The 240,140-nt window shown below is 47.4% G+C and overlaps 1 protein-coding gene, 1 non-coding gene and 1 pseudogene across 3 annotated transcripts; 1 reads left to right on the plus strand and 2 right to left on the minus strand.

Moving 5' to 3' along the window:
• Positions 1–745: 745 nt before the first annotated feature.
• Positions 746–192,103, minus strand: MED27 (mediator complex subunit 27). 2 transcript variants are annotated; one of them, XM_033123816.1, is made up of 8 exons: positions 191,860–192,102; positions 189,690–189,834; positions 127,180–127,310; positions 67,239–67,332; positions 30,734–30,841; positions 22,010–22,051; positions 3,564–3,641; positions 746–1,321 (listed from the first exon to the last, which is right to left on the minus strand). In XM_033123816.1, the coding sequence occupies exons 1-8, from the start codon at positions 192,060–192,062 to the stop codon at positions 1,187–1,189; spliced, it is 936 nt and encodes a 311-aa protein (XP_032979707.1). In that variant the 5' UTR covers positions 192,063–192,102; the 3' UTR covers positions 746–1,186. The 2 variants fall into 2 exon arrangements, with proteins under 2 accessions (XP_032979707.1, XP_032979708.1); XM_033123817.1 differs by lacking the exon at positions 30,734–30,841 and having other exon boundaries at positions 191,860–192,103.
• LOC117032576 (U6 spliceosomal RNA) lies at positions 40,155–40,261 on the minus strand. Its single transcript, XR_004424760.1, has one exon. It is a non-coding gene; the product is annotated as a U6 spliceosomal RNA (small nuclear RNA).
• On the plus strand, positions 128,131–128,750 carry LOC117032025 (60S ribosomal protein L12-like; annotated as a pseudogene).
• Positions 192,104–240,140: the final 48,037 nt, after the last annotated feature.

The raw sequence follows: 240,140 nt of genomic DNA on the forward strand, positions 1-240,140 counted from the left end.
ACGCTGCTGGGCCACCCTTGGAGTGGCACTGTGCTATCGTTTGGCCCATCATTTAATCCCTTCATTCTCTGGCTCCTTTCAGCCTGGTGGGAGTACGTGGGGAGTGTCTGGGTGGTTCCAGAATCCTGGTAGGAACCACTCATTCTTTTGGACATCTCAGAAGGTGGCGTCTCTCTGGCATTGTTCATGGCAAAGAGTGCAATTTGTAGGGTGGGCTGGGCCGGGTAGGCTCTGGGTCTTCCCGGGACATCCTTCTCAAGAACTTCACCAGGTCAGCGCAGCCTCCTGTAAACTTAGGCTTTAAACGTGGGGTCGAGGCCCTGGATGAACTCAGCAGACTGGGCTGGAATCTGTTCATAGTAATATTTAGGTCAAAACTTGGCACAAACAAGCCAGGCACACCTGTCACGCCTGCTCATCTGTGTTCTAGCTGGTGACCCGGGCAGGTCCTTTTCCCTTTGGGGGACGTACGCTACTGGTTTAGCAAAAAGAAACATCTAAGCACTTTTTTCCTCAAACAGGACAATCCATTTTCAAGCCACCAGAACGTTTTTCAAATGGAATATTTGGCAACACTACATTCTCTCCTGAAGGCAAGAAGCAGGGGACATGTCTTCAGAAAGAACTATGTTTTATACGCAGACGGTACTAAGTTTTTGTTTTCTCCAGAAGACCCAGATCTACTCACATGTTCACCGAACTGAACCTAAGAAGTGCTTTAAGAAAGAGGAGACGAAGCCTTGTCCTGGGTACAAAAGGTTTATTGCTTTTAAAAATAAGTTACAAAACCAAACACCCCGCATGGCAGCAACATGTGTGAACAGGGCTCATACCAACCACAGTGGCTCATGGAAAGGACTTAGCACGGGGTCCAGGAGGGTGAATTCCAGCATCGCTGACACACTGACATGGAAGGTCATGCTCCCCAACTTCCTCATCCTGAGTTCCAAGGCGGTCTTCCTGGCCTTCCATAACGGCGCTAACGTGTCTAACCAGTCCCATGCACACAGAGGTGGACTGTTATTCCAGGGGCTCGGTCTTAAACAACGACACGCTGTTTTACAAAAGGGGTAGGGTGGGGGGCTGCATCGATACGGGGCAGTGAGGAAATGCCTGAGCATGCGTACACTTGGGGCTTGTCTGGGAAGGTGCTGCCCGGGGGTCTGCGCTGGCGGGGCACGCGGGGCTACTGCCGGCAGGTGTCGTGGAAGGCTTCGAGGGTTCGGAAATCCCTCCATGTGGGGGGAAGGCCGTCCTGCAGAAACTTCCCACAGCGTTGGCACGGGGCCTGGAACAGCTTTATGTAACTTCTTAACCAGGTCTAAAAAGAGAGTGAGGAGAGAAATGAAATAAATCGAATCCACGTGCTTCCAACGTCATCCTTCCTGTCAAGGCTAATGTTGTCGAGGACAGGGAACGAAAGCGCCCTGGGACTCCCAAAGGTGCCCTGGGACTTTACGGAATGCTGCACGTGGAATCCACAAGGTCATAACAGCTGAGTTTCAGTCCTGCCGCTCCCCGGCCCCGCCTGACAGAGGCAGTTTTTAAAATAGCAATTTCTGCTCTGAAAGGCAGGAAGTGCTCCCGGAGGAGTGGCCGTGAACTCCGCCCCAGGCCTGTGGCTCCGGGCGGCATGTAACCACGTTTCATTTGTGAGTCCCGGGTCTTCTGAATATTAGTATTGATCGTCTGCTGCTCACGGCCAAGCAGAGGCCATGCACACGTGAGGGGAGGCTTCGCGTCCTGTCGACTTTAGAATTCTCCACTGAGGTCAATGTGCCTTCTTTCTAATCCGATTTCAGAGGTCATTACTCACTGTCACACTGTGGCCCAACACACCTGGGGGGAGGGCGGGGACAACCTGGGGCCACCAAATAACACAATAAGCGGCAAATAACACCCTTGAGTGGTTCAGAGTGCAGACTTCTCTCGGGCATCATACATAAGGATGAGACGCACATAACTCAATTCTCACACTCAAGGAGATTCGCTACCAAAAAAAAAAAAAGGAAAACACACACAAGAAAACCACACACACACAACTCAAAGCCCACAGCAATAGGTAAGAAGTCCTCACTGGGACAGGGACACACGAATCTCATCACTTAATGACCTACATCAATAAGAGAAAATTGTTCTCTACAGAGGTTGGTGGAGTTTATTGACACAGATCCTTCTGTCTTCATCGCAGCTGCCCTCACGGTGGCAGACCGCCCCAGCGGTACTGCCCGTTCCAAAGGCTAGTGTTGGAGGTTCGGGCAATAAACACGAGGTCAACGGAGCATTCGGTTAAACAATTTATCCTTCGGTGCTAATTCAATTCAAATCCTCCCCAAATCCCAAAGTCAGTCACGGAAGGGAAAGTGGGCATTACAACACATAAGTTTAAAAAACGAGCCTTTGCATCTATTTAGGAATGAAGAGCTCGATGCAGACGGTTAACTGAATTGTTCTCTGGACACACAAATGAAGCACAACATGGACGGCTGTGCCAACCACCTGGGTTTGTGCAGGGAGGGGGAGGGGAGGCGCAGAAATGAGGAACGTATGCAGGCCCGGAGGCAAGTGGTGTGTGGAATGTTCCAGAATTAGAAAACCCCAGGCGGGAGCACCTGAGAGAGGAGGGGCCTGCCAACGCCGTGAAGCCAGCTGTGGTCTCCCGAGAAATGAAGCACAGGCTCTGCACGCAGCTCAGTGGTTGAGGCAAACGTGATGGGACGAATCGCACGAGCACCACTCCACCCAGCTGTCAACACTGATTTGGACTTGCTAACAGGTATAAGGCTTTCCAGTAGGTTCTCCAACTGGCCGCCTTTCTGGCATGAATTAAAAAGGGAGTTGTAGCAGCAGTGGAAGATGGAGACTACTGAGGTGAGCCTGAAGCCGTGTCAGCGTGATGTTCAAACAGCTGGCCCGCTCTGTCAGGATGGGCTGGAGCCAGTTGTCGGCCCTGCTTGGGTCAGCTGGTGGGCATGGGAGAAACTCGGGCAGCAGCGTGCTGATGAACTGGCTTTGGGGCTGGTGGGGCTTTGCTGATTTCCATGGTGCAAATATCTGGGTTCGATTCCAAGCTACCAATGGTCGAACAACTGGCTGGCAAAATTCTGAACGTCTAACAAGAGCTGGCAGGAGCTGACTCCAGCACGCCAGTGGAATGGCTGTTTGGGGGTCACTCTCCATCCTGAGCACCAACTCTGAAAATCTAAGGATTAAGTGTCTTGGGCGAACTGCAAGATTTGTCTTAGTCACTGCAAGATGCTCAGAGCCGAGCAGAGAGCCTGGCACAGATTAGCACTCAATAAATATCTACCGACTAAATCAATGTTGGAAGATCAGTTCTGAAACCACCAATTGTTCAGCTATGATAGAAAACAGCAGTTAAGTAAGTGGAAGGCACTTCTCCGAGATCCCTTCCCAATTTAGAGAAAGTATCAGCTCCAAACCGGCCCATCTCCCACTGCAAGGCCCTCGTAACCTGAAGACACAGCACCTATGGACCTGCCGAGCTGCCCGTTCTCACAGGTTTAAATTAAATGGGAGTCTGAGCTCTTAAAGCCACTTACCATAAAGGATCTGACCACGACGTCCGGCATCTGGGGCAGCTGGTAGTGGAGCAGGGCGGTGGTGGCATGGTCTGTCACCTGGGAACCAAGGACAATGACGGGGTTAGAGGCATAGAGAAAACAAGATGAACGCAGTCCTTTGAGATGACAAAAATCTGCTTTTGGACCTCTCTTGGAAGAAAGGACATCTAAAATCAAATCTGAAGTACCACAATCAGTTAGCAACGTTGGGGGGGGGGCACAGAAAGGAGGAACGTATGCAGGCCTACAGGCAAGTGGAGTGTGGAATGTTCCAGAAACGAAAAACCCCAGGGTGGGAGCACCTGAGAGGAGGGGCCTGCCAGGGGCGTGGGGAGGCAGAGACGTCTGATCTCAGAGGGCGGGGCTGCAAAGGAGCTTTCCCGTCTGTCCACATCTACTTCACCTTGACACGGGAACACTCCTGGCAGGGTGATTGGTCTTTCTGCTTCCTTCCATTCTCATTCTGTCTCCTCATTTGTAGCCACGTAGGCCCTGTGAGCAGGAATCTGTCATTTCTGATGATCCGTCCCTGGGGTCTCACCATTACTTTCCTGAGGTGCTTTGCCACTCACAGTGGTGCTCAACCAGCTCTCCCGAAGAAGGGGTCTATTCTCAGCACCCTTCTGGGCTGCACCCCATCCCGTAACTCCAAGCAGAGGCTTCAGCAGCAGAGCCAAGGAAACCACTGCCTCGGGGACCAGATGGAACGCACCTGGGGTTCAGCCCCAGGCTGTCTGCTCACCCTGGTCCAACCACCTAACCTCTCCGGGTCCCAGTGTCCCTTCTGAAAAACAAAGGGCTGGTCTCAGATGCCCTGGAGTTTGGAAATTTGATGACACGACGATTGCTAATGCCTGCCATCAATCAGCAAGTTAATAGGTTTAATCTAATTTGATGGTTATGCTCGAACACATGGCTTATTTGATTGTCCTCATTAGGGATTCTTGCCATTGCAAGTGCTGTGGTTAAATAACAAAATGAAACTTTGTGCACAAGAACCAACACGGGTCTACCCTGTGTCGACGTACGAGCTTCCAGCCCCCCCAGAACACCAAGTGACGAGCTAAGGGGCAGTTAAGCTCACCCGTCAGGTGGAAACCGGAAGGGCTGGACTAGGCCCCACACGCTGGCTTGCAGACGATCAGAAATGAGTCCAGCTGTGGGTCCAGACCCAAGGCCAGAACGGGCACACCCCCAAGAGTGAGGACATAGGCACCTCAGCGTCCAGAGGCCTTACAGACGCTCTCTCAGCCTCAGTTTGCCCCTGGATATAATGGCCGGGCATGTGAAGCCCTTACCCTCCAGCCTGCCTCCCCACCTCTTTTGCTCCCCCTGGCCTCTGGACTTGCCCTCTGCCCCCCCAGACCTTGACGGCCGGCTTGGGGGCTGGTGAACCCCACAAGATGATCAGTTCTGTGGGGGCAGGGGTCACACTGTGTCCCCAAGCCCTAGGACATCGCCCAGCATTAGCAGGTGCTCAACATGCTTGTTGAAGAAAGAAACTTAGAAATGCCCCCTCACCACAAACACCCGCACTGGCTGTCTTGCAAATGCAGCCAACAGTTCAAGTATTCACCACAGCTGCGGAATTCTTATCCAAACGGTACTTATTCCTTCAAGTGCAAAGACTTTTTTATTTCAAGCATTTTGACAGACAGCTTTCTAAAATGAGCAACGTTTTTTCAAACACAGTAGTGATGATAACTTGGCAAAATGGCGGGCGACTGGAAGGGTGAAATTAACTGCTGCTACAGAGCCGCCAACGCGCTCCAAGGGTCCTGAGCTGAGAAGCTCGGTTCTTACCTGTCCAGGTGACTTGCTAAAATAATAATAATAATAAAAAAAACAAACAGCAAGTGCCATTTTATAAGCTGCTAAGACATTCCTTACAATCACATTTGCCATTATAATAGAAACAAAGTTTCTGGAGAATTCCTTCTCCTGCCCCTACCATTTAGTGTACAGTGCCCCTAACAAAGCCCTGCCCCACACGCCACCAGTGTCACAGCATGGAAGCCGGGCTGGCTTGGTAGGTGCCTGCTGTCCCCAGGGAAGACTCCATTTCAGTGGCTTGAGCGCCTTGGCCCGGGGTCTGATTCTCTAACCACACGGCCGCCCAGAGGCCACCTCCAAGGCCGGATGTTTGTTTGGCTGCACGTTATCTTTGCTTTTCTTCTTACAATTTTTAATACTAATGACCGACATTTAACATTCTGGAAACTTCACCCAACTCGGATCCCCAGCTTTTCCGGAAGTGTCAGAAGATCTGGCGGCAGTAACAGTGTGCCTGCCTCACGGGTCACCGTGCGGGTGAGGATGACACGGGTCCAACATGGGAGGTGCTGGCACAAGGCCCAGCTCCAAGCAACACTGAGTGTGGCCTGGCCTCCACACATCCCAGAGGCCTCAGGGCAGGGCACACACCTGCAGCTTGCCGGCGTCCCCGGGGTCTCACTCCTAGCCTGCTTCGCCCTGCGGCCTCTGGAGTTTAGGACCTCTCCCCAAACACTGACCCGCACCTCTGCCCCACACCGTCCTGCTCACTGGGTGCCTGGCCTGGCGAATCTGTGCCCCTTTCCCCGTCCCTTCCTTAGCTGACCTCTGGAATTGAGCTCTTCTGGCTGAGTTTTGGTAACTACAAGGTGCCAAGCCAGGCAAGACATCTTGCTAATGACAGGAACATCTAACGCGCTCTTCCAGACCTGCTGCTCCTCCTGCTCTTAGGAGCGACACCGCCACCCACCCAGGGGTCTAAGCCGGGCACCTGGGCTTGTCCCACTGCGCAGATGCACTCGTCTCGCAGGCCTGGCGTTACAAATCATTCGTCTTTAATCCCGCCACTTTGTCCCACTCTAGTCCAAGCTGCGGCTTCCCCATCAGGACCAGGAGAGCCCCAGCTAGCTCCCTCCACCTGCTCTTGTGCCCTCACAAGGGACATTCTGGAGCGATGGGGAAGGGGCTCTGGAGGTCTGAATTCGGGCTCCACCTCCTCCAGCAATGCCACCCTGGGCCAACCTCATGTTTTTTTAGCTGCAGTTTTCCCGTCTGGGAAATGGGGATAGGAACAAACAGTACCCATCACGTGGGGCAATCATGAGGATTACTGTTCATGTGTGCATACTGTTCAATAAGCTATGGATCAAACTGAAAACGCTCCGGGAGTTATGTGACCACACTTAGGACAGAGTCCAGGAGCGGAGAGCTGGCATCCGAGACCCTGCAGGGCCTGGTCTTGCCCCCTCTCCTCTCCTCTCCTCTCCTCTCCTCTCCTCTCCTCTCCTCTCCCCTCCCCTCCCCTCCCCTCCTCTCCTCTCTCCTCTCTTCCGCTCTCCTCCCCTCCCGTCTTCTCGCCCCCCTCTAAAAACATCTTGGCCCCCAAGTGCTCCGTCTCCTCCCCATCTCCTGCTCCTCTTTCTGGGCCCCGTTTAGACCCATGTGCTCAGGGAAGACTCCCAGAACACCCTGTGGGTCCTGTCTCCTTGCTCGGATCTTTCCTTGTTTAGTGTCCATTCCCCTAACCTGACTGAACTCTGAGACCAGAGACCCTGTCTGTGTAGGTCCTCCTGTGTGGGGGTGGGGAGACGGGAGCTAAGGACTGGCGACGCCAGGCGACCCCCAGCCTGCTGGGATCCTGGCCCTTCTGCCTGCGCCAGGACTTCCCAGGGCTCAATGCCCGGCTCTCCTGTCCATCGTGGCACACGGGAACTTTTCAGTTTGGTTTGGCTGCGTGGCTAGTTCAGCCGACACGACAGGACACAGAAGGTGTGTTCCTTCTGTTTGGAGCCAGTGAAGGGCAAGTGTGCATTCTCATGCCCTGTCCTCCCCTGCGGTGCTGGGAGCCACCCACAGATGGTGGGGCCTCGGTTAGGCCTGGGTCCCTGAGTGTCTCTGACAGCTCAGGATGGTGGAGTCGCATGAGCCAGAAATGCTCACAAGTGACAAAAAGCATGAAGTCCTTTGTTTACAGCAGCACCACCTCTCCTCTTCACACTGATATATCCTCCTTGGAGATTTACTTCCTGTTTGCCAGGTCCAGGATTCCCACAAGTGACGGCGCACATGACTTCAAACTGTGGCCAAGGGAATGTCTGTCTAGAACAGTGCTGCTTGCAATGTGGTTCATGGGCCAGCAGCGCTGGAATCACCGAGCCCTGGGCGCCTCGCAGACCTGGACTCAGCCTCTCCAGGAGGGGCCCAGAAATTGAGCCAGTCTCTGCAGCTGTTCTTCGGGTGCGGATGCGAAAGTGCAGAAGGAGGCAAATGTTAATGAGCACGGTCCCCGGGGCCCGGCCACTGCGCACACTGATTACTGGGTCTGGGCTGGGGCTTTTCCAGACTGGGCATTGCCACCTGACTCCCAGGGGCCACCAAGGCTGCTGTTGAGGGACCAGGCTTTGAGCAGCCGGGTGATAGAGTATTTCCAAAGGGGCAGGCATTTGATTCTGAGGCACAAAACGAAGGAGTACAAACCTGAAGGAGAGCCTGTCTTTTTCACAAATCAAAACAAATGACATCCCCTGAACGTCACAGGGCTGCTGTGGACCAAGGGGCGGGGAGGGTGAGGAGAAGACATTTCCACGGGCGCTGGGGTCTTCCCACTTCTGGAAGGTGCTCACTGAGGACCCTCGGATTAACTTATAATCACTGTATTAGTGCGAGTTTACGATGCCTGCGTCCCTCACACTTAATCCCACAGTAGCTGAGGGGGGTGTGCTCCTTATTTCCCTCGTACAGAAGAGGAAATGGAGACTTACAGCGGGTGGGAGGACGTCCAAGGTCACGCACCTGGTGAGGGGCGATGGCTGTTTGCCCACGCTGCCTCCCTCCCCTGGCCAGCTCTCCTATTTCCTGATGAAGGCATGTGCCCCAGGGGCGCCGGGCCCACCACCTCCCAGCTTGGTGGTCTTTGGAAAGCCAGAGTCCCGATGCGAGGCGCAGCTTCGATTTGTCATGGTGGCTTGTTGCGCAGAATAAACTGAACTAACTGGGAAGTGTCCTCCTCCAGGTATGGCTGCAGTCGGGCACCCAAGTTCTGTTTCTGCAATCTGACTCCTGGGAGGGCGTGTAATTAGTCTCCCCATTACTGGGCCAGCAATCTGGCCAAATTTAGGCTCTTTTTCGGAAGGTCCAGTATAAAGTGCTCCCTCAATTGCCAAATGGAGGCTTTTTTTTTTTTTTGGTGTTGACACAATCATTTAATTTCTTTAATTTGCCATCAGCAATTACAGAAATATTTTAATAGAAGGAAACAAAGCTGACTCATTGGCCATGTTTTCCTTCCCTTCCTCCCAAACTCCTCCACTGCTGGTTTTCAGCTTCCCGTGACCGAACTCCAAAGCACCAGGCCAGACATGGTTGTTGAATGTTGGAGAAATTCACCTATAATCATTTTCCTTTTTTGTCAAAGCATGCCACCTTCAATACATTTTTGTTTTACACTTTTCAACAAGAAAGATTTTTTTTTTTGTTCACCATCCAAGATGTGGAAAAAAACAGGCCTGGGGCAACAACAAAAAAATTGCTATTAACTAATTTAAATGGACTCCGTGCCAGCTCGCTGAGGTTCGTCCTGTTGTCCTGTAAAGCTAATGAGATTCCGCTGGGAGATAAAAGCCGCCCCTCCCAGCAGTGGAGGCAGAGGAAGGGCACTAATGCTGAGAAACGGACGCCATTCATCCCACCAGTGAGTGTGGGTTTGAAAAGAGCTTGTGAAAAGATCAAAAGAGATGGCGAACCCAAAGAGAAGGGGGGAGGAGAAGGCAAGAAAGTAACAATAAACCAGCGAGATGGGGACCGGCACAGAGGAGCAGGGGGAAATGGCAGCAATGGGACCAGCGAGGGTGGCACAGAAGGACGGACTGACCCGAGGGGAGGCGTGGGCGGTGAGTGACATGGGAGGCCTGACACCAGGTCCCATCTCACCTCCAGGCAGAGAAAAACCGCAGACGCTCTGCCTTGGTGTGGGTGCGCTTCCTCCTTTCCCAACGCTGGACCGCAGCTGATTTATTCTGAGTCGGTGACACTTCCATCGTCCACCAGCAGACCCGCTTTGCTCTATGAACCTCACTGTTCCCTCGGCCTCCACCCACAGGGCTCACAGACATTCCCCTCCCACGCCCCGCCCCAAGTTCAAAGAGGTGGATGGGAACTAAGCGCAGAGAGGGAGAAAGGAATCTTTCAAGAGACCTTGAAACAGCTTCTAGTCAACACACTGGGAAAGGCGACGCCAGTCAAAACAACTGTCCCAAAGCTCCTCCACCATATTGTGAGCAGGACAGCTGACATCTTCACTCCCGGCACCTCGGCGAGAGAGTACTTTGGGGATGACGAGTTATTTCAGCTACACCCAACGCGACCGCCCGTCACGGCAGCAGCCCAAGTCAGCGTTTACTGGGCAGCTGGGCAAGGAAGGGCTGGTCCATACCGCCCAGCCTGGCGAGGGCCCAGGCGTGGATCTGGTCTGTCCCTATGAGCCGTGTGACCTTGGACAAGGGTTAAATGTATCAGTGGAGGGAAAGTGTTTGAACAGGGTCTGACCAATAGCAAGCACCCACCAGATGGGAGTCGTCACATCCTTATGTCATGTCAGTCGCCACAACCACCTTCTGACAGCGCTCCCATGAGAAGTCCCAAGTCCCGGGGAGGCTGAGTGACCTGCCCAAGCCGAGCAGCTCCCGAGCAGCAGAGCAGGACCTGAGCTTGGTGGACCCTCCACTCCAGGTCTCTGGGGGACGTGGGGAGGTAGCAGACCCAGGCCCGCTCCTCCTCAGGAGGGAATGGAGTCCGAGACGCCTCCACCTCGGGTGGAGGCAGGACTGCAGCCCAAGTCTTACACTCCAGTTCACACAACTTCCTCCGCCTCCCTGCTGGAAGCTTCTGCCCGCCCTCTCACTGCCACATCCCAGGCACCCACCCTGAACAGGGCCTGACACACACGGGGCGGGGAGGGGCCTCAAGGTCTCCAGACTGAGCGCATCTCCCTGCCTTGCAGAAGGAAGGGGAAACAGGACAAATGAAAGCCTGCAGCATTTAGTCAGGAGTGTGTGCACAGTAACCAAGGGAAATGAAAATACAGTGCTAAAAAAAGGGGGTGCTAGAGACAGGGGGGATCCTCCTGATGCAATGAGGACTTGCATCATCATATACAGCCCAAAGCCTTCTTCCCACTTGTGCCCTCCTGCCAGCTGTGGGGCACGGAGAATGGGCTTAGGTTCGCCAAGACTATTTTCCGTGTAAGGACAGCCCCCAGAGCACAGGTTTTGGGGCAAGCTGACAGACCGTTATCAGTACAGGCAGCCCAAAGAACAGGGTGGTGACACACACAAAGGACCAGGGAGACACAGGCAGGGGACAAAAGCTCTCGTAATGGAATCTCATCCCCCGGCAGTTTCCGCTTTTAAAAAGCGAGTCAGTTGTATTTCTTAGTGGCCCAGGGATTGTCCTCAGGGATTCCTGAGGCGCTAAGACTGTAGGCAACGTCCCAGGTGCAGGCTTCTGAGCCAGAGTGAGAGCTTGCAGTGCAGCAGAGGTGAGGAGCACACACTCCAGAGATGGGCCGAAGGCACCGTCCCTCAGCTTCTAGAAGGCAGCCTAGGCTGGGGGCCAGGACCTGCTGTTAAAAAGCGCCCCAAGGTGATTCTGATGTCAGCCGCATTAGGAACCACAGCGAACGGGCCGGGGGCCATTGTCCGCTTCCCACCACCAGGGGGCAGGACTGTGGGCAGTGCTGGCGGGAGCTGAGCCCGAACCGAGCCAGTTCCGTGGCGCTCTTCCTAATGCCACGGACTAATGGCACAGAGCTGCGTTATCTGCGGCACACAGCCCACGAAGCCCCAGGCCTCCTCCGCTAAGCTGGGAGAGCTGGGGCCTCCGACTATTAAAAGTACGTCCCGCAAGATGAATAAATAGGAAAAGTACCCAAGTGTTTAGAAGTTGCTTATTTAAAACAAGCTTCGTAGAGACCCAGATTCTGGCTTCCCTCCAGCCAGTACCTGCTTCCACATACTATGAGGAAAAGATTCTCCCTGGCTCGCATTAACGAGAAAAGGCAGTATGGTGGGGAAAAAGGTGACACTCAGCGACAGGAGACAGGGTTCAGCCCTGAATTCGTCACTATCTGGGTGACCTTGGCTGGGTCATCACTGTCCCCACTGGCCTTGGTAAGAGTGCAAGGCTGGGACCATCGGGTGCCGTCAGGCCTGGGTTTTCAGTGGGGCCTGACTGCACACCCTGAGGCGACACCTGTGGTGAGTGAGCTCCACCTCAGGCCAATTTAAGTGACATTTAGAAAGGACACGCGAATCCCAGCAGGTGGGGGGTGGGGGCGGCGGCGACGCCAAGTTCCCGCCCCACCCCAGGAACCCACCTGCTGCCCTGCTGTCACCCTCGTGCAGTCCTTGGTTTCTGGGCTGATGACATAGAGCTAAGAGAGTCAGCTCAACCCCAGGGAGACATCAGCGCTGCACCGTTCATGGTGCTGGAAACCTCTTCCCATCTTTTTGGGTTTCAAGGAGACTCAGGGGCACAAACTAACAGGAACAAAGCCAAACGTTTGCTACTTGGTTGTACACGTGCTGGTCCTGCAACTCACAGAAATAAAAATAAACTTTCATTCACTGGATATACTTTAAAGGCTACACAAGGAGATTAGCTCAAGAGTTTGGGTCTCTTCTCAGGGTTTTGCTGAGGACAGACCCACCCTTAAGGAGATGGACAGTAGGAATCTCAGAAGGAGAAAATTCTCTGTGGGACCAGGAATCAAAAGCGTGAACCTAGTGTGTTAAATGTTTATAGAGACAGCAAGCCCTGCCAGCCACGTTGCTCTGAGGATGAGCTCTGGTTTCATGAAGAATATTTAAAACAGTACCAGAAGTACTCATTCCATGAAGAGGAACCATCTTGATTTCAAAATGGAAATGCTATGAATTCAGTCTGGAAAGTGCTGGGGGTGGGGCGACAGGGAGAGGAGCAGAGACGAGCTGCTAACACTGGGATAAAAGTCCAGGAGAGTGGAGGCTTTTATGATGTTGCCTGAGTCTAATCTGTACGCTGGATCTGCACGCCGCAGGTTCAGCAGGCCTGAGGCCCGAGGAGGAAGCGCTGCTGTCCAGCGGGACCAGGGATTACTTAGACGAGATCAATACTTCCTCCTCGGCTTGATGCAGAAGACTGTGCATGGGCTCTGAAGGCTTATACATGTCCCCTGGAGCCTGGCCATGCTGCTCTGGGATGAGACCAGAGGCGAGCTGCGCGGGTTGGACCTGGAGAGGTGTGTACAGACACTGCTGTGCCACCTTGCTCAAAATCCCTGGGCACAGCTCAGACTGAGAAGGATGAGACCTCATTTACAAAGTACTGCATATAGCCTGTGGCGCACACCAGGGCGTCCATAATGGAGATTTTTTTTTTTTGGGGGTGGGGGAGTTTCCATCCTGACCCTCTTTAAAGTCCCACCAAGATGGCACTGCCATCGCAAAGGGAAGCCCTCAACTCCCTGATGCTTGAGTACAGACTGGTTGAGGGTGGCCTCCAGAGGCATAAATAAAACAAAAACAACAAAACTAACAAAAAAGCCTGCAGCCACCTGCAGGATCCTTCGAAACACCATGGCATGGCACATGAGGTCCTGGATGACGTGACGCCAGCCTTGCCTCCCTTCAGCTCCAGTCACACTCCAGCGACCCGGCTGCTTTAGCAATTCCTCCTCCCAAACCTGCTTCCCGACTCTGTATCTTGTGCTCAAGCCTGGAACGCTCATCTCTGGCTAAGCCTTGCTCCCCCTTCAAGACTCAGCCCAGGGGCCTCCTTCCCTGTCCTGCCTTGTTCCCACAGCAGCACCCTGTGGACACCCTGGACCGCGCTTGCCTGGCCTGTGACCGGGAGCCCCCAGCTTGTGCCAGGCTGTCTTCTCCATGAGGATGAGGCCACACTGGCCTCATCTGTCCCCCCTGGGCCTAGCTCAGGGCCTCTCAGGAGAGCACAGTACTCAACAAGGTGGCTCTGCAGTGGTCAGTGGGGACGGGGAGCAGTGTGAAAGCGGGGTGAGAGGGTGGCAAAAGCTGAGGTCACAGGGCATTGCCCGGGAGGCGGGCTTGGGTGAACAAACAGGAACAGCCCAGGTGGCTGTGAGGGAACTCTCCAGGGTCCTGAACAGCCAAAAACTTCTGCCAAAGGCCTGTGCAGGGCTGAGCGGAGCCACACGAAAGGCCCTTGACATCTCCCAGGATTAAGGAATTAGGCTTTTCATTTAGATGAAACACAAAAAAGTTCAACGCTTTCCAAGATGGTAAAACACCAGATTCTGCTGCTGGCTGCCAGGAAAGTCCCAGTCCAAAGACACCTGCATTGTTCTGTACCCACTTGGTGTGATGTTATTTTCTGCAGCAACCGCCTTGCAGATAGAGAAGCACATCCAAAGACATCTGGGCTCCCAAGAAAATACAGACACCACCACCTACTTCCCCATCAAAATTGAGGCAACTGCAGGAGAAAGAACAGACACCGCAGAGCGAGGAGTGAGCCCTGGCCGAGAGGCAGCTCTGCCGCCGTGGCACCTGGTGACATCTCCCCAGTCCCTGCTGGGGGGCTGGGGTGGGGAGATGGGATGTCAGGGCAGAAAACTCTGACCTCACGTACCTTCTAGGATCACCCAAGGTCTCACCAGCCCTCACAGGACACGAAGGATTGTTCCAGGTCCTGGGACTGTGATGCTACATGAGCACGCCAGGGACGCCCAAAGGGCCCTGCTGGGTGGTTGTGACTTCCGATGTCTTATTCCCGCTATAACTCACTTTTTGGGGCCAGAAGAGATAACACGCCTAGAGAAAAGTGAGGATGAACGATGCTTCGGTGGGTGTCTGTGGGTTTGTCATGGCAGCTGCTGGTCTTTGGTTTACGTCACAAAAAAATACCTAACAAAATGGGCCATCCAAATGGCCACAGATTCGGCATTCCGTGCTACTCCCCACGACAGTGTTAATAACAGCAGCTCCTAGCTACTGAGCACCTACTCTGGGCAACCTAGTGCCAAGCACCTCACAGCAGTACTTCAGTGCTGCTCACATCACTGTACCCTATGAAGCAGGTTTTACTGTTTCTCCCTTTTTTATGGCGGAGCGACCTGAGCAGGAAGAGCAGCTATATTCCTGGTCCAAGGTCCTCCAGCCAGTTCATACACAGCAGAGCCGAGCGTAAACCCAGGCGTGTCTGATCCCGGGGCCTGCGTCTTCTCCACTGTGTCCACTGTGGAGAGACCGGAAGAGGTGGCAGCAAAGGCGTGAGCAGGGGTGGCCAATGAGGGGACAGCACGGCCACTGCCGACAAACACGTGACAGAAGCCGAGGGAGTCACAGGTGAGAAGGTCGCCTTACACTCCCACTTAGGACTCAGTTAATGTCGCACCAATTCTGTGAGGCAGTGGCTCTTATGCTCCCATTTTACAAATGAGGAAACTGACGTGAGTCAGGCCACACACGGAGTAGTGGTCAGCAGAGCTGGATGGCCTCTCTCTGGAACAGTCATGGCGGGGAATGTGATGGGAGGTGAGCCAGGGTTTGAGAGAGAGGACGGTCGGCTGGCATCCATGGTGCAGTGGGCAGGCACGGTCCCGGGGAGTTACCCTACGGCACTGGGCAGCCTGCTGGGCTGTGCAAAGCGGCTTGGGGAATGGTAGCAGCTGTCAGCTTCTGACCTGGAGGACGGTGAGTCCCGTGCAACCCCTCAGGAAGAACAAGCTGTAGAGATGAAAGCGACTACTCTGACTCCTCTAATGGCAGAGAACCACAAACCACTCCCAGCAGGATGGACCAGGCTTTCCCGCTCCACTTAACTGTAAAGCGGGGTACACGTGAGAACCTGAACAGGGCTCTTGGTCATGACCACACTCAGCAGAGCTGAAGGAGCCTGGCAGAGGGAAGGAACTGGGTTGTCATAAGGGGAAAACAAATGACCAAATCCATTCTGGATTTAGAAGCTTGTGAACAGTCAAACATGCCCCTTAAGAGAAAAGGTGGCGATGAAAGGCTTTTCAGCTGCAGGGAGCGCGTACTGATCCCTCCCGCCATTCTCAGCTCCCAGGGCCCCTGGGGTGACGTTTAACAACATCCACTCTTGTTTTCCTTCTGCTTCTCCAGCTTGGTCAATACAGGCCAGCTGTCAGCTGACAAAGGGGCTGCCCTTCGGGATGACCCTGGAACTGTCCATCGCCTCTTTCTCCAACTCTGTCAACAGCCCAGTACTTGGCTCAGGAGGCACCTGCCCTCACCATCTCTCGTGTGGAGTCTGCGGACAGGAATTGATCGTCCTGTACCAACTGCCCACTCGCCCTCGTACCCCTGAGAGTTGTTCCCTCGGCTTTATCCGTTTGGGATGGCCAAAACACACTTGTCAGGCAGCATAGGAACACACGGAAACAAACGCAAACACCACCATGCTCGGTCCACAAAACCTAAGCTCTCTTCACTGGAAAAGGTTCAACAGCACTTAAGAGTAAAGGGGACCGCAGAGCAAGAAGATCTGGAAAAAGCACAGGCCCTTTCGCAGTATGAAGAAGACCCCCTAGACTGCGGATCCGTCCAGGTGTGGGGCCTCCGCCGATGCAGGCACCAAGCCGGGGGAAGGGCAGAGCCTTGGCACGGGACCTCCACAACCACTTATTTACCTGTGGCACCTGAAGAAGGGTTTCTGAACGGAAATGTAAATGAGCTGGTAGGAAGAAATTCTAGGTATTACAGAGCATGCGATTTGAAATAATTGCATGCCTACTATTTGAGCCTCTGGCGACGTACACACTGCAGCAGGGACAAGTGCAAACATGCCACAGAGCCGCATTCAAAAGCGGCCAGTCCTCTGCCCTGGGAACTCGTGCATGTTGGACAGCTTCTGTCCCTGGGATTGGAACTAGCACCATCCAATGTGAGTGGACAGTTTATGCCAGGTGCCCCGTGCAGCCAGTTTCAGAGAACCGACTCTTGTACACGTGACTCCCTCTTCTGCAAAGCACCAGGTAGCCACTTGGAAACACCCCGTGATAAGTCTGTCCCCACACAGAGGTCTGGCTTTGTAGCAAAGTATGAATGAGTGAGCGAAAGGACGAACCAGGGAGCAGATGAATGAAGGAGCAGGGGCACCTGCCCAGGACACTCCCCACCGCTGGACAACCCACCGACGCACAGCTAAGTTCTGCCCAGGACACACAACTGACAGGTTACTCTTCCTCTGCTGCCTCTGGAATAATGACCGTGGACTAAGCACTGGGCACCGTGGGCTACGACTTCTGTGTTTTACCTCCGAGTGGACAGCCTGCGATGCGCGTGTCAGTCCTGCTGACACCGTCTCTGCCGTCCTCACCTGGGGTTGCACACACTCCACCTCTTTCTTAGGTCTCCCTGCCAAGATTTAAGGCAGGAAGTGGCTGCAGACATGCTCCTACTCTTCCTAAGTTACTGGAAGAAACACACACTGTTCTGAAATGAGGAGGTGAAAGAGCAAAACAGTGACTGCCCCGCAGAGTTTAAATGTCAGAGAAATATGAACGCGTCTGAAACCTTTCCTGGCTCTTTGTGATTCTGCCCTTTCAGATGGTTCCCCCGACTTCTAAGTTCCCTTCTCTGAATCCGCTCTGCTGGAGGCGAGTGGCTATAAAAAGCTCCCCACTCCAGGATGAAGCGCACAGAACCTCTGGGCACCGCCGTCAATGAGGGGACCCTGTTGGCAGCCACAGACCCACAGCAAGCTGTCCCCAGCCCTCCGCCCTTCCTCACCACTGGGGAAGGGGTCTAATGAGGGAGAGGGAAAGGGCTCGCTGACAGAGTCCCCGCTGCAGACAAAAGGCAGGCCAGCCGGCCGCGTTTAGCTTCACGTGGTGGGATTTGCAACAGGCCTCGTGTGCTGTCTTTAACCCAGGGAGTCAGGCACGGCCCGAGGAGAATTTGACAGGTGTGCGGCTTAGCTCCTGACAGTATTTTCCAGAGATAAAAAGGCGAGTGTAAAGTCTGTCTGGCTCTGCGAGTCAGTCCCCCTTCCCACACTCCTGCTTTGTCACATTGAGGGGAAGACCTGGGAGAGCTTCCCGCCTTCCCAGCAGGCATCTCTCTGCGGTGGCCACCGCTGCTACTTGTGGGCAGGAGAACACACACATAGACGGTAATTGCAACCACATAATGAATGCCAAAGAAAGGAGCCCTGGGCTTCTACAGCAGAGCAATGCAGGGAGAATTCTTCTAACCATCCGAGGACAGCGGACGCTGGCGGCCCAAGAGCCCCATCTTGGAGGTGCGGCAGTTACAGCACCTACAACCACGGTCGGGACGGCTGGGAACTGTTTTCTGCCCGGGAAGTGCCCCCTTATTAATGACGGAGGACCCTCCTGGACCACAGCACTGTCCCCTCCCAGCGCGCTTTCCCTCCTGCTTCGGGCTGAGCTCTTCTGGATGATGCCGACAGCTAGTCCGTCCCATCCCCCGCCTGGACCGTTTGGAGGGCCGGAGGCAGGCAGCGGTTGGCGGGGGCACGTTTACCCCACGGCTCTCGCACAGTGTCTTTCCAGTGAATGCTACAAGCCACATCAGCCGGGACAGCCGAAATTTAAGTGGGTGGATAAGAAGATAAAAGAATTCTGAGAAAAAGCAGATACTGAGAAGCAGAGATTAGAAATGTTGCCTCCTAATCCGTCTCTGTTGGCATCCTGAGTTTGAAACGCTGAACATCAGCCCATAAACGGCACCAGGGCTTCGGAATCTGCAACGGCCAAGGCGGTCCCCGCTTTGCTTCGAACACGGCGCGGCTGTGGGTCACAAGGCCTGCATCTGACCACCAACACGCCGAAACTGACATGACGACACAAGCAGAGCAGCCACCCGTCCCCATTCCACACTGCAGTGCCCGCCCTCTCTGCCCAGGGCTTCTGCAAGCAAACTACACAAAACAGACTTTTTAAAACAAAGTCCTGAGCCCTTTCCATGAGACGGTAATTAGTTGAAAGCTTTATTGATAAAGGTTTAAGCTTAACTCTATAATACATGATTTTCCAATATATTCCTTAATTTGACAGCAAATAGACAATGTTTTAGAAGGGAAGAGAAAGGGCTCTTTAATCCACTAATTCTTACCTGACTCTGAAAAAGGAAAAGACTTCAATGTTATCTACCTTTAGTTCTAATCAGAAAGCACCATCACCTGCCCCAAACTGTGGGTCATTTATATAGGACAGGTGAATATCAGAGGTCACGTCCACTCAGTTACTAATAGGTGAAGGTAGGGATGATAAGAGAATCTCAGAAAGGGGTCTGCACAAATACAGACAATACGCCATTCACCAGTGGAGATAAAATTCCCATCCCTACAAATTCATCTGTTTGTACTGCTTCAAACATGTTATATAAACTACAAGGAAGGAATTGGCAGGTGCTCCAAATTTTTCCAACTAGACCAATATCCGACTGTAAACACTGCCTCAGTGTGTGTTTGTGGTTTAGACAAACACAAAGAGTGCTCAGTGGGTTATTTTTAGGGGAGGTAGGATAAAAATACAGCACTGTCTCTCAAAATCTATGCTTCACCAAATCTGTGTTTCACACATTTTACAACTTCCTAATAAACTTTTTGCTCGCACTCAAAGACTTAATACTACACAGAACATTAAAAATACATACGCAAAGGGAAGCACGTTAGCCGCTCCCTCCTAAAGGGCATCTGAATGGAAACTGCTCATTGTTAAAATACCAGGTTGTGAGTCTGCAGGGCCCACGGCCCGATGTTACCACCCGCCTTTTGTACAGAGGACACTAAGATCAACCAGGGTAAAAAAGAACCCAAAAGCTGTTTTAATGTTTTTCACTATGAAAGCGAAACAAGATGCAGGTGATACAGTATTCTTTCTCCTTAGAATGCTCTGGACCAGCTCGCTGGGGGGAAACTGACCAAAGCAGGCTGAGACTCCATGCAAGCTGAACAAGCAAATGCCCCAGGTATGGTCACTCAGCTAAGAACCTAAGATCAGAACTGACCCCACGGGAGCCCACACAACCACACACTTGCTTCCTTCAGACTCCAGACCCCGGGGGTCTGGGGAGCTCTGCAGGGCAGAGCAGTGATAGGGGAGTCGGACCATGATTTTCTTTGTAAACTTTTAATTTTGGGTTAGCTTGAGATGTATAGAAAAGCTGCAAAGGGTACACACAGTTCCCACAGGCCGCTCACCCACTGGTAACATCTTTCATTACCTGGTATGTCCGTCCTAAGTAAGAAACCACTACTGGTTACTGACTAACCCCAGGGCTTATTTGGAGTTCACCAGTTGTTCCATCAATCTCCTCCTTCTGTTTCAGGATCCAATCCCGGGTGGCACACTGCATTTGGCTGTGACAGATCAGGACATCTGCATGTGTTCACAGGCGCCTGCAGGTGTGGTGTTGAGCTTCAGACTCCGCCCCTGGTCCCAGCATCAGTCCTTCGCTTAGCCTTTCCCACAAACGTTCAGGACCAACGTGAACTTGATGCACGCTGAACACCACGAGAGGGCTGGTCTATTACGCTCCTCTCACACAAAAGCCGTATGCTTGGCACTTAAGGGGTACAGGTTTCCTTTTGGGGTGACGAATCTGTTTTGGAACTAAATAGAGGTGGTGGCCCCACAGGTCTGTGAAGGTACTACCATGTTTCCCCGAAAATAAGACCTTAGCCCGGTATTAATACAAGACCCGGTATTATGTGATATATATCATATTATATTGTATTATAGCTGGTATTATATTATTGTGTTGTATTGTATTGTATTGTATTACATTACATTACATTATATTATACCCGGTCTTATACTGTAGTAAAATAAGACCAGGTCTTAATTTTTGCTCCAAAAGACGCATTAGAGCTGATGGTCCGGCTAGGTCTTATTTTTGGAAAACACGGTAAAAGCCACGTGACTGTCCACTCTGAAGTGGTTTATGTTATGCTATGTTGTGTTGCGTTATGTTACGTTGTTACGTTACCTTACCTTATGTTATGCTGTTATGTTATGTTATGTTATGTAATGTTAACTTCACCTTGATTAAAAGCAAGGCCCTGCACTCTCTAAGCTACCCGGCGTACCTCGGACACAACTATTACTTAAGTGGGAATAACATGGGCCCAGCTTGCAAAATCATGTCCCTCCTCCGCATCCAACCCTTCAAAGGCTTTGCATTGAATTGAGACTAAAACCCAAATTCCGTTCCAGGACCTGGGAGCCCCAGGCTGCCCCCGGCTCTGCCTCTCACCTCCTGGCCCCTGCAGGCTCCCAACACGTTGGCTCCCAGCAGTCTCCAGAACATGCTTCTCAGCAGCAGGTTCCTGGGCTGTGGCTCCCATCGCCTGGGAATCTGGCTTTTCGAAGCACCGGCTCCTTCTCATGCTTCCTGTCTCCGTCAGTTGGAGTTTGCCCCAAAGGCCTCCTGTGACCACCCCAACGTAAAGGCGGCCCTTCCGGAGTTGTTGATCACAGCCCCCTCGGGAGAGCCTGCAGTTACCTTACTGAATTCGCTCCCTTGCCTGCCTTGTTTTCCCCGGTAGTCCTAGCAGCTAGCACAGTGCCTGACACATGGCAAAGGGGCTCAAAAAATAATGGCTGATGAACCTGATGAGGCAATGAATGACATCACAAACAGCTCTATCGTTTGCACTGCTGGATGAAAGCAGAGACAGAGGATGTATGAGAACAGAAGGAAGCAGCTGGGGCCTTCGGGGGAGGGAATGGCCTGAGTACTGGGGAAGGGGGTCGGGGGAACCCTCAGAAGCCCCAGGAGTTGGGCTGGTCCAGGGACCGGCCCCTCCACCACAAGGAGCTGGGAAATGGAGTCGATCGAGTCACATTTCATTTTTTCCTTACATTCCCGAAACAGTATTTTCTGAGGAAGCCTGCTATCTGAAAAGGGAGTCACCAGAGTGTAAAGTGGGGTGGGCCAGCCTGCTTCCCGCAGCCCATTCCTGAGGCATCTGAATAGACCACAAGGACTCGAGAAACAATATAAAAACTGTGGGTTGAGCTCGGGACAACTCAAAAGCCTCAGATTTTTTTGAAAGGTATAATTTACATATACAAAATTTGTCCTTTGTAGGTATATAGTTCCATAAGTTTTGAAAAATATAGTTGGGAAATCACCACAATTAAGATACAGAGTATTTCCATCTCTCAAACACGTTCCCTCGTGACCCTCTGGGGACAATCTCCTGCTCTCACTCCCAGTCCCTGGTCACCACTGATCTGATTTCTCTCCCTAAGGTTTTCTCTTTTCCAGAATGTCACATAAATGGAATCAAACAGTGAGCAGCCTTTTGTGTCTGCCTTTTCTCACTTCTTAAAAACCCCTGGGATTTAAGACCAATGTTTATTCCTCCAAGCATTCGTATTTCCCTTAATGCCCATTGAGTAAGAAGCGAAAAGTAAAACTTACCTTCTGGAATACTTGATAGTTAGACTTGGACCATATATCAAGCTGGGGGCGGGGAGAAGAGACAAAAGTACCATTAGCACCACTTTTAGAATTCTGGACTTCAGAAGATACTGGAATTACTGTCATTGAGCTTGGAAAAAAATCGTGATTATAGGCTTACAGAATGTTGGGGTTGCAAGGATCTTAAACAGCCTGCCTGAATTGGCTCTTCCTCAGCCGGCCGGTGATTTAAGGAGACGACATGAAGGGACGTGTGGGAGGCAACGGGAGGCACGTGTGGCGTCCGAGGCCCCACGAGCTGAGCCCCTGCTCACTTCTCTAACCTTGACTCCTACCATGTTCTCTTGTGCCACTCAACGTGCCAAGGGCAGTCCTGTCTCAGGACCTCTGCACCTCTGTGCCCTTTGCTGCGACTGCTTTCCCACAACCCTCACACGGCTCCTCCTCCTCTAGCGCAGACGTCACCTATCAGAGAGGCATTTCCCAGTCACTCTGCCTACGATATTATTCCCACACCTGTTGTCTGGAGTCTCTTTATTCTTTCAAAAATTTAAAATTTTCATGGCATTTAAAACTGCCTGAAACTTTGTTTACGCTGTCCTGGTACAGGCCCTAGCATGTCACAGGCATGGGGAGGTCTCTGCCGAGGGGAGGAAAACTAGTAGCTGCTGGCTGGTGAGCCCGTGACCTGTGTCATGTAGGGTGGCATGCGGGGTCTCAGCTCCCGCTCCCCACATAAGGACGCAGGACATCGTGAGACCACAAAGGAACACCCACGGAGCCACAGGTAGGGGAGTCATACCACTGTATTCTCGCCGGCAGCTGGGTTAGAGACACAGGAAGCAGGAGCCACACGATCTGCAACCCGCTTGCTGGTGCAGCCACGGCAGTCACATCAGTGGCCAATGGCTGACCGGTAACAGCTGATGGCCAACCAGTCACAGCTGACGGCCGTCTACTGCCTGAGCCAGCACCTTTCCACGTGACGCCGAGAGCCTGGAAACTGCTCTCCTGGCTCTGTCCCCACAGTGTACCTTTCCCTGCCCCCATTGCTGGTCGCTTCTCCTCCCTGGGTTTCCACAAAAGCCTGCTAAGTGAACCGCCCCCCCCCTTCTATTCTGGTTAAACTGCTCTCCAGAAAGATGGTGTCAATTTTCAGTCACTGCCCCTTCGCCCGTTACCTAAACCAACTGATGAGGCAAGAATTTAAAAAATCTTTAGGCATGAAAATTTTAATTTGACAGGTTAGCAATTTGTAGGGGGAAAAGTGCCACGTTACCTCCAGATAAATCTGAAGGAAAGCTCAGAAGAAACATGAAACGAGTTCTCTCCATTATCAACTCTGCTGAGAGCAGCCCTGTTGGGCAGCTCGCTGGTCGTGTCTAGGCGGGTAAGTCAGGTTCAGATTCGGCCCCAGTGCAGCAAGTGAGCCCAGGGCTAAGAAAATGCAGCATTTAAAGACTATTCTGAGATTGCAGATGAAGAAGAATAACATTTTGTACCTTTTAGTTCTACCAAATCACTGCCAAGATGACAGGAAGATGACAAAGCTTCTCAATTTCAGGAAGAGAAACATCCTTGTCTGAACTTGGAACTAACAGAATTCTCCTGCTGTTTGCTGAGGCTACAGCTGTGTCTTCGGAAGATCCCCACTGTTTAGCCTCCCTGCCTGTTCACGTCATACAGAAGCAGACCAAGATATAAACCCAGGGCCAGGAAAGCAGAGGAAAGGCAGAATCAGCATACAGACCGAAAAGTCATCGTTTTTACTTGAGAGATAAAATTATTTTTAAAAACCTCCAATACTGCAAAGGCTTTACTAGAAAAATCACCTGGAGAGACATATGCATAGGTTTAATTAGGACAGACTCTCCAGCTTAAGGGTGGCTTCTCAACACACAGCACACTTACTTAAAGTGAGTAGCTGCTGGTTTGGAGAGGCGGCTTCAATGTTATTCAGCACCCTTGGGAATAGTCCCGGCCATCGGGGACAGAGGGACGTTGGAAATACGCCCCATATACCAGGTACACTTGGGCAGGAAAGGGAGCCAGTAACAATAGGTTCCCTTCTTGCTGCAAAGGCACAGCAGGCGGTTTGTACTTGATTTTCTGCTAGATTTATGCCAAAGAAAGCCACGTAAGTGAGCCTCGTGGAGTCGGTGCCCTGCCTCTCCTTGGGGTCAAGAAGATTTCAGAAATTCATTTCCGGGAGCCGGACTGACCCAAGTGAATATTCATTAGCTTCAGCTTATTTGCTGCACAGGGCACGGCTACCAATTTTTTGCTGGCTGCGATATTAAAAAGGAGCGTTCTGGAAGCTGCAAACTTCCAGCCTGACGAACAAGAAATTATTCTGAACTATAGTGTCAGGAAAAAGAAAGTAAAGCATCCCTCAGTATTCTGGGCAAGTATTAAAAAGGTCTTAAAACGGAAAAGCCAGCCTTATGGTAACTGGTGGCAGAACCTGCAGTCTTGGCAGCGGCCGCTGCGACTCAGGATCGGAACGGGTATTTTCAGGTGGGAATGTGGTCTCTTCTCAGGTGACATGAAAACAAACCGCACAGATGCCCAATTGCTTTAGCACAGACACACCTGCTCCCAGGTCAGTCATCAAGATGTCAAAGGAAGAACTAGTGAAAACAATGACGTTTACTCACTGAAAAGAAAAATCAGAATGACCCGACATCAGTAGGCTGGGAATTCTAACTACCATGATGGCCCCGCTGTCACAAGCAGCGAGGGCAGACGCCTCTGCTGAGATCACTATGCATTTAGCCTGCACTGTTACCCACGTTACCTTTTTAAAATCCTCCCAGCAATCGCGTGAGGATGGTAAGATTATTTCCAGTTCACAGACGAGGAAACTGAGGCTCAGAGAGTAACGTAACTTGCCCAACCTCATGGAGTAAGGTGTGGTGGAGATTTGAACACGGGTCTGTCTCCAGAGCCCCGCTCTTAACCTGGGAGGAGGGCTGCCTTCCAGCTGGCATTCAGATGGAGGCTTGGAGCCCCTCTACCCGCCGCCATGCTGTCACAGCTCTTTGGGAAGCACTTTTGCAAAGTTCCACATGACAAATCTGCTTCGAGGCCTGCAGATGTGACAATCATCACCACTCAAATTCACTTAGCAGCACATGAAAATTTTGACAGCTTATCAGAAAGTTACCAATTCTTCATTTCAAAAAATAGTACAATGAACTAGAAATTATCTAAAATTGACACTTCCAAATCAAACTTGTAAGCCTCACAGGGACTTCCACTTTTAAAGCTTTTATTTATTCGTAGCTTCATCTGGCGAGGTCAACAGGTGATGCGTCAACAGGGGTAGGATGCCATCAACCAGCAATGGTGATGGATTCCTCCATGGTTACTCCAGTTTTCAGAACCATGAACTTCCATTTGGTCACCTTCTTAGGCCCGCCCACCCTCCCCGGGAGAGCAGAGGAGTGAACAGTTCTTTCCAAAGAAGGCAGTGTTATGGGTCTGTTATTCTTCAACTTTTCACTTTCAATCAGGACATACATTTGTCACCAAAAAACTGCTGAAAGTACAATGGCAGGGCATCCTCTGCCTGTGAATTAAACCGGATTCCCCTGCCCCACTCGCGCCCTTCCCCCAGAAGTAACGAGAGGCCATTTTTCTGAAGGTCGTCTGAACAATTTCAAAGGCTATAACAAATCAAAATGTTCCCTGCATCTAATATCAAACGGGGCTGATGCCAACACTTATTAGAGAAATCAGATTCAAGCTTCCCCCAACCCCCTCGACCCAAACACACACACACACATCCAACTTTGAAGTGGGAAGAATGCCGGGATCCGAAATTACCCTGGAGACAGAGCTGGCTGGCTTTGAAGGTTCCCTTTGATACCACCATTTCTTTTCCTCCCTTCCGCTAGGAGGCTGAAAGCAGCCTTTTTTCATTGATATGAGATAATTAATGAAGCTATAGCATTAACATAACCTAAACCCCCTAACAAGATAAATTCAACCCAGACACTTACATTTCCTCAGTTAGGTCTGACCCGTGTAAAACCAGGACGATGGCCATTCGGCCCAGGTCCACCTTGTCACATGCTGAGTCATGTCTCTTCGCTTCTCCCTGATTATAGTGAGTACCAGTCGGGAAGTCTTAAAAGCATTTTTATATTTTAAAGGAATTAGTCTACCGGGGCTTGGTATCAAAAATATACACCACAGGTAGAGACAGGCCGACTGGGGTAGTGATGGTGGTTGTTACTGCAAAGTGATAGCCTTGCTGGGGTTCTGATGGGGAGAAAAGCCTGCCAGGTCTGGAAACCCGGGCTGGGGGGCCACTATTGTGAATAAGGATCACTGAACCTTTTAGAACGTGCGGGTCGCTTTGGGTTTGGGGGACACAGGCCCCTGTAAACCCACGAGAGGCTTTCCAAGCCACACCGACCGTGTCGGCGGCTGTGCTCCTGAGACTGCAGCAAAATGCCACCAGGCAACCGCCAGGCAACAGCTCAGCAGATGCGAGGCTGCTTCTCGGGAACAAATGGCAGCTGCAAACAACAAGCTGTCTCGTGGACCGTACCTTCAGGCCGGCGGCTCCTTCCAAATGGAACGTGTTATTTGGGACGAACCAGACACTGCAACACGTTACCTGCAGTAATGCCTATGTGTGTGGAAATACACGTAAGCTCACATACACCAGTATCAGTACTCAAAATAGAACACTAATAACAGCTGCACAGCTTCATTTCTACCGTTTGTAAAGTGCTCTGAAAAAAAGAAGGGGCTAATCAAATTGGCCAGGATTAGATTCTGGGCAGAGCAGTCATTTGAGAGCAGCTCTGCCAAACGTGGTTAATGGACTTTTAAAATAACAGGTGGACTCAGTCCTTCAATCCTGCTCTTCCCAGTTTGAATGCCCCACTTACCACTTGGACTATGCGCGCAGCTGTAAAGGGGTGCAGAGGCCTCCTGTGCCACATTTGTCATGAGAATCACGGTACAGTTCAGGTTCCCAGACACACACTCATTTTCTTTCTGATGAAGGGAGAACCCATGCTACTCTCTCATTAGGAAGATACGCGCCTGTGCCCATGTGTGAGTGCCCCCTTTATTCTCCGATTTATTTACGACTTCACTCCCTGCTGCTTGTTCTACTGCCCGTCTCTAATGTTCGTTTCTCCACTTTTCCATTCCAGCTAAAGCATTTTCACATTCCAAGCGGCGTGTTCATTATCCCCTCCCACACATCACTGGGCCCCTGTGTTCCAGGCACTGAGGTCCAGTCTCGGGACACAGTCAAGGGATGGAGTCCGGGCCCTCAGGAGCTCCTGGCAGATGCACGTTTGAGATCTGGCTCAGTGAGACTTAGGCAAGTCCTTCGACTGTTCAAGGTCTCAGTTTCCTCATCTGGAAAATGAGTCTAGGATTCAATAACCACTGTAGGCAAAGTCTTGCTTTAGCGCTGCCTACCAGACTAACATACGGAATACTCCTGTTAGCATTTTATTAATTTCAAGATAGACATGTAAAGAAATAGTCATGATGCACTAACTCTGGTTAGAGAAAAGGACTGTTAAAAATGCTATGGATGGGGCCAGCCCAGTGGCTCAGGCGGTTGGAGCTCCGTGCTCCTAACTCCGAAGGCTGCCGGTTCGATTCCCACATGGGCCAGTGGGCTCTCAACCACAAGGTTGCCGGTTCAACTCCTTGAGTCCCGCGAGGGATGGTGGGCTCCGCCCCCTGCAACTAGCAACGGCAACTGGACCTGGAGCTGAGCTGCGCCCTCCACAGCTAAGACTGAAAGGACAAAAACTTGAAGCTGAACAGCACCATCCACACCTAAGATTGAAAGGACAACAACTTGACTTGGAAAAAAGTCATGGAAGTACACACTGTTCCCCAATAAAAAAAGTCCTGTTAAAAAAAAAATGCTATGGATGTACTAATGATGATGGTAATTTATGCCGTGAGAAGAGTCAAACACAGGCCTGCCACCTCCAGAGCACATGCTCATATGAGGGGAGAGTATGAGAAGGAAGGTGGCATTCAGCCAGTGTAAATGGAAGAGTCAAAGTTTGTCAGGTGGACGAGGAGGGAATGGCACAGAGGCGAAGGGCACACAGGGTGCAAATGTGTGCGAGCTTGCAATGTCCTGGGAGCCACCAGTGGCACAAAGGGCTGGACAGGAAGACGAAATGTGTGGCAGACAAATGGTAGCAGACGAGGTCAGGAAGGAGGCCAGGCACCAGATCACTAGATGCCTGGCTCAGGAGTTTGGATCTCATTCTAGCAAACAGAGGTTTCAGAAGTTTGTTCTGCCAAACCCAGTGTCATAATCTGCTCGAGGAATAAATGAAGACAAAAACAATCTGGTGGTCAAGTAAGTTAGGAAAACATTGCATAGTATAAACCCCTCGCGGGAGACTCAAAAGGCACAGGAGTGAAGGAAAGTCTGAGAATTTATTTCTACAGTCGAGAAACCTACGGAAATCTCCAACCCAGTATTTCACAGACTTTTTGGACCATAGAATGCTTTGTGCCTAACATCTATTAATACCTTCCTTTCCTGCTTTGGGAGGGCTGCTTTGGGCAATGGGAAGAGAGCGAAATGCCAAGAAATCATACGTTTGGATGTGTACGTTAGGAAGACAGCTCTGGAAGCCAAAGTGAAGGGCAGACCGTGGAGAAAGTAAGGCTGCAGACTAGAAGTGAGAAGGCCAGAGCAGGGATTCAGCTGAGAGATAATGAGAACCTAACAGGAGTGGAGATGGACAGGAGCGGGCCAATTTGAGAGACATTTAAGGGGGAGAATCACCAGAACCCGCTGACGGACTAGATATGGGGAAGAGGAGAAGGAAGATCTGCACAATTAGGCAGTGGTAGAGTGAACCAAGACAGACAGCGGAAGGACGCCGAGTTTAGGGAGGGAGATGACGAGGTTAGTTTTGGACAGGCTGAGTCTGAGCACATCTGGGGAGGAGCAGTCTAACATAAGAACAAATCAGGAGCGATCCCTGTGTGGATGACACGGGAAACCAAAGGGGTGGATGAGAACTGCAAAGGGGCAGAGCGGATAGAGAAGAGAACGCGTGGGAACCTGGGAGGCAGGGAGGACTCCCCAGGGCCGCTGAGGAGGAGTGACGAGGGAGAGACGCCACAGGTATACCTGGGAGCCTACTTTGTCATAAAAAATACGAGTTATCGTTTATCACGTATGCAGTGTCAAAGTGCTAAGGGCTTTGTACGTGGTACTTTGGACGCTTTCGGTATGGGGCGGTTACTATACCGTTAAACATCTGAGGCAGAGTAGGTAAGATCTCTATTCCTTATCATCTAAATTCACAATATGCGTCATTTGCATCCTGGTTTTTGGTCTTTTGTGGCACGGGCATTATTATGTTACCTAACTTTTTATGTATTTCTTCTTTATCGCCCCGTTTCACTTGTAAGTCCTTTGAAGGGCAATGGCTGTTTCACACCAGGTATGACTATGAAGTTGCAAACCTTGGACAAAAGCCACAAGAACCACATTTCTAAGTGCCCACCGACCAGGGGGCCTTGGCTTAGGTACCAACTTCCCCAGCACTGCTCTGCAGTTGCTAAGCAGTTTAGAATTTCTTGGTTAGAGCAGCCATGAGAGTTTACGAATCATACATACAACAGATCACTCCTGCCCCGATTATCTATTTTCTTCTCTACGATTGCTCCGAAGACATTCTGGTTTTCCCAAAAGGAAAAGGGAAAGTCTCCCCTTAAGGAATACTTCGCTATCGATGGGGAGACTAATGAGAATTTGGCAGAATACTTGGAAGAAGAGTAGCTTCCCAAGTTGACAACGTTAGTGTAAAACGTGGAAATGCAGAAACGCTGGGTCACTTGTTCAAAATCTCGTTCCTTTATGGGTCATACTTCTACCATAACGCAAGGTTACGTGCTAAGCTACATTTGTCATCTTTTTTTGAAGAACATTCTATCCTCATTATAACGTGGCCGTTGGGTGGTGAGCGCTAGCACTAACAAACTTTTAAATTTTAATGGGATTCGTGAAGAGAAAGGAAGGCTCCTGAGAGAGGGGCAGACAGAAGCTCGGTGCTGGGAGGTGACCAGGGTGCATCTGGGTGGGCATCTCAGGCAGTGCTCATTACACTGTGGAAGCGAACACAAATGAAGGCTGTCAGCTCCCATTAGCGTCCCTGGACGCTCTCCACAGAGCCATATGGGCAATGTGCAGTCAGGAGGAACCAGGGGTCCGCGTGGGTGAACTTTCAGAAACAAATCACCCATGGAAATGACTGAGCTTCTCCCAGTTGCGTATTCAGTATGTGCTACTGAGGAGAAGCACCTTCCCGAGGCCTACTTGTTAGTTTCATGGGAAAAGACTGTCTGAAGTTGTGCGTCAAATTAACTCAAATTTTCCCCATGGTTCTAGGAAAAGCGAAATGCTGAACCCTGGGCTATTGATGTGCTGCGCCACTAAGCAAAAAAAAAAAGAAAAAAAATCTATTTCCTCAGAAGACACATTTAATGAGGCAACTGGGGTCTAAGGTGATAAATTAGAAATTCAGCTAAGGCCCTCAGTTTAAAGGAAAAAGCAGAAGCTTGATGAAAAATGCAAGGGGCGAGAGAGATGATTTTGTGAAGCGTCATCGTCATACTGATACACCCGGGCCCGCGGGCATTTCCGCGCGGAGCCTCGTGTTCAATGTCACTCCTCCGGGAACAGGCCGGGCACGGCGGAGCGCTCACCTTGCCGTCTTCTGCGTAGACGTTTTCGTTGTACCCCTTCACTATGGTTCGGTCAATGAACAAGCTCCGCATGACGACGATCACCTTCAACACCTTCCCCAAGGTCACCTGTCAAAACACACGCACGACACGTGACCGCTGACAAGTGAGCACACACGCCACGCGAAGTCGCGAGACACTACGTGTGAGCATCCTGAAGCGTCGCGGAACAAACTCGCAACAACAGAAGTTTTTCCCTAACCACTAAAGGTGGCGCGGCCCCCAATTCATTGAACTACCCTGAATTTATTTATCATTTTGACTTATAAACGCTCAGGATGAGTTCCACAGGTTTACTGTCTGCTGGATGAAGTACCATTTCCTTTATTTTTCTGTCTTAAGATTACCTTCTTCGAAGGCTAGCTATGATTCTGGCATTCTAGGAGAGAATGAGCACATCTGTGTTCATATTACGCCATGGCCCTCCCTACGTGCACCCACAGATTACGAAGAGAGTTCAATAGAGAGATCAAAGGCGGGCACCAAGTACCCCCTGGCTGAACTATCGATTTGTAAGAGCTGGGAAGAGGAGCAGAAGCAACACCAAATAAATTCTGAAGGTAAATGGACAGTAGCGGGATTTTATCTCCAAAAAGGAACATGATCCTGGAAATACATTTAAGTGCTTTTATTGTTTTAGAACTTGAAGTCCATATTATGGATTGAAAACAAAAAACCCCACCTAGAAAAGTGCAGTTTCATACATGCCAGGGAAAAAATAACGTGCCGTGCTTGCTGAATCAGGCTCAGCACCAACAAGAGAAACAGCACCGTCCTTTCTTCTGGGGGCGCAGGTAGCCCTTCCTATCGTTTGCCAAGCCTCTTCTCCTTTCCTAGATGAGACCCTAGAAGGAGACTTGGCACAGGGTCCACTGTTCCACTGAGGCTCTGACATCACAGAATTAGCTGAAAAGGGGCTTTGCTGGTCTAAGTGAGACCAGAGCCTCCGACCCCAACAGCTGTCTGTTTCTGGGGATGCCACCTCAACTGTCCTTTCCTATGTCCCCAATTCCTTGTGGTTTTTCAATTGATTGTTCTCAGTAACAACTGCCTCTTTCATTGATTAGTCTCAGGCACCAGTGAACATTCCTTCAACGACTTCAAGCTCTGAGTTGATGTCTCTATTTATATGCCTACAATGGCACAGGATATAAACTGGGCAAGAAAAAGATACGATACATTTATTTACATTTAATAGAATATTAAAAAAAACCCCATGTACAGTCCTTTAAAACATTGTGATGCCAAGTAACACCTAAAGGGTCGGTTCTTACAGAACTGGAATCACCATTTCAGGATGCCAATAAACGAAAGCAGGAACAGCACATCTATCTCTAGTTTACCTGCAGTTTATCGGAGGCAAGTGAAGGAAAGGAATCCAGCTATAATTTTGTAATTATCAGCACTGAAATGAACAACCTCTCAGTAGGCTCCAAAGGGTCACTGTTTTTAGCCGCATAGTTTAACTGTCTTTGCTCATAAGCACAGAGAGCTAAGCAATTGTGTCCTTAAAAAACCGAAGTCTGGCTGACTTGAATGAACTGATAAATTGCCTTAGTGATTTCTCAAGTTTCTTAAGATGGAATTCAGAATAAAACACACTACAGATACTAGAAATTTTATATTTGTTTTTTTAAAAGTGAAATTTTGGTATTTTAAACTAATTATTAAAAAGTATTAGTAATAATGCTTATTGTTAGATGGAAAAATCTAAAATTAGAGAAAAAGGAAGAAAATAATTGTTCCAAGTCATTCAAAGATAATCACCATTAACATGTTGGGGTACTTCCTTTCTTTTTACTAACAAGGATTTATGGTTTTTGAACTTCTAACATGTTTATAATTGAAGCCACATATAATTTCAAATCAAATTGTTCTTTAAAGTTATGAATAAGCATCGTTCTGTATTGCTTTGCAGTCTTCAAAACTGGCATTCCATACTGCACCCATTCTAGTCAGTGGATAGACTATAATTTCTCCTGCTTTTTGGACATTAGCTGCTTTCATGTTTTCCCTAAATAAATACGGCTGCAATATACACTATTGTTCACGAAGCTTCCCTACATTTGGGATTAGTTCTTGAGGACAGATCTGCAGAACTGTGATGAGTGGGGCAAACAGTACAAATATCTGCTGGTTTTTGATACAGTCTACCCAAGTGCTCAGCACAGGGCCATGCCAACCAGAAAGGTATGAACCCACCCATTTCGTTTCGCTCTTGCCAGCCATAGGTGCCGTTAAATCAAAGTAAGAGAAAATAAAACCCAGCCCCTTCAGAAGTACCAACTTAATTGATTCCTTGAAGTCTTTTACTATGGAAGAAATAAAAAACATACAAAAATAAATGAAATAGTATAAAAGCCCCCATGGACCCATCCCAACTTGAACAGTTACACCTCTTAGTAAATCTTGCTTCACCCCCATCTGTATTATTTTGAAACCAGTAACAGCCACGGTAGCATTTCATGTGTAAATATTTCAGCCTGCATCTCAAAAAGATAAGGGCTCCGAAAATAAAAAAGTATAGTAACCATGATGACAACCCACATCTAAAAACCAAAAAATTCTCCAATATTATCAAAGCTACAGTCCAGTCAGTGTTCGAATTTCCAACAGCTTCATAAATGCTACATGTTAAAGCTGGCTTACGTCAGGACAGGAACATGGCACACACAATGTGATTGGCTGGCTGTCTCATAAATCTTTCCTAAACGAAAGGTCTCCCAGCCTCTAGCCCCTCCCCACATTTGACTGGTTGACGAAACTGGGTCTTTTTCAACCTCGAGTTTTCCACATCTGGATTTTGCTGATGGCCTCTGCATGGTGTACTTTACATGAACCTCCTTACTCTGCTTCCTGCAAACTGGTAATTAGATGGGATTCAGGCTTGATTTTCTCTTTTGTCCAGAATACGTCATGAGTGGTGTGATGGTCTATCCACTGGAGGCATGTGAAGTGGGGCGTCTCGGTGTGACGCTGGCCGCTGCTGACCCACAAATGCACGAGGGTTATAGGCCCTCTTTTTCCAATGCAGTCATTCCGTCTTCTTTTACTAGCTGGAATGCTTTTAGAGAGAAAAACTTCCCCTCATCTACTATCTGGTTACCCAGTGGCAGACTTTATTACATAGGAAAGGCAAGATAAATGCTCAATTCTTTTTCTTTACCAGTTTTCAAAACAATGCACTGGTTCACTAGTTCTCTTCCAATATAGATGGGATTCGTTTTTCTTCCCCTAACATTATTATAAACTCATAGATGTAAACATATTTGATGTGTTTCTGTTTGATGCAATTATTTTCTTACTCAAATCGTCCTGTCTGTGCTGGTGGCCTCTCCTTGATGGGGAGTCTTTTCGTCTTAATCCTAGTCTCTTTGATGTCTTCCTTGCTATCTGGTGTCTGATATTCCAGGCTGTCTTACACAATTCCTGTCTGAGGTCATTTCCTCAAGCAGCCCTGGGTATTTTCAGTGGGAAATGGTATTTTAAGACCACAATCAGGGCATGAAGGGCAAGTAATTTTTGATCGGTTATAACTTTTCTTTTACGAATCTGAATTAGGATGAATCTTTTCCTTTCCATTTTTTTCTTATAATATGCGTACATACATCTCCCCACCTCCCCAGTGGCTCGTGCCTGTACTGGGCTATAGCAGTTTATGGACAGTGTGGTAAAGTCTCGCTCTGGTTTACTTTTGTCTTTCAAAACCATAAAGCTCTACAAATCTGTTCACTCCTATATTTTGACAGAGCCAGAAATGACCCTGGTGCTCATGTAGGTTGAATATACACATAATTACACCTTTAAAATTGTAATAGGGTCAGTAATGAAACTATATATGCAAATTTGAAGCCTAACGTTTTGAGGCTTGAGAATCAGGTCTCAGCTCTGCTACTGGACAGGTTGGCCCAGGTTCTGGCCTGCCTTCTCTGCATCGCACTCGCCTCCCGTCCACCAATGGAGAGGATGACAGCCTCATCTCAGCATGGCTAGGAGGAGGCACTGAGACCACGCACTGATAAGGCTGTGGTATTGCGCCTGGCACAGAACAAGTATGGGCTCTGCGGCAACTCTGCCCAAACACTTGTCAGGACTTCAGAGAGTGAGAGGCTGGAAGTCAGTCAACATCAAAGCGGGAACGGGTGTCTCCCACACAGTGGGCTTGCCACTTATGTTAATTTACTTTTCTGCTGTCACACCTGGGGCTAAAGCGAAGCTGCAGACAGTGGCTGACAGTTGTGCTGGGCCCTGAGGTACGAACAAAAATGTGCTTCCTGGTGCAAAAATGACTGCTGAGCAGAAAGTTTGCAAGCCTGAGGGTCAGGGCAGTTTGGGAAAAGACAGAAGCCAACATGTGGGCTGATCTAACTAGACCCCCCCAACTCCCAAAGGAAGCCAGTTAGAGCCAAGGTCAAGTGAACTGGGCTTCAGTCCCACACCTACCACTTCAGTGCAGGGTGTCCAAGGGCAAGTTAAACAACCTCTCGTGCCTGTTTACTCAGCTGAGAAACGCAGAGAGGCCTGTTGAGGAAATTAACTGAGCTGATCTGTGAAACGTGTGGCTGTGGTTGTGTGTGGTGTAAAACGCAATGCAACAGCTTTCGGCCTCTGTTTCTCTTCAGAGTGTGGTGCGGTGGACAAGTCAGTGTGAGCACTTCAAGTTCGGCCATCAAGAGAGCTTAACCCATGTTCTCTAACATTCTTTCCAGCCCTCACACCACTCTACAATGACTCAGGTTCTCATGTATCTGATGCACGAGGTGGTAATGACCTTGGAGTTCTGGTAAACTGACACGGCCTCACCTACAGGCTGATGGACACCGTCTTGCAAACTAGCCACCGCGGCCGTGCTCACAGGCACAGCGCCCAGTGACAGGGGCTCCAGGTCGGTTCTTGGCAACTGCGATGGGATCCCACAAATAAAGCTAATGCCATCTGGTAATGAAGCAGGCTTGCTGTTGCCAAGGTAACACTTCTTCTATCCTAAGCAGCACATTTCCAAAGAGCTCACTCAACAGTCCTCTTGCATCTGTCCCCGTGAGTGTTCAGCGGCCAGTTCTGAAGAGTCCAAGGGAGCACCGGGCTTCGTCAGCAGGAACTAAGGTGAACTTGAAAAGGAAGCTGCCGGGCCGCCCGGCCGGCCGTCACACTTCCGGGCACGTGTGCCTACAAGTGCTTGTCAGGGCCCGCGACGTTCTGGGCAGCCAGGGCTGCCATCGGTGGTCTTCTCTATCTGGTCTTACAGCAGCTGCCTGCCAAGCTGCAGTCCAGTCAAAGGACTTCTAGTTCACTTGGCAAGTCTCAAGGCAGGAAAGGCAAAGGGGGAGCAAAGGTGAGGACAACAGCAAAAACACTGAGTTCCGCTCTGCCGCCACATGCTACCGAACACACCCTTAGCACATCCGGTAGTGGGGATGGGGTCCACACTGGTCGGCATGTGAGCTCAGCAGGTGAGAGACGCTCGTCACCTGCAACTTGTTCCGCCGGGGCTTGTGCATGGGGAAAGGCACTTGAAGTCGAGCGCCATCTGCATCTAGGATCCAGGGGCCGTGAGCTGACCCCAAGCTTATGTGCACGAGGAGCCCAGGACCAAGGGCAGCAGGCCTGAGGCGGCATAAAGCCCATGTGTGGGAGGCGTAAAGGCAGCCGAGTATTCGTCCTTCGGACAAAGGCTGCATGGCTGAGCTCTGCTCCGCGGCAGGGGTATGTTAAAGAACAAAGAGGCCAACCATATAGCCATCCACAAATGTTATTTCCCAGGTACAGAAAAGTCCAATATGTAGGTACCCTGAAGGGGCTGGGGGTACGTTAAAGTGTAGTTAGAAAGTGTACACGTTTTGCAAAGTGTAGTTAGAAAGGTGGGGGCAGGAAGCGAGAGGCAGAGAGGCATATCTACAGAAGTTTAGGAACAGGTGCCCTTCAGTACAGTACTAAGAACCTTCTTCTTTGTACTAATTCCAGAGAAAGCAAAAGATAAAGTGAATGATCCCAATAAGCATTTATTTATTGAATAAGTGTTTGTGCTACAGGAAACACTGGGTGAGGACACTGATTCAGAGAATCGTATAACTTAAGAGCTGGAAAGAACTTAAAAAATTATTTTACCCAACGCTCCCCATTTTAAAGGGGTAAACTGAAGCCCAGAGAGGTTAAGAAGTATCAAATATGGCTCCTAGGTTGAAGGAGGCGACGAAACTGACATACGATGAAATAACGGGGGCACACTGGTGAGCCAGCATGTGGGGCTCATGTGTCCTTGAGAAAGTTCGGGGGGGGCTACATCCCTGAGCTGTCTGGCACCATGGGAAAAAGCGGGGTTCGGCGCCTGCTCAGTGTAGCACACGTTCTGAAAGGAAGAGGTGGTTGTTCAGCTGAGCACTCCCCAGATGGCGTCCCATGGAACACTCCTCCAAGAGGTGGTCCTGGAAAGTGTTCTGAGCCACCCAGGCCTTCCCTGACACCTGGGGGGTCTTCCCCAGAATAATACAGATTTGCCCTTGGCCTTATGACGAGGCCAGGGGCACGCCCCTGAGGCTGCAGCGCTCTCCATCTGTCTAAGAACCCCGGGATGCAGCCCGGGCAGGTGTCTTATTTCCATTCTTAATAGAAGAAAGCTGAGGTTTCAAAGAGCTGAGCGGAAGGTCACTGCTTTTCTGTGCAGTGTCAGAAGCCTGCCTCCTGCTGTCCCCACCTCATGCCTGACCCACGACCCCACCAGTGTCTCTATATCACAAGAAATGGCAACCACGGAGCCTTGGGGCATCTAACCCTCCACCTGCCCAGCCATCTTCTCCGGGTCTCTGGAAAGCAGCTCAGAACCTTGCTTTGCAAAACTCCCGTTTCTCTCACCAATGGCCTCAGACTCACACTCCGGACCCCACCTAGAAGATGCCAGTAGAGCACTTGCCTCGTCTTTAATGTTCTTTAAAAAGTTAGCATTCTGTATTCTGCACAGCTGCTAGGACGAGGTGTTATCACAAAATACAGTGAATGTTTAAATAAACAAAGTATTACAGTGAAGACACATTGCCATTACTCCCCTCAAAATACTCCCCGTCGCTTTGAACACACTTATCCCATCGTTCTTGCCACTTTCTGAAGCAGTTCTGGAAGTCCTCTTTCCTGAGCGTCTTTAGTTGTGCTGTCGTGGCTGCCTCGATGTCCTGTATCATTTTGACTTTGGGAAGAGCCAGAGGTCACATGGTGCCAGATCAGGTGAATAAGGTGGACAGGGGGACATATTGTAATGTTTTTGACAGAAATTTCCATACCAGAAGCAATGTATGACATGGAGTGTCGTCATGATGGAGGATGAATGAAGTGAAGACACTCACGAAAGAGGACTTCCGGAACTGCTTCAGAAAGTGGCAAGAACGATGGGATAAGTGTGTTTGAAGTGAGGATGAGTATTTTGAGGGGGATTAATGGCAATGTGTCTTTTACTGTAATATTTTTTTTTTATTTAAACATTCACCATATTTTTTGTATCATACCTCGTATGTGTAGTCCTGACAGAATTAGGCTGGGAGAATTTTCTCTAAATAGCAGGTGTTGAGAAGCTGCGGCAGCAAGGGGAAGTGGAAACTTAAGGGGTACCAAGGGAAATTGGCCATTGCTTCTTTCCAGGAAAACTATAAAACTGGATATAGCCAAGAGAAAAGTGACACAGACCAGCCCTGGAAGGATGACACTCGGGCGAAGCTGAGGTGGAGAAGATAGCTGGCTGTCGTGGTCTGAAAGAAGCGGCCACCATTACTGCAAAGGGCTGGACAGTAACCAGGTCGGAGAAAGGAAAGGGGGCTGCGTGACTTGGGAACCAAGAGGTCACACCAAGGATTGTCAAAGAGAAACTGGATGTTCTTGCGGGCGGAGGACTCATTTTGCTCAACGGGACCGATCACAGAATGCAAAGCAACGCAACATGTGAAAGGAAAAATAAAGCAGCTCCCACATAGGGACTAGATTTGAAATACAAAGTTGGTACAGCCCCAAGAGCTGAGTTACATTTTGCTTTTTGACAAAGACCCAGGAAAAATGAGGCAGATAAGCTGACCTCAGGTTTTGTCTACCAACAGGTCAGAAAATCAACTTGCCAGCAAGGCAAGAGAGCCTGGACCCTGGGAGAAAAACAGACCTGAGCTTAGATGTTGGCTCTGCCCCTTCCTGGCTACGTGACTTGGCCTAATAAGCCCCAGTTTCATCGCCTGTGAACCCAGGGTAAGCCTCCTGTGAGGAGGACATTCCACCAGACGTGAAGTGCTTAGCACAATGAGACATCTCCTCACACTAGCTAGAATGGCTATCATCAACAAGACAAATAATAACAAGTGTGGGAGAGGCTGTGGAGAAAAAGGAACCCTCGTACACTGTTGGTGGGAATGCAGACTGGTGCAGCCGCTATGGAAGGCAGTGTGGAGGTTCCACAAAAAATTACAAATAGAATTGCCGTATGACCTAGCATTCCCTCTCCTGGGTATCTACCCAAAAATATCTGAAAACATTTATTCATAAAGATATTATATGCTCCAATGTTCACTGCAGCTTTATTTAGTGGCCAAGACATGGAAACAACCAAAGTGTCCTTTGATGGATGATTGGATAAAGAAGATGTGGTACATATACACACCATGGAATACTACTCGGCCATAAGAAAAGATGAAATATTGCCATATGTGACAACATGGATGGATCTTGAGATTATTATGCTGAGCAATATAAGTCACATAAAAAAAGAAGAGAACCATATGATTTCAGTGATATGCTGGATATAAAACTGAACGCAACAAAGGAAAAGACAAAGTAACAAAATCTCATAGACACAGATAATAGTTTAGTGGTTACCAGAGAATAAGGGGGCGGGGGTGGTAAATGAGGGTAAAAGGGAGCAGATATATAGTGACGGAAGGAGAACTGATTCTGGGTGGTTAGCACAGAATGCGATATATATATATAGATGATGTATTATATTACGGAATTGTACACTTGAAACCCATGTAATTTTTTAAAAAATTTATTGGGGTGACAGTTGTTAGTAAAGTTACATAGATTTCAGGTGTACAATTCTGTAATACATCATCTATAAATCCCATTGTGTGTTCACCACCCAGTCAGTTCTCCTTCCATCACCATATATTTGATCCCCCTTACTCTCATCTCCCACCTCCACCCCCCTTACCCTCTGGTAACCACTAAACTATCGTCTGTGTCTGTGAGTTTTTGTTTCTCATTTGTTTGTCTTGTTCTTTTGTTGTTTTTGGTTTATATACCACATATATACCACAGTGAAATCATATGGTTCTCTGCTTTTTCTGTCTGACTTATTTCACTTAGTATTATACTCTCAAGATCCATCCATGTTGTTACAAATGTTCCTATATCATCTAAAAATACGGAACACTTCACGAATTTGCATGTCATCCTTGCACAGGGGCCATGCTAATCTTCTCTGTATTGTTCCAATTTTAGTATATATGCTGCCGAAGCAAGCACGAAACCTATGTAATTTTACTAACCGTTGTCACCCCAATACATTTTAATTAAAAAAACAAAAACAAAAACAAACCCGCCCAAAACCAAAAACCTGGCAAGTACTCCATCCGTGGTCCAGCTGAGTTACTCCCTTCAGTCCCCTCGTCACAGGGGAAAGGCAGCACGGTTCAGGGGCAAGTCCCAGGGCTTCGGAGCCCGAGAGACCCAAGTTCATATTCTGCCTCTGCCACATACATAGTGGTGTGGCCCTGGGAAAGCAGCCCACGTGCGCGCCGGCTTTCTCATCTCTAAAATGGAACCTTTCTAAGGATGGGCAGCCGGTGCTATTAAGTGTCCAGGGGGTCACTACAGCACTCACTGTAGGGTAGGAATTGTTATTATAACAGGAGGCATTATTTTTAGTAATTATTAAAAATAACAACAAAAATTCACACACAATGTAAAGAAATGAATAGAGAATAGAGAAAAACTGTGCTTCCTAATCTTGGTTTCAGGCTACCTTTGGGTTTCCCTTGCAGTGAAAAATCCCAAGTCGTCAAAAAAAAGTTTAGTTTATTTTAATTTATAAAACATACGATCAAATATATAACATGAAAGCCTTCCAGGAAGAAGGCGCGTACAATGCCTGTATAAAAATAGGGCAGCCGACTCCAAAAGGATTTTATGGGGATGACGTGGGATCCAGGTTAAGTGACAAAAGGAGACGCTGACTACTGTTGTGTCAAACACACAGGAAACATCAAGTTTCTCCTAACAGACGTGAAGAACCGTTAGTGGCACGTCCCCATGATGTGTGCCCTGTACTGAACGTGACATGGAAAAGCCCACTTCACTCTCTGTTGCTGTTTCATGGAGCCACCCTGCCGCCCAGGAAACTTGCTGGCCCGGGGAAGATACTGGGTGCAGGGAGGCCCCTAACGGTGGCCTGGTACAGAGGCTCTGCCCACACTGGCTAAGCTAGGTAGACCGCCTCCTTCCGGAATGGACGGAGAACACGGAGAAGACTGGGAACAAAATGTAGCACTAGTACGAGGAGGAGGCCCTGCGCTAAGAGAGACGGGAGGCGTGGAGAAGTGGGGAAAGGGGGAGGGGGAGACAGACCGACAGATGCACAGCAGACCCAGAGCTGTCCTGGATCGCAAATGGCTCGCATCTCCGGTTCTGCCCTTCCTTCTCTCCAACAATTATTGGTCAAATACATATTACGTGCAGGCCAGGCATTAGGTACAGAGATAAATAAAGAAGACATTCGGAGAGCTAACAGTCTAATGAAGGAGGCCAGGCAACAAAATAAGTACATAAAGAAACACAATTTGCAAAAAGTTTTGAAGGAAACGAACAAAAGGGGGACAGCTTCAAGAGAGATCATTCAGGGAATACCTATGGGTGAAAAAATGACACATCATTCGATTATTCATTTGTTCATTGAATTCACTCAGATGTTTATTAAACACCCACTATGTGGTGAGCACTGTTCTAAGGATTAGAGACGGAGCAGGAAGCAAAACAATGTCTCCTGGCGGGGCATTCCTGAGGGCAGGTGGGCAGACAATAAACAAACTATCTCAATGTACGGAGCTATGGAGACAGAGCTGGACAAGGGGACTGGGTCAAGTTCGGCTGCCACTGCCTGGACTAGACCAAGCTGGGCCATGCAAAGCGCTGGGCAGAGCAGCTCAGGCCCAAGAAGAAAAAGACCAAAGACCGGGTGTCTGAGAAACAGGAGGCCAGCGGGGCAGCAAGAGAGCTGGGCACAGGCTGGCCAGGCTGGTCAGGAAGAGCCTTGGAGGCTCTGAGAAGGAGTTTCACCTCAGCTGGGGTGTAGTGGGGAGCCATGCAGGCTCTCCAGCAGAGGCGTGACACGTTTGATGTGTGCTTTTAAAAATCAGGCTCCTGCCCGCTTCGTGGAGGAATCGAGAAATGGGGAGATGACACGAGGGGCAGACGGCAGCTTCACGAGGGGGAAGACAGCAGAGGTGAGAAGCCGATGGCTTTAGGATGCAGTCGACATGATCTGCTACAGACGAGGCGTGAGGTGAGAAAAGGGGAAGCTAAGGCGGTTCTAGGTGTCTGGCTTGAGCACCACCAGGTAGACGGTTTTGCTACTTACTGAGATGAGATGAAACAGAAGAGGGGAAAAGCGGAGAGAAAGGGAACCATTCCCCTTTTATTAAGTTTAAGATGCTGGGGAAACATCTACATGCAGAGACGCTAAATGGCCAGTTTGGAGACCGGGCGTCACAGCTGAGGTCTTGGCTAGATAGTGCACGTTTATGGATGGTCGTAACAGGCCCCTTTTCCAGGCGGCCAGGTCAGCTGAAACCTCATTCTGAAGCCATGCACCTGAGCAGCATTATCCCGACTCTGAGGGGCTTAGGGGCGCTCTTCCCCCAAAGAGGTGCGAGGCAGATTCAAATCCAGGCCAAGGTGATCCCCACACAGACCTGCCACTTGCACCTCCACCAGAATGGTGTCATGGCGCCCTCTGTGGCCAACCTGGGCCTGTTACATCTCCACTTCTCCTGTAGATACCATTAGGCACCTCTTGGCTTTTTAATATTTCCACTGTAGGACGTGTGCCAACTTGACCTTGACGTAGAAAATTTTAATTCAAATCAATACATGGACAAGGTCACTTTAAAATCCAATTAATATGAATGGGAAAATATGCCCCACAGTTCTGTGAGCTGAAAAAGGAACAGTTGCAAGTTAACAACAGCAAAAGAGACACACACACACACACACACACACGCACACACACACGCCCGGTTGGTCCTCGGTGTTTGATGATGCAGCGAGCTGTGCCCTTAAAAACATGCAGCAGTTACAACACTGAAAAACTTTTTTTTTTCTGGGCTTCTATTTAAGGTAGCTTAAAATTAAACTAGTTCGTTTGAAGAAATGTACTGCAAACTGTGAATTCCTATAACTCGATTTTAAAGAAATTAAATCCTGGACTTCAACTCACCAGGAATGCCTAGAGAAATCTAGGGCATTTAATATAGTTTGCATAGCAGCAATTTGCATGTGTATAAAATCCATTCACAAACTGTTTGCAGGATAACCAGGCCAGAAGGGGAAACTGAGGCGCTGGCATTTAAGAGCCTTATTCCTAGAAGTGCTCTGTGGCCAGGAATGCAGGACACTGAGATTTACCACCTCTGCCCGTCCACTCTGCTCCTCACTAATGAGAAACGTTTATTTTATACTAAGAATCAGAGAATCACACAACAAATGACAGGAATGTATTGTTACTACTGAGCGCTGCTGGGTTGCTCCTCTTCCTTTTGCTTCATCACTGTCCCACTTGGATCTCAGCTTTTCTACCCTTAAACCAGGTTAGAACAGAATAGAAAGGAGCAAGCGTCCTCGTAAAGAAGAAAACATTGCTTTGTAACATCAAGGAACGGCTACAAATGACGTAAAACGGGAATGCGATATTGGGGGTGCCGGTGAAACACCATAAACCTACTGGTCAACTGACTTTACACTGGGATGGTTTTCAAAGGCTGCAGAAGAGACTGGAGCTGAGCTGAGCGAGGAAAGTCCCACACTTGGGTGGCATTTTCAGCGTCCTAGGAAGTTCCCACGGATTTGCAGGGCAGTTGTCCTGCAAGGCAGGGCTGAAAACAAAGCTTCAACCTCAACCCCGCCAGCTAAGGTCGCAGACAACTGTGTGAGTGCGTGTGTTCACCTTTACAGATTACGCTGCAGCAATGAGTGAAAAGCAGCCCACCTCTCGCAGCCAGAGGCCGAGCTGCTGCCTTGCATGTGTGCTCTGGCCTCCCCTCGTGGGCTGGCTCGCAGGATGATTTCGCATTCCCCTTCACTGGAAAATAATACGAAAGCAGCAGGCTTCCCCTCCAACCTCCAGTTACCTCATCTGCTGCAAGTATTAATGCTCCTCACACACTCATTATTCTTTAATGATGCCTGTTTGTAAATAGCAAGATGGGATGCAATTAAACCATGAGAGGCTAAATAAACACACATACTAATTAGGATCTTTACAAGAGATTTTTTTTCATGTATAGACTGGAATTTACCTTTCATTAATCTAACTTAATTACAGTAGTGCACCAATAAAGAGTCAACACAAATTAAGTGCTCTAAATGATTTTCCCATATTACAGGGGAGCGAGTGATCCTTCCTTCGGGTAACGAGCCGTACTCTGCAGAAGGGGGGACGAACAGGGAAAGCAACATTGGCAGAAGGGTTTCAGCAGCCAGACAGGTAGTGCGCCCCCATCACATGCGGGTGTGTCAGGTACATCCGTCAATGAGGTCAAGGTCATCCGTTCAAACTGCAGCCTCACCCCTCTCATGCGTCAACCAGCTTTGCTCAATTCCATGGCAGCAGACATCACCCCTTACATGTGACAGCTTTCTGCACTGGTTCCAAGGCTTCAATCAATTGGTTCAAATCCATTCCTACTCCTACAATACTGTGTTTCCCCGAAACTAAGACCTACCCCGAAAATAAGCCCCAGTTAAGATTGTCAGCCAGACGGATGCATTTAGATGCATTTAGTACATTATGACGATGTTCCAGGAGAAGATGACATGACTGTATTTGAATAAATGTAGACAGTTGTACATGAAAAAAATAAGACATCCCCTGAAAACACGTCCTAATGTGTCTTTTGGAGCAAAAATTAATGTAAGACCCGGTCTTATTTTTGGGGAAACACACGTAATACTCCCAGGAGCACCTGCTATGTGGCATAGCAGCACACAGGAGGTGTTTCTGTATGAAAAGGACACCTGTTATTTGCAGGAAAAGAAAAGTTAGTGTGTTTTAAGGTGTGAGAGATTATATACATTTGGCAACTAAACTGAAACAGAATCTGATGGTGTATCAACATTAGATATATGTTTTGCAAAGGCCTCAAGCACCTACCAATTTATTCATTCAACAAATACTGACTGAGACCCTCTCGGTAGCTGGTATGGATCAGGAAGCTACTCGGGCAGGACTCTTTTCTCTTTTACATGTTTTACTTGTCCCTCCCTAATCACTGCTGCTAACTCATCTATCACCTTCCTCTCTTCGTCAAGTACAGGCATGTACGGATATATGTCCCCCCCACCCACTGAGCCTGTGGCACTACTGGCTTGGAATCCGAAATGCTGAAAAACGTCAGAACCTGAAAGATTCCAAGTGGCATGATGGCTGAGGCTACCACCCCAAGGACCTGAGACTCCACGTTGAACTCTGACCAAGACGGCATCGATTCGGGTCTTCAGTTCCTAATTTTAAAATAAGTTCTGGAGAAGTTCTCCATGATAACATGTCCCAAAGTGTATTCCACTCGCTGTGAAACAAGTTGGGAAACTGTACATTATGCGTCTCTTAAAGATTCACGCCGCACATTGGCATATGAAAGGCTCTGAAAAGGTCGGCAATAAAGGAACCTGCTTGCTTGGCTTTGCTGAAGCAGTCAGGGAGTGCTTCCTAAACTATAGTGCTTACCAACTCCCTAACACCAGTGTCCACGAAATCCATGTCGGGAAATACGTGATGGCAGTGTCAGGAAAGAAAGAACCTGCCCATTCAACCACGCACCAGCAGCCTGCATCCTATTTCTTCAGCTGATCTCGTGTTTCCCCGAAAATAAGACCGGGTCTTATATTAATTTTTGCTCCAAAAGACACATTAGGGCTTATGTTCAGGGGATGTTGTCCTGAAAAATCATGCTAGGGCTTATTTTCCAGTTAGGTCTTATTTTCGGGCAAACACGGTACTACACCTAACCTCATTCGCTGCCCACTTACTCCCTGCAGCTAGAAACAGACAGCGATACAGCTTCTCCCTCCCTCACCCCAGAGCCTGGAGCCCACTTGTCCTGGGCTCACTGTGCAGCAAACCAACAGAGGCTCCGAGAAAGAAAATGGCTCTCTGCCAGACTGTGGATAAAAATCTACCAACTCGAGGACATCTAATTGTTCCCAGTTCAAGAACTTTCCGAGATTTACTCTTAAATTCATTTTTGTGGTTACATTGTAAAGTCTCTGAAAATCCTGGCCTTTGTAACAGCATCACCGACAGCCCTTCCTTAATCACTCTGGTAGATCATATACAAAACCAAAATAGAGCTAAAAAACTCATTCCGTGTTAGTGAGCAGATGTCTAGCCCATTTGCAATTAATACGACCCACTTCCATACAATCAGCCTGCTTAAAATTCCTGGAACAAGATGTAAAAGTTAAGATGCAAATGTTCTGATTTTAATGAGAATGAATGGAAACCATAAAATCCTCTCTCCCTCTGAGGGTAGGGACAATCTACGTTTAAGTCCCAACTGCACACTAAATTTATCAACAAAACAATCACTTGATAAAGCCTGTGTGAAAGAAGAAAATAGAACTGGGAAAGTCAGAAGTATATTCAGAAAGCATTTCCTACCCACATTAAACGTTATCAAAACCATTATTCTGTAAAGGAGCTTTTAAAGAAAACTTGACTCGTTTCAGTGCATTTCCCCCAGGTCCCTTATGTACTGGGGGCTTCTTGCATTTCCTCGATCCTGTGGCCTTTTTCTGGACAGGATGACAGACGAGAGCAGGATTTTGGCACTTCCTGGATCTCGCTTCAAATCCCATCTCCACTGCTTAATGTGACCTTGAGCGAGTTAGTTAACCTTCTGAATCCAGTGTGCTCTATAAGATGGTGCTAACATTTTGCATTGAGGACTCGGTGTGAAAATCAAATCACTAACCATATATTAATGGGCCAAACAGAGCTCCAACCACATGGCAGGCATATGAACTGGTAGCAATTATTAGAATTCTATTCATTATGGCAGGGGCATACTGTTTTAGCATCAAAAGACAAGTCTCACCTTTCACTCTGATTTCTCCCTGCTTGGAACGCCCTTCGGCCAGCTTCCTGAAACCTCACCCCTTTCCTGAAGATACAGTTGTGGTTTCTCCTGGAGTCTGGATTTTCACGAGGCAGCAGTGGGTTTCTCGAGGTGTGAACCCCACCCCACTCCATCAGGGGAATCAGATACCCCGACCCCCCGTCACTCCTTTAGCTCTGGGGTGTTGCTGACATTTCTGACAAGCACCTACAGGTCTAGCAACTCTCCGAACGTGGCGTGGGGCCTCCCAGGGCAGCACTGCATCTGCCGAATCAAACGACACAAAACTCGAACTCTCGCAGCACTAGCTGTGCCTCCTTCATTCCTTCAACGGCCATTAAGAGAGTGCTTCCTCTGTCCTGGGCACAGCTCTCAGGCCTGGAAACACAACAAGGAACCAGTAAGATTGGACAAAATTGCGTTTTGCTGGGGAACTCACAGTCCAGCAGATGTGACCGAGGCTGAGAGTAGATGGGCAGGGACTGACTGTCCTTTTATCTTTTCTGATGGGCACAAGCCCCGTGGAAACCAGGCACGGAAAGTATTCAACGAAACCACGAACAAAATCAAGGCAGTGAGGCTTCGAAGGCCCAGGGCACGTCTTAGAGATTTGGGGCTGGCTCAGAAGCATCCAGAAAGGGAAGGCCAAGTCACAGAGCAGAGAGAACACCGCTCTGGAGTCCGACTCGCAGAGGCTAAGCCTCAGTGCTGCTACTTGCTGGCTGGGCGCATCCGTGGGCGGCACCTGCCTCAGAGGCTGGTGGGCGATCGCCCTGCAGAAGAGCAAGCTTGTCCATCTCACGGATGCCTCCTGGGCACTCGCACTGTCCTAGCCCTGGGCTACTGCAGTGACCCAAAGCAAGCCTCTGCCTCCACAGGGCTCACATTCTAGTGGGCGGAGACCGACAGAAGCTAATACATAACATGCCATATGAAGAACAGTGCAGCTCGTAAGGGACAGAGTGGCCGGGGTAGAGCCGGTGCTGTTTTCAAGTGTGATCAGGGCAGGCCTAGGAGCCTGCAGGACGTGAAGGGGACAGCCAGGGACAGAGGCCCTGGTAGCCGCAAAGGCGCTGAAGCAGGAGCAGGCCTGCTGTGCCCCCGAAGCAGTAAGGAGGCCAGTGTAGCCGGGGATGGGGTGTGGGGGTGGGGTGGGTGCAGGGGAAGGGACAGGAGATGGGCTACGGCAGTGCGGGAGGCAGGGGACAGGTGACGCAGGGCCTAGACCTGCGTCAGGAGGCCTCTAGGTACGATGGGGAGCTAGGAGAGGCTTCTGGGCAGACGAGTGACGGTGAAACATAGTGCTCCAGCTGCAGTGTGTACAAAGACTACAGAGGTGCAATGGACGCAGCAGAGGGGCCATGCCAGGCGGGCGGACGCTGCGATAACCCAGGTGAGAAGAGTGGCAGCTTGAACGGGGCTGTGGGCTGGAGGTGGTGAGGAGTGAGTGGATTCTGGATACACCTCCAAGGAAGAAGCCCCAGAACTTGCCAGTGGATTGGTTGTGACGTACAAGAGAAAGAAGAGGAGGGGCGGTCCCAGGCCTCTGCTCCGGGTAATGGGAGGCCCAGAGGTGTCATTTACTGACACAGCAGCAAGCGTGGAAACTGTGGAGACATCAACAGGCAGACGGGTTGGAGGTCCAGGAGAGGCCTGGACTAGGACGTACCCTCGGGCGTCCGCGGCAAACGGCACACATTGAAAACCCGGGGTGTCATGGATGAGATCACCTAGGGCGCTCGAGCAGACAGAGCAGGGACGACATCCACGCCGTGCTGGGAGGAGGGATCTGTAAGAAGACTGGGCAGGCGTAACCAGCGACATGGGAGGACGTCCTGAGTGTAAGTTACCTTCAGGGCAAAACCCAACCACGCCCCTGCGCTCAAATTCTGACAGACCTCACATGTGTGTAATGGGAAGAGCTGTAGAAATCTGGATGCTCTGTAAAATAAGCAGGACCAACAAGTAATCACCTTAAAAGCTGACACAAAGGCTGTCACCATGTAGTTTTAACTAAAAATCTAATTCAAGAATGAGATGTGTTTTTATCTATGTTTAGAAAAAGGTCCCCCATATTACAAAGGATTTTTGAAGAGAGAAGAGGAATTTTCTGATGTCACGATGTTTAGGACCAGTGGCCACCATGGCACATGAAGTCAGGGGCAAGGCTTCGGACTTCCAGGCAAATGTCGAGTAGAAATCACCACAATCCCACCTCCAGCCCCTCCCTCCCCAACGCCGCCATTTCCGAGTCTCCAGTCTCAGCTCCAACCGCGCTGCCTGGATTGACCTGGAAATCTTCACAAGTCCCATGTGAGAGGACGCTGACCTGCTCAGCAGGAAATGACGGCACAGAGAAATGAAGTGCCAATCAGCGACACACGGCTGGCTAGTGGCCGAGTAAGGAACTGAGCCCAGTGGTCTGGCCCAATTCCTGCATTCTTATTGGTTTGTGTCTGAGCTGCTTAGTGATGACGACAGCGGGAATAGACAGCCCACCCCTGTAACTACACAAACGAAGTCTGACAATTAAGTCCATGAACTCACCCTAGAGAAAGTACTACGTACCTCATTACTGAATATCACTATGCTCATCTTTGAAGTCCTCCCCTAGGAAAGCTATGCACCGACGCCAGTGCCTAGTCCACCCTTCAAAGCAGTTTTGGAACTCTTTGTCTGGAATGGCCATCAGAGCTGTCGTCGTATTACCCTTGATGTCCTGAATGTCATCAAAATGTCTTCCTTTCAATATTTCCTTTATCTTCAGGTAAAGAAAGAAGTCATTGGGGGCCAGGTCAGGTGAATAGGGAGGGTGTTCTAATCAGTTGTTTACTAGCTAAATACTCCCTCACAGACAATGTCCTGTGAGCTGGTGCATTGTCCTGATGCAAGAGCCATGAATTGTTACCAAAAAGTTCAGGTCGTTTTCATCTAACTTTTTCACGCAGCCTTTTCAGCACTTCCAAATAGTGAACTTGGTTAACTGTTTGTCTAGTTGGTACAAATTCATAATGAATAATCCCTCTGATATCAAAAAAGATTAGCGACATCATTGTAACAAGTTTGCGAACTAACTGTCAGACCCTGTGGCACAGTTAAATTACTTTTAACTAAAATTCCATCGACTGTATAATATTAATAATACCACAGTCCATATTAGTGTAAACCATACTCATCTTTAATTCAACTGTCAACCTGTGTAGGTCACTCGTATTAAAATCCAGCAACTGTTTTATCGCAATGCCTAGACACAGTGAAAAGATTAACTGAAGGAAAAATCAACCGTGTAGATTGGGATTAGGGAATAAAGTAAAATACAGAAATAAACTGCTTTTAAAATCAGTTGAAGATTTAATACAGCTCTGGACGGTTTCAATTATTTACATGCTTGGTCTACACAGTGTAAATCTGGGCTAATGAGATTCACTTCTGTGTGTAAATCTGAAACAAGACAGCCCGATTGTCTAAAGAAAATAGCAGCCTGGACTCCTGTGTTAATAACTCTTCAAAATGAAGATTATTATTTGGGAAGAAAAGCGGCACTGTGCTTCACATTACTGATTGCAGTGGGTGTTGAGAAATGGCTCCATTTGGCCAAATACAAGTTCTGAGACAAGATGCAAGGGACTCCAAGAATGTATTGAGCGATACTGTTGTTCTTCTAGTAACACCCACCACCAACAAGCTACACTGTCTCCCTGTCCTGTGGAAATCAGGAAGTCCCAAGAGAACCCTTCTTCTTTGGAAAGCCCCTCTATCCAGGACCAGGGGCTACGTACTGCTGTGTAACGAGGGAAACACAAGAGGTTCATGGGTAACTGTCAGCTGGCAGCACACCCCCTTTGGATCTCCACCAAGACTGTGGCACAGAATGATATGACACTGCAGGTGCTGTCAAATGGCGTTTGAAAGCAAAGGGGTCCATTTAAGAGCAATCCATGAGAGCTCTGTACCCTGTAACACAGGCATAAAGAGGGCTTCAGGAGCACAACGGAAGGAACTATCTTGGCCTGAAGAAGTAAGGGTGGCCTTCCTGAAAAGTAACATTAGACCCCGATCTCAAAGAGTGCACAGCAGTGCCAGAAGGGGCCGGAGGTGGACAAGGGTGCCACAGGCATAGGGACCCATGGGCACAAAGCACAGAAGCAAACAGGAGGAGGTGTTTTTGCTTGCCACAGTAAGTGGGGAGAGCCACCGGTGTCTGGCAGTCTGGGGCCAGGGCCACTAAACCTCCGGCATTCTCCCATTCAAAGAGGAACTGTCCTGTGCAGACGGCTGGGGAGCGTTAGAGAGTGCTGAGGGCACCCAGGCAGGGAGGGGGAGGTTGGAGGGAGACGCTGAAGGTGAGCTGAGACCGGGTTATAAGGGCCGCGTAAGCTTCCCTAAGGAGGAGGGAGGGCTTTACCCTACGCACCAGCAGCAAGAAGCCAGCAGAGCAGGAGACTGGCCTGGAGAGACCAGCCCTTTGAATGATGGCGTGAGTGTGGAGATGGAGCGGAGGCGGGCGTCCAGAGACCAGAACCCACTAGAAGGCAGTGGCAACAGGTCAGGCAACAGGAGATGGGAGCAGGGAAGATGGGCAGCGGGGCTGATTGGGAGATGCGAGGCAGCAAGCGTGTGCGTGCGTGTGCGTGTGCGTGTGGGGGGCATTTTGTGTGTTTGGGGATGGCTCACTGATAGAGATTACAAGTCGGGTTATTTTTCACACAGTATTGGATCAATAAGTATTTGTTACAAGAATGAAGATAAGTATTGGAACAGAGAGCTGTCAGATTGGGGGCAGGGCATAAGCAAGTGGTCTGGAAATCATTTACGCTGAAAACAGACCCAAGACTTACCATTAAATAAAACTGAATTAGACAACCTAGAAAAACGGTGAAGGCAGCTGGTCCTGTGCATCCACTCAACCCACTTTTCTGATTTTCGAACACATAGTTTCACCTTGTTTAGGCAAGTGCCACCTGTTTCTACCAGACGTTAATTTCATATCATGTATTCAAAATATTTTAAAACTGAAATCCAATAAAAATGCCTTTGAAGTTGGAATAGCTTTTTCCAACATTTAAATTCGCTGTCGCCAATACTAGTCTAATGAAATACACCTGTTAGGGTTGATGGGATATGCTTCCCAACTTTTGGGGGACAAACACAGTTTTAAAGTATTGACAGAAACTAGAGGTCTGGATTATGGGCTTGAGAGGATATCATCAGAAAGGTCAGCATTTGAGGATTCATGTCACATTAGCATTTTTTGAGGTAGGGGATTCTACGGTGCCTAACTGGGCCATGACTAATTTAGACTAAATATTTTTAGGGACTCTTAGGGAAACTGTCAATTACCATGAAGTCCTAAGCACAGACCATCTGACAGGCAGGAGTGTACCGTCGCCTCTGGAAAGGACTATACTGAACTACTAGTAGCTAAAGAAAAGAAAGAAGCAACATATACTTGTACCCAGCCAAAAAAAAAAAAAAGAAAATGAAACAATGCGAACTACTTAAAATTAGTCCTAAGCAAAATTTGCTTTTATCAGAAAATAAAAGTATATAAATCAAAAAAAAATTTTTTTTAATGTCTTAGCTGTAAGAGAGTTAAAAGAATACATTTACGTCCAAGTAGGTTTTTTATGCTGCCGCATGCTGGAGCCTGAGAGCATCGATTCCATCTGCTTCCTTTACGTGGCCATTCTCCCTAAAAGCAGAGTCTCTAGCCCTGGGCTTTAACCTGGAAAACACCAGAAATTCACCTGGAAATGAAGTACAAACGCTCTTATGCTGAATACGAAACAAGCACAAGGACCAGAAGCCGCACCGGCAGGTAACCCGAAAGCCTGAAAAGAACGGCCTCCGGGTCGACTTAAGGTGTAAGACCATGTTCTTCACCTTCTTTGGGAATTAACCGCCCTTTCTAATGGAAGCCATAGACCCTCTTCCTCAGAAAAAGGCACAGAGCACATCTACAGGAAAAAACCCTCGGGGGTTCAGAGATTTCCTGGAGGCCAGCCATTATCTCTGAAGAGTTCAGGGACCCAAGGTTAAGATCCCTAAAATTACAACACTAGCTCATTTCAGAAGCTTCAGCAGGAAGAGGACAGGGAACTCCCACAAAATGGCATTTCTAGGAACTGCGGGAACGCCGTATCTACACAGAACTGAAAACCACATGCCTTCCAAAGAAAGAGCCCAGCAGATCCTGGCCATACGTATTTCGACAGAAGCACTGCCAATATTTTGCCGAGGAAAGCTCAGGGTAAGTGGACCCAGAACCATGACTGGGACCCGTCCCCAGTCCCTGTGCAGCCACCATTCTTGGTCTGCTGGGTCCTGAGCTCGTCTGACAACACGGAGGCTGGACATTCCAAGGGCAGGAAGCACCCTTGGAAGCAAGGACACCAAGTTTCAGGGCTGGAGGAGAACTAAACAACTGGGTAGCTCAAGTAATCTTTTTCTTTTTTTAACAGATGAATGTTTGAGCTTTTGTGTCAGAGACTGGGGTCTGAACTTCACTCTGTCACTTACGATTTGGGGTTGTCTTTCAGTTGTGTGGCCTTCAGCCTCTCCAAGCCTCAGCTTATTCATCTGGAAAATGGGGACAAAGCCAGCCACCTCCTGCGGTCCTGAGTAGGGGCTGGGGGAGGTGCTGCATGTAAAGAACCGCGGGGGGGGGGGATGCGGGGGGGGGCACAGAAAGAGCTCTGACTAAATAAAGAAACTCACTGAAGCATCTGTGTGGCAGGCCAGTCTTTCTGTACCCAGTGCATTTTATACTTGAAAGGACAGTTTTTCTCTGATAAATTTTAATCCTAAGAATAAGACACGATTACAATTTTCAAAAAAAAACCACCAAACACTGTTTAAGTGTTTTAAGCAGAAAGTGAAAGAACAAACTCCCCTGCCCCCCGCCCCCATGAGAGAACCACTACTCCACCCGCACAGGGCACAGATAGCCCTCCCGCACTGTTTACAGACGCACGCACACACAGCTGTGTGTCCGTTCCCCTCAAAACCGGGATGGCACATGGGTTGCACGCCAGGCTCACGTCATTCTCTCATAGCTCACTGCGGGATTCAAAACACTCTTTTCGTTTCCTTTTCATATGTACATGAATGAGAAGGAGTATTTTTATTCAACTCATAATTACTAAGCACCTACTATGTGCCAGGCCCTGGTCTAGGGGCTTGGGACACATCAATGCAGATGCAGAAGATATCGCCTGTGTGGAGCTTACAGTCTTTCTAGAGGAAACAGACGAGGCAACAAGCACACTAGGTAAGGAAATGATGTGCCATCTTAGAAGTGGTGAGTACTATTAACGGAAATAAAAGCTTCTCTAGGAGACCGGGGGTCGCTGGACCTGCTCGTCACTGAGGAGGGACCTACGAGCGAACCTTGGAGGTGATGAGCAGGGAGCCCGGGGGTGTCTCTGGGCAAAGGTCTTAAGGCAGGAGTGGGCCCAGCGAGGGCAGAGGGGTGCCAGTGACGACGAGCCTTAGAAGGATGGGGCTTTCACTGGAGGGAAATGGGGTGCACTGCAGGCTCATAGCAGACACAGGACCTGACTTTCCCTCTAAGAGACTGGCTCTGGGTGGAGAACAGACAGGAGGCAGGGGAAGCAGGGAGGGTGTTCAGGGGCCACTGTACTAACCCGGGCGAGAGGTAACAGAGGCCTGGATGGGGCGGGCACATTCTGGACCAAACCCATAATTTCATCTAGTTTATACATCTAAATATGCATGCTTAAAAATGTGACTTATTTTGAAATAATTTTGGACAATTTCAGACTTACAGCAAAATTGCAACAACAGTACACAGAATTCCTGAACACTCTTGCCCTCGCTGTCCTAAATGTTAGCATTACACTGCAGGGGCCTGTGCACGTGTGCACACATCGCTCTCCACACACACACACACACACACAGGCATGCACACTGACACACACACTGTCCGTCATCAAACTGTCACCCATGAATCCGAGCAGCATCCACTGACCATTCCTGATTCTTAGGTGAAACGATTATTACTGTGGTGGCCACCGAGTTCTCTAGTTCTTTGTCCATTTAGAGCTCACATTTTTCTGTAAGGAACAGCCTTCCCATAGCTATTGTTACCTTACATGGATACCTCCCGTACCTTTCTTTATTCATTTACTTTTGGAGGATTATCATTTCTGTGGGTTATGAGCCATTACTAGCATGGCCTGTTTTGGTGCCCAATGGTCCTAGGCCTGGCCAGCAGCAGCCCTTCAAACTGGCTGCTGTGTCTTTTTAACACAACCCCGTCATTCTGCAAGCATTTCCCTTACTTCCTGGCACAGCAAGACATTCCAGGTTCACCTTGTACTTTCTCTGCCCAGCTCTGGCCTCAGGCTTTCCTCCAAGAAGCCTAGTTCCTGTTAGCGAGAATGACACAGAGGAACTAGGACCAGGACAACAGATGCGCGCATGGTTCCTGGACTCTCCCTGCTTCCAGACCTTCTCCACAGACAGGACAATGGTGCACGTGTGTGCATCTACTTCTATATCTATCTACAGGTGTGGTCAAAAGATACGGTGAATGTTTAAATAATTTATTATAGTAAAAGACACATCGCTATTAATCCCCCTTAAAATACTCCCCCTTGCTTCAAACACATCTTATTCCATCTTTCTTGCCACTTTCTGAAGCAGTTCTGGAAGTCCTCTTTCGTGAGTGTCTTTAGTTGTGCTGTCGTGGCAGCCTAGCTGTCCTGAATCATGTTGACTTTGGGGAAGAGCCAGAAGTCGCACCGTGCCAGATCTGGTGAATAAGGTGGATGAGGACACACCGTAATGTTTTTATTTGACAGAAATTTCCGTACAGAAGTGACGTGTGACACGGAGTGTTGTCATGATGGAGGATGAAGCCATTCGCCCATTTCTCAGGCCGTTTTCTACACATTGTTTCTTAAATGCTCTAATGCCCTTACAATACTTGTATTCAGAGTTCACGGTAGTGTTCCTGGGTATAAACTCAGCTCGCACAATTCCATCAAGGTCAAAAAACACAATTAACATCACCTTGATGTTACAAGCAGCAGCATTCACCATATTTTTTGATCACACCTCGTATATATTTAAAAACAGCTAGTTCATACTGATACTGCCCATTCTGGTCCAACACCAAGGGTTTATTCCAGTATTCTCCTTTCTGTATTTGTAATGTCCCTCTCTAAGAGGGAGAAACCTGGCTCCCATTATACATAATTTATTTTGTTTGCTGAGTCCTAGAATACACATAAACAGTTTCTGAATCGCTGACCCACACTCCTGTGGAAAACTGGCCAACCTCCTAGAGTCTAACAGTAGCTCAGTTATAAGAGTCCTTAACCTAAGGATTTAGTCCAATGCTGTGTTCAAAGGGTGCGAGGGTTAGCTCTCCGTCCTCCTCCAAAGCATGGTGACGTTATTCACCTGAAGTATAGCTAGATTTCTTTCTTTCTTTTTGCATTCCCGTTTTGAATAAAAAATCCACTCTTGTCGATTACATTTACTTTTTAGTGAAACATTACCTTGGTTTTAAAGTCCAACTATACAAAAAGTATACGCAGAGACACGTCACCCCTCCCTCCGTCCTCCCATCCACCTCCCTCTACCCACTATCTTTCAGGTTTACCTTTCCTGTGTGGTTCTCCCCCCCTAACCAAAAAATGAGAGGGTAACAGGTATTTTACATCCCTTTCTTACAAAGAGGAAGCGTATTAAGGATACTCTTGCATTTAGCATTTTTCCTCTTAACAATATATCCTGGAAATCACTTCATATGAGTCACAGAGGTCTTTCTCCTTCTTTGTTAAAGATGAGAAAAGGAACAGTGAGGCTCCATTGTGTGGCTGTATCGTAATTTCTTCAATCGCTCTGCACAGGCAGTTGGGTTATTTCCAGGATTTTGCAATTACACACAAGCTGCAGTTAATAATCCTGTGCACGTGTATTTTCCTATCGTTGGATGTGTGTCTTCAGGGTGAATTCCTACAAGAAGCAGTGCGGGGCCAAAGGCAAACGCACACAGAGTTTTATCAGACATGACCAAAGCCCCCCCCACCCCCCAGTGGCTGTCCGATCTGGACCCCCACCAGCAACGAATGCAAGTGTCTGTTTCCTTACAGGCTCACCAACAGAATGTGTTGTTACACTTTTTAATTTTTGCCAATCTGGTAGGTGAGAAATGGTACCTCTGTGCAGTTTTAATTTGCATTTCTCTAATTATGGGTAAGGTTGAACATCTTTTCATATGTTTAAGTACCATTTTTATATCTTTCGGAGGGGCTGAATTGTCTGTTCCTTTCCCTCATTTTCTATCCTATTTTTGGTCTTTTCCCCTTCATTTCTAAGATTTTAAAAATGATCTTAGGGATATTAGCCCTGTATCTGTGATCTATGTTGCAAGCATTTTCTCCCAGCTTTGTTGGTTGTCTTCTGACTTTGTTAACGGCGTTTTTTTGGCCATCTAAAATTGTTTTCCTTTTCATGGCTGAGACCCTATCGATTTCAGATGCTACCTTTGTCATAGGCTAAACTTTCATACGTACTTGAGTCTATTTTAGTCTAGTTTATTCTGCTAGCCTCTTTGTTTACCCATGAGCCAATACCGCAGTTTTAATTATAGATGCTTTAGACTTTGTTTTAATACCTGACAGGGCAAGCTTCCCTGGTAGCTTTTCTTTTTTGGTATTTTCCTATCCTTTCTTGCATACTTCTTTTCCATATGAACTTCAATAGCAACTTTTAAAAAATCTTTTAATGAGTACATTAAATTCATTCATATCTATTGGTATGACTGATATGTGTGGTCTCAACTTGGTCACATAATTGTAGTTATTATGTGCTTTTATATTTTCAGTGCTGCTTTCTCTAAGTGAGGTTTTCTTTGCTTGAGCACTCATTTATTTGTTGACTGACTGTATTTAGGAAGGTTTATATTTTTGTTCTCATGCTTACCTATGTACATACACATTCTAATGCCCTTAGACTCCCGTTTTCTTAGATAACATTTCAGCATCTCGTGTGTCACGTTTTAATCCTTTAACTTTCATTACACATACAAAAACCAGTGAGCTCATTCTACTTTTATCTTTACCCTCTCTCCCATTCTTGTTTAGATGAATTCCACTGTTAGAATATACAGTATTTATTTATATATTATTACGTCACCCTCATCACTGCTTTTGTTTGAGTGTTATATCAACAATTAAATAGATCACACGCTCACTATCAGTCCTTAAGCTAAAGTTTCCCCACTTGTCTCCTGGCTGGATGAAGCTTATCTTCCTGTAGATTCCTCAAGACGGGCTAACACATACAGAATTCTTCTATGTTTGAAATGGTTTTTCTCTGCCCTTGATGCTTGAAAGACACATGTATCCTTGATTCACACTTTCTTTGAAAAGGCTGCTCCGTCACTGTCTTGCTTTATATACTGTTTTCAAGACGTCTGATGCCAGTCTAATTCTCTTGCCTTGTAAGTTATTTGATTTTTTTGCTTGGAAGTCTTGGGGAATTTTTCTTTATCTTTGAAGTCCGGAAGCGTTACTAGAATGTATCTTAGACTTGACTGTAGCTGGTCAATTTCCCCATGTACACAGTGAGCCCTTTCAATAATTTCTAGATACTTTTCTTACAGTTTTGCATATTAGTTCTCTTCCATTATTTTGTTTTTCTTCTTCATGGACTCCAATTATATGTGTTTTTTCTCCTTTGTCTTTGTTTCACTTCAACCACTTTCTCTCTGATCCTTTCTACTTCTTTATTTTATTTTCATGCTGTTGATTGTTTCCCAGCATTTCTTCAATGCCCTTTGTAAAATTACATTTGAGTCTATTTTTTCCTTGAGCACCTTGAAATTCAGTCTTAATTTCTGAGATAACTTTTTCTTCCATTTTTTCCTGTGTATCACAAATGCTTTTCATTTCTTCATATTTTTTGTCTGGTTTCAATTTCTGAATTTCTGCTTCAAGGATTTTTTTTTTTTTCACCTCTCCAAATGCCTGAGAATATTAAAGCCAGTTTAAGAGTCCCAGGTTAAACAGTTTTCTTTTGCTTTGTGATATTTGCTTCTTTGGGGTGGAGGGTGGTTCTCTAAGTTGAGACGTTTAGTCCTTCAACATTATGAAAAATTTCAAACATCTAAAAAAATTTTAAGAATTGTAGAGTGAACACCCACATATTCCCATGAGCTAGGATCTACAACTAGAAGTTTGTCCTATTTATCACGTACATCTCCATCTACCTACCCACTGATTATTATTATTATTATTATTATTATTATTATTTTTGATGTACTTGGAGGTTGCAGACAGTACTATACTTCATCCCTAAACACTTAGGCAAGCATCCCATTAAGTAGGGTTTAACCTTTAAAAAGTTTTTTTGAGGCAAAATTTGCCTCCGCTGAAACGCACAACTCTCCAGTGTGCCTTTCAGGGCATCATGCCAGTGTGCCAACTCTTTAGCGTTTGCTTTCTGTGTGAACTGTGACAAAGGCACACAGCCGAACCAACCACACCTCGTCAAAAGACAGAACACGTCCACCACCACGAGCTGTTCCCGCGTGTTTTTCCCAGTCAACGCCAGCCCCCTCCTTCCCACGGTAAACGCTGCTCGGATTTGTATCCATCTTCGTTTTGGCCTGTTCTAGAAGTTCGTATCAGGGAATCATACAGTATGTTCTCTTCCGTGTGAAGCATCTTCTCCATCAGCAGAGGTTAACAGTGAGTGTGGAAGTGACAGCTCCCTAGGATGTGGGATTTTCTTTTCTTTGTTTTATTAACACATAATTTGGTGGGGGCATTCTTGGTCTTCCAAGCTGTGTTTATGGTGCGGTTTTTGTAGCTTTATGTAGTCTTGTTTTTCTGTGTCTTTTTTGGAGGCTTTATGGAAGACTTGGATTTAGATAGTCATCCACAGTATTTTTGATGGCAAACATTTTCCAAAATGAAGGAAGAGAGATTGTTTAAAAAACCATCCAAATTAAAAAAAAAAAATCACGATTTTCCCATACCTGCTTCATCTAGCCCTCCCCTCCTTTTTTTTCTGTTGAAGTATTTTATTTTATTAATTTATTTATTTTTAAATTTGTATTGGGGAGCAGTGTGTTTTTCCAGAACCCATCAGCTTCTAGTCAAGTCATTGTTTTTTTTCAATCTAGGTGTGGAGGGCGCAGCTCACTGGCCCATGTGGGAATCAAACCGGCGGCGTTGGTCTTAGGAGCACTGTGCTCTGACCAACTGAGCCAACCGGCCGCCCGTGTTGAAGTATTTTAAAGCAAACCTCATACCTGATGTTATTTCAACTCTACACACTTGAATATCCACCTCTAAAAAACAGACCTGTGGTTTCCTAACCACGAGGCCATTATTACACCTGAGAAAATTACCAACAATACCTTGGTATCATCTGAAATTTAGACCATACCCAAATCCTTCAAATTGCTTTATTTAAGTTGTTCTTTTACAGTTGGCTTGTTCAAATCAGGATCCAAAGTCCACACTTTACCTACTGCCGTTACACCTTTAAGCACCCCACCCTCCCCATTTCGTCCCATGTCTCTGACTATGTTGAAGAAACTGAGTTAGCAGTCCTGTAAAATGTCTATATTCCTTGACCGTTTAATTTTTTTTTGCCTTTTTTTTAAACCTCAAAGTTTTTAATCATAAATGAACTTCCATTCATATCACTACCATTGCAACACACATTTCTGGAATCACTTTTTGGAAATTTAATATGATACATCGTTTTGAATCTTACTAGTTGGACATATTTCTCCTTAAAACAGCAGTTCGTAAACCTTTGAGTCTCAGGACCTCGCTACACTCTTGAAAATTATTTAGGACCTCAAGGAACTTTTGTTTCTGTGGGACAGAGCTGGCAATATTTACCTTATTCGAAATAAAACAAATATTTAAAACACAAAAACACAAGCCCACAGCTGTCATTCTCATCTCACAAATAGTACGCGGCCTCTGGAAAACTCCGTTATGAACCTGTAAATGAGTAACAGTGAAAAAGGAAAGCAACGTTTGTCTTAGTATTGCCAGAAAACTAGTTTTGACTTTAGGGGCTCCCCCGAAACAATCTTTGCGACCCCCTTCTCACCGGACCGTAATTTGAGAACTGCTACCTTAAAGAATGGGTCTGGTTTTTGGAAACAAATGTCTTTTGGAATCAGATTTGCGAAACAATTTTTATGTCAAAAATGAAGTAGAAAATAGAAGTTGATTTTTCTTATAAATTATAAAAAATGGCATTTTTTAAAAACAAGCATTTAACAAAGAATTCCAGTAATATTCCGTACTGTGACAAAAATGCTAAGATATGGGTACGATTCCTGAGTACTGCTGTAGCATCAAGAATCTTAGCACTGCATGGTCTCCAGAAATTTCTGAAGGACAACCAAAGTTATTAGCTATGTCTTCGTGTGTTTGGGAAAAACCTGTTTCACTACTTCAGAATTGCCCTTTCGGAAACCAGTATGGCATTTTCATGGGAAGTAGAACATTTGCATGTCCTAAGCCAAGGTTTCTCAACCTTGGCACTACCATGTGTCTAAATGGTTTAAAAAAGAAGATGTGTCATTCAAAAGCAAGGCACGAATATGTTAAAGAAATTGAAGGTTAAAATGTGTATTTAGAAAGATTGAGTTTTATCTGTTGTAAATCATGTAACATAGAAAGGTTAATTTATAAAATTTCAGTATCTTTCAAATATCATGGTTGAAGCTTCATCTTTTCCTTCTTTTCTAACATTTTTATACCTAGAGAATCAGTCAAAATTGTGGATTAATTATTTCAAATGCCAAAGAAGCCAGCTGCTTCTTCTAGCCTCTGACTCAGTTAAGCTCTTACAATATTTTGACTGTTTGAAGAAAATTAATAATGGGATGTTAGGCGGTAGATTAACTGAAACTAAATATCAACATAGCTAGATTCGTTGTGGATGACTGAGCTCATCTCTTCAGAGAACGGAAACAGGGTTTATTATATCATGAGTGATTAACTTACACGACACGGAACCAGCAGCCGCCAACAGAGCAGAGAGAGCGCCGGCGACAATGTATGAAAAGATTATGGAAGAGGCCGAAAGTTTAGATTCTACATTAGCTGGGGCATGGAGTGTATCGCTATAGTCGATTACCTAAGACTCACAAAGACGCCAGAAGAAATTAAGGCAATAAATGTCCTGACAGTTTTGGAATCAAACTACTATTAATGCCTTATTCTTTCTCTCCCAAGTAGCAGGTCCCCACTGCAGCCAATATGGACAAACTGCTACACATGGAAGAGCAGGATGTTTGTATTTGTCATTCATGTATTCACTCAGCAAGTATTTACTGAGCATCTACCAGGTGTAATCAGAAAATACGGTGAATGTTTAAATAAAAAAAATTTATTACAGTAAAAGACACATCACCATTAATGCCCCTCAAAACACTCCCTCTCGCTTCGAACACACTTATCCCATCACTCTTGCCACTTTCTGAAGCAGTTCTGGAAGTCCTCTTTCCTGAGCGTCTGCAGTTGCACGGTTGTGGCCGCCTCGATGTCCTGAATCTATTCAAAACATTTACCTTTCATGGTCATTCGGACTTTGGGGAAGAGCCAGAAGTCACATAGTGCCAGATACAGTGAATAAGGTGGATGAGGACAGACCGTAATGTTTCTGACAGAAATTGCCATACCAGAAGCAATGTGTGACACAGAGCCTTTCCACTGTGATCACAAAATACGGTGAACGCTGCTGCCAAGTGCCAGCCAACGGAAAGGCAGGGATCCTCAACACGGGAAGTGGTGCGTCAAACCTTAGTAACAGTGTGTGACGAGTTTCAACTTGTTCAGTGCAGTCAATCGGATGTGAGCTACGGTTGAGAGAAGGTGTGTTTTAAAGTGTGCCGTAAATCATCCTCCATCATGACAGTGCTCCATGTCACACATCCGCTTCTGGTATATGGCAATTTCTGTCAAATAAAAATGTTACGGTGTGTCCTCATCCACCTTATTCACCGGACCTGGCACCATGTGACTTCTGACTCTTCCCCAAAGTCAAAATGATTCAGGACATCGAGGCAGCTACGACAGCGCAACTAAAGATGCTCACGAAAGAGGACTTCCGGAACTGCTTCAGGAAGCGGCAAGAACGACGGGATAAGTGTGTCCGAAGCGAGGGGCAGTATTCTGAGGGGGATTAATGGTCTTCTGTAATAATTTTTTTATTTAAACATTCACCGTAGTTTGGCTGCGCCTCGTACTTGTCCTCCTGCCCCCCCACCAGCCCGTCTCCCAGACACGCACTGGGATGAAGTATGAAGAGGACACACGCACACGTCCTGATCCAACACAGCGCCCAGGTCAGAAGGCGACCACTCAATTTCTGATGGCTTCTGGAACCCAGGCCAACAGGAAAGGCTGGTTTAACTTTAAATGAGCCCAAATGACCCCAATCGCCTTAAAAAAATGCCAATTCTATACTCCCCCTTTCTCTCTGCCCCTTCCCTGTGGTGAAGAAACCCTTGGTGGCGCCCTGGGGCCCCTAGATACAGACCACAGGACACTTGAGGCAATCCGTTGCTTTTTGGCAGTGGCTGCTTGGTGAAGGAAGAAACCAAAACGGAAGCACTGAAATCTGCCTCTGTCCATGGGCTCTGGAGTTCAGTGACTACGCCTTTTTTCATGTATATGCACAAAAAAATCCCCCAAGCCCTCCCCAACTACACCAGAATCAGAAGAGGTCTATTTCAACAACAAAATTGGCAGAACACGCTAATCGTGGAAGCCAGGTCACTGCACCTCGGCCATTCCTGGACCCCTCTGTACACCGGTGTGGGCATCAGGCCACTACATGTCACAGCGCTAGTGACACTTCAGAAAAAACTCTATGCTCCCCTGCTCCCAACACTCCCCTCTTTCCTGCAGACAGCCCTGCACTGGCTCCACGGCTTGGCCTCGAGCTCCAAAATGTGCTCTGGTGTATGTGCCAGAATGTTCACGCCACCATTCTTTAGAAAGCAAAATGGGCCACGCACTACAGGGAAAGAACAAAGTGTGCCCAGAAAAGTCACAGGATGGACTATTACCTGACAACGAACATAACCACGTTACCCAATCAAACTCCAACACAGAAGCATCGCAGAAACCACACACACAGCATGAGATCGTATTTATAAAGCTCAAAATTGAACTAAATGATACGTTATTAGGGATACACGTGCATGTGGTAAACTGCATGAGAAAAGGAGAAGAGGATGGTTATCGGTGGGGACGGTGGGGACTCAGGAGGGAGAGGCAGGGACTGGGGAGAAGCACACGCTGGTTACGTTCTGCTTCTTAACGTGAGAGCTGAGCTGGTGGGTTTAGCCTTCTGCTTATAACTGACGTACACATTACACGTGTTCCTTTGTATAGGTCAAATTACGTACCAATTACAAAAAAATGATGAGCCTGATACCTGGTAGCCCAAAGTTACTTGCCATCATCATGAGCTATAATCAGACAGGGGACAGGCATCCCGCAGGCTCATCCTGGAGCATGACCCAGGAGGGCCCCCTCGGTTTCCCCACCCCTAAAATGATGCTATCTAACAAAGGTGAGCGCTGCAGGCCCGGACACTGATGTCTGTTTTATCGTGCACATTCCTGCTTTCTCTGTTGGCCCTACCTCTTTTCCTCTTTTCCTCTTCTGCTCCGTGCAGTTCTGTGGGGCTGCCAAGGCCTGACTCCCCCACCACAGGGGGAGGGAACGACTTCTGGACAGGCCAGCCGGGTGTTTCTCGCAAGTTCCATGAGCACAGGCAGGGGACGGAGGGCAGCTGACCGCCAGTCATCGGGGCACAGTGTCCCCAAAGGGCTGTGTTTGCTCCTGACACACCTCGAGCTACCTCCTGGCAGGTCAGCCCAATCTCCGCCTGTGAGTATCTAGCACCATTAAAAAGTGGAACAAAGACAAAAACAAACCCTTTCCTTGCTTAAGCTAATCACAGCAGGTTTCTGTTGACTGCACTCAAGGAAGCCTGTCTGACTCAGGAGGAAATGCCATTTTACTAACAACACAGGTGCGGTTCAGGCCTTGGCCAAGGTGGGTAAAAGGAGATGGCAGCAGAGACTGCTCAGGTGTGTCCGCTTCAGCAGCCTAACTGGTCTCTCCCTATCAGTCGCACTTGCCTCCTAAAGCATTCCAGAATACACTGCAATCCAGATGAAAACAATTCATTCCAGACTAATCTCCAGAAGACAGCACTTTCAAGTCTCATCTGAACCTCCTACGGGTGCCCTACTGCCTACAGTACAGCTCCCAAGCTTTCTGCCAAAGTCACAGAGAACAGGTGACTAGCTACGTGGGCAGGTGGCAGCTGTTGGTCCCCGTCCCTTCCCAGGTGAGAGTTCCCTTCAGCCTCAGAGATGGTTGCAGCAGCAGCAAATGGCCTAGAGACCTGCAATCTAATAAAATACCGTCTTTGAAAAGTAAAAGCCACATAAAGCAATTATGCTGGAAATGTGATTATCCTCCTGGCAATCTGAGCAGAATCATATTACCCACTGCTGTGTGAGCACCCGCTTGTGTTGGTTCCGCGTCACCCAAGAAAGCTGGCTGAAATGTACAGTGACCTGAACCAGCCACTCCCAGGGGTAAAATGGTGCATATACAATGGATTCCTCCCTTGAACTGCGCCCCTAAACTCTCATCAGTCTATTAAAACAGAAGCCCCATGGGAAGGCAGAGGACAGGCCACTGTGAAACAAAAGCCAGCTTTCTCAGGCGGAAGGAAGTCACTCTCACATCTTACACCTGTTTACCTATAATCCAGCTCTCCCTGCTCATTCCCTTCAAGGCCAAATTCCTACCTTCATCATGAAATGGAAGCTCAATGACCCAGAAATAATTTGAACAAGCCTATTTCACTGAGGACGCTTCCATTTCTGTCTTCATTAACTCTTTGGGCCCTTTCAACGGTGCTGAAAGTGGGATTTGTTTCAGCGGCTGGGTCCAGGGGATCTTAAACTGTAAACAATTTGTACATTGAATGCAGGCAGAAAATACTTCATGTTCTGTAGACAGATACAAATTGTTTTCTTTTTCTATTAAAAGGACACTGCATTATCTCATTCACTGTATTTTTTAACTGAAAGAATGTGAAACAAAAGTAGCATGTTACCCAGATAAACGTCACTAATGTTTCCCCCCACAGATGAAGTTCCACACACTTAACAAGCCCAGTTTTCCTTTGCACACACACATAAGCGTGTTCTCCTCAGGTGCACGGCTTGAGTGAACAGTGGCTCATCCTGGGTGACTGGCTCTTTATAAGATTTTACAAGAGGGAAATACTAAAGTATGGGGAGGTCACACTAAGCCCCAAAGCAGCAGTAATAGACGAGACATAAAAGACACTCACTCCTGAAGTTCATCCCCCTGACACCCATCAAAACCACCCGTTATTTAATTAATTTGGCTTTCTGTACAATGAGGTGGCGTCTCAAAATCAGCGTTCAGGAAAGAGCCTTCCTGTGCATATTACCACACAGAGCCTTAGAAAATCTCCTATGCCTCTCCAGTTACTAACGAAAGTTAGCGCTTCTATTCCACCGCATTGCCCAGACACACCTGTCTTTGGTGAATTCATGCCACTACAAACATCAATGGGGAGGTTACAAGGCCACATCACTCAGGACAAACCAACCTCAGAAACAACAAAACCGGAAGTTGGCAGTGGTAAGGTCTCGGAGCACCGTCTTCAAACACACAATGGATTTGATAAATGATTTCCCACAGAACCTGGTTCCGTTTTACGAGGCTGTTTTCTTCAGCAGGATCCAATGGTTGGGCACTACTGTGGTCGCTGGGACAACGTAAAACCCATTCGCCAATGTACCATACACTGACTTCCTGTGAAATGGTCCTATCGTGTCTTTCCTCTCTGGTTGACTCAGCAATTTTGTTCAAAAGTGCCGAATGTTTAACCTACAGAATGCCGGTAAGAGAAATATGCTATTCACCATTGCAATGGGATTTACTTTCCATTCTACAGATCCTACAGCATAGGGCCAGAGATAAAATCTTGAGGCCAATTTTCTTCCCCACGGCCCTTCAAACAGGTCAGGTAGAACTTACCAGAAGCATTGCTGATGTCCCATTGGGTCTGGACAAGTGGATGGACATTTCAGGGAACATCCTGTCAATACGGCTTATGACGTCATCAACGTATCTAAGTGGGGAAAAAAACGTGTATGAACTGAACCGTAGTCAACGAAACACAAATCTACAGTGCACTGAAGACTTCAGACTGTTCTTCAATTTAGTTTTCTATTAATAGAAGACAGTTTTAAGAAGGCAAATGGGATTACATGGCTTTTCATAAAAAATACCCCCGCCCCGTTCCTTCTCTTGCCTTCCAGAGGAACCATTTTTTAGTGATTTCTTTAGTATGTCTACAAATGTGTTTTTAAATGTCAGTTCTTGCATTTTCACTTCAAGGCATGACCTAGTGACTTTCTTCTACAGACCAGAATGTAGCTGTCACCTTCCTGGCCACTGGGCTCTAACTACTGAGGTTCCTCCTTCGTCCTCTGGTACAAGGAATAGCAGCAGCTTCAGCTCGGGTTGCCTCGCTGCTGCCTGTTTGGCCTCTCGACTCAGTCGCCAGAATAACCAATTCCCTGGATTGAATTCCTTCTGTTTTCAATACCTGAAGTCATATTCCCATTTTCCTGGTTGGATTCTAATTCAAGTTATATCACAGCTTCTGCTTCAGTGGGTATTCGATGTTTACATTCTTAAATCTCGGCACAGATTTTTCAATAGCTCAGCTCCACAGTGGCTCATGAGTCCATTTACTTACTAGTACGGCTTCGTGCTTCTCCTTGATTTTCACCTGAGTAGTTTTCTGTGTACCTAGTCCAATTTCATCCCTAAACTCTCTGACTGTAAAACTGCTCTCACTACAGTCACATTCGACAATCTATCAGCTCCGTTTTTTCTTGAACACATTCCTCTGAGAAGGGAGTCCCCTGTGCCTCTGGCCCAAATGGAACCTCTATCTCTGAAGATTTCAGAACCATTGAGACCACTGACGTTGACCACTTAGCATGGTGCCTGGCACGTACTAAGAACCCAAACGACAAATACTCCTGGTACATCGTGGGCTATTCTGGAAAAATGCCCTCGCTTAGCGGGACGAATTCTCCCCTCCAGTGGACACTTACTGTGACGCCACCACCCACAGCACCGATAGCCGGGTCTGGCCCAGATCCCTTGAGAATAAAACCACAGCAGCATCTGTGCTCACCATCCACTCACACTGGACACAGAGGGGATGTAACATACAGTAGCTGAGATGCAAAACTATCTATTAAGGATTTCGCATTGGATTTCATATCCGTTGGATCTGACAAATTAAATTACATGTCCATTAGATCAGGGACATAGAAAAGCTATGTTCTCTTGAGGGAAGAGGGCGATTAGCACTCTACTCACAACATGAAAAGATTTTCGTTTGAAACGCAGGGCTCATGAAAGACAGCAGACAACATCATGCCATTTGTTAAAAAAACGATCACCCAGTTTATCAGCTCTGAGTGCCAGGGAGTAATCCTACTGATTAATTTCTCAGGTTTTCCTGACACAATGTTCTATATGGAGAGTTTGTGTGTGTGTGTGTGTGCGTGTGTGTGTTTTAATTTTGTTGGGGAATACTGGGGGACAGTGTGTTTCTCCAGGGCCCATCAGCTCCAAGTCGTCCTTCAATCTAGTTGTGGAGGGCGCAGCTCAGCTCCCCCAAGTCCAGTTGCTGTTTTCAATCTTTAGTTGCAGGGGCGCAGCCCACCATCCCATGTGGGAATTGAACTGGCAACCTTGTTGTTAAGAGCTCGAGCTCTAACCAGCTGAGCCATCCAGCTGCCCTATATGGAGAGTTTTAAAGTCCGACTGAAGAAGGGAGGAGAAGAACGACAGCAGTCCAGTGTGAGTACTGAATTAACAGTAAGAAGACAGAGCAGAGCTGTGTGAGAAGCGCCGGAGGTGCGCTGAAGGCTATTTGCTGCTGGGGAAAGAGGGTCAAAGAAGACTGATATTCTTCAAGGCTGCAAACGACTTTTACCAACTTAGTGCCAGACAGTTCTCTTCCATCTCTCGGAAGGACCAGAAGATGAGGACATGGCGTTACAAAGCAGACTTGCTCAGAAAGAACAAGAGGTATTTCTTTAAAGTAAGGCCACGTTCTCTTCATATTTTAAAATGGTTTAAAAAACAGTCTTTCCTGGATGGCTAAGAAAAAGCCTAAGACCCCACATATCTCCCACAGTCCCCTTCTGGATTTAAAGCTCCATGATATGCAAGCTTGGCTCTAGGCTAAAATGCTACAAAAGAGGTAGGAAGATGAAGAAAGGAGGAAATGAACACGTTTTCATCCTGCCTGATGCTTCCTGAAATGGTGGGAGCCACATGGCAAACTTCATGCCGACAGCTCACACCAAGGCCCTGGAAACATGTCCGCATTTACAAGCTTCTGTTCCGAATCTCTGTGTGTGGTTTACACCCAGTTCCTTCAGACTCAGCAGGAAGCAGCAATCTGCTGTCCTGTGTGAGTGGAGGTCATTGCTAAGTGTATGCTAATGGGGGAGGTGGAGGCAATGCCTCCTGAACTAAGGCTCAATCAATAGCCATCATAGCTCAGCTCCAGACGGATGGCAGACTGCAAGTGAACATGCAGAACGTCAGCACAAAGGTAACGTCATAATTTGCTCTCCCTTGTTCCTTTCACCTTGAAGTTTTCAAAATACTTTCTGGAAAACCTGTCTCGTTAGTAGGCAAGGAAAATAGGGGAATGGGTAGGTTAAGGGATGATTCCAGAAGCCCAGTTTTGTGTGTAGATTACTAGGCTCCACGCCGACCACTGAGCTCCTTGCGTTTAGTATGCGCCGGAGTTCTAGAAGGGCAGACACCTGTTCCTTGCCATTTCTGATTCCTTTATTTATGAGTTCTTTACTTGTAAAGGAAGGCAGTGGCAGAAGAAAAAGAATTCCTAGGGAAAATATCTGTTGCCGTAGGAAAGTGGGGGGTCTGGGGTGGGATTTCTGTTTTCTTCCCAACCAGTGATCTCAGACAAAGCTCAGAAAACTCAACCCAAAGAATTTACTAAGCAAAAGTAACTTTCAAGGAGACTGTTTTTCATTTACATGCCTAGCATAAAGGAGACGCAAATTTCCTTTTCACAGGTGACATTATATGTTTGCCAAAGAGAGAGAGAGAGGGAGAGAGGGAGAGAGAAAGTCGGCTGTGTCTTTTTAACTGAGGGAAATAATATCTAAATCCTAGGAGCAAAAATCAAAACATTTCATTTTTAACCTTCAAAACACAAATCCACCACGACCCCCAGTGACGTGACGGAAATACAGAGCTGGAGACAAATGACACTTCCTTTTGGCCGAGGGCGGGGCCGGCGCGGGAGGTGGTCCTCCCACTACTTCTCCGAAGCTGCCCGCAGCGAGTGCTCCGGGCTCTGCGCGCTGAGCTGAGACCAGGTAGGAACAGCGAGCTCCCTCCCACGCCCCCACCGTATGTTACACTCCGCTCTGTGGCAGGATCAAAGCACTTTAATTTTTACCTTTGGAATATAGGCAAACAAGCAGTAACACAACAGTGGTGACTAGTTTACACTTGAGCAGACGGGATGTGCAAAGACATTAATTTAGTGCCAAATTGAGCTGTGAGTCACAATTTGCACATATCTGTCAACCTGTTAGCAGGGTAATAACTTGGAAGGATCATTGTTCCTGTTTACATTTCAGAGGCCTTTCGAAAAGGGGCAGCTGCTTGCTTCTCCTCCTTGAAGCTCGAAGCCTGAGCTGGCTCGAAGGTCCAAGAAACAGGGGTAGAAATGCAAACCCCCTGACATCACCAGTTCACATCAAGGTGTGACTCATCACTTCAGGATTTGCAGGCAGAAAATTAACTTTCAAGCAAGTAGAGAATCCAGTTCCCCTGTCCTGCTCCCCATTACAGACTCTCAGTGGTTTCCAATCCAATTTTTCCCAGTATAACCCAAATGATTCTTTATCAAAGTTTCTAAAGGCTTCCTTAGAACTCAGCTTCAGTCTCAACTACTTCACTGTCTTGGCTGCGTTACAAACAATCATGCTGTTCTCAGATTTCTAACATTAATTTCTGAAGCCCTTCAGCCTGGTTCTCTTCTGATTTTCTTCAAGTAGCCTGGCCTGTTCCTTTAAATGTCCTTAATCAGAAAATTAGAGAACACTGGGCCCTCAGAGGTCCTGTCATCCAACGTCCCCGTAAATGCAGGAATGTACCACCACCTCCATGAGGTGTTCTGCTCATAAGGCCGCCCCTGGTACTGCTGGGCTGCCGGGCTGTTTCAATCCACTTATCAACGTCTCCACCCAATACCTCCATGTCAGCTTTCTGCAATGATACAAGTATTTCCTGCAAAACGTAAGGGCTTTCCTCAAACATGAAAATGACTATGGGGTTTTCTGATTTCTTTTATCAGCATTTTAAACTCTTTCTTGGCTCACAGATCCCTTTGAGAATGTATTGAACACTAGAATACATGTCCTTAAATATTCGCCGAGTGAATGGAGAGGACATTAAAAGTCGGCCATGGGGACCCGGGTCAGGCAGTTACGAAACAAACACACGCGACGTTCTCTTTAGCAGCTTGGAGAGTGCATTATATATCAGCCATCAAAAATCACCCACAGCAGAAACCAAAGTGCTCCACAAAACAAACCTCAAAGAAAGCAGCAGAGACTCTTCAAAGTCTTACAGCTTAATACGCAATCACAAATTCCCTACATCTGTTTTAGCAGAAGCTCAGTACATCTCAGAAACAGAGCCTTCCAAAGGAGTGCACTGGGCTACCGGCATGCCAGTTTTCAAATGCTGCTTCTAATGAGCTAATTAATTCTGCAGAAACGTTAGCACAAACAGGTGTGCTACCAAACCAGGGTTACAAGAGTGAGACGACGACGAAACAGAATGTGGAAGACATTTCCAAGGCGCTGGTTTTGCAAAACATGAATTTTCTACTCTACACATTAAAATATATTGAAAACTTTTTATTATTAAAGACTTAAAATAATTTGCTGGACAGATGGCTTGGTTCTCTAAAGTCTGACCCCCTCCTCAAAAAAAAAAAAAAAAAAGTCTGTACTCCAGCCAGTGATCTCATGTTAGAGAGATGTTTAGCAGCTCTAACCAGATTCCAATAGCATTTACCCCACACAGTGTGCACGATACATGCTGTTCATTTTCTCCACCCATACAAAATCAGGAATGCACATATTAATAAACCACCTTTTGGGGGAAAGGGTAATGCCCCGTAGATACCAAAAAGGGAATCATTTGCACGATCTGAAAATGATTTAAGATTTTCTTCCACACCTGTCCAGAATGATGACACCGAGAAGACTTTGCCAGTGGGTGGAAACAGAGGGGGGTTTGTTTAATTACTTCATGAGGATAAGATTGCCTGAAACTACAACTGTCAATCTCAGTACGCTGAAGAAAGAAGGTTGGGAGCATAGGTCAAACTCACTCATTTATTTCACTGAGGTCAGACTTGTCAGATTTTTGTGTCATGTCTGTGAAAGATTCCTGGTTATTCTCCTACGGAAATTAGAAGTATTTCCTAAACTGTACATTGAAAAGTAGGACTCGCTGGATGCATTACAGAAATGAGAGCCTTTGCTTAGACGGCCATACCAGCCCTCGCCACTCTCCCTGATCAGCCCCACCCCGAGCTACTAACGTGGTGTTCTTCTCTTCCAAAAAGACACTCAAAAATGGCAAAAATCTCTTTATGGAAACTCAACACCCAAGCAGACAGGGCTGTCAAGATTAGGGGCTGGCTTTCTCGGGGTGACACTGGCCAGGCCACAGAAGCAGACGCGGACCTTCCTGTTCTCTCCTTAGTAGCTTAAGCACTTCGAGCTATGTGAATATGCTACCTGAACCAATTTATAAGCACCAGGGCAAGCAAACAAAAGCTACGCTATGTTTCCTAAAGTTGCAAGACATGCAAAGACCCAGCACACACTGAAGTATATATAACAAATGTTCCTTCTTCTGTTGGGTGTCAAGCATCCCAAGCAGTTCAGGGCTACGCATGAACTGGAACACGTGACAAGTACCATCATAAAAACAGCAATCTTATTACACGTGATTTAGAGAGGCAAAGACTGTAGTCTGTAAGCTGTCTCTGTTATATCTATTAATAAATATTTATTGAGTGCCTACAGTTCTCAGCAAACAATTCCTGCGTTCAGGGAATGATATGAAATATTAGGGACAGAAAACAGCTGCAGTCGCTGGCCCACAGTGAGGCCGGTGTGGCTTTAGCCTGGGCTTTGTGCTGGACGCGAGTCCGGCTGAGCGGGGAAGCAGGCCCTGCACTCCAGGGTGCAAAGCGCTTTGGCATCCTCTATCGCATTGGATCTCTCACCTCCGCTATGAAGTCAGAAGGGCAAGTGTAAGAGTCCCACTTCAGAAATGACAGAAAAAAGGAGCTTAAGTGACTTGCTCAAGCTAACAGCACGGCTGAGTGACAGAGCTGAGCCCAGGACCCACGTCCGGTTCCCCATTCCAGTAGTTTCCTTCTTGCCCCTCCCCAGACTTTCCATAAGACACCCAGAAACAGTTCAGTGGCCATCACACCATCAGGTTACTACGTTCTCTCCTCCCAGTCATGCAGTAAAGGGCATCCGCGGCCTGAGCGAGCCCGGGGAACAGTGACGATGGAGGAGGACTCACCCTCCTGGGCTTACACTTCACTTGCTACAAGCCATTCTCCTCCAGGAAAACAAGACGAGTAAGTTAAATCTTCCATGCTTCTGTTGGGTTTTTGGTTTTGTGACTCTCAATTTATTATGTACAAAGTTGGTAGGTAACAGGAAGGGGAAAACCAGTAAATATTTGCTTTGCATTTTATTTTATGTTAATAACTAAAGCAGATGTTTCTCTACATTTCTGTTCTTCCACTAGAAATTTGTTCAGACATCTGTGGGTCCCAGTTTCCCCTAAGACATTTAAGCAGTGTATTATTAAGCTTGGGAAAGAATTATCATCTCAGCCGACATCTACCTCCTCCGCAGGCCCTAGCATGTCACAGAGAGGGGGAAAAAAACAAACAAACCAAAAACCCAAACAAGAAAAACAGCCGTATTGAGCTTTCCAGCAACACCAATTAACAAGTTATTGAATCAGTCATCTCCGTCAGATCCGGGGCAATGACGCATGGAGCTCAGACGGGCAGGGATGAAGGTGTGAACAAGTCACCCCGGGAGAAAGCACCCCTGAGCTTCTAACTTTCAACCAGGGAGCGGACGAGGACAAACAACGCAGCAATGCACGCTGCAGAGCTACACCCCTTTCCAGATCCCTCTCTTCCCGTCCAGCCCAGTCCCAGCTGTTTCCTAAGTGCAGACTGGCCTGGTCAGGTTTGGCACCTCTCGGCAATGCTTTGATCCAGTGACTGGTTCCAGAAGTTCAGAGTCTGCTGCACACACACAGAACAAGCTTTTGTTCCCATTTGATTTTTTAATGTCCCCGAGAATGTCCATGGTAGATCGCATGAAGAAAAATGCCAAAGAGAATGCTAACAACCACTGAACACCTGACTTGTTCCAGGCATGACACCGGATTAAGCAAATGCATGCCAGTAGTCACAAAGAGTCAACACATTTCAGGAAACCACAAAACTCTCCTTTCCCCCGCCTCCTGGGACAAATTTGTTTGTATGACAGTCATTTCACGTTTTCTGTTCACTCATCAGACAGTCACTTGCTGAGGAGACAGCCTGAGGTCTCCCCATCTCCAGCCTGTGCAACGATTCTGCACATGATACACACTCAAAAAACACTAGGGGAACTGGACTGATTTCAGCAGACTGGGTCACGGCTACATAAAGAACACAGAGTGAACAGAGCCTTGTGTGGTTATTGTTTCTTTTATAAAAAGCAAAACAATTCTGAGGCAGAAAATCTCATCCAACACAGTTTACAGACACAGGGAGGTAGCTCCCTCCCTTCCCTTTCTGACAGCAGTAGGGCAGACCAGCTGGGTTACAGAAGGCAGACTTGACATGGCAGCAAATGGAAAGTAACAGAAAAACGGAAACAAAAGCAGCCCTTCCTGGCTGGGGGTGTCTGGACTGGAGCTTCAGGGCCTTTCCCACCTAACAGCTTGTCTGAGGTCTCACTGCACACTGTTCACTCCGTATCTGACCCCCTTTAGATCTCTGCTGTCGCCAACCTTCAGGAGAAAAGTCTTCTCCAAGTACCCGAAATGAAAAACGGTCCAGGGCCATCATTCATGGCGTCCTCACTTGTCCCTCAGAGTCCATAGCACAACCCACCCTCACATCTGGATGGCTGTTAATACCCACCTGCCCAATAGACTGGAAGCTCCGTGCGCGGAAGGCACAGCCCGCGTGCTCCCTGCCGCCAGCGCCCCTGGCACACCGTGCAGCACACGGCGGGCTCTCAACGGATACCTGACAGGTGACTCTTGCGTGTGGACCAGTCTGCAGCGTAACAGAGCCTGAGGCCAGGGCTTAGGGCCCCGCACGCGGAGGCTCCCAACCTCACTGTGCCCTCATCTGGGACAAGTTACTGTAATGTCTATATGCTTCAGTTTCCTCGTCTATAAAACAGGGATTAAAACACTATCTTCTCCATGTGGTCATTATGAGAAATGAGTGAATGCAGCACAAAAAGCACTTAGCACAAAGTAAGCAATTAATATTGGCTGCTCCTTTTATATGTACAAATATTGCCTTTTTCTGAAAAAAAAAAAAGGTTAGGAACTTTGTTTGAATATAGAGGACGACAAAGCCTCAGTACGTCAATCGCAGACTGAAAACTGTGTGAAGAATAAGCATGAAAGGCAGGGAACGGTAATGTCCTCTCAGGCTTCCTGCTCACTTCAACACATTGTCACTTGTCAGTTAGTAAGGCGAGTTCTTTTCATGATTTTCAAATGAAGGCAGACAAAAGAGAGGGAAGGCTGTTGCTGACCCTGAAACAGGACTGACGATGGACGTGGGCTGCAGTGAATAGCTCTGGCTTCTCGAAGGAGACCTACACTGGCGGTCTTTCCGCATCTCGCTTTCCACCTGGTCCACCCCGCACAGTGGCCCAGGAGGGTGACTAACACATGCGTACGTTACATCCACAAGCCTTCTGACCTCTGGCCTCCAGCCGGCTTCCAGTCCGTGGTGGGCACCAGCCAGGGACTCAGCGGGTGGGTCGTGGAGGGTGGCTGTGACAACTGAGTAAGACTCCCTGCAATCCTACGGAGACGAAGGTTGGGTTTGTTCCCTCCACCCCCCGCCACAGCAGAGCTATGAGCAGCAGAGGGTCATGGGGACAGGGGACGGGGTGGGGCCAGGTCAGCTAGGACTAACTCAGGCTTTGCTACCAGCTGCGGGGGGCGGGGCGGTAACAGCAGTTCATGTGCACTGGTTCTCCACACCCCCCCGCCTCTACTATTGACATAAAGGGGGTCCATGGCCAGAAAGGTACTCTCCCTCCAGACTCTCCTCTTCTGTTCCTCCTCTGATTTCCCCCCTTTCCTTAAAGGGTCCCAGCACCTCCACGCTGTAGGTACAAAGCATTCCTTCTCAGACCACTGCCAATTGCTAGTTTACCTTTCCCTCTCTTTAAGTTCACTGTCAAATTCACAATTGCCCCAGACTAACAATTTCCAAAGTGTGACCTGCATACTCACCAAGGGCTACGTGAGGTGATGTTAGGTGATATGCGGGTGAACATGAACATTTTTAATTTAAATATATGTGTATATAGAAAAATGTATAACTAGCAAATAACACCTGTGAGTTCATAGATCTCACTTCTGAGAATGAGGCTAAGTTTAAAAATTAGTTTATTTAGAGAAAAATATTATGCAAATAATAGAACACCCGATCAAAGGTAATGGCAAAAATCCTATAGGTGGTTGTAAATGACTGAGTTTAGCAATCCCTTTAAAGTGAGGCAGGTCATAAAACAGCTTGGTTTCAAAAAGGTTTTGCTTGTCTTTGTAAATTGTGGGTTTTTTTTTTCATTCTAAATAAATCTTCACCTTCATGCCGTAAAAAAACAAATCTCCATACATCTGGAGATATTGCAGAGAGGAGAAAATGGATAAGCACCCTAGGCCGGGCCAGGGTGTTGAGGTCAGCAATACCGCGGAACAAGGGCTGCAGACGATCCATCACCCTGGGAGCTGACTACGCTGCGGCGTGTCTGGGAACACGCAACGGAGCACGGCAGGAAGGCCTCTGAATAAAAATAAAATGGCCTTCACACAGGCAGCAGTACGTGTTGCCACTGTCCCCAAACGCCTTTTGCCACTTTCAAACGAGTTAAAAATTGTGCCAGAACATGCTTTGCCCAATGGAGCCAAATCGATTATAGAATCCTCTTGGAGACAGGTGGATGATTTTTGCAGCGCCTTGAACAAACTCTCAAAGGGCGCCCTCTACAGGCTTCCAGCGGACTCACCAAACCATAAGTATATCATACTTCCCTAATCTGAGAAATCTTGGGGCAGTCTTTCAAGTCCTCGCAGAACTCTTTTATATTGTAAATCAGAGGAGGAATACAGTTAATCAAGACGACCTTCTGCTCACCCACGTCACTCCACCCCTCGGAGCCCCCTGCCTCCTGTTCCTCCCCCACATAACCCACCCCAAGGAAACTTGCCTCTGCCCAGGGAAAGGGGAAAACTTCAGGGGGAAAAAGCCCATCATTTATAAACAAGAAAGGTCATAAAAATGATTTGAAAAAGAAAAAGAAAAAGAAAAAAAGCACGGAAGGGTGATTTCATCCAAAATATATAATAATCATTAGTGGGTGTTCCTAAGAAGAGCCATTAACAGCCTTGTTTCAGTAATAAAACAAGCAGAAAATCAGTCATGTATCATAAAAATCCCCAGACATTTAGAGGTTAAACAATATGCTTCTAAATAACTCATGAGACAAAGAAGAAATCACAAGGGAAATGAGAAAATATCTTGAACTGAATGATAAAAATATATCAAAATTGGTGAAATGCAGCTAAAGCTCTACCTGGAGGGAAATTTATAGTTTCAAAAGCTTATGTAAAAATTTTTTTAAATGGCTAAAAGATCAAATATCTATGCTTCCATTTGAAGAAGTTAGAAAAAGAAAAGCAAATGAAACCCAAAAGGAGAAGTAAATGTTTGTAAATGAATGAAAAACAGAGACAAATTAGAGAAAAATCACTGAAATCAAGAGCAGTTAATTTAAAAGAAAATACATAAAATTGAGAAATCTATAGTTAGAGTGATCAAGGAAAAAAGAGATAAGACACAATTTATCAATATCAGGAATGAATGAGGAGACATCACGCAGATTGTAGAGACATTAAAAGACTTGTAAGAGAATATTGGAACAACTTTATGCCAATAAATTTGACAACTTAGATGAAGTGGACAGTCCTTGAAAGATATAAATTAGATAACTAATATAAGAAATAAAAATCTAAATATCTACTTTTAAAAAATTGAATTTGCTATCAAAAACCTCCCCATAAAGAAAATTCCAGTGCTACATGGATTCATTGGTTAATTCTATCAAAAAGTTAGGAAAGCAGGGCCGGCCGGGTGGCTCAGGCGGTTAGAGCTCCATGCTCATAACTCCGAAGGCTGCCAGTTCGATTCCCACATGGGCCAGTGGGCTCTCAGCCACAAGGTTGCCGGTTCGATTCCTCGAGTCCTTCAAGGGATGGTGGGCTCTGCCCCCTGCATCTAAGATTGTACACGGCACCTTGAGCTGAGCTGCCGCTGAGCTCCCGGATGGCTGGATGGTTGGTTGGAGTGCGTCCTCTCAACCACAAGGTTGCCGGTTCGACTCCCCCAAGGGATGGTGGGCTGTGTCCCCTGCAACTAGCAATGACAACTGGACCTGGAGCTGAGCTGTGCCCTCCAAAACTAAGATTGAAAGGACAACAACTTGACTTGGAAAAAAGTCCTGGAAGTACACACTGCTCCCCAATAAAGTCCTGTTGCCCTTCCCCCATTAAATCTATTTAAAAAAAAAGTTAGGAAAGCAGTAATACCAATCTTAGGGAAACTCAGAAAACAGAAAAGGAGGGAACGTTTCTCAACTCATTTAGTAGAGTATCCTGACACTGAAACTAGACAAAGGCGTTACAAATAATATATTCTTCATAAACAAAGACACAAAATTCCTTAACAAAATAGTAGCAAATAGAATCCAGCAATGTCAAAATGATCAAATATCATGATCAAGTATATTGTATAATGCAAAGTTGGATTAGCATTCAAAATGAACCCATTTTGTGGTATATACATACAATGGAATATTACTCAGCAGAAAATGGGTGCATTTTATGTAAATTGTATCTCAGTAAGACTGATTTGTTTTTTAAATGTTTAGAACACGCGCTGAATTCTCTGCACTAATCTCAAGTATTAATGGGATGAGAGTCCAAGTTAGTGATTTTTATTAAGACTGGGAGACAAAGCACGAGACTGCTCCCTTTGGGACTTTAGGTGATGAGAACTTAGTCAGCTTCACTGTGTGGGCTGCACGCGTGACACATGCCTGTGGAATCAGTCCTGAAAGGCTCCGGACAAAGCTGCCTCAGGCACCATTACTAGCCTCTCACCGGAGCCAGCACCAGTCTTTACCACACTGGTCAAAATGGACATGACTCCACCCACAGGAGGCTCCATATGCTCAGCACACACACAGCAGCAGGATTTCAGCAGAACAACCCCGTACGGGAAGCCCTTTTGGCCTCCATATTTGCCCATCTGGACCATTAAGAGTTTCACGTGCATTTGAATACAGCAAACATTTTGGATATCTCAAGACAATTTCTGGATAGAAATACTTTCTTTTCCTGTTGAAAGGGAACAATGACTGAATCAGGAAGGCAATACTGTAGTTCAGACCATGAGGTCAGTCCTCCCACAGGTGGGGGGAGAGGTGTCCCAGCTCCACTGAGTGAGGCAATTACTAGGCTTCTACCTTCATCCCGAAACGAGGATAAGAGGTGGTTCTGACGTCTAAATGAGAGAATGCTGGAAAGAACGTAGCACGTCTCCTAGTTTAACTACCACACACCCAGGAGAGTAACAGTAGGTTACATGACGACGATCACAAGTCAGTAGTACATTCAACTGTCACCGGATCCAAGTTAACTGGGTTCTTTGGCCACGGCTTGTTCCACCTCCTCACCTGGACCAAAGCACGCAGGGCAGTGTGTGCGACTGAGAAAATCCTGGACTGGACGTGGGGAGACCTGGGTTCCATCCCGGCCCTCCTCCCCCTCAGGGCTACAGGGGGCAAGTCATCTGGCTTCCGGTCTGAGCTTCCTCTTCTTTGTACTAGATCATCTCTAAGGGCCCTTCCAGCTCCAGGCAATTCAATATGCGTTTCCTGAGACTATCCATCTCTGAACATTACATGTGGTAATTATTCTAGAAAATTCCATCAATCAGAACGTCCCATTCCTTAACCTTTGTGAATAACTGGAATCTATTGTACTTGATGGATTTTAGTAAAATCCATCAGTATTTTAATAGCAGAACTCTTCCAAGTATTGGCATAAAACACACCGCCTTTGTCACTGTTGGGGGGGGGGCATTACTAGAAATCTCCAAAGAAACTTGTAACTAGAAAGAATTACAGCAACCAAGTCTTAGGAGCTAAAGCTGAGCATCTTAACAGGAACCCCGACAAGTTTGTAACCAACAACGTGTACAGGAAAGACTCCGCCCACTGGAGTTCCCAGACCAATGCTGACTGGCTGAGGAGGATGCCCTAAGCGGCCACGTGGGCCGTTCTGAGGGCTCTGTAATTAAAGGGCACAGAACTAATATGTCTTTCAGTGGAGGCTCTCAGCATAACGTAGAGAGAAGCAATTATTTACTCAAATGTTAATGGCTTCAGAAATAGGAGCCAGGAGCATAAGCATCCAGGTCCTAAATTCTTCAATTCCAGACACCCCCTCTTGTAAACAGAAGTTCTGCTACAATGAACAGATGCAGCCTAACTCACTCAGTTGTGTTATATCAACCACTCGGCTTAATGCTCCAAGTGACACCTTCCCCGGAAGGCTATGCCTCGAGCTCTGACCTGTGAAGTGGCGTGCATACACGCACACGCGCACACACGCACACGTGCACACGCAGTCCTTCAGGAGGCAGAGCAGACTGCTCAGGAGTTGGGGACACAGCTCCTAAAGAGGGAACATCAGTTTCTCTTGCTCAGATCCCACACTTGTCCTGCCAAGGAAAACCGCGGTGAATCAGCCTGCGAGTGAGTCACCACCACAAAGGTGTTCACGTCGACGGCCTGGCATTGTGTGACCGCGGAAGACAACGCCTAAAAAACGACATGATCATTCCATCTGGTAAAAACAGGTGCGTGCCCACGAGAACACTGAGGAAGGGATGACACACTGGAGGGTAGGCACAGAAGATGCACGCAGGAGCCATCCTTTCCGGTGCACAAAGACGTGAGAACAAGGCGAGAGTCTGTCCCTAACAGAGACGAGATGCCGCTACTCCTACAACAGGCACAGGGCAGCTGCTGAGTGAAGACGGATCCATTATGCTGGGTGATGAGAATATTAAGAGCAAGCTCCAGCAGGGAACACTGAGGCTACATGTTAGGCAGAACTTCACAACTGGAAGGACTGCCGGCAGAGCAGAGGGCTGCCAGGAGAGGCGAGGAAATGACCACCTGTAGAGGCATTCTAGGTGAAAACTCGACACCTGCTTCCTCATTACAACAGAATTATTCCTGCCACAGTTCAGGAGAACCGGAGAGATGTGCCATTAGACAGGTCTGCTCTGATCGAAATAAGAATGAAAACAAGGAGGTTAAATGCCTGCTTTTCGACATCCTAACCCTCTAGTATAAGCGAGGGTTTTGCCCACTGGGCAAAACTCTTGACATTGAAACTCATCACATGCCTGTTAACACAGCCTGCCTATGCTACAGTGGGCAAGAAATCATCACAATGGCACCTTGTTTCAGAGAGGAGAGTCCAGCTGTCTGGGAAGTGGCTTTGGATAACACGCATCACAACCACAGAACAGTATTTCCCCCCTGCCTGAAAAGCTCTGGACAGTTCTCAGCCTTAATTCAAAGGTTTCTTTCTTCGAGTTCAAAAACAATAGCATTATTTGTTGTTAAACAAGGTAAAAGCATTTCAGTTTGATTAGCATGACTCAGAAACTTTTCATCATTTTCCTGAAGGTTCTAAGCGCCTGCTGATGGCTCTGGGAAATAGGACTTTTTCCAGATTTCCTCAGCAAATAATGAATTGACCGTTGGCGTCCGCATGCCAAGGCCTAATGAAGGCAGCAGGGGACGTGACGGAACTTCTGCCTTCATTAACTAGCCAAGGATCTCAAGCTGGGGAAACTGTTCTCTACAACCCCTTCACACCTAAAAGAGCAGAGCCCACCCACGCCCCACGGGACCCTAACCCTCTATGGCTAGAAGGCCTGCTCGAGCTCTGCAAGATGACACGTAGAGTGTCACTTCTGGCACTCTTTTCTCCACTTTAGTGAATCCATTCATGTTTGGAAATACTTCCAAGAGTTGACAGATTTAAGAATTAAAATCATAGCCCCTAAAGTAATCATGTAATTCTAAAGCTAGAAGGCAACTGAGAGGATACCTAGTCCAAATTCCGTAGTCTCTGGAGAGAGAAACGGGGGGCACCGAGAGGCTGGCTGGCTTCTTTAAAACCTTCTGGCTGGTTCTGGGCAAAGCTGAGATGAGCGCTCAGATCTCTGAAGCTCTTCTGTCCTAGAAATAGACCCTTAAAATGTGGCTACCTAATAAAAACACAAACATATGAACCAATAAACTCTTCCAAAGGACAGAGTTAAGAGCCTTTTACAGCCACATGTAAAAAAGTTTTCACTGTATTTTTCCATCGTATTTTTAATATTCTTATCCACTCTTGCTTTTCGAATGAGAAATTCTGGCCATAGTTTAAATGTAATTTAAATTATGCCACAAGGTCTTGAGAAATCTTCCTGATCTATTTTCAAGCACAGACTCTGGAGAAATAATGAGTTTGTGTATAAACGTAAGCTTGGACGTCCTGTAATCAATCCAGGCTGGTGCTGCCCAATGTTCAGTTAATATCTGCTTTGGTATTTTCTGAAACACTTTTGGAATAAAATAATAATCCAGTTAAATGCGTATTTTGTAAAGATTCTGAGCATTCTCACGTTCAGTGAGGAGGAAGGGCTGGATGAAGTACATCGTAAGATGCTTTTATTTTGTGTGGATTTCAAGTAACTGGCTGATGATTTTCATTCTGCAGATGTGGATGACATGTCAGCATTGATTCTAACACACTTGATTCATCATTTTGGTTTGGGAGAAAGTTTCCACTCTAAAAATAAAACTTTAAAAAAATGAAAATGTATTTCTAAAACCTGAGCCGTAATGACCAGTAAAATATTGAGGCATAATGTTCAATGAAACCATTTTCAAGCCATACATCACTTTCTGTTTGGGTCCTGCCCAACTGTTTCAAAGTTCATTTTTACAGTGTTCAGGGATAATAGCAAGCGTATCATTCACAGAGCCATGTCGAGTCAATTTCTACAGAGAGTAAATGGAATTTTTCCAAATAGATTAAGTTTTAGCGTAGAGAACAAAGACCCCCTGAGGTTAGCATTTCTGAAACAAAATGGCCAGAAATTAAGTTTAGATAATTTCAAGGGATATTTTTCAAGTGTGACTGACTCAAAATGGGAGGCCCGCTATCTTAAACATGAAATTTTTTCAAGCCCCCAGAAGCAGCATGAAAGAAGCAGAAAAAGAAGATGGGAACAATCAAGCCTCCTATGCTACGGCAAAAGTATTTCTGATCCCCCAATGTAAGGTGCTGGACGCAACCCCTCCAGCCTGCCCACCACTGCTGGGGAGGGTGCCCTCCTCGTTAGCAAAGGTTTCCGATACCTCACGCCTGTCTCTCTGGATGCCTAAACTGAATTTTATCCATTTTTATGAGTATCTTTTGAAAACAAAGATATATTTATTCCAAACAAGAAAACAATTTACTTTATTAATGTTACGAGCATCAATTGAAGCCCTTGTGATTTATATGTATAGTTTTCGTCTGTTTCTTCTGTTATATAAGCATCGGCTCCTAGCTATTGTTCATATGTGTGCTGTGTGTTTCCAAACGCGTTACCCTGACAACCCGAAGAAAATGGGCTCCGACAGAGGGTCTCTGACAGTCTGAGAAACTGACAGCAGCAGTATCAGTTGGGCCTGCTTTCATACTTCTTGGTTCTTGACTGTTCCAATGTGCTATGGGGGTCAAAAAATGAACAGTGAATAAGCAAGTGTGCCCTTCCATGATGCTGAATACCCACTTAGCATTAAGCACCTCCGGTCTGATTGTGCGGCAATGGAGAAGGCAACATAAATGCTCAAAGGAGTGAAGACACTGGCTCTGGTAAACTTGCGCAAGTAATTAAACACCCCAAGCCTCAGTTTCCTCAACTATAAAATGAAGATGACAGCTGCACCTGGCTCAGAAGGCTGTTAGGATTAAATAAGGTGTTAAGTGCTCACAACAGTACCTGAAACTGAATAATCACTCAATAAATAACAGTTACCGGTGGTGGTGGTGGTGGTAGAGGTGGTGGCGGTGGTGGTGGTGGTAACGGTGAAGCAGTATCCATGCAGGCCTTTGTTAATTCCTTCAACGCCAATATGGTCAATGAAAACATCACTAAGGCAAATCACTCTGGCCACATCAGACAGGCCCACAAATACAAAACCATGGGGGCTTTTAATAACATAAGAACGAGAGAAAGACGAAGGGGGGCAGGGAGAGGGGTTACGGTATTGTGACTAACCCTAGCCCCAAACTCTCATTTAAACCTTGAACCAAGGACATGCACTTAGTACAAGATGATGGTCTGTTTTAAAAAGTGGGGAGCATAATGTTTAAGCACAAGAGAGCAAACTGGTAGTGTTTTGATGGAGTCCTTTCTGATACAAGGACATACGTATTAACCATATTTCAAGCTTTCCCACGGCACTATGCTAATGCATGTTCAATGTTTTATCTAAAATCCCACAACACTTCCAGCAATTTCATACCCAGTTCTTATTTTAAACTCATTGTACTGACACAAAACCTCTCTTAATAAAGGTTTTTTAAAAATGAAAGTACATAAACTTACACATATGCATGTATTATGGATTTTATTTATCTGGATCAATATCATTTACAGGTATTTTCACTTAAGTAAAAAAGATTTGGGAAGGTGAGAAAGTTCAGATCCCTTAATCTTTTCTTTGGAAATAAATTATTCATGAAGCTCTCTCCCTCATTCCCAAATGGTTAGGTTTAAACAATTGCTTAAAGTGCTGTTTTTAACTGAAGAACACATTATTCATAATGCCCATAGCCCAGGAAGCACTTACTTGCTAACTGGTCACTTTCATGTGATCAATGACCTCAGTGTTGAAACACGCACAGCGGGACGTGCTTCCAGCCCAGGCCCGGGGCAGGAGGTGCCTGCGTCGCATCCACAAAGCGAGTTGGTTAACGGTCCCTTATGGGCCCCACATTACCCTGAAAATCTACTACAGTGCGGCGTAGCCAAGCCTATCTGAGATGACCTGGGGGGTACGAGGCAGTGGGAACCTTCCTGTAACAGGATAATGGATCAATTTATTTATATATTTCAAATTTGTTCTTTTCAAGTTGAAAACCACTAAAGACTTTCCAAGAAATCAGCTCAATAACCATGAGGTGAGGCAGTCATGCTGGATCTGCTGGACGTGGCCTTTTTCTGTCATTTACAGTGCCTGCCTCGGTGTTGCTGGCTCACAGGTGGCACAGTGCAGGGCCAAGGAAGTCACACAGCCTAACCTGTCCCCAGGAGTGTACATGCCGACGAAAAACTTGGGCTACCTCATGTTTAAATCTATCGCTGGGCTCCATTTTTTAAAAAAATACAAACCCAAAATAAAGAAACAGTTCAAATAAGAAAAAGCACAGGATTCCACTTTGACGACAAAGCCTAGGCCACTCTCATTTATCCATCAGTATTACCTCAAATTTCTCAAAAAATAATGTCACTGATTTTAGATCTCACCACCCCCACGTACTCCCCCAAACTGGGAATTCTCTTTCTAAATGAACACCTCTCAAACATTAAGGCTCCAGTGCAGAGTAACTACGCCTGAGCAAGACAGCAGGTGACAATCACAGATTCGGAGTCGTTAATGCTTCTTGGTAATCGTGGGTATCTAGAGAGGACACCTACTTCGCAATATGCTTCTGACACCTGCAATTAATGTATTCCTGCCAATTAATGGTCCCCAAACTGAAGATTTCAAGGACCGGCCAGAGGAAGTTTTATTTTTGCTGAATTTCAGGTCACATGCAATAAGGCTAAAAACTCAATGTAGTCACTAACATAAAGAACATGTTTAAAATTTCTTTACTTAAGATTGTTTTGGCTCTTCTAGTGTCACTTCTAATGACATGGTTGAAAGTGAGAACTTTGGATTCTTCCTGTCAGTCGCCATACTGCTACTGGGCACCATGGTATAGGTGCCTGGTGATGATGGTGGTGGTGACGGTGGTGGCGGTGGTGATGGTGGTGATGGTGATGGTGATGGTGGTGATGGTGGTGATCGTGGTGGTGATGGTGGAGGCAGAGATGGTGATGATGATGGTGAAGCAGTATCGAAGCTCATCTGTGCCTTTGTCAATTCCTTCAATGTCAAGATGGTCATTGACTGCCCGAGTGCAAATCCTCACTCTGACACTAGGCGATGTGGCCTTGGCCAAGTCACTTAACCCCCCTATGCCTCAGTTTTCTCATTTGTAAAAGAAACATAATAGTACCGACCTCACAGGGATTTTGTAAGGATCAAATGGCTTAACAAACGCTGAGTACTTAGCACATAGTGCAGCACCTACTAAGCACCATCTGAATGTTCATGAGAATTGTGACCACCGTCACACTTCACGAGCTGTGTGGCACTGCTTCATCTTCTCGCATCTCGGTTTCTTCATCTATAAAACTCAGGAATAGTAATATTTTCCTCACAGCATGGCTAAACAACACTGTATGTAATGTGCTTGGCTCAGGGTCCGGTGCACGATACGTGTTCGCTGTGCAGCTGCCAGCACCACCATCGACCGTATCAGTAACTGGGTACTTTCTCATATTGTTCTCTACTCTGTGCAACAATCTCTGTGCCTGAATAAACAATATACCATAAGCTTATTCAAAATACAAACCCTGGGCCATTCCAATTTGTGGGTGTTAATTCAAAAATTTCAGAAATGCACGGTACTATTTTCGGAACCGTTCTTCTCCAAGAAATCTCTCTTAAATGCACCCCCCATGAAGCCACCATTGTGAATCAACAAAAATGCTCAATGGCTACTTGCAAATGGATTGTAAAATTAAACCAAAGGGCACGTTTCTTTAAGGTATTACTTCTGTAACGTTACATTATCACGTTACAGTTATAGCAGAAACTCCAACTTAGAAAATACTTGTGTCCCATGACTCTAATACTGGGGGGTTAGAATTGGTCTTAAGCTAACAGACTGTTTATGCTTACAAGAATCCTCGTACTCAGAGCTGAAAGGGAGCCAACCCCCTTATTTTACTGATGGAAGGAAACAGAGGCATTAAGCGGTCACGGCCGAGTAATTGCTAAGGGCAGAGATGGCGTAAGAATCTTGCTTTGCTTCCGGCTCTAGGTCCTTCTTTCTTCCCACTAGATTATGGCGTTCCCTAATGGATGTAGTCTATTTGTGAATCTAGAGTTTATATTGTTTTAGGTTGCAGTTACTATTTGTCTTTAACCATGGTGTATGTGTGCACACACACGTGCATGCACACACATGTGAGCACACAAGATGCATTAAGGAGCTTCATAACAGAAAGACGGAAACCAAGATATCAGTCTTCTTTGCTGGGACAAGGTAAGCCTAGGTTTTAAATTTTTTAATATTTAATTCAGTGTATATTTCATTAATATTTTAGTATCTTAAACAGAATTTTCTTCTTGCATTGTTTTAGTTTAAGTTCAAAACATTTTAGTATAAACTGCCAGTTATAAAAATAGTCATGGGGATGTAAAGTACAGTATAGGGAATATAGTCAATAATATTGTAATAATATTGTAATATGTATGGTGTCAGATGGTACTAGATTTATCAAGGTGACCACTTCGGAAGGTATATAAATGTCTAATCACTATGTTGTACACATGAAACTAATATAATGTTGTATGTAAAGTATAACTGGAAAATAAATGTGTATGTGTATGTGTGTGTGTGTGTGTGCGCGCGCATATATGTGTAAACTCTAAAAAAATCATTTTCGAGAAAATTTTTCTTTGACTTATTTTTCAGGGTGATGTAATCATGATAACAAGGATTGGAGCTTTGGGGAAAGTTCCACAATTTCTAGCATGGCCAGGGAGGGATGGGGCCCGTGGTGCCCACGACTCATCATCTCCTGACCAGACTGCCACTGTCGGAGCCCGGGGGATTCCAGAGTGAGTAAGCAGCCCTGACAAACAACTAGGGAATGAAGTGAGTCCCTGCTTGGTGGCGATGTGCACGGGCAGAGCTCCAAGGGGTTGACACGGCAGCTCAGGAGGGGTGCCTACTTTGAGGCAACCAGGAAGGCCTCTGAGGCAGATTTAATCTGATAGAGCCAGCATAATGTTTGGAATCTCTCTACATCTCCTGGAAACTAGACAAAGCAACTAGAATAGTGAGAGATGGATGAAACTTTCAGGAAAACTCGATTTTAAAAAGCCCCCACAAACCAAGTCTGCACAGAGTCAGCAGCTGAGGGTGAGTAGTGGGAGGGGAAAAGGGACGAATTATTGGCCCTAGACCACTGAACCCCCAAGTCACCAGGAATTACCCAGCTCTAAAAAGAGGGTCTCTACCCAGGTGGGGCCCTGCAAAGTGGATCTGGGCACAGCTGGCAAACTGGGTGCGTCCTCTGAGGGTCTGAGTGCAGATGGTCAGGAACACCCGAGATGCGGGGGTCACTGAAGGCTGCAGGAGGGTCAGCCGGTGCCGCCCTGGCTGCAGAGCCATCCAGCAAACAGTCCACTCAGAAAGGCAGAGCCTCGTCCTGAGGGCAGGTGCTGGGAGCAGCAAGCAGAGAACGAAGGCCGGAAGCTGGGAGGGCAAGCGGTCCAGAGGAAGTACCGAATCGCCAAAGTCCGGACCCCCTGCATGTTGAAGGCCTGGGTGGCAGGGCACTCTGAGAGGCAGACCGGTGTCTGGTCCTTCGTGAGCCGGGAAGGCCACCCTGGCTGCTATGCCCCTCCCACCCCAGACCTGCCCTCAGCAGAACAGGGGAGCCCGCCCCACACATGGGACACAATAGAAATAAGATCCCGCCCCACTCAATCCTACAAGAGAAAAGGAGGTGAAACTGAACAGATTAACAGTCTACACCATGAAAAAGTCCACAAGGAAATAAACACTGTGACCAATTTTTTTAAACTGAGCTAGAAGAAATGAACAACTGATGGCTTGAAAAAACAGCACGAATCAGAAATAGACTTCTCAGAAGTAAGATGGCTGGACAACGAGAGTATATGAAATGAGAACTAACAAAACTCAGCAACATGTGAGAAAAAATGTTTAGAAATAAACACCAAATTAAAAGAAACTTAAGAGCAAAGAGACATCACAGAAAACAAAGTAAGAGAAATGAAGGGAAAGAGACAAGTGAGATGACAGAAATCAAAAGTGCCATGTGGAGCTTGATTGGATTTCAGTTAAAAAAAACCAAACCAACTGCGTAAAAGGACATTTTCAAGACAAGTGGGGAAACGTGACTATGGACTGAGTATTAGGTGATATGAAGGAATTGCTGCTAATTTTCTTAAGTGTGACATGACCTTGTGATTACAGAAGTGAGTGTCCCCATTTTGTAGAAACAAGTATTCAGGAGTAAATTGACATGATGTCAGATTTGCTTTTTAAAACAGTACAGCAAAAACAACAACAAAAAACAAAAGCAGAAAGAAAGAAAAAAAGGATAAAGAAAACATGGCCAAACATTGGTAATTTGGGATTTAGGGGATTGTCCCATGGGAGGTCAGTCTACTGTTCTCTTCTTTTACATGTTTGCAACGTTAATGATAAAAAGTGTGTGTGTGTGGGGGGGGGTGCTGCCTGCCACATGGGGGTCACGGGAGAGCAGAGCAGGCAGAAGGAACACACAGTGCTGAGGCACAAGGTGGGAACAAGCTTGGAGATTTCCAGAAGTCACTGGAGGGTTCAAGCATTAAGGACAGAATTCAATTTATGTTGTGCAAAGACTGCTCTGGCAGCTACATGCAGGGGCAAGACAGAAAGTGGCCAAGCGGTGAGCTGCGTTTGCAGGACTCCAGGTGTAAGATGCGGGCAGCTCGGCCCGGCCACATTAGTGCTGATAGAGAGAAGGGTACGGTTTGAAATATAATTGAGAAGATACTGCTAATGGACTAGACTTGGGGGGGGGTTGGGGGTAAGGTGAAAAAAAGGGACATTTGTTCTTGGATTTTGGTCTTCTCATAATCACCAGTCTGTTCTTAACCTTTTCTCCAGAAATGAAAAGAAAGCTTTGCAATTCTCTATGCAAAGGAGCTTATATCTCTGAGAGGAAATTTTAAAAGCCCTGTCAGATTCAAATCACTATCAGAAGTCTGATTTACACGGGTCCTGGCTGAGGCCACCCCTACACACAGGTAACAAAGCCATAAACACACAGACCGCGCAGGTAACTATCCAGGTAATGGACAGAAGAGAGTTATTGCAAGGCTAACTATACTCGCTAACTTAAAACAAAAAAATCCTACTCTGGTAATTGCTGTCTTCCTCCCAACCTTCTTAGTTCTAGTACAGATAGCAATCTTCTAACTGGATTTGTTCCATCTCAAAGCTAAAGGTTTCAAATATGAGAGGTTGGAAACAATGGATATTTATTTCAGACACTTTGGGAGGAATGAATACTAAAATGATCTGCCCATTCTCCCGCTCTGGGAAGTGAGGTGGAATTTCACATTCCAATTTCCAACTGGAGCCAAGTCCTCAGTGCAAAATAGTGTCTTTAGATTGACCCAAAAAATGACAGCGTGAGCAGGTAGATTTTGCTCAGTTATTCCTACATGGAACGCAGCTTTTCAGAGATGTTGAAGCACTATAATTAGACAAGCAGAGTCAGGGGGAGGTGCCCCTGTAGTTGAGAGACAAAGCACAGAAATACGCCCAAGGCAGCAAAGAACAGATGTTACGTCTGAGTCCTCCCAGCACCCAGCAGCGGGGCCTCGCAGACATGAGGCTTAGTAAACAGCTACTGAATGAATGAATGAATGAGTGAGTGAATGAGTGAATGAATGAATGAGTGAATGAATGAATGAATGAATGAATGAGTGAGTGTTACGTCTGTGACGCCAACCGTCCTTCTCCCCTGAACTCTTCGCGTCCCTGGGCTGAATGAAGAGAGCATCACTAGGGATAATGCTCCAGTGGGAACGAGGTCAAAAAGGGCCAAGGAAATCCACAAACAGAACTGTTACATCACCAAAGCTACAGTCTGAACAAGAGCAGCCCGCATACAGTGTGCTCCATCAGTCCGTCCTGTCCAGAAAATCAAGAAGAAATGAGGCACCAACCTAGAACGGGGAGAAGTAGGGCCCGCGTAACTAAATCCATGGCCAGCTTTTCAGGAGAAGGTGGAGGAAATGGGTCAGCTCCCCGCCACCTTGGAAGAGGACGGGCACACGGGCACGTGGGTGAAGGCAGCGGGGGAGCTAAAGACAAAGCGGAGCGTTATCAAGTACCAAGTGGGCTTCAATGCCTCAGTTCTTCCAGGTCTTTATCAGGAAGAGCCAGCAGCTACACTGTTCCAAAGAAAACGGGAGAACACTGAGAACACTTAGCGCCTTTGTTGTGAAGCACTGAAAACAGTGATAAAATTAAGCCTAAATGTACGCAGGTAGGAAGAGTGTTTAAACACTATGACTTTAGTATCCACCTTTAAAGGAATTTTAAGAACATCACGTCATAATCAGCAAGCATGTAGAAATAAACTTCATGGCTTAAAAACAACTCGGGAATTTTTTTCCAAAACGGAATATGTCCTTTTCTATATTGTACTGTATAGAGAGCAATTATATTACAGAATTTATAAACAATTTAACAGAGCGATGAAAGTTCAAACACTCCCATGCTCAGAGCAAGAAGATAACCGACTTAGTCACAAAGCATCTTTCTGTCGCTAATTTCTATCTGGAAAAATTCTTAACTCTATCATATACTTTCCTGCTTCGACAGTTACCTGTCCATCCCCTTTCCTCCTTGTAAACCCTATGACAGGCAGCATTCTGCAAGGCAAGGTGGCCCTTCCCTAGCTGGAGGGAAAGCCTAAGGAGCCTGCCTCTAGCCCCATGGGAATTCCTGGTCCCTTGGCAATGACGGGACACCAACAGGCCTGTGTGTGATGCACAGCCATTTGGCCAATGAGGCGTGTGGGGAAATCAGCTGTGGGGCTTCTGGGAAAGGTTCCCTTCTTTTAGCAGGACGCACCAGAAGAGGCAGAACCACACGGGCGTCTCAGCTTTCCTGTGTTATGACCACCTTGCAACCATGGAAAGAGTAAGCCTGAGGATAACGGCCGTCTGGAAAGATGGTACCTGTGAGCTACTGAATTTCTGTTTCACTGGATTCTAAAGTATTTCCCCCCACATTTAACCATCTTTGAAATCAAATCAGATGTGTGATTATGTTCATTATAATCAATAATGTCATCATTTCACTGACAGATTTTTCTTTCTTAGTGGAACCTAAAATAAGGATGCATCTTAGGTTTGATTAAATATGGCACAGCCCCCAGAGCTGCCCCACCTTGGAACTTCTCATTATAATGAAGTCTTAGAAATACATTGTCCTACTGTTCACGTTGGTTATACTGGTGTTTCTGATGCTGGTGGAGGAAGGTACTAGTCTTCACTGATACAGGAATGGAATAGGCGCGCCCTGGGGCTCCGGGTCACCCTGAGCGCACACCCTGATTTCCATCCGTATCACCTGCACTATACTGGGCTGCGTTTCTAAAACCCTGAACATTCAGGAGGTGTGACCATGTCTGACCATGTAGATGGGGCTCATAGTGACAAGGGGCCTTGGAGATTAATTCTCACATTAAAAGAAAACGAGAAAACTCAGGCCCTGAGAGAAGTAAGTGACCTGCCCAAAGACACAAAGCCAGTGAGCGCCAGAGCTAGGAACAGAATTTGGGGCTGCGGTCCGTACTGCCCACTACACCCACTGCGGACCCTCTGCCCACTGGCCCCAAGGTGAAGCCCAGGAGAGAAGAATGGGTTAACGGGTTACACCCAACCTACCTTTTCCCGTAACCGCCCCTCCCAAGTCATCGTTCGGTGCCTTCAGCTGTGTTCCAAGGAACACGGTCCGTTGTCCCTTCCCTAGTTACGGTGTTTGCAATCACTCTCTCAGTGGAGGTTTTCCAGAGATCTCTTCCATTTGCTATCAGTTCAGAAGGGCATCTACGTTTTTTAAGATCGGCAAACCCAAGAAATGCCAGGGAGAACTGTGTGATTTGGGCGTAAAAACCACGGGTGGGAACAGGTATTCAAAGGAACCGAAGTGATTTCCTGTTTGCTATACTTGATTATAAGTTCAACTCGCATCTATTTTCACATTGACCTTTAAGCCAATGTAAAAAGCCATAAAAAGAAACTTAATTACTTTGCAGTCATTTGTAAAACTTGTTTTGATTACTATTTTTTATCCTTTAAATGTATGATTTGGAGGTTTGCTGAATACATAAGGTTTTATAATATCTCGGAGCCAATATATTTTATTTTGAATTTTTAAAGAATTTTATTTTATTTTTATATTTATTTATTTTTAAATTTTTTTTTTTAATTTGGGAAATATTAGGGAACAGTGTGTTTCTCCAGGGCACATCAGCTTCAAGTTGTTGTCCTTCAATCTAGTTGTGTGTGTGTGGGGGGGGCACAGCTCAGCTCCAAGTCCAGTTGCCACTTTCAATCTTAGTTGGGGGGGGAGGTGCAGCCCACCATCCCATGCAGGAATTGAACCAGCAACCTAATTGTTGACAGCTCACGCTCTAATTAACTGAGCCATCCGGCCGCCCCTTCCGGAAGCTCAGTGGCAGCTCGTGGTCTTCAGTCTAGTTGTGGAGGGCGCAGCTCACTGGCCCATGTGGGAATCGAACCAGCAACCCTGCTGTTCAGAGCTTGCGCTCTAACCAACTGAGCCATCCGGCCGCCCTATTTAATTTTTTAAGGAGGGCGCAGCTCACAGTGGCCCATGTGGGGATCGAACTGGCAACCATTGGTGTTGTTAGCACCACACTCTAACCAACTGAGCTAACCGGCCACCCTGGAGTCAATATATTTCAAAAGGAATGTATCTCCAATTTTTTTCACCAAGTAAATGGCAGCTTAGCATCACACCTCTATTAGGAGAAGTTCACCTAATCTTGACTGTTGTCAACCGTCATCCCTCTGTGTTACAGCGTCTGTCGGAATGTGGTTAGTGGGCCATCCAGATCAGGCCACCCTCCCTTCAATTCGCTGCTAACGCCCACTGCTCATCGACACCGCCAACAGAGAGCGGGCAGAAGCAAAGACAGGAGTTTTGCTACAGGCTACAACACCAAGGAAAGAACTCACAGAGAAGAAAGGAAGCTAAAACCAGTGACCACAGAGGAGCGCAGTTTGATAAAAGCCCTGAGTTCTGATCCAGTTTCCACTTCTAAATAAACAAGCTTCGTTGAGTCTAAGCAAATATCACCTTTCTAGGTTTCAGGTTCCCAGTTTAAAAAAACAAAAACGTAGCTGTGCTCTAGTCATGGTTCTTTTAAGCAGCGGTCCCCACATCCTATTCCGTCCTACGTGCTGGGGGCGCACAGAGGAACAAGATACAAACGGGCCCTCGAGGACTTCAGAGCCAAGTGAGACAAAGAGAAGCAGAAACGCACAATACCGACGACATAAGGACTGAAGACAGAGAAAGACACGGCTTTATGAGGATATAGACGCCTTTGGGATCAAATGACCGCGAGGAATAGGAATCCACTAAGTTGAGGGAAAAGGGGGGAGTTCCTTGGCAGGACACCCACATGTCTCTCACAGACCCAAGTAACAGGAACGCTGCCGCCCTCCGAGGGACACAGCCTAGTGTGTGAGCCACGCGGCATCTCTGTCTGTACAGGGCGTTCCGCTCAGCAGGGTCTGTGATGAGAGACTACGGCGCGTGAGGTAGGCAGCTCTTCCAAGGCAGCGTGTGAGGACAGACAGAAAACTACTGGCGGCAGTAACTGTCTTCTCAATAAGGACCAAAGTGATGGCATAGACCGGAGTTAAAAGAGACCTTAGAACTATTAGTCCAAGTTCTCAGAGTTAAAGGGGAAGAAACCGGGGTGAACTAAAGTCAGGAGAGCCCACGGCGACCTGGCTAAATGGAGAAAGCCCAGAGTGGACGCAGCCTCAGTCTAGAAATGTAAGCACATCCCTGCTCGAAAACGCTATGACGCTCAAGATTCAATGATCCTTTCCACTCTTAAGCATTTGATAAGTTAATACTCTTACGATCAAAGGCCAAGCAAAACAAGAGAAAAACGAAAACAGACGTTGGGCAGTGGGTGTATGAGGTTATTTTATCACCGAGGTTTGTGAGTGCTGGTCGTGTAACCAAATGCGAACAAATGTTACCCCAAGGCCGATCTTCCATGACTGGCGGGCCTTGCCAACAAATCCAAACCTATCCTGCTGGGCAAAACAAGGCAATGCAGGGAAGTGAGCACAGAAATATGTTCAAAGTCTCTTTTCCTCCTTGACAAGCTGAACTTTTGTCCAATTTGCTTCATCCCTTGCTTTAAAAAATTGTTGTAAATATAAACTGTTTCCAGTGATTATGGAAATAGCTACCAAAAGACAACCAAGCAAATAAATGAGCACAGCAATAAACGAAGCTGGTTCTGTATCTAATCTACAATGCTATTATCTAATCAGGAGAGACTGAAAAACAGATCATTATGCTTTAAGAACACTATAATTATAAAAGAGGCTTTCCCCTTCCTGCTCTCCCAAACCCTGATCACAGCACACTTATTTCAAGATTCAACTTGCAGGAGACCCATTTAAACAGGAAAAGCACTAATTGGGACTCTAGTAGCAGCTGTCCTACTTTGATGTCAGTTACAGGGATGAACTTGAGCAGAATTCTTTATGGCCCTGCCAAGCCAGCCAGTCGGGAGGTTAACCCTGAGGCCGCTGGTTAATCCTGAGGCCGCTCGTTATCCCAGGCATGGTGACTGGAACCTGTTCAAAAGTTGCTTCTGCGGGAACACTCCACATGTGACAAATCTTCTCACTGGGGTCTCTGCTAGGCGACTGCCACAGTCAAGTGCCAACGGAATAAGCCAAATAAGGAAGTGGCAGCTCTAGAACTCAAGGCAGTCAGGCTGAAGCCTGCTTTGCTGGGAACAGTACTTTACTGAGTGTTAGAAAATGTGGCTTCTAGTCACCATTTTGTCACTACTGGGCAGACTGAGAAAATCTTCCCGGGCCTTACTTTCCTTGTCTATGAAAATAAGTTCGTCTAGATATTGCTAAGGAGTGTTCTAACTCATTGAAAACCAAGCCTAAGGCAACCTAATTTACCCACCCCAGCCCCCACCACCCAGCTCCCCCAGCCCCGGGCTCTCTGAGTGGTGTGGACAATCTGCTCAGGCTGGCTGCCCCTGGAGGCATTCCCCACCCTGGGACCAGTTGATGTATTGGTCTCTTGAGAGGTTTCTGGAACCCAGTCACCCAGCAGCTCCCCAGGAGCTTGGGACTGCTCTCGGTCCATGGAAAGGACTATATGAGCCATCTCAAAAATGAGTGTTCCTAATCAAAAAATAAAAAATGTAATTTTAAAATAATTAGAAAAAAAGTTAATTGGTCATTACTGAAGGATGCTAGAGCCAACTCTATTTTGAAAACAGATAAATAAAGGGAAAGAATCAAGCATTTACTTTGCCTGTGCTGTACCAGTGGTACCAGCGGGTAATCAAATGGCTGATATGGGGAAGTCTGTCTGTACAGAAGCACTCCAGCTCCTAGATGGACAGGCACGACAGCATTACTATATCATCACTCTGGACGCTAATGAATGTAGACACAGAGCATAAGTGGCTGCTAATATCATCATAAAGAGAGACATCCAGACATTTTGTGCCTCCTGATAGAAGATAATGCCATCAATGAAGGAGCCTTGCCAAAACAAACAAATAAATCAAACATGACTCTGACCAAGCTTCTTAATCCAACTGCAAATGTACAGGACACACAGAGACAGAGAAGCATGCTTCACAAAGACATGGTGATACAAGCAGCAAAATCCAGACTAGGGAAAACCCTACAGGACAAACAGCCTGGTCTCTTCAACACCAACAACACTGGGAGAGAAAGAGAGGGAGAGAAAGGGAGATGGTGGGAGGGGTGTGTGGGGGGGAGAAAGAAAGGGGACGAGGGATGTGGAGGGGGAAACTACAGATTGAAAGAGACACAAAAGACAAACCAACTAGGCACAAGATGTGAATTTTATTGGGATTTCCAATTGAAACAAATTGTTAAAAAAAGGCGGAGGAGGAGGAGGGGGAGGGGGAGGGGGAGGGGGAGGGAGAGGGGGAGGGGAGGGGAGGGGGAGGGGAGGGGGAGGGGGAGGAGGAGAAGGAGAATTTGTGACCCCTGTGAGACTGGAAATTTAAACACTGACTGGACACTTAATGTTACAGAATTATTATTCATTTCATTATCAGTAAGATAACAGTTATGGTTGAATATTTTCATAAGTCTTTACACTTTATGTGTCTCTCTATCCTTTGAGATACATACTGAATGCTTATGGATAAAATGACATGTCTTAGATTTGCTTCAAAATAATATGGGGCTGATGGCTGCTGCTGTCGGCACATGAGTTCATGGCAATATTTTCAAAATTTTCGAAATTTCCCATTAAAATGTTAAAAAATAGGGGTGACCGGACGGCTCAGTTGGTTAGAGCGCGGTGCTCTTAACACTAAGGTTACTGGTTTGATCCCCACATGGGCCACTGTGAGCTGCGCCCTCCACAACTAGATTGAAACAACTACTTGACTTGGAGCTGATGGGTCCTGGAAAAACACACTTAAAATAAATAAAAGGTTTTTTTTTAAATGTTAAAAAATAAAACATTCAAAAAATATTGGGGAAGAATAGGCATAGCACAGCGGATTTTCAGGGCAGTGCCACTATCCTGTGTGATACATCATTTTACATTTGTCAAAACCCATAGAATATACAACACCAAGAATGACCCCATTTCTAAGCACTGTAGGTGACAGTCACGTGTCAGTGTAGGTTCTGCAATTGTAACAAATGTGCCACCTGGTGGGGAGGTTGACAGTGAGGGGTGTGCACATGTGGGGACAGGAGATGCTTTGTACTTTGCACTCAGTTTTGCTGTGAATCTCAAATGGCTCCAATAAAAATATTAATATAATAATAATAATAATAAAAGGTTGTCCCATGCATGGTTCCAGTGTCCCCTATGCCATTCTGCGCTGGAGTTCAAACAGGCTGAGACTCATTGCTCTTCAGCACAATGACAGATTGGGGCCCTCATCTAGTTTTTAATTTCATATATGAAGAACTTCCAGCAAAGAAAAACGCACCGCTGTTTTCAGTATGGCTAAGTCAGCCCCACCCTTTCCCCCACAATCCTGGCCCTCTGTTTATACCGCAAAATCTTAAAGATTATGCCAAAAAAGAGCCCTTTCTACGCAGAACTGAATTATGGCCCTAAACGTCACATACACTGGACCATCCGGCTACATGTGGTGACAACCTGGAGCACGAACGTGAACAGGCCGTGATGACTGCCAAGATGGCAGCTGGCACTTGCATCACCTCCGTTTTCCGTTTCCCTCCCCCCCAGGCCTCGGCCCTCAGCTCTCCTGGGTCTCCAGAGGCAGAAGGCTGGAGCTGAGGATACCCACTGTAGGTCACACCTGGGACCCAGCACCTTCCTTTTTGCCTCATCATTTTAAAGAACAACATCAGGCCAACCAATGAGCTAAAACAGAGAAGAGCCAAAGAATGTTTGCAATCTCTTGTTTTAAGTAGATTAGGAAAAAATTTAACTGATACGTGTGTATCTTCCTCTATTAGAAGAAGCATATGATAAATACTCCAATCTGTTCCTAAAGAAAACCCTGAATTTTAGTACCGAAGCAAGACCACTTAAGGAATCCTCAGGAATTACCGCTACTCCCCTTACACAGTGCCTAGAACATAGCAGGTGCTCAATGAAATATCTGCTGAATGAAGAAATGCATGGAACTCAATTAACTGAACACCCTGTGTTACAAAGAGCGGTCCTGGGACACCCCAGGGAGACACATCTGCTCAGTGGCAGAGCCATTCACCCTGGAATAGTCCTTACCTTGGAACGGGGTTCTTTCCACCTGACCATGCTACCTCCTTACAGAGCAGCACCTGGCCCCTGGAAGGAAGATACATGGATGGACGGACAGGTGGATGGATAATAAAATTCACCCACCCACAGGATTGTACGGGATCTCTCTCTTTTCTTTTTTCCCTCAAAACCTTAGGCTATTTGTCTGCCCAAACTGACATTTAAACTTTTTATTTAAAACATAATAAAACTATGTAGCTCTAATTCAGAATCTCAGCTAAAACTATAACTGTTTCTTTAAATGGCTTTTGGTCTGCAAATTGCCAGGAGTACAAATATGTCACTAACAAGAAAATTGCTGGGTTTTTTTGGGGGGGGAGAATACATTACTTACTTACACACACACACACACACACACACACACACACACACACACGCTCCCAATGTGGCAATGGCCTTTAGAAGGGAGCTGGGTAGAGGGGAGAGGACAGCGAGCAAGCCACCACTGAGTAAGAGCAGCTCCAGGCACCTAACTGCTTTAGAAATGAACCAGCCACCCAGTGCATTAAATTTCCGATGCTGGACCTGGCAACAATTTCCTCTTATTCAGAGCACACCTGATTCCGACCCCCAAACACGGACTACTGCAATCCATCCGCAAAGGCTGCGGCGATTAAGAGATCCAAGCATTCCAGGGAGCTGAAAACAGACTGGCAGGCACCAGCTCCTGTACACGGTGAGCCATTTCATGTGTCTGCAGTTTGTCTTCCCATAAAACAAATGGGACCTGAGGGCACAAGGTGAGGGGTACAAAATGATACATCACTCTTCCTTTTCGGGACAAATCTGACAGTAGACAGCTATGCTTCCCAATTAGTTCTTAAAAATCAGTGCACAATACTCAATCATTTTGTGAATTCTGCTCTTCTTGGAAACTCAGTCTCTAAACCGGTTTTGACTGTTTGGTAGGAAAGCCGTATGGAAACAGTAGCCTGCCTAGTCCCGTGTTTTATAAAAGGCGTGAGGAACGTGGAGCTTTAAGTACCTCACTGCTGCTGTGGACAGCCTTCCAATTTCAATGAATTCTGACACTTCTCACTAGAGACAGCAGTCGGCAAAGACACAATTTAATTCCTTGTTAGTGGAGGAAACAGTTCAATGGAGCAGATTAGGAAATAAAACCCTGGAGGAAGAGCTTCAGTTACCCCAAAATTTTTGACAGAATTTGCACATTTGAAAAGCAAGGATGAAGCCCCTGGTTTTCACCAGAAATCAGCGTAGCTTTCTTTATCAAGAGCTAAATCTGGATGAGGGTATCATTTCTCCAAGCAGCAGGGCTCCTGATTGCAACAAAGAAAAGCACTGAAATTGTTACCCAAAATATAAACATGATTTCAGAGCTGCTGGCGAGAACTCACATTGTGTGACCATATGAAACTTAATTTCACACCTTGTATAAACATTTGCTCATCCACAGCAATTGTTGCAACTTTTAAGGAAAACCACTATTTGTTTTGGCTAAATTACAACAAATCACATGCCTCTGATCTTTGCACAGGGGGATGGCTAAAGACAGTTTCCCTCAAAACTCGCATATGACACCGTAAAGCTCCCTGGAGTCTGCGCCCACGTGCTACAATGAAACTAAAATACCACCGCCGATAATGAAGAAGTCAAACACAGAGGAAAATGCACAGATGATCCAAGCTTCTCTTCTCTCTCCGTTTATTTATTTTAAAACGGGGCCATGTGTGAGAAACAATCCTAACAGATGCAAGCTGCCCATTTCTTCCTTCATCAACCATTCCAAGGAGAAGGAACGAGTCCACAAGAGGGAGACCAGCGGGGGATCACAGAATTCACAACCACCTGAATGGCCGGAGCTGGACTGTGGCCATAGTGGCAGAAAGGCCATTTAACACACTGACACACTCAGAGAGCGAAGCCATCAAACCAGGAAGGAGGACGCTGGTCCACTACACCGGCCGACAGCCATCGCCCTACCACCTGAAGGCAGGCAGAGGCGTTCCGGGAGAGGGGCACACAGTGGGCATGGGATCCACATGCTAACAACAATGGCCTCCGATGGCCAACCCAAGTTGACCACTGACCCGTCTTCCCGCTTTATTCTGAAGAGGTAGGAAGGTGAGAAAAGGGATTCCAGTCAGGAGGAAAGCATCTGGGGAAAGGAGCTTACTAAACTTAGACCTCCGTCATCCCCCATATACTCACTCCTGTGGATACAAGGTCTTACCATTACCTCCGGGAACTTGTTGCGACAATGTTGCTCACCTTTTTTGATATCAGAGGGATTATTCATTATGAATTTGTACCCACTGGACAAACAGTTAACCAAGTTCACTATTTGGAAGTGCTGAAAAGGCTGCGTGAGAAAGTTAGACAACCTGAATTTTTCACCAACAATTCATGGCTCTTGCATCACGACAATGCACCGGCTCACACGGCACTGTCTGTGAGGGAGTTTTTAGCCAGCAAACAAATAACTGTATTGGAACACCCTCCCTGCTCACCTGATCTGGCACCCAGTGACTTCTTTCTTTACCCGAAGATAAAGGAAATATTGAAAGGAAGACATTTTGATGACATTCAGGACATCAAGGGTAATACAATGACAGCTCTGATGGCCATTCCAGAAAAAGAGTTCCAAAATTGCTCTGAAGGGTGGACTAGGCACTGGCGTCGGTGCATAGCTGCCCAAGAGGAGTACTTCGAAGGTGACCGTAGTGATATTCAGCAGTGAGGTACGTAGCACTTGTTTTAGGATAAGTTTGCGAACTTAACTGTCAGACCTCGTATATGAGGAGTGGCAGCAACAGTCGTAGCAGACAGCACTTCCTACACTCTTGCACACACACAGCTGGTTACACTGATGGCCCCCAATGGGACACTTTGCGGTACTTATGCCCTTGTATAGTCCCCTCCCCTTGGATCTGGGATGACCTTGCGACTTAACTAATAAAACATGGCTATACTTTGATATAACTTGCACAGAGTCTCCTCCTAATGTCTCAAGAGCTTAGCAGAAAATTTCAAATGCAAAACTTAGATAAAGAATAACAAGCAAACTGCCAAGCAAACTTTCTCATTCCTGCTCAATGTGCAAACTTTTCCCTCAATGAACAGGTCTTATTAATTGCCTGGGAAGATTCTCCTTTAATTTCCACAGCAGTTCTTATTATTTCAAAGGCTGCCTGTAATACTTTACAGAATTGGCTTTGACTTGGGTGTGAGACAAATCTATGGAAGTTTATTACTACACGAAACCTAGACTTCCCTTCCAGTCATTAACAATGAATATTTTTAGCATCTAAAAATGTGCATCTCAGACAGATATGTAAATATTTAGCACCATCCTTCTGAGACTTGTGAAGCTTTCATTTTCAATCACGCAGAGGTATGTAAGTGTTTTCATTAATAGTCTAATTATATCGCATATTTTCATTCCACACAATATTTTGCTTCTATAGTTGAAATAATTGAATTCATTTGTGCTAATAAACGCTCTAAGTGGACATTTTAATAACTGACATTAGCACATATCGTACCCCTCAAAACAATTTAGGAAACAAGAACTATTCCACCAAGGCCAAACTGCCCATTTATCGGTAGCTTGGCTCTCAAGGTCACGTATCACTTTAAATTCCTCAAGTTGCTCCAACAGATTCAACTGTATCGATCGGGGCCAATTTCTGACTTCTAGTTGCAAGAATAAGCCCAAGCCCCTTTGCTAGGTGTTCAAGGCCCCCATCTGTCCTTCTGTCAGCGCTCCCCATTTGTAATGCCATCTTACAGTAATGCTCCCCGTCCTTTCATGTTCCTCTGTCTGGAACACTTTTCCCACCGAGACCTACGTGGCTAACTCGCTCCCTGTCACATCTGCTCAAATGTCACCATCTCAAAAAGTCACCCCTCAACCTTCTTTTAAAGACTGCAGCCCACGTCCCCCAAGCCAGCTCTGCGTACCCTGCCCCACTTCCCCCACACAGCACCGCTCCCCTGAACCTCCTAGATGTCACTGGCTTATTAGGTCTGTTGTCTCCCACACTCTTGACTAGGATGTAGCACCACAGGGCAGAGGACTGTTTTGTTCACGAAGTATTCTGAGCTCCTAGAACAGGGCCTGCTATATACAGACGGTGCCAAAAAAATGTCTACACATTTTAGGAAAAGAAAAAACGGTTACAATTGTAATACTCAATAGATACCGGTAACGAAAGATGAATACAAGTCACGTTTGACTTCTGCCATTACAGGAGGTGCTCAGAGTGGTTCCCATCAGCGTCCGGACTTCTCATGACGGCGAACTGCTGCTGGAGCAACGCTGACCCAAGTGTCCACTTTACACCTTTCTTTGGCCCCCGGTATATGTATGTGCACTCACCAGGCACTGTGTAGCTGTTTGTTACATCAGGAATGACTGGTCTGCCAGGCACTGTTCTAAATGCTGGGGCTACCGGAGTGAACAAGACAGACAGGGTTGCTCTCGCACAGAGACTGTGGCTACATAATTTAAAAGAAAACAAAAACAAACTGGAAGATAACAAACCAATAAGAGAACAGCACATGGGATGGTACTAGCCACATAACAAAAGGGCTGTATGACAGTGACTGAGGAAGCCACTCGTTATGCTGGCTGGTCGGAGAAGGCCTCCCCGAGAAGGTGACATTTAGCTACAAACGAAGGAGCTGTGATCTGAATCTTGCACACGCTTGTCTGACTCTCCGTCTCCCTGGTCTGCTGTGGGCTCCTCAGGCGAGTCACAGCGCCCTCCTGCAGCGCAGTCGCTGTTCGCTTCTCCTGGCACTTCCTGCCGTTTACACGGTGGGTATTCTGGCCCCGGGTTTGCCTGTCATGGCCTGACTACGGACTGTATGTTCTGCCGTTATAACTTCCCTTTGCAGACATTACACCACGTGCCTTGAACTCAACTTGTCTGGTGTTTCTTCTCTCACAGCCCTATTTCCTCTTAGTTAGGAATGCAGGCTCTGCCTTTGTCCAATTCTCCTTAAATGTTGTACATAGCAGGGTTTGACTTTGGGGAAACAACCTAAGTCTTCTTACTTTAACAGGAATTTATTCCATCGGTATTTACTGGTAAGACAGATGTGTTTAGTCCACATCTGGCTGTCTTCTGTTTGTAGCTATGAATGCTTTGTGTTTTATCTTTTGCTATATGAATTGTCTTTTTCATTGTCTTGGGAGGTTGGGCTGCATCTCCTTTCTTTTTTTATAAGTTCTTCTAGGGGTTTGCTGTCTAATTTTATATCCTGTAATAAAACCTCTATTTCTTGATGTTTAGACATACCTGGCCCCCAAATCAGAGGAGGCATTCGCCTACCCAACTCCTCATTCTCTCTGCTCTGTGAATATTTGTACACGCCCATGTTTTGTAACATTTACTTTATATTCCTGACGATCACGTATCCTGGGTTATATATTCAAACAGACCGATGGCTTTGCCATTATTCCCCGGAATATAAGCTGATGACCTTTCTAGCCAGGCGTAGGACTGGCCTTAGCACATCACAGGAAGTCAATACACCTTTGCTGAAAGAACCAACAGACTTAGTTGATCCCAGCTCACTGGAGTGACTCGTTGGGTAGGTGTTTAAAGAAACACTCAGGGGCCTTTCCTTGAGTTCACGGTTTGTTGTTGTTTTTAAAGAACAGTACTGTCTTCCTAGACAACAAAACTTGTTTGAATATAAAATTCTTGGGTCAAACTTTCCATCCAAGTTTTGTGGTCCTGCTCCACCGTCTCCTGGCATTGAATGAATGCTGAGGAAAAAAATCTGAGCTAATGATTCTGGTAATCTTCCATGATACTTTCTTTCCCTGGCCACCAGTTTTCAAAGAGGTTAGGCCCCTTCCTTTGATGGACTGATGCTAAGCCTCCAGGGCATCTCTATGTTTTTTAACAGCTCCACAGGCAATTGCGCTGCACAGCCGGCACTGAGAACCAGAAGCTAACATTTCAGGAAGTTTGGAGATAAGCAAAGGCCTAGAGATGAGAATGAGTGGCAGTTAGAAGTCTGATGTGATGTGTTGTGTCCCTATACTTGCTCAGCAGAGTAATTTACTGCATGGGCAGAGGGAGGAGGGGGAAGGTAGACAGACAGAAGCTTGAGCTCCTTCCACAGCTGCGTTAACTCAGAAACTTCATTCAAAACAGGTTCTGTCTTAAAGAAATCGCTGCCTCCCCCAAATACCACACCTGACAATGCCTGAGACCAAAATGTTTTCCCGATGACATTAACTCAGTCTCGCAGGCATTTTAAAGGCATTCTTATTTTCTTGCAAATTTCCTCAATTTGCTCTCCTCTTGCTTTCTGTTACATTATCCCCAACTATCAGAAGGACCGTGTTTTGACACAATAGCAAGGCATTAAAAAGCTATGGGCAGCCACGCGGGAAGTTGGTCGTCTCCCTACCAGAAGAAGGACCGGAAAACCTCATTAATCTGGACAGTGCTAGGGATCAGGACACGGAGGGCTAAGCCTGGCTCCTGTCCCAGCTGCGAGCTAAGTGTCCCTTACTGCCCACTGACACAGAAACAGTACATGCCAAGGTCCTGCGCAATAAAAACTGGGGGAAAAGGTCCAAGTGTGTGTCTATTAAGACATGGACTGAATTGGTTGACTTTTCCGTTTACAATTTAAAAAAAAAAAAAAAAAAGCTGGGAGGATTATTTCTGTAAATACAACAAAGTAAAATAAAATCATGTTATTAAAGCAGTGAACTTAGGAGCTCTTTCTCCCTTTTCACAATTTTCCCGAGCATAGTGATTCCCCACACTTTTTCCTTTTAAACAATGACAGAGTAAATACTGAGAAAACATTCTTTGTTAGCCACTCGGCTGTGCTTGTTTACACAGGAATAGTTATTAACGTATCAACTGTGATTTGCCCATTAAAGAAGCAATTAGCTTTGCCAGCCTTGCTCTGCATAAGGATCTTCGGAAGTGTGGGGAGACAGAAATGGTGCTAGGTTTCTTTATACTCCTTATCTCATTTAAATTTCATAACAACTACAAGGTGCAAAGATTGTTTTCCCTACTTCCGTGGGTGAAGAAACAATCCAAGGCTCACAGCAATTACCGAAATAGCTGGTGAATATCCCAAAAGAAGATTACGTTCATAACTTTGAAAACATCCCATTCTTCAGACCTCACTAATGATGACTGAGCTTCCCCTTAGCAAAACCAAGAGCAAGGAAGCTGGCCTGGGTCTAATCTTTTGCCTGGAACTTCCCTCTCCGGACAACAGCAGGGGCCCAGGATTTCCCTTGACCTTTCACCCCATGAAAACACACTTTAAGAGGCCTCAGCAGTATGGTCTGTGGCTGCTGGTCACAGTCCGATATTACCCCTCTGAACGTAAAATATACAGAACACACATTTACCATCTTAAATATTTTTTTTAAATGTGGTAAAAACACATGACAAAATTTACCATCTGAACCATTTCAAGTAGACAGTTCTCTGTGCATTCTCAGTGTTGTGCAATGAATGAGCTATATTCACTTAAATTTTTATTATGGAAATGTTTGAACATGTCCAAAAGTGGAGAGGACCGTATAATAAACTCTCATGTCAGCAGCTCTAGCAGTAGTGCAGATTTTGCCATCCTGTTTTATTTACCCACACCAACACAGACATACTTCTAAGAAAAACTACAATGAAATAAATCACACTAATCGCAGACACTGTTATCAATTCACCTACAATCTACTTCAGCCTGAAGTAGCGGAGCCCCCACCCCTAGGATGCAATCTGCTCACCTGGAAAGGAACTAACTAGCAACACTGGTTGTCCTGTCGGTGGCCTGCGGGGCCTCTCGTCCCGCTCCCCACATAAGAACGCAGGACACGGCGAGGCCACAAAGGAACACCCACGGAGCCATAGATGGGGGAGTCACACCATTATATTCTCTCCGGTGGCCGGGCGAGACACACGTAGTAATAGCCACACGATCCGCAGTCCGCCATTCACTTCTCTGCCTGCCAACCAACCAACCAATCAACGCAGCCCCGCAGTTACGTCAGTAGCCAATAGGCTAACTGGTTACAGCTGATGGCCAACCAATCACAGCTGATGGCCATTCACCACCCGAGCCAGCACCTCCCCACGCGAGGCCGAGAGCCTGGAAACCGCTCTCAGGGACTCTGTCCCCACACTTGTCAAGCCCCTGGTCACCGACCACCTACCCAGCAGTTCAAACCTGACTTGCGCAGTGCCCTGCTTACATCAAAACTGGGCAGTTCACGCCCCAGTTCCCAAGGGACCCACCTCCCCTCTGATGGCCCTCAGACTGTCCTCCAGCCCAGCTAACATGTCCTCCCCACACCTCCTCTGCTTCCTTCCAACTCCAGCTCCAATTGTGTCTGCGAAACGACAGGGCCCTCTACAGAGCTCTCCTTTCCCATAGCCGAGCCCACAGCTACCTTGTAATAAACACCTACGGCTCATCTCTAACAACTCGGGGATGCTCCGAGGAGTCAGCCCCTCTGGAACCTTCCTGCTCTGATGGGCATCTTGTTTTGTCCAAGGGCCGCTACATGGTTCCCCTCTTCCTGACCCACCTCAGGTCCTTGACCTGGGGTCCTGAAACCGCACGCACTTTTCATACGTCCACAGGTTGTAATCTCCAGAGACCTGGGCTCTTGCTGGGTCGGCCTCCAGCTCCCCAGTCCTGGGGACAGGACCCAGCACACGACTCCACAGCCGTTTCCTGAGCATCCCATTTTCCAAAGGCCCGGAATGCCTTGTGCTTTTGGATGCATGCCTGGGTCATACAGCCACCTGGTTACTGCTTTCAGCATCAGCCTAAGATGTGGTCTCTTGGTTAATTAGTCCTGGTTAATTAACTCCATGCTCTGGAGCCTGAAAGCCAGGCTTGCCCCGGGACCTAGGTTCTGACCAGATCTAGAATTTCCATCCAGGCAGGAGCTCTGACCAAAGCTTACCTCTCAGAGGTCATCAGCTTACAATAATCTCATGAAGGGCTGTCTGTAAAAATCCTCCGGAACTGACACTCTCTCATGTGCCCTGAACATGATTTCACCCCCAGCTGGACTGCACGCCCCTCATGGTCAAAGGCATCTAACACTGTCCACAGATCAGACATGGCGTGGGAAATCCATAAACACTTGTCGTCGATTCATTAATCCATGACCTTGGCATTCCAGGGCCGAGCCTGGAGGTGTGCCGACGAGCAGAGCGGAGTGAGTCCTGTCTTTTAAATCAAAACCCAGAGGCACCGAGAGCCTGCTTCCCCTTCCGAGACGACTCTTGACAGTTTTTCCTAACTGCTCCTTGTACCCAAATACCTTTAAGGCAGCTATACAAAACAGCAGACGCTTGCTATGGTAAAGCACAGCTGCAGTTCAAAAGCTGCAGGTGCCACTGGAGACCTGAGCCTGCACCTGCTGAGAGAAGTCCCTCAGACACCACCCTCCGGGACTTACGCTGAAAGTAGAGCGGTTACTTCCCCATTCTTCTAGCCCAGCCAGGAGCCTCTCAGGAACCACAGAGGGACATCCCAATTGTATGGGTTGCTGCCCAAATCCAAAGCCGTCTGTTTTCTAAATTACCATTGAAGCGATCAAACCACCTTTGACATGTATCCTTCCCCAGCCCTGGCGAACATCTGAATCAGTCAGTAACAGGCGAACCTTCACTGAGCTCTGCAAAGGCCCAGTCCTCTCACAAAACCGAGGGATCTGCAGTCTAGCTTCCTATTCTTAAGGCACCACACTTAATATGTATAAATTAATAATTTTCAAAATTAAAATAAGGTAAAATACACTCATCACTAAATACATAAAATGGAACTTAAAGTTTCTTTGAAGGCTCAGGAATGAGCTCATGGGTTTTTCAGTGTCTTGGATGCAGTAATAATGACTCCTGAGAGTCAGACCGATATTCTGGATCGCAGCCGTACAGCAGCAGTCTCACAGCTGAGGAAGACGGGGACACACAGAGCTCAGACGCCCTCTCGACGGCCCGGCTGCCCAGCTGTGGGCGTGCAGTCAGCACAGCAGCCTCTAGCCGTCAGCTCGCTCGGGCATCAGCTGTAAAGGGCCGCTGCTCTGAGTCGACACTGATGCGCAGAGACCTGAAACATCATCACCCCCGCCGTTCAGAGTGGGGGTCACGCTGGGCCAGGTAGCAGAGGGAGTCCTGGCCAACGTCCGGTTCGCAGTGGGCCCGTCCACGGGGTCTGCAGATCACCTGCTGGTAAGTAACTGAGATCACAACTACCACGTCAGGTCCCTGGCCCGTGGGGTGAGACCTAGCAGAGTGGGGACGTCCAAGTGAAAGTCTGAGATTATACTGCCTTCCCCACCCACCCCCACCCACGACTGTAAATCAAAGCAGTGCTGCGTCCCAGGGCAATAGCAAGAAGTAGGACCTAACGGATGCAGGGGCAGCGGTCCCCATCCTGTCTGCCGAATTTACGAGTGTGACCCCGACAGACACCAGAGGGTGCTGGAGGGAGGCTGCAGGCCACTGTCCGCTCAGTCAAGACGGCAGCCCTGTCACAGCCACAGGGTCCAATGTGGCACCTTTCCTGCAGCACAATACAGAACCATGGATCAAACGAATGCAGTTTTTCTCTTCCAGTCAAAAAAAACAACAATGAGGATCAGAAACAGTGCGCCTTCCACAGGACACGGGACAGTGTCCCTTTCCAGCTATGCCCTGCCCTGTGTCACAGTACAGCAGGCAAGGACTGGCATGTGAACATTCCTCGGATAATTAGCGATCTGCGACAAGCGGACCTCAGCCTGATCAGGGCGGATGCACGAGGCGTGGCCAAGTCCCGGGAGACCTTGGTGACACACACGCTATGTCATCCGCACCCATAAAATGTTTAGAGGTCCAGAGGCCAGGTGCAAGCCGGGACACCCCACTGCTGAGAGGCAGTCCCCCACACATTTCTCGCACTGCCACACACTTCCTGGGCGTGCCAGGAAGGGGAGGCCCCAGTCACTCTTTAACTGGGCCATTCCTCGAGTCGTGATTGCAGGGGGCAGCTCGAGGGATGAGGTAGCCCCGCCCCCAGAGAACAGGCTTGCTTCCAGGCTGCTCTAAGGCAGCGGGTGCCCCTCTCCTGTGACGCAGCCACTAGGAGTGCAGGCATCCAGCCAGGCCCATCTGCAGCAGGAGAACGTGGCTGGCTGACACTCTGGCTACTTGTCTTGCTGAGACGTCTGTAGTATCCATGTAACTGTGATAAGCTAACATTTTAGCCTGCCCACCCCCACCCCCCAAAAAGTGTCTCGGACCTTTCACAGTTCTTGATGCCGACCCCAAGTAAACCACAGATACCTGCCCTCTGCACCTCTTCTCACAAGGAGCACAACCCCTGGGCCTCTGGGCGCTGTCAGACCGAGTCCCACAGCTGAGCAGGCCCAGCAGCAAGTGGCTCCCAGACGGAAGAAGGACACCCTGGACTGAGCTCCAGCGGCACCAGAGGCCTCAGGCCCTACGGCACCCACTATGCTGGCCCTGCATTCCTCCCACAGCGCGTGTCTGTGGTTGTACTGGGGGTGGAGGATCCCATACGATCAACTGGAGGAAAAAGCCCAAGCCTGCTTTACAGACAGGCCACCTTGGTATGTGGGTACAAGTCACAAATTCATGGCAACTACATGAAAGACACACTTGGGTGGCATGGCAGACGGCAGTGAAGGGCAAGCCTCCAGTGGGTGGGGCTTCGAGCAGTGCGGCGGAACATCAACTGTATGTAAAGAGACGCGGCACACAGCTAGACTCGCCACAGACCAGACGCATGCGCAGTGTGAGTGGTCCGGCCAGTGCCAGGGCCGAGAAGGAAAGGCTGAAGGTCAGGACAAGGGCATCTGCGGCACAGACATGTACGTGGATGGAAGGAATGGGTGTGAGGGGTGGTGATGTCTGTAACACACGCTGTCACCTACCATGGAAGAGGCGCTGAACACCCAAGTGGACAAAGTGACCTGAGCAGCCCACCCCAGCCAACCCGTCAGCATGACGGCCACATGAACAAAGTGGCCACAAGGCAGAAATGGGCCTGAGAGTGTGGGCTTGCACTTCGTACCATTGCCAGGATTACCACTGCCAACGGGGTCCAATCTGCCAGCAACAGACACCAGTCCTGAGCGCAACTCACAGAATCACGACTCACAAAGGTTGTGGTAGACGAGGAGCGTGGCGGCGAGCCCCTCTCCAAAGAGGAACTGGCTGCCTGGCCAGAGGAGCCGCTGGCGACTCTCAGCCTGCAGCTGTCAGCTCCCCCGGGGTCAGCCTTGGCTGCAGAGACCTCACCAAGTCACGGCCCTGGGAGCCGCCTGCATCTGGTGACTGAGCGAGCAGGGTACCACGGCCAGGACAGCGCTTACAGGTGACAGTCACGGCCGAGACCTCCCCGGTTGGACAAGGCATGGTCGGGCCCGTACCATGTTTGCAGTCTTCCCCCGTCCAATCCTGCTGCTTCCCCCTTCCTTTCACAGGCACTGATCCCTAATAAATACACTGCAACCCAAATTCCACTTCAGCAGCTGCTTCCGTGAACACAAGGCACAGCGCTACCTTGTACAGCTCAGAGGTGTGGGTTCTGGAGTCCCAGTAACCAGGGTGAACCCCAGAACGACCACTTCGCAGCTGGGAGGCAGTGGACACGATTCAAGCCTCAGTGTCGTCACACATGTAGTAGGCACGGAGAGTGACAGTCCCTCTGGAGGATGAATGCAAGAATTAAATGAGTGCCTTTCTCACTGGCTTTCATTATTAACCAGGCCTACGGTGTTTTTCCCTCACTGAAGTCTTGACTGGGTTGGTGATCTCTCATCTCATTTCTTTGAACTCTTGAGTCTATAAATCTGGGCTCATTTGTTGAACAGAAATATCTGTTCCTACTAGCTGATAAAGTATTGCTTCTCTGCCAAAAAGCAGTGCTAACAGGGCCACAAGGAGGCTGAAGCCGAAAGCTGGAATTCTTAGCTCACAAATGCCGAAACCGGCCCCTTCTGTTTGCAAAGAATCAGAAGCAATGGGCTGTGGCCTCTGCCAGGTTCACGTGCAAAACCCAATCAGTGAAGTATTCCACTTGGGGAAATCTCACAACAGCAAACCAGGGGTGGGAATTCTACAATACCACCTAAAAAGGCACAATTTTTTAACATCCAGGTTTTTTCTTCCCCTCTTGCTTCCTCCTCCATCGCCCCTAGCACCCCAAGAATGTGAGACAGAGGATCAGTGGGTGGGATATGAGCAGAGCATTAGAGGAACGAAACAGTCGGGAGGTTCCAGTCCAGGGTCCGTTAGACTAAATGCCTGCGATCTCTCAGAATACTTCACCACCTGCATCCTTTGTTTCTTTCACAGGGAAATGAGGGGCGAGGAGCTGCCTCCCGGCTCTTCCAGGTCTGGGTTTTCATGACACTCTAGACACGTCCCTCACCAGTATCAGAAGTTCCTTAGGGGCTGGGCAATGCCACATACTGTCTAAATGTCTGCTGAACGAACTGCATTGAATTAATTGGTCTTAGGAGACCTTTCAATTATAAGTGCCCTTTGTTAAAAATTTAAAAAGTAAAAAAAAAATAAAAAAATAAAAAAATGGAGAGGCGAAGTAAATTTGTAAGAACCAATCCTAGCCCCATAACTGATGTGTAAAGTCAAGTTCTGTGCACGCAACACTTCGGGGTGGGGGTTGGGGGCGGGGTCCATTCCAACTGACAAGAAATGGGATATCTGGCAAAGAGAAGAAAAAGGAATTTGGTGGCTTTTGTTTACTTACTTTTGATTACTTGAGTTTTCCCAAGTCCACAAAAAATAAATAAATAAAAATAAATAAATAAAATCTGTTGTATGTCACATAGGAAAACAACATCTTCCTAGAGCTACTGTGCTTGAGATTTATGCTGACTTAATGATTCAACAGAAATGAAATGAGATTTTACTTAAGACCAGGAGAGACGTTTTCTTTGGGGTCCTGAGATGTAAGTGTCAGAGTAGACGAGCAGAAGGACAGGTCCCTGGGACACCTCTGGGGCCACAGGGCATGAGTGGGGCTGGGGTTAGAGAGGGGACAGGTTATTCAATCTGTGGCTGAAGATGCTTTGGTTTCTTCTCTGGGGACATTAAGTCCCCGCAAGTCTCACTCCCTGTGTGTGTTGGCCCAGCTGCACAGAAAGTCCCTCGAGCCAAGAGTTACCTTCTTTTAAAAGATCTCTCTGGAACTACCGTATTTCCCCGAAAATAAGACCCAGCTGGACAATCAGTTCTAATGCGCCTTTTGGAGCAAAAATTAATTAAGACCTGGTCTTATTTTACTATAATATAATTAATATAATATAATATCCGGTCTTATATTAATTTTTGCTCCAAAAGACGCATTAGAGCTGATTGTCCGGCTAGGCCTTATTTTCAGGGAAACAGGATGTGTGCCTGAGCCCCAATTACAGCAGGGAGGGCCACGAGGAGGTTCAGCTCAGCAATGCAAAACGGAGGCTCCTGTGGGCAGGGCACACAGGGGACCCCTAAGGCTGTCCTGTCCTATCATGATGCATCCGCCAAGTGAGAGACCAGGCTCTTCTGGAAGTTGGATCCGAGACTCAGGCCTGGTGAAGTCTCTCACTGTGGTGACCAAACAGCACAAAACACGGTTTCCAGGGACAAAGATGAGAGGGAGACGGGAGGCAACTGTGTGTGCGGGTGCCCGTCTCAGAGAGAGAGCCAAGAAGAGAGCCCTGGATCTCAGGCCCACGCGCACAGCAGTTTCCCATCTTTCTCACATCACTGCCCAGAGAAGACGATATCCAAAGGACACAGCGGGCTAAGCAGATGCCCTGGGCCCCCAAGTTTCCTTGAGAACTGAGGGGTCAGCATCTCTCCACCAGCCCAGGAAGCGGCTCCGGGAGAAGAACCAGGGAGAGGAGTGAGAGGGAGGCTGCGGGGTCTTACTCAGCAGTTCCTACTTCTCAGAGTCTCTGCAGCTTCTTGCCTCTGCTCCTCACTTTCGCCTCCTTTTAGGGGGAAATGCGTAGTGGGCCCGTCTTAGACTGTTCTAGTATGAGAACCAACATTGTGGTTAAGTGTTTACAGGGATTTTCCATTTTTCTGAGTCCACTTCCTTCAGGGAACCTGTGCTGGTTCCCCAGGGTCGATGACAGGTCCTTAGGGATCCTAGCGGCCTCTTTACTAGTCTCCCCAGGACACTCCAAGTTCCTCAACGGAAGGTTTATTTACCACTGAACATTCAGCACCGAGCATTATCAACATCAGATTTTATTTGCTGAATTTTGAAAACGAATAAAAAGAACAGATTACAAATAAATACCAGTTAAAGACTAGCAGGAGTCCAGACTTCGGTGGTTCAAAGACAAGTCCCCTACCAGGAAAATCAGGACTAAATTAAAAGCCTGTCCCAGCACCAACCGACTCCAGACCCAGAGCTCTGACCCAGGTATGGGAAAGAAGACGGACAGGCGAAGAAACACCATGAGACATGCAGGCAAAACCTGGTGTGTTTGGACTCCTGGTGCTCTGGTCCCTGACTATTCCCGTTGGAGTCCACGCAGCAACAGGGGTATGATGAGCACCCAGTAGGTACTCAACAGATACTCGCCAACCAATCCATACATAATAACTGACCCATGATAGGCTCTACATTCATGGATTTTCAAAGCCCTTAAAGGAAAGAAAACCTACAATTCTCAAAGGGAACTTCTCATGCAGTAGGCCTCAAACTTTTCTCCTGCACTTCACCGAAGAAGCTATCCGGATGGCAAATATGCACAGGAAAGGGGGCTCAGACCACGAGTCAGTAAGGAAATACATGCTAAAACCACACTCAGCTACCAGCACCTACCTATCAGAATGTCTAACCTGAAAAAGACTGATCATATCGAGTGTCGGTGAGGACGGGGAGCAGTTGCAACTCCCCCGTCGAATAGGAATGTGAAATGATACAATCCCTTTGGAAAATGGTATGACAATTTCTTAAAACATTACACATACACCTACCACATGGCCGAGATATTGTGCTCCTAAGTGTTTACCCAAGAGAAATGGAAGTACGTGCACATACGACGACTTGTGCATGAATGTTCACACTGGCTTTATTTGCAATAGTCAGAAACTAGAAACAACCCAACTGCCCAGCAACGGACGAATGGATAAACACACTGCTACAGCCATTCAATGGAACACGATGCAGCAATAAAAGAAATGATCTACTGATCCATGCAGCAATACAGCTGAATATAGATGAACCGCAAAATAATTGTGCTGAGCAAAAAGGCCACATTTTTTTAAAAAAGTATGTACTGTATGATTCCATTTACATAAGTTTCTAGAAAATGCCATCTAATCTATATGACAAAGCCCCGTGATTACCAGGGGATCGAGGTGTGGAGAGAGCAGGATGACAATGGGGCATGAGAAGACTTTGGGGGTGATGAATACGTTCATCTTCTTGCTTATGGTAAGGTGATGGTTTCACAGGTATATGCGTATGTCACAATTTATACACTTAAACATGTGCCAAAAAAAGACTGCATCAAGTCTGCCATGAGCTAAACTGTGTACTTCTGATTTACATGAATACATTTAAAAGTGTCCATAATGACAATGCAATATGCTTAAAGATACTAATTTAACTAGAAGGGCCAAATCACTAACATAATAAAATAAAAACACATTCAAAGGAAAAAAGGAAAGTATCACCAGACTTTTTCCAGGGCCCCAAGGGTCGCAGGCTGAAACTGAGCTGGTCAGGGAAAGGTACAGACCACACAGTGGGGAGCTGACAGGAAGCAACAAGTTAGGATCCACCTCCCTCTGAGTTTTAAATTCCAGCAGGGTCCCATCTGGGGCCCTGAGCAAATAAGCTCTTCCCCACAACAGTCATTCCCTTTGTCTTCCGACACTCTGACAGCTGCTTTCCCAGACACCCCTCCTGGAGCAGTGCTTGAATCCAACCTCAGACGAAACAGGAATCGTCCTGGGAACTGATTTAACATGTGGACGACTGGGCCTCTCCGCGCAAAGGGCTCCCATCTGATTCTACTGTGTAGCCCAGCTGGGAGTCACTGGGGAAGGGCTGGGTCCCCACATCTGGCTGGCTGCTCCCTTTCTAGTCCACTCTGCCCAGCTGTCAGCATGTCCCCAGAGTGAGGACTGACCTGCCTGGCCGGCAGGCCCTGAGCTCAGAGCTCCACCTAGGTTGAAAAACTGCCTCCAAACAGAAGGACAACGACCACTTCTTTCCGCACTGAACTAACTTAGAGAAATGATAAACCTGACATCTCAGGGAGCCAGAAATATGTATAATCTGTTTTAGTCTTAAAAAATCCTGGGTGTCTACTGCGAACAAGGACTATCAGAGTGAGTAGTGCCACCAGACCAAAATCCATTCTGCAGTAAAAGACTCAAGCTGAGAGACAAAGCCATTTCCTACTCCCCCCCGTTCTCAGGTTAGTGAGGTCACTGGACCTGCTCGAGCTCAGGAATAGTTTTCAGCACAGGTGAACAGAGAAACTGGCTCACAGCTCCTTGATCACTGACAGCCCTCAACAGGGACTTTCTGGGCCAAAATATATAGGTTACTAATAGCTCACATGGCAGAGAAGGAAAGAGAGACACATCAAAAGACCAACAAAGTTACTTTCCATTTCAGGAAAGAAAAGAAAGCTCCTCAGAGAGAGAGAGGCTCACTTATAACCAGCCTTGGTTGGCAATGGCTTAGTGTGAAATATTAACAGCCTGAAGCTCTTTGTTATGCAAAAAGGGATTAAAAAAAAGATCCAGCTTCCATCTGATGACCTGTACTATATAAACCACCCGTCTCTTTTCTTCCTGTGCCCAGTAATGGCCAGAGTGATGTAATAACCACACTAGACAGCTGTCTTCCTGGGTAAAATCACCTTGTAAAGGAGAAATGCAATTAGAAGATGCAATGAAATATAATTTTTAAACTGATCCTGCAGGCTGCCACATTTGATGTAGTGCCTAATGGCCAGGTCCTTTATTATGGCTTTCTATTTTATAGAATTTGATTCAGTATCTATAGAAGACACTGAGTTTTACATTTTAACCTATGTCACAATGGGTCTGAAACAAATATATCCTGTTTGCCCAAAAATAAGACCTAGCCAGACAATCAGTTGTAATGTGTCTTTTGGAGCAAAAATTAGTAAGACCGGGTATTAGATTATATTATATAAGACCCGGTCTTACATCACAGTAAAATAAGACCGGGTCTTGCTTTAATTTTTGCTCCAAAAGACGCATTAGAGCTGACTGTCCAGCTAGGTCTTATTTTCGGGGAAACACGGTAGGACAGATGAGCTGAGGGAGGCCAGGACCAGAACCAGAGAGTGAGGATCCCTTCACCGATGCCCCCTCTGCGTGACCCGCTCTGGTCACCCCGCACATCCCCTGGCAGATGCCACCCACTCCTGAGACTTGTGTCATCCCTACACCTGATCACCAACACTGTTTCTTCAACCACAACCCAAGCTCCAGACCCATGTTTTAAAAAACAATTTGACTGTGAAAACTTTCCAATATACACAAATATAGAGAAAACAGTATAATGAGCTCATCAACATATTAAGTTCTCATCATCCAGTTTCAACAATTAGCAACTATTTGTATCATAGGCCCCTGGCTGCAACACTAAAGAAGGGGGAGGCTGGAGTATTTGAAGACAAATTGAATCCATCCTGACTTTTCACCCAAGGCTGTGAACACCTCAAACCCAAGCTTCCCGTGAACTCGTTATCTGTCTCATCTGTTTACAGACAGTAGTGCCTCTCTCTGCACCTTTAGTCCCAGCTCAATCACGCATACACCTGTACAACATGCTTAGTCAACGCTCGCAGAGTGACCGGTGTCACACACATACACAGGGACCAAAGGTCCGGGCGGAGGGTCTAGAAAATCAGGCCGGATCTGGGACTTCTGATGCTTCCCGCCCAGGGCAGACACTTCTGAGGGTGAGTGAACACGGGAACCCCGCTGGCTAAGGCAGGGGGGCGAGGCAGTTCTTCTGTCCCTCTGAACTGTGACAATCCTGACAAGCTACAGATTTCAGTGTGCGGCTATTAGCTGAACTAAACACGGTTCTCTCAAGGGGAGGAAAAAAACGATCTTTCACAACATATATGCTAATGAAGCACAGCGACACAGAGCGTTTAAAACAAAATGTCCCTATATTTATTCTCCATAGATAGATTATTACATTAATATTTATGAGGGATTCCTCCTTTATTTCTCCCAGAGATTTTCCTCCTGCCCAAAGAAAGGGGATAAAAGATAAGTAACATGAACCAATTATCTTTCTAACAGGTACAAAGCACTCCCTTATTTACTGGCATTCTGCTACTTGCTTCATCTTCCTAATATACCACTTGCCACATGTCAGCCCTGCTCATGAGCCCCCAGGCCCGCTGCCCCCTGTGGTAGCAAGGCCCCTGCATGGTGTCCGGGCCCTGCTGGCTGCCTGAGCCTCCGTGTCCAATCCCACCCATCCCCCGGCAGCAGGGCCGGACCAGACTCCCATCCCCCGCAGGAGGACAGGACCAGACCCCCACTCCCCGCAGCAGGACAGGACCAGACCCCCACCCCCCGCAGCAGGACAGGACCAGACCCCCACACCCCGCAGCAGGACAGGACCAGACCCCTCACCCCCCGCAGCAGGACAGGACCAGACCCCTAGCCCCCAACAAAAGGGCCGGACCAGCTGGCAACCCCACGTCCTCAGCTGCAGGCATTTCTCTGTCTGAATGGCACTCAGTTCCCAGGCATTTAGACACCCAGCACCTACACTCCCAGCTCACTAAGAGCCATGAGCGGACGCACGCAGGCCCAGAACATCCTGTAGAAGGATGCTGCTGGCCTCCTCAGCTGGACGTGCGCTTGCGCAGCCTGGAGGGCCAGCCTCAGGGCTCATGCATCCAGCCATCAGGGCCTGCGCCAAGGCTAGGCGGCAAAGGACACAGAGAGCCCCGGTCGCCAGCGAGTTTCCAGTCCACCCAGAACAAGGCAGACAGTGGCAAAGGCCATGGAAGAAATGAAAGAAAGCACGAACGAGAGCCTCACAGGAGTTGTGAGCTGAAGGCTTCTTCCTGTCCAGTCACCGCACCACATTTTTCCTTCCCCAGCCAAATACACAGGCTGAGAGAGACACTTTCCTTCTCCACCTGCCAAAAGCATGAGCACATACACATTAAAAAGGACATCTCAAGAGCTATGGTGCCTTCCCGGGCCCTGGAATGAGAAACTTTCAAAAAGCAAGCAGAACAGGCAATAGAAAAGACCGGACTCATGAGGAGGGTTATTCTACCTGTGGCCTCAAAATGCCCTCTGATCCTAGTTCAAGGCAAATGGAAAACAAATGTGAACAGCAACCAAAGCAAGCAGAGGGAGAAAATGAACTGCTTGTGCAGTAAAAACTTCTCCAAGCCGATCGGCAGGCCCGGGGCCCCTCCCTGTTCCCACTCGCAGGCCGACAGCACACCTATCTAACCACCAAGGGTTTCTTCCTGCCACTGTCCTGATGGCCTGACAACAGTTTATAGCGTCCTCACCTCTTTCCCAGTCACAATGATAAAACCTTCACAGAGCTCGGGATACCCATCCCTACCAACCTTTAACCCTGCACAGAAAACGGCCTGAAACAAATAGATGGGAAACAATCCCATGGACAAAACAGAGAATCCAATGAATTACAGGATTAAAGATCCGTATAGAGGTAACTCCTGCTATGTGAATGTTCCCTGGCAAACTGAGGACACTGAACAAACTTGGATACGTTTTTTGAGGGAAGCCTGGTATCCCTCACCATTCCTGGAGTGGAGACAGCTCCAGTCTTGTAGGAAAAAGACAAAAGAAGTACTGAGCCAGACGGCCTACACATGCCTGATGTTAATAACTGAGCTTTCGTACTGTTGGTTATTGGAAACTGATCTCTTCCTTATTAATATGGTCCCACAATGGAGAGAAAGATTTCTCCATGTTCTAGAATGCAAACAATGTTTTAATCTTTAATTATATTCTCAATTTCAACTCTTCTGGAGAGTTACAGCCACCAAGGCCAAGGATTATTTCTTTATTACAGAGCCTCTCAGTGGTATTTAATGAATATTGTTACTTAATACTTGCCAGGAGGGAAAGAAGGAGTTAGTGAACTTCTCAAGTTTTGATGACTTTTCCTAAGACTTGGGAAACTTACAGCTGCAGAGTTGTCTGTCTCCTTTCAGGGACAGGCGGAGCAGGCAACACACTTGCTCTGCTCCCATCCCGAGCTCGGGGCGAATCCGTCAGGGCCCTAAGGAACAGGAGACTCAGGAAACGGGGCCCTGGAGCTCAAAGGCTCACAGCAGTGAACCAGCTTGCTCCCCACTCGTGGCCGATCACTGTTAGTTTGCTCAGAAGCAGACTTGACCGCAGTGAAAAGAGATGCCAACTATTCTTGTTCAAGGCTCAATCACCATCTAAGTTGAATTTAATATCAACTTATCAACATATAACAAATTCCGCCCTCAACCAAATAGCATGACCCTGAGGAAGCAAAACAGAGCCCAGTGATCAGGAAGAAAACAGGGTCCCTGCAAGGAAGCACGCTCAGTCACCACTCAAATGACATCTGTGGCAGTTTTCTAACGGCGCAGCAACTACAGCAACCTGCATTTTCACCTGTGTGGCTGAGGAAGAACTGTCGTAACAAAGCAACAGAAAGAAGGGACACCAATAACGGCCAGGAAGCTCCAGGAAGCGGCTCTGGGTCTAGAGCACTCCAGCCGCCAAACATCTGCCAGCTCGGTTTAACCATCAATGGTCACCATAAGCGCCGGCCTCATTCATCTCCATCTCTGAGGACACTTAGGTCACCGCTTTGCTCCCCGTGATTCCTGTTGGTTTCACATTAAGCAGAAGATGTGAGCCTCTGCCTTTCCAGAACAGAAGCAGCTTTGGCCACACGTCTTGGAAGGAATCCAACCATCTGTGTGAGCACCGCATGGAATGTCAAGTCGATGGTCTCCTTGGGGGTCAGTTTGCAAGGTGGTGGCAGGAAACGAGCCTCTTCCAGGTAAACCCCAGAGCGCTGTGAGTAGCCATTCTGAAGACAAGCTGATGTTCAAACCTTGGAACCCCCAAGGTGCGTGCGTGCCATTATCCGTTACCTCCCGAATCGGTGGCCTTCCTTTCCAGCACACCTGTCCCGGTATGCAGCAGCTGCGCTGTTGTCGTTACTTGAACCGGGGGTAGGTCATCCGCGAACAGGAGCAGGAACTGAAGACGCCCTGCGGCCTCAGAGGGGTTACAGCATCGAAACAGATGAGAACCGCTGAGGACATGCCAGTGGTGGGCTCCAAACGCCACCAAGGAAAACTTCAGTGAATAAAAGGAACAAACCACTGACAGACAACACAGATGAACCTCGAAAACATCATGCCGGGCAAAGAAACCAGAGAGAAAATACTGATCTGCATGACACCATGTGTGCAAACTTCTAGAAGACACCAAACCGGGCTATAGGGCTGGAAACCAGACTGCGGCTGCCTGGGGGGGGTTGAGAAACTGACGCCCAGTACAGGTGACTCTTTCAGGGGTTCTTCTATAAAGAGGACAGAGAGGGTGGGAGCTGGAAAGAGAAGTGGGATTATGATCCGGGCGTTCTTACAGGAGATGCTTTGGGGTAAACATGTCTGCGTACCACCAGGAATGATCCAGGAGAAAGGCGAGTACTGACAGTGGAGGAGAGAGACCAATGGAGACGCAGCTCGGGCTGGTGAGAGCGGACCGGACCCAGGGGGGCAGTGGGGGGCTGCTCTTGGCCAGGGACGTGCACAGCACATCCGGGTGACTAGAGAGAAGGTGGCCTAGGGAAGGACACATACCCTTCATTTAGCAGGCAGGACCTTTTCACAAAAGATAACGGGAACAAAAGCAACTGCCTGTCTCCACAACTTCCAGGAGATGAAGGTAATATTTTTAAAAACTAACCTTTCTGTAAAACAATGTCTTTTTATTCCCTCACACATAAATGAGATCTACGTGTGCAAAATTAAGAACACAGACGAGCCTTCACTCTGCTACCGCAGACGGCCAGCATTCCATCAGGCAGAGCCTCTGAACCCCAGGCGTCCTGGGACATTCGGCCCGGCCATACTGATTAGACCAGCATCCCATGGTAACACAGGACACGAGACAATGCATCATAAAGCTGAGACAGCTGTCAAAGGGAGCACAGGTAAACATGGCTCCTCTGACATGTAAATACAAAGCTATCTCAATATGAACCTACAGATCCATCACACTAGACAGTCATTTTCCAGACTGAGCACAATCCTACCAGGATCCAAAGCCCACCCGTGTTTACCCAGCAGCAGGCACACAGCTCCTCTCTGAAAATGACAGTGTCCCTTCTGCAAAAGACAACTTAATGGGCACACTCGGGGCTGACGGGAGCGAGGCTGCTTGGTGAGTGCCCTCTGAAAGCTAACATGTGCTCGAAGATCTTGCAGCGCGAACAACACCTTTGTCTTGCTACAAGCTTCTTTGGGGGGATGACAGATATGAATCGCTAATCCCACAAATCACTAATCCTATGGGAACTTCAGAGACTGCTGAAGCCAACGGCATTTGAAAAACAACACTGTGCAAACCGCCTGCATCCTTGCTGTGCCTGGGGCCTCAGCACAGATAGGCAGAGCCAGTGGTTTGTTTCCTGCCATCCAGGTGCTGCCATAAGCCAGTGCAGGAACCCATCGGCACGACATTAACCGATGCACAGAGTCCCAGAGGAGGGCGAGTGAGGGGCCTGGGTGCTGGTACTTTACTGGCCTCCTCCAGTTTAGAAATAAAACCTTTCTTTAGAATCCTGTAAGCCTGTGCAAGCAAGCATCTAGCTCTCCAAGTAGCGCCTCCATCCTTCAGAGCTGGCAGGGGTTCAGCTGGACCTCCCTACATGGATCTCTCAGGACCCTGTCATGGCTTTCTCGGGCACGGTAGGCTCATGTCACTAGGACTCGGCCCACTTTACTCTGATTCCCTCTGATTCCACTGGGAGCTTCCTGAAAACCACAATCATATCTCATTCATCTTCAAATCCCCAGCACAGTACACAGAACCCACCACTGGACGGCCCGGGGTAAGAGTCTGCTGCCCAGGTAACGGGATGAGGTTTCTAGGCTCAGCCCCTCCTCCCTCTGTGCCATGCCTCTCCTCACTGAACGGGGTGGAAGTGACACTGTGCGTCTTCTCAGGCTACGTCATCAAAAGGAAGTCCACTGACTCTCATTCCCCTAGCTTCTCATTCTCTTAGATTCCTTGTTCTGGAAGAAGTCACCTGCAAGTCATGACCATACTCAAGCACCCTGTGGAGAGGCCGGCGTAGAGAGGAAGTGAGGTCTCCTGTCAAAAGCACCAGGTTGTCCGCCAAGTGAGCGAGCCACCTTGGCAGTGACCTTTGAACCCCAGTCCAACCTTCAGATGACCGCTGTCCTGCCTGACATCTGACTGCAATCTTACGAGAGCTCTGAGCCAGAACCACCCAGGCGAGCCACTCGCAGATTCCTGAGGCACAGAAAAGGTGAGAGATTCTGTTTCCTGTTGTGATACCAATAAATTTGGGGGCAATTTGTTATACAGCAATAGATAATGTAGCAACCTTGGATGATTTGGGTGTTGTTTTATAAGGGAGTTCAAGGGACTTTCCTAACAACAACGTTATTTTATGGTAATGTCACGCTTATAATAACAATTTTGTAATTAATGTTCGATAGAATACAACCATAACATGGCTGATTAACATGCAAATTTAAACATTCCATAGATCAAATTACACTACCTTAAAATCTAACAATTACATTCAGTAAACGTTGAGATGTGATACAGAACAATATGATAATACAATCTTTTTTGGAGGTTGTCTTTTATTTTGAAAAATTATGTTATAGATGTATAGAAAAAAGTGTAGAACAATATCCATCAATAATTTTCTCAGGGTGACAGTATTACTAATTTTTCTTTTTTGTTATCTTTTTTCCCCAAAACCTACAATATCTATATATTACTACTGTCCTATTTTTTAATTAAAACTTTTCACAATCCAATTAAGCCAGCAGCTATGTCTTATTGGTGTTTCTATTCCTGACATCTAACACAATAAGTGGCCCACAGTAGGTACTCAATAAAAGTGGACTGAATGACCTTTAAATATAGATCCTGCCTACTGACCAGTTCTATTAAGGGATTCCAGGATAATGTAAGCCCCAAAAGCTCAAAGATGTGAAAAGGCAACAGTCAATTTTCACAGGAAATAACCTACTAAGTATAGGAAATCATTTCAACGTTGTATTCTTAGGACACGTCGCTAAACACTCTTCTCTTTGAAATGAAGTATTTGGAGTGATTTATTATAAATTTATAATGACAGTTGCAAGCACCTCTTTTTTTTCTTTTTTTTTTTTGGCATGAGAACAGAGTCTGTTGATTGCCTCGGTGCTTAAAATAGTTTCTAAGTGTCCTCATAATAGCATGTCACCTGTAAACAGGTTTCAAGCCAATGCAAATTAACAAATGGTGAACAGATGGACTAAGAACTGACTTTTGTCAAGAGAGAGTTAGCAGCAAACACTTTTTGGCTCTGGTCTTATGAGACCATTACTAAGTCTTTCACTTCTCGCCAAACATCTTGCCCCAGTAGACAATCCACGCAGGGAAAATGACAAGTTACAAGGCCCACTGGACTTCTGAGAGCTGAAAGTTGAGATGTGCAGAATCCCCACTCCCACACATGAGAAACAGACAGAGTAATGTTCCTAAAGAAGTTTTCTACCAAATCGTGAAGATCAAATCGTCTTGCATCATTCAAAGAAAGTGTCGCTGCAGTCTCTGAAAAATACGGCACCAGTACATACAGCAGACAACAGATAAGTTGTGGGAGGCTGGTTGGTTGTCTTCATGCTATCCCGGAAGCAAATGTCAATTATGAACAAAAGCTGAAAATCACAGAAACGGCGGTTTACGAGTGTCCACCACTGGGAGAAAGACCCCAGCTCCTCACCGGCCTTCTCCTCCTCATTCTCCAAGTTTCCACCTCAGGTCATCTCGTTGGACAGGCCTTCATAGACCACCAGATTTACACTTTCCTCCACTCCCACTCCTTCCTACCCACTGTGTTCCCTTCCTAAGCATTAATTATAACCAGAAATTATTGTATTATTGTATTGATTAATTTGTTCGGAGGTGCTTTTTGGGGTCTTTTCCCCAGTACACAAAAAGGTTCAGGAAGAAGGGACCACGTCTGTCGTGCTCAGGCTTCTATCCCCAGAGCCTAGGACAGTGCCTGGCCGACAGCAGGTACAATATATATTTCCTAATCAAAAAGAAAGATCAATGAAGGCAAACAACTGAGTCTCATCTACAAACACTCCTTTGGACTGGAAATTTTAAAATGTAGTTTGTAACTGAGGATGTCAATGAAAGAGTATAAAAGGAGGGCGGGACAGGCTAGGGAATATGTGTCAAGTCCAAGTGAAGCCTTTTGGGAGCACTGCCCTCTCAGGGGAGAGTGCACGCTGAGAGAAAAGCTGTCGGCAAGCCTGCTGCACTCACATCTCTGATTCCACACCACTGAGGAAGACTTGGTCCTCATCGACGGCTTCTCATACAAGATAACCCCACAGGTAAACGAATCGATCGTGACATTTTAGAAGGAATACTATGCAGCAACGAAAAAGAACAAACAACCTGGATAAATCTAACAGATTATGTTGAATGAAAAAAAAGCTGCTACACAAGATTACATATTGTGTGATTCTGTTTATATGAAGCTCAAGCGCAGGTAAAATTAATCGTTCAAAGAAGCAGAATGGCGTTAAACTTGGGGAAGAGCGGCACACGTACACAGTGGGAACGCAAGGCGGAAAACTACGGGGTTCGGGACGCGGTGGCCCCGCGGCTCGATCCAGGCGAGTTCCATGGAGGCGCACATGTGTGAAAAACATGATCAAGCTGTACACTTTATGAACCTTACAGGTATCTCTCCTGGCGGGAATAAGAAGAGCACATATATTACTATTTTAAAAAAGCAAGCCAGCAGAGATTCGAAGGCCAGCCTACCAGCTTCTCAGGTGGCCTGCAGCTTATTATGTAATATGCTCCTCAGCTGCCCAATTTGTAAAATAAGGACAACTGTACTTACCCTCTGCCTACTATGAGGATGTGACAAGGAAACAAAGAATAAGCTATGAGGGACCTTAAAATCCTCCGTGGGAAAGTCACACATGGAATACATACATCGTGAACTGCATTATAACGGCTTCATTGAAGATCTAAGCAAAATACGGTACCCACCTGCCTGGCTTCTAATCTTAACAGATACCTTTTTTAAAGAAAGAAACCACTTGGCAAAAATAACTTTCCATTAGCCAAAGACAAGCACAAAGCCGAGTTGGCCAGGACAGAAGGCCTTGTTCAAAGCCGCTACTCACTGAGGTGGTAACACGAGGGTGGTGGGCTGCGCCTTTGGTCTCCGTTTAGCGGACACTCCCATCTGGTTAGCAGAACGTTTCAACGACTGTTGATTCAAAAGGCCAGAGGCCAGACCCGCGTGGTACTGCAACTGTAGGGAGAAACAAAAGCACGGGAAGAACAGTAACGTTTGGAGAAAGCAGCGCAAGCGTGTTCCACTATCAATACTTGCTACATCTTACCCCTTTAGAACATTTTAAATCATTTCAAATACTGCTGCTAACATTTTGCTTCAAGGAATGTATTCATAAGGAGAAAAACAGAAAAACAGGAAAAGAAACATGAATACGGTTGTTCATCACAGCATTACATACTGATGAAGAATAGGAAACACTGTAAATACCCAATAATGACGAGGAAATTGTTTAAAACATGGAAAGAATTTTACATCATTTTGTTGAACTAAGGAAAAAAACAGGTTCCATCATAAACACGAAAACAATCAGAAACAGTTTTGGAGACAAAGAGGAAAAACTGAGGATTGCTAGATGGGCGGGGGGGGGGTGGGGGTGGGGGGGAGGGTGAGGGGATTGGAGGGCAGTCGGTGACCACAGGATGGCCACGGGGTTTGAAAATTAATCTGGGGAACGTAATTTAGTGGTTACCAGAGGGTAAGGGGGTTGGGGGGTGGGAGATGAGGGTAAGGGGGATCAAATATATGGTGATGGAAGGAGAACTGACTCTGGGTGGTGAACACACAATGTAATTTATAGATGATGTAATACAGAATTGCATACCTGAAATCTATGTAATTTTACTAACAATTGTCACCCCAATAAATTAAAAAAAAAAAAGGTGTTTTCTAAAATGCTGACAGCGTTTTTTCAAATTATGAATTTGAGTAATTTTTATTTTCTTCTTTATTTTTCACCACTGTTCATATATGTTTTATGTAAATGGTTTTAAAGCCTATGCCATTTTTTCTAAGAAGATCCAGAGGCATTTGGTTTTCCGCACGGAGGAGGCCAGGGTGCAACTTCCTTCGGTCGACCCGAATGTGGGTCTATCCGACACCAGCCGCCTCCACCGTGCCTGTGAAGTTCAACCCCAAGGAGAGCCAAGTCGGGTACCTGAGGTGCACCGGTGGGGAAGTCGGTGCCACGTCTGCCCTGGCCCCCCATGATGGGCCCCTGGGTCTGTCTCCAAAAAAGGCTGGTGGTGACATCGCTAAAGCACCAGTGATTGGAAGGGTCAGAGGATGACAGGGAAACTGACCACGCAGCACAGACAGGCCCAGATTGAGGTGGTACCTCCAGCCTCTGCCCTGATCATCAAAGCCCTCAGAGAACCGCCAGGAGACAGAAAGAAGCAAAACAACATGAAGCACAGGGGAAATATCCCTTTTGATGAGATTGTCAGCATTGCCTGACAGATGTGGCACCGATCGGTACCTAGAGAACTCTCTGGAACCATTAAAGAGATCTCGGGCGCTGCCAGGCCTGTGGGCTGCAATGCTGTTGGCCACCACCCTCATGACCTCATCAGTGACATCAACCGTGGTGCCGTGGGAAGCCAGCTAGTTAAGGATTAAAGGAAACTATTTCAATTGAAGATCATTTGACAACCAAAAAAATAAGATCCAGAAGGTTTCCTTAAAGATAAATTAGTTCTGGGAACTCTTGCTACTCTCATCCTGCTGCAGTAAAACAAGAGCCTAGCAAGGTTTATCATAAACACTCGCAAACACACCACAGCGTTCAGAAGCACCGGGCCTGTTTTCAATGGTTAAGATACAAGTGTCCACCATAAGAATAAGCTGCTTATTCGTAAGAATAATGTATTTTACAACAATGTATACAAATGGATACGGGCCCATTGAAGAGAAAGGGATGGCGAAGGTAATTTCACCCCCCACCCCCGTACATGTAACTGGAATGCAGCAGTGGGTTGGAAACAGCATACTTTTCATGGGCTCAGGGCCAGCCTCCTTGGCTCTGTTCTGGACGAACTGCTGAGCTCCGAGGTTACTTAGGACACATCATCTTACTTCTCTAGACCTCAATTTCTCATTGGAAAAGAGAAACTGAATTACCTAATTACCTAATTCTAAACCAAACAGGACCTTTCAAAAATTCCATTTTATTATTTATAATTTACATGGAATAAAATGCACACACTTGAAGTGAACAGCGTGATGAGTTTTGATAATGTGCACATACCTGTAAAACTGTGTCAAGATACAGAAATTTTCCATCACTGCAGAAAGTTTCCTTGTGAACCAATGCAGACAATCCCCCCACCCCCAACTCCTACCACCAGGATCGTTTGATTTAAAATACAACTATTCTCACTCATTGCCAAATGAAGCTTATATTCAATTTGACATGTGACAGTGATTCCTACCTTCCTTTTTAATCCCATACTTTTGTTTTTTAGATCATAAGAGTTGTTATGAATCTCTCTATAATAAAATTATCCTTGAAAGGGATTCCAGTTTTGAGCAGATGTAAATAAAACATTCAAATGTGAAACTGCCAAGCTAAGAATTTGGATTGAGACCATTTATAACATCCAGTATGTTTCTCCCTCCCTTCTCAAATTAAGCAAGGTCTTTCAAACATTTATTTAGAATTAACTGAACATACAAAAGTAATTCATTCTGAGGCTCTGAATCAATTTCTTTTCAAATGCTCTTCAAAGGATAGATTTCCTTTGCACAGTCAGCTACATTACGGCTCATGGTAATGAAACTGGTGACCACCATTTAAAAGGGGTTGGGCCCTGGATGCAAAGGGTAATAACGTTCTGAAAAATACATGGACTCACCTAAAGCCACTGGGCTGCACATAAACAGGGAGTGAAAGAAAACAAAACCCAATGAAATGATCTGCTTCTTGAAAGTGGTTATAAAAATGAAGATACCCAGTGACCCAGTAAGACTGAAATGTCTGTGTTTGGAGCCTCCGTATTGCTTTGTAACAGCTTCTTGACTTACGTGGTCGATTTGTCGTGGGGCCCTATGGCTGCACAACACAAGACAAAGATGTATCACATTCAAAATAAAAATGGAGCTCCTCTCACGGTGGAGAAGGGGAGTATAATGTGGCTTTAACAATTCATCTTAGACCAATGAATTTTGTTCAAATTTGTTTTTCTCCTACAGATTTCTTCAATGGGAAATCAATGGGAGCAAGGGACAGTACAAGTTTGAAAGACAATGTTTCAAAATGTCAGCTCCTTGGGTTTCGATCTTCCCCACCAGAATTTGCAATGAGAGCAATATGCATGGGGCTTTATGGAATCAAAGGGAAAGACAGCTTGGCAGGGGTCCCCTCCTGGCTCAAGGAATCAGCTCTCCATTTGGCTCTCCTCTTCTTTGTATCTTATTAGGGTCCATGCAAGCTCAGCCATTCCAGCCCTGCTGACTCTCTGAGTGGAAGAGTCCTGCTAACTATGCAGAGTGGCAGGCTGATTTTGCCCACCTGGCATCATTTTGATCATTTGTTCAAACAAACAAGCAAAAGAAACACAAAGCAGCCAAAATGCACGCTAGCTGCTGCCCGTCTTTTAAAGGGTTCCTTTAAAGCCTCTACCATCTTGGACAGTCTTGAGGTACACTGCACCCTTGAGAGCGCACGTAGACAGAAAGACCCCTCTTCCCAAAAAACAAAACCTGCCCTTGAAAGCTGACTCACAGTGATTAAGTGACATTTGTTAATCATATATACTTATCCCAGTTTCCAGGAACACTGCTCGGACTGTCAAGATCTATACGGGGCCCATTAAATATTTACCGAACCGTCTTTATAATGGGAGAAAAGGTCAAAGTTAATAAAACTGACAGGCAGCTTCTGTCCGACTGGATTTATACATTATTTAAGCACCAAACACTCCATTCCATGAAACAGTTTAGATCAGCCAATGGTTCTACAGCAGCAGAAGGGCGTCTAGAGCTAACCCACAAATAAACATGAAGAACATAATGGCACTCCCAAAAATACTGCCGTAAGTTTTCAACTGCAGGTTCCGTAATATTTCTATAAAAATGTATTTCAATAAACACACTCTGCTCCCAATGTCTGTGGCATGGAAACAGCTCTATTTCAAAAAGCAACTTATCAAAGTTCTAATGTGATTTTTCTATCCAAGATCAGTTTTCCACTAACCAGCAAGAATAAAATGAAAGACGGAGAAATCAAACAACCTATTCTTTTGACTCCCACATCTTACAGTGGTGGGGAAAGGGGGTGTTTATTTGGCGGGTCGGGGTACGGGGGTCTTTGTTAAGTGGTGAGCTGCCACTCGGTAGTCATAGCTATGTCAGTGTTCTCTGGGTTTTCAGGACACTCCTCTCAGTTCCAATTTTGCTGTTAATATCCACCTTCTATTTCCTATGACCGACCTAGGATTTTTCTGTCAGTTTTCAACCTAAAGCCCTTTCTAATCAATCACGTCTACCTGTTACCTCTATACATGGGAAAATCGCAACAATTCATAATGATCTGAGGAAAACAGCATTTAGAATTAGGAAAACTTAGAGGTACTATTTTTAAAGTAATGCTGTTCCAGTAATATTAAAACATGCGAAAGTGCCAAGAGCTGTCGGGGATGGCGTGGGGGGGTCCTGGTACGCTCTGATAGCCAGGCTAAGAGCCTCTCGAATGAGAAATGACACTTTGGAAACGTGCTCCTGGGCTCAGTGTGATCTCACACTCACTTCCCTCTGTCGTGTTCTCTCCAAGGACCCACCTGGCTCCAAAGCCGGAGTCCTCTGCTTGCCAAAGGACTTAACCATGAAGTGCTGAAGTAATGTCCCTACAACTTCACACGGTAAGTTAACAAACCCTTTGCCCCTGGGTAGCCTGGGTCTTCACAAATCTGTTCTTTAAAGAAGTCCAAACTTAAGACTCATTCAACTGGCTTTAATATGCTTCAAATTACAAATAACATGTACTGGAAGGAAATGATATGAAAGGAAATTACAAAAAACAAGATTCAAATACAACGTTGCTGACTGAAATCTTGGGCTCAGAAAATCAGGTGAGCAACGATTCGCCCCGCCCTTCAAATCTTCCACACGTGGTTCTAAATGTCCCTTCCTACCTGCTCCAGAATAGAGAAAGGATACAGTTTGCCATGGACAGAAGTTTGAGAAGAACACAGAAGGATATTCATCACACTGATCACATTCAATGTACTAATTAAGCCAGTGGTATTCATTAGGCCCAGTACTTGAAAGCTGCAGTGCATGCTGGGACCTCCCGAGGGTCCATGGTACAGCAGCTATTCCTACGTGACACTGTCCCACCCGTGCCATCTGGCCGGAATCCCTCCCTAAGAAAACCTGACATTCAAAAATCTCAAAACTTATAAGCCAGATCAATCAAGGTTTGATTCCTCCCCCTATGAAAATCATTATTTCCTTCTTAAGGATTCACCAAAAGCTTCTGGGTTGGGGTGGGGGCTGCCTCTTACCCTTAGGGCATGGCTCACTTTTTAAAAAAAAATCAGTGTCATCACATAGAAGTTGGTAAGGAACACTAGTAAGACACACTGCTGATGCTTCTAGCACGTAAACCCTCTGGATGAAGAACGAGACAGAACTAAGTTGTAACAAATCCTGGCCGGCTTAGGCTTAGGCCAGAGGGCCCCCGGGAGGCTAGGAAATGCTCCAGGGGCCGGCCGTGTCCTTCTCCAAGCATCGAGCTCCTGTCTGCAGGGGACCTGGCACCCAGGGAAGGCAGCAGCCTTGTGTTGTTTCCGGTGCAGGAGTGAGGCTGGCGACCGAGGGAGACGGATGTGGAGAGTACAGACCTTGTCACTGATTACTCTGTATTCTCTACAACGTCCAGCACAGGGCACTGCCTACAGGCGACGCTAATGAATGTCAACTGACCCACGGAATGGCAGGTGAGTGACACTGCTGCGGCCAGTCCAGGGTACACAATGGCCCCATCACAAGTCCTCTGCAGGCTGGCCTCTTAGAAAAGCAAACCCGCTGCTTTGCAGGTGTTCACGGTCATGACAGAGCCGAGAAGGAATCCTCTCCTTTGATTCTAACTGCTCCATGAAGTGTGTAGGTCTGAACCCCTATCCAGGCTTGAGCTCAGGAAAAGGCATCCATAGGACTGCACGCGGATTATTCAAATCAGAATTTCACGTCAGAGGAAGGCCTTGGAGAGGTCACCCCACCTCATTCCCTTTTTACACCAGAGGAGATGCCAGCCTTCGAAGAGGTAACTGGCCGAAGGTCACACCTCGTTAGAGGGCGTAGGCCATTCAGGGTTCACCTTACGATCTGTTTCCTGTGAAAGCAAATGTGCTGCCTGTCCTAAGCAGAGGGGCTGGCATTTGTCACCTCTGCTTCAGCAAGGAAACAACGGATCCTCTTGGACAGAACCGGCCCACGCTCGAGAGCAATCTGCTCGCCCGTTCACTCCCTTCACTCTGACCTCTTCAAGCACGGAGATGTCACGGCTAACGTGGGGACTTTCGGGAAGTTTTAAATCTTATCATTTTCAGGTTTTAATATCATTCAAGGTTAAAAAATAAGTCAAGATACCCTAGAACTCTCAACATGTCAAAAAATCTAAATTCTGGACTCAGCAGTAACGTGGTTCCTTCCTGGCAGCTTTGACATTGCTCTATGCGGGGGCAGGTATGCCACTGCCTGATGGATCTTAGAACTTCTCGACTGTCCGGAATCCACATGTACAGTCTGTTTTCACTTAGAGATGCTCGTTGAGAATCTGTGTAATACATCATGATAGGAACGAGAAAGGACGTTACCCACGTAGCTTCACTCCCCCTCCGATCACCGACCAAAACAGCCAGAGCTGTTGACTCAAGTGCGTTGAAAATCCTTCCGAGGTGCAACAGAACATGCCAAAGCTCACAGCCCAACCAGAGGACAGGTGACAGCTGGATCAACTCGCACCCCATGGGCCAGGATGTGCATACGTGGCTTTGTGGGGGTGGGGGGCTAATGTGAGCTCCCCACACAGTCATATTTCCCCTAAACTATTAAACGTTCAACCAGAACCAAGATTTGTGCAAAACTAGAACACTTCATCACCACTCTGAGCTGCGAAGACCTTTGCCCTTCATTATTGAAATATGTTTTGTTTTCCAGCTAATGAGAAAGAACCAAGTATTATGACAAAGTGCTGGTTCCTCTTTTGAACATGGCTCTAAGGAGAGAAACAAGCAAGCCTGCCTGGCGTTATCTGTGCCAGGGAAAACAGCTCCAGAAAAATACCACAAATCTAATTGTTGTGCTTAGGGTTTTATCTAAATATTAGATAACGGTATTAGCTTCTTTCCTCCTTTTATCTCCTAACGCTTCTTTCAAATAGCCAATATTCAAAAAGAAAGAAGAAAGAAGAAAGAAAATAAAAACAACCTTAGACTTGAGCTTCTATGGGTAAATGATCTTTTTACTTGGTCAAAACAGCATCAATAAACCATAAGAAGGAAGCCTCCAATTTATTTGCCTATTTGTTCTCCACTGGGAAGCTGGATTTCAGGCCTTTCAATTACTCTGAAAGCAGGACACGGAATCGGCCATGCGTCCTGTTCAACTGTAGCACCATTTCCATGTTAATGCCATTTGCGTTTCTTTTGCATACACAGAGATCCTCAAATGTCCAAACTTCACAAACTGTCAAAGAAGTAGATAGAGAGGATGGATGGCAATCTTCTTTCTGAAAGATCTGTACCGGGTGGGGTCTTTGGGAACAGTTCGCCTGGGACAGCCCAGAACTCACACCTTTATTAATAGGCCTTCCTCCACCCGGCTCCTACTCACACGACAGCTGTAACATGTCACCACACTTCAAAGATGCCAATCAGCTAGAAGAGATATCACTCAGATCTCCGAACAGATTCACCAACACAGCAAACTGTGACTGTGGCTAAAAACGGAGGCATTGACCTTCACAGCGACAATTTGTAAGAGAGAGAAATAAGACAGAAGCAAACATTAAGAGAAAAGCCAGAAAGGGGGACCCAAGCGCGGGTGTTTGCCTGTCTCCTGGAACCACCTCGCATTTGTACCAGGCTCTCAACCTATCCGCCCACATGCCCTAGTCACAAGGAAAGACCACGTGGGAGGGTCACCTGGCCACTTAAGAAGGTGCAACAGGAAACACAAATAAGATCACGGCAAAATCTGACAATACACCAATGAGAGCATGCTGCAGTTTCTAAGAGGATGGTGACAATGAGTGAGCACATGCCCTCTGAAGAGGGACGCTGTGGTGGCAATCCTGTTCACCTCGCTATTAGAGGAAGAAGTCCACGTCCGTTGTGCTCTTGTCTCCAACTAAGCTTCAGAATAATCCTCCACGTACACATGACACTCTATTCCCAACAAACACAATGTGTACCTGACCTTTCCGTGTTACTGACCGGACAGAAGTAACAGAGAAGAACGACACATCCTAGAATTATCGTTAGACTTCCACCAGAAATGCCCAATACTAGTTTTTACATGTACACTTAAGGCCTGGATCAACAGTTCAAAAAGTGACGCTAGAATTACGTCTAAGGCCCCTTCTAACATTGGAATTCTATAATGGCATTAATATTTCTCTATGACAATACAGTCTGAACATGACTTTCTAGTAAAAAGAATCAACACTGGTAAAATGTAAATATACTTATGAAATGCAAACATTTTACTAGTCACCAAAAGGCTCTAATTAAGGCAGTTAGTGAGGGGCTGGGGAAAGGGGGCTCTGATGCCCGATGCCTGCTGTCAGCTGAAACCTAGTGCAACGCTAGGGCCTAACACGTACCAAATGCTTATTGACATACAATATTTATTTGTTATTCTGCTCAAACATGCACAGGAGAGGCATGGGGAAAGAAGTGAATATTCCCATACAATGTCTATGCAGTGTGTGTGTGTGTGTGTGTGTGTGTCCCTGGATATTTTTCCCCAAAAAAGAAAACAGAGGTTTTTTTCAAGAGAGAAATGAGTAAAATGAAAACCACTGGATGCTTCTATATCTCAAATCTAGGCACTAAATGCTAAGCATTAGTCATCTGTCTCGTTATCACTGAAAAGATTTCAGTCAAGAAACCAATAAAAATGATTCCTTTAAATTAGCAGTCTGATAAATATAAAATTATGATTAGGTTACTATCAGCTTCTTTCACAGGTAGTAAAAATTATTCCTACGTGCCTCCTAGTCACTCTAGATTTAGTTGAAGAGTTGAACTCTTCTTTCTTCCAACGTCACAAAATGACGATTTCTGTGTTAAGCACCACTTTAACACCACCATCAGATGCAGCTCTAATCAGCTTCCTCTGCTTCCTTCCGTAAGCCAACTGTCAACTAGGGAGGCAACTGCCTGCAAATCAGGGATGTGCTTCGCCTTCCCTCCACCCCTGTGTACTTGAGACACGAAGTAGAGAGAGGCAGGGAAGAAGGAAAGGTAGCACAGGGAAAACTCAGAAGGAAGGGGCGGGGGCAGAGGGAGCCATGTGATCGCTGACTGTGAAAGACACGTAACTGTGATGTCAGACAAACTGAAAATAACAGGAGTGGAAGCAAGGAACAGCGGCTTAGTTTGGAGGCCTGGAAGAACAGGAATCAGGAAATGGGAGAAAAATCAGGAAATGGGAGACACACATTTAGGGAGGTAGACACTTTTTCTTTAGGCCTTTTGATTTTTTTTAAATAAATTTTATTGGGGAATATTGGGGGACAATGTGTTTCCCCAGGGCCCATCAGCTCCAAGTCACTGTCCTTCAATCTAGTTGTGGAGGGTGCAGCTCAGCTCCAAGTCCAGTCGCCGTTTTCAATCTTTAGTTGCGGGGGCTCAGCCCACCATCCCATGTGGGAATCGAACTGGCGACCCTGTTGTTCAGAGCTCGAGCTCTAACCCACTGAGCCATCCGGCCGCCCGGGAGCCATTGATCATTTTTCATTGATCATTTTTAACAATTGCCTTTTCCCTTCAAAAACAGGAGGAATGAAGCCTGGTGGCTTGGAACCACTAGTGGGCAACGGGTTCAAGTGGCAACTCCTGTCCTTCGCACTCCGTCACAAAGCAGCAAAGGTTAAAACTCTGCAGGCAGTGCAGCCTAGTGGGTAGGAGAACGAGCTTCGTAGTCAGACAGCCCTGGGTTCTAGCCCCAGCTCAGTCAAGCACGAGTTATTCTGGGCATTGCTGGATGTGTCTTCTCTCCTCTGAGTTGGTTTTTCAGCAGCCCAATATGAAAAACAAAAAACGTTTATGTCATCAGGACCCAGTTATTTTCTTGTTGAGCGAGCACACTCCCTAAGGCAGGCTTTCAAAGTTCGCCTTCCTTATCTCCTAACTCCACAGTAGCGTCGGCTGCCTTTTACAGATGGAGAAACAGAAGAGAGTTGCAGCAACTGTGATGTGATATGTGCAAAAGCCGCCAGCGCCGTGCCCAGCACACGGCAAACACACAGAGCAGTTCCTGTGATCATCCGGCGGGACTGTCCCTCTCATCATGCCAGCAATGACTGAATTTTCACAAAACTGACTAGAATTCTCATTTTTAATCAAATACTGTCACCTTCAACATGTCAGACAACAACGTGGTAAGTGCAAAGGGAAAAGGAGCCCACTAGGCTGTTCTGAACGAGTAGCTGTGTTGAGAAGGAAACAAGCTCGACTGTCCTGTTCCAGGCAGCTGAGGACGTGAATCCATCACACTGGTGATGCCTCCTCTCCTGGCCAGCTGAGTAACTGTCAGCAAAATCGAGGACAACTGTGGGAGCCTGTGGAGACGCTGTAAGCTCCCAAAATGAAAGACAGCCCAGAGGATGGGATATTCTCATAGGCTGTGGAGATTGTTCTTTTTAATCTACATACAGCCCAATGCCAAAGAAGTTGCCTCAACCCTGATGCACTGAACAATCAAGTTGCGGAATCTTTCTCATGCAGCTAACCAGGTCCTCAGCTCTGGGACGTCAAAGTCTCTTTGCAGACCCCCAGAGTACATGCTTCCGGCTTTGTAGGACTGGAGAAGGTTTACTGTTGGTTTAAGGTCTGACTGTGGTTGTCTACACAGGACGTATGAGAAGGCAAAGTAGGCATCAGCCGACGCAGTGTGATTTCCCTGCAATAAATATGGGGCGACGTTTTTTCTTTTGTAAGGAAAAAAAGCCAAAGTCACACACACTAACAGTGGGTATGTTTTTGGTTTCAAATGAACAACAGATCAGAATGAATTTTCTACTGATCAGCATGACCCAGGCGTGATTTCTACTCATCTAAACCTCATTAAGAATGCAGGGACACAGTCCGCTGTCTGGATTCTGGATCTAAATCACAGGGCCGCTACTTAACCGACTGGGTGACCTTGGGTGAGTTACACAACTTTCTGGAGCCTCAGTTCTCTTCTCTTATTAGGGCTAATACGGCTTCTCAATATTACCTGATTACTCGCAAAGCGACCTGGGATTTCACTGAGCAAAACCACACTCAGGTTCCTGGAGTTGGTGAGGACTAAGTACAGGAAAGTGCTGAGCAAGGGGGCTGGCATGAAATACACACCCAATAAATGTTAACAATGCTTATTATTAAAACACTGAGGTTCTTGAGCCATTAACAATTAGACTGAGCCAATAACCGGAAGGCCTTGCTTCTGACAGACCAAGAAACAAAGCAAAACTCTTAGTGGAGAGGGACCAGTGAGAAACAGGCCTGTTTCTGGGTGAACCGGATGTGAGGAAGGGGAGTGTACAGGGACGGCTGGACTGAAAGAGTTGGGTCCCAGCTCTGATGTGTAAGTTACTTACTCCCATGACGCTTTGCAGCCCTAGTCAAACTTGCACAATTCTGCTATGAAGAACAAGCCAAGCAAGCAAAATGGGGATGAGCGGCAGCCAGCTAGAAAGGTCAGAGAAGGAATATTAACAGCACAGCTGTCACGAACCGCTCCATCCAGTGGACCATCCCAGACGTAGGAAGTGGCCTCTGGGACCAGGTGTGGGAAAATAAGAACAGGCAACTGGTGCCACATCCAAGGTTTCCTCTTTGTCCACAATACTCAAATAAATAGGCTACCTGCCCCCTCACGAATCTGGCATGTAAGGAGCTGAGAAAAGCTGCAGCTTGTTCAAGCCCGCCCGGAAGCCTTTCTGAACCACCTTTCACAGGGCTGGCCACAGCACATGATAACATGCTTTTCTGTGTACCTACCGTCACTCTTATTCTGAACCGCATGCCCCAGAGTCAGAACCACCTCATACAATTGTACACGCCCCACAGGTGTGGCCGAGGGGCCGACATGGATATTCAATACATATCTGCTGAGGGTGGGATGGCTTGATGGATGCACAGTGTAGAGCCAGACATTGATGAATACACAAAGAAATGTCCTCTGCTTTTAGAAAGAAGGTCAAGACCTGCCTAGAGCATAAGCTCCGCCGAGCAGACACGAGCTCCACAGACCTCCCTCACCTTCACTGCTGTACCCCCAGTGTCCTGACAGTGCTTGGCCTAACAATAAAGAACAGTACCAATATCAGCCAGTGCGGACTCATCGTGAAGTAGGTGTTACTGTAATTCATTTAATTCATGAGTCTATACAGCCACCATTTGACAGGTGATGAACTGGAGGCACAGGTGGTAAGTGGCTTGCCCAAGGTCACAGAGCCAGCAGGTGGCAAGGTCTGGATTGGACTCTGCATGGTCTGGCTCCAGGGTCCCTGCTCTGTAACCACTACACTATCCAGCCTCTCCAGAACTTAGTATGTTCTCGGTATGTACTTTTTCAGTAAATGAAACCTAACTAAACGTCCAAGTATGGTAGGAATTTGGAGTCAGAATGACCATCAGGCATGAGGTCCCTGGGAAGAGGTGGGATGATGGGGTCCACTGCCCCCCTTGCTCCCAGCTCAGCCTTGTCACGCGGCAACGCGCAGTCATATTCAGTTATTAATAATAAAGCTTTGCTGGGCGGCGGTGGGAAGTGGAGGCGTGTCCACAACTAGGCCTCCCGGGAAACGGGACCCGGCTGGCGGCCGTTGGGCAAACAGCCCCACATCCACCGGCCGCTCTCCCTGCACAGCTGGTTCTGGCTTCTGGTTCGCGGCCCACTGGCTGCCTCTCCCTCGTCTACGCCACCAACGGCTCTCTCACCCTTCCCATCTCCCAGGGCTCCGCCTGCTGCTGTGAGTGTGCGAATCCGCACGCACACACCTTTTCACCCACTTAGTGCCTTCTGGTGTCTCACACCCAAGAAACGGAGGATGGGACAAGAATCTGCCAGTACAGAGGATCTTTTTTTTCCCCAATACACACAAAACTGCAGAAAAAGTTCTGAAAGTCAAAGCTTCCTCATCAATGTGGGTGCCAAAACTCCTGTGGCAGCAAAATCTGACATGAGCTGATGTGAGCCTATTTAAATCTGAAATTATCTCACTCAGCGTGCACAGGCTAACATTTTGCTCCCCAGTGTTTGATGACAGGGTACTGCCCAGACCCACACATGCACTATGTGGTAAATGGACCCTAATACCTTTCAATAATCCAAAATATTCTCAAATTCACAACACACTCAGACCCCAAAAGCTTTGGCTAAGGAGCTGTGAACCTGCGCTGCGCAATGGAGAGCGGGGCCCTGGGGAGAAAGGCCATGCAGGCCGGCGCCTCACACTGCCGGCCTTTGCCTCACACTGTCCGACGGCACCTCACACTGCCCGACGGCACCTCACACTGCCCGACGGCACTCACACTGCCGGCCTTCACCTCACACTGCCGGCCTTCGGCACCTCATACTGCCCGACAGCACCTCACACTGCCGGCCGGTGCCTCACACTGCCCGACGGCGCCTCACACTGCCCAATGGCACCTCACACTGCCGGCCTTCGGCTCACACTGCCGGGCTTCGGCACCTCATACTGCCCGACGGCACCTCACACTGCCGGCCTTCGGCACCTCACACTGCCCGACGGCACCTCACACTGCCGGCCTTCGGGACCTCACACTGCCGGCCTTCGGCTCACACTGCCGGCCTTCGGCACCTCACACTGCCGGCCTTCGGGAACTCACACTGCCGGCCTTCGGGACCTCACACTGCCGGCCTTCGGCACCTCACACTGCCCGACGGCGCCTCACACTACCGGCCTTCGGCTCACACTGCCGGCCTTCGGCTCACACTGCCGGCCTTCGGCACCTCACACTGCCCGACGGCGCCTCACACTGCAGGCCTTCACCTCACACTGCCGGCCTTTGCCTCACACTGCCTGATGGCACCTCACACTGCCGGCCTTCAGCTCACACTGCCCGACGGCACCTCACACTGCCGGCCTTCGGCTCACACTGCCGGCCTTCGGCTCACACTGCCGGCCTTAGGCTCACACTGCCCGACAGCGCCTCACACTGCCGGCCTTCGGCTCACACTGCCCGACGGCGCCTCACACTGCCGGCCTTCGGCTCACACTGCCCGACAGCGCCTCACACTGCTGGCCTTCGGCTCACACTGCCCGACGGCGCCTCACACTGCCGGCCTTCGGCTCACACTGCCCGATGGCGCCTCACACTGCCCAACGGCACCTCACACTGCCCGACGGCACCTCACACTGCCCGACGGCGCCTCACACTGCCTGACGGCACCTCACACTGCCCAATGGCGCCTCACACTGCCCGACGGCACCTCACACTGCCCGACGGCGCCTTACACTGCCAGCCTTTGCCTCACACTGCCGGTCAGCGCATCACACTGCCGGCAGCCCTCCACTTGGACACCCAGGCCTGAACGGGCAGCCACAGCCAGCCCACAGTCACGGAGCCCAGAGAGTGACAACCGACAGGCGTGGGCCCTACTGCCTCTCCCACCTCCCTGCAAAGCCACCACTCTGCCCTCAACTCACTCCCCCAGGCACACTGACCGGCTTCCTCTCCAGCTTCCTTTCCACCACACCCAAATGCACGCCTGTCTTAGGGCCCCTTTCACTGGCCGTGAACAGTCTTCACCCTGACCTTTGCGTGCCCGATTCTTATCACGCAAGTCTCAACTTGAACTTCCCCTTCTCAGAAAGCCTTCTCTGGCCCCTAACGGACAGGAGCCTCCAGGTACTCTCCAGCTCTCCATGGTGTTTATCTTAATCATAGCGGCAAAGCAGCCCAGACCAGGCACTTCATACATATTGTTTGCTTCTTTGTATAGGGTATAGTCACTTCCCCCCTCACCACACACACACACACACACACACACACACACACACACCACGACTATAACAAGCTCCATCAGAACAGACTTTAGCTATCTTAGTCACTACTGTGATTCCAACACCTAGAACAGAGCTTGGCACAGTTATATATAGCTCAATAAAGACTTGCTGAATGAATGAATAAATAAGCAAACACTCAGAAGAGGCCTGCAGGCACTGTGCAAGGCCAGACCCATACACCCAGCCCACATGAATTACAAGTCCACAGTACTTCCAGGTGGTATGGATTTTTCACTCCTTCCATGGGCTTTATTCAGGGGACAGCCGGGTACAGAGCAGGGAGCGGCACAAGCCAAGGGCACTACAGTCTTCCAGGCATTTTTCAACATAGCTGGACACCGTCTCTACCAGAGTCATCCATACAGTGTTTGCCAGGAATTCAGGTTACAGGGCCCACCTCACCTCTGCTGGGTCAGAAACTCTACAGAGGAGCTCAGGTATTAATGTTATAAGACGCACTTCAGGCAGCTCTTAGACACACTAAAATTTGAATGCAATCATAGTACATTCTCCAAAACATCTGCTGACTCATTGACTGATTCAAGAAGTCGGACTCTATCTGGAACCCACCAGAAATCCGCTAGAGGGAAACCTCAGATGAGTCGCAGTGAGCTCTCGTTGGCCCACCACCAGGTTCAGGGTCAAACACGATGCGTGTGCAATCTGCTTCCGGCACGCAGGGCTTCCATCTTTCCTTATCCTGTAAAAAATCTGGCTGCTTAGTGCATATGTTGTTAAAGAGCGGTGGAGAGAGCAGGATAGGGACAAGTAATAGAGACTGGAAGAGCGTTTAGAATTCTGATCCCCGATCTGGCGCTAAACCACACTTGATTAAGCAGATACAGAACATGCATTGCAAGAGTCTTCAAATAGTTAAATTTTCAATCTTTATAAAAATGAAAATCCATCAGCTTTGATGGATAAGTGTACTTTTTAAAACTAAGAGTAAAAAAAAGTGAAGATTGGCAACATTTTTTGCCATATAATTTGCTTTCTTTGCCGTTTTCCACAGCACTGCACATAAATCAAAGAAATGTTAAAGAAGCCCATATATCACCAACTGGCATTTCAAAACTATTTACCAAGTCTTTAACAGACACAGGCCAGCGTATGGAAAACCATGACCAGAGAGGCTGAAATTAAAGGGAGAACATTAACTCAAACACTGTCAGAGAGTTAATTAGGTTTACAAATAACTCTGCAATGAGCATGTTATGCTATTTCGTGAGAACAGCCTCAGTGAAGCACAGTTACAAGACATGGAGGGGGTGGGAAGGAAGGCAAGCCAACAGAGTTTTTCAAACAGGAATAATGTACATTTGAACAAGCTGCCTTTCTATGATTAAGCACAGAAATCTGGGAACAAGGAGGGGAAATGATGTTTTCAGAAAGTGTGAGATAGGCTTGTGAGCTGCACTTCGCACTGCTCTTGGGAAAAACACAAAGGCATAGTCCAAAGGTGAAGCTCAAGGTATCCGGGCCGATGTGTGAACGGCTGCTGGATGGCACAGAGCTCAAGAAAGGTGGGCTTAAAGGGGCTGCATTTCCCACACAGAAAGTGCGAGGATCCCCCAAAGGCGGAGAATATAGTAAGTCCTCACTGAACTCTGTGACAGGTTCCACGACTTGAAGCAAACCGTGTAACGAAATCACTTTTGCTCCAGGATAGCTGATATACGAGGGAAGTTCCCACGGCATCTCACCAACTTAACAAAATGACATGGAGTGAAGCGACGTTATCTGAGGACCTCCTGGACTTCAATTGGTGACTTCTGTCCTGGTTTTCAAGGACAGGAAAAGGCTTTGCAGGTTGCTGGAACAAGACCGCAGACTGGTGGCTTAACCAACAGCCACTTCTTTCCCACACTTGTGGGGGGCTCTAGGCGAAGGCCCCCCCCAGGCGGGCCCCTGCATGTGGCCGCCATCCCACTGTGCACACACCCGGTCACTGTGTGCCCCAGAGAGAAAAGCCTGCGTTCTCTCCTCCTCTTCTCAGGACGCAAATCCCATCGTACATGCTCCATCCTCCTAACCTGATCCAACCCAAGCACCTCCCAAGGCCCCACGTCCTAATACAGTCACTGAGGTTAGGACTTCAGCATGGGTTCTGGGGGGTCACAGACATCCACTCCATGACACTGTGCATGTGCTCAGGACAGCACCAACCTGGGTGACGTGCTCCACCTCTGCCCCCAGAAGCAGGGCTGTCTGCTGGCACCAGGGCTGCATCCCTCCACCCCCTCACTGGAGCGCTGCCTGGCTCGCCCGTCCCAGCACAAGGGCAGTCGGTCTAATTCTAATGCAGTCGCTGCTTCCTTGAAAAGCTGCGCTTCTAACACTGCCGTCACCCACCAGGTACTCGTGCCATCAATTCTACACTCCAGGAAAGCTAACTGCTGACAGCCAAACTAGTACATGTGCTCCACTGAGAAAGAGGTTTTAAACCAGCCTGAAGGTAAAAGAGGGGTAAAGGGTCAGTGTTTTCTTCTCATGAACTCGGTTTTATTATCTGTCCCTCCTGCTGCATAATGAAATGTTAGCATCAGAGGGATCTTCTTAGAAAGCATACTAGGGACCCCGAGACACACAACTCTATTTCAAATCTGCAATGTACACATGCCTGCACAACGTTCTTAGAAACATGAATGAAAAGGAGACCCTTCACAGAAAAGGTAAGCTCATTACATCAAAATGTGCTTTTCATAATACAAAGTGAAGATGCCGCAAACCTGTAAGAAAAGGAAAGCGAATGCATTCAAAACAGGAGTCAGAGGTCTTCCTGTCACACATGGTAGACTGAATAGTCATGTTCACCCTCATGGTCCCAAACCACTGACGTGACAGAACATGAATAAGCCCAGGGTTAAGCCCACCAGGATCAAGAGGAGAGGCGACGACAGCAGAAAGAGAGGTGAACGTAATTTTAGAAGGCAGGAAGCAGAGGGACCAGCACTCCCTTAGCAGAGAGGGAAGTACTCTGGAAAACATCCTGCAGAGAGGGGAGGCTTGGGAGGGTAGAAGAAGTCAGTAAAGAGCAAGCCGAACTGGACTGCAAATTCCCAAAGCCCGAGGAAGCGGAGGCACTCAGTGTGGTGGAAGGCCAGCTGTGGGGAGAGAATAAACAGTGGGTAATCACCAGCCTTTTCTCAACACCCTGAAGCCGGGAGGTGTGTCGTCTGGAGGGGCTGACCTAGAGGCTCAAGGCTCAGGGACAATGAGAACGGGGGACAAGCCTGCACTGTGAACAGTGAGACAGCTCCCCACCCCCAGCCCTCACAAGAAGGAACGGCAACCATAGTACCCTGCGCGGCTGAGCTGTGAACATGTCCTGGTCCTAATGATATCAACTAGAGCAGATCGATGGGGAGAAAGTGGGATATGAGAGTGAAATCTTCCACATGGGGGTCAACAGATGAACACCTAAAACAGCAGTCTAAACAAGTTATTCAGAAAAACGTAGGCAAGTATCCAAAGAAATAGCTAAAAGAATTGAAAGGAGTTCCCTCCAGGGAGTGGCACGTGGAACAAAAACAAAGGACTAATGCTTTTGCTGTAAATCTTGTAGGATTATTTATTTGCCTTTTTGTATTCCTTTAATAAAAGTTAAAATTATATTGGAAAAGAAAACAGAGCCTCAAAGTTAAGCAGATTCCGAAAACATAACCCCCAGCACACTACAAATGTGTGTCATCACCTGGGGACTATTAGTTTACTATAGTAACACTTCATTTTATTTCAGGTTTTACTGTGACAGCTAAAGGTTTTTACAATAGCAGACGCCTTCCCTCCCACACATCAATTAATCTGCAAATTCACTCAGGTCGTAGAAATAATGAGGTGCGGAAAGCTTTTTCCACTGGTGAGCGCTGCCCTCAGAGGGTGGATGCGGTGGGCGAGGGGCAGAACCCAGCTGCTGCCAGCTGCATGCCCAAGGAGACTGAGCTGGGCGGCAGGGCGCTGCTGTCAGCCCCCAGCCCCAAGGACCCACCCTGCCTTCAAATCAACACAAACAACATAAGAGCAACCACCCTGAGAAACTGAAACACAATGGGAAAACTCTGGAGACAAGCGAGGGACTGACAGACGATCTCTGCCTTATGAAATAAAATCCTGGTTTTTTTAGGCTTCTTTTTATAGGTTCTCATTCGGTGTTTTACCAAGAAAGGGAACTTTTTGAAAAGAAATGATGTGGCACTCTGAACTCAACTTTGCTCTGTAATTTGGCAAAACCACCCACAAAGCCCCCACGTTTGATTTTTCTCCTCTCTGAAAGAGCTGAACCCAAGTAACCAGTGTTTCAAAACACAGAGGTTGAAAATAGTTACGCTGCTTCTGCTCTGCCAAAGAACTGTCTCCTTTCTCGTTTTCACTTTTTTTTTAATAACCTAAGTGATAAGATAAAGACGACGACGCTTTTTCATTTTCACCTAAGCAAGCAAGTAAGATTTTGTGCAGGACAAGTTATCACCTACAGACCATCACTTATGAGGGCTGACAGGTCTCAGGGGGCAGAGCTCATCGGCAGGATGGCCTGGGTCAATTTTCCTGGGTCCACTTGCTCTAGGCGACGGCTCTTTGTCACAGCCTCCATCTTGGCCTCTCCTACCCCCACTCCCCAAGCCTGGCAGTTCGGCCATTCTCCTCCCGGGCAGTGCCCAGGCCTTCTTTCTAGTCTGTGATAAACTGTCTGCATGTGAGTAAGCATTTCAAAAGCCTCCCTGCTTTGAGAATTCACCTTGCCAACAAATGAAATAGGTGTCTCCAACAGCCTGACCGGTAGCAAGACCACGTTTTCTTCCTCACCAGTGGTCTGACCAGAAGTAAACTACCACTCAAGCATCTGTCATGCCCCACGGGCCAAAAACAGTCTCTTGCTTGGTACTCGTCTCTTGCAGCCGATCACTCTATTATACTAAGAAGGCCTATCAGAGCCTCTGGATTTTCAGGACAATCATTTTCTTTGCACGCTTAGAAAAGCAATCCGAAGTCGCCCCAGCATTTTTGGACCCGGCATTGTCTGCAAAGGGCACAGGTCAACAATGTTTAAGAAAAGGCCACATACAATACGTATGCAGCCATGAAGATTCCTGGCGCACCGTTTGGCGCAGGCCTTCACAGTCATCACGCTACCAAGAAAAGACACTGCTCTGCTTTTCACCCGCACCCCACCCTGGGCCCACAAAGCCCCAAGAAAATGCCAGCAAAGGCATTTGGGGATCTACAAGCGCTTGACATTTTTTTCTAAGAAAACTTAAATTTGAAAAACTGGTAAATTTAGTCTTGTGAAGCACCACCCGCCTCCCCTTCCACTCCCAGAAAAAGGGCAACAAAATTCATCATCAAAGGTTACCCCTCCAGCGAATGCCAGGAGAGCGTGGTGTGCCAGCACACACATCTGTGTGTATAGATCGCCACCTGCTCGGAGAGCCCACCATCGCTGCCCCAATCGGACGACTTAATAATGGAGCAGCCGCCTTCCCGAACTCCTTTGCTTCCCCCTCTTCCTTTCTGTCCGTGTAACTTAGACCCCTGGGGCTCCTTCCGCCTAAGTCCCTGGATTCTATCTGGCATACAAGTAAAAGGAAGACAGACACTCTCCTTCCTTCGCCCACGCCCCCTCCTCAAGAATCCAAGGACATTCATAACTTGGTGATTAAAAATACACTGTTTTTATTTCAGAAGTTCAACCATAACACATTCTCTTCTTTAAAAATTTTATAGCATCTGCACTTTCAATTCGCGATTTGCATTCATGCTAGGTGAGCCTCTTATGTTCCGTATTAAATGTACGGCATGTGTGATCAGTACTATTAATAATATAACAGTGCCCATCTCAGAAGCAGGAACACCGCACCGACACAGCCCCGTATGAATGGCTGTAGAATCATGAGCACCACTGCAACCTTTATTAAATATACGGGAATAAGGGATGCGCCTTGCTGCTCTGCCCCTCCCCAGCTCGAGAATCAGAAGGAATTTTCCTTTCTTCCCCAAAGGCATAACAAAGCATTAGCTCTCATACATACAAACAGATCTGAAACAGAAAACAAGCGATTACCTTTGTTAGATTCCCGGGAGAAAGGGAAGGTGAGTCTAAAAGTGTTTGTGGACAAATCAAGATCATAAATTCACCAAGTGCATCAGACTCAGGATTTAAGGTTTCTAAGGTCACCATAAATATTATGACAGTGAAACAAACTGGTTCTCACGTCTCCAAGGACCAGTTTCCTAACAAAGCCTGCCCTTTGCTCTGATGACATCACAGTGCGCTGTCCAAGGATGAACTTGAGAAATGTTCACTAGAGATGTCTGTGGAAGAACCACAAGGTACCCCCTCACTTGCGGGTCTGAAAGACAGCTAAAGTTAGCATGTGATGGAGAACTGGATCTCAGCATGACAGCTTGGGTTTCTGACATGTTCCCATAAAGCACTTCACTACACCCTCCCTGTCTTCTCAACAGTCTCACTGACTCGTGACCTTAGGGGTGGGTACCTGGCAGCACTGACTGTGGTCTTCACCCTTCCCGTCTGGCTACGTGCACAGGTCAATGAGAAAGAGGCTCAAGGTAGAAGAAAGGTACACATGGGCCTTTATTATAAAACATCGAAGTGCCAGGCGTAAGAAGTGGGAACTGTTTGGGCTGAGACTTCAGCTCCTCAACCTACCCGTGAAAGTGGCCTAGTTCATTCACAGCATAAGAAACTCAACAGGGCGCGCACACGTGCACACACATACACACTCACCTCAGATGAGCAGTATGGAAACAGAACAAACCAAGACTCCTGGTCTGTGTAACCTACGAAACAACAGTGGTGGCCTCTCGAGCGTCCACTGTGTGCCAGGCATTTAGCCCTCACAACACAACAAAGGGGAGGTGCTCTTACAAACCCCAGGTCACCTGTAAGGAGGGATGGAAGCTCAGAGAAGTCGCTTGGCCAAAATCACACAGCTGACCTCAGGTCCAAATGAGCCCAAACTCGCACATTTAATTACTAAGCTACACTACCTTGCCAAATAGAATTTCATTCATTCAACAGTGAATGAAATTAATTAAATCAAAAACATGTACGGCAAGTCTAATATGCCTGGCACTGCTGTAAGTACAAAATAGGGAATAAAGCCTCAAAACAGACTGCATCTCATGGAGAATACATTCCAGAGGGGCGATGGGGAAGAAAATAAACAGAAGGAATAAGGCATGCAGGGTGTCAAGTGATGTTGAGGAATACGGGGAAACGAAGTGGGGGAGCAGCTGGGGGAGGGTGGTGGCAAGAGGGCTGCAGTGTTAAATAGGGTGGTCCAGGGAGGCCTCTCTGAGAAGCTGCCCCTTGAGCCAGGACCCGAAGGATGCAAACGCATCTTTGAAGTAACCAAGGAAACTCGTGCTAAGGAGGAGACGCAAACGAAGGAGGCGGTCGCCACAGTCTGTCTAACACACCTCCACGGTCAAAACTCCAGAGAGGGAGCCTCTGTCCAGGACAGCTGCCCATCACACCTGCTTCGCGCTCTTCCCTCGGGCACCTGCGGGGACCCGCCTCCGCGTCACCCCACACTGGCTGACTCTGGCTGCTCCGCAGCCTGGACCTCTTCTTCCTCCAGTGCAGTTTGCCAAAATCTGTTCCACAGGAGTGCTCCTTCCGGCACTTGTCCTTCCACACACATCCTCCACACTCGGTGAGAAGTAAAAGCACGGTAACCGACTGTTGTTCACCCCACAGGATTAGCAAAGGTCTACAAGAGAGATAACACAGAGCCTGAGGCAGACAACGGGCACTGGGGCTGCCGGTGGGGAGTGTCGACTGGGCCGAGTGCCTGAAGGGCAGGAGGACAGGATCTGTCAAAAGGGTACATGCAGCCACCCTGGGCCAGAAACTCCTCCCGTAAAAACGCATTGACATCAGGAAGCCTTCCACACCGGGACAGGTGCTGTAGCGCCGCTTGTAACGACAAAAGATTGGGAACAACGTACATCCCGTCTGTGGAGAACCGGCCACAGCACATCCACTTAGAGGGCTATTTAAAAGCAGCTATTTAAAAAAGAACGAGTTAAGAGTGGTAAGGATGAAGTAGTGGCCTTTCCGAAGAACAAGTCTGATAATGATTGTGGCCACAGATGAGGGTGCCTCTCTCCTTAGGAGTTAAAAGGTCAAGGTCAATTTTACAAACTGAAGGTTTGTGGCAACCCTGCGGCCAGCAGGTCTGTTGGTGCCATTTTTCCAACAGGCTCAGATGATGGTGAGTTTTTTAGCAACAGGTGTTTTTTAAATTAAGGTGCATATACTGCGTTTTTAGACATGATGGTACTGTACATTTAATAGATTACAGTAGAGTGTAAACGTAACTTTTATATGTTATGTTTACTGGGAAACCAAAAAGCGCACGGGACTCACTTCACTGCGCGATTTGCTTTATTGTGGTGGTCTGGACCGAAACTGCAGGATCTCTGAGGTCTGCGTGTAACACACGTGTCATGACAAAGACAAAGCAAGTCTGGTGAAAGCAGGTGACGCGTATACAAAGTTACATGTACTACCCTTGTAATTTTTCTAAAAGCTAGAAATGTCTCCAAAGTACAAAGTTGAAGAACCGTGTTAAGACCACGGCCCATCCTCACCAGAGGAAGCTCTACACCACCCAGCCCCCCGGAGCCCGTCCACAGAGGAGCCGCCATCCACACCGGCCGGAAGCTGGCTGAGCAGGGGCAGCAGCCGACGACCCCTCTGTGCGTGGCAGTAACCAGGCCCAGGCTTCAGGACGCCAGAACTCAGCCCACACTCAGTGCCCTGACCCGGCTGGAGAGGGACGCACTGAGGCAAGTCCCCATGTGGGTCCTGGCTGGGAGGCTGCACGGCCCACCCTCTGAGTCCAGCCCAGCGTGAAATGACTTCTGAGTGACGGCTCTGAAGGCCCTGCAGACTCCTCAAAAGAAAAAAAAAAAGATGAAATTACATTCGTGTCAGATTAAAGCAGAAAAAGAGATATTAGAAACATCCGAAAACACTAGAGAACAAACATATTTTCTAGCTAACATTTCATAAGAAGAATAGCTCATTTCCTAAGCTTCTGGATTCAGCCAGAACACAGGTCTTCCGGTTTACGCCGGTTGTGTCTTAACCGTATCAATAATGAAGCCAGGTGTCACAAAGGCCAGCCTCCCGGCTTGTCAGGAAAGAGCGTGGCGCCGTGGGTCCGGACCGAATCCTGGCTCTGCCACTCACTGCCTGGGTGGTCCTGGGTAACTATTTACCACCCCGCAGCCCCGTTTCCTCGTCTATGAACAGAAATTACAACATGCATGGGGCTGTCAGTGAAAACTGAAATGCACCCTTCACGGCAGAAACAGTACTAGTTCCATTTCCAGGTACAGTGCTAGGCGCTAGGGATACAGCTTTGAACCTCACGCAGCTTACAGCCTATAATATGGACAAACATTAACTAGATGACCCCCTAAACTTAAAATGAATGTCCTTTGTGACAAAGGCTTCCACCAAAAGGCACAGGTGCTGAAAGCTACCCTGGCAGAAGGAACAGCATATGTGGAAAAGCAGACACAGGAGGGAGCTTAGCACGTTAAGGAAAGTGAAAGAAGAAAGTGCGTGTGAAATGTTTAACCACGGTGCGGGAACAGGTTAAGCACTCACAAAGGGTGTCAGGAGTGACAGATGCTGCCAGATAATCAGCATGTCCTGTACACCAGTCATGGATTACTCCATTTGTCATGGAGAATGGGACGCTTACGTCAGTATAAACAAGCACACTTGAAATAAGTGTGATCTTAATTTACCGGCTCACTCTATGCGGCCTTAATATATACTGGTAACTTTCTGAAGCGATTCTCTGATTTAGTGTCACCTACTGGAATGAAAGCATGAACAGTACCAGCTGCGGGAACCGTTTTTCAAGCCCACCCTTCCGTTAGCTACCTAGGTACTAGCTCATTCACCATAATCATTGCCCAAGGCGTCTTCGCAAAACAAGAGCAAGCTCGACTTTTAAAACGTGGTTCTAACAGTTGAAAGACTAGTTCCTGGCACACAAAACAAACAGCAAGCAATTGAAACCCATGGAGCGGTTGGTAATCCGTATTGCAAAATCTAAAGCTTGGATGGTACAGAGAACAGATGGCTGTGTAATATGCAAACAAATCCACAGCGACAATGGGCTCGGGCCGGCTTTGGTGGCACTGACAGCGAGCTGGGTGCTGGTGAGGGCAAATGACAACGGCATGGCACAGAGTCTCCAGCGGACATCACAAAAGGAAAAGAGGCAAAATCGGCAGGGCTGTCCCTGGGCAGTGGCAGTCTGGGCAGAGTGGCAGGTTTCTTACGCATAAGCTTTGGCTGACAGACAGCATGTCCCCTCATCAGAAATGAGAACACATCTCTAGATCCAGAATGTCACGTCACCAGCCTCCTGGGCACCTGCGAAATCCTGCGTGCCCCACAATTACCACCTCTCGGGTGGGGTGAGGATGGCTGAGTGACGCCACAGCACAGAGAATCAACAGAAGTTACAGTTGGGAGGGCATGACTTTCATCTAGTACAGGCAGCTATTTGATTAGGACAAAAAAGAAAAGGCCCCAAAAGAGAAAGTGGCTTCACCACTGTCCTTCATTTCTTTCACTCGATCATTTCTTCATTCATCCAACAGATATTTATGGGCCACTCCCTCAAATGTGCCAGGCGTCTTCTAAGCACTTGGGAAAGGAACATCAACGAAATGAACAAAGAACACCTCATAGCAGAGGAAGACAGACAATAAGCTCTTTATCTTTTTAAAGTAACATACGTAGTATGTTCGGATATAACACGTTACAGTTTTCCCATGTGCAGAGCAGGGCGACAGCGAGCGGTGCTGCAGTGTTCAATCCGGTGCGTACTGAGATGACGACAGCTGAGCAAAGACTTGAAAACCAGGATGGTTGGAATCTGTGGGGGAAGAACGGCCAGCACAATGGCAGGGGAAGATGGGAGCACAGCTTGATGTTTTGCAATCAGCAAGGGGGCTAATGGCTGGAGCAGAGGGCAAAGGAGAAAGGAGCCATGAGGCGAGGTAGGGGGAGGCGGCTGGTGGGGGGGGAGCGACAGGGGCAGGTCAGTAGGGTACTGCAGCCCTCCGCAAGGACATCAGCGTTTACTCTGGGTACGATGGAGCCACCGCAGGGCTTCAAGCAGAGGAGGGACGGGACGACCTTCCCTGCTAAAGGACCCCGACTGCTGGTGGAGAGTAGGCTGTAGAAGCAGGGAGAGACAAGGGCCAGAACAAGAACCTGAGGGCAACCTGGCTTGACCATGGCTTCACACACAACAAAATGCTATGATTTTGGTCTCTTTGCGTTCAACTTGGACTTCTAAATTCCAAGGAATGCCACAGACCAAATTAACTCCCCATGGAATAATTTCTAGATGGAGAACTTTTCAAGCATGGGAGCAAAGTAAGACACAGAGGTTGGAGCTGTCGTTCGAATGCTCTAACTTTACCGTCAAACCTGTCACTTCCCAAGCACACTGCGTCGTGTGTGCTGAGAGGCGGTCAAGCGGGGGCTGGGATAGGCCATGTCTCTGGGCGACGTCACCACCACCCAGCCAAGTCTCTTAAGCTCTCGGCACCCAGTTTCCTCACCTCCACAAAGAGAATGATGTCACTAAGTGCACACATTAAATATGTTAATTCATGCAAAGCACCCAGCACAACGCCCAGCACTGCGAGTGCTCAGGACAGGCCAGTCACTGCCCATTAGCTGCCGGGCGCGGCGCTCGCACTGGGAAGAAACTGAGGCAGGCTCTCACCACAGTGGGCACTGAGCTGCACTCACCCTGGGCTGTCTGGTGTCACACGCCACACGGGCCCCACGCACACTGTGGGAGGGGGACCCTACTTCAAGGCAGTCCACGTGGGGAGCGAGTGAAGTCACCGCTGTCGGACAACAAGGGCGAGGGACTAGGAGACGCGTTCACCTGGGCAAGGGTCACGCCCTGAGCAGTGGCCACGTGTCACGCCCACATGGGCCTGGGGACACACAGACCCACAGGCTGCATCCCGCCTCGCAGCCGTTTCACAGGGGACGTCCTTCACCTCTGGGACTGAGGTTCCCTCCCTCACAGAAGATACTGCCAAAACACGGGGGGGCGGGAAGCAATATACAGCTTTACATATACTTTATAAGGTGACGGATTACAGAACTGTACACTTGAAACCTATGTAATTTTATTAATCAATATCCCCTCAATAACTTCAATTTTAAAAAAAAGGAAGAGAGGACCTGTATGACCTCCCTTCTAGTTCTGAAATTTCACGATTGTTTTGGTTGTTCTTGTTTTGTTTTGTTTCAGAAGACCACAGAAGGGGTCAAGTCTCCATAAAAAAGCAGGACGTTTTGATCAGTGAAAACACACGGCACCTATGCCCCTTCGCAGACACTTTATGATGTGATACATTTCACTGACACCACCACGCCAGCATCAGCTGCGTACACACCACTTTTCAAAACGCTGTCAGATACAAATCGATTCCTTGCGAGGTCTCATCGTGTCGTGCCCTGCGTCGATCCCCACACGCGGCCCCATGGACACTACACAAAACCGGGCCCTCTCAAGCCGGCCGAGCCTCACTCTCTTCCCTGCGGCAGGGAAATGAATTATTCTGGGATGAAAAAGCCAGTGCCGCCCCCTTTTTTGCTTTATTTCCCAATGGGAGAATAGTTTAAACCAAACCAGGCAAGAGACTGCCGGCCGGCTACTTAAGAACAGCCATTTATACAACGTCCGCCGTGGAGGCTGAGCGGTGGGGCCGTGATGCCGGAGCTCACGGAGCTGAGGCGGTTCCGCAGGCCGACGGGAGCCTGCCCATGCAAATATCACGAGAAAGCTATAAATAGGGCTTTAAATCTATACGTTGGGCGAAAGTGTGGTGCGGCAAACAAACACCAAGGCAGCAGGTTTACTTATAGCCCATCCGGACGGGAACAGACGGCGAGCTTAACGCCACCCAGACCTCTCAGCCCATTAGGGCTGAAATCTGGATCAAGGACGAAGGTGCCCGTAAGAAGTATTAAAAGGGACAAAGTGTTACACTGACTCAGCAGAGGTTGGTCTCTTCCTGCTGGCGCCTCCCTGCACACGCACCCCTCAAGATTTCCTGGGAAGGCTCCAGCAACCATTCCATTTCCCCCTTGTCTTGCTGGTGGGCAGAGACCAGGGTGCCGACCTCTGTCATGTATCTGGCGCTGAGATCAACTGAGGAGAGGGGCCCGAAGCCTCGCCCCAAAGAGCTAAGCTGCACCTACAGCCAGGATTCAGGATCCGGGGCCACCGGGGTTTATGACTCCAGGTGGTGTCACTCACAATTTCTCCATGGAGCAGCGCAATGCAGTGGCCACGCCAACATTAGTCATGAGACCAAACCATGGGAAGCAGAGAGAATCAAAGGGAGGAAAGAGAAGGAGAAAATAAAGTAGAAGATGGCCAAAGAAGGAAAAAAAATCAAAAAGAACAAAAGCAGGTCAAAGAGAGCAGCCACCAACTTCAGTGCCTAACCTGGGCTGCCAACAGACGCAAGGGGTGGGAGGGAGGAGAGGAGCTGGCAGAAGACAGGGAACTCGGGTGGGAGGCCGAAAGCCAGAGACAGTCACGGCAGAGTGGGCCTCACTGTTCTAACGCGTGTGAACATTTCCATCATTCTCATGTCCTACCAACTTTTACCATCAGCTTTGTGATTTGGGGGCAAAGAGCAATTCTGTGGACACCGAGCTTTGGAAAGAAGAAGGTATGGTACGGGGGGTGGCTTCACGTACACATTTGACGCATGGGCATTCAGCTCCGGGCAGGAGAGTGGCAGGCCCAAGACTGGAGCCCTGCCCTCAGGGCTCATCCACACCCCAGTCCAGGGCCCGAGCACAACCCCAGCCAGCCTGCAGCTCGTCACATGTGGACAAAGCTCTAGCTAAGAGCGAACCCCACTACGGAAAATGTGTGGCCGCAAGGTTTGGGGGCCAAAAACAAGAACAGGTTCAAATGTTTTTAAGTACTTGTATGGCTTGAAAACTTAGAACCGAAGTCCAAATTAGTGCTATGTGGCAAAGAAGAAAAGGGGGGTAAATTCTATCTGAGGCAATTACGTGCAAGCGCATTCTTGGGGTCTGGCCTGTGGTGGCAGCTGCCACCGACTGTCTTCTTCTCAAGAATGCAAATGATTAAGATAGATTAAATACCTACTTCGCTTAAATACTCTTGATAATGAGTTTCTTTCCTTCTTTTAAGGGTGTTTGATGTTGGCAGTTGATGGATCTTGAGTTAAATTGTTTTAATTCAAAACAGCACCATCTGTTGTTAGGATCTGCCGGCTCAAGAGAGGAGGCTGAGAGCCAGAGAAGGTGACAAAGTAAATGAGTTAGATATCTGTGTAGAAAGGCAGGTGGCGGGGTGGAAAGAGCGCTGCTTATGGGGCGTTCAGACACTGGGGTCCTTGTCTCAGCTCAGCCTCTGAGTGGTCACAAGATCCGGGACTCAGTTTCTCCCTCTACAAAATGGGAGGCTGGCTGAAAGATGGTGACGATGACGACAATGAGAGTTATTACTGGCAGGTACGATTATTAGTGCGTACTGTGCGCCAGGGACCAAGACAGGGGTTTTATAGACTTGATCTCATTTATATTCTTTCTATACCTTGTTTAATTAAACTCCTGATGCCCAAGGCTGTGTGTCCAATGTCCCCTTTTGACAGGTGAGAAAATCGGACTCAGAGAGATAGTCACTTGCCCGAGGTCACACAGCAAGGAGTGAGAAGGCCAAGACGTGTGTGTGACTCCAGAGACTGCAGGTGTAACCATGGTACTGTCCTGTGCGGTGGCCTTCGGGACAGAAGGACCCCCCCACCCATCCCTGCGCCCCAGTCCGGTAGCCAGGATGTGCAGTCACTCTGCGCCACCACTGAAGCAGGATCTGGGATGAGCACTGAGCGTTTCTGCGGCTGCCATTTCAGACCTGCAAGAGGACCCGCAGGGCCCAGCGTCACCGCGAGGAGCTCTTCTTCTACTGGGCTCCACTTTCAGCTGCGATCCCAGTGTGGATGTGGACTGTGAAAATGAGCACAACACAAACGAGATCCAGTGGAAAATCCCAGCACTTGATTTTCTGAAAGGCTAGCTAAGCATCTTCCCACATACGTCTATTCATTTGAAATCAGTACATTTACTGGATAAAAGAAGCCACTGTGTCCCCATTAACGACGTGCACATCACCTCTACCAACTCTAGACACGGGAACAAACTAGGGGGCAACACAGACATTCCACAGATCCCCGGTTTGCTTTCAGAGGGGCAAGGTATGTTTACCAGTAACACCTGAAGTAGACAGACGTACAACTCTCGGTAAGAAAGGCACTACATCCCAGCAACTGGAATCCACTCTTCAGAAATCTATGCAGTTAAAATGAGGAGGATGGTGAGGGGGCAGAGACGATGGCATCCCACTGACAGAATGAGGCGGCCGTGCAGGGTTTCCGGAGGAAGGTGAGCGGCGCTCCCGCAGCCCAGGTCCCCGGGCTGGTGTCAGTTCCTTTCACTGCCAGACCCGGGCAACTCACCGAACCTTCTAAGGCTCAATCTTCCCATTGACAAAAAAGGAATGAAGCTATCTGTCTTCAGGAAATAATAGTCAAAACCCAGAAAACTACCTAGTGGAGGGACTGGCGAGGGAGGCCCGGACGGCCTCACGAGCACCTGGCACGCCCGCGCCCTGCTGTTTCTGGGGCTGGGAGCGGGCATACAGGCGTCCACTTTGTTATGATTTGTACATTGCAGGTATGACTATTTTATTTTAAATCTTTTGTAATTTATAAAAGGAAGCAACTCCTCTGATTCCCCGACTGCAGAGAGAAAATGAACATACACGCTGTCAGAAAAGAGTAAACTGAAAGAAATGACTCAAAATGTAAGTTAACAGATTTTACAAGGAATTCCGAAGGTCAGTAAGTGACATCACTTAGGACTCAGGGAAACGACTCCTGAGAGAACCGACACTGCGCAGCACAGTGGACGGGCCGTGGCCATCACTAAGAAAAACGATCAACCATCCAACAGAGAGGGGACAAAAGCCTGACCTAGCAACGTGCAAATGGAGACGTGCAAACGGATTTCCTCCCAGGGAACCGGACAGGTTTCCCATGTTAACACCCAGTACCTGACACAAGGGAACGCAAGGGAACCTGCACTCACCCCCTGGTCACGGGTGTCAACTGGTGGTTATTTTCTGCCTCGTATTCGCTATAGTTTCCAAATTTCTGTAATAAACTTGTTCCTTTCATCATTTAAAATGTAATATTTAGGGCGACTCCAGAGGTAAGTGTAAGGAAAAGCAGAGGACTTGTGGATGGGAGAGGCAGGAGGAGAGAGGGAGAAATGGAGGGAGGTGAGCGTGAGGTGTGGACTTGGGCAACAGCCTGGCCCCAGCGCATGGCAGCTGTGGGCACTGGTGGAGGTCACTGATTCTCCAGGGTCAGTATCTCCTTGGTGAAAGACGGACAATACACATATGACAGCTGCTTCTAGGTTTAGAAATAACGCAAAGCACGGAGCACAACATTTGACAGTTTATAAATGCACAACAAATGCTCTTTTTCTTCTTCTTCTCACTGCCACTTTCTCAGTGGTCTTTCATCAGAGAGTCCACGGGGCAGGGGAGGGAGAGGGTGCCCCGGGGGCCGTCCCAAGGGGCACTGGAAAGGAGGGGAGGTCAGCAGGCCTCACCCCGCCCCCGCCCCGGCAGCCATTCTGTTGGCAGCCCGTCTGCCCACTGCACCACATTTCCAGTTTGCAAGCTAACTTTGTTTCTAATTATCTGCTTTGCAGTTGGCGGTGCTGACCTCACAGCTGAAGGACAATCCTGTATCTGCTTAAATGATCAAAAACAATGCACATTTCACCCACAAATTCCATGGGTGGAAAATTACCTGTAGAACTGAATCCTTTTCTTTTTTTTTTTTCATTTCTGGTCAGTTTTCATTTAATGAGAAGCATGCCATTAACAAGGCAAAAATAAATTTTATTTAGTTCAGTGGAAACACATTAAAAACAGGAAGAAAAATGTTAATTTAGAATGTTACCTCCTGCCATACACCAAAAGTAATTTTAGATCGATTAAAGTTAAAAGTATGAAATCAAATCACAGAAAAACATGGGAGAAAAGAGATGTAAGCGTCTCATAACTACTTTCTTAGTTTAAAAGAGACAGAAGACACAAACAGAAAGATCAACAGATTTGACTAAAAAAGCACTTCGAACTTTTGTATGTTAAATAAAGAAAATATAACAAAGTCTAAGGCAAATAACAAATTGGGAGGATATCTGCAGAAACAGAAAAGCTTTAATATTAATAGTTTTAGAAAAACAATGAAAAATATTTGCACAAAGTATGCCAAGATATGTGTTCAAGAATATCTCCTGCAGCATATTTTCAAGTGTGAAATAACGAGGCAACCTGTCTATCAATAGGAGAGAAGTTAAGTAAACTATAGTACATCCATTTAACGGAATATTATCTGCATGGTATACTGACAGAGGCTTGTATGATGGTATCGAATGAAAGGAAATTATGAGATAATATGTGTAGTAAGATCTCTTTTTCTTCAATCTCTCTCTCTCTCTCCCTCTCTCTCTCTCTCTCTCTCTCTCTCTCTCTCTCTCTCTCTCTCTCACACACACACACACACACACACACACACTAGGTCCTAAAGAACTCTTCATCAAGCTGTTTGTTGTGCTTATATCTGAGTGGGAAAGGGAAAGGGGAGCGAGGGAATCCCACCCTAGCCGTTCACTTTTTACTTTTTTAGACCTCTATATCTGCTTGCCTGTTTTATTGGAAACAGATGTTCTCTTATAATTCTGAAGAAAACAATTCTGGGCAACCACTTCCAATTGCCTATCAATATCCAATCTCCTTTACTTTTTTAGTAACAAAACCAAGTTTTTAAACAGGGCTCCTTGCTTCCCGGCCAAGACTCCACCGGGGGTGCCAAAAAAATGTATGCACGTGACTTGCATTCATCTTTCATTATCAGTATATACTGAATATTATAGTGTTGGTACAGCTTATTCCTTTCTTAAAATGTGTATACACTTTTTTGGCACCCACGATTTCTCAGCAACCCTTGAGCTAGACATAGCCAAGTGTCTGCCTAAGCTCTGACTAAGATGGAAACAAAATGTTCTGGGAAGGTCTGGAAGGCACCTTAAAAGCTCAACGTGAGTGCCCTCTGCCCCTTCTTCACTCCTTGTTCCAGGCTGCTGCTAGGAATGAGGACGTGATGGCTGGAGCTCCAGCAATCATACTGGACAATTTGGGAGTGAAAGCTACACTTGGCAAAGCAACCAGATAAACTGAAGTTGGTCCCTGGCAAGATGGAGCTCCCATACCAGCCCTGGAATGTTCTGCAAGGTATACGTTACTTACAACCAAACCTGACTGTGACACAAATGTATATGTCTGACTTTAGCACATTAATGGGCAACAGAGCTGAACTGACAAGTGAAAAGAAGAAAAGAGATACATCTGGGTGATAAAGGCGAAAGTTCAAACTGACTCCTGATTAAGGAAACAAACTAACAAAGCTGCTGTGGTTCACCTATCAAGTAAGTAAAGATGGGAGTAGTTCTGTTTTGTTCGACATCTTTTCCAATGCTTAGGAAGTGCACTGAAACAGGCCAACTACTATTGCTATGAATTGCAAACTGGTCCAGTCATGTTGGAAAGCAATCGGTACTACACACCCAGAGCCTTTAGCAAAACTCCGCTCCTCGCTCCAGGTCCAGGTCAGCCCGAGTGAGCATTCTGCAATGCTGTACGCAGCTGTAAGACCGGGACAGAACACGGGGAGCAGTTACCGGAGGGCTCTGAGAAATACAGCCGCAGGTGAAGTGAGGACGAAGGCCCGAATCCGAGGTCCCACTGCACAGAGATTAGTGAACCCCGTTACCCTGCGGCCTCCCCCAGCCTCCACTCCACGCTGCGCCAACCTGGAATGCACAGCAGCGCAGACCAGACATTCCGGGGCGGCGCAGTGGACAAGTGGAGTTGTAGACATTCTGCTTCTGGCTCAGAGAGTGGAGGAAAGGTCACCTAGCTCAGACAGAGGGCAAAATCAGCTGGTGGCTCTTCCCTCCATTGTCTCATGCCCCAGCCCCTCGGCAATCAGTGTTGGTGACAGTAGCATGAGCAACTGCCATAGGAGTCCGAAAGAGCGTAACACTTTGAGGGTGGGGAAATCTGCCTTCCGATCGGAGGAGCTCGGGTCCCAAGAGGTGAAAGAACACTCCCGCTCCTTGCTTTTATTCTCTTTCTGCTCTCCCACTGCTTTGTCCCGAAGGCCACAGTGAGAAGTACACAGCAGAGCAGGGCAAAGAAAACCCCAGCTTTCTGGCCAGGGACCAAAAGGAAGAAGCCCAGAGAACCAGAAAATAGTAATACAAGAGGGACCGCAGAAAGAAGCGACCTGGGGAAGTGACCTCATGCAGCTGTTCATGAGTTCCTGGTCACCCGCAAGCTTTGTACAAGCAAAGAGCGTAAAGAAGGCTTTACAACTGAGCTACAGGACACATAACCCCAAGCCACACACACTGAGCGGCACACATTTGAGCAGCTCGGACAAGCAAGCAAAGGCTTTGAAAACAAAAACTAACATTGAAACCACAACCCATAGAAGGCTGATCCGAACACACAGCCGAAACCCAACAGGATCTACAAAAATATCCATGTCCTCTGTAGAATTTAAACAGTCTCCCAGCGTAATATCAAAAATGTCTATGATACAATCTAAAATTACTTGGCATATCAACGATAAGGAAAATCTCCATTCAAGTAGGTAAAGATGCCATAAAGATGATAGAGATGCTGGAATTTTCTGAGAAAGACATCAAATGGCTGTTACAAAAATGCTCCAACAAGTAGAGGGCAAACACTCTTGAACTGAATAGAAAGTCTCAGCAAAGAAATAGAAGATACAAAGAGGAGCCAAGTGGAATTTTTAGAAGTAAAGAAGAGAAACACACACGCACACATCTTATAATCCACTTGGCACCTTTGCAGTGGTTCAACTGGTGATCTATGGTTTTAGAATAAAGCCTGTCCAAATCCTGAGAAATGAAAAAATCCATACCCTTTGACGCAATGATTCTACTTCTGGGCCTCCCTCCTTAGAAAGTCTCCTAAACAAAGACAAAACTTCATGCACAGAGGTTTATTCCAAGGACAGTTGTAACAGTGGTAAACTAAATGTCCGACCTAACAGAAAATGATATGAGAAACTATGGGAAGAGAAGATAGTTTTTAAAATTGAAATTTTCTGCATACTATATAATAATATTACCATATAAATAGCATTAAAAATTCTTAGGCTACAATGGGAACTGGGGTGGGGCTAGTTTTCATCATATATGAAGAATGACATAACAAAGCTAAACACAAAAACATCTGCTTAGAAAAAAGATCAAGAGGAAAGAATATTAAAATGTTAACTGAGCTAAACTTTAAGTGGAGGGATCACAGATGACTTTTTTCCCTCCTTTGTGCTTCTGTTTTTCAGATTGGGGGAATAAGCACATATTACTTTAGAACCAAGAATTAACTACTTCCTGAAAAAAGCTTCTTTTCCTGTCTTGCAAACATTCACAGCATTTTCTCTCAGGATACTAAGTCATATTCTATAAATTTTTCTCTCAAGAATGAAAACATGTTTCTTGAAGGCAGGAATCTCAATTACTCTCATTTCGGGTCCTCCAGTCAACCACTCTGGCAGGGAAAAACATTCCTACTGCTGATGGTTAATAAATAATGTGAAATAATTCAGAACTATTCAAATCAGACCTAGCCTCCTTATTAGAAAAAAAAAAATTTAATCTGACACATTTGCAAGAACACCATTCCAAAGTAGCGTAGTCTCCATGGACAATTACAGAATGTCAAGCTGTCACACAGAATGCCACTAGTAACTAAACTGTCCTTTTGATTCCACCTAACTTAAAGGTCCCCACCCTCCCAAACTGTCAAGGAGCCCCTTCCCCTCCATCTGTTCTCCTGTACCAGGCGGAACATGAAAGGCCACGAGCGGAGCCCCTGGACCCGTCAGCGGGCTCGTCAGCCACATGGCTGAGCCGTCCCACTCTGTGCTCCATGCCTCATCCGACACCTTGGAACGGGGGTACAGAGCAGGGCTGTGGCAGCATAGTGGGGTGTCATCTATCCATGTCCACGAGCAAAACAGACCGTTTCTGAACCACAGCAGACTAGCTGTGACTCATTTTCAGGATGAAAAATGCATCGTGGGTCTCTGCCCTTTAAGCACTGGTTAAGTGCGTATAAATGAGAGATGTGCTAAGAGCACGTCACCTACAGTGCCTGGGCAATTCGGCGTCTTCTCCAACCTTCCCGAAATGTCAGTACGCATGACCTTTAAGAGCAGTGGACCAACCAATCGATTTTGGCGGAACAACCTTGCAAGCGACATGAGAGTGTGCCCTGTAGAGGGAGGAACCTTCCATGGCGGCAGGGTCTAACCATCTCATTGTGCAGAAAAAGTTACTGAGATTTATCTCAATTGATTTTACTCGTAAGAAAAACACATCATAAAACTGCAACCTCAGCAGGACACGAAAGGTCGGTCTTGGCTTCTTGAGGGATGAACTTGATATCGATAGTTATTAGGACACATCATACAAGATGCACAAGAGAGACAGAGAGAAGATGCTGGTAATCTTACTTAATCCTGATGCGGCCCTAACTCGGGCTCTGCAGACTGTGGGAAACATCAAGGAAAAACTTCAATATTCCTGAGATGAGATTTGTGCGCATGCGCTCCTATTTGGAGCCAGACGAACAAGAGCCAAGTTGTGATTCTAGAGTGCTGTGCGGGGAGGCACCGTGCAAGCAGCCAGGAGGCCAGGCGGGCGACGCTCCCCTGCGCCTGCCAGTTCTCGGGGAGAAGCTGGTGAGGCCTGACTGCGTGTCTAGCAGAGCACTGGGGGGGCCCACGCAGGAAACACGTGGGATCGCACAGGCTCCAGTGTGGACGGGGCCTTACGTCAGAAGGGGCAGAGACAGAAACAGCCAAAACGATCTCTGCGCTGTGTACTTCATCTCTGGTCCACCAACTGTTGACAAGACTGGTTCCCAACACATGACCCTAGCCACACAATCCACTCTCAGTAAAAGCAGAAAATGGAAAACACTGCCAGGAAGAAATGGAGGAAATCCAAAGAGAACAAAAAAGGTAAAAATTCTTCAAAAGAATCCAGAATTGGTGTGTGTGTGTGTGTCTGTGTGTGTGTGCGCGTGTGCACATACATTTAAAGATTGTGCATGGTTTTAAAATAATTCTTTTCTCTTAAACCTAAGAGTCCTTGAGTTCAAGCCCAAGAAAGTGGAGAAAATATTTCTTCCGCTGTGGAATGGGCCTGATCATGGTGATCACCAACTCCACAAATATCGGGACATTACCTGCGATGCAACACAAACAGAACTAGGAGTCAGGAAACATGGATTCCAGGCACAACCGGGTGACATGGGAAAGCATCCCAGAAGGGGGGTGGGGGGCAGATGAGCCCCAGGGAAGGGGAGGGTCTGGGGAAGAGAGAAGAGAGAAGGGTGTTTTGGAATCCCAGCAAAAGGGAAATGTGGAAAGGACCAGCTGTGTCCCCAGGACGGAAAACTGAGCGGTCCACCTAAAGGAGGACGCACGTAGGGCATCAGATGGGAGAGGAGCAGCAGACAGGGTGGGCCGTGGTCTGGGTGCCGGGCCTGGGAGGGCGGGCGCTGCCAGCGGGACCACCACTGACGTCATCAACAGAGCTGGGAGGCACGACTCAGCCAGCAGGGAGGCAGCGGGCTGTACGTGGCAATTTAACACCCGACTTAGGCTGAAGCTGTCCTACAAGGGAAGGCCTCCCTGTAAGACACCGGGTCCTGGGGTCCGGGCCCTACTGCATTCACAGGGGAAAGAACCCTAGGAAATCCATGTAAATTACAGATATAGAGTACTTTTTGGCAGTAAAAGGTACTAACAGCAACAACTGTAGCAGATGCCTTCAAAAGACGCTCCGGCCTGATTTCTTGCTGTTTCCTCTGCAGGGAAGGCTCTCCCCAGACAGCTGTGCTGGCCCCCACGCCCCACGCCTCTGCCCCCACGCAGGCCTCACACACCCGCGCCACCCCAGCTACCGGAGCGCCCCAGTGTCTCTAGCCTTCCATCCTGCATTATTTTGTCTTTAAAGCATTTATTACGACCTGATGTTATTTATATGATTTTATTTGTCTCCTCACAAGAATGTAAGCTCTAGAAGGGCAAAAACTTTGAGGCTTTTTTATTTTGCCACCATCTGAGCACATGACAAGTACTCAATAAATGTTGGATGAATGACTGAAAAGACTCAGCCACGACCTCAGTGTTTCTCAGTCATACTTGATCCAGGAAACCCTTGGTTCAACACATACATACGTATGTGTATAAATACATATAACACACACACACACACACACACACACACACACACACCCCCTACTGCAAATGCTCCAATCAATTTATCCTTTTTCAACTAACGTATCAAGACAGTAGTTTTTGTAATCAATTGTGAGGTGCGTCCCAAATAATGTGCTCCCAATAACAAAGTACATGAGATCGTTAATTTACTGATGAGCTAGATCAGATTCAAGGTTATCCCACGGCATGTCTGCCCCTCCTTTGCTCAGAAAGCTTTCTTGAATGGGAAAGAAAGGAGCAGAGTTACAGCAACTGGTACATGGGTTTCTGAAGGATTAACCCAAATGCCACGTGTACTTTGTTCTAAAATCAGACAATGGTGGACAGCAAAGAGGGCTTGTCTTGCCCCCACACTGACACCCTCTCACTGAGGGTCTGCTTTCTTTCTCATCCCATCATTACAGCCGATGCTTTTCAAAGACCTACCCCCACGCCCTGCCCACACGCCTGAGCCAGACATCGAGACTGTGGAAATACAGGCAGTTGAATCAAAAAATATGGGCAGTCAGGACTGGTCTACACGTCTCAGGGTTCTTTCCGGCCTTTAGATCTGTGTCGTCCAATAGAGTTGCTACTGGCCACATGTAATGCAATTAATTTAAATTTAATTAAAATTGAATAAAATTTAAAATTTAGCTTCTCAGTTACACTAACTACATTTCAAGTGCTCAACAGTTACTGTGACTAATGGCTACCATAGCGAATTACACAGAGAGAGAACATCTGCATTATCCAGAAAGTTCTGTTGGCGAGCACTGCTCTGGATTCCAGAAGAATTCCAACGGAGGAGACGAAGGTGCCAAAGCAGATCCCTTCCGCTGCCATCTGAATGAGGACAGGCATTCGGCTTATGATCAATTGTACAAAACATAAACAATGAAACAAAACAAAATGAGGTCCAGGGAAATGGGCACCGGGAGAAAACGCCATGGCTCCCTCACTTGGACTTCTCTCGCGCGCGAGCGTGGGCTGTCGCAGGACATGGGCAAGCCGCATGCAGCAGAGCTCGTACAAGCAGAGAAGGATGGCCACCAGACACGGGAACATGAAGGAAGGAAAGGGCAGTGCCCGGAGCTCTTGGCTCCCAGGGGCAGTTGCCTTAAGACAACTGGACTCTTTCCCATTTCCTTTCAAAGGGGTCAGCTATACGTCCACAAACTTCTGCTTCACAAGCATAAACAAAACATGTTGGAGATGAGCTGACATTTAATCTGCATAGTCCCTATTTTGAGGTTTAATAATAAAAGATTAATCCCACTGAGTGGCTATCTCATAGTTATGCAATATGTACGCTTCTGAAGTATGTAAGGGCTCTCAGGATAAAGCCTAAGAACTCTTTGTAAGAGTTAACATTTCAAAGGTAAAACTTAAATACACACACAGGGAAAAAACTCTCCATAACAAACCCAAGGAAACTCAGGCCCAGTGAGGGTCTCACACCACTTTCCAGGTCAACTGAAATCACTGTTCCATTCTGTTCTTTAGGCTACAGCAAGCCCCTTGATTCCATGAGAAGGTTGCTCAGAAACCTGTTAGCTTGACTGTAAAGAAAAACACGTATAGGGAAAGAAAGCAATGGAGCAGGAGGTGCTAATTTCTTTAGGATAACCACCCAAAGATTTGAACACAGTATGAGAGAGAGAGAGAGAGAGAGAGAGAGAGGGAGGGAGGGAGGGAGGGAGGGAGGGAGGGAGGGAGGGAGGGAGGGAGGGAGGAGAGAGAGAGAGAGAGAGAGAGAGAGAGAGAGAGAGAACACTTACCCCTTAAAAACCCGCTTAACCCTTAAAAACATACACACTCTAGTGAGTGTTTACTGTGACAAACCCTGCAGGGAGGAACTGATAGATTCAGTTCTCCCAACAACCCAGTAAGGTAAACACTTTTATTAACCCATTTTACATGCAAAAGCAACAGGCCTGAATCACACACCATGAACCCAGGCAGCCTGCTTCCAGACATGGGCCTGTAACTCCCGTGCCACACGCCCTACCTCCCTGCTCTGCTTCTCCTGCTGTTCTTCTTCATGTACCGTATGTTCAGGCCAAACAGTCAAGTCTCATCAGCCAAACACACACTTCCAAGTGTGTAAGAGGTGTAAGAGGTGTCTAGCAGGTGGTTCCTGGGTATTTCCCAGGAGAACACTGTTTCGTATTTTTTTTTTTTTTTTTAAATTTTATTGGGGAAGGGGAACAGGACTTTATTGGGGAACAGTGTGTACTTCCAGGCCTTTTTTCCAAGTCAAGTTGTTGTCCTTTCAATCTTAGTTGTGGAGGGTGCCGTTCAGCTTCAAGTTATTGTCCATTCAGTCTTAGTTGTGGAGGGCGCAGCTCAGCTCCAGGTCCAGTTGCCATTGTTAGTTGCCATCCCTTGCGGGAGTTGAACCGGCAACCTTGTGGTTGAGAGGACGTGCTCCAACCAACTGAGCCATCCGGGAGCTCAGTGGCAGCTCAGCTCAAGGTGCCGTGTACAATCTTAGTTGCAGGGGGCGGAGCCCACCATCCCTTGCGGGAAACTGAACAAGCAACCTTGTGGTTGAGAGCCCACTGGCCCATGTGGGAATCGAACCGGCAGCCTTCAGAGTTAGGAGCGTGGAGCTCCAACCGCCTGAGCCACCTGTTTCGTATTTTAATAGTTACGTATTACAACGTCTATTAGAAAACACATATACTTAAATAGGTCACAAAGTTTCCTTTTTAAAGCAAATGTACTAAAAAATGAGTTGATCTATTTAAAAAGATATCAAGTATCCAAAAGTAAAAATGATATGGGAATAAGCCCCGCTGTGGGGCACAGAGTCCCTGAGAGCAGTTTCCAGGCTTTCAGCCTCACGTGGAAAGGTGCTGGCTCGGGTAGTAGATAGCCATCAGCTGTGGCTAGTTGGCCGTCAGCTGTAACCAGTTAGCCCTGGCCACTAATATAACTGCTGTGGCTGTGCTGGTTGGGTTGGTTGGCAGAGAAGCAGACAGCGGATTGCGCATCGTGTGGCTCCTGCTTCCTGTGTCTCCAACCCAGCCTCCAGCGAGAATATAGTGGTGTGACTCCCCTATCTGTGGCTCCGTGGGTGTTCCTTTTTGGCCTCACCATGTCCTGCGTTCTTATGTGGGGAGCGGGAGCTGAGACCCTGCATGACACCCCCCAAAAAAACATTTTAAAAGGTGGCATGGGAATCTAATTTTTTTAGATGGGAAAATTTAGGAGTCTAGTTTTTTAAGACCTTAGTTTGTTTTTTCACATTTGTCCTGTCCAAAGCACAGACATCTTTCTGGGCTGGTCTTCAGGCTGGACACCAGTGCCGTGTCCTCTGGGAGACCCTCAGAGCCTTCCGCGTCCCGGGGGTTGTGCCCCATGGATCCATGCCCTACCTCATCTCTAACTGGCGGGGAAGCATTATGAAGACACGGCCTGTCTTCTCTAGCCCACACACACACTGAGCACGCAGCTTTGCACACAGTAGGCCCTTAAGAAACATTTCCTAAATGACCGTGTTGGGGCTCCCCTGAGCACTCAGGAGACAAGATGAGGGACTCCTCACAAATAGGAAACGGTACAAAATATCATGCCCCAAATACTCCTGGAAACAAAGGACTCCAGCAGGCACGCTGTAAGCCACATCCATAAGGAACTGGCAATTCTTTGGTCACCGATGCTCCTCAAGTTTCATCGCCAGTCTGCAGGCCTCCCCGGGACTGAGCTCCTGTAAGACCTCCGGTCACGTGCCCAGCCTTCCATGAGTACTTTATAAACAAAATACAGTAATTAACCTTGGGACCATTGAAAACCACATGTGCAACCAGATGAAATTAATATTTACAAGATCAAACAGGGTAGCAAAGACGATTAAATCAAGAAGGATTTAGATGTGGGTCAACTCGTACTCCAAACCGCAAATGAAATCTGCTATTGTGATGCCTTATACTCAGCACTGATAAGCTGCTTCCAAGACAGCACATTAGGAAGGGGAAAGCATTTGGACTAATATCAACATTATCAACGTCGAGAGGCCGCCCCATCACCCATCCATTCACTGGAGTCAACGGAGCAGGGAAGACCATCAACTCCTCAGAGAATGCGAAAATCTCCTTTTAGTCAAATCTCCACCCACCACTGTGCAATTGTAACAATTAATAATGCTAAGAAAAGTAGCTCCTTATTGAGCCCTGACTGCATGCCAGACCTCCTTCTGAACGCTCTGCTTGAATTAATTCACGGAGGCCCAATGAGGCAGCTGCTCAGGGCAGGCCCAGTGTGCAGAGGAGGCCGCGCAAAGGGGCTGGGCCATTAGCCCCAGGACACCTGGGAAGGAAGTAGCAGAGGCAGAGCTTGAACCTGGCATCAGACGGAGCCCGAGTGCTGAATCATCCTGTCACACTGTGTACCTCACTTTGCAATTTTACTCTCAAATACAACTGACATAACACTTGCTCCCATTTGCACCAGAGTGACTGGCATATTGTTTATTCTATGCCTTCATTACGGCAACTTCACAAAGTAGGACAAATACTGGCAGTTTTTACAGCAGACCCTGCTCCTGTGAGGAGCACGAGATCATTTTCGTTCTCCATCTGAGCAGACTCCTACTTGGTGCCATCACAACAGGGAAGAGGGCGAGCAAACGTCCAGTGTACACGGCAGGTGACGCCCAGCAAACGCTCGGGCGCTGACCAGCCTCCCACCCAACGATGACATGAGACCAGGGGAAAACAGCCCCAACTCCCGAGCAGGTGTGAGCCATTTCAGAAAAGCAACTTTCCAAGTAAAAAGAGGAAGGTACAGACCGGACCGGAGGACTCACAAGCACGCAGAGGAAGCCTCTGGAGCGGCTCAGCGTGACCCCTCTAAGTGCCCACCCACCCCAACTCCATGGACACGTTCACTGAAGCAGAGCAGACGGCGGCTCCGGAGTCAGGCGGGGCTCCGGGGGGGACAGCGGACCCGAAAGGCCCTGGTCGCCCGTCCTGCTCACTCAGCGGCGGTGACGGAAACCCCAGGCCGGGGAGGCCGGCCCGTCCGCCAAGTGCAGCTGTCTACAGCTAGGAAAGCCTGATGGAGACTCGGGGAAACGCAGGGACGAGGGCCCGGGTCCCAGAGCGCCGAGCCTGGCAGAGGAGTCAGGCCATTCCTGACATCTTTCTGGTTCCTGATGCGAGCTCACCCCTTGGAAGGTCGGGCTCTATTTGCAGCCCACTGGCCCCACGAAACACCCAATTAACGCCTCTTTTTCCTCACGTGAACTCAAGTGAATCTTTTCCTGGCAACCAAAGAGCCCAGACTAAGGGAAAAGTACACGGCCCGTGTCACCTGAGGTTTTCCTCAGCCAGCTCCACTAAGCAGGAGTGTTTAGTGTGGTGGCCTGTTTGAGTCTCAACTTGTAAGGAAGTGGGGGCGGGGAGCCGTGGGAAGAGCCCCGGACTCGGTTACACTCCATATGGCATTTGAATATTCTCCTGCATCTACAGCCAGTTTCCTTCTGCCTGAAATAATCAGGAATGACTTAGGTGGGACCTCAGTGAAGTTCATTTACCCTAGGATAAACAGAAAGACATAGCGACGTCAATGGAAGACCAGAATTTCAATTCCCCAGACACTAAACTAGCTGGTGACTAGAAAATTCTGACTACACCTAGGACTTTCTCGTAGGTGGTCCCAAGCATTACTCATCAAAGTGAAAAGACTCCCTGAGTTTAGTACAATGAAGGCCCTGGCAGACAGTAAAACGAGGTTCTCTTTCTTCTAGAAACCCACATCATCAGTGTCCTCCCTCTCCACTTTCTCAGCCCTTCTTTGGCGACAATGATGGAGATGTCACACCTGTGACTCCCAGGGAGTGTGACAAATACAATGGAATATTCTGTGTTCAAGGGAGGGGGGATATCTAAAGTAACAACGCTATTTTTTTAACATGAAGAATTATATGAGACTTTGCCGTTGATTTTAAAAGTAAAATCTTTATGTTAGGATGACTGAAAACACGTTGCTTGTGACCACTTGGAAGTCATACATAGAAAGCGTGACATGACGTACAATACCAGGGTTCGGGTTCCCTCTCCCAACCGCAGACAGGCAAGGTGCATTACGTTTTTCAGCACTGGGAAGGTCATGTGAAGGACAAAAATGTCTGGGCCCTCCAAATCCACATCTCTACAACTTGGGTGGAAATGTATGGAAAGCTAAGGATTTCCTAACTCGCCCCACCATCAATGTATCATATTTCACTTACTCCACAACCTTCTGAAACCACGAGGCACCTTATGACCATCGTGTCTGAAAGTGACCTTTAGCAGCGCTTTGTCTTTCTCACTGGTATAATGGTGCATCTTACAATCAGTGGCATCTGACGGTCAACACAACAGAAAGGATTTGGTGAATGTGCCTCCCTCACCACCCACACCCCCTTCCCACCCTGAAAAGAGCTAAGAACCCACTTTAGCCCCATTCTGAAAATCCCACTTTACTTGAAAGAACTACGCAGCAGCGGGCTAGACATCTCCACCACATATCTCCACTACGTTACAGAAAAGTAAATGTCACTCACGTGAAAAGATAAAAGAGAACGGTTCTCCACAAGTGAGATGTGGCCTGTGGGATCGGAATCCAAACAGGGCTTTTCCTCTCTGAAAAGCTTCTAACTCGTTCTAACTGGAACGAGCGCATTCGCCTGGGACAGAGGCTGGGGGCCCAGGGAGGGGCAAGGGGACAGAGCCCTGTCAGAATGACTCCAGCGAGGAGCTGTGGGCCAGCATGGGGCTTGGTTAAAGGGACACTGAGCTGCAAGTGGAAACAGTAACTTGTGCATAATTATCCTCTCAGGTTGATACAAGATAGTGAGATTAAATAAATGAATCAAAGTACAAATTGTACTGGCAAGCTCCAGTGCCCAGCTCCCAACACCAACGTGCCAACAGCTCCCAGGCTGCCTTTCCCAGCTCCCAAATCGGAGCTGGCAGGTGATGGGGGCAGGAGCCGCAGTCATGCGTGGAGCCAGGGGCAGCGGCCTGGGGGGCAGGGAGGGAGGGCTCGGTGCAACCGTGATGATGGACACACACATCTTAAGCAAGAGATCCGTCGCAGCCTGGACACCCACGGCCATTTTCACATCACCGCTGGAAACAAACCCTCGGGAAAGCAAAGACTGAGGGGAAGCAGATGTTCATGGCTCCAGACATCCATCTGCCGACACGCGTGACTGGGACGCTGTCTTCTCTCACCCAGCCTTCCCACTTGGGTTGCTAGAGAAAGTCAGGGGACTGTCAACATAGTGGTATCAGGCCTCACTAGCATACTTCAGTAGCGCGCTCCGAACATCTCCTGAGCCCCGGGCTAAGTTCCGTATCAGCACCAGCTCAGTGAGTCTTCACAGAAACTCAAGAAGGTAAGAACTCCTATGATCCCTATTGAAACACGTGGAAACTGAGACTCAGGGAGTCCAAGGTCACACAGTAAATAAACCACAGAGCCTGGGTTCAATCTAGATACCTAACCTGCCAGGGAGGGAGGGGAGGTTTAAGGTAGAAAACACATTAACAAATTAACGACAATGTAGTTTCCATTTCCTTTGTCAAAAGTTAATTGATGAGCACCCCTGATCCCGTGTGCAGACGCCGTAGTGGAAGGATTAGTGGTCCCTGCTATGAGGTGAAGTAGCAGTGACACATTCTTGGAGAAATGAAAACACATCGCCGCTGGCGAACAGCCACATCCAGAAGACGCCGGGTCAAAGGAACAAGTGGTAAGAGGTGACGAGAAAGTTGTTCCATCTACACCCGTAACATATGGGTGCGTCATAAAGCAAATTCTAAGCCCGCCAGCTCACAGCCGTGAGTCTTTCCCGACAGTCAGTAGGAGGAGCGCACAGGCCGGGGCGTGTAACTGACCTCGGACTAGGACCACGCACACCTCCGTGCAGTGACCTCTCTCTGGAAGCTTCCGTAGCATCAGCCTTTCTGAGCTTCTGCGGGAAGCCCTTTCTACTCGCCCCAATCAGTACAATCGCTCAGCTTCCAAACTCAATTTTCAAAACATTTTCCTTTTCTCTCTCAGAGGAAGGTGTCCACAAGTCTCACCGGCGTCCCCCGTCACCCCACAGTAGCTCCAGATACACAGTCACCTTTCATCAACTACAGGGCTGATACAGAACTCCTGCTGCAAGAACAAGCATTTCTGCAACACGAAAGGATAATTTAGGACAGAAAATAAAAGGCAGGAAGAGAGGGACGGTGGGAAGGAGAGACAACAGGGAATGCATGGGGTCGTGAGGGACGGAGGCTGAACCTCAACTTTGGCAGTAAGTTCTCAAATCAGAAAGTTAACGACAAACTGAAGGTTGCCAGATGGGAGGGGCACTGGGGGACGGGGAGACGGTGAAGGGATTGGGAAGTACAAGTTGGCAGTCACGAAACAGTCCCGGGCATGTGAAATACAGAACGAGGAATATAATCCATACTGTTGTAAACACTATGTAGGGTGCCAGATGGGTACTGGACTTAGTGGGGGGTGGGGGGGTCACATCATAGGTGATATAAAGACTGATAAGCACTCTGTATGCCTGAAAAATGATATAACATATTATTGACCGTCAACTGTAACTATACACACAGACACATACACATATACATAGTCAAGTACAGCACACGGAGTACAGTCAGTGGTATTGTAATACCTCTGGACAATGTCAGATGGGTAGTAGACTTGGGGAGGTTATCACTTAGTGAGGGGTGTACATGTCTAATCATTATGTTGTTTTGTACACCTGAAACTAGTTTAAAATTTGTTTTAAAGTTAAGCCAGGGGCAGCCAGATGGCTCAGTTGGTTAGAGCGCCAGCTCTGAACAACAAGGTTGCCAGTTCACTTCCTACATGGGATGGTGGGCTGTGCCCCCTGCAATTAAAGACTGAAAATGGCAACTGGACTTGGAGCTGAGCTGCGCCCTCCACAACTAGATTGAAGGACAGTGACTTGGAGCTGATGGGTCCTGGAGAAACACACTGTTCCCCAACATTCCCCAATAAAATTTTTTTAAGAAGCCCGCTGTAAAACAGCTGAAGCGCCCCCCTGGCCCTGCCCGAGGCCCCGGGACCTGTCCAGCCAGGTCAGTTAGCACTGGAGTCGGTACTGTGGTATAAAAATAACAACACTCCTCGACCTTTCGACTTTTGTTGTAAGATTTTGCTTTTTACACTTATGCTGGTAGCAGGTCGTTTGCAAATGAAGCTTGATTTGGCATACTTTTCAACTGTTGTTCTAGCTTCAATATTCTATTGTAAATTTATATAGACTATAACATGCTCAATCGCTACAAAAGTTGTTGTAATGTAAGAGTGTAAACATTATTAACAAAATACTTTGTTTACAATTTTTTAAACAGAAAAAAATAACACTTCTTCCTCCATGGCAAGGAATCTTAAAAACACGTTGGGGCCACTGACCCCTTAAAGAATACGGATGAAAGCTAAAGATTACTCGAGCAAGTATACCACATACATTCACGGACCCAACACAAGCCTGATCACAGAGCCCAAAGTAAGCACCCCTGCACACTGTGAAGGTCCTTTTTTATGATACATATTTTATCATAAAATATGTAACAGTCAGCGTGGGAGGGAACAGAAGACTGATAAGGACAGAATATAATACTGGGGGCGCCAAAAAAAATGGATACACAGGACTTGTAGTCATCTTTTGTTATCGGTATAGACTGAGTATTACAATTTTAATACCGTTTTTTCCTTTCTGAAAATGTGCATATTTTTTGGCACCCTCTGTAGGTAGGTCACCCCTCCCCCAATTAAATGCTTAAATTACGTCTGCGACGCCTAGGCCAAGTGCTGGCAGGAACTACAGGGTGGTGATAACCAAGATCAGAGGACGTTTCTGACCCTGAAAGTTTGTGGAGCTAAGTTCTGCTTTAGCAACTCAAATTTAAAAGGCACCACCACCAAAAAAGAAACCAAAACCTGAACATACAACAGCATACAAGTAAATCAGAGAATTTGAGTTCACGTGAGAGACTCTCCTTTGTGATTTATATAAATGCTCAGGAACACGCGTCTCATAATAAAGGCAGTAAACCTCCGCAAGTTTTTACCTGAAGATTTTACGTAAGAGAAGAACCTTTGTTAGAAAGACGCCACCGTGTCCTCCAGGGAGCACGTGCCCGGCCTGCGCTGCTCTGAGACAGCTCCAGCAGACCAGACAGGAAAAGGACCCCGAGTCAGAGGATCTGTCAATCTTCTCGGCCACTTACAACCTGGTGGCCTGAGGCATGTCCCTGAACTTTTAGGAATCCAGTTCCCTCTTCAGCGAAACAAGGCGGAGACTCAGGGTAATCAGAGAACTGACCACGGTGACAGCTACTGTGTGGCAGCCACTCTTCTGAGACCCTCACATACCCTAAAGTTTTGATCTTCACAACAACCCTGAGGGAGCTTAATTATCAACCTGATTTTATAGGTGAGGAAACGGGGACACGCAGCCCATGGTCACGAGCAGCAGCAGGCCTCACGCCCAGGCGCCGAGCTCACGCACTGACACCACACACCTGGCCTCTGGGCCCTTGGATACTTTAGAAACTGTAACGTGCTCAAGTAAAGATAAGGTACTTCTCTGTCACTGTATCCTTTCTTTGCCCTTTTCATATCTGCCTCAAAATAATCAAGATAATTTGCCTTCTGTTTGTCTTCCTAAACTAGTTTAAAAAAAAAAAACACAACTTAATATGCATTATCCTTCAGCAAGTCAAGCCGTGAGTGGTACACACAAACCAAGGAAAGACATCTCAGCAGCTGTGTGCTCAGGAAATACAGTGCTTAAGTGTCATCTCCACCCAAAGCTAAAGAAAAGTGGGACCTGGAATCCTACCTATGTCCCTCCCACCTCCCCTCAAAAACAGGTGAACTGGCATTATCGTATTGACTTCAAAGACAGTGCAGCGCCCTATTTAACCAAAAGTGTCCTGCTGGTCTAGCAGGCCTCGCGACACTGGACACACAGCGGTGACAAGGCAGACCGGCCCGTGCCGTCCAGGAATCAGAACCCACAGTCCAACGTGAGGTGTGCCATGTGGGCAAGGGGGGCTGCACAAGCACACAGAAGGGGCATCTCACTCCGACTTAGGGAGTTAGAAAGACTCTCCCAAGCATTGACTACAAACAAAAACGGAGAAATGAAACGAGCAAGTTTTAGCCGAACACAAAGAGGGCTGGAGGGCAGGCGGGTTGGGTGGCCTGGCGCTTCACGAGGTGCCCAGGTGCTGGGCACTATGGGAGTTGGCCCCAGTCCGCTACAAGGTACATTATGGAGTTTGACTGAATCCTGAGCACGAGAAGGGACCATCTGCATGTTTCAAGCAGGAGACTTACATGATCAAACTTGCGTTTTCAAAGGGTGCTCGGAAGCTGTGTGAGGAAAGGCAGGGAGGCCAATTAGGAAACTTACTTGCAAGTGTCCTGGCGGTGACAGAGGATGGCCTGAAGAAGGGTGGGAGACCGTGCCCACCCCGTGAGCAGCTGCCACTGAGAAGCACAGAGTGCCAGGCTCCATGCTAAGCACGAGGAACCACGCCTGTCACCCCAGGGCTGGCATGTGAGGGCTCAGTGAGTGAAATCCAGAAGGCAGGGGTCGGCTGGTTTGATTCCTCCAGCCCAGATTATGTCCAGCTCTCCACCGGACATCCGTTCCCAACTGTCACCTGCCTCGGCATGCTGGCCTGGCATCTGAGAAGCGGGAGCAGAAGATGGGCGGCAAGTCACTGGGCACCGCCCGCCAGGCCACACCAGGGTGCCGATCTCGTCAAGGTTCTTTCAGAACCAAAAGCAACTCGAGGCTGACGAGAGGCCTTTCCCATTTTGTGACTCATCGGAACTAAGCACTCCCCCGGAGGCAGCCTCTGCTAACCAACAGCTTCGAAAACCTTCCTCGAAAGCACTGCATGCCATCACTACGCCACTTAGAAGGCCAACGCTTCACTACGCAGAGGAAGTCTCCACAGGAAAAGCAACATTCCCCACAAGACATCTTGCTAGGAAATCACCACATCCCGGCTCTTTAAGCCAAGGTCCCAGCACAGCACTTTGGCAGAGGATGACAATGAACTGCCAGCAGGATAATGTGGTTACGCGGCCTGAGCCGCTGTGAAGATGCATTAAAATCTCAATGTTCGAGCTCATCCGAGCAATTAAATGAACACGGACCGCTCTGTTTAGACGGGACAACGCGGGATAGGCGGGGGTTGGCCTCCGCAATCCTCTGTGGCTTCTTCTAACGTCTTAAAGGCATTTAGAGCTGGCACTGTTGTTTTCCAAACCAACCAGGAATGGATGGGAACTGGCAGAGATGAAAGAAAACCTAACACCCAGTGAGGCCTACTACGCGCAGGCCCTGAGCTCAGTGCACTCACCACCTGGATAAATGAGTCTTCAAGCGCATGCTGCAGGTGACGAGGCTGACACTTGGAGCAGAACCATAGCATCCAGAAAGCCCCGCAGGGACTTTAAAAGGAAAACACACTCCCGCCTCCTCACCAAACCACCTCCTCAACAATCGCTAACCGCGTTCTGCTCACTAAGGAGCACAGGTTGAGGATTCAGTCTGTCTTCAAACTCGGCTGATTCCAATTCGCATCACAAACCCTGTGGACGGTGGACGATTTCGAATCAATACATTAGCCTGTGGGGAACATACAGAATTATAAAGTGCAGTTTTAAATGGTGAGCTAGACACGTGATAGGACGGACAGGGGGGCAGGCGGTCAGGCCATCGGAGAGCTCAGTGCACCAGCCGTCCCGGCCTGCCCCCCGCGAGCGTACTGCCCCCGCGTGAGGTACTGAGGTCAGTGCCCACGGCCCGTCTCACCTGGGGGCAAAAGCATCCTTCAGGGCTCCAGGCAGCTAAGTGAAATTTCAACAGGCCCCGTCGTGAATACAGGGAGTAAAAAATGCGTGGCACCTTTTGCTACAGAATCATTAATCCAGATCATAAAAACACACAACACAGAGAGTTCTCTTTTGACAGAAAGTGACTAAGCAGCCGAGTCTGAGGTCAAAGCCGGAAGGGAGGTCAGTTCCTGCAGCTGACTGAATGACTGTGTTTTCCCTCGGGTCACAAATGTAAGAGATTTCTGTACTATTCCCTTAAAACCAACGAGAGCCCCTGAAAACAGGCACAGCCTTAGGCTGAGCAGGATAAGGGCAAACTGGTGACACAGCAAGGGCGAGCAAACCAGAAAAGTAACATTACTAGCAATATATCTGCATTTACATTAAGCACGTGACAGAATTAAAATGCACCAAGCTATAAAAACAGGATCATATTGAAGATATCAGGACTACAAAACCAAATTTCAGACACTGTTCTAGGTAAGTGACACATGCCAAGTAAGTCCCCCAGCACTCCCTGAGTTTCACTCCTTACTAACAGTACAGACTGGTAAACTGAGGCATATAAAGGAGGGGAAAAGACCAGCAGTAGAGCCAGGAATTATTATTAAAACCAGGTGCTCTGGCACTTAACAACTCTAATCAAGTTAGAAAACTGAATATAGTTTAAGCTCCAAGAAGATGGGAATTTATCAGTTTCATTCACTGTGTCTAGAACAGTGCCTGGCACATAACACGTGCTCAATAAATACGTACTGAATGGGTGGATTAGCTATTTCCTAGCAAAAAGCACACGACTCAAAAGCACAGTTTGGGGATGAACAAGATCGAGCATTTTATAACAAATGCAACCGTTTTCTCACACCTGAATGTCTGCACACTCAAACTCTGCAGACTCTCTCCCTGCAAAATCCATCACGTACAGAGTTATAAGGAGAGAGCTGGGCCCAGAATGCTTAGTGGTGGCAACTACCGACGAGTGATCAATAATCAGACAAGCTTATTGACCAAAAATATGGTACCAGGTAACTCTACAACCCTGAAACACACAGACACACACAAATGGTGCAAAGGTGAGAGGAACTGGCATGTCGTGAGCCCAGTGGAGGACTCAGAACAACTCCTGTTAAAAAGGGGAAAAGTGGGGAGTGGCCCTACCTTTACACAGCCTCCCTGACGTGTCCCCACCCATGTCAGTAAGGGGCTCCAACTAGGCAGTCCCTTTCTTTTCATGACATGCCCAGCAAAGATGTCAGTTCGTCACTGCGATCCTACTCTATCGTCCCCAGAGCTTAGAGCAGGTGAGGGTGCCTGCCTCTCGGAACTGAGGGGCCTGGGGCTGCTCTGCTCGTGGAGGTCAAGGTTAACGCCCTGAGCAGCGTCCCCGCCTGGGCGGAGCCCACGCAGCCCGCTCTGCACGCAGACCGCGGCCGTCAGCATCACACCTGTCCCGATGGTCCCCTCCGAGGCGGCACCGGACTGCCCACGGCTCCTGCTTCAATGACAGTATCAGCAGCCATCAAACCGCAAGCAAAAGACAGAACTTTAAAAGGCCCCGATAGCAGAAGTCTCTCTGCATTTCTGCACCTCCAGGCGGCATTCCGTTTCCAAGCTGCCAAATACTGCAGATCTCGGCTGGAGGGGCAGCAGTGTGGCCTTGGCCGAACGAGGGGCGATGCCCTAACTGATCGCTGAGGTCCCCTTGAGACCTAACATGTAGTCAACGTAGGTGCAGTTCCTAGAGCTTGCTGGGAAATGTGGCGGGCGCAGGGGGTGGAAACTCAATTACCAAGTGCCCACCGTGTACTAGATTCGAGGAGTCTGAAGATGACGTCAAAGTCCCAACCCATGAGAAAATGGGACAGACCTGGAGAGCAAGCAGCCAGTGTGATCAGTGCCGCTGCCAGGAGGCTGCCTGGTCATTCTGGAGCCTTCTCTATAGCAGCACTTCCTGGGTAGGGGGTTAGCGGATAGAGAACCACCCAGGAAGGTACAAGGCGCTTCAGGCAGAGGCACAGCGAGCAGCTCACACCAGCAACTGCGCTGGCCGCCTCAGGGCAGAACCGGTGCGTCTAGCAGAGCAGCCACACACGAAGCTGGAGATTTCAGAAAGAGCCTCCAATTCACAGGGGTGATGTGAGGGAAGCCTGACAGTGCACCAAAGGGAGGAAGACAAAAGTTACTGACTTGCCAGAACCCACAAGATGAGTAAACTGTCCCCAGGGGGAAGTGAGGATCTTAGGACGGTCCATTCACCTTGTCAAGTAAGCAGGAAACAGCAAGGCCAAGCCCAGGCCCCAGCCCAGGGACCAGCCCCCACAACCAGCTCCATCAAGCCCAGCCCAAGAGGCTGCAGTGAGCTGGAGCCTCCCAAAAACAAGTGACTGCAGCAAAACAACACCTAAACAAGGAGCCATGCAGACGGCAAGCTCCAGAAGCCAAAGGACAGCGTGGCGAGCTGGGCCAGTCAGACACAGCTGCCCCCACCCCACACACACAGGGCAGAGCTCTAAGATTAGGGAACAGCAGCTAGAGAGTTCAGGATGGAGCCTCTGGGCATTCACTTCCATCCCTCCTCCCTTTGTTCTCGTATACCAACAACAACAACAACAAAAATCTGGAAAAAGGCAAGGTGAAATCAACAGAAGCAGATTCTAAAGGGAAAAAACACAAACAATCTAAAGAGGAAAGGAGAAGAGATTTATAGGCTTCAATTTAACCCCAATCAAATACTGTTTTCTGACACACTTAAAAATAACTACGAGCAATAACTACTATTTGTAAAATGCCACTGTGTCTCTTACCCCAAACTAAAAATGTGATAACACATTTTCTAATTAGACTCACACCAACCCTAGGAGATCAGTATTATGCCCGTTTTACAGTCCAGCAAACTGAGGCTCAATGGTGTTAGAGAACTTGCCTAACGTCTAAGTGCTAACATAGGACCAGGTTTCATCTTGTGAGGGTGACAAACAGGCGGAGAGGTAAGAGCAGTCCCAGGTGTGTGAACACAGGGGCACCTGATTGGGGATGTCTCAGAAGACACCCCGAGGAGGCCACAGCGAAGCTGAGACCTAAATGACTAAGAGTAACAGGTACGCTGCCAGGCTCTGTGCTGAACACTTCAGTGCAGTAGTCCCGCAATTCTTACAACTATCTAAGAGGCAGGACTGTTCATGCCATTTTAGAGATGAGGAAACCGAGGCCAGGGAATCCGGCCATAGTCTGTCTGCTTCTGGACTCTAGAATGCCTCCAAATGCCAGCTGGGGAGCTGGAAGGAACCTAAGGAAGATGGAGGAAACCACTGAGGAGTAACCATCAGGGGTCTACTTTATAAAGACCCCTGGAGAGCTGCAGAGTGGAAAACAGACTGAAGGGGCAGGACTGGCAGGAAACCAGTGGGGAGGCCACAGCATCGGCCGGAGCAACAGTGGGGGCCTGGGCTCAGGCAGGAGCCTTCGAGATGGAAAGGAAAGAGTAGGAGGTTGGGAAGAGGTGGAACCCACAGAACTTAGTCCGAAGGTGTGAGGGTCTCAGCAGCTGGCTGGATAAGGCGCCCCCCCCACCACAAGAAGGTGGGGCAGGGGCGGGATTTTAGTTCTGGACTGTTCCGAGAGGCCTGTGAGCCTCCAAGCGCAGACACCCTGCAGCCACTCTGACACACGGGTCTGCATCTCAGGAGCGAGATCAAGGCTGGAGACAGAGTTAGGTGCCACTAGTGTATGGCTGGCAAGTGAAGCTGTAGAAGACGAGATGGCCCAGAGAAGGATCGCACAGCGGGAGAGAAGCCTCAAGAATCCAGCGCTCATCCCCCGCACACCCGCCACGGAAAAGGGGAGACAAGAAAACGGGAGGCCTCCCTAACCACAGGTTCTCCTGGACCGGTCATGATACGCCTCCTTCCCACCAAGCTGTGCAGCATACCACCAAGAAAAAGGACACGGGCCAGTTTCCTTTCTACTCAACAGTCCTGAGGAGAAAAGCAGGCTCCCTGTCCAGGCTCCCCAGTCAGCCCAGGAAAGGCCAACGTAAGACAGCCGAGAGGATGGGGACGAGTCCCCCCCAGACAGTGAGCCCAGGAGGCGGGCAGGCGTGAGCCCCGTCTAGCAGCCTCCCCAGGCTGCCCAGGGCAGCTTTAAAGAGAGTTCCTGCTCCTTTAGAGAAAAAGAATGCGGGAGTCCCAAACCCCGTGCCAGGCGATACTAACGGGACAGTTTTCAGAAACCGCAGCTGGGAAGGAGAGCATAGAGCCGTGCAGTCAGGCCGAAGCCTTGGCGCCGAAAGCATTCCGGTGCCGGGCGCAGCCCCCGCTAACACTGCCACGGGGGTTCCAGAGGCCTCTGCCTGGAGCACGTCCGCGAGGTGCGTTCCCACGCAAGGCCTCAGGGCTGCTGCTGCCGCCACTGCGCGTTCTGGGACCTTGTGACGCGCTCGGGGGCACACACAGCTGGGCCTGAGGAACGCTGCTGGACACGAACTGCCTCTCCGCTCCCAGGTCGTGCGTTCACCTCCACAGCCACAGAAGCGCGTCCGGAACGCCACTGAACCCGCCCGAGCGACAGGAAAGGGGCCTGGAGCTGACCCAGTCCGACTCCTGCTCCCAACAGCGAGGAAGCTAAAGCCCAAAGGCATAAAGTCACGGGCCGGGGTCCCCAAGCTGCTCACACGGGGACAGTGGACAGCGAGGCTCAAGCCGGGTCTCTCGAAACCCGTCCAGGGTCCTCCCGACTCCACGCTGCCTTCCGACAGCTTTACCAGTAAAAGTCGAGGGCACCAGCGGAGTATTTCTCTAAAGGAATCAGACCTGCATGCGGCCGACACACGGGCCCCGTTCTAGGCACTCGGGCATGTTACACTCATTCATCCCCACACCGGCGGCGGCAGGCACAAGGTGTCATTACCCTGTTGACTGACAGGAGGCTGAGACAGCTGACGTCACCTGCCCCAGATGACAGAGCTGATCGAGGGCCCGGGGACTCGAGCCCAGCAGTCGACTCCAGAGCCCAGCTGGGAATAAGCACCCAATTTACAGCGTGGCTATAATCCACACGTTCATTTTCACACTGGCCTTTGTGGGCCGTTTTCCTACCGAAACACTGGGCCTCCCAGACTCACCCGCAGCATTTACCCACCAGGTACGAGGACTCATTCAGAGCTCTGACTTCCGGACTCCAGGAGGAAGGCCTTGCGGGTAGAAGTGGGAAGAGCCCTCCTCGGTCTGGACAAATGGTCTGCCCTCCGCAAACGTCCTGCTCTGCAGTCCCCTCATTCCTCCTGTGGTGGTTTCCTCCCAGGACCCTCACCCTGCCTTTCCTGTCCCCTCAATTCCCACATTCCCTCCAAGCCTGGCCAAACCCCAGAGCTGCAGACCAAATTCCCAAACCCTCACCCTCACCCCCCACTTCTAATTCACACTAAGGTGTGAACTGCTGATGTGTGTGCTCAGACTTCCTCAGGGCGAGAAGGGGCTGATTGTCTAAAGGAATCTTTAACTGTAGAATTTCAGGAGAACACGTTGAAGTCAAGTGTGGGAGGCCGTGTGACTGCCGGAGGGGTCTGTGCTCACTGTCTACTAAGGTAACACCAGCCCCTGGAGTGTTTACTCTGTACCCGAGAAGTGTTTTACTGACAATATTTCATATCTTTCTGAGGTGGGTACAATTATCATCCCTATTTTAGAGAACAGAAGATTGAGGCAGCAAGGTTAGCCTCATGGCTGTTAGGTAGCAGGGCTGAGATGTGAACGGAGCTCTGGAGCCCAGTATTAACCACTGGGCCACTCCATAAACACGATGCCTGGGATTATAACTACTATTGATATAACACTTAATACATGTGAGCAATCCCGAGGCACTTCACATGCATTATTTCACTTAATCTTCACTACAACACTGTCAATACTTCTATTATCCCCATTTTACAGATGAGTACACTGATACTTTAAAAGAGTTTTTCACTTGTTCAAGGCACAGAGTAAGTGCAGAGCTGGATCAGAACTCAGGCAGCCTAACTCGGTAATTTACATTTAAGTCTTGCCATTTCTGGCTATACCTCCCTTTACTTCTGAATCCAACAGTATCTAGAAATCCAAGAGACTGGTTTTGTTCTATTGTTTTTTTCTGTTTGGTTATGTTACTCTTTGTCCTTTTTATAATGGCTCCTATGGTACCAGGGTTTGGTGTGAGGGAGGAGAAGGGTGTAGGGATCCAGGCAAACCAGGGCACTCTCTACTAGAGTCAAGTCCACTATGCTAGCAAGCTCACGTGACCGGGTGCTCTGAAGGTTAGATTTAGGTGCAAGAACACCTCTAAGAATGGTACCTGGTACCTTTGCTAACGATAAGGACAATCCAGGAAGGTGCCTACCCTAAGAAATGACGACCGAGCTTTGAGGGCCACTGAAGTGAGTTCTCTTTCCTCATGATGTTCTGAGTGGATCTGTATTCCCTGAACACATCGGCGAGCAGAACGAGCCAGGGCTGGGCCTGGCTAAAAGGCCCATGGAGTTGACTCCCCTTTTCCCAGTTTTCACATGACTGCCAAAACGACAGCTGCCACAGAACACCTGACATCAGGTGCAGTAGCTCAAATTAGCCTGATTCAGTCAACTCCGGAAGACCTCCACCAACGCCCAGGCCCTCCTCAGCACTGGCTGCCAACCGGCTGAGAAAGGGCACAGCGGGTGACCAACGACTTAGACAAAACTGCTAACCTCAGCCCTCAAAGAGCTTATCATCAGTTCACCAACTGACTTCACCCTGTCCTTCCAAATTACCCTTCTGGAACCCAGCCCTGGCCTCCATCGCAGGATGTCAGAATTTTCTCTACAAGTGGCACAACTAGATTTCTCAGTAATGGCTGAAAATGGAAATGCCCTTATCGCACTTCACCAAAAATACAAGCGAGCAAACCACAAAAGGGGTTGTAAATTAAAAATTCAACAGTAAAAGCTCTTATTTATGCTTTTGTTCATTCAAGGCATTTTAACTGAATGCTTACTGTACACCAGGCGCCCTGCTAGGTCCTGGGAACTCCCAGCAGGAACAGGACAGAGTAGCTCTCCTGAGGAACTGAAAAGGGGACAGGGTCCTCAAAGAAAAAGGCTCACTGTCACAATCGGAAACAACCCCACCCTGCTAGTGGTGGTGCCAAAACAAAGGGCAGCTTCCAGGACCCGTTTGCGAGATGAGTCACAGGAAGCCAATAAGGAACTGGATTCTGATAAGAACAGTTCAGGAGGGAAGAACGGAGGAAATCTCTTCAGACTTTCCAACTGAATAAACTGGAAATAAAAAGGACTTTCCTTAGAACAAAAAGGTGCTCTTCCTCTAATAAAAATGTAAAATTAAGCATGCAAAAAAAAAAGGGGGGCAGCAGCAGCTTTCTCTGGACCCGCTCCCCACTCCCAGGAGAAATGACTGCGGGGCGCTCTGCTGCTTCAGAAACCGCCCAAGAAAGGCTGAAGTCTTAATTTGCTTTCCAGGCAAATAAACAAGGAGCCTTGTGCACAAACACATGAAAAAAGTCAAAGCCACAAATAAAAGCCTGGCTACAGGATGCTGCAAAAGGAACCTTCTGAGCAAGTCAGTCGAACTTTCAGCACATCTGCACAGAACAAGCGGTATAAAGCGCACGCTGTTTTCCAGCGGGAACTGTTGCTGCCAATCATTTTCTGCCCTCATCAGGAGACCCTGGCGTCCCTCTGCAGCACCATCACCTATAGGTGCATAAACGTTAACAGCTCCATTCTTTCCCCAACTCAGCATGAAAAAAGTGCTGCTCACAGCAATTTCACATCATTTCATTAGATGAGATTAATTTTTAAATGTGTTATCCTAACAATTATGCCAACTGCCATGTAATTAATATTCCAACTGACTTCACAAAAATTACCAAATCCCCTAAAGAAAATAATTAGTCATGAGGCATAAACGAGACTTTCCTATGGCCAACAGCACATAAAACAGAAAGTTCATCACGTAACGTAACGGGCGGCATCAAAGCCCTTCCCACACCTCCGTCAATTCTCACCAACACCGCCTCAAGCTGACAGTGGCAAGTTCCCCCAAACTTCACGTAACGTATTAATGCACTCGCAGGTTTAAACTCTTTGAGGGTAAAAGGATGAATGGTGAAAGTCTTAGCAATTAAAAAGTGCTTTGCATTTGTAGGAGAGGCAAGACAAACACATATAATTGCTTGCAGCGTCCATATCCACAGCTGGAAATTAGAATACTGGCTTATTCCCTGGGGTTGTTTCTCAAGTTTGTTATATATAAGCTATCGTTCCCCTTGTTTTCTTCTTTTCTAACAGGGTTGTATGTATTCTTATAATCTACCTTAAATCCTTTCTAGAGTCAGGTAAGACATGAACGAGTCATAGCCAAATAGGACACCATCTACCATGACAGAAACAGAAAACACGTCTCCCCTGCAGCCCACCTTCCAGTCACTGGCAGGGGCTGCCCAGCCCCAAGACAGAGTTGTGAGCCCATCGCAGCCTCGGCCGGAAAGAATGCACCAGTTGATTAGTGATGTCTGCCCTGGGCAAGAGCAATAAATAGTCTGAGGCCCCATGGACATGTATTTGCCATTCCATCCTTCAATAAACCATTAAAAATTAGTAAAAGGCATACTCATGAATCAAATACAACACAGGAATGGTTTCTAGGATGTAAGTTAAAGTGAGGGAGAATATTTTCAAAGGCCAAAAATCTTAAACCAAACTGGATTAAGCCATCAAGCTTTAGAGGAAAGAAGACTGACCTAAGTCAGGAAACGCAAATTCTAGTCTAGCTGTGGAGCCTCGAGCCAGTCAGCTCACGGCCTCAGGTGGCTCAGCCATAAAACAAGGGGTTGAACGAAAGATCTCTTAATCGTCCTCTTCATTTCTACCGGTCACTAATACAAGCAGCCCCAAATCCCTTCCCTGCTGGGGCACCAGGGAGCTGGCAGGAGAGCAGTTCCTTTACAGGAGAGTCACTCTCAGGACATGACGAAAACCCCTACGTCCCTCATACTGCTTACGTAGGATTTACAATCTGATCCATTTCTACATCTATTTGTAACCTGTATCATCACCAGGACAAGAAGTTCCATATGCATATTTCTTTCCCTTAATATAACCTCTTTTCTACCTTGGGGCAAGGCTGGGGGTGAGGGGCAGGAACTTCTATTTCAATACACGAGCTGTTAAATTCAGCAAACAATTAAACTACCTTCACTCAAAAGTTAAGTACCGTCACTTCAACTTAAAACCAGTCGCTTCCACTGGAAGTCCCCGTCACTCGTGGTTTTGAGACCAACCTAAATCTTCCCGACATGTTAAGATGACCAACAGTGCCCCTGGGAAAACAAGGGAGCACAAACAGGCCCGCCTGATAGGGCAGTGTTGTCTGTGTAGGGCAGGTTCCGTCCCACGTCTGCCTTGGCAACTGTAACGGACACGTGTCATTGTTTTGTCTGCCCTGCATCCCCTCCTTTTGGGCACTGCCCACCTCCAACTCCAAGGAGCCCCACTTCCTGGGCTTCAGGTGACCCGTGTTGGCCAATCAGAGAATCTCACCTCCTGGACGCAATAAACTATCTCGGGGCCACCTACTAAGCCGGCCCAGAATCCTTTTCCAGGGTCTGATCTGGACACCAGAAGATCACCTGGTATAAGGACCACGCAAACCTACAGCTGCCAGGCTATCTTTTCTACCACCTGGAGGATATCAGGCCAACACAGGAGAGCAGGCCTAAAGAGGGCAAGGAGTACACCCTGATCCTCAAGCCCAAATTGAGTGTCTGTCACCAGCAGAGTTTGGAGGACAAGCCTTATAGGCTGAACATACTCATCTGAGATCAAGTTCTTTCTTTAGTTCCTCGTGATCAATCCCTTCTCCCTGAATCTTAGACTCAGCTTCCAGGGTTCCACCTCAAACCAAACAATACTAAATACTCCCACAGCGAAAAGCTACAAAAAAAGCCCACACCCCAGAAGAACTGTCAAGGCTCTTCTGTCATCCAAGACCCAAGGGGGGAAAGGACCACAGAAAAGAGATGAAAAACAATGGGTAACTGGAAGGGGCAGAGCAGTTCGCGACCAATAACTGTGAGGACAACTGTCTCCAGGGAGGTAGCACAGACGAATGAGAAACGCTTCCAAAATCCTTCCAAACATATATTCTAGTTCGCTATCAGCAGGAAAAAAAATAAAAATACACAACCCACAGCACCCAAACAAAAGAAACCTGTCAGTAAACAAAGTGTTTCCAGGCTTCTGAGCCTAATCATTCCCCATGTTTTTAGAGTGCAGTTTAGTTTTCCTTTCAGAGCTGCCCGGGGGTCTCTGCCAGGGGCCTGCCTGCTGAAGGACACCATGAAGGGCAAATTCCGTGGGGCACGTTTAGAACCAGCTCCCTTAGACAGCGTCTAAAGTAATCTCACACACCATACTCCGGTGATGTTCTTCCCTCGACGACAGGGGACGGTACGAGGAACATAAACAACGCAAGCGGCTGAATGTTTACGGCACCAGTCTTAACCTTCTGGGGGTGAGGACTCCTCTGAGAATCCGATGAAAGCTCGCCTTCCCCAGAAGAAAAGGCACGGACCACATCTGGCACGTAATTGCAAAGGGTTCCTAAAAGCCGCTTCCTAGAGCCATACTCCAGGTTAAATACACCTGACCCAGATTTTTGTTCATTTAATTACCCTGAGCATCAGGACCAGGTCTCAGAAACGTCAAAGGACTACACGACAGCTCGCAGGGAAATTCTAAAACTTCCAACTCTGTAACCCCACGCTGCATCAAGAACAAAAAAAGACAGAAAAACTTACCCTCCCCTTCTGCATCTATGACATATAAGAAAACCTGGCTTTTCCTATGTGACGTAGCTCCATTTCTGACATGTCGCCCTTACCTTGTTTGACCATTTATACGCTTGGAGGAGCTGACTGTACAGAGGAGTCTTGTCCTGCACGGGATCCAGGCTTAACAGCCCGCTGTTATGGAGGGGATGGTTCTCGGACGGCTTGCCTACCAAATTGCTCAGACGTTCCAGCTCACTGAAAAGTAAAGAGACAAAGCAAATACACCTGAGTCCACTGACACTCCAGTGTTTAGCCGAGACATCGGTCAGAGGCTGCTCCTCAGTGCGTCCATCAGAAGCCCCTTAAGAAAAAACATCTTTTTGAAAGGAGAAAAGGATTCGAGACAATCAAGAAAACCTCTAACCGGGCGCTTATCTTATTTTAACACCGAGCTCTCCGATGCCATTCCAAAGGAGGAAAAAAAGACTTATAAGCACTGGAATCAGTAAAACTCCTAAAATCAGGATGTAACAACTCGTACTATTATCTATTATCTATGAGGGAGGCGGAGACTTTGTGGAATTTTAAAATGTGATACAAAACTGCTTCTCACTACGAGTTTTCAGACCCACGTACGGATCCCTACATTTGGCAGAACAGCAAGCACCTGAATAAATGATTAGTTATCATTCACATAGGAATAGATTTCTCTATGGTGCTTCACAGATGGTAAAACTTAAAACAAAGAAGAGATAGAAAAAAACAAATGGAATGGGAAAACACCACTGAGGGGGCTGTGTGAAACAAACACACTTCAGTCTTGCAGGAAAACTCTAGATAAGCTGGGGCAAGTGAGCCAACAGCAAAAGCACATCCCAGGAGCACGTGCAGTGGGGCCAGTCCCAAAATGTCCACACAAGACGGTAGGAACAGCTTCTTGTGACACGCTGACTTTGGAATCTTCAGCCACCTTTCTCTTGGCACTACAGTGTAAAGAGTTAAGAAGACAAAGGGGTAACGTAAACATCCTTAAACTTTTTAAAGCGGTCAAGGGCTATAACATCCTAAACGTTACAGAGGGAAGCCACTCAGAAAGGAAATGGAAGAGTGGAAAGAACCAGCATATCCCCTCCAGCAGAGAAAGTATTAACTGGCACGGTGCCAGACAACAGCAAGTGGATGTGGGAGTTTGGGAGGGGTGAGAAATCTCCTGGCTTTCCCTCAAAAAATAATGGCAACTACTTAAGGGGGGGGGGGGGAAGAGGCATCGATCATTTGGTCACCACTTCCTCCTCCATTCTACCTCTTCTTTCCATCTGGTTACTAAGGAGACCAAGTTGAGGGGGGAAAAAAATCCAACCACTCCAGAATTCATAGGATAGCTAGCTCACCAAATGCCTTTCCTTGCTAAGGTCAGTTCCGAGAAACAAAAGGCTAAAACCCTGAAATTCTAAACCCCTGACTCTCTGACTGACTCTCCTAAGGAAGGGAAGACAAGTGGAGGATAAACCAATTAAAGAGGGCCTACTATGTGCCAGGCATTTTACACACATTCTCCCACTTAAGTCTTACACCACCACTTACAATGTAGAAGTAAAGAAGGTAACCTGTAAGGAAGAGGAAGAAATGTGCAATCCCTACCCCGAAAGGGCCACAGATCAAGTCGGGGGTTGGGGGTAAGCGTAAGTGATTAAGCTGGTTACCCTGTCACTAGCTCTCTCTGGGGAAGGACGTGAACGGGAGCAGAGAGTAGTGATCAGGTGGTTTTGGAGGGGGAAGGGGGGGGGGAGAGGGAAAGAGATCACGGCGTTTCGTCCTGTGTGGGGATAGGATACGGGGGAACGGATGAATTCCAGGCTGAGGGCCGAGGAATTAGGGCTACTCAGATCAGGGGTGCTTGGGTTTGCGCCAGGGCGCAGCAGGTCCTGTTTGCACTATCGGTGCAGTTTGATGAGAGACCCGGTGGCGCACACAGGGCCTACAGGTGAGGACCTGGCAAGCCGAGACGAGAAGGGTTAAGTTCATGGGAAGAGCCTGTCTCCTCGTGAGGAATGAAACGACCACAGAAGGGGTCCAGGGCGGGGGACGACAGCCAGGAGGAGGAGGCCAAGAGAAGGGAGACGAGAAAGCGGCGGTGTCCCTGCGGGACAGGCAGAGAGGCCTGCAGAGGAGAGAAAGAGGGCAAGGGAGGACAGCCCGTGAGTGGGGAGACTCGCGCGGGGTCGGGACAGGGTGGGAGCCGGGCCGACCCCGACCCCGGCCCCTTCAGCCGGTACCTACTTGAGGTCCCGGTTGACCGAATGCAAGTTGTCCTGGAAGTGCGCAATGAAGGCCTTCTCCCGGCCCTCCAGCGTCTCCTTGTTCCGCATGCCATCCTTCAGGCAGTCGAACACCCTGCTCACGCTGGAGCGCAGCGCCTGAATGGCACTAATGGCCTGGGCAAAGGCCTCCAGGTTCACTCCGACACTTAGCACGTCCGCCATGTTTGCCGCCGCCACAGCCGGCTCTCCAAAGCCGGCTTCACGAGCAAAACGCCGCGCGCACTGATGACGCAAGCCTCCAAGGCCTCTGGGAAACGTAGTTTTCGTGGGGCGGGGCTGCCCTAGTGATTCGAGCGGGCGCTATCCAAAAACTTGAAAGGAGTGCGTGGGCAGGAAAGTGATCCTCTCGGTTTAGGGAAGTCACGTTGTATGCTGGGCTTTCTCAATGGTGACAAGGGAATACAGAAAGTTCTGTCATTTCCCCAAACTTGAGCTCTTGGGGGTTATATGGAAAAGAATTGCTCAGAGCAATAAAATGTCCATGGAGTAAATAATTATTGTATAACCCATTGAATAAAATGAGTCCATATGTAACTAAATGGTAGATAAGGGAAATTTCTTCCCTACAGTAGAATGCCAACTAATAATGTAGAAAGAATAATGGAAAGAATATTACCTTTTGGCAACATTAGAATAGTAATTGATTTGGATAGGCTCAAGGGATGCTAAAACTAGTGGGTGAACGTGGGAGGAATAACAGGATATTTATACAGTCTCAAAGTTTCATCCCACAAGAAACTTATAAATTAAGAAGAGGAAAATAATGATCTAGCAATTTCACTTCTGGACGTATGTCCAAAAGAAAGGAAAGCAGGGACTAGAACAGGTATTTGCACACCCACGTTCATGGAGCATTATTCACAGCAGCTAAAAAGCAGTGTCCATGGTCAGATGAATACATAAGCAACATGTGGTGTATACATACAATGGAGTATTTCTGCCTTTAAAAAGGAAGGACATTCTGACACCTGCTACAACAATGATGAACCTTGACGGCATTATGCTGAGTGAAATAAGCCAGAAACAAAAGGGCAAATACTGCATGATTCTATTTACATGAGGTCCCTAGAGTGGTCAAATTCATAGAGACAAGGAGTAGAATGGTGGTCGTCCGGGGCTGGGAAAGGGAGAAGGAGGAGTTAGGGTTTAATGGGTGAAGAGTTTCCGTTGGGGAAGATGAAAAGTTCTCTGGATGATGGTAACAGTTGCACAACAACGTGAATGCACTTGATGTTATAGAACTGGACACTTAAAATCGTTAAAATGGTCAATTTTATGTTATGTGTATTTTACCATATATGTTTTAAATTCAGTAACATGAAAGGGGGGAGGTAGTAGTGACTGCACAGTGGAGAAACCTGGCAGACACCACCTTAACCGAGAAATCAAGGTCAACATCATCAGTGTAAGACAAAGCCACGTCCTGAAATGCTGCACTGAGAAGAGGGTAACATGCCTTCTGTGATATTCCTGACAAAAATGCAAAACCTGAATCTGATCAGGACGTCAGACAAACTCAAACTGAAAGGCATTCCATTAAACAATTGACCTATACTTTTCCACAAAACATCTGTGTCGTGGAAGACAGAGAAGAACTGAAGGATTGTTCCAGATGAAAAGACACTAAAGAAACATGACAACTGAGTGCAACGCCTGATCTGGGATTTTCTTTTGCTGACATGATTGAGACAATTGGTGAAATCTAAATTAGGCTATAGATTAGTTAATAGTATCTTATTGGTGATGATTTCCCGATTTTGATCATTTTTGTTGTGCTTATGGAAGAGGGTGGCCTCATTTAGGAGAAATACACCCTGAAGGGGAAATGGAGCACCATTATGTCTGCATGAAAAAGACGATGGACATGTTTATTTAGAGAGAAAAGGATAAAGCAAATGCGGTAAGATATTAACAGCTGTGGAATCTGGATGAAGGAGCTTGTAGTGCTGGGGATCCTGCCGACTTCGCCATGTGTCATGCAGGGCGTCCGGCGGGGTGTCATGCGGGGTCTCAGCTTCCACTCCTCACATAAGAACGCAGGACATGGTGAGGCCAAAAAGGAACACCCACGGAGCCATAAGTAGGGGAGTCATATCTCTATATTCTCACTGGCGGCTGGGTTGGAGAACCAGGAGCCACACAATTCTCAACCCTCACTGCTCCACTTGCAGGCTCAGCCACCATCTTCTTGCTAGCCCCCTTTTTTTTTTTGCTACTAGCCTAGCCACGGCAGTTATATTGATGGCTAATGGCTCACTGGTTACAGCTGACGGCCAACTAGCCACAGCTGCTGGCCATTTGATCACAGTCGATGGCCATTTACTACCTGAGTCAGCACCTTTCTATGTGAGGCCGAGAGCCTGGAAACTGCTTTTTGGGGCTCTGTCCCCACAGAGCTATAGGAATTACTTGTACTATTCTTGCAACTGTAAGTCTGAAATTATGTCAAAATAAGTTGTTTTAAATAGCCATCAATAAGGAGCACGGAAAGTGTAACAGCCTAGGTGGTAAGAAAAATCTCCAGTTTGCCAGGCCGTGCTGACCAGGTTTTTTGAAATTGTCCAGTTGACCTTAGTAATTCTCCAGCTCTTCTCCAACCTCACTCCTCCTCCCCCACCCCCCACACCTCTTCAATTCAAATCCTTTAGTTCTGGAATGGTAAAGATAAATTCTGCTCAAAAACTCGGCCCTGCTGTTGCTCTCCGTGAGACACACAGCTCATAAATACTATTTAAATGAGTTAATGGTCCCATGAGACAGAAAGGTGTTTTGTTGTCTTGGTTGGGTTTATATAGTTGCTTTCATTTCCTGACATCGACCTCACCTCTGTAAGTGTTTCCATTTATAGCTTTTATTTTTTTAATGGAAAGGGGTAGAGATAGCAGGAAACTTCTAGCTGTGAACTTGAAACGAGTTACTGAACCTCCCTGAGTCTCCGTTGCCTCATCATAATAAGACTGATAATAATACCTGTCTTCACAAAATAGGTGCATAATAACACTTTGCAGGCACAGCTCTTGAGATAATGCTTGGCAAGTAATAAACACTCAGAAGATCCTCGCTGGTGGGAGAATGTGCTGAGGAGTTCCTGATGGTTCTGTGGCCTGTGTCTCTCTCTCCTCTTGAGGACTTTTTACAGAATTAAGCCATGCGCCTATTATTCATACTTCCCATTATCTCTGATGACGTGACCTGACACATGGAAACTCAGGTATACAAGAGCTTGTCAATGAACTGTGTCCTAGCATTCACTACTTTTTAGTGGCCTTTTTATCTCCTTTGGAGTGTAGGGGTTTTCTTTTTGTGCGTTGTTTTTTTATAATGTAAATTTTTTTACATTACATTTTTATTGAGGTATAATTTACATACAGCATTATCTTAGTTTCAGTACAACATAATGGTTTGATATTTGTGTACACTGCAGAACGATTGACACAATGTCTAGCTAACATCTGTCAACACACAGTTACGGGATGTCTTCTTGTGATGAGAACTTTTGAGATTTACTCTCTTAGTGACTTTGAAATAGGCAGCACAGTGTTATTAACAAGAGTCTCCATGCTGGTTTTAAAGTTGTTGTAGAAAATATTTCTTTAACTTGACAAAAGTGAAGGGAAATAGCTGCGCTCATTGGTTTGTTTGGGTTTTGGCTTCGGTTGGTTCATCCTTTGCAGGGGGATGAAAAGGCAAACTCTACTACTGTGTTTACTCACCTTTTGGGGATCCCTGATGGCTTGGAGAGTGTGACCCCTGTTGTATACATTGTCCTCGAACAAAAAATGTACCAGTCTATTTCTGCCCACATCAATAGATACCTATAAACATGAGGTTTTGAGGGGTCCGTAGGCCCCCTACAGCCCAAACGTGGACCTCTGGTTAAGAACCATGCTTTAGGCAAGTACGATGGGGGTATGTGTGGTTCGTGGCTGTCTTGTAACCATCGTTTCTCCAGTGCCTGGCACACAATAGATGCTTAGTGTAAGTTGAAGCAACGAGTTAACACAACATATTTATTTGCCTCTTTGGATCATCTCTCCAAATGATTTCATCTCTTTGTATACTCAGATATCATCTCCTGCCCAGCCCTCTTCCCACCCCCACCCCGCGCCCACACGTGCACAATAAGATTTTCCTTTGTCTCAGTCTCTGATTCAGTGGTTTAGACTCTGGTTGGCGCAATAAAGTACAAATACACTCTGCTCCCACAGTCATTAGTTTTCAGGATTTCTCTGTGGCTCCCCTCTTCTGGGAAACTCAGAAATTGATCAGTGGAAATACACATTTCCCCTGAACCTAGTAAGGAGTCTTTCATCACATCAACAGAAAACTTTTCATTTTGGAAAGGAATGGACAGAGTTTCTCTAAGGTGTTGTAAATTCTCGAGAACGTTGGCACATATATGCTTGCATCTGTGTGTGTTTGTGGGATATAAATTACTTTAAAGGAGTTCATTTCAAGCAATATCAGATTTTAATTATTATGATCCTATGTTTGGGTAAAAGGGAGCACCCTGCTGCTAATATCTTCCAAAATGAACAAGCCATTAGCTTGGTGCTATCAGCTCAAGAGTATTAGAACGAGCAATCAGAATTAAAGTTGTCAGTATTTAATTAAAATGTGCTGCAACTCCCATCATAGTCAGAGGGCACGTGGTTTAAGCATTCAGACTGTGAAAGTACCCTCATCAATTAATAATTACTAAAGATTCACTAGATGCAGAACACTGCATTGGATGGTTGGGCAGAATGTCACCAAGCTAGATTTAAAACCAAATCCGCCTTGGGTAAGCCACCACGTAACTAAGCCACCTGTCACAGTCAGCATGGCACAATACTTATGACCCTGGGGATTAAACTGGGGCAGCATACAGTCCTGGGGACTTGGTAGGCATTCGTATGAGTCATTCAACAAATACAGATATTGAATGTGCTCTAGTTTGCTAAACAGCTGGAGAGCCAGTGGTAAAACCAGGCCCGGTCAACCCAGACTATGTCTCTGAAAATATCTGCAGTGGATCATGTGTTTCTCTATATTCACCAGTGAAGGCTCAGGGCATCAATTGCTTTTAAATTGCTTAGAATCAGGTTTACTACTATTAATCTAAAAGAAGTATGGTGAGAAACCCCCTCCCCCACTCCTGTTTTCTTATTTCCTGTCTACCGTGATTTTGATTTGACAGTGATAAAGACCAAAGTGACCCCAAGGACAAAGAAGATCCTGGAGATCAGAAAATCAGCTTTGCCTGCGGCCTCGGCCCCTGACACGCGTCTCTCAGGCAGATAGGTTAATTATTCTGGGTCTCTTGTCTCGCATCTAAAGAATAAGGAAGTGCGATTCCCACAGAACTAACAATCCAGGAGCATAAGACTAGGAGCTAGTTATTAGTTCAAGAAGGAGGAAAGAGAGGGAATCTCTCACCATCAACACCCATTGCACCAGGATTCCTGCATTCCCGATTCACTCATTTACTCAGCAACATTCACCAAATAAAAGCGTTGAGTGAGGACCCAGACAGAATTGTTCCCATTCTCGTGGCACTCGCTCACAGCCTAGCAGGGAAGACAGACACAAATGGAGCATGAAACGCAGTGAGGTCCAAGTGCAGGAGAAGAGACCTACACAGAGAACTTGGAGAGAGTGGTCCCGGTGTTCTTTTGCACAGGGGAAGCCTGAGCCAAGCCTGCCAAGGTGTCAGGGCTCAGGTGCAGTGTGGGATACAGTGAGGGAGTGTAATAGACAGCTTTAAGTTTTAAATGGACAGATTTGGGTGCGATGTGATTAAATCTGTGCTTTTGCAATCCACTCTCTGGCTTTGGAGAAGGTGGGCAGAAGAGTCCAAGCTTAGAAGCAGAGACAGACAGGCAGGGAGACCTCACGTGCAGAGCAGCCGACAAAGGACCACACACGAGCCATATTCTTCCCATCACAGGAAGCCAGGAGGTATTTTAAATATTGTAATAAATGATTGATTGCCCATTTGGATGCTCACTAAATCAACCACCCAGCATGTTATTAGGGGCCTCCACTTACTGCCATGTTCATACGTAATTAAGTACAAAACATCTTTTACCAACACATTAGGCTAAATCAAAATGGATCACAATGCAAGCTGTTTGCACAGCCTCGACCGCAGCCCATGTAAGGGAGGAATCGCCTTTTAATTCAATTACTGTGTTATGTAGATGGTGCATTTTAACCAAGAGGGACAATGGACTGCCAGCCTCAGAAGCTACTATACCTGGCACATCACCCAGAACCTGGGAGCAGAGGGCAGATGCCAGGCTTGTGGCTTCCAGGGGAAGCTGAGGCACGTGGCGCTTTGTCTCAGGAACCACCATTTAGCAGAGGCCTAGCAGAGACAACAAAAGAAGACACATCTGATTCCTGACAAAGAAACAATCTATTCACCTCGAAGCTGGAGTCTTCTTTTGTAAAACATGTTGCTTCATTTTTCCTATTACAAAATACACACTTACTTTGAAGTCTTGGAAACTATAGAAGAAGCCTATACAGAAATTCAGTTATACATAATTCCACCACTCAACATTCTGGTTGGTCACACGTACGCATTTTCTTTTTTACAAAATTGGAATTGTGCTATTTTGTGACCTCCATTTTTCATAATATAGCTTAAATACCTTTCCCTATCATAAAACAATTTTCTAAAACATCACTTTAATGATCGCCAAAGATTCCATTCAATGGCTGTACGTAAGTTCTTGAGTCCTCTGTTGTTGACCACCAAGATTTTTCGACCTTGGCCAACATAGCTGTGGACGCCCTAACTGCATAGCTCTGTGTGGAAAGGAAATACATTCCCTGAAACTGATATCTGTTCACTGGCTGCAAATCACTTTCTCAGTTTGGGATAACAGGTGCAGAGGACAGCCAAGTTTCCACCTCGCTGGTACCACCAGTCCATTCTTGGGAGGCAGTGGGGCACAGAGGCGGAGAGAGCACAGCTGTGCAGGACAGACAGACACGTGCTCAAGTCCCAGCTGCACCAGTTATGGAGCGATCACTCTAGAGAAGTGTTTGTCTATAACTGACAATCACACAAAAAGCTAACGGTAGTTTGAAGAGAGAAGGGCTTATTGGTCTCAATGATTCACGGGCTGAGGAGACATAACATGAGGCTGATGCAGTGGGTCATCAGGGACCCGCATCCTTTCATCAGTCTGCCCCACCGCCCTTAGTCTCAGCCTCATGTCTTCGTGGTGATAAGATGGCTGGGTCCCAACTCTGCATTACGAGCAGGAAGATGAAGGAAGGAGCAGAGGCGGCTTCTCACACATCATTGGCCAAACAATGTCACATGGCTACCTCTAGCTGCAAAGGATGCTGGGAATTTGAATTTTATCTTTTTTTCAGCCTCTGTTAGCACTGCTGTCCAGTATAAATATAATGTGAGCCATATGTGTTCTAAGAGTCATGTTTAAAAAGGGAAAGGGCCTCACACCTATTAGGATGGCTACTATTAAAAAAAAAAGAAAAAGAAAGAAAAGAAAACTTCTGGTGAGGATGTGGAGAAATTGGAACATTTGTGCACTGTTGGTGGGAAGATAAAATGGTATGGCCACTATGGAAAACAGTATGGGGGTTCCTCAAAAAAATTAAAAATAGAATTGCTATATTATCTAACAATTCCATTCCAAGTATGCACCCAAAAGAATCAAAAGCACAGTACAGCCATACTCATAGCAGTACTATTCACGATAGCCAAATGGTGGGAGCAGCCCAAGTGTCTATCAACGGATAAATGAATAAACAAAATGTGGTCCATACATACAATGGAACATTATCCAGCCTTAAAAAGCAAGGAAATTCTGATACATGCTACAACATGGATGGACCTTGAAACGTTATGCTGAGTGAAATAAACCAGTCACAAAATGCCAAACACTGTATGATTTTGATTATGTGAGGGACTGGAGTAGTCAAATTCAAAGAGACAGAAAGTAGAACGGTGGATGCCAGAGGCTGGGTGAAGAGGGAAATGGGGAGTTGTTTAATGGGTACAGAGTGTCAGTTTTGCACGATGAAAAGAGTTCTGGGGGTGGATGGTGGTGATGGTGGCCCAACAATGTGAATGTACTACTTAAAAACGGTCAATTTTATGTTGTGTGTATTGTATCACAGTTAAAAAAAGATAAACAGGTGAGATTAATTTTGATAATGTATTTTATTTAACCCAACATATTCAAAATATAATTTCAATATAAAATTGCTAATGAGATAGTTTACATTCTTTTTTCCAACTAAATCTTTGAAACTCACTGCATAGCTTACACTTACAGCATCTCAGTGGGTACGTCAATACTCTTTAGCTACCATGCTCAGTAGCCACCTGGAGCCAGTGGCTGCACGATTGGACAACATAGCCCTAAAATAAAGGCAGGGGAGGGAGAAAAGGAGTGGGAAATAGAGGTTGGATCAGCCAGCTTGATCTGCCTGTTGTACCTTGGCTCAGTCACCTAACCTCCCTGAGCGGGGTTTTGGGTCACGGGAGATGATTGGCTAAGTCACTGTGACTGATGCAAGAATGTACTGGATAACCCGTGGAACGCCCCCAGTACACTGACACAGTCACTGAGCCTGTGAGCCGCTGTCATTGCTGTTCACGTTACTATGTTTCCATGTTTCCATGGAAAATGGCGATAACAATAAAAAAGGACTTCATAGGAACTGTTTCTTACAAGATTTGTAAGAGAAGGAAAATTTGAGTATTTTTCATGTTTCTTTTGAGTTATCTTTTAGACGTACATATTGATATTTACGGGTAAAATAATATGACATATGAGCTGTGTTTGAAAATAACATGGGGGGACAGAAATAGACGGGGGAAAGGGTTGAAACAAGATTGGCTGTCAGCTGATAATTGTTGAAACTGGTGACGACTGTGTGATTTTCATGACACTGTTCATCCCACAGATGGATATTTTCCACAATGAAAAGTTTGATGGATTTTTTTTTTAGAGGATATCATGTGGGTACTCAACATGCCCTGAGTTTCTCAGACTTTTTTTTTTTTTTTTAAGAGAATGATTCTGGTAGAAATAAATGGTCGCAGTGGCTTCTTGGGAACCAACAACAGCCAGCACGCGACTGTGACAGTCGTGGCTGGAAAGGAGCAAGGTAGCATGATGTTGCCAACTACCACTGTTTCCCCTGCATGATTTCCCCAAGAAAGAGACTTCTGTTTTCTCTCCACCCAAAAGCCGAGGTCTTGTGTTACTGTGCTGGGAGGGGATAATTGAAAGCTGTCAAAATGATAATTGACTCTATTTCAACTGCTTGGTTTGTGTGTGGGTTTTTGTCTTGCTTTGTCTTGTTTCCATAAGGGATTTGGGTATGTGAGAGCTAACGATGGTAATCATTTTTATTAAGTGTTCAATTATTCAAAGATGAGGACTTCTTTTAAAATAACAGCTTCATTGACATATAATTCACATACCATGAAATTCACCTTTAAAAATTGTTTTTAAAATCTTCACAATATTGTGCCGCCGTCATCACGATCTAATTCCAGCATATCCTCTACTCCCCTCTGTCCCTGGAAACCACTAATTACTTTCTGTCTCTATGGATTTGCCTAGTCTGCAAATTTCATGTAAAAGGAATCATATGATAAGTAATCTTTTGTGTCTGTCTTCTTTTCCTGATAATTTTTTTAAGGTTCATCCATGTTGTAGTAATTCATTCTTTTTCATGGCCAAAAGGAATGACCATACCCCATTTTGTTTCTTCTTCAACGGCTGGCGGACATTTGGACCATTTTCACTTTTTTTTGCCTATTATCAATAACGCTGTTGTGAACATGTAAGTACAAGTTACTGTGTGGACCTATGTTTTCAGTTCTCTCGGACATTTATCTATGAGTGGAATTCCTGGGTTATATGGTAACTATGTTTAAATTTTTGAGAACCTGCCAAAGTTTTCCACAGTAACTACATCATTTTACACTCCCACCAGCAACGTATGAGGGTTATAATTTCTTCACATCTTTGCCAACACTTTTTATTGTCTGCCTTTTTTTATTACAGCCATCCTAGTGGGTGTAAACTGGAGTCTCACTGTGGTTTTGGTTTGCATTTCCCTGATGGACTAATGGTGCTGAGCATCTTTTCTTGTGCCTATTGGCCATTTGTATGTCTTCTTTGGAGAAACGTCTACTCAAATCCTCTGTCCACTTTCAAGTTGGATTATTTGTCTTTTTGTCTCCGAGTTGTAAGAGGATTCTTAAATTCATTCTACCTGACATTATAGTGAACATACTTGAGTAGGTAGTAAAGGTTCTTTGAGATAGTTATCACGCGGCACCCCAAATTGTACTGGATACGACAGGCTTTCATCCTGAATAGCTACCATAACCAAAATATCTCCAAAACTTTAAAGAGAACACAGGGAGGACGTCATTCCTTTTTATACCTTGTGTTTTCCGAGCACCTGCTGGCATCTGGCTCAGTGATTGCTCTCCGGGATCTGCTCCTAACGGGAGAGATACGAATGAAAGTCGACTACAACTCTAATTTGCTAGAAGATGAAGGCCATCTGAATGGTGACCATTGAGTTTGAAGAGAACTCCCCTGTGGAAGGGAGGATGACTTAATCTGGGGCCCAGGAAGGGGCTCGTGAAGGACGTGGCGTTAAAGCTAATCCAGTCATTCTCAAATCTGTCTGCAGGAGATTCTGGGATTGACATGCACGGAGTGATACCCATAGATTGATCCTTAAATATTCATCCAATAAATATCAATTGATTGCATATTACGTGCCCAGGGGATTCAGTGGGATACAGTGTTAAAGTACTTGCTTTACAGAACCTACCTCCTAACGAGGGGAAGCAGGTGATAAAAAAGAATAGCTCTATCTGTAATATGTCAGGTAGGTAAAAAGGCAAGTAAAGCAGGGTGGGTGGACAGAGTGACAGGGAGGTGGCCATTCTGATAGGTTCGTCTGTAAGATCTGTGAGTGGTAACCTGTGTGAGTCAGGAATGGAGCTGAGAGGATACCTGTGGGAAGAGCATGCCCTGAGAAAAGGGAAAAGAGCAATCACGGCAGGCGAGGTCACATAGGACCTTTCACGCAAACATCCACTGTGGCACAAAAGAAGCGTAGGGCCACGCATTGATGACACCCGGATGCTTTCCATCCAGTGTTTGTTGGCGTCATCTGTTAACTCTGACAAGTTTGTTGGCATGCTTTCTGTTGTGGCAGAAGATGGCCTGAGTGATCCCTTGACTGGGTAGTGTGATGTTTAGATCTTTTCCTTTGACAACCCCTGTACTGCTCAGAATCTGGTTTCCAGCAAAGTCCGTATCTCTGAAGAGAACATACACCGAGGTTATGGACAGAACAGAAGGTTTGGGAGTCAAAGGAAATAAACAAAACTGGGCAAATCCAGCTTCACTGAGGCTCGAGACATCTTCTTTTGTCTCGTCCTTTCCAGTATGAACAGGGTCCCAGAAAAATTTTCTCTTTGTTACTGGAGAGCACCTGTCCAAGTTGTCACGTTCTTTCCTTAAAGGAGCTGGACGTGCTTAGCTTGGAGCAGAGACGGTGAGAGTAGTGGGAAGGTCATGATGGTGACCTTCAGTTCACCTTCATGTTAACCGTGGGGAAGACCCTTTCTGTGTTATCTAGTGGCGATAACAAGAACCATTTGTAGGGGAGTTATAGGGACTTTCTACAGCTGGAAAGGCAGTGAGTTCCATGACTAAAGTTATTAAGTGGAAAGTCAATGAACATTTATCTGGAGTCTACACAGAGGATTCCAGCACTGGTTGGCAGTTTGGACCGCAACCCCCTTGGAGTTAAGGTTCTATAATCCTATTGCAGTGTCTTTCTTCTAGGTAAAAATCAAGACCATTCATGAATGAGATCCCTGTGGAACAACTTGAAGGTCATTTCCAGTGGGGCCTGAGTCTTTTTCCTCAAGTTGCGTGCTGTTCAGGGGGCTTTAATTAAGCTTTCCCCTCCGGGCACAACCAGCCTGTTTGTGGTGAGTGCAATATGCCGTCCCAGAATATGTCAAACTTCATTTGCAAAATATCAGACTGCTGTTTTTTTCCCAGAGCCAATCTGCAGAGTAATACATTCAATAACTTTTGCTCTTTTTGCTCTCAAAGCTAGGTCTCTTTTTGGAGTCGATAGCGCAATAAATGCGGAATCTGGTGCAAATTCCAATGGAAAGAAAAGATATTGTTATTTAAAGGCCAAATAACGGCTTAAAATTAGAGTTGTGAAGGCATTGAAAAACACCAGACTTCCCAGATGGCTTGCAGATAATTCACTTTGCACTCAGTCCGTTCACACGCTAAAAAAAAATACTTTTGACTCTGTTTCTCCTCAGATTGAAAGTTGGTGCCTGCTTTAAACATATGTGCTTCTCTCTTTAAATTTAGCTCTGAGTCATGTTGTATTACATTAGGAATGCAGCAGGCAGGCACTTGGAAAATGTACATCAATGCGTTTATTTTTAAGTTATATAAAAATAAAAATATATATGTTTAAATATATTAGGCTGTATTTTTGCCCAATTTCAAAATGGTTGTTCTCGAGAACAGATTAGATAAAAACAATAATAACGAGGATGACACTATGATTCTGGCACGCTGCCCATTTCTGAGGATCCCAGAGCAACTCGTCGAATCCTGTAGCTCCTCACCCCCAGCCCAGCTAAGCCCAGGATTCATCATTCGTCATTCATGAATGATGACCTCCACCTCCACGGGGGACCAGGCAGCTCCCTTAACAGCTGCAGGGCGGCCTAATTAAGAGTCTCCTTCCTGCAGGGTGTCAGGTGCTGGGCAGAAGTCAGCTAGAGCTAGAGATGGGCAAAGGGGCAGAGGCAGAGAGTCTGGAGGGATATCTTTAGCTTAGTGGCTAAACTTGTGGGTTTTGGGGTGCAGACAGACAATGCTGGGTTCAAATCCTGGCCCTGGCCCTCTCATCTGTGCATCCTGGGGAAAGTGAGGGGGTCTCATTTGTGTCTCGGTTTCCTCACCTGTGACATGGATGATGTTCCCACTTCAAGGGGTTGCTGTGAGGAATATCTGAGATATTCCTTTTACTCATTTAGTCATTTATCCAGTGCAGAGGTATTAACATCCGTGGGACAAAAGTGGTGAATAAACCAGAATCCCCACCCTCACGGTGCCCGTGGTCTAGTGGGTAGACGGACACTTCAGGAATAATCACAGCCACCACTGTTTAATCCAAATTAAGATGAATACAATGGGGGACAATTTGCAACGTGGGACCCCTCCTGACCCGAAGGCTCAGGAAAGTTTCAGCAAAGTTAACGAATGTGAACTGTTGGGCGGTGCCCAGGCCCGCAGTAGGTGCTTGTTAGTCCCTGTCTGGGTTTCCTATGGCTGCCATAACAAATTACCACAAACCTAGTGACTTAACGCAACACAAATTTATTCTCCTACAATTCTGAAGGTCATAAATCTGACATGGGATCTCAATGGGCTGAAATCGTGGTGTCAGCAGGGCCATGCTCCTTTCGGAGACTGGAGGCAAGAATCCATGACCTGGCCTCTTCCAGCTGCTAGAGACTACCTGCATTCCTTGGCTCGTGTCCTCTTCCTCCATCTTCAAAACACATCACTCCGACCTCTGCATCCATTGTCACATCTCTCTGACTCTGACATTTCTGCCTCCCTCTTACACGGGACCCCCTGAATAATCTTATTCTCCCCATCTCAAGATCCTTAACTTAATCACCTCTGCAAAGTCCCTTTTGCTATGTCAGGTGACATGTTTCAGGGATTAGAGTGCAGGCATCTTTGAGGCGGCCAGTATTTGTCTACCACAACCAGGAAGTTAATTATCTAAAAACGGGAGTTCCAGGGAAAAAGAACAGAGAACAGAGAGGAGGAAATTATCAAAGAAATACTACATAGCAATTCCTAGATTTGTAGGTCACATGTTTCCAGATTTAAAGAGCCTTCAGCATGCCTAGCGTGGAAGCATATCAAAAGCTTCCAATGAGAGAACGTTGTACACAGGGAGCAGGGATCAGGCACTGAACTTTTGAACATCATCACTGGAAATTGGAAGATATGGTGCAGAACCTTCCTAATCCCAAGGAAAATAATTCCCAACCGAGAATTTATTGATCATTTTATCAATCAAGTGTAGGTGTGGACGAATACACTTCACCATACTAGGTCTCACCACATTTTTTTTCCATGCATCCTTTCTCAAGAAGCTATTAGAGGATGTGCTCCATCAAAATGAGAGAGTAAACCAAGAAAATAGGAAACAGAGAATCCGGGAAACAGGGGCGGATGCAACACAGGGGAGAGGCAGAGGCTATCCCAGAGACCCAGTCCACAGGTGTGCCTTGGTCCACAGCTGTACACCAGGCCCAGCACAGCAATCTGCCTTGATTGGGCCCAGGATGTGGGGCTCAGAGCAAAACTAATAGGCTCCTAGGTTTTTATTATATTAATAAGAACTTTATAATTATGATGGAGTGTTTAGAGCTAAATTAGAGTTAGCTAAGCAACCAAAAAAATGACTAACTCTGAGAAACATAAAATTATACAAGAATGTCATCATAGTGCTCTGTGGTTATGACAAACAATATTTACATAAATCATAGAACAGTAAACACTGAATATTGATTTACCTGGAATCTATGACATTGGAAGATGAGTGGAAAAGAAGTGCGTGCGTGCGTGTGTATGTGTATGTGTGTGTGTGTGAGAGAGAGAGCTAAATCCTCATTTCTATAGCAGGAAGTCAATTAGATGATTAGATGACGCCTAAAATTGGAGAAAAAAAAATCAAGATAAAGTTAAAAGCGTTGAGGGTGGCTGCCTCTGGAGCAAAGGATCAGAGACAGGGGGCGGAGCCATTTTAAAATATAATCTTTATCGGTCTATTGGACTTTAAAAACTACGTGCACGTATTACTTTAAGAAAAAAGTTTTCATGTAAAGGGGAGAGAAGGGAGGGATGTCAGTGGTCCCTGGAAAGGCGGCAGGTGGTGGGTTCTGGGAAAGCAGCCCCTTTAGCAGTTCCAGGTTTTCTCTGACTTCAGCCTCATTAAATCACAGGATGGAGATGAGCTCAGCAAAGGACATCAACCCCCAGGTGGTCCTGCGAGGCCACCAAAACCTCCGCCCTCCGCCCTCCCCAGAAATCGCCGTGGCTGCTGCTGCGAGGGCAGGGGGGTGGCAGCGGGGGCCCTGTGAGCTGCGGGAACCTGTCACTGCCTGGAATCCTCCCAGCGGGCCTGGTGGCCCCAGTGCAGGGTCAACTTGGGAGTGACAACGCTTCCTGTATCAGACTGGGGGGTGGGGCGAGGGGCGGGGCAGGGGTAGCCGAGAGGGAGCAGGCAAACTGGAGGGAGCTCGGAGAGCTGAGGGTGCGAACGCGGGGAGGGAGCTCTGTCTTGCGTTCCACCCCGACGCTCATTAGGAATGCGAATACAGTTCTGCTTGCTCTGCAGCCAGAGACACCCTCTGTCCTCTGCTGTCCTCACCTCTCGGCTCCAGTCTCCACCTCGGAGATCTCAAGGGAGGGGGCAGTCCTGGCAGGAGGATTTGGGGAGCCAGAGGAAGTGTTGCCCTCCATCAGTAATGAGGGGCCTGGCCCCTAAGTGAGCTACGCCTGGGATTCCGGATCCCCAGGCAGAACTCGGCTGGCTGCGGGGGCTCCGACGCCCTGGGACTCAGCACCCTCACTCAGAAAAGTGGGGAACAGTTTAAAGAACATGGTCACTTCTGGTCTGGGGACAGGAGAATGGCATGTGACTCCTGTTGGTTTCTTCTGGCCCTCTTTTAACATATGGTGGTGGTGTTCAGCATCAAATTATGCCTGGCTCCCACAAGTAAATTGGAGATGGGCTGTCAAAGGACTGGAGCACGACTTCAAGGGCCTGACATGCTCAAAGGGGATGGCCAACCAGTCTGGGGGCCCTGGGACAATGGGCTTCTCCTTCCTGAACCCAAGAAGGGTAAGCTCATTCCCCAAAGTCTTCACAGAACTGAAACCGTGTTCTGTGGGACTGTCTAGACTTCCTAGTTAATAACAGGTGTTAGAAAGGTGGGTGGTGGGGGAGAATTGTCCAGGGTCAAATGAGTTTGGGAAATTCTAGGTTAAAGAAAGGAAATGGGCAGGAATGATGAAGCCTTTCATTTTCATTGTAAATATTCTAGAAAAGGTTGTACCTTTTGACAGTTGTACCTGTTTTCAAGAAGCATCCCATGGATGAGAGCTCCGTGGAACACACTTAGGAAAACACTGGCTAAGCATCTTGAAGGCCTGAGGGCGTGGGAATCCCAAGCACCTGTCTGTAGTGTGCTTGGTCAGGACACACATCTGTGTCCTTTGTTCCCAGTCCCCCACCTAGTGAGGCTACCCCAAAATGTTTGCAGGACAGACTGTCTTTTTCTCATGTACCAGCAATGTGGTTTCTGGTTTTCACACAAGGTGTCTTTGTTTTTCATGGATGTCCTTAGATATGGAGAAAGCCTTGGGAAATTGAACCTTAAGGGACCTGATTCTTTTTGTTCTTTCTTGATTTCTTGGATCTCTCTTCACACACACACACCCACCCACACACAACTATCATGCACATTTTTAGTCCACACCACCCTGAGAATCAGACTGGTTTAGTTCCATGCCTTAGACCCCAGGAGCCAAGACTTACTTACTTGTTAAGAAGAGCCCTCATCCAACAGTTTCAGAAAGGGCCCGTTTACCTTTTCCACAGGCAGGATGCCACGAGGTCCCCTTGCAACAGAGGCTCCTCATGCAGTAGTCGTGCCTTCAAGGGCATGGAAAGTTGCAGGCGACAAAGGTAATCTCATGAGAGTCCCCTGGCCCATGTTCTCCAAGGCCAAGAACTTTGCACCTCTGAGCCTGGTTTCTCCTTAGCTCCCTTCGTTTGTTTGTCCATCTGTCCAACATACATTTATTTGAGCCCCAACTTAGAGTCAGGCCCTGAGCTGGATGCTTGGAGATAGTGAACAAGAGAGCTGCGGCCTCCACACTGGCGGAGCTGACAATCCCACTCCGTCACTGATCTGAAATGACTACTTCCTCCTGCAGGTCACAGGTGCGGTTGTGCAGGGTGTTCACTGTAAAAGGGTTCCAGGTCAAAGGGGGCAAGTGGGAGCTGAAATCTACCCCGTGGTTCAGGCACCAGGTCAACGTGGTTTGGGGCTGCATCTACCTGAAGGGGCACCTTTTTCTAACTTGCACAAAGGTGCTGCTGCGTGGGTTAGCAGTGACGCTGAATTCTTGTAAGGTTGGAGTTCAGAGACCTGTGAGTAGACTCATGGCAATGATTTCTGGGTTTATTGTTAGGGTCTTGAAGCCCCCACAGTTGAGTCGAGTGGTTGTTAGACCCCCCACAAAGGGCAGCAGGCCTGCACTCGCATATCTGAGAAGAGCGAAAGGAAGAAGTGAAGTTTCACCAGTTATATTAGAACTGGTGCCAATTATTTCCTAAAAACAAATCAGTGTGCTCTAGCCTTCCTTTGTAGAGCTGGGGCATTTAGCTTTAGACACCCAGCTTTGTAAATAAAATTGCCCCCTTTCTCCTGCACAGCTCCCCCACCCCCGCCCTCCACACACAAATCTCTGATCCATCCTGAATAGCTCATGAGGCCACATCGGCAGTCCAAGAGGGCCACCTGGCACTTTGTACCACTTAGCTTCAATGTTTTCTCAGTCTGAGTGGGGGAAACACTCTAAAAGCGGTATTGTAGCATTTGAGAAATTCGGTTGAAGACAGAATGGGGAAATGCAATGAATCTTTTCTGTTTCCAAAGTGTGCACTATGTTTGAGAGTGAGATTGTTTTTGTGTGTGAGTGAGTTCCCTGGCTCAGTGCCTCTCAAATTTTAATGTGTAAATGAATCACCTCGGCGCTTATTAAAATGCGGATTATGATTCAGCAGGTGCCTAACAAGTGCCCGATTAACACCAAGGCAGCCGGTCCACACGAGGAACAAGGCCATGGGCACGTCAGAGGCCTGCTTCTGTCAGGCCTTCCTGGTGGGGCCTGAGTGATTGTTCACCTGCACGGCGCCTTCGCATTTTCCTCTGCAGGCAGACGAATGCCCACTTCTTAACACTCTTTTAGGATGACAGGAGACGATGCACGCACAGCAGCGGGATGTCTGGCACGTTGGAGGTGCTCAATCAATGTGGGCATTAATGTTTTTGCCACGGCCTCTTAAAAAAGGGCTATTAGAGAATGGGAGACAAGTTAGTTAAACCAAACCTCAGTTGTCACATTTACCTGGTCTTCGTGACAGAGTCTGAACCACAGGGGCTCACGACCATGTCATCTAGTCCTAGGGCACCTGAGGGCACCATGTCGTCTAGTCCCAGGGCACCTGAGGGCTGTGACTCCCTGGCACGTGGTAAGTACTCCGTAAATAGTTGCTGAATGAGTGACTAATGCACTTCCGTCAATAATAGTAGCTGTCCCTTGCGGAGGGTGGGGAGGGCACTTCTCCCTATGTCTTGTTTTTTTACAATTAGAGTACGTGGGGGCAGGGAGCAGCGGGTAGAAACTAGATGAGAAAAGCTCTAAGACTGATACCCTTCCCAAGGGGAAAACCCTTCTTCCCATTTAGGAATCAATAGTCCCAAGAAACCTCCAGAAAACTTAATTTTGCCTTCTCTAAAATCACACCTGGTTCCACACTGTTCTTTCATGGAGGCCACGAGAGGAAAAGAACTTCCAGGTCGGCTTAGAAGTCATTGTCAGCTGTGCTGGGAAGAAGGCTCACCCTCCCCGAGTCTTTGGCCTTGGAGGCCTCTCCGTTCCTTCATCTCCTCCCTGGGGCTTTAGTGCAACACTCTGTAGGGTTGGCAGGTCTGTGGCTGAAGACACATTCATTGCCAACTTTGCAACCTGCTGTCCCCAGCGTATCTCACACTGCCCTGCCCCTGCCCAGCCGGGGAGGTCGTGGCATCCTTCTTCCCTGGCAGGCATGAAGGTTCCCAGCCTTTGCCCCGCTCTCCATGCCAATTGAGCTGTCTCAGGCTCGCTTTTCATTTTCTTTCTCTGTGGGTATAAATGTGTTGACAGCTACGAGAAACCAAATGTTTCCCTACATCGTTTAGAATTGTGTGGCCCATGAGGTTCCTTTTCATTTTGTTGTTTTCACCATGACTGCAATGAGCACAGTTGTCAGGAGGAAAACCTCAAAACATTTTGAGGAAACAGCAAACTTAGCGTCCCGGCAATGTGTCATCATTAGACTAATGAGTCCATCAGGCAGCCAAGTCACAGAGATTGCCCTGAGCAAGATGTGGCTCGCCCCGTGCAGCCATAATGTGGGTGCCGAGCAGGGGCCTGCCTGGTGCAGCTCAGGGGCAAGTGAAGTCCAAACCCAAGTGAGGGTTGGGAGGGGCCAGGTGGGCAGCCAAGGTGGGGCACGTGTCAGTAGGTAAATCATCAAAAGCTGTAGTTAAAAAAAAAAAAAAGCTGAGAACTGGGAATTAAAAAAGACGGCAAAGCTATCAGAAGGAACAAACGTGATCTCCCTGAATCCATCAAACCACATCTCTTTACAGTACGCCTGGATGAGATTTATTTTTTTGTCTTAAAGGGATATTTTTTCTGATTATGAGTTATACTTACCTATTCTCTAAGAACTTAGAAAATATAGAAGTGCGTGAAAAAGAAAATTGCTCACAATTCCACTTTGGGCTGCAATACTCTCTGTATTATGTCCTATTAATATATGTTTACCTCTGTGCTAGCTGGCCCATTGTGCGTGGATTCGAAGAAGCTTGAACAATTGTTGAATAACTACATCCATGCTACTCTTTCCCCGAGAGCGGGGACTCTGAAGTTGCCCACGTGAGAAGCAACCCAAGTGCAGACCAACATCTGTAATTCTGAACATCATGCTCATGACCTTTAAGGTTCGTATGAGAATTTGCTCTCTGTTTTCTACGTCCACAGTAACTTGGTATGTGCGGCGTGTTGTGCAATCAGTCACCAAGTCCTGATTGTTCCACCGTCAAAATGTGGCGCGAATCCAACCACCTCTCACCACCTCCTCCGTCGCCTCTCTGGACCGTGTCATCGTCACCCCTCATCTGGAATGCTGCTTTAGTCTTCCCTCTGGTCTCTTTGCTTCCCATTCTTGCCTCCTCATGGCTTATTCTTCTCGCATAAGCCAAAAACATCTTTTAAAACTGTAAATCAGGTCATGTCATCCCCTGTTTAAAACTCTCCTGTGACTTCTCATTGCACTTAGAATAAAATCTAAACTCAGCACTCTGCCCAAGACGACCGCAGCCCTCGTCTCCACCTCACCTCTTAGCCCTCTCCCCCTTGCTAACTGCATTCCAGCCCGGCTGGCCTGCTTGCTGTTGCTTGAATACGGCAAGCTCATTTCCCACAATAAGGCCTTTGCATCTGCTGATCCATCTCCTGGGAATGCTTTTTCCATTGATCGTTGTATAACTCAAGCCTTTTCTCCATGAAGACCTTCTCTAAACACTCTTTCTAAAAAATAAAAGAAAGAAACAGAAAGGAAGAAAGAAAGAAAGAAAGAAAGAAGCCAACTCTCCAAGCATGTTTTCTTTCTTTTAATATGGAAGTTACTATGAAATTATCATTAAAGCATACAATCACTCTCAGAGAATCTTCAGATGCAGACTTCCAGAATCTAAGAATCAGAAAATTTTGGAATCTAAATTGTACAGTCGTCAAATCTTCATCATGTCAAAGCTGAGAGTTCAAGATTCCAGAAATCAGACAGTTTATAGAATCACTGTATAGTTGGATAGTGGGCTCTCTGGATTGAATGACTTGCTCAAGATTCAACAGCTAAGGGCAGAGCTAGGATCAGACCATATCTCCCAACTGCAAGGACGGGACGTGCCTCTGTACCAGTGCTTTTCAAAGTAGGTTTCTCCAAGGCACCAACGTTCCTCAGACATCTCATGAAGGTTCTGTCTCAGGGTAAAGGTAAGGAAGGGATTGTCAGAGAACATATCCTCAGGCCCTCTTCAACCAAAACACTTCTACCTTTATTCCGTATTGACACTTCGGTGGTTGTCTTTTTAGAAACGGGTGTTTCTTCTCCCTCAAATTTTCAAAAACCTCTTTACTATATACTATGTTCAATAAATCATCATGAGAAGCAACAAACAAAAAAATAAGCCAAAACTTAAAGAAACAAAACCCCACCCACAACCACAATGGTAATACAAATGAAACTTTTAGACATATTGGTTAGCAAAACTCAGGTTGATGGAAACAGTCTAACGATATTTCCTGCAGGTCCTGGGGGTGGTGCTGGGGGTGGGTAGAACAAGCACTGTCTACAACAAAATACAGTCTAGGAATCTATGTCTGAGCTCACTTCTCAAATATAGCCTGGCAATTTCAGGTTCTGGGCATAGAGAGGAGGAGAAAAGCTTGTCCTGAAATGTACTTCTGGCATCATATCAGGAAACACATGTGTTTACAAAGAAAGAACACATTCCTCAAGAACCATGGTTGATGAAGATACGCCTGGAGGACTGCATCCTCATCCTGCTTAAAACCTTCCACTGCACAAATATAATCTCTCCATTGATCAAGACTGAATCTTCTGGTTATCCCCCTCCAAAGCATCCTGGTGAGGCAACACCCCCAAATTAAAAAAAAAAAAAAAGTAACCAGATCAGGATTCAGAAAATAGCAATCAACAAGAATAAATGGATCAACAATTGGTCGTAAAAAGACATTTGTCCAGGTCTGCAATGTCAATTTTAAAGAAGTGATAGCATCTTCATAAATAAACTATTTTCACTCTAGGGTACTTTGTGGGGAAGGAAAAGGGCTTTAGAGGAGCACATTCTTTTAGCTCCCTAACGTTCTCTTTGTGTCCTGGTTCCCAACACTCTCCAACAGGTTGATTAGAAACACAGACATATAAAATGTGTTTTTAAAGCACTTGGTCCCCAAGATGGGAAACCTCACTTCAACTTTGCTGGGATCAAGATTTTATTTCACTGAAGTCCAGTATTTCTGTGACTGCTGAAAGATGAAAGGTGAGAGATATCATCTTTGAAAAGCTACAAAGGGCAGAAGTAGATCTCTAGAGGGACAAGACCTTGCTTTTAGAGGCCTCTTTGTTTCTAGTGGGTTTTTAAGCAACTCCTTTTCTTTACTTTGTGTTTCTGTTTCTGGCTGTTTATTTTTCACATACATTCAACCAGGGTCATGAAAAACCTCACTGCCCACTACACTCTTTTAAAAAGATTTTTGGTGTGCTTTGTTTTCTTCATTGCTCGCATGACTTTATAACTTATAATCCAAGTGGCTATGAAAGTTAAAGGGGGCACTATTAATAAATCGCCTGTGTTTATTTACTTCCTCGTGTAGATCCAATTTCCATCACTATAGCTTCCAAGCTCCGTGAGGGCCACCGCCCCATTCGATGTGTTTTCAGCACCACGGACAGCGGGCCGCAGAGCGCACACGGTACCGAGTGTGAGACCTGGTGGTGAATGTGGGTTTCCTATTTGGGAAGAGAATATCCCAAGTGGAAAGACCAGCTTGTGTAAAATCCCAGAGAAGAGAATCAGACTGTGGCTTGTTTGAAGAACTGCAAGAATACCACCGAAGCAGCTGTGGGGAAGATGGGTGGGAAGGTGAGAAGGGATAAGGCAGATTGTGCTGGGCCTCCTGGGGGTCTACACTTTATCCCAAGGGACTTGGAAATCCACTGACGTATTGTAAAAGGAGCAGTGACTGTTAGTAACACTCACTTTTTAGGTTCATCCACATTGAATGATATCTATATATTCAGGATATTTTTATGTTACTTTTTAAAAGCTAATACTTGTATGTGGTTCAAAATTTAAAAGATTCATTGAAAAGTCTATTTTCTCCAGTTTTTTTTTTCCTGGCATCAACCAGTGTTATTAATATCTTATTTGTATTTCTAGGATTGTCTTGTGCCTATATGTGTGTGTGTGTTGATATGTAATTTATATATTCATATATATTTTCCCACCCATTTTGTTTAAAAAGAAAATAATGAACACATACTTTACACACTCTTCTGCATCTAGCTTTTTTCACCTGACACAATACATACATCTGGGAGACCTTCCCCATCAGATATGTATCTTAGTTTTAGCATTTAAGGCATCTCATCTGTACAAAATTGTTTCCTGCTATTTCTCACTACCTATCTCAGTATGTGAGGCCTGTTAAATGCCTTTGATCTAAATCTTTAGATCATTCTTTTCTAAATTGTGTTTCATATTCACACACATTCTTTTTCTCACTCCACTCCCAAGTATATTTGGGAAATGCCCAGACAAACCAGGATAGATAAGCATTTTGGGTTTTGTTTGTTTGTTTGCCGCAGAACTCTGGACTTCAGTGGACTTTGACGTCCCTCTTGAGTCTCACAGAGGGGATGTGTCATGCAGCATTTCCCACGTGTGCTGCTTTTAGGAACTCTGCCCCCCAACAGTTCAGGGAACTGGTTAGCTACTGAAGACATTGAAAATACTGCCCAAGACAGTGTCTCTTCCCGGGGCAGTATTGGGTAAAGATGGACCAGATCCTGCTATCCTCTTGCCCTCCTTTTATGCTTGATGCTGACCAATACTTTTCTGTTAGTAGTTCCTCTGCGGGCAGGTTAGAGCATAATCGACTAGTCCTGAAGATATACCCCGGTCCCCTCGATTAGATTTGACTGTGTTCCAAGTCATCCACGCATTCACGGGCCATTTGTTAGATGAGTAAATGTCTAAGTTTCTATGTTCTATGCGGATTCATACTAGAGTTGCATTAAAAGAGGCCCTTTAGCTCCAAACTTGGGGCACCTTATCCCAGCTCCCTAATGACTGGCTATGGGCCACAGGGCTTAGGGCTCCACTTCCAGTGCTCTCTCTGCTACCCCAGAGCCTCCCAGCCCCTGTTCCCAGACTTGAGAGTGGCACCAGTCTCCTCTCTCCAGCATAATTGCAAGATCTTTCAAGTCAGAAACTTTGTTTTCTTCTTCTTTGAATGTTCCATATCAAGCCCCGACAGTGCCAGGCGCACTAGACCTGATTAATATTTATGTATCTTTTACAATAACTTTATGGGAGGGTTGGGTGTCTATAGCCTCTCTCTCCACTCAGAGAACATAAGATGTATTATTGCTCAACGGCAGCTCTGCAAACCAGTGTTCACGGCCTGGCATGCAGCGGGCACCCCCCGAGTGCTGGGGGACACAATGTGCCCATCTATTTGAATATTCACAGGACCAACCATTACAAAGGCAGGGGTTTCCAGGGGTCACTGAGTCTGCCAAAGAGGGTCGTGCCTTGCCCATGTTCACACATTGCTGGGACCCAAGCCCAGGCCTGCTGCACTGTCCTGGCTCCCTGTCACAATGTTGTCTCATTTGTAAAATCGGGTTGATAACGTCCACCTGTGAGGCCCACTCAGCTGAGGGTGCAGGAAGAGTTCCTAGCGCAGTGCCTGGTCTGCTACCATTCAGTGTGGGGTGGTTACTATGGCCAAGCAAAAGTCCTTCCACCCCAATACCATGTAAGCTTGAAAGAGTAAAGCTGATTTCTAATGTCTCTCGGTGTCTGACACTCAACAGGGCCGAGCAAGCCTTTGACGACCATAACCAGCAGTCTGATGGCTCATGTAACTTCCACCCTAAACCCCACGTGACACTGACCCTGTCCTCTTCTCAAGGACCATAGGCTTGACACAAGGGGAAAACTGAGTTCCTGGGCGACTTTCATTAGACAAGACTCTGAACTTCCCCCTGCCTCAGTTTCCCCTTTTGGCTCCCTGAGCGTGGCCTGAGGAAAAAGATGCAGCAAGCTTTGATTGATGGATCCACTAGGGCTTGGAAAGGGCCTCAGAGCCAAGCAGTTATTTAAAGAATGCTGATGGAAGAGTGGAGTTAGGTATTCAAATCGTCCTCGGAGGACTGAGACGGCGGCCAGTCATTGCAGGGCATGTAGAGAGCTAATTCTTTGCATCAGTATTTAAGGCCTTCAAAAATGCTACATCTATCTTGAAGGGAAAAAAAATCTTCTTGCATCTCCCTGCTATCTAGAGATTATTTAGTGCTCTGAAATTGACACCGCTTCTGTAGAAAGATTTAAAGATAAAAATGCAATGTATTCAAGTGCTGCTCATTTTTCATTGTCACTTAGTGACAGTACAGCCTGGAGTCAATTGCCGCAGATTTATCTTTTGTGGTATTGATTGTGTGTATGTGTGCCTAAGCTGTTTGCAAATACCTGGCTCCATCAACGAGGGGTCACGGAAAGGGGTGGGGATGGGGGAAGGGAGAGAGTGGGCAAAAGAGGGGAGGCCAAGCGGGGACCCATTTTCTGTTGTACCAGAGTCTGGATGGGCACTGCTGAGAAGGTCCTGAGCCAGGAGGCCCAGAACTAGTTGACCGTTAAATGCCTGATGAGTGACCTGCTGTTTAGTCATCATGCAAAGCCCTGAGGTGGGAGGGCCAAAAAGGCCCAGAATCCTTTGTGTCCTCAGACAGATGTATCAGAGCTGGAGTTTCAGCCTTCTCTGAAGTGTATCTCTCTTCCCAAAAAATGGTCAACAGCTCCTCAGTTTGGAGGCAACTAAGCCGTAGCATAACACCCTCTTTTCTTCATAATGGCAGTGGTGCTATTGACAGAGGACATGGTAGGCACCAGGCACCACGCACCGACCCCAGAAGTTTTTCATGCAACCTTCGTACAAAAGCAATGCTATGGGGGCTAAGGCCTGTAGAAACTGGAAGGGGTTGGTAGTCGTTCTGCTGCATTTTACAAAGAAGGCTGAACTTTCAGAACTTAAAAGACTTGCCCCAAACCGCCCGCCTTCCCTTCTTACTCATTTTTTCCCATCTCCATTGATGGCCACGCCCTGTCCATCTTTCCTTCAAAGCCAGCCTCCAATCTCACACCATCTCCCTATTGGGAAGCGACTCTCACCAGAGCTAAAGCCCTCAATAAAAAATCAATAAATGACAGTAGAGTATAATTCAAGACGAAAAATCCAAAAGAAAGACAAGTATTTGGGTAGGAGTTGGGAATGTACAATTCTAGGCCTGACGTTGCCACTTATTTGGTGACCTTGATACTAAGCTTCCACAGAACTCAGTTTCCTCACCTGTAAAATGGAAATTCAGTGATGCACTTCCTGTGCACGGATTAATATGAAAGTGTATTTAGACAAAATCGTCAACTGCTATTCCTCAGTTCACTCGTGTAATAATTATTTATAAGGTCAGGGCACCCACTCGGTTCTGGGCAGCACTGATATGTCGTCTATGGCAGTGGAAGGTTCCAGGCTGTCAGATTGGAATCGCGCTGCCATCTGTCGCGTCCTGTGTGACCCCAGTGGGTCATTTGACCTCCTTGACCCTCAGTCTCCCTCCCTGTACTATTGAAACAGTTACCCCTGCTTCAGAGGGCAGTCATGCAGACAGAAGAGCACTTATGTACAGACTCTGGAGCTTGGAAGCCCATCCAGAGGTTCTCCTGGCGTGGCGGCTCGCTCAGGGTCCCTGCTCTCTGCCCACCCACACCTGGCTGCCTGCTGCTGGAAACGTGGCTTTCCAAGCGTTCCTTCCCAGACTCCCCGTACCTCTGGTCATCACGTGGAGGCCAGAGGCCCATCCAGCAAAGGTGTGCTGGAGCCCACTCAGCACCATCCTGGCCGTGCATGCTGGGAATTTCTAAGAAGGTTGATCTCTCACTGTCAGAGAGCTTTTCCTAGATAGTTAGTCGACATCACCTGTTCCTACATGTCATCAATCATGCCTCTTCAGACCCAGCTAATTCCCTCCTCCCCACTGCTACACTTTTCAATGCTGGGCCACTCTTTTGCCCGACACCTGTTTCGATGTTTCAAAGACAACCAGGAAATAAGGTCTTTGTTCCCTGCCCCATCCCAGCCTTGGATACCTCGACTTTTGGAGATGGGAGGGACTTTCGAGATTACTGAGCCCCCAGCCCTCTTATTTTACAGCTGGGGAAACTGAGGCCCAGAGAAGGGACGACTTCAATCAACTTGCAAGATCAATGTTTTCCAGATAGTTTGGCCTTTTGGATGTAAGTAAATATAAAAATAAACAAAATGAAGTAAGTCGTTGAATTTTATTGGATAAAATAATGCATATTACTGTCACAGTTACGGTCATTTGACAAGAGCTATTAGCTTAACCCATACAGCATAATTCATACATAATACACTGAGCACTTCCCACCAATAAGGAAAAGGGCTTCCCAAGGCAGGTGATTTAACTCATCCAATCCTCACAGCAATCCCTGGAGCACTGTTATCCCCATTTCCTGCCTGAGAGGACTGAGGCTCAGAAACGTTACGTAATTTCTCCACGGTCACACAGCAAACTAGAGGCAGAGCTGAATTTCAAATCCAGGTCTTTCTAACTCAAATCCCATCACTTCAGTCTTGATAATATTTGAGATTGGAAGTCAGGCGAGTGGCAATAAAGCATGAAAAGGCTCAACTTTCAAAGATGGAAGAAGAAAGGCTAAGTGTTGTGTTTGGGGACCAAGCTTCCTGGCCCAGGTCCGAAGGAAATAAAGGGTACAGCAGTTTGTTGTTTCTTTTGCACCGGGAGCATCTTGGGCACAGAGATGTGTCTTATTTATGTCTGTGTCCACAGAGCCCGGCACAGAGAAGGTGCTCAATAAATGTTTGGTGAGTAATAAATGAAGAGTATGGAAAATGACCTTAACAAAGGGAAGATTGGGAAAGAAAAGTGCCATACAGAAAACATACTATATAGTCCATGCCCCTTCGATATAACACACCAGGGAGGATAAGTGTGTGTTGACATCAGCCCAGACAGGCAGAAGCATAAACAAACGGCCGAGATTCTTCCTCCAGACGCTCAGGAAACGCTGGTGTTGCCAATTGTCTTGTGCATAGTAACGAGGCCATAAGAGTTATATTTACTGAATGCTTACCAAGGGACAGACAGAGCACTAAGCACTTAAGTGCATTGTGTCACTTATGCCTCACACCAGCTCCCAAAAACAGATGCTGTTGATAGTCCCACTTCACGGGGGAGAAAACTGAGTCTTAGAGAGGTTAAGTGATTTGCCAAAGTCACACAACTAGTAAGAGTTGCAGCTTGAACTTGAAACTCGGTCTGCTAACTCCAAACGTCTGCTCACTCAAAGTTAACCCGTTAGCTCAAAATTATTAGCTGGTTGCCCTCACTGAATTGTAGATTTGAGACCCACACAGCCATCAGCCTGGGAGCCACCACTTAAAAAATACTGTTCTAGCTTCAGTGTATCAGAACTTGACAATGATCCACATCTTCCTCTCTTGTTCTTGTTATTTACCTTCATCTTTCCAGTTCCCTCTCTCCACTTCTTTAATCACTGCTTGTCACCTGATGAGCTCCTGGAGTTTCGGGGGGTGGGGGTTGGGTGGAGGTGTTGTGCAATCATCTGGAGGATTCTATCTTCCTAGAAAAAACTATAATCACATTGCCTCCATCTTCTCAATCCCTTTAGAGGCAGGAGGCCACGGAACACCAGTATAGCATTCACCAGCGTCTGAGCTCCAAGAGGTCACGGGCCCTCTGTGTTTGGCTGCCTGGCACTGTGGTGGGTACGCACAAAATATTTGTTGAGCGAATGAATTTTATCTCTCCGTTGAGCAGAAATGACACTGGTATCTTCAAGCAGAATAAGATGCCTCTGCAGTGCCCAGCAATCCAACCTCCTACTCCCCAGTCTCTGGGATGGATTTCCAGATGCTGCAATTTCTCTTTCTTTGGTCCAGAAAACCACAAAGAGCTGCCTGCTGGGTCAGCCTCGCTGGCCCAAGTCCACTGGCCTTCCAGGGGCCAAACTTTCCTGGCCCAATGTGCCTTCCCAGAGAATGAAGCTTCTGGGAAATGTGTATCTCTCGCCTCCATGGAGCCAGGATGACTTCATAATGGAAATTCCCTACAGCCCTGTAAGGACAGTTTCTCAAGTAGAGGGGCTGAGGCCCAGTGACCTGTGTGGCCCTGGTGGAGTCTCTGGGATCGACTACACTCTGAGGCAGCGGGGGGTGTGGGGCTCCCCCCATTGCCTCATATATCTCATTTTTGAATGTCCTCTATAATCTTGACCATTTTTTCCAGCTAAGGTTGCTCTCTGCCTGAACCTCTTTCAGCATTATTTTTGCCTTTTTCTTCTCTCCAGGGAATATCCTGTTTTAGATTTTCCTCCCAATTGAATTTGTCTTTCTCCCTCTGAGCCAAATCTTATTTTGTTATTTTCCATCTACATCTGTAACCCCCTTCGAGGCATCTGCATTACTTCTCTGCCCTTCCTGGTGTTTGTGACACCTCCCAATTAAGAATCTTATGCAAATTTCATTAGTGCGCTGTTTACTCCATCTTCTAGATCATTATTAAGGATGTTGAATAAGAGCAGAACAAACGGCAGGTCCACACACCTTCAGCGAGGCTGTGCTCTGTCATTTGTCTTTGCTTTGTGTGTGAGCACTATTCCATGTCCAAGGTTAGGATTTTCTCCATCCCGGTTTGAGTTTATTTCCTAAGGGACGTTTTCATAATAAATTATGGCAAATGTTTTAATAAGATCTAATTGTATAGCTATCCACAGTACCCCTGCCGATGTGGTCCCAGCAGAAGAATGAATGCTCTTAGAAGAATGAATGACCTTCTTGCTTTCAGTTGCCAGGAATTCCTTTCTCTTCAGGCTGTTAGGTGAGTTTTCCCGAATATCTCTGTATCCCTTGGCTGATCAGCTAAGAACATGGATTCAATACCTACTGGATTCAGCTTCTCCCTGTGCTGGGAAACAATAACAAAATGGAGTCGGGGGTCCTTGTCCTCGGGAGTCATACAGTCTAGCTGAGCAGAGACCTTTCCTTTCCCACACTGTATCCCCCACACAGGGAGACCTGAACAGATTAGATTCTGATAAAAACAACAGGCCACCAGGTAGGCTGTGTTTTAAAATCTTTGAGGGAGGCATGTGTTTAAAACTTTAACTTTTTGTTGTGGAAAATTTGAAACACGCGCAAGAAGCAAAATGAATATGAGACCCCGCCATGCGCCCACCATCCAGTTTCACCAGCTGCAACACTATGCCGTTCCATCGCTTTGCTCCTGTTTCTTCTTCCTTCTTTCCTTCCTTCCTTCTTTCTTTCTTCCTTCCTTCCTTCCTTCCTTTCTTCCTTCCTTCCTTCCTTCTTCCTTTCTTCTTCCTTTCTCTCTCTCTCTCTCTCTCTCTCTCTCACACACACACACACACACACACACACACACACACACACACTTTAAAGCAAATCCCAGACATCATACCATTGTACCAGTAATTACTTCAGAATGCATTTCCAACAGATAAGGATTTAAAAAAAAACACATAACCACAATACCATTATCAACATCTAACACAACTGAAGATAATTCCTTATAACATATCATCTAATACCTGCTCCTTGTTCAATTTTGTCCCTGCTTGTCTAAAAAATGTCTTTTTACAGTTGGTTCATTTGAATCAGGACCCAAATAAGGATGATATATTGTATATGGTGGGCAGGCTTCTGAAGTTTCTTAACCTACAACATTTTAAAATGTCATTTATTTGTTGAAGAAACTAAGTCATGTATCTTGTAGAATTCCAAATGTAGTCCGTCTTAAAGGACATATGTTATGTGAAATAGAAACACAGAGAAAGATAAACTAGGAAGTGATCTAAGGTGAACGAAAGATAAACCAAGAATGCCAAAACATGTGCAACATGGACTCTCAGAGTTGGAAGGAAGCCTCGCTGTCGCTCGCTCGCACTAACCAGACACCACGTATTGGCAATGACCTTGCAGATATCCACCCTCTGCACTCTGCACGGGAACTCTCTTTGGGGCTCTTTTGTATGGCAAATCATTCCTCGGCATATAAAAAAAATACTATTCAGCTTAGCAACAGGTACAAAATATATTTATATAAATACATAGTAAACATCTATTGATCCAAAGGTGCTGTGCCTGGGGGAGGGAGAAAAGGGAATGCAAGGCACAAACAAAAGAAAACAAGGGGCTAGAGATACAAGGAAATCACAGCCAGAAATAGAGATGTTTAGAGGCCCGAGGGTGGGGGATGGTTGGTTAAAAGCAAAAGATGGCTGGAGTGTTGAACTAGAACGTGGCCCTGCTACCTCTAAACTCTCCTGAGACTTGATGTCTTGCTGGAGTGGAGAGGGAAGGAAGGCCCCATGTGTAACGCCCAACCCAGATGGACGGCTGCATACCAGCTATCTGGGCGGGAGTCCTGCCTGGATTTGGAGCAAAGCCTTCAAATTTCTGAGCCCCAGTCTCCTCCTCAGTGACCTGGCTTGACAACGCTCATGTAGGGGGTCGTTGAGCACATGAAGCCAAAGGATGTATTGGGACAGCTGGGCTACCAGGCTCTGGCCCATGGCCGCCTCCTTGGGGGGTTCTGCGTCTATGCCTGGTCCGCTCAGCTCAGTCTGTCCCACACCAGCCAGACAACCTGTTCACTTTGCCCAACCGTAGGTCGTTGCCTGGGGAAAATCAAGTTGATTGGCTCTAGTAACAGGTGGGTTGAGGGCGTAGGGATAAAACATTCAGCTAAGGAGAGAAAGGGAGCCGTTTGTCTGTGTGTCTGTGGGGAGATGGCCACGGCTGGCATTCCAAGTTTGGGTGAGGAACTTGGGAACATCCCTCTGACTTTTCTGAGATATTTGTTCCGCGCGCAGATCGTCCCGCATTTCCGGTCTCAGCTTTATTCTGTATAATTTTCCCAAAATACTAAGTAGGTTAGGTAATTCCTCCAGGGCCCTTGGATGCTCACCTTCCTGATGTGCTGATGGAGCATTTGTTTACCCAGAGGGATCCAGGTGAGGGAGAGCCTGGGCCCCTCCTGCCTCTCAGAACACAGGTACCCCACACCCACAGCGCCTTGCGCCTTACGAACAGGGAAGAGGCCCTCAGCCTGCCCCTCTCACCCCCTCCCACCCCTCCACAGAGGGATTTGGAGGGAAAGGTTGAAAGCCTGAAGAGAGGATTTGGGCCTGTCACAAGAGAAATAAAAGCTGTTATTGGCATCATCTCAGTATTGATCAGGGCTCATAATGCTTAATTCCTCGTTTTTATCCAGTCCTTCTTAACTCCCAACACTCTTCAGTCCTTGGTAATTTCAGCCTTCTGTTGAAACGAGGTCAGCGCAGCAGCTGGGCTTGGGGGGGGGCAGGTGTCACATCCCCTCCTCCTTCATTAGCAGACTCTCCGCCTCCCTGGTCTTCCCTTCTTAATCGCCAGCCCCCAGCAGATGGGTTGGTTTCTGGAGACCACCAGAGACACAACAAAGCTTTTCTAAGTCCATTAGAAACCCATTCTTTAGGGCGGCTGCCCCTACTTCCTCCCCAGTCCCTTTGCCCTGACCGCTAAGATCCCGTATCAGGAAAGTTGGTGTTTGGTTTCCTGAGGGAAAAAGCCCATTTGCATCCAGAAAATGACTCTGTGTGCCGTCCAATGTCAGAGTGAAGGCCGTCCTGTCTGGATGCGGGAGAGCAAGCTGCCGCTTGCGCTAGGCACCGTCTCAACTCAAAACTTGCCTGCCTGCCTGCCTGCCTGCCGGCCCAGAGCGCGCCAAACCTTGGCAGGGAAAGCAAGCGAGGAAGGAAGCAATTCCTGAGTTCTCCAAAGCCAGCCATTCAGACAGAACTCTTTACTGCTATCAATTTCCAGCAATCAATAATTTCTTTTCAATAAGCAAGTCTCGCATTCCACCTTGCTCTCCACAGGCCCCCAAAATAAACCCAGCCAGTTATTGAAGAGCCCCCTGCCCCCAGCTTCTTCTCAGTGTTGACTCGAGTTTCTTTTTTAAAGTGGGGATTTCCTCCGCCCTCTGCCAGCGACCCCCTGTTACTGAAAATATAAAACAGAGAGCTGATACCTTTGCAATGAATAAAAGCAGGGACAGCCAGCCAGCCAGCCAGCCCAGGCCCACTGCCTCGCTCAAGGTTTGCCAGTGTGTGTGCTCTTTCTCTCACAGCAAGGCCCACGGTGGACTCATTCTAGCTTCTCCAATCACATTGTCATTTTATTAATAATTTAGCCCCCGGGTGGGGTTATCTCTGCTGGTGAGTGGCGTCGGGGCCTCAAGTTATCAAAATACTAATGCTCCCAATTTATCAGCCTGGCGGATGAGGCGTCAGGTTGCTGGTAGTTGTGGGGGAGGGGCACCTGGAATAACGGGGAAGACCACGGCTGCCGGCTGCCGGAAATCTCTGGCCTGTGTCCTATGCCCCTGGTTTTCCTGGGACCCTTCAGAGAAGACTGGCTCAGATCGTGCTGTCAATTAGAATCCTCGGGACCAAACGCCAAGGGGGGATGGATGGTATAGCAAATCTGGTGGTTTGGAATCCTAAAATCTGGCACAGGGACCTCCAGTGGAGTCTCCTTATGGATTATTTCACCGCCTGCCAACACGTGGGTTGCTGGCCCTGGTGCTAAGTGGAAGGGCTTCAGCGGAACCCGCACGAGGTTGAATAACGTTAAATCATAGTGAGAATTACTCCCTTTCCAATTCTTTCCACCTTCACGTTGCTTAAAGGAAGGTTTCTGACTCCTGCGTCCTCCCCAATACCTGCTAACCTCCCTCAACAAGGAGAGCTGTCCTCAGGCTCCCTGGCCTCCAGGGACAGAACCTCTTGAAGTTGACAGCATTGTTTGGCTTTTGTTATATTTATTTTTATGGTCACCTTATGTTCGCAGCAAGTTGTTCTGACTTTCCATTTACCCTCATGATATAAAGTTTCCATTTAAAGCACATATATTGAAGATAAACATCAGATGATTCAAAACAAAAAAAAATAAATCAGTAATAGTCTGGTTGGTACATGGATATAGCAATACACGTGGTGACATGGGGATGCTTGGAGTTTAGGAAACCTGGGTCTGTTTGAGCTGTCATAGGAGATAAGGCTCTTGAAACCTGCCCCTAGCGTGGTCCTGGGAGAAGGAATGGTTGGGTGTGGGGGGGAGGGACTGCTCAGGGAGACTGAAGATCACACGTTATGCCTTCTCTTCGGCTGTTGTTGCCTCCCTTCCTTCCCCTCCCATCACAAGTGTGCGTGGTCGTACTGGACATACAGTATATACTTCTCATGTACCCGGCGCCCTCCTCCTATTCTCCTGGTATCAAAAATTCACATTCCTTCAGGGAACGGCCATGATTGGTCCATAAGTGGGCGTGTGACTCAAGCCAGGCCAATAGAAGTCCTTCCCTGAAAGTTTTCATACTGAATGTAGGGGGTAAGTCCTATTTTTCCCCTTGGTAAAGGATTATAAGAGAAGACAGGGCTCCCTCACAGAGAAGAGTTGGGATGAGAGAGGAAGAGACAGAAAGATCCCTGATCCCGTTTGAGTCCTGGGATCCTGGGAACTCTTCCATCAACCTTTCTTTTTGTGGTTTGCTCACCTAAACCAGTCTGCCAGCTGTTGGTCCTGGACCTAATAGAGGACACTCCAAGACCTCACAGGACACAGCTACGGGGAATGGGACCTGGTGACTGTTACCTTTTTGACACAGGTCTTTTATTTTGCATAGAATTTAAATATGCAGATTGGGAGAAAGGAAGGAAGGACATCCTAGGCAGGGGGAACAGAACAAGCAAAGGCAGAGAGGCGGGACTTGTGGCTCGTATATAGAAATAGCAGGCAGTTGAGTTTGGAGTGAGGGGTCTATGGGTGGGGGGGCTCCCCAAGGGCAAGGGAGCTACCTTTCTTTTGAGCTCCCCCGCGGCATTCATCTCATGAAAGTCTTGAGTAAGAACTGTGGTCATCTCCCAGGGTCTAAATTTAACTCCTAGCAAGACTGGAGTTTTACCCAGTTGTCCTACCACCTCTTCTTGTGTCCACATAAGGAAGCAGAATTGAGCCTCTGTGGCGCTGTGCCTGCAGGATGCCAACACGGGGGCTGATGTGGTTGACCTAGCAAAAAAAAAAAAAAAAACCCTTTTAGGAAAACAGAGTCCGACTAGCTGCCTCATTCACTAATAAGAATAATAATTAATAGCTGGCATTTATAGGTCCCTCGTAATGTGACAGGCTCTCTGCCTCACACATACATGCCTCGTCTCATTGAATCCCCATACCAACCTATGAGGTGGCAATTATCCTTATTTTATAGATGAGGAAACTGAGGCACAGAGAATTTGAATAAGTCCATTATTAATATGTTAACAGATATATTAATTCTAAAGCGTCTGCTTGGTGGTCCACTTGTAGGCAGTTTAGACAGAATGCAGCTATATTGTGTCACTTCCTGTAGAACGCAGATGACAGAGTAGAAAATAATCACAGCTTACCATTTACTGAGGGCCAGGCACGGTTCCAAGTGCTTCATATATGTCACCTGGAGGAGTCCTTCTGAGAGGGCTGTGAGGTGGGTTTTCTTACCCACATTTTGCAAACGAAGGATGTGAAACACAATTGAAGCCAGTCCACTGACGTGCCTAAGGTCACTAGTAAACGGCAGGACAAGGGCCAAACCCAGGGCCGTGTAATTCCAGGTTCTACCTCCCTGTGTTGAGCTGCATGGCACACGGGGACTGCCCACTGCTGACAGTCAGCCACAACTCCAGTGGCCCCTGAACTACCCTGGGCATTACCCCTGGAGCCTCCTGCAGCTCTCGGTTTCTCCCTCCAGCCTGCGTCTCCATCTCTTTCTTTCCTTGGCACAGAGCAGAACTCTGCCTGCCGGGAACATGACCACTGCTGGGCTGGGCACAAATCGAGGCCTGGCTTCCCGTGATGCAAGGCCGAAGTGGGGCAGGGGTGGGGGGCACAGCACGGGGACCTCCTCCCGGGGCGTCCCTACCTAGAAACAGGGTATTTCGCTTACTTCAAGAGCAAATGAGGAAAGCTGGGGGAGTTCTCATTAATGGGGAAAGTGCTGTAAAAATGTACAGAATGGCTGCGGTTAATGATCTCATATACTGTATATCCTTTTACAAAACGGCCATGCACCCCCCTACCCCCCTAGACCCAATTTCCTCCTAGATGAGTGAGATTTAGGAGCAAAGCCCAGTGGGCTAACATTTGTGCCAGGCTCTGTGAAAAAATGACTTTGGACATGTACCCACCTTCTTAGCAACCTGGAAATGAGGGTGGCTGCTCTCATTCTCAGACGAAGGTGGAGGCTTAGATGGGGAGCTAACTCACCAGGGCTCAGGGCGGTCAAGTAGGGGAGCCCAGCTCCCAACCCCGGGAATCTGACACCGAACCTGCCCTGCCACCTCCAACACCCTCCTGTCTGAGCTGAAAACCACATAGGGAGGTACACACTGAGAAGTCCAGCTTCCACCTGCCGTCTCCCCCGACCTGTCCAGCACGGCAGGTAAACATCTTATTACCTTCTTATTTATACTTCTAGGTTTTACATGCAAACACAAACAAATAGGAAGATACATGTTATATATGTATATATTCTAAATATGTCTATTCTTTTCTGACTCTCCTTTTCTTATATAAAAGTTAGCATACCATAAGCATTGGCCTATAGCTATGTTATTGTTTTACCGAGCGATGTATCCTGGGGAGGGCCCCATAGTAGTCAATCCAGGTAGATTGTTCTCCGTTTTCATGGCTGCGTAGTATTCCGTTGGGTGGGTATAGCATAGTTTATCCAACCAGACACTCACTACTGAACACTAGTCATGTCTAATCTTTTGCTCTTACGAATAGTACAATGCAAGATGTTTTACCTCATTTCTGACTTGTGCAGCTGGACTTGCAGATAGATTTCCAGATGTGGGGTATCGGGTCAAAGGGTAAACTACTGAGAGTGGCAGGATGGCTCAGATCAGTGGTTCTCACATTTGCCTGGGCATCCGGTTTCCTGTGGGACTCGGTAACAATACAGATTTCAGGGCCCCGTCCCAGGCTACCTGAGGCAGAATCTCCAGAGTTGGAGCCTGGAAACCAGTATTTTCTACGAGGGCATTATCGCAAGCAGTAATGATATTGTTTATTTGTTCATGTCTGTATTTTCTGCCTCTCCCCACGGGATGTAAGCTCCCCGTGGCAGGAGCCACATCTGTCTTGTTCACAGCTGGATCCCCAGCACTTAACACAGTGCCTGGCTCATGGACGCTGAATAAATGAGTGGGTGAGTGAAGGGCTATCGAAATGCCCAGCCAGGCTAGGGAACCCCTGGATTTGACTGTGACCTCCCCTCCAGTAGAAAGGGTCACCTGTGTGGCACCAAGATGTCCAGTTTCTGACAGCAACAGGGGGTGTTGGAGGGAGCTAGGGAGGCGGGGAAAGCACAGCAGTACTTTGTGTGGTGTGCTCTGGGATTGGCTGAACATGGAAAGTGGGGGTCAGCGCCCCAGTATCTGGAAAAGGCTGGGTGAGATGACACCCACCTGGTGTCTCAATTAAGCTATCCTGCCCCGGCCTGTCAAAGTCCTGCGTGCAGTGGAGACACCACTCAATGCCCACGGCCACTCCCAGCTCCCCCCACCCTCAGCTGGGAGCCCAGTGGCCTTTCTGACAGCCCGCCTCAGGAGCTACACCAGCCTTAACGTGACAGTGACAGTGAGAGGAGCTGCAGTCCCCAATGCTCGCCATGCTGCCCCAAGGTCAATGCCCACCGGTTGCCTGCACTTGAGCTGACTTTTCCCTGCTTTGAGTAGGGAAAGTGGGTTTGCATGGACTCGTCCTCAGAAGTGCCCATGTTTCAGGGGGGCTGCCTGGGTTTGGGGTACAGTTGTAGCCAAAGTGCAGTGGAGCAGCCTGAGTTAGAGCTCATCGACGCTGAATAAATGAGTGGGTGAATGAAGGGCTATCGAAATGGTCACCAGCTAGTGAGCAAATCCGAGTCTGTCTGTGCCCCAAACACCATCCTCTCTAGTAAGGTAGGACTGATGGACGTGATGGACGTGAGCCCATCTTGATCACCAAAGGCACATCAAAAATACCCAAAGTGGGGAAACGGTGGGGGAGGTGGAAGCCCAGGGTGGGGCAAGAGAGCGGGTTGGTGTGCGTGACAGCAGGGAGCAGAGGCGGGTCACATTAGCACAAACAACTGCCACTGGGGTGAGAGCAGGGTGGAGCACTGTTCCCAGGCTGGCACGAAGGAAAGCGCGCTGCTTCTCGAAGCTGTGTCTTCTGTGGAGGGTCTCTCTGCTCAGAATCTCCCACGTGCCCCCCCAGCTTGACCGTCTCCCCACCACCAGCTAGCCTGGCTCACCCTGCACGACAGCACCAAAGGAATGGGGTGAATTTATGGGGTGAATTATGTCCCCCACAATTTCATATGTTGAAGTCCTAACCCCCAGGACCTCGGAATGTGACTGTATTTGGAGATAGGATCCTTAAGGAGGTAATCAAGTTAAAATGAGGTCTTTTAGGGTGGCCCTAATCCAATACGGCTGGTGTCTTTGTAAGAAGAGATTAGGACAGTGACATCCCCAGGAGATAGATCTCCAACGTCCCATCCAGCGCTGGGATGTGAAGATCCCAGGGGGGGCTCCCGTGGACTGAGTGTTCCCAAGTCCCCCAGGGGCAGCTGACCCACCACTTCCGCCCGCCACGCAGGCTGTGACTCAGGCTCCGAGCCCCAGGCTCTCCTTCTGGTTGGAGAACGTGCCGCTTCCGTATTAGGATCCACACACTCTCTTGCCACTGCTCCCCACTGACAGGGAGCGGGCTTCGCGGAGAGGCTTTTAAACCTTCCTTGTTGTTGCGAGTATTGATTAGCCTTGTTCCTTTAATGGGATTCTTCTGTGCTCTCCGCCCGCCTCCTTTCCTCCAGCCCCCATTACTCTGGGCCAACTCTGCTTCAGACCTTCTCAGCCCTCCACTCCGAGCAACACTCCTCAAAGGAGAGGGGGACCAAGGAGACAAACAAGCCAGACGTTGCCGGGGGGCTGGGAGCCCTGAGCCTCTGCCTGTCATGAAGGATGGCTGATTGCTGAGCCCTCTGTCCCTATCCAAGAAGTTGCTGGCTATTTGGTGGCTGCCCACGTCAAGGCCAAACCCTGTCCTGAGCCGGGCTAAGCCTCAGCCCCTGAGAGAAGGTTCCTGTGCCCCCTTCTTCCTTCCGCCTGGGTCCGAGCACACCTGGACCTTCGTGTGGGGGTGGTCTTACCACAGTACTGGCGTCTTCCTTCCCTGTTGCCAAAGAACTCCCAGAAATGTCACTTGTGAGTGTTCTGCCATTCCCTCCTGGGCTCCTCGTCTTAGGGCAATGAGGGTGGTTTCGGGTCGTCTGTTGCTATGGAACTCAAACTCAGGCACCTTGGTGCCGTTTTCTTGGTCGCCTGCCTTTGGTTCCCTGACTTCCTTTACAATCAAGTCAATAAAAACGTCACCTTGCCCTCCTCTCTTTAGCATCTATATTTCAGATCGATGTGAGGCCCGAAGCCCATCGAATACCCTCCAGTGGGTAGCAAAATGGTGCAGTCCTGAAAAGGACTCATTTTGAGATGGGTCCAGGGCCGTCACTGGCAAACGAGGCGTCTTTTTCACATACAGCGATCTTTTATTTATACGACTGCAATGTCTGCCTTTGTTTTAGCCCTGTTACTTCCCCGTGGCGTTAGAGGACTGCATTTCCACGCCTCAGTGCTCTGAGTCCTGACAACTTTGTACCTGTTTGTCACAAGCTCTCCACAGCAGCCTCCGGGCTCCACCGGGAAACCAGCCCTGAAGAGGAGTGATATGTGCGTAGCACCTTCTGTAACCACCAAGAAAGGGCATCTTGGCAAAAGAGACGGCCTCTGGCAGGTGTCCACCTTGTGGCACACAAAGGAAGCTGAAATCACCTGTTCCTGGCCAGTCTGGGATGGGAACATGCTTTAGCTGGGGACGTGTAATACTCCTGATGGCCAATCAATACTGAAGTTGCAAGTTACAATGTCAACTGCCTTTGCTCTACATTTTCCAATAACCCACAGCTCCAGCCATCAATAAAGTGGTAACGATGGTCACCTCCAACTTCGTACTGGCCCCAGGGCTGCTTCCAAGGCTGCCGGCACATCTCCTCCAGGCCCAGAAGGGGACACACTGTCTGTGAGCTGGACTCACATGTCATCCATGCACAGAACACGGCGACGGGGCCCTGTCGCTTCTCTCGTCCATGTTCTCGGAGGAAGTTGCAATGGGGATAAAAGAGACGACCGTCCCAGCTTTCAAAGCAGAGAGAAAAGCGTCATGAGGACATGGCAAAGGGGGCAGAGTGGGGTCAGGAAAGGAGTCATGTTTTTCTTTTAATAGTTTATAATTTAGGAAGCCACCAAGCATAATGGTTAAGAGCACAGACTTTGGAGCTGGACATGCCTGAATTCAGGCCCTGGGCAGCTACGTCTCAGCTGCGTGATTTTGGGCAAATGACATTTCTGAGCCATTGGTTTCCTTCTCTGTAAATTGGGGATCGTACTAGTGCCTGGTTGATGGGCTGGTCGGAGGTTAAATGGGATAAAACAGGCAGAATCTGGCCCACGCATCTGGGCCATACAAAGCACATATCCGCCCCTTGGTCCGTGCGAGGCACTTTTCAGCACTTTTCTGTACATTAGCTCAGCGGATCCTCTATAATGGGATAGCTAGCCAGTCCTCACAACAGTTTCTAGAAAATTCCGTGCAAATATGAGAATTGACCAGTATCAACGCTGGGTTTAGAGGCATTTCTCTAAGAGGGAGGTGGGGAAGGGTTATGCAGGTGGGCAGCACTCCTTGCTGGGGGCCACCTGACAGAGACAGGCCACGCACAGCTTGTGTCTTCTTGCCTGGCTTCTCACACTCTTTTTCTTCCCTCACTTATTTTTTTCTTTTTGAGGTGACAGTCACATAACATAAATTAATCATCTTAAAGTGAACAATTCGGAGGCATTTAGCGTATTCACAATGTTATCCAACCCCCATGCTCTGTAGTTTCCAAACATGTTCACCACTCCAAGGTTAAACCCCAACCCATTAGCAGCCGTTCCCTGCTTCTCCTCCGCCAAGCCCCTGGCAGCCACCTTCTGCTCTGTCTCTCTGGGTTTGCCTATTCTGGACATTTCATTTAAGTGGGACCATGCACTATGTGGCCTTTTGTGTCTGGCTTCTTGCATTTAGCATAATGATTTTGAAGTTCATCCATGTTGTAGCGTGTAAAAGTACTTCATTCCTTTTCATGGCTGGGTAATATTCCATCGCACGGATCTAACATATTTTGTTTACCTATCACCATTGATGGACACTTGGGTTGCTTCCACTTCGGACGGTTGTGAATCATGCTGCTGTGAACATGGGTGTGCAACGCACAAACTTCTGATCTGCACTACAATCAGACATGCTATTCTCAAACCTGTCACTTGGCAATTCCTGCCTCTGGGCCTTTGCACATGCCTGTCATCCCCGGTGTCCCCCTCCCCTCCGTTGACCCCTACCCACCTCAGGGCTCAGCTGCATGCCACTTCCTCCAGGAAGCCTCCCTGCTACGCTTGAACAGACTGGTGTTCCCCTTCCTGGAAGGTTTCCACAGCACCCAGCCATCTCTAGGTAAGCCCTTCTACACGGGGCTGTAACTGCTCCTGCGTCTGTCTTCCTGGATGAAGACGGGGCAGTGTTTGCTGTGACCACCACGGCATCCTCAGAGCCTAGTGAAGGACTGGGTGCACAGTAGGTACTTCTAAAATGTCTGTTGAATTAATGCATGACCATCATCTCTGCAATTGCCGTGTTGTTGTGGCAGCCTCATGGGTTTTCTGACCTGGAAGCAATTGCCAGATTACCAGCTGGACTGGGATTCCTTTGGGGGAGGGGAGCTGCCACCTCCAGTCAATATTCTGTGGCGAGAGGCCCCTTGGGAGACTTGTTGATTAAAAATACAGTATGAGAATGAGAGCAAAGCTGCCATTAAAAATGATTAATTAGAGTCCTGCTCATTATTCTATTTGGAATGATGCTTTTAATATTAATGACCCTGAAAAATACTTCACACACAGGCTCTTACTCGATTTCTACACTTCCTACAGTGTGGTCCCATCTTTTATCCAAGCTCTCCAAGGCTTGGATTCTTTCCCAATAGTCCCCCCTGGAGGGTACCAGGCCAGAGTTTCTGCCACTTGCTAGTTCAGGGATTGTCACCATTGTTTCTCCACCCCTGGCCACATGTGCTGGGCAGCTCAGAAAGGGCCAAGCCCTCCCACTCCAGCCAGGAAGCAGGTAATAGGTACCTTGTTATGGTTTTATTTTGTAGTGAAGCGCCATGGTGGTTTCTGGGAAGAGGACAATATCTGACCCTGGGGGAGAGAGCTAAGCTTTCCCTAATAAGATGGCAGCCGAGAGATGACACAGACTGCATGAAAGGAGGGCTTCAATAGGGGAGCTGAAAGAGAATCATTCACAGGAGGGCAGAGTAAAAAGCCTGTGGGGCAGCCCCCCTGGGAGCTCCAGCTGGGGACACTCCACCCCAACCCGAGGGAGCTCCAATTAAAAATATTACTCTGGCCACAGGGCCTGGTCATGGCGGGAGCAGCAGCTTTGTTCTTTGAGGAAGGTTTGCGGGGACATCCTGCGAGAAGTTGGGGGAGGAAGTGGCGAGAACTCGGTCTTGCTCATTGCTTTGCCCATCCTGGCGGGAGCAAAAAATCACTCACTCCCTTGCACTCTGTGCCTGTTTCCTGCCCTGATGGAACCTTTCCCATCCACCTGCCACGTGGGGCCTCCTCCCCCCGAGACCAAAGGCAAGGGGATGGCATGGACACGACTGATATGTCTGGAGGGCGGGGTCCCTGCTCACCTGGCTCCCTGGTGCCCAGCACGGAGCCTGCACACAGCCAGCGCTCCATAAATGCTCACTGAATGAGAAAGATAACATTATCACTGGCTGACTTGCCCCTAATTCATTATGAGCAACTCTCAAGTGTCTTTGAAAATGATCAGAAGGAGGGACAGAGACCATTTAAACATCTATACTTGTCATGGGAGGGTGTTTCTTGAGCTGACATTTCATAATAAATGTATATATGTCAGGAATTTTCTTCTCCAGGTCCAAGATATATTAATTGCTTTTTTTCTTTGCAGACAACTGATGTTCCCTGGGTGCTGGGCACGCACTGGGCCTGTCCTGAGGGCTTCCATGCACGAGTTCCCTAACCCCACACACGCGGGGCAGCGAGCATGACGGCGGCCTCCCCCCACAGCTGGCTCAGCACACCTTCATCAGTATGTCCCGAAGAACAGTCGGCCCCGCTTCCCATGAACACACACGCACAGCCTGATGGCTACTATTAGTAATTGGCTAGTATAAAAAGGTTTTACAAAGCATCAAATGTTAAAAGAACGTGTGAGGACAGAGTCCCAGAGAGCAGTTTCCAGGCTCTCAGCCTCACGTGGAAAGGTGCTGGCTCGGTTATTAGATGGCCGTTAGCTGTAATCAGATGGCCATCCACTGTGCCTGGGTGGCCATCAGCTGTTACCGGTTAGCCATTAGCCACTACCTTAGCACTATACTGCTGTGGCTGAGCTAGCAGGCACGGATTGCACTTAGCAAGGGGTTGGTTGGTTGGCAGAGAAGCGGAGGGTGAATTGCGGCTAGCAAGTGCGGTTAACAAGTGGATTACGTTGCGGATCGTGTGGATCCTACTTCCTGTGTCTCGCCCAGCCGCCAGAGATACTGGGGTGCAGGAAGACCCCTCTTTGGGTACTGGTGGATGTTTGCTTTTGTCTCTCGACCAGCGCCATTGAGAATATAGTGGTATGACTCCCCTATCTATGGCTCCGTTGGTGTTCCTTTTTGGCCTCGCCATATCCTGCGTTCTTGTGTGGGCAGCGGGAGCTGAGACCCTGCATGACAGAATCCTTCACTTTACCCAACAGGTACATTCCTCACCTGTGACTGTGATCAAGAAACTGAGGCTCAGAGAGGTTAGCCACTTCCTGAGGTCACACATCTAGAAACTGGCAAACTACAGGATATTGTGTTTATTCAAATGCAAATTTATTCAAATTCCGGGCTAAGGATTGTGTTTTGATTTGCTGTGATATGACACCCCCCAGCCCTTCCCTGAAGCGAGCTGGTGTTCTCCCCACCCCTGCCCCTTACCCTGGCCGCCACTGTGCTGCCCCTTGGCAGTGTCTGCGTGTGGTCAGAGCTCCTGCGCTCCTCACCGTGTCAGATTGCTGCAGTCTCTCTGGATGATCAGGCTGGTTTTCCCCAGCCTCCTAGTTCCGTCTTCAGTCCTCTTTAATTAAACAGCAGCTCTCCCTGGAAAGCAATTGAATTATCCAATTATGTGCTTCTAACCTGATTGTTATCATTAACACGAGGGACTTGGCGACTCAGGTGTGGATGGGGCTCAAACAGGAACCTGTGTGGATAAGCAGCTCTGATGGATGCGACCTCAACAGCCCTTTCCCTCCCCCACCCTCCCCGCTTCACTCCACCCTGCTTACCAAGGGTGCCATACGTGGCTGATCAGACATTCTCCTAAATAGTGACCTGTCCAGACCCTATGGCCTCAGCTGCCATTAAACTCTCCCGAGTAGCTGCTTCCGCATTTGTCAATGGCTGCAAAGGACAGGTGGGGTGGCACAGCCCTCCCGGAGGCCCCATCCCTCAGACTGGGCTCCTTGGACCTACCTGTGGCACTGACAGTATTCGGCTCCAGTATCTGTTGATCCCTTTTGTGTACTCATCCTGCAGCTCTCCAGCGGGCATGTCCTGTGTGTGTGTGTGTGTGCGTTGGGGGGCACTACTGGGAGCCTGGCAGAGGAGATGAAGCCTGCTGTCCCCTGGCCAGTCCCCAGGCATGGCTTCACCCTGAGAGGAGAGTCTGGGCACCGTCTGATTCACCCCACCTCTGCCAGGGCCCAGCTCAGATCTCCACTCAGAGGAGGGTTCAATAAATAATAACTATTAAGATACAATTCTAGTATTGTGTGCATATACAATAACTCTTTTATTGAATGAGTTTTTTATGTAGTGAACATTAGATTCTTTTAAATCAAATGTAACTGTTTTTAATTTTTGCTTTTTGCCTCCCTTCCAACCAGGTTCTGCTTCACTGGTTATTTCATTTCTTTAATTAAAAATATTGGGGTGACATTGGTTAATAACTGTATATAAAGTTTCAAGTGTACAATTCTATAATACGTCATCTGTATATTGCATTGTATGGTCACCACCCAAAGTCTAGTATCTTTCTGTCACCAGATATTTGACCTCCTTTACCCTCTTCATCCTCCCCATCCCCGTTTTTTGCTTTTTAATTTGAAAAAATTCTCAAACCTACACAAGCATGGTCAAATTAATTCCTGTATACTCTTCACCCAGATCTGCCAGTTGTTAACCTTTGCCACATGCTATATCTCTTTCTTTCCATACATACATAATCTATATTATTGTTGTCACTGCTTTGCTGAATCATTTTAGAGTAACAGAGAGGTTTCGTTCTTCTTTCCTTCCTTCCTTCCTTCCTTTTAATATATTTTAAAATTCATCAATATGAAATTCACATACTATTATAAGTTAGCCATTTTAAAGTAAACAATTCAGTGGTATTCAGTACGTTCACCATGTTGTATAAGCACCTCAGTCTTGTTCCAAGCATTTCTGTCACCCCTAAATAAAGGTCATTGCCAGTGAGCAGTTGCTCCCAGCCCCTGGCAACCACCCACTCTCGCTCTGATGGACATTCTCTTTCAGGCTTCAGGACAGAGATCAGATTCAAAAATTTAATATTGATATAATATTACCGTATATATAGCCCATGTGCATGTTTTGCTAATTGTCCCAATACTATTCTTTTTGGCAATTTTACTTTTTCTCTTAACCAGAATCCAGTCCAACACCCCACATCGAATCGAGTTATTCTGCCTCTTTATGGCCCTTTAGTCTGCAACAGTTCCTGCATCCTTTTCAAATCTCTATATTTATAATTTATAATATAATTGTATTTATTAAAATCTACATAATTTAACATTACTATTTAATTAAATCTAAAAAATTAGTATTTAATTTATACTTAAGAAATTATAAAATTATAATTTATATATATTTATAGTATTTATTATATATAAACCTTTAGTTTTGGAAAAATTTTAGGTTTATAGAAAAGTCACGGAGAGTACGACGAGTTCTCTGTCCCCTTCACCCAGTTTTCCCGGTTGTTATCAGCCCATATAACCATGATACGTGAATCAAAACTAAGAAATGAACATTAAGACAGCACTGTGAACTGAACTGCAAACTTTAGAGTGCACCTGCTTTTCCGCTAATGTCCTTTTTCTCTTCGAGGACCGCACTCTGCATTTCGCCGTGGCCGTTGCTAGTCTTTCATGAGGCTGATCGACGTCAGGTTCCTTGCATGCAGGTGTCATTTTAATTTCTTCAACAGCTCCGTGACGCAGTGCCTCATCACTGCTCCAGAGAGGAGAGGAAACAGGTGGGGGTGAAGTGACTTGGTCAAGGTCATTCCATAAATGAGAAGGCAGAACTCATACCCATCAGTCTGGCTCCCAAGTTTGCTCTCTGTCATTTGCATCATGAATGTCACATACACATTCTCTCTCACACACACGCTCACACCCACATCACACTCAACACACACAGCTTTAGGGCCATATTTAGCAATTGGCTAGTATAGAAAGTTTTCACAAAGCGTCAAATGTTAAAAGAAGCTCTCACTTTACCCAACAGGTGCGTTCCTGAAAAGTTAACTGTAGTTCTCTAGAAGGATGCACTAGAAAGTTGGCAGTATCGATTGCTATCTAAGTGCTAAGTGCTTTTCATGTATTTCTTCATTGGCTCAGTATACAGCCCTTGGTGGGATGTGCTGTTGTACCCATTTTATAGATGTGAAAATTGAGTCATGGAGAGAAGTGACTCGTGCCAGGCATTAGCAGAGCTGGGATTCAAACATAGTTCTTTTTGCCCCCATTACCCCAGTCCTTCACCACCAGGTTTGACTCATTTCCAGGTCCTGTGCGTCCTACTCCACAGAAAAGAATGCGGAGTGGGATGGCCGAGAAGTTCTGGAGTCTGCTGGAGCCAGGATGCTCCCTATTCCACCTCGGGGGCTCCTGTGCCTCAAGAAGCGGGTGCCACTTTGTCACTCACATAGAATATGCTAATTCTGGGGCTCCACTTTAATAACGGGTCCAGCTGGTAGGAGCTTTTATCTCAGCGAAGTGTGAATGCTGTTGCCATGGAATGCAGCCTTATACCCAGGGAGCAGGAATTGCCGTCAGGAGAAGCCGCCCTGGGTTGTTTTTCCCTTTATCCAAATTTCATGTTCCTCTGTGTGTTTCACCACTGATTTTCATTTTAGTCTGCATGGAAAACTGGCACACAAATGATAGTTTGAATCAAGGCGCTCACTGCTTTATCTTCCCCAGTCCCCATATGTTTACAAGCCACCTTTTCTGGGATGGGTGGGGGAATGAAATAGTTATTTTTTCCCACGATGTGTAAAAATAGGATCTGAGTAGAGAGTGGAACAGGATTGGTCCAACACGCCAAACATCCACTCCTCCTTTTCAATAGGATGGTGGTAACAAACTGCTCCTCCGCCATCCCTTCGTTCCTGTTAAAACTTGTTTTTAGAAGTCACTTACACGAAAGATGGGTTGGGGACCCCAGTCGTGTTTGGCTGGCATGTGCACGTAGGAGTGTCCCTCTCTAACCACGTGCTGGGCTTGAGCCCTGCCTCACACTCAGCAGTCCTAGGTTCGCCTCCACTAGCTGTGTGACCTTGGGCCAGTGACTTGCCTATTCTGAACCTCAGTTTTCTCATTTGTAAACAAGGGAGAACAAATGGTGACAGCACAGAGCAGGGGGTATAAAAATGATGGTTGTAAAGCATCGTGCCTGGCGCAAACCAACTGCTTGGTAATGGGGGTTGGTAATAGCATCACCTTTTCTTTCTATCTTCCTTCCTTCCTCCTCCCTTCCCCCATTTCCCCTTCCCTTCCTTCCTTCCTTCCTTCACAAAGGGGTGGGGTGTGAGGTTGGGGATGTAGGGGATGGAATAAAAGACTAAAATGAATCATAAGCGGTCCCTGCCTTCAAGTTCTGCACAGCTTAGGAGAGGACTCGAGCCATATGTCCAAACAGTGACAATACAAGTCAGACCGTGATCGTGACACTCGGGGCCAGTGTTCACTGAGCACATATGATGTGTTATATACAGTTTTAAAGTGTGTTTTGTGCATGATCTCTTCTAATCCTCAGAGCAATCCCCTGGGGGAGGAGCTATTCTTATTCCCA

The sequence above is a fragment of the Rhinolophus ferrumequinum genome, chromosome 12, assembly GCF_004115265.2.
Source record: "Rhinolophus ferrumequinum isolate MPI-CBG mRhiFer1 chromosome 12, mRhiFer1_v1.p, whole genome shotgun sequence".
Lineage (NCBI taxonomy): Eukaryota > Metazoa > Chordata > Mammalia > Chiroptera > Rhinolophidae > Rhinolophus > Rhinolophus ferrumequinum.

Coding starts and splice junctions, on each gene's coding strand:
- MED27 (XM_033123816.1), bottom strand. CDS start 192,062: ATGGCGGACGTGCTAAGTGTCGGAGTGAACCTGGAGGCCTTTGCCCAG. Junction 67,333..127,179: donor ACCCTCGTGTTACCACCTCA/GTGAGTAGCGGC, acceptor TTCCCCACTTAG/ATACGTTGATGACGTCATAA. Junction 1,322..3,563: donor TCGTGGTCAGATCCTTTATG/GTAAGTGGCTTT, acceptor CTCTCTTTTTAG/ACCTGGTTAAGAAGTTACAT.